A 215,304-nucleotide genomic window follows, 5' to 3' on the forward strand; every position below is an offset into this window, starting at 1 on the left:
AATAGTGGAAGGGTGAGATGAAAGGTTGTTACTTAAATTTAGGGGAGAAACGAGTGCTTTCTGCTATTAGATGATGTGGAAAGTTCCTGTTGGTTTTCAAAGATAAAGTGTTTACACAATACAAAATTTAATCTTACGAAAGCTTAGTTAGGCTGGCCTAATAAAGAAGACTCGGGGCATACCTGGATATGAAATAATACAACCAATTAATTTTTTTGTACAGTGGTGCCCCGCGAGACGAATGCCTCGCAAGACGAAAAACTCGCTAGACGAAAGGGTTTTTCGGTTTTGCGTTGCTTCGCTAGACGAATTTCCCTATGGGCTTGCTTCGTAAGACGAAAACGTCTTGCGCTTTTTTTTTAAAGCCGCTTGAAGAGGCGCAGTTGCGACAGACCATGCTTCGCAAGACGAAAAACATCGCAAGACGAAAAGACTCGCGGAACGAATTCTTTTCGTCTTGCGAGGCACCACTGTATGTTTAGGACTAAACAAATACCGTTCTTCGCTTTCTCCCATACAACAGTTCAGAAGGAAAGAGTCCTGTAATTTAGCGTAGCCGAGGCTGGCTCTGTGTTTGAATCCTGTGTTCTAGGTCATTCTGGACACCATTTTTCACCAGCCCATTAGACTGTGGATATCTAGGACTTGGAAGTATTCACAGGGTCAGTGTTCCTTCACATTACAGTGGTACCTCGGGTTAAGTACTTAATTCGTCCCGGAGGTCCGTACTTAACCTGAAACTGTTCTTAACCTGAAGCACCACTTTAGCTAATGGGGCCTTCTGCTGCTGCTGCGCTGCCGGAGCACAATTTCTGTTCTCATCCTGAAGCAAAGTTCTTAACCCGAGGTAATATTTCTGGGTGAGCAGAGTCTGTAACCTGAAGCGTATGTAACCTGAAGCATATGTATCCCGAGGTACCACTGTACAAAAGAACACAGGGTCATTCCACGCCAAATCACCTGATTTTAATACTTGACCGTGCTCTCACGACTCAAATTTTCTTCAAAAAATATATATGAGATAACCTCAAATTAATATTTTACGATTTTTTTGGTCCAAAATTGGGCACAGGACATTTTTTTTAAAGTTTTGATTTTTGCGCGATTTAGGCTAATGCAATTTCTGTGTCAGTTTAGAAAAAACCTCCTGTTTCGCTCATTTTTCATGGCACCAGGTGATTTGGCGTGGAATGACCCCACAGGGATGCCATGTTTGGTCCCATCATTGTGTTTGCATGTAACATCCTGCCCTCAGAAACACACTGAGGATGGAGCATCTAGAGAGAACAATGATTGCACCTCAGCTGTAATGCAACTGTGAGTTGGTCTGTGAGTTGGGCCTTCTCGGTAGTGGTGCCCGCCCTGTGGAACACCCTCCCATCAGATGTAAAAGGAAATAAACAACTACCAGACTTTTAGAAGACATCTGAAGGCAACCCTGTATCAGAAAAAAATTTATGTCCAATATTTTTCCATTTTTAATGTGTTGTAAGCCACCCACAAGGGACGCGGGTGGCGCTGTGGGTAAAAGCCTCAGCGCCTAGGGCTTGCCGATCGAAAGGTCGGTGGTTCGAATCCCCGCGGCGGGGTGCGCTCCCGTTGTTCGGTCCCAGCGCCTGCCAACCTAGCAGTTCGAAAGCACCCCCGGGTGCAAGTAGATAAATAGGTACCGCTTACCAGCGGGAAGGTAAACGGCGTTCCGTGTGCTGCGCTGGCTCGCCAGATGCAGCGATGTCACGCTGGCCACGTGACCCGGAAGTGTCTCCGGACAGCGCTGGCCCCTGGCCAATAGATGTGAGATGGGCGCACAAACCCCAGAGTCTGTCAAGACTGGCCCGTTCGGGCAGGGGTACCTTTACCTTTACCTTTTAAGCCACCCACAGTGATTGGGGAAACCCAGCCAGATGGGTGGGGTATTATTTTTATTACAGCGGTACCTCGGGTTACATACGCTTCAGGTTACAGACTCCTCTAACCCAGAAATAGTACCTCGGGTTAATAACTTTGCTTCAGGATGAGAACAGAAATCGTGCGGCGGCAGCGGGAGGTCCCATTAGCTAAAGTGGTATCTCAGGATAAGAACAGTTTCAGGTTAAGAACGGACCTCCAGAACAAATTAAGTTCTTAACCCGAGGTATCACTGGATTATTATTATTATTAGGTCACTGCCAAATGACTGGACAACAGGTGACAGGTACATATTTAATAAACACAAGGAAACATCATGTTTTTTCAGAGTGCCTACTACTATTACAACAAGAACAATGACAAAGAAGGAACAACAGTGCCAATTTTAGCGTACAAATGGTTTAAAAGGACGACACATACCATAAATATACATCTGCTGCAGATATTGTAAGCTCTCTCTAATCCATCTCTAAACAGTTGCACTCTGTCTTACCTCTTTGTCCCACCCGAGACCAGAAACAGGTTGGACAAGCCCAGGCTTGTCATGCTATAAGGCCTATTTCAGAGAAGGCAGTCTGGGTAAATAAGGAAATGTATTTCAGTCGACAGCCAAATTTCATACAAGTGTATAACAAAATCTCATTTTTGTAAAAGAGGAGTCGGTTCACGCTGTACTTCCTGGTTTCCACGCTGCACCTTCTGCCAAAAGGTGGCAAACACTAATATATTTATCCTGAAAGTCAATAATAAGAGAGACAGGTACACTTCAGCATGGAGGGCGTTCCACAAATGGGGAGCCGCCACCGAAAAGGCCCTGTCATGGGGCAGAACCACCAACAAGGTTTCACCTGACATGAATTCTGATGTGTTTCATATGTATGGCAGCTGGAGTAGCCTGATCATTTCTACCGGAAATGTTTACATAGTCCACTCCCGTGGTACCTTCAGCTCCATGCTGGTGATGCTCAGAAAAGGCACTGTTGTTGTGGCCATGTAACCACGCAATCCACTCTAATCATCTGAATGGGATAGGACAATGTTCTAAAAAGTACAGGATGAGCTCCATGATCACTGCAGATGGTGACAGCAGTCACGAAATTAAAAGACGCCTGCTTCTTGGGAGAAAAGCGTTGACAAACCTAGACAGCATCTTAAAAAGCAGAGACATCACCTTGCCAACAAAGGTCCATATAGTTAAAGCTATGGTTTTCCCAGTAGTGATGTCTGGAAGTGAGAGCTGGACCATAAAGAAGGCTGATTGCCGAAGAATTGATCCTTTTGAATTCTGGTGCTGGAGGAGACTCTTGAGAGTCCCATGGACTGCAAGAAGATCAAACCTATCCATTCTAAAGGAAATCAGCCCTGAGTGCTCACTGGAAGGACAGATGCTGAAGCTGGGGCTCCAATACTTTGGCCACCTCATGAGAAGAGAAGACTGCCTGGAAAAGACCCTGATGCTGGGAAAGATGGAGGGCACAAGGAGAAGGGGACAACAGAAGACGAGATGGTTGAACAGTGTTCTTGAAGCTACCAGCATTAGTTTGACCAAACTGCGGGAGGCAGTGGAAGACAGGAGTGCCTGGCGTGCTCTGGTCCACGGGGTCACGAAGTGTCGGACACGACTAAACAACAACATTGAAATCCTCTCACAGAAAGGCTTGTGTCCATAGCACTACACTGATTTCCTCAGGTGGTTGGAAAGATACCCTGGTGGGCTTTTCTCGTGCCATAGTTCTTGGTGAAATAGCTTGGTCACCATCTTTTTGTGTGAAGAGTATATCTCTCAGTACCCATTCATTTAATTTTAAAAAGAAACAAGTGATTAGCAAGGAAAGAGTAAGGTGAATGCCATTGTGAGTGGCCTTTGGAGGACACTGGAGACAGAAAAATTGTGATCATCAATTCTCCCCTTTTGGTGAGGAATGTGTAGCAGAATTATTAGAATAAGAACAAAGAGAGGCAGATTGCTAAACGGTTGGCAGAGGAAGTTGCTCATTCCAGTGTACAGTCATTGAATTCAGGACTTTTGGCCAGTGTCAGCAAGGAAATGGTTAGATTCAGCACTTACAATTCAGGCTTTGCCACATACTCAGATCAAAGTCCATCTCTTTAACCACAGCTCTTTTAACTAGGGGTCTATTAATAAAAGTTGCAGAGAAATTAAGAATTAACTTCTTTGCAAGGCCTCAAAGAACATTTGCTACTGTTTTAGTTGAGAAGCAAGTTTTTACAAGCTGGTGAGACCGCAAATACGCTAAAGACGTTAAAGAAAGTTCCCCTTCACCTTCTTCAAGGACCCCACAGATTGTCCCCCAAATCCAGGTGTTGTTTTTTAAAAAAAATTAAGAATGCAAGTGCAAACCACACATATAAGATTAATGAATAATCGGGAAGAATACTACCGGAACCTTTCCTCTTGTATTGCTGAAATTGTAAGAGCAACAGCAGTTTGGGGAGGAGGGAGGAGGAAAGATAAAAGCAACTGAACTTAATAACTAGACTCCATTCTGTAGAAAAATGGAGTCTGTTTATCATTTACTAAAATTACAAAAGGCAAGATTTTAATCTATACTCATTATAAGGAGTATATTATATGGACCACATATTATTGCTTTGATATGTGATTAGTGTTGTTGATATTGCCATCATTTAAGGAAAGGCAGGAAGTAGAGATTAATAATTATATACAGGTGCAATATATTTATTCTTTTATGACACTATTTTAAATGAATTATAAAATCTCTCCACTAGTTATATGATCTTTATTATTATTATTTATGTTTTTATATACCACACTTCATCCAAAGGTCACATTTAGTTAGTATACAATGGAATATTATCTCTATCAAATCTTTTTAATTTTTTATGATTTTTAGTAATGCAGTAGCATATTTATATTATTCTGTGCTATCAAAAAAAAATCTTTTTCTTTCTTTCTTTCTTTCTTTCTTTCTTTCTTTCTTTCAGGAATGCATACAAGGAATACACAAAGGCAGCAAACACACATGCAGGAAAAATGAAAATGAATACATTCTGCTGGTTTATTTATTTTTAAAACCCAAGATTCTACTTTAAACACATCATCATAAGGCCCTCAGGCTACCACCCCAAAAGCTCTCATAATGGAATTGCTGGTACAACTTGTATAAGTCAGGTACCAGTTTGCTGAAAGTCATTAAACAAAAAACCTTGAATCCAGGCAATATGGAGGACGAGCCTGCTGCAGATCTTAGTAATTTGTGCTCTAAGGCCTTGTCAAGCATGTTATGGTAGCTTCCAGGTGCAATTTGTTCATATACTGTACTGGCAAATTCAGGTAGTGCAGTTATAGTTGATCAGGAAGTCTTGCACAGCAAACCCAGGAAAATGCACCGGAAAGTGTGGGATAATGCTTGCTTTGATGTGATGTCAGTTCACCTTCCCACAAACATATCAGAATGAGTGCTCATTAAATAGCCCACTCACAAGTCCTTTTAAATGTGTTTGTGAGAGTGATGGGTTATTGGTTTCCTTTTGATTTCCTTCTTGTTTTTCTTCTGCATTCTGTGCTCTCATTTTGTACTTAGATGTTGTGAAACTGCCCTGTGATCTGCGGGTGTTGTTGTTGTTGGCGTCCGTCTGTCTCGAGAGACAATGGAGTACACCTCCAGAGGTTGCAGTCAAACTGCTGGAGAATCGCAGCGCCTGCTGTGGCTGCAAAGAGGTAACTTGTCATTGCTGCCTCCAGGGCTGGCTTACCCATAGGAGCTAGGGGTGCAGGGCACCGGGCTCTCAGGGGCGCCAGGCCGAGAGTCCGGGGCCGAGATTTGGAGTCTGGGGATTGAAGAGCCAGGCCAGCTGACAGCCGCAGCAGAGCAGAGCTCATCGGAGCGCCCCAGGCTTATCTGCTGCCGGCGCTGAGGCAGCCAGCTGGCTCTCCCCTCCTGTGTGCCTGGGATTGGTCACATGAGGCGCACAGCTTCTCTCTAAAGCCTCTGTGGGAATTGCTCCTTCCTCCACGTACAGCGGCATGGGAGAGAGTTGTGTGCCTTTTTAAAAAATAATAATAATAATGTTTATTAGAGTTTCACAAACAATAAAAAGTTTCAAATTTTAAACATAAGAAAAACTACAAAAATGAAAAAATACAAAAACAAAACACATAAAAATACACAATAGAAAACAGTTAACAAAAGAAGGGAAGGAAAAAAGGAAAGGAAAGAAAAACAAAACAAAACAAAAAAACAGAAAATAGATTAGTATTTTCATATCTTATACTTCATTCACTAGTTTCTTGACCTCCTCACATCTCCCACTTTGTATTCCAGTTCAGATATTAAATTCAGCAAGTCCTTACCCTTTAGCATTTATCCTCACTCAAGATATTAACCTATTATAAATATCAATTTTCCAGTTATCGATCCCTATTTACATTTTCTTAGAAATCTTTTTACCAATACCACTTATTTTCCTTCAGACATCGTTTTAACATTCCTCAATTTTACAGTGCTTCTGCAAGTAGTCTTTAAATTTCTTCCAGTCTTCCTCCACCGACTCTTCTCCCTGGTCACGAATTCTGCCAGTCATTTCTGCCAATTCCATGTAGTCCATCACTTTCATCTGCCATTCTTCCAGTGTGGGTAGCTCCTGGGTCTTCCAATACTTCGTGATGAGTAGTCTTGCTGCTGTTGTTGCATAGAGAGTTGTGTGCCTTGTGTGCCCCCTCAAAAAAAGTTCAACAACTCTGAGCTGCCCCCCTAAAATAGCTCAACAACTTTGGCCTGCCCCCCCCAAAAAAAATGGGGGTGCTGGGCAGTTTTTTGCACCCCGGCACCACATATGCTAAAGGCGGCCCTGGCTGCTTCCCACATTGTTTTTGCAGCACTGAAATGACCTCTCTGAGGTGCAAGCCTGGGCAGCGTGTATGAAGGTGTTTGGCTGCCCAGACGACAAGCCCCCCTTCTTGGCCCCATTGATAGGGTGGACAAACTGCCCCAGAAGGAGCATGATGTGTCTGTCTCCCATCAGAGGTACTACACCTCCCCTGGCACCCATAACCCCCTCTTTGGATGAAGGGTGGCATATAAATTTAATTCATCATCATCTAGTCTCTCTCCAAACAAATCATGATGAATGTGAAATAAACAGGTTGTCTAATGGGACGCGGGTGGCGCTGTGGTCTAAACCACTGAGCCTCTTGGACTTGCCAATTGGAAGGTTGACGGTTCGAATCCGCTCGACGGAGTGAGCTCTCGTTGCTCTGTCCCAGCTCCTGCCAACCTAGCAGTTCGAAAGCACACCAGTGCAAGTAGATAAATAGGTACCGCTGCGGCCGGAAAGTAAACAGCGTTTCTGCGCGCTCTGGTTTCTGTCACGGTTTTTCGTTGCACCAGAAGCAGTTTGGTCCTGCTGGCCACATGACCTGGAAAGCTGCCTGTGGACAAACGCCAGCTCCCTTGGCCTAAAAGCGAGATGAGTGCCGCAACCCCAGAGTCGCCTTTGACTGGACTTAACTGTCCAGGGGTCCTTTACCTTTTACCTTGAAATAAAAAAACCTAAGGTCTTGTATATATAATAAATGTTCATAAATGTACCAAGCAAACACATACATAAATAAATAAACCACATGTCTGAAGCAGCACAGGAAAACAGACATGAAGCCATTTTTGGCTCCCAAACTGACCAAATGTTTTCTCTGCAAAGTCAAAGGAAAATGGAAAAGCCTCCCCATTGTCTTTTTCTTCGCAAATCCTGTCTTAAGGGTATGTCTGTGTATGAGTAGGCTGAGTCTGTGACCTGGCTCAGGAAGTAAGTATTTATCATTACAAAAGACTGGCCAGGCTCCCCAGGGTATCCAATCAAGTAAGCATTAACAGGTAACCTGCCAGACAGGAGGTAAACAACCACTCAGATTTCTGCTGTAGACCGCCCTTTCTGTGACGTAGGTATGTTGTTTCGGGGGGGGGGTGGTCTTGGACTCCAAGGCGGGCAATTTAAAATGTCTAAATAAGGGCGGGCACACCTAGGTTCTGGGTCCTCCTCCCTTCCTGCGTGTGAGGGGAGCACCCTCTTGCAACAGTTCAATAAAGATCAGGCTTACTAGCTGCTTTGCTTCTCAATATTCTCTGGTTGGCCCCTGTTCTTTTCTCCGACCAATGGAGAACCTACAAAGGACTCTATAAGGGCTCTTGTGTCCCCCATAAAGGAATAAGGGCAGATTTTCGTTTAGTACATCCTTTACCAAACAGGTTGTCTAGAAGCACCCCATGAAAGCATTATGGGTGAAACCCTCTGGGCATGACAACTGAGCTATGTCTTGCTTGGTGCTGCTGCTGTTTGCTTCTTGCCATGCCCTGATCCTCACAGAGTGAAGATCAGGACTCTGAGAATGGCAGATGAAGCTGATGGACTGTATGGGATTGGCAGAAATGACTGGCAGAATCCGTGACCGGGGGAAGAGTCGTCAGAAGAAGATTGGAAAAAAATTTAAGGACTATCTACAAAAATACTGTAAAATTAAGGAATGCTGAATGATGTTGGATTGAAATTAAGTGGTTTCTAGCTGTAATGGTAAAAGGAATATGATAAAATGGTTTTTCTTTTTGTAAGTAAGAATTTAAAGTTATAATAATTTAAGAGGTTGGAGGGAAAATAAGGTGTTTTCTTTTCTTTTTTAAGCTGCAATGCTTTGAGATAAGGATTTGCTGTATAAGTAATTTGAACTGGATATACAAGAAGGGGAGATATGAGGAGGTCGGGGAAATATGTTATGAGAAAATAAGTTGTGAAAGTTATGTGTTTTTAATATTTTTTATGTTTGCTTTTTTCTTTTTGTTTTAAAAAATTTAATAAATTTTTTTTAAAAAAAAAAAAAAAAGATCAGGACTCTGCCGTCCTTTGCGTTATGCTAACTTTTGCTGCCACACAGAGGCACTGCGGAGGAAAAGGCAGGGGAAGTTCTACTGCCAAAACAAGCTTATGAGTGCTAGCTGTTGGGAGTTTGTTACCGGGGTGGGGGGAATCGTAGTTCTGAAAGGGGTAAACCACAGTTCCCAGAATTTCTTTGTGGGGCAAACTGCTTTAAATGTGCAGTGGCGTGCGGTGAATATTTTTGTAGGGGAACAGTTGGGGCCAGAGGTGCCACCATGTGAGGGCGATTGGGGGGGCAGATGACGGGATGTGGGCATTACAGCTCTCTCCCTAAACTCCCCAAATTTGGGAAGGAGGTGCCTGATAGGATGCTTGAGCCCTGCTGCCTCCTTCTTAAAGCAGGGCTAATATGTTATGTGCCAGCCACGGCAGTGGGAGTCACTGGACCTTGCTCGTACCAGGTGGCACTCGAAAACGGACGTTTGTGGCGCCGGCACATAGACCAGCTTAGGCACAGGGTTGGGGACTTGGACACTACCACGGTGCCTCCAACTGCGCTCGTGGCTCTGGAACAGACACTTACAGATGGCAAGGCTCCACCTACACCTCTCTCACAAACTGCAGGCATGGAGCCGAACCAAGCCGCCTCAGAGGGTCTGCTGGACTTCCCACAGACTCAGACCACTGCCATGCCTGACATTCCGCCAACTCCACTCGTGGAGGTTCCACCCACAGCGGCGGATCCAGGGGACTTGGTTTCAATGCCACGTAGGGTCGCACCACAGCCTCAGCAAGAATCGGGCGGCCACCCGGACCTGGGTACCGGTCCCCGGCAGTCTGGCAGAGTTTCCAAGCGCCCAACTTATTTAAAGAACTATGTTGTTGGACATGTAATACTGTCGGTCTAATGGAAGTAGGTGAAATGTAACCGATATGCTTTTGTGCCTAATTGAACCATTACGTGTAGTGCTGTATATAAGGAAACCATTACGATTGTAACTAACGCCTTATCTCAGTGGGGAGGGGTGTTATGTACTGATGTTCTCACCCTGGGCCAGCAGGGGGATACTGTAGATAGTTTTCGCTCAGGTCCACATATGCAAATAAGGGACTGAAAGTGACGTTCAGTGATTGGATAGTTACAGAAAGTTGTTACTGTTGCATTGTAGTTGAGCTCTATATAATAAGCAGGCTGGCTGAACCCTTCAGTTCAGTTCTGTTCTGGCCTGTGAATAAACAAGAGCGGTTTGAAGAATCGCTGTGTCGTCTGATATGTTCACCCACAACTTAACAGAATATATGAGTCCTGGTCTGTACTATGATGTGCTGTACATTTTGTAAAACGCTTTGTGAGGCGATATCATTGTTAATTGTTTTTCCATCACAAAAAACCCTACTAAGAGGGTATGGAGTTATGCAACCCCTGAGCCAAGGAGATAAGTCACTATAAAACCTTTCGGAGACATCTGAAAGCAACCCTGTTATAGGGAAGGTTTTTAAATGCTGAATGTGTTATTATGTTTTTACACATGTTGGGACCCACCCAGAGTGGCTGGAGCAACTCAGTCAGATGGTCAGGGTATAAATAGTAAAATTATCATCATTATTAAATAAAAAGGTAAAGGGACCCCTGAGTATTAGGTCCAGTCACAGACGACTCTGGGGTTGCGGTGCTCATCTCGCTTTATTGGCCGAGGGAGCTTCCGGGTCATGTGGCCAGCATGACTAAGCCGCTTCTGGCAAACCAGAGCAGCGCACGGAAACGCCATTTACCTTCCTGCTGGAGCGGTACCTATTTATCTACTTGCACTTTGACGTGCTTTCGAACTGCTAGGTTGGCAGGAGCTGGGACCGAGCAACGGGAGCTCACCCCGTTGTGGGGATTTGAACCGCCGACCTTCTGATCGGCAAGTCCTAGGCTCTGTGGTTTAACCCATCGCGCCACCTGCGTCCCATTATTAAATAGGACACCCCTATTTTCACTGGAGAAATGTTGGAGGGTGTGTCATGCTCAGAGTAGACCCATTGAAATTAATCGACAAGGCTAACTTAGATCCTTAGGGCTAACTGGGTATATTTTAAGTAATCATACCCTCCAATATGTCTTGAGTAAACTGTGATTGGATATAACCGTATACATTCCTATATATTAATTTTTACTTATTGTCACCCACCATGGAGGCTTGAAAGATTGTGCGTAAACATTTAAAATAAATGTTTGATTCCAGGCCAAATCAACAGAGCATAACACCTCAACTGGTTGGGGAGTTAAATGAGAATTGGGAATCCCCTTGGCAACTGCTTAGACCCTCACACAGACAATCACTTTACATTTTGAAAATTGTCATTGTAAAGGAATCCACTCTGACTCAGTCACACAGGGGATGGGAGCAGTGAAGATTACTAAGAGCGATAACATTAAATTTTAACCATTCTTTCAACAGAGACTTTAGAAAATCAACAACGCATGCCCTGAACCTCCACTGTCTCGCTCGGTTTCTTTGCAAATGGCGGCTCTGAAGTTTTTCCTTTTAATTTGTATAATATCCACCTTTGGCCAAAAGAAGAATGTTGCTGCTCTTCAAAGGTAAGTATTTGTTTTCTAATGAGAGAGATGGGAAAACTCCACATAGAATAGAAGCATGTTGTCCAATGGTTGAACCTAACTTGAGACAGATATCCAAATATGCTTATTACTTTTTAACCAAGATATATAGATCAGTGTAGAATGTAGCAAAACTTCTCTTTTGGAAACATAAATTCTTAGCTGTTACTCATTACATGAAGTATTTGGCACGGTCAAATTACAAATGGACTTGTATACTGTAATGTTGCACACTGAGACTAATAGCTAAACCCAAGACCTATACTCAAAGCAAGTCCCATTGAGATCAATGTAACTTACTTCCAAGTAAGTGGGCATGGGATTGTGTCCTAAAATAAGGAAACATTATTTTCATTTTACCAAAATCTTAAAATAATGACTCCCATGTGTAAACAGAACCCATTTCTGTGAGAACAATGAGTCATTTGTGTTAGAGTTCATTTTGTCTAAGTGTTATGCTTTTCAGAAGCAAAGACAGATATATTGATTTGAGAGCCAAAACATAAAAGAGAGAAACATAAAAAGAGAAACATGAAAAAAAAATGCCAGGAAAGATTAAACCATACAAATCTTCAGCTCTTTCCAATGTACAAGTTTAAGATAATGTTTTGACACTCCGTGGAAAATTTCATGGACTTTGATAAACTCAAACATTACATTTCACTAGACTTTGAGGAAAAATGAACATCATGATCATCATTAATATTATTGAATATATACGGTATATTATTATTATTGAATATATATAGCCCATTGCCTGGGGGTCTTAGGGCAGTTCACAGAATAAAATGAAAACACATAATCAAAATAAAAATTACCACCCAATAGCCTCCCCTCCAAAAGTACAGTGGTGCCCCGCAAGACGAATGCCTCGCAAGACGAAAAACTCACTAGACGAAAGAGTTTTCCATTTTGGAGGTGCTTCGCAAAACGAATTTCCTATGGGCTTGCTTCGCAAGACAATGTCTTGTGAGTTCCTGCTGTTTTTTTTCCCCTTTCCCCCCCTTTTTCTAAGCCGCTAAGCCGCTTATCAGCTGATCCGATCAGCAGATAAGCCGCTAAAAGCCGCTAAAAGCTGCTAACAGCGCTAATCCGCTAATCCTTCAATGGGCTTGCTTCGCAAGACGAAAAAACCGCTAGACGAAGAGAATCACAGAACGGATTCTTTTCGTCTTGCGAGGCACCACTGTACACTTTTTAAAAGGGCATAGGATATATTCTCCCCATAAAGGCAGATAAACTTCTTCCACAAGGCAAGTATGCCTCTTCCCCAAGATCGTACAGCACGAGAACGATCATATAATGCACAGACACTAAAATCACAGTCTCATAGGTTTACAGTGCAACGCTGGGCATGTTTACTTGGAAGTCAATCCCACTTCGATGTGAGTTACTCCGAGGTAAGTCAATCTGGGAGGACTCCAGTGTAGCGCTATTGCAGTCCCTCAGTCTGAGCAAGCATTCCCCCCCCCCATGTTCTGTTCTGGGGGGGACTCCCACCTCACCCCCTGAGTATGTGGGGGGCAGTGGGGGGCAAGAAGGAGGGGGAGGCCCCATTGAGCCAGCGGGAGTCCTTGTTCAGGCTTCTGCTAGTGGGATACAGTTTAATCTGGCTCGGTCCATACTTCAGCTTAATGTGATTGTGAACCACTTGTGCCTCCTTTAATTTCCTCTTCTCCCTGTGGCCTCTTCCTCCAACTACAGTGGTACCTCGGGTTACAGACGCTTCGGGTTACAGACACTTCAGGTTACAGACTCTGCTAACCCAAAAATAGTATCTCGGGTTAAGAACTTTGCTTCAGGATGAGAACAGAAATCGGGCGGCGGCAGCGGGAGGCCCCATTAGCTAAAGTGGTGTCTCAGGTTAAGAACAATTTCAAGTTAAGAACGGACCTCTGGAATGAATTAAGTTCTTAACCCGAGGTACCACTGTACTGCTGTTGCACACTTTTGCCTCTCTAAATCTGTGGTCTAAACCACAGAGCCTCTTGGGCTTGCCAATCGGAAAGTCGGCAGTTTGAATCCCCATGATGGTGTGAGCTCCCGTTGCTCTGTCCCAGCTCCTGCCAACCTAGCAGTTCGAAAGCACATCAAAGTGCATGTAGATAAATAGGTACCACTGCGGCGGGAAGGTAAACGGCATTTCCATGCACTCTGGCTTCTGTCACGGTGTTCTGTTGCACCAGAAGCAGTTTAGTCCTGCTGGCCACATGACCCGGAAAGCTGTCTGTGGACAAACGCCTTTTCCCTCGGCCTGAAAGCGAGATGAGCATCGCAACCCCAGAGTTGCCTTTGACTGGACTTAACCATCCAAGGATCCTTTACCTTACCTTTACTTACCTTATGCTGTATGTAGTTGATGTAGCTTTCTTATTCAGATTTTCAAAGCAGAGCAAATCTCTGCATGGACATGGTGTGGTATTGAAAAAGGCACAATCCGCATTTACCCAAAGTATGGACATGTCCTTAATCCAATTGGTCCTGGTTTGTAGCAGAGTTGATTTGATTTAAATCACGATTTAAAGCACTAGTCAGTAAGACTTTATTTAAATCTTCTTCTTTTTACATTAAAAAATTGCATTATAAAGGAAAGATTAGACAGAGTAAATGAGAATATTTGGAAGTCTTTTTAAAGTTTATTCTTAGAAATCTTTTTTTCCTTTTTCTTTCTTTTTACAAAATTGTATTTGTATGAACATAAATGACAATATGTTACTATATTTGTACAGAAGAATTGTATAATATTATGTATTTGCTTTTTCTTTTCTTTTCTTCTTTTTTCCCTTTCCCCCCTTCATTTCAGCTATTGTATTGAATATTGCTCTATATATAGGCTTTTCTTTTTTTAATTGAAACTAATAAAGATTATTTTTTAAAAAAAATTCAGGAAGACTCATACTTGCTGGTATTATCTTAATATTTAAAACCAGATGAAGGTTTCATTTTTGGAATAATACATTTTCAGAGTAGTTTTTACAGTTATATCAAAAATTACTGATTTGGTTACAGTATTAGAAATACATAGACCGATAATTATGGAATTATTGTGAGGTTTAGTAAGTTAACTGTTTATATTTGGACAACTTTTCTGCTGCACTTTATTGGAAGAAGAAAAATAATCATTTCCTTATTAACAATTTAAACAGTTTATTTAACTAAGACAATAACATTATATCATGTGTATCCATGTTCGTTAACTGATGTGGTTAAACAATAAAACAAACAAACTGACTTTAGCACACATGAAAAACTTAAAAGAAATCCTTATTTCCTGACGGACTAAAATGTAACCTAAATAGAAAACTATCTTTAGAAAGATTTTTGCTCCAAAAGCATTTTATTTTAAAATATCCAATTTAAATAAAAATAATAACAATCTGATTTATTTATTTATTTATAATCATTGTTTTTTTATCCACCCTGGTTTCTAATAAGCATTTTTAGTTTTGGGCTTTGGGCCTGCTCTTGCTGTGAAGGGCTGTGTTTTGCAATGATTGCCCAAGAGCAATATTGGCAGAGTTACTCACTGTGTACTAAATGAGGAACAGAGAGTACAGGAGTTTTAAAATTAAAATTAAACCTCCTCCAAGCAGTTTTAGAATGGTCTAGCTCCACAGGTGTAAGCGACTCACTTCAGGACTGCAGCATCAAATGGGCAGCTTGACCTGTGAATAGCTCATTCCCACATGCGAAGGCCACCAGCAGAACTTTCCCATCACCTCAAGAGCAGTGCGCAAGTTTGTTAAATCCTATCGAAGTCAATGGGGATAAAGCACCTTGGCTGTGTAGACAGTGGCGTAGCGTGGGGGTGCAGGGGGGAGCCGGCCGCACCTGGCGCAACATCTGGGGGGGGCGCACTCGCAGCTCTCTGCCCCCTGCTAAAATCCACGGGTTAGGGGGCACAAATCCACGGGTTAGGGGGCGCAAATTACTTGCCTTTCCCCGGGTGCTGACAACCCACGCTACGCCACTGTGTGTAGAAGCAGGCAGGCCTTTTAGCTTGGGTTGATATCCTGAAGGGGGCCATTAGAATATTGTTCTCTATATGACACCCCCCCCCCAAAAAAAGAAAACCTGTTTCAGGCGAAGTTTTTCCAAAGGTTTTTCGCCAGCCAGAAGAACAAGGCCTTTTCTTGCTTAAATGTTACATTGCAAATGGGTCTCTCTTTGAAATGTCTAGGCTAAGGCAGTGAAAGATAAGAGCAAGGTTGAATATGTGTTATTCTGGCCCCAGACGGGGGGAAAGACTGAAGACAAGGAGGGTAATGCAGGAGACAAAGCCCCATTTTATTGCTATCAGTATAAATCACATGCTTTACATTTGAACACATGTCGAGGTTCATGGCGTGGAGAGGCTGGTGCAGGAAGAAGGGGGCAAGCAAGCCCATATAAGGTCAAGCCCATATAAACAGGAAGTTGCTAAAATTACGATTTCCCAGAAATCAGGTGGTATTATTCTGCAAATGTATAAAAGGGCTGGCAAGCTCAGAGAGGGCGGGCAGGCAATGAACTTTACCTTGTCTGTACCTTTTTTTGTCATGGCAAAAATAAATAATTTTACTGCTGTCTGATTGACTCTTTGAAATAAAAAAATTCCTTCCAGTAGCACCTTAAAGACCAACTAAGTTCTTGGTATGAGCTTTCGTGTGCATGCACACTTCTTCAGGTATCTGAAAGCTCATACCAAGAACTAACTTAGTTGGTCTTTAAGGTGCTACTGGAAGGATTTTTTTTATTTTGACTATGGCAGACCAACACGGCTACCTATCTGTAACTGACTCTTTGAAGCGATTTCTGATGCTCCAAGATAAAGGAACAAAGAAAAGGTCTAACATTTTTGGTTTCTAATGGCCCCCTTCAATCCCAATTAAAACAGCCATGCTAACATACCCTCCAACATTTCTCCAATGATAATAAGGATGCCCTATTCCATAATAATAACAATAATTTTATTATTTATACCCTGCCCCATCTGAGTGGGTTGTCCCAGCCACTCAGGCTTCCAACTTATATAAAAACATAATAAAACTATACAGGGCTGGCTTCAGATGTCTTCTGAAGGTAGTTTAGTTATTTATCTGCTAGGCTCAGGGATCGCGTAAGTCCATACTCTCCAACATTTCTGCTATGAAAATAGGGACATCCTAAGGAAAAGGGACGCGGGTGGCACTGTGGGTTAAACCACAGAGCCTAGGACTTGCTAATCAGAAGGTTGGCGGTTTGAATCCCCGTGACGGGGTGAGCTCCCGTTGCTTGGTCCCTCCTCCTGCCAACCTAGCAGTTCAAAAGCACATCAAAGTGCGAGTAGATAAATAGGTACCACACCAGTGGGAAGGTAAACAGCGTTTCTGTGTGCTGCTCTGGTTCGCCAGAAGCGGCTTAGTCCTGCTGGCCACATGACCCGGAAGCTGTATGCCGGCTCCCTCGGCCAATAAAGCGAGATGAGCGCCGCAACCCCAGAGTCGGCCACGACTGGACCTAATGGTCAGGGGTCCATTTACCTTTACAGTGGTACCCCGCAAGACGAACGCCTCGCGAGACGAAAAACTCGCAAAACGAAAGGTTTTTTCGTTTTCGAGTTGCCTCGCAAGACGAATTTCCCTATGGGCTTGCTTCGCAAAACGAAGCTTGCCCCGGGGACAGCGGGTCTTCTCTTTTGAAGCAAGGGGCGGCGGGGAGATCGCTTCTCCCGGTGCTCCGAAGCCGGGCGGGGGGGAGGGAACACCTCCCGCCGCCCCCAGCTTCTCCCGGTGCTCCGAAGCCGGGCGGGGGGGAGGGAACACCTTCTGAAGGCGGGCGGGGGGCGAAAGTCTTTGCTCCCCCCTGCCTGCCTGTCCCGGAGGGCTTTTGAAGGCAGGCGGGGGGGAGCAAAGACTTTCGCCCCCCGCCCGCCTTCAGAAGAGGTCCCCCACCTCCCGCAAAAGCAGGCAAAAGCCGCGCGCTCTTTAAAGGGGCTCCGCGGCTTCTGCTGGCTTTTCTAGGAGGGGGGAAATTCCCCCACCTCCTAGAAAAGCCCGCGGAGCCGTGCACCCTTTAAAGAACAAGCGGCTCTTGGGGGCTTTTCCCCGAGGAGGGAGAAGGGACTGACTGCCCGAGTCTTTCCCTTCTCCCTCCTGCGGGCTTTTCTGGGAGATGGGGCAATTCCGCCACCTCCCGCAAAAGCCTGCAAAAGCTGTGCGCTCTTTAAAGGGGCTCCCCGGCTTTTCTAGGAGGTGGGGGAATTCCCCCACCTCCTAGAAAAGCCTGCGGGAGCCGCGCACCCTTTAAAGAGCGTGCCGCTCTTGGGGGCTTTTCCCCGAGGAGGGAGAAGGGACTGACTGGCCCTTTCAGACCCTTCTCCCTCCTGGTCGAAAAGCCCGCAGGAGTCAAGTGGGGCTCCTGTGGGCGAAAGTCTTTGCTCCCCCCTGCCTGCCTGTCCCGGATTGCTTTTGAAGGCAGGCGGGGGGGGGAGCAAAGACTTTCGCCCCCCGCCCGCCTTCAGAAGAGGTCCAGGACCTCTTCTGAAGGCTGGCGGGGGGCAAAAGTCTTTGTCCCCCCTGCCTGCCTTCCCAGGGGCTTTTAAATCGCCCCGGACAGCGGAGAAGTCCTCGGCTGTCCCGGGGCGATTTTAAAATGCCGCCCGCCAGCGTTTTAAGATCGCCCGGACAGCGGAGAAGTCCTCCGCTGTCCCGGGGTTTTTTAAAATGCTGGGGGTGGGAAGAAAAGCCCTTGTCCCCCCCCCCCAGCCTTCAGAAGAGGTCCGGGGACAGAATGTCCCCGGACCTGTTCTGAAGGTGGTTTCCCTAGGAACGCATTAATTGATTTTCAATGCATTCCTATGGGAAACCGTGCATCGCAAGACGAAAAACTCGCAAGACGAAGAGACTTGCGGAACGAATTAATTTCGTCTTGCAAGGCACCACTGTACCTTTAAGGAAAAGTAGGATGTTCTGGGATCAGAAACCAGAACAGCTTCTGTAAATCCAGGACTGTCACTTAAAAATAGGGACACTTGGAGGGTCTGTACTAATTATTATTGTTATTTATTAAATTTCTATACTACCCTTCACCCCAAGTTCACAGGGCAGTTTACAATATAAAACCACAAAAATATGTAACAAGCAATAACAATATCACACACACACACACACACACACACACACACACCAGTTTTAAAGATCTTATGTGTTTAGGCAAACTTGGCCCTCCAGATGTTTTGGGACTACAACTCCCATCATCCCTGACCACTGGTCCTGTTAGCTAAGGTTGATGGGAATTGTAGTCCCAAAACACCTAGAGGGCCGAGTTTGCCTATGCCTGGTTTAGGGTGCTAAAAACACCAGTGCAAGTAGATAAATAGGTACCACTGCGGCGGGAAGGTAAATGGCATTTCCGTACACTCTGGTTTCCATCACGGTGTTCCATTGTGCCAGAAGCGGTTTAGTCCTGCTGGCCACATGAGCCGGAAAGCTGTCTGTGGACAAACGGCGGCTCCCTCAGCCTGAAAGCGAGATGAGCACCGCAACCCCATAGTCGCTAAAAAGATAGCATATCAAACAGGCATGTTTTAAGAACCCAGCTTATGTTGTGCCCTTCTTGCCCCTATCTGGCTAGCGTCGATGCTTGGGCCCACCCGCTTGACAGCCATCACCAGTGCCTGTGGATTGTGAGGCTTCTTGAAAATGCGCTGGGTTGTTTTTAGAACTCATAAAAGCATCCCTGGCACACTTTTTCAGGAGTTCTACTCATATTAGGGGTCTGGTGGATCCTTTGCATGTCTCCAGTGCTTCTCTACTACCAATACAGTGGTACCTCTGGTTGCGAACGGGATCTGTTCCGGAGCCCTGTTCACAACATGAGCAGATTGCAAGCTGCGTCTGTGCGGGTCACGATTTGTCGCTTCTGCGCATGTGCGTGATGTCATTTTGCGCATGCGCAAGCGGCGAAACCCGGAAGTAACCCTTTCCAGTACTTCCAGGTCGCCGCGGGACGTATCCTGAAAGGACGTAATATGAAGCGGACATAACAAGAGGTATGACTGTAATCCCCTTTCCCCCTCTCTCTCTTCCAGTGATCAGGTTTTGTGGGCTCTTCCACATTCAGACAGACATGTTGAGTTCCTTCAGAATTTGACCACGACTTTTAAGGTAACTGCTTCTGGGGGGAAGCCATTGCAATTAATGGGTGGTGTTATCCAACATTCCTGTTCTGCTCTTGCAAAAGAGACTTCCACAGATCAAAGTGGTCAGGGAGTGTGTGATTCATCCTGTTTCAATTTTTATTTCAAAGAACACAATTCTTTTCACCACTGGGCCTGCATACAAAGGACACCTTAAACCAGGAGTTGCACAATATTGCTTTCCCTTTACAGAGAGCTTGCATTCTCCATTCCATGTAATGGTCATGATAGAGGTATTTATTTTCATGGTATGCACGTGCTGACACAGTCATCATCGGTCTTTCCTACATGCTTCAGGGCTGTCCATCTATTTACTATTGATGTGCCAATCAGAAGGTCGGTGGTTCGAATCCCCACGACGGGCTGAGCTCCCGTTGCTCTGTCCCAGCTCCTGCCAACCTAGCAGTTTGAAAGCACGAAGTGCGAGTAGATAAATACCGTATTTTTCTGTGTATTAGATGTCCCAATGTACCGTATTTTTTGCACCATAACACTCACTTTTTTCCTCCTAGAAAGTAAGGGGAAATGTCTGTGCGTGTTATGGAGGGAATGCCTGCGGGTGGCGGGGGGGATCTGCTGCAGTCGTGAGCAGAGGATCCATGGTTCCCCTTCCTTCCCTCCTCCATGGCTCGCTTTGAAACGGAGAAGAGCCGCTGAGTGGGGAGGAGAGAGGGACAGAGAGCAAAGCGGGAGAGGAGAGGAGCCTTCTCCCCTTATACCCCTCTTCTTCATTATTAGCAGCATCCTTCTCCACCCACCCCACGCGTGTCCTTTGTCCCTTGAGTGCTTTTCCTTCCCTCCCCACTTTAAACGTGGTTACAAAGCACAGGTCCACATGGATCCTCAGGATTTTTGCACTGGGTCACCCCAAATTCACCATCAGATCACATAGCATGTCCATGGCTACAGCTTGCACCAAAAAAATCACGCACCCACTGTTGCCTGGGGCTGCAGTGGTGCAAAAACGTGGTTACAAAGCATGGATCCACATGGATCCTCAGGATTTTTCCATTGGGCTACTCCAGACTCACTGTCAGATTACATGTCTGTGGCCACAGCATGAACCACAAAAATCATACATCCACTGTTTCGTTTAGAATATTTTTTTCCTGGTTTTCCTCCTCTAAAAACTACGTGCGTGTTATGGTCTGGTGCGTGTTATAGAGCGAAAAATACGGTATAAGATGACCCATATTTTTTAAAACCCAAAATTAAGAAATTAAGTTGTTTAGCTTTGGGGGGGATGGGGGAAGTCACTTCTGCCAATCGCTCACCCGCCTGCCTGTCACTGCCAGTCGCTTGCCACAGCCACTGCTGATTGCACACCTCACCGCAGCCGCCAATCGCCTGCCGAATTGCCAAAGCCACAGCTAGTCACCAGCAGGCCTTGCCGCAGCCGCCAATCAACCACCCAATCACAGCTGCCAATCTCCTGCTTGCTTCTGCCATTAATCGCATGTCCCCCCCTCCTCTACATTCACTATCTGTGTATAAGACCTCACCCAATTTTTGCCTAACTTTTTTAGCAAAAAGCATTGTCTTATACACGGAAAAATACGCTAGGTACCGCTGTGGCGGGAAGGTAAACAGTGTTTCCGTGTGCTCTGGCTTCCGTCATGGTGTTCCGTTGCGCAAGAAGCGGTTTAGTCATGCTGGCCACATGACCCGGAAAGCTGTCTGTGGACAAACGTCGGCTCCCTTGGCCTGAAAGCAAGATGAGTGCTGCAACCCCATAGTTGCCTTTGACTGGACTTAACCATCCAGGGGTCTTTTATCTGACCTTTTCACCTCATTCAATTAAACAGTATTTATTGCCATTATATATATCTCAAGCTCAGCCAGCTGTTTTTAAGGGGTTTTGGGGGGAGTTTTGTTTTTTTTAAATAAATTTTTATTAAAGATTTAAACAAAACATATTATCCAATAATATCACATCCTTAATTTTTCCCCATTTTCCTCCCTTCCCCCACCCTCCCATTAAGGAACCCCCAACCCGACTCCCCTCAGTTCCAGTCATTGGTTTCTCTGTGAATACTGTTCTCTGCATGTTACAAAATTGTATAAATCCTTAAATTGTCTAAAGACTCTCCTCCCTGGAAGAGAGGGGAGTGGTTGTGGGCGGGAGCCCGAGCTCCGCCCCTAGCAGGGCGCGTTAGCCCCTGCCTTCTCCTCTCACCTGGCTGGCGCCCACGCCCCCTCGGCAGGCATCCAACCAGGTGCCTTCGAGGGGGTGTGTTCAGCAGCCTTTTGCGGCGGCACCAGCCTCTCCTCGGCCTCATTCTTCTCCGTCCTCTCGTCGCGAGTCACCCACCCTCCACTCCCTTTTAGCTTAGGGTCTTTGTTCTTTGGCCTTGCTATGGACCTTAGGTTGGTCGCCCTGGTTGTCTAGGGGGACTGGTAGGAATTTTTCCATTTAGCATTAGGCTTTTTGGTTTTTTCGCCTACCTCGTAGCAATTGTCACAACTTTTTGTGGTATTGGTGGGTAGGTTAGGCATTGGAATAATGTGTTGTGGTGTGTCGAAGGGCTGGGTGTGGCCATTGCCTATGCCTTCAATTTTTGGGTATTCCGTTAAAGGAATCTGGGGGTTGTGTATTCCGTCCGATGGCTGCTTGGCGGGAGGCCTTGGCACGACCCTCGGTGACATCAGGGGGTGAGCCTATAGTTGGATGAGCATCAACAGGCTCCACCTACTGGTGAATAAACCCCCTTGTTTTAGACATCCAATGCCTAAGCCAATACCTTTTCACTGCTGTAATCAATAAAGTTGTGGCCTTTTCTTGCCCATTAACCTTATATCACGTTTCCTTGTGTATTTATTTCACATCGCGGGGGTCGGGTCCTCGAACCACAACTGATTATTGTTAGTAAAGAGTTTGTGAGTGTTTATTCAAAACCTGCCAAGGAGTCCAATTCACTTTGTTGCATCATCAAATATTTTGTAAAGGGTTCCCATTCATCTTTGAAGTCACAGTTGTCCTTGTCCCATAGCTTATGTGTCAATTTTGCCAGTTCTGCTTAATCCGTCAATTTCTCTTGCCATGATTCTTTAGTTGGGATTTCTTCATTCTTCCAACCTTGTGCTATTAAAACTCTTGCAGCTGTTGTTGCATACATGAATATATTTTTCAGCTTTTTTGGCAGGTCTTTTCCCACAATCCCTAACAAAAATGCTTCACATTTTTTTACAAATGTTAGATGGAACATTTTCTTCAATTCATTGTTTAATTCAAAAAAAATTGATTGCATTGCAATCCCACCACATATGATAAAATGTCCCCTCCTTTTCTTTACACTTCCAACATATATTTGAACTAGTTTTGTAAATTTTCCCTAATTGCACTGGTGTCAAATACCATCTATACATCATCTTCATATATTTCTCCTTCAATCTGTAAAGGGGGGAGTCGGAGAGTTAAACAAATTGCCCCCAGGGCTACTGGGAGGTGGTGAAATTCATGATGTCAACAACAGGCATCAGCCAATCCGCAAAATGTGCAGCTGACATTTGCTGCAGACATTTCCCTCGGCTCAGCTCAGCTCTGGAGAGCATGGCGGGGGCAGCTGCCTCTGCAATATGACTCTGAATTCCAGTTGCTCTGAATCACAAGTGGGGAGAGTGGTTTTGTGCGCAAGGGAACCTACTTTCAGGCTTCACGCAGGCATCCAGTTGGCCCTTGTGAGAACAGGATGCTGGACTTGATAGGCCGCCAACCCAGTAGAACTCCTCATTAGAGTACAGTGGTGCCCCGCAAGACGAAATTAATTCGTTCCGCAAGTTTTGTCGTCTAGCGAATTTTTCGTCTTGCGAATCACAAAATCCCATAGGAATGCATTGAAAATCAATTACTGCGTTCCTATGGTCAAAAAAAGTCCAAACAAAGCCAAATTTGGTACAACAACAGTTTATTAACTGCTCTTTAAAGTCACACATACTGTAAAGAGCAGTTCAAAAATTGAAGGGAAAATAAATTAACTTTATAAACAAAACATGCCTTTGTTTTTAGACAAAGGAAACAAAGTCGCGAGACGTTTTCATCTTGCGAAGCAAGCCCATAGGTGAAATTCGTCTTGCGAGGCAAATCGAAAACTGAAAAACCTTTCGTCTAGCGAGTTTTTTGTCTTGCGAGGCATTCGTATTGCGAGGTACCACTGTACAGCGGTACCTCAATTCTCAAACGCCTTGGTACTCAGACAGCTTGGAACCCAAACACTGCAAACCCAGAAGTAAGTGTCCCAGTTTGCAAACCTTTTTCGGAAGCCGAACATGCGCCGTTTCGAGTGTTACGCTTCCGGTTTGAGTGCCACACTTCCATTTTGAGTGTTATGCTGAGGTTTGTCTATTTTTGCTATTTATTTTGCGGTTTAGTTTTTGTTTGTTTTTTAAAAAGATATTTATTGAACGTTTTTAAGATATAACAAGAAAAAAGAAAAATAAACATACAAAATAAAAAACAGTTAAAAACACACATTATTTTTCAATAACATAACTTCCATACACTTATTTCCTCGGACCTCCTCATACCTCCCTTCTTTGTATTCCAGTTCGATTTGTTAGTTCAGCAAATCCTTACCATTAAACTTTTACCCATTTGTGAAACCTTTTTTTTTCTATATCTCTTAAAGCATTACAGCTGGAAACTGCTTAGTTTCTATCCAACATCCTTCTAACATTCATTAATTTTACAATGTTTCTGTAAATAGTCTTTGAATTTCTTCCAGTCTTCTTTCACCGACTCTTCTCCCTGGTCTCGGATTCTGCCAGTCATTTCCATGTAGTCATTCTGCCAGCCAATTCCATGTAGTCAGTCACCTTCATCTGCCATTCTTCCAGGGTGCGTAGATCTTGTGTCTTCCAATACTTGCGGTTTAGTTTTTGCGGCTCTTTTTTGTTTTGTTTTTGTGACTGTGTGGAACCCAGTTCAGCTACTGATTGATTGGATCACTGCAGTACATTGTTTATTGCTTTCATTTTATGGATCAGTGGTCTCGCTAGATAGTAAAATTCATGTTAAATTGCTGTTTTAGGGGTTGTTTTTTAAAGTCTGGAACGGATTAATCCATTTTGCATTACTTTCTATGGGAAAGCACGCCTCGGTTTTGGAACGCTTTGGTTTTGGAACGGACTTCTGGAACAGATTAAGTTTGAGAACCAAGGTATCACTGTCTTGTTCTTAGACAGCCTGGGGAAACACTTTCAGAAACACAAGAGTTTTTCTACCTGTTACCATTTGCCATTGTGATTCCTTTTAATTAATCCATCATTTATTTCAATTTTGTTTAAATGTTTTTGTAAACGTGAATAGGTTGTGCTGTGGCAGCCAGATTCCCCCAGGAACATCCTGAAGAGCAAAGAGGTGCATTTCTACGTCAATGTGTCCGATGTCGGCGATGTGAAAGCAGCGCTTAACCAATCGACCGTTCCGTACAAGTATGAGACTCTTATTACCTGCTATTCATGCATGAAACAAACGAGAATCTAACCATTTTGTTAAACGGTACGCTCTCTCTTTCTTGTTCAGAGTTTTGCTGGAAGACGTTCAAAAAATGGTTGAGACACAAACTGTCAACGACACCGTCTCCCCGCGGAGCTCTTTATCGTATTATGAACAATATCACTCTCTAAAAGAAGTAAGGCATTCTCGTTGTTTCTCTTCTTTATTATAAATATAGTTCTGTTGATTTCTGATATACATATAACAAACATTTCAGAAAAAGGAAAAAGTAATAATAATAACAATAATAATAATAATAATAATAATAATAATAATAATAATAATAATAATTGTTATGTACTGAAGTTCTCACCCTGGGCCAGCAGGGGGATACTGTAGATAGTTCAGGTCCACATATGCAAATAAGGGATCGAAAGTGACGTTCAGTGATTGGATAGTTACAGATAGTTGTTACAATTACGTTGTTCTGGAGCTCTATATAAGCAGGCTGGCTGAACCCTTCAGTTCAGTTCTGTTCTGGCCTGTGAATAAACAAGAGCTGTTTGAAGAATCGCTGTGTCATCTGATATGTTCACCCACAACTTAACAATAATAATAATAAAATTATTTACACCCCGCCCATCTGGCTGGGTTTCCCCAGCCACTCTGGGCGGCTTCCAACAAAATATTAAAATACAATAGTCCTTCAGACATTAAAAGCTTCCCTAAACAGGGAATTCCTACTTATCCTCTCTCCTCAACCACACACTTCTAGGATGGACCAGTTTATTTAAGTTTTCCAAAGTCCAGTCTGTAATTTTCATGGTTGCCATTCTTCAGGGTTACCTGGAAGTAGTTTATTGAAAGGTACCATATTTCAACAAAATGGTCTACATCATTTATATAATTCAATGCATTTATTTGTTTGCCTTTATATACCATCTTTATCTCCCAAGGATCAAGGATCTCCTTCTCCCCATTTCGTCCTCACCTAACCTAGAGGTTATCTTAAGAGATGGAGACTGGGTCACCCTGTGAACTTCATGGCTGAGTGGGGATTCGAACCCTGCTCTCCCAAGTCCTAGTCCAACGCTCTAACCATTACGCCACACTGACTCTTCGAACTCATTGTTAATTTTTCTCACAGAGCAAAGGCATTCTTATTGTTGCTTGTTATTATTCTGTCCTATCTCAAACAGGCTGGTGAGCTCAGACACTTAACAGAAACTTAAACCTTAAAATATTGCACCTAGCCTGGTCTCAAGAAATGGCCAGTTCTAGGTATGAGAAAGCAAATGGGGTATGCTTTACTTTCATATTTAAAATAGGCATCGATGTTGATTTTTTAAAAAAATTCTACTTATTCCATTTTAGATATACTCCTGGATGACAGAAATAGCTGCACGACATTCGGATATCCTCCAAAAAATACACATTGGGGATTCTTATGAGAAACGACCACTCTATATTTTGAAGGTACAGTTTGTCAAGAGCTCCCTACTCGTACCGGACGCCTCGCGTGAATTCCCTTTTGAATACTGAGAAAGTTAGAAGAATCTCTGGAGTCAGGCTTGTGGAATTTATCTAGCATGAGGCCGAGTGAGGCAGCTGCCTTGGGCGGCAGATACTGAAGAGCAGGGACTAGACAGAGCTGTTTGTGCCATGTGTCCTGGCCTGCGCTAGCCTTATTGTGCTGGTCCCGGAGGGAAGGTGACCGTTGGCGTAGTCAAAGTCCGGTCTTGGGTCACTGGGCTGGAAACAGTTCACAAGGAGCGAGGTGAGGTCCGAAGCAGGAAGCCGGGCGGGGACAGGAACACTGGGGGAAACAGGACTGGATGCTGGCCGAAACAGCTCATCAACGACGTTGCTCCCGCAACCTGGGACCGGGCTGACTGGCCTTTATCTTCTCTGAGGCCAGGGGCGGTCCTGGCCCCCAGGAGACCCGCCTCTCCTGGCCTTAAGGCGAGCACTCCTCCTGGGAGAAACCAGTTCCCTTCGCCTCTCTGCCCTGAGCCTCTGCAGTTCAGGAGAGGCTGAAGGGTTACTGGACCCAGGGGGAGACTCACCTGTAGGCACTGAGTCCTCAACCACCTCTGGAGCCAGAGTGGATTCACCTGGTGCCTGCTCCTGAGGATCCGGCACAGGTGCAGGCGCTTCAGATTCAAGGCCCTGCCCCAGTTCAGCCGGCCCTGGAGGCGGGGACTCCTGTGCAGGCTGGGATTCCTCCGGTTCAGCCTCTGAATCGGTTTCCCAGGCCATCACACCTATGCCCCCATCCTGTCTCATCATCAGTGTAAAGGTAAAGGATAAAGGGTCCATTAGATCCAGTCGTGGCCAACTCTGGGGTTGCGGTGCTCATCTTGCTTTATTGGCCGAGGGAGCCGTCGTACAGCTTCCAGGTTATGTGGCCAGCATGACTAAGCCGCTTGGCGAACCAGAGCAGCGCACAGAAAAGCCGTTTACCTTCCTGCTGGAGCGGTACCTATTTATCTACTTGCACTTCATGCTTTTGAACTGCTAGGTTGGCAGGAGCAGGGACCGAGCAACGGGAGCTCACCCCGTCGCGGGGATTCGAACCGCCGACCTTCTGATTGGCAAGTCCTAGGCTCTGTGATTTAACCCACAGCACCACCCGTGTCCCATCATCAGTGTAGTAAGGTTGAATTCCCAGTCTGACTGGCTTTTGTAAATGGAGTTGGGTGAAGGAAGGAGGAGGTAGTAACAAGAACAAGATTCAGGGACCAGGATAGCACCTGAGAAATGTGTTTTCAGGATTCGCCGTATTCCGGTGAGTGCAATTTGTCTTGTCTGCCTTCAATGCTGAATTTTAAATTGATGGAATTTGCCCTGGGACTTGACGGTGAAGGGTGAGTATCATTTTGTAGTACAGTGGTACCTCGGGTTAAGAACTTAATTCGTTCTGGAGGTCCGTTCTTAACCTGAAACTGTTCTTAACCTGAGGTACCACTTTAACTAATGGGGCCTACTGCTGCCGCACAATTTCTGTTTTCATCCTGAAGCAAAGTTCTTAACCCAAGGTAATATTTCTGGGTTAGCGGAGTTTGTAACCTGAAGCGTCTGTAACCCAAGGTACCACTGTGGTAGTAATATCAACTATTCAGACAGAACTACTTTCTCCGCTGAGGTAGGAAAAGTCTGTACAGTGTAGGAAAGCACTTTGAGAAAAGGTTGAGATGATTGTATTATAGTAACATTTTATAAACAGAGACTTATGGCGGGGGGGATATAGAACACTTTTCACCTTGACAAATGTGCTTCGAATCCTAGAACTGTAGAGGGATCACAAGGGTCATCTAGTCCAGCCCCCGTCACGCAGGAATCTTTTGCCCAACGTGGGACTCGAACCCGCAACCTTGAGATTAGGAGTCTCATGCTCTACCGACGGAGCTATCCCAGTCGTTTGAAATAACGTTCAATTAGTTCAAATAGAGGGATTTAATATGCTTATGATATGGGGTGGCAGATGTTCTTTAACTGAACAGCGATCTAGGCTGCAATCATAAGAGAACACTGACTGGGAAATACGTCTCATTGAACTCAATAGTGGGGATTCATAGAATTGCGCTACAGGTGTCTCACACGCAAGTATTTTGTCTGTAAAATCGGTGGACAATGCAGATTTTTCACACTGTTGCTATGCATCGTTTTACTTTATTTTTATAACGTGGAGATTCCAAACTATGCTAGTTGTTGTGAAATGATAACCAGCAGGTGGTGTGGTTTTTATGGATGACATTTCCCAGAGATTTCTTTAGAAAATTCTAGATTCAGGTAGCTAGCCGTGTTGGTCTGACACAGTCGAAATATATATATATAAAATAAAATAAATTGTCCAGTAGCACCTTAGAGACCAACTACGTTTGTTCTGGGTATAAGCTTTTGTGTGCATGCACACGTCTTCAGATAGTTCTGAAGATGTGTGCATGCACACGAAAGCTTATACCCAGAAGAAACGTACTTGGTCTCTAAGGTGCTACTGGACAATTATATATATATATATTTAGAAAATTCTTCAGGAAAAGGATATGACCAGGAATCTTGGTACCATCTAGAAAACCCTATACAGTGGTACCTTGGGTTAAGTACTTAATTCTTTCCAGAGGTCCATTCTTAACCTGAAGCACCACTTTAGCTAATGGGGCCTCCTGCTGCCGCCGCGCCGCTGAAACACAATTTCTGTTCCTATCCTGAAGCAAAGTTCTTAACCTGAAGCACTATTTCTGGGTTAGCAGAGTCTGTAACCTGAAGCGTATGTAACCTGAAGTGTATGTAACCCAAGGTACCACTGTACAACCGAACTTTCTGTTTCTGTTCTCTTACTAGCTTTCTAACAGAGACAGAACTGCAAAGAATGCCATTTGGATCGATTGTGGCATCCATGCCAGAGAATGGGTTTCTCCTGCCTTTTGTCTCTGGTTCATAGGACACGTAAGTACATGGCTTATTTCCCCAAAACAGATTTTATTTAGACGTACTTGGAGCACCCATTCGTGTATAGGGTCTCATACAGAATGTCATAGGCCTTTCTCCTGGGCATAGTCGGCCAATTGGTGCCAAAGAAGGATAGAACTTTTTTTATGTACGCTACAACAGCAGCAAGAATACTCATAGCAAAGTATTGGAAGACACAAGATTTACTCTGGAAGAATGGCAGATGAAGGTGATGGACTATATGGAACTGGCAGAAATGACTGGCAGAATCCGAGACCAGGGAGAAGAGTCGGTGGAAGAAGATTGGAAGAAATTTAAAGGCTATCTACAGAAATATTGTGAAATTAATGAATGTTAGAATGATGTTGGATAGAAATTAAGTGGTTTCCAGCTGTAATGTTTTAAGGGAATATGAAAAATGGGTTGTTAATAGGGAAAAATCTAATGTTACTATTTTAAGACCAAAGATTAGGATAAACAAAGAGGGTAAGGATTTGCTGAGCCAACAAATTGAACTGGAATACAAAAAAGGGAGGTATGAGGAGGTCCGGGAAACAAGCTGAGGAAAATAAGTAATAGAAAAATGGAGTGGTTTTTAATCATTTTTATTTTGTATTCTTTTTTCTTTTTCATTTTGTATTGTAATATCTTAAAAAAATATCTTAATAAATATCTTATAAAAAAATACACAGAATGTCATAGGTAAAATACAAAGGGGTGCTGCTCAGAGGAGGAGCAACCTGACCCTGTACCCGGAGCGGCACTCGTCCCAGGAGGCGTGGCACGGGTTCTGGGAGCGTGGTGCGCCGCCCCCAGGGGGTGCGTGGCAAGCGGCACATGCCCCGAGAGGTGCCACCAATCGGGGGTCGGTATTTTGTCCCTCCCTCCTTTGGAATGGGACCTGGGGCGGTCCACTCTCCCCCGCCCCCGCCTCAGAACTTCCCTGGCCCTACTTCCAAAGAGCTTACAGTATAAAATAAATGGAGGGGAGGGGAGGGGAGGGGCAAGGGTAGAATAGGAAGGATGCTGGCAAATGAAATTCCACTTACAGTGGTACCTCAGGTTAAGTACTTAATTCGTTCCAGTGGTCTGTTCTTAACCTGAAACTGTTCTTAACCTGAAGCACCACTTTAGCTAATGGGGCCTCCCGCTGCTGCTGTGCGATTTCTGTTCTCATCCTGAAGCAAAGTTCTTAACCTGAAGCACTATTTCTGGGTTAGCAGAGTGTAACATGAAGTGTATGTAACCCGAGGTACCACTGTACTTAAAACACTTGATTAAGTTATTGATGAGGATTAAGTGGTCAAGCCCAAAGCCTTTGTCAGGGACTTTCTGCCTCTCCTATGGAGCTATGGTCTCTCAGTCAAGTGCATGCCTTCTAACATTTCTCTGATAAAAATAGGGTAAAAGGGACCCTCACCATTAGGTCCAGTCGTGACCGACTTTGGGATTGCAGCACTCATCTCACTTTATTGGCCGAGGGAGCCGGCGTACAGCTTCCGGGTCACGTGGCCAGCATGACTAAGCCGCTTCTGGTGAACCAGAGCAGTGCACGGAAACGCCGTTTACCTTCCTGCCGGAGCAGTACCTATTTATCTACTTGCACTTTGATGTGCTTTCGAACTGCTAGGTTGGCAGGAGCAGGGGCCGAGCAATGGGAGCTCACTCCGTCGCGGGGATTCAAAACGCCGACCTTCTAATCGGCAAGTCCTAGGCTCTGTGGTTTAACCCACAGCACCAACTTAAAAATAGGGACATTAATAATAATAATAATAATAATAATAATAATAATAATAATAATAATAATAATAATAAATCCTTTATACCCTGTCCATCTGGCAGGGTTGGCCCAGCCACTCTGGGCTGCTTCCAACAGATATAAAAACATTAAACATTAAAAAAAAATACTTCCAGGACCGTCTTCAGATGTCTTCTAAAGGTTGTATAGTTACACATCTCCTTGGCTCAGGGGTTGCATAACTCCACACCCTCCAACATTTCTGCTATGAAAATAGGGGCATCCTAAGGAAAAGCCGGATGTTCCGGGATCAAATTTAAAATCGGGACAGCTTTTATAAACCCGGAATGGCTTCTGTAAATCCAGGGCTGTCCCTGGAAAATAGGGGCACTTATAGGGTCTGCAAGTGCCCCCCTTGGTGGGCTTATCTGGTAGCAGCAATTGTGCTCTGGGAAGTACCCACCATTTTAATTTCCCACAATGCTCCTATAATATAGCCTCATTGTGAGGTGGTAAGAATTCGCCTCTACACCACCTTGTTCGTTACCCAGGTGAGGAACAACACCCTTTGAATAAACCACAGAACCAAGGAAACTATATTCAAGTCCAGCATCTGGATATAGGGACCCAGTGTTTATTATATAGCTATTGCAGTAGGACAGAGCTCACTCAACTCAACGTGCCAGTTGAGAAGGCCTGCCCCAAGGCGCTTCAGAAGAAAAGCTTATATACCGTATTTTTCGTCCCATAGGGCGCTCCGGCCCATAGGACGTACCTAGTTTTTTTGGGGGGAATAAAGGAATTCCCCCCTTTATTTGCCCCCAAAAACCAGGTCGGGGAATCCAAACCAGGTCAGGGAACAGCGGGATGGCGGCGCTATGCCTCCCTGCTGTCCCCCGAACTTGTGGGGCTGGCTCTGGGGAGAAACGCACTTCTCCCCAGCGCCAGCCTCCAAACCAGGTCGGGGAACAGCGGGAAGGTGTGTTGCACCTCCCCGCTGTCCCCCGAGCTTTTGGGCTGCAGGCTGCTGCCCGCAAGCCTTGCGAGCCCGCGGGAATGGATAGCTTCCTGAAGCCTGCATTCGCCCCATAGGACACACACACATTTTCCCTTCATTTTTGGAGGGGGAAAAGTGTGTCCTATAGGGCAAAAAATACGGTAGTAATTCAAACACAGCGCACAAATAGTCCTAAAACATTTTCACATGTGTCATGAAAGGTCATGAGAAGTAAAACACGCTTGGCTCCATACTGGTATCTTCATCCCCATAGTCACCTTGGAGTGGCCCCAATGTGTCCAGGCCATTTGACCATTTTAGGTCTCGGATATCTGGTGTTACCCTGGCAACCGAGCCTTCAGTGAAAGGGAGGAGAATAATAAAATCCTCTTCCTGGGTCTCCGATAGCTTCAAGGATAGTTTATTTGAACTTGGCTGCATTTGTACCACTTTCAGGGGTAGATAAGGAGAGATGGAATGCAGCGTATTGGCAAATGCAGAACACACAAAAATCAAGCCTGATACATTCTTAAAGGTTAAATACAATTAAAGTGAAATGTGGAAACCTTATTAAAATAATAAAAAATATACACCTGGGGTCTCTAATTCTTATATCAGAGAGAAATTTCATTGATAGCTCACAGCCATCCAGCATTGCTCAAAGTCCCAGACCTGAGGGGATGGTGATGATGTTGTGTTGTTGTGTTGTGTTGTGTTGTGTTGTTGTGTTGTTTGTTTCTAAAGCTGGCTCAAGCCCTGACAGACACTATGGCCCTGTCAATTGCCAAATGATGTAAGATTCTAATGCCCATGCTTGGAGTGGGAAGGACATGATAGGAGAGGAATAAGCAGTTCATTTTTGAGCAGGGCTGGCTAAAACATGCACAATCACTTAGAGCGTGGGTAGGCAAACTAAGGCCCAGGGGCCAGATCCGGCCCAATCACCTTCTCAATCCAGCCTGTGGACGGTCCGGGAATCAGCGTGTTTTTACATGAGTAGAATGTGTCCTTTTATTTAAAATGCATCTCTGGGTTATTTGTGGGGCATAGGAATTCATTCCTCCTCCCCCCCCAAAAAAAAATATAGTCCGGCCCCCCACAAGGTCTGAGGGACAGTGGACCGGCCTCCTGCTGAAAAGGTTTGCTGCCCCCTGACTTAGAGAGCCTGAGAGAGTAGAGGTTTTGTCGTCATTCGACACTTCCCATCAAATCTCTTTCTTTCATTCTCTGTAGGCGACTCAGTTTCTACAGCGAGATCAGTCCATGGCAAGACTTCTGCGGCACGTTGATTTCTATGTCATGCCAGTAATGAATGTGGACGGTTATGAGTACACTTGGACTACTGTAAGTACATGTTTTATAGAAGAATTGTGGGGTTTGGTTTGGAGCATTGCAAAGCTCAAGAAGACCATGAAATGGCTAGCTCTTCCTAGTCCTTCCACCTGAAAAGATCCAGTGGGGAGCAGGATAAGTTCACAATCTTAACGCAAAATGAAATGCATGCTCTTAAGAATGCTTTCTTCCGCATTGTTGGGTAAACTGACCTTTTATTTAAAAAATATAGAATATAAAATGTACCCTGGTTTCATATAATATCATTTATACATAATTAAGATTAGATTGGCTTTTCTTTCTTTTTTCTAAACTACCGAGCTTTAAACCTGATGGTGACAACCCATAGCGTTGAGGGTGTTCTGACTTCACGGAACCATTCATGTTGTTGTTTAGTCGTGTCTGACTCTTCGTGACCCCATGGACCAGAGCACGCCAGGCACTCCTGTCTTCCACTGCCTCCCGCAGTTTGGTCAAACTCATGCTGGTAGCTTCGAGAACACTGTCCAACCATCTCGTCCTCTGTTGTCCCCTTCTCCTTCTGCCCTCCATCTTTCTCAACATCAGGGTCTTTTCCAGGGAGTCTTCTCTTCTCATGAGGTGGCTAAAGTATTGGAGCATTAGCTTCACGATCTGTCCTTCCAGTGAGCACTCAGGGCTGATTTCCTTCAGAATGGAGAGGTTTGATCTTCTTGCAGTCCATGGGACTCTCAAGAGTCTCCTCCAGCACCATAATTCAAAAGCATCAATTCTTCGGTGATCAGCCTTCTTTATGGTCCAGCTCTCAGTTCCATACATCACTACTGGGAAAACCATAGCTTTAACTATACGGACTTTTGTTGGCAAGGTGATGTCTCTGCTTTTTAAGATGGGAACCATTCATAGCCATCTGAAATGTTGGGCATGAGTGATGTTACCCACCCACCTTTTTCTTGTTCCTTTTGCTTAAGCATTGAGTTGTATCCAACAGAGCAGACCCATTGAAATTAATGGACTTGAATTAGTCATGTTTGTTAATCTCAATGAATCTATTCAGAGTATGACTAACATTGGCTACAACCCACTGATAACCCAATCTTCTGCGTATAATTTCTATAGGAATATTGACTGACATGTTCTGAAGTCCAAAGTATTTTGGACAGGAAAGGTGCAGTTGGTTAGCAACCTATTTTTCCCCATCCTGGTTAGAAAATAATAATGTCTGTCTCATCTAGAAGGATTCCCATCTGTTTTCATCTTTGGCATTCTCCAAGATCAGCCATACTGAATAATTTTAGGTTCTTCTTCTTGTAGCTGTGTGTAGAGAACAGCATGTGCACAGGACAGCTGGAGATCTTTTAGTTGGAAAGGCATTCATCCTTCCATTCATGGACAAACATTTTCTATCCAAATTTCCTTCCATGCCAAGGGGAAAGGAGGAAACAAGTTTAATTGTTACCACACAAAGTGAGCATCTCCTCAGTGTCTCCCTGCAGAATTCAATAGCATTCTTCTTCTTAACGAGACGTTTCCTTTTCTTGTCATTAAGACGTTGGCTTATTTTCCCACTTATCTCCCTTTGCTTATCAAGTTGGTGACCTTTCCTAGTTGGAAAAATAGTTATCGACACAGAGCTCTTTCTAAGAAGCATACTCAGATTGGAAACAAGATTGTAGCCCTGGTTATAGTGTCCAAAGGTCACTCCTGTCTGCGTCCACAAGCAAGAAGGGTGGATATTATCCATCATAATAATCCATTTATTCATCTCACATCTGCAACGGGATTTATGAGGGCATTTTACCTTCTTGGGAGTTAAATTAAAGCGGATCAAGAGAAACAGAGTTAGACCTGATCCCTTTTCCAGATGCTGTGATTGGTTTAATAATATACATTAAAGACTGATGGTATCAGCCTTAAAATGCTTTTGAATCCTTTTTTTAATGGGGTGCATTTGTATACAGAATCGAATGTGGAGAAAAAGCCGTTCCCTTCATGGCGACAACAGATGCACTGGTACAGACTTGAACAGAAATTTTGATGCAGGCTGGTGTGGTAAGATGAATTTGTGTATTTTTTAAAAAGACACCTTTTCTGAATATGTATCTTGTCCTTAAACCAACTATCCTCTCCACCTACCTGGGATTAAATCCTGCTGAACTCAGTGTGACATACCTCTGAGTAGATGTGTCTCGTATTTCACTGAATCTTCAGTATATTGGTGTTTCCTACAGTATATTGGTGGACTACATCTCCCATCAAGCACAGGCCAGCTGGGGCTGAGGGGAGTTGTAGTCTAAAACCAGATTGGGAAAACGTTGCTATGTTTAATCCCTGCATGACATGTGAATTCTATATTGATGGTCTAGCTCAGGGCTGCCCCTGGCCGACCCAAAAAAAGCTCAACAACTTTGGCTCCTCAAGAAAAAAAGGTCCACACTGCCAGTTTTTAAATAGTGGTAATAATAATAATAATAATAATAATAATAATAATAATAATAATAATACCTTTATTGTCAATGTACAACCTGTGTACAATGAAATTAACCGAGTATCCCTCCCTCCCCACACAAACACTTAGTCTCATTGCACTCTGTGTGCTTGTCGCACAACACACCAACCCCGAAAGTCAGTTGCGCTATATTATTTTCCGTTCAGCAGCCTAACAGCCCACGGATAGAAAATGGTTTTTAGCCTGTTGGTACAACTGTTTATGCTTCTCTATCTCCTGCCCGAGGGTAGAAGATTAAAGAGGTGCTGGCCATGGTGTGAATCGTCCCTGAGAATTTTTCTCACTCTCCTAAGGCAACGATCCCTTGCGATGTCATCTAGCGGGCTCAGGGGACAGCCCATGATATCATGCACTGTGTTCACCACCCTCTGTAAAGACTTTCTGTCCGTGGCTGTCAAGCCAACATACCACACTGTGATACAATATGAGAGGACACTTTCTATTGTGGACCGGTAGAAGAAGGTCATCAATTGTTGTTTAACATTGTTCTTTCGCAAGACCCTGAGAAAATGGAGTCTCTGTTGGGCTTTCCTAACCACCTGAGTTATATTGTTTTTCCAAGTGAGGTCTTCACTAAGGTAAACTCCCAGGAATTTGAAGGAAGAGACTCTCTCCACACAACCCCCCCCCCCGATATACAATGGGGCTAGTTCCCCTCTCTTCCTCCAACACCATCTCCTTTGTCTTGCTAATAGTAGATCGCATTCTCTTGGAAGTTTTACAGCCGTGGTCTAGCTCTATAATAATAATGCTATTATTGATATGCCGTTCATCTGACTGGGTTGCCTCAGCCACTCTGGGCAGCTCCTAACAAAATATTAAAAACACAATAAAACTTCAAATATTAAAAAACTTCCCTCCCTTCAGATGTCATGTAGTTGTTTATCTATTTGACATCTGATGGGAGGGCATTCCACAGGGCAGGCAGGTCTACCGAGAAGACCCTCTGCCTGCTTCCCCGAAACTTCACTTCTCTAAAGCTTACCCTTTCAAGAGTTGTAAAGTTGTGTACTCTAATGGGCACAGAACTTACCAGGTTGTACAGGTGAAATAAAGTTTCGTGGATGTGCAAGTTTAATCAGACAAGCCATTAGTAATCCGGATTCCATCATAGTTCCAGTCTGGCACCTATACATTTCTCCTTTATTGTCCTAAAAAGCATACTACTAGAGAACCTTTCTGAGCTGGAAGTATCTAAATAGCTTTGTGACCAAGAAGAAATCAAGAATGAAATGTTAAGGATTACTCTGGAGGTCATGAATGAGGAGGATTTCCTTGCCTCGGTGTATTTGGCAGATGTATACAGCGCATAGGGACACGGGTGGCGCTGTGGGTTAAACCACAGAGCCTAGAACTTGCCGATCAGAAGGTCAGCAGTTCGGATCCCCACGACAGGGTGAGCTCCCGTTGCTCAGTCCCTGCTCTTGCCAACCTAGCAGTTCAAAAGCACGTCAAAGTGCAAGTAGATAAATAGGCAGGAAGGTAAACGGCGTTTTCTGTGCACTGCTCTGGTTCGCCAGAAGCAGCTTAGTCATGCTGGCCACCTGACCCAGAAGCTATATGCCGGCTCCCTCAGCCAATAAAGCGAGATGAGCGCCGCAACCCCAGAGTTGGTCATGACTGGACCTAATGGTCAGGGGTCCCTTTACCTTTATACAGCCCATATCTGTACAAATTTGGACCTCTCTTTCCACCTATCCTTATCTCCCAGGGTGTTGACTGAAGTTCTCATGGCCTTGATGGCCAAACCTCAAGTCTATTAGGAAAGTATGTCTTTCCAATTATGGGGGAAGTGGATCAAGAAAAGTTTTTTTCTCCCTCTCTCGTGCCATTAAAACTAGATTTGGTTGGAGGATTTGGGACAGTCAAAAGAGAGAACTTCTTGATGCCACACATAAACTACGGAACTTGCTCTCACTGCAGGCAGTGATGGCCATCAGCTTGAATGACTTTGAAAGAGGATTATTCAAATTCATGGCGGATAGGGTTGTCACTGGCTACAAACCATAATGATTAGGTTCCACCTCTACTGTTGGAGCCAATGTGCTTCTGAATACCAGTTGCAAGAAACCACCAGAGGGGAGACTGATGTTGCATTCAGCTTCTGGGCTTCTATGAGAACAGGACAATGGACTAGATTTGCTGTTGCCCTGATCCAGGAGATTCTTGTGCCCTCACGTGTTTGCCTACATTTGGATAAGCTGCTCAGCAGATCTTCACCTTTACCCACAATGTTCAAATTGTTATTAAATATACTGGGTCCTGTGAGTTCTCCCAGGTCTATGAGATTCTGGATTAGTAGTTGCCTTTCTGCTTAAAACTTGCATTCCCATAAATTGACTAAGCAAGATTTCCCATCTATTTATACTACAGGAATCTATAAAATGTCACGTATGAAACAGCCACCAATACTATACAGGTAGAAATATAAAGAGGATTTTTATAGACTAATGGCAGCTTGAATTCTCTGCATTCCAGTCTTCCTGAAAAATAAGTCACATATAGGATTGGACCTTTCACATATTATGGTCATATATCCCATTACTAAACAAATAATTGAATAATACTGCAGTAGCAATGTATGAATCCAGTAATGTTCCAATATTTAATTCAGTTTTTGATTTTATAGCACAAATACAGAATTAATAATGCCCCTTATTTGGTTACTCATTGGATTCATACATTTTAAAGGAAATCGTTTTAAATCAGCTGCTTTTGTTTTTTTAAAGGCATAGGTGCGTCTGATGATGCCTGCGATGAGACATACTGTGGACCTTATCCTGAGTCTGAACCGGAAGTAAAAGCTGTGGCTAATTTTCTCAGGAAGCACAAGAATCATATTAAGGCATATATCACAATGCACTCTTACTCCCAGATGGTTCTGTTTCCATATTCTTACACAAGAAACAAAACTAAAGATCATGATGAGATGGTAAGTAGCCTAATATTCATGTTTTATGTAGCCCTAGAGACCCGTCAGGGACGCGGGTGGCGCTGTGAGTTAAACCACAAAGCCTAGGACTTGCTGATCAGAAGGTCGGCGGTTCGAATCCCCACGATGGAGTGCGCTCCCGTTGCTCGGTCCCTGCTCTTGCCAACCTAGCAGTTCGAAAGCACATAAAGTGCAAGTAGATAAATAGGTACCACTCTGGCGGGAAGGTAAATGGCGTTTCCGTGCGCTGCTCTGGTGCCGGTTGTGTCTGCGGACAGCGCTGGCTCCCGGCCTCTAGAGTGAGATGAGCGCAGAACCCTAGAGTCTGTCAAGACTGGCCCGTACGGGCAGGGGTACCTTTATCTTTACCTTACCTCGGGTTACATACACTTCAGGTTACATACGCTTCAGACTCTACTAACCCAGAAATAGTACCTCGGGTTAAGAACTTTGCTTCAGGATGAGAACAGAAATCGTGCTCTGGCGGCGCGGCAGCAGCCGGAGGGCCCATTAGCTAAAGTGGTGCTTCAGGTTAAGAACAGTTTCAGGTTAAGAACGGACCTCCGGAACGAATTAAGTACTTAACCCGAGGTACCACTGTATTCCAGTTGTTGACTCTTACTAAGGGACCTGAGAGACTCTGACCATTCTGTGCTGTGCGTTATTTGTGATACTTAAGACTCAGAACCACGTTTGTGAAGCACAAAATATTCAGGGTAAACAGTATTTTGGAAAAAGCTTAATTCATGGAAGACTAGAACGGCCGACTGTTCCTAAGGGTGTAAATAGGTGTAAATATTGAAGCTTTAAGCCAGGGGTAGGCAAACTAAGGCCCAGGGGCCGGATCCAGCCCAATTGCCTTCTAAATCTGGCCCGCGGGCAGTCCGGGAATCAGCATGTTTTTACATGAGTAGAATGTGCCCTTTTATTTAAAATGCATCTCTGGGTTATTTGTGGGGCATAGGAGTTTGTTCATTCCTCCCCCCCCCCAAATATAGTCCGGCCCCCCACAAGGTCTGCGGGATAGTGGGATAGCCCCCTGCTGAAAGTTTGCTGACCCCTGCTTTAAGCCACACTGTGCAATGAATGTAGTATGGATAGGAGAGATAATCTAGGCCAGTGTTTCTAAACTTGGGTCTCCAGCTGTTTTGGGACTACAACTCCCATCATCCCTAACCACTGGTCCTGCTAGCTAGGGATGATGGGAGTTGTAGTCCAAAAACAACAGGAGACCTAAGTTTCAGAAACCCTGATCTAGGTGATATAGTCCAACATCTGACTGACAACCATTGGCTACCCTGTCTAGAATAACTACTTCCCCACATTCAAGTAGAATTAATTTATGGAAACATGCATAAAATAGTATACCTAATATTCAGTATTGAAGTGGTCAGGAACATTTAATTGCACAGATTAGCAAAACTAGAATTATAGCAAATGAAGTCTGAGAGCTGGTTCGCCTTTCCACCATGAAGTTTCTCAACCCATGGGACGAAAAGGAATTAGGGGGACCCAGCAGCAAATATTTGGATTGAATGCTTTTGTCAGTATTTATTTTGTTGTGGATCACTTCAGAATCCAAAGGAGGAAATAAAAAGCTTTCTGGAAAGGTAAGCGGATTGGATCACCAGGTTACAAATGCACGGAACTTGAACTTGCTTATAAAAACATCTTGCAGAATTAACTACAGCTGGCCTCTGCCCTTATGGTAATATAAAGGTTCTTCCAAGGACTTGCAGAGAGCGCTATCGCTAAAATCTGCTTGCTTACCTAACACGGCTTTACTGACATAAAGCAAATATAGATTGCTTTTGTATATGTCGTGCCTAAGAGTGTTTCTCTGTATAATTAAGGAGACTTCATCCTGGATTCTGGAAGTGTTGGGTTTTTGGGTTTTTTACAACAAATACATTTAATGTTGTTTTGTTTTCTTCAAACCTGGCGGCACTGAACAGTACTGGCTTTTGATTTAGTCAGGTTTCTTTTCCTTTTAGCTAAAAGAAAGTGTACATAAATTTCTTGTTATGCTTTAAGGTTTTGTTTTCCAAAACATTATTTCCTTCTCAATATAAGCAGGCACTGATTGAGATGATGGGTGGATAGATGCTCACAAGAACAGAGTGCACCAATTCTTGGAAGACTAGTACATATTTTAAAGAGTAAAGAATGTAGCTTTTTATATTACTGCATATATAATGGCCAATAAATGGTTCAGGAATAGAATAGCATGATTATGACGTAACATAGAACTGAGATTTCTATGTAAGTTTTCCTAGAGCATTATTTTCCTAAGTTTGCTTCTCCTATTTTACTTTATTTTCAAACTGTGCACTAAAGAAGGGTCAGATATTTTTTCTTGTGTTACAACTGTGTGAATGCTTTAGAATCCTTGGCTTAGCCACATCGCTGTATATCTGCTTAAGTGTCTTAACTATGTCTGTAGCTTAAACATAAATCTACATAAATTAGTGCAATTCACGTTTTTTTCTTAGGCTAATTAACGTTTTTCCTTCCTTTTTTAGCAACTTCTGGCAAGCAACGTAGCCAATACCATTAAAAGTAAACATAGAAACCGCTATGTTGCAGGTCCTGGTGCACAAACAATCTGTAAGTACCTAAAATGCTACAGTAAGAATGTAAAGATTTTAGTATCTTTGTGAACAGGACATGAATAATAAGTATTTCTGGCTTCTTTCCACAGATTTAGCTCCAGGAGGTTCAGACGACTGGGCTTATGACCTTGGTATAAAGTATTCTTTCACTTTTGAGCTTCGGGACAGAGGAACATATGGATTCTTGCTTCCTCAGAGTTTAATTAAACCAACTTGCTCTGAAGCGCTTACTGGAGTCAAAGTAATAACTGATCATGTTATTAAAAACATGTGAAACCCCCTGTATTCAATTTGGCGCCGCACAGTATAGTATCAGCTAACTTACCTGGCCCATAGGGCAGCCTAATTCAAGTTGCTTGGTATTCTCATTTCAGTGAAAATTAAACTCTGACCCATGTACTTATCCTGTCTTTTATTGCAATACTAATAGCATGCCTAGTACTTGTTGACTTCTCCACATGGCTTTATAAATCAACCAGAAGACAAACTGCCAGGTTCCAAACTCCCATTCTCCAAGGGAAAACGTTAGAAGATGCCAATCTGGAACTGCGTTAATAGCATGTATATTGCTATTCATAGCACATTCATAGAAGATAGCTAAATGTAATCTCCACGTGGAGGCATGTGACCAAGAATGAATCACCGCTATGTTCTCTTTGGAAACATCCAGTCTTCTGGCCAGCCACTACTGGAAACAGAACACTGGGTTAGATGGTAAGAGCTGTTCAATACCTGTAGTGGAATAGATTCCCTTGGAAGCTGGTGGTTTTTAAGCAGAGATTGGATGGTTATCCACCACATATGCTTTAGCTGAGATCCCTGCATTGCAGAGAGTTGGACTCAATGACCTTCAGGGTCTCTTCCAAGTGTACAATTCTTTGATCCTCATCTTGTGCAGCAAGGCAGTTTTTATATTACATCAAAAGACAACTCTGAGAATATGCAGGTGTAAGATGAAGAAGTTTATGGGCTTTGTTCCCTGAAGCTCACTTGCATTACATACACAATGCCGTTTTTGGCACAATCCCCTTTTTGTCACAAAATTGGTTCCATCCATTGTCTGGCAATCATATAATGTTGGTAAAGAAAGGTAAAGGGACCCCTGACCATTAGGTCCAGTCGTGGCTGACTCTGGGGTTGCGGCGCTCATCTCGCTTTATAGGCCGAGGGAGCTGGTGTTTGTCCACAGTCAGTTTTTCCGGGTCACGTGGCCAGCATGACTAAGCCGCTTCTGGCGAACCAGAGCAGCGCACAGAAACGCCGTTTACCTTCCCGACGGAGTGGTACCTATTTATCTACTTGCACTCTGACGTGCTTTCGAACTGCTAGGTTGGCAGAAGCAGGGACCAAGAAATGGGAGCTCACCCCGTCACGGGGATTTGAACCGCCGACCTTCTGATCAGCAAGTCTTAGGCTCTGTGGTTTAACCCACAGCGCCACCCGCATCCCCATGTTGGTAATGTTGGTATGTACTGCTAAAACCTAAAACATCAGCACTTCAGCCAGCAAAATAGGGAGACGTAGTCATAAGCAACAACTCCATGTGATTTAACTTAAACCCCACAAGGGAGGTTACATTTGTACTGCACCCTTGATCCCATTTAATCATTCTGAATGTTTCCATTCACTTCAGTAGAACAGGGTTCTCCCTTTTAGACTGTTTTGCAGAGATGTATTTCTATATTTTTAGTATATAAACTAATTTCATTATATGGGAATTGTTATTCTCAGGTTAATCTACATTGTACTTTGAGTATTTTGAAGCAAGGGGTTATTTCTTACTCAACCCTTGTTCCCTGGAACAGGTTTTTCTCCTACTAGTCAAGCAAACAATTTACCTTTGGTTGGGGAAGTGTTTCCACTTAGGAAGACGGAAGCAATGGTTATAAAAGCAATGCATTCATCTGTAAAAAGAGCTATCACATTATTAGCTTCTGTGTTGCTGAAGCTAAATTATGCTAGCCCAAAAATGAAGGTAACAGTACAATGTTCACACACTGAGAAAACAAGACTTTATGTGGTTGTATTTTTGACATGAATGCTACAGACTAAACGAGGCACAGCTTTGCACTAAATGTAAAAAACCTCATTGATAAGAAAATTTTGCAGAAGAAACTTTATACACAAGCCTTTTTAAAAAATCTCATGTTTTTTCTTAAAAATTTAATGGCAGGTGACAAAACAGGTCTCCAAAAATGGACATCTTCACACACTTAAATACAAGTGAGTTCTTAAATAAGATCTGTTGTTAGATGTACTAAAAACATGCAGTGAACCAAACAGAAAGGTCTTTGAACTGTTGTACAAACAACCTTCTTTGTCATCCCATCTCGTAATGCACACTGTACGTATGGAAAGTGTTTTCCTCTTCTAGCACAAACATACTTCTTCACAGGAATAAAGATGGAAACATCAACTATTATCAAACAGTGAAAAGGCCAGAGACACCGACCAGCTCAGGACATGCAGATTTCTGGGATATACGGTTGTGGAAGCTTAGTGTCCTCTGTCTTTTCTTGTCCAGAAACTTGGCGAACAGTCTTGCGTTTAAACAACCGTAGACTCAACCGCAGTAACTCGTTGTCTACTACTGGAGGATTTGTGTACGTTTGTTTGGTTGTGCCCTGTTTGAATGGAGAACAATTGCCAAGTTAGTCACAGCTGCATGGTGGGTTCAGACACTGTCACTCTATGAATTTAAAGATGCTACACAACTAGTGCTAATGAACAGTGCCTGGTTTATCGGAAGAACATTTAGCAGTATGTCTGGAAAATGATAATTTCCACAGGCATCTAGAATTATTTCAGGGGAGAAGAGCATCTTAAAACAGCCACAAAAGTGAGAAGTCATCAGGTCTTAAAAGCCTCTAGTGTTCAGTCATCAATTACCATATTTTTCACCCTATAAGACGCAACAGACCATAAGACGCACCCAGTTTTTGGAGGAGGAAAACAAGAAAAAAAATATTCTGAATCCCAGAAGCCAGAACAGCAGGAGGGATCGCTGCGCAGTGAAAGCAGCGATCCCTCTTGCTGTTCTGGCTTCTGGGACAGCTGCGCACACACATTTCCCCTTACTTTTTAGGAGGGAAAAAGTGAGTCTTATAGAGCAAAAAATACGGTAAATTTCTGCCACTTTTTAAAAGGAAAAAAAACCATTTGAAGAAACCTAACTTAGGTGGCTTACGAAACAAGGGAAGGGTATGTCAGGTTGGTTTAGATGCATATAAAGATGATTCCATAGAAACAAGTCTCAAAGTTAAAAGATCAAGTCGCTTTGCAATTACTGAGTGTTTAAAATGTGTTTGTGATGCGGTGGCCTGTTAGGTGCACTTGCCTTTTCATTTTTGACTAGCTGCTTGCGGATTGCGGAGTCTCTCCTAAAGCACAGGGCCTTGCAACAGGGACCAAGATTACACAGCAGGCCAGATCGCTCTTCCTTTCGCAGCAGGGCAGCCATGTTCAGGGCCCCAAATTCATGCTCAAATAAGTTCTCGGCATCTACAGAAAAGCAACATAAAGAATATAATATTAAGAAAACGTTGGTAAAATGATGGATAAGATACCAATATACAGCTGTACTATGTCAAGAGAAGAGTGTGTGTAACTAAAGTGAATGATGGAGCACCAAATTTGATTACTAGGGTCATCAGGAGACTATGGTAACTTATGAGTGGCCCACATCCCAAGAGTTTCTCTGATCCTTTATTTCCCCCTCAGCTAAGTGAACGGTGGCTTTTCACTCCTATACAGAAAATTAGAATGTTGCACTTGGGGTTACTTTATAGTGAGAGTAAATATTACCTTCCATATCGCTTACAAGGATCTTGGATGGTTTGTGTGCAACATTTCAATATTTCAACGGAGCAGCAACACATACACAAATCCCCTTACGCACGTCATACTTATTGGGCATGTTGCTACTTGAATGGACATTTCAAACGGCTGATTTGATACAGCCTATACAAAACTAAGGACACGGATTTGATACAGCCCATACAAAACTAAGGATGCGGGTGGCGCTGTGGGTTAAACCACAGAGCCTAGGACATGCCGATCAGAAGGTCGGTGGTTCGAATCCCCATGACGGGGTGAGCTCCCGTTGCTTGGTCCTTGCTCCTGCCAACCTAGCAGTTCAAAAGCACGTCAAAGTGCAACTAGATAAATAGGTACCGCTCTGGCGGGAAGGTAAACGGCGTTTCCATGCGCTGCTCTGGTTCGCCAGAAGCGGCTTACGTCATGCTGGCCACACGACCCGGAAGCTGTACGCCGGCTCCCTCGGCCAATAAAGCAAGATGAGCGCCGCAACCCCAGAGTCGGTCACGACTGGACCTAATGGTCAGGGGTCCCTTTACCTTTACGTATACAAAACTAACAAAATCCTTGGATGTTTTTCTAGCTTCATTTGGACAGATCCGGCAAGCCAATTATTACCTTTAGGCTTCTCTATTGTTCTCTGGCATGTTTCTTTAATTTTGGTGAAGAGCGAGGGGCCGGCGAGTTGTTTGGAAATGCCAACTCTCAACATAACAGCACCGGGAGTGAATTTCAGAAGAGCAGCTCCGGGCTCTCGCGGCTCTTTGGGCTGCTTTGGCATTAGACTAGACCAGTCTACATCTATTACATCCACAGGATCTGAAAACACACACAAAAAAGAAGTTATTCCTCCACTCAACAGTACATGTAAAGCAGAGCTGGAAAAAATTATGGTCTCTCACTTATTACCATACAATGGATACCACAGTCCTTTAAATGGCTAGAAATCTGGAATTCACAGGACATCTATTTCTGAATAAAACCGTATTTTTCGCTCCATGACGCACTTTTTTCCTCCTAAAAAGGAAGGGGGAATGTCTGTGCGTCTTATGGAGCGAATGTGTGGTCGATCGCTGGCTCCCTTTCTGGCCCCAGTCCCTTCCCCAGGCCTCCATTGCTGAATGTCCTGCAGGCAGAGGCTGTCTGTTTCCCCAGCAACATGTGACTGGCTGATCTGTCTGGAAACTGTAGAAACAGCTCCCTTTCCTTTCCTAAAGAAGCTGCAGAACTGTGAATTGAACCCCGTAAAAACAGAATTTTTTCCCCTTTGCAAAGGAAGCTCAACAACTTTGAGCTGATCCTCAAAAAATGGGGCTTTTCCCCTTTGCAAAAGAAGCTGCACACCTGTGAGCTGCTCCCCGCAAAAACGGGGCTTTCCCACTTTCCTCCTCTAAAAACTAGGTGTGTCTTATGGAGCGAAAAATATGGTGGGTGACAGTTGCCAGCTACTCTCTAGCAAAAGGGGATGGAGGAGGAGAAGAGAGGAATCTCTTAATAATTGGACAGAAGTTAAACAGTAAAGTTTGGGGTTTTAAAAAAATATCATAGCACATTTTAAACTCTTTCCAAGTCACTTGGCTATTAAGCTTATTTCTTACTTTCTTATTGGTTGCATTTATATCCCATCTTTTCTCCAATGAGCTCAAGGTAGCATACAGAGTTTTACCCCTCATCATCTCTACAGCAACTCTGTGATGCAGATTAGGAGGCGAGGCAGTGACTGGCTCAAGTGGGATGTGGCTGGGTTCAGACATCGCAACCAGTGGTGGTTTATTAGACGGGGAACAAGGTCCTGCATCCATATTTATTCATTACATTTATACACCAGCTTTACCTTCCAAGGATCTCAAGGTGGTGTGTATGGTTCTTCTGCACGTTTGATCCTCGCAACCACCCTATGAGGTAGGAGATGGTCACTGGATCAAAGTCACCCAGTGAGCTACATGGCTGAGTGGGGATTCAAACCTTTCTCTTAAAAGGTCCTAGTCCAATACTCTAACCTCTACGCCACAACGGCTCCTTTCCTTTCCCCTCCCATCATGTTCCCAGCTCTGGTGCTGAAGTCAGGACTTCTTAAAACTATGGTTTCCCATGATCTGGACCAGGAAGCTGTACTTTAAGCACTGTTTACAAACCAGAAACTGATATGTCATTCTGTTATTTAGATGGGATACAAAACTTAAGAGAACAGGAGAATTTCTCCCCCCTTTCCCATGACTAACAGAAGTGGAATTAAGCAAAATCACAAAATGAAGGCCATTCATTTAATGTGTACAAATTATGCAGGTTGCAGAGTACAGATTACAGTGGTGCCCCGCAAGACGAATGCCTCGCAAGACGGAAAACTCGCTAGACGAAAGGGTTTTCCGTTTTGGAGGTGCTTCGCAAAACGAATTTCCTATGGGCTTGCTTTGCAAGACGACAATGTCTTGCGAGTTCCTGCTGGGTTCCCCCCCCCCCTTTTCTAAGCCGCTAAGCAGCTGATCCGATCAGCAGATAAGCCGCTAAAAGCGCTAATAGCGCTAATCCGTCAATGGGCTGCTTCGCAAGACGAAAAAAACGCTAGATGAAGAGAATCACAGAATGGATTCTTTTCATCTTGCGAGGCACCACTGTATCTTTACATAGAAGCTTTGTAGACATAAAACAAAAGGGTTGAATTTATTTCAATTCACACAGGCCTGACATAAAAAGGACTGCTAAAACTCACCATATAACACCGGTCTTGAAAGACCTACACTGGCTCCCAGTACGTTTCCGAGCACAATTCAAAGTGTTGGTGTTGACCTTTAAAGCCCTAAACAGCCTCAGTCCAGTATACCTGAAGGTGTGTCTCCATTGTTCTGCCCGGACACCGAGGTCCAGCACCGAGGGCCTTCTGGCGGTTCCCTCACTGTGAGAAGCCAAGTTACAGGGAACCAGGCAGAGGGCCTTCTTGGTAGTGGCACCTGCCCTGTGGAATGCCCTCCCACCAGATGTCAAAGAGAACAACTACCAGACTTTTAGAAGACATCTGAAGGCAGCCCTGTTTAGGGAAGCTTTTAATGTTTAATAGTCAAAATAAAAAAATTCTTTCCAGTAGCACCTTAAAGACCAACTAAGTTAGTTCTTGGTATGAGCTTTCGTGTGCATGCACACTTCTTCAGATATCTGTATCTGAAGAAGGGTGCATGCACACGAAAGCTCATACCAAGAACTAACTTAGTTGGTCTTTAAGGTGCTACTGGAAAGAATTTTTTTATTTTGACTATGGCAGACCAACACGTCTACCTATCTACTACTGGAATGTTTAATAGGTTATTGTATTTTAGTGTTCTGTTGGAAGCCGCCCAGAGTGGCTGGGGAAACCCAGCCAGATGGGTGGGGTATTAATAATAATAATAATAATAATAATAAAAATATCACCTGGCATCTTCTCCTCGTCCTGTTGATCCTCCCTCTTTTCAGCATCACCAGCCAAAATTTCATCCAGTTCATCATCACTAATTGGCTCATATTCTCCGGCACCGGATCCCATTGACTGCATATCATCTATTTTGACTTCATCATCCCCACCTACAGAAGAACAGTGCCAAAACGTATCTGTTTTAACTTTCAAGTTCACGAATACCAACATCAATGAAATGCAGACCTTTCATGGCTTGGATCCTAATGTCAGAGTCCAGTTCAATATATAGAAGAGTGATCCCACTAAAGTTGCCTATCTCTCTCCCCCCCCCCAAATGCTCCAGAGTCTTGGGCCCCTCTTTGAAATGGCATGGGATGTGGGAGGCTGAAGCACAAAGGGCAAAAGCCAGAGTTCACCCCTCGGTGTGAGCAGACAGCCGTTTTTGGATCCAAACCAAATGTGAGCTGCATATTATATTTGGGAAGACTTTTTAAAACCCATTTGGTTAAGAGTTTTAACAAGAAACTTTCCATACTAAATACACACTTTTGTTGTCACTTTAAGCGCCAACTGAACATGCTGCAAGAGATGAGATTAGGATCTCCTACTGTTCTTGTTAGCAGGGAAACAGTGTTTGGGGAGAAATATGTTGCAACCTTTTCCTCCTGTCTCTTTCCCTTGGCATAAACTCTTCAGTGCAATTGGCTCCAAGAGGCAGGGCACAGAGGATGCAGATTATGTCCATGTCCCTCCCCAACCCTATTAGAGCAACTGTGTGTGTGTGTGTGTGTGTGTGAGAGAGAGAGAGAGAGAGAGAGAGAGAGAATGAGAATGAGAATGATTTGCATTGGAGGTCATGGAAGAAGAGTCAAACACATTCTTCTAGAGGCATCTACACTGTTCAGGGCTCTGGCTACACTGCTGAGATGGTGTTGTGAAGTGGACCCAAGATCAGAAACCTCAAACAAGAAGACGATGAAACACTCAATTCTCCAACAAGAAGATTCATTTGGGAATTTGGACAGCAAAAACAGACCGATAATACATCACCTTCTAAATGTTCCACTTTCTCAGCTTCAACCCCATCTTCGAATCCTTGCAAAGGTCCCAAGTCTTTATCTAGCCTTTCCTTCTCGAGGGAGGTAGAGTCCAAATAGATCACCTCAAATTCTGGATGCTCCTTGCCCGGTTTTGTTTCACTGTGCTTGGATAACTCTGCTTGAGAGGAAATATTGGCACCTCGATCTCTCTCAGGATTCTCCAGGAGTAGCCTCTCCTTCTCACGATCTGTATCCCTTCGCTTTTCCCGCTGTCTTTCTCGTTCGCGAATTCTGTCCCGCTCTCTGTTCCTTAGCCAGTCTTTGGCTGTATCTCGGTCCCAGTCTCTCTGCCTCGCCTCTCGTCGGTCCCGTTCACGATCGTGCTCATGCCTGTCTCTCTCCTGCACCCTTTCCCTGCTGTCAAAGGACCCAGATCTGGAATGACCTTGGCGATCCGATTCAGGAGAACTTCGCCTGGAACTGTGGCTCCTTGAATCCTGTCGATCTGGATAAAAGTGTTAAGCAGATGCATGACTATGTTGTACGTGGACTACACACCTAACAGAGCTTGGCTGAGAATGAGCCATGTTCCGCCAGCTCGCTTCTTGCTTTTCCCCTTTGAAGGTGATATTCTGCTTTGTTAGAACATGGCTTCCCTTGATGTCCACACTAGGAAACTGTGGTTTAAGTGCTGCTTTACAAGCTAGAGTATGATCCTATGTGCTCAGACCTCCACCCTTACAATTCTCTAGGTTTCTTTGGCAGACAGGAAAAACTCCCCCAGCAAATGAGTCAATCTGGGAAGGATTCCTGGAAAGCAGGTTTGGATGCTTCTGCTCTGAAGATGCACCTTTACACCTTCCCACATTTTGTCAAAATGAAATGTTTATCCCCAACCAGCAAGGGCAGAATATATTTGTGATAGGACCGCCTTAGAATACAGGCAAAGGTGATGCTACTAAGGATCAAAGCAGTTGCCATTGAACATCTAAAGATGTTCCATGGTTAGAAAAGGCATCATGGTTTGTTTATTGTTTTATGATGCCATTTTAAACTGAAAGCCGCCATGGGGGCTACTTGAGTCCAAAATCACGCTATTAATGAAGACAATAACGAAGTCTACAAATCAATTTCAAAATTTAAAGAGGGCGTAGCATCAGGAAAATCATAAACCAACAACCAACCTTCAATGAAGAAGAAGAAGAAGAAGAGTCTGGATTTGATATCCCGCTTTATCACTACCCAAAGGAGTCTCAAAGCGGCTAACATTCTCCTTTCCCTTCCTCCCCCACAACAAACACTCTGTGAGGTGAGTGGGCCTGAGAGACTTCAGAGAGAAGTGTGACTGGCCCAAGGTCACCCAGCAGCTGCATGTGGAGGAGCGGAGACGTGAACCCGGTTTTCCCAGATTACGAGACTACAGCTCTTAACCACTACACCACACTGGCTCACAAGAGGAATTGTTTTGTACAACACTTGGGTAAGTGGAAGCCAGCAACTTTCCTGATCCTCTCCCCATTGCAGCCTCTCCCTGGTGTTGGCTGATGCTTAGCAAAGGTCTGAGGTATTATGAGAATCTGAGGAAAAAGCGAGAAGAGGCAGCTTGCGCAAGCAGAGAAACGCAAGCGGAACTACCTGAAGAGGTGCTGCGGCTGGGAACCCCTCGTTTCAGTTGATCAATTCTCGACTTCCGCTCTCCGGCAATTTCTAGACACCTCCTTTCTCTCTCTCTGTCGCTGGCGCCGCTATGCAGGATCTTCTTAATGCCGGCCTGGTCATCTCCGCTACGATGTGCAGAATCATTGGAGGGCGAGCGAAGTCGACTGGAGGTACGGCTCCGGTTGCTACAAAGACTGCTGCTTCTCTTCTCTTCCGTGGGTTTATGGTGAGGGGCCTCCACGGCTTCAGTCCTTGCGCGATGGCTAGTTCTGTGGGGCTCCTCCGAACTCCTCTCCAGAATACTTTCCCCATGCTCTGGAACGTCCTCATCCGACCAGTCGCTAAACGTTGTGTCCTCTCTCTTGGGCGCGGCTTCTACGACCACAGGTTTCTCAGGCACTGCTTCCACCAGCTCCTCTCTGGTGGTTACCGGTGGGGTCCTTGGGCCTTTTTTCTTTTTCTGGTGTGGGCCGCTGTCCTCATCAGAAGCCTCCGAATCTCCTTTAGATCTTTTGCGCTTCTTTTCAGTGCTCTTCTTTTTCTGCGCTTTCTTGGGAGAAAAGACCTGGGCTTTCTCTGGAGCCGGCTCGCTAACAAAGCGCTCCAGCGCAACGTCATCTTCTTTCTTCTTCTTCGTGGCCTTCTTCTGTATTTTAACTTTTTTCTTATCTTCGTGCGCATGGTCAGCAGCCTCTCGCTCTTCAGAAGCCCGGTTGCTTATGTTTTCTTGCACCCGGCTCCTTGAACTTTCGTTGGTCTCCCGCTGCTCTCGCTGTTTGTCCCCAGAAGAAGAACTCCGCTCCTTGAAATCACTTTCCTCATAGTGTCTGGAGCTGTCCTTTCTCTCTGGCTTTCGGTCGCTGTCTTTCCACCGGCTCTGCTTGTCTTCTGAAAGGTGCGTAGGGCTAAGTGAGCGCGATTCCTGGGGTCGTACAACCTGACTCAGTAATCTGCGTTTTTCGTCTGTGAAAGATGAAAAATATGTCATGACACTTCTTTTCTGAGCACGCCCTTAACATCTGATTGTCTCGCTTAGGTCACAACTAAGTGGCCTGCACATATCCAACATTAAGCAACAGGCTGCCTTGTACGTCCGTTGCCGGTTACATTTTTAAATGTCCATTTTTTAAAAAAACAACAACCCCACAAACACATTTGACATGAAAGATGCTCATAAGAAAACTGCCATCAATACATATAAACTGTTTCCTTATCCTATAAATACCACCTGAAAGTAAAGAAGGATACTCTAGAATATCTTTGGCCAGACTGCACATTTAACATCAGTGATGTACTTTTGGTAAAAATGTTTCTAACATTTTAAACTATAACATTTTCTTTTTCAGAATCTAATTCGCAATGAATGGATAAGAATTGCAATTACAGCATGAGGAAAGTTGGCAGTTTCAAAATTATTAGCTCTGTTTACTAAATACAAGTAAAATAAACATGGTAAATTAGATTAAATTCTAATTTTTGGAGTTTTGTACTCGCACAGCCAACAGTCAAGGAGAAGTTGCAGACTGACATGTTAGTCACCACTGTTAATTAACTCAGCCTTCATTGTTTTTTTCAAGTTCCACTCATGTTTTTAGCTAATCTGCAAATGCTCTGGCATTTTCACATCTTTATGATCATGGTAAAGTGCCTCTAAAATGGGCAGGGGAAGGTAAGTATCAGAAATAGGACGGACTTTGAAATGCAAAATGCAAGATAAATGCTTCACTTAAGAAAGCAAATCTCTGCAAGAATGATAGCCTTGCACATACTACTCAGAAATAAAATACATACAGACATACAAAGGCATATACTTTTAAGTCATCCTTTGCTATCTGAGCTTGCGAAATGAAAGCAGTTACTTCTAATCTGCATCTAGCATGGGGACTGCATGCTTTTACTTACTCTGATCTTCTCCACTGTTATAGGCATCGCTATCAGGTGAGTGCTCACGTCGGCGCTTAGGTGATTTACGAGGGCTGGGGCTACTTTCATTTCTGTGACGTTTTCTATATCAGGCAAAAAAAAAACCACACTTATGCACTTCTAAGAAATCTCTCATCTTTCACCATAAAAACAAACAGAACTGTAACAAATAGCAGCGAATTGCACTACATGACCTATGGGGGTCCCTTCCAACTATACCATTCTATGAGATCAAAATTTTACAAGGGATCAGTAAAGTGTCCACTAGTCTTCTCTTAAAAAATTTTTTTTGACCATATGGCATATGAACCTTCAATGTATCCCCAATCAATTATCCTTTTGCAGGCCTAACCATAGAGGCATTTAGTCCTTTTGCCGTCGGATGCTGCCAAACTGGCCATTCTAAATATCAGTTCATTTTCTTTTAAAAACCAAACTTACTTTGACTTCCTCTCTTCGCGACTATCTCGTGTGGCCCTTTCTTCCCGGATGTCTTCTCGCTTGTCTCTGCGTTCTTCTCTTCCCCTCTCCTTGTCCTCCCACTCTCTCTGGCGCTCCCTTTCCTTCTCTCTTTCACGCCCTCTCTCTCGTTCACGCTCTCGTTCCCTTTCCCTTTCTCGCTCCCGTTCTCGCTCCCTCTCTCTTTCCCTCTCCCTTTCCCTTTCTCTGTCGTGATCCCTGTCCCGTTCCCTGTCTTTATTCTCCCTTTCTCTCTCGCGTTCTCGCTCACGGGCACGTTCACGTTCAGCTTCTCTCTCGCGCTCCCTTTCTCGCTCGCGTTCGCGCTCTCTCTCCCTCTCCCTCTGTCTTTCATCTCTTCGGTCTTCACCCCTATCTCCCCTTCGCTCTTCTAATCTTTCATCACGTTCAACGTCATCATTCCTTCCCTGGTGTCGTACTGGCGAGCTTGGTCTCGGATCTGAAATGATAAAACAGGTTTCGTTTCCCTGCATAAACAGACAGACTTCAACATCCAGCTAATTATTTGTGTATTCCTGCAGCAGGGAACCTCCAGCCCATGAGTCTGGCAGGCTTCCCCACTGGTCACATAAGGGCACTTTGGCCAAGCCAAAAGCGCCCTACATCTGACATGGGATTTGCAGGCACCACTGATCAGCCAAATGGTGGTGCTTCTAATACTTTGGGCTTCTAATATTGGCCCAAGTTACCAAACTAGTTAACAACTAACATGTCTGCTGAAGTAGCAGGACCACAGTCAGTCCATTTCCTTCCTCCCCCCCAAAAAAAATGTTTTATTAACAATTTTCAAGATAAAATACAATAAAAATCAAACTATAGAATAAAAATATTTTAAAAGCCAAAAGATAAAAAAGCAAGAGAAAAGAGAAAAAAAATACTTGTAAGGCCTTTCCGTATATTTCTATCATGTACAGTGGTACCTCAGGTTAAGTACTTAATTCGTTCCGGAGGTTCGAAACTATTCTTAACCTGAAGCACCACTTTAGCTAATGGGGCCTCCTGCTGCTGCCGCGCCACCGGAGCCCAATTTCTGTTCTCATCCTGAACAAAGTTCTTAACCTGAAGCGCTATTTCTGGGTTAGTGGAGTCTGTAACCTGAAGCGTATGTAACCTGAAGTGTATGTAATCTGAGGTATCACTGTATACCCTGTCATTTATCCACATACAGAGGTGATAGATTCTTCCACCTGGGAGCCTACTTCTTCTCCCAGTCTCTCACCCTGGGGAGACGCTTTCTACCTGCCTTTCTTTAATACAGGGAGCCCATTTCCCTCGTTATTCAATTGTTAACAATCACTCTCCCCCCTGCATAACTGTCCTTAGGAAACTGTTCTGCTTCAGCTACTTGCTGATAAAAGTACAAACAGCGCCTACCTCTCTCTCTGTTGTCACGCTTGTCCCTTTCCCCATGCCTTCTTTCAAAGGAAGAATCCCTCGTGTGCTCGCGGTTTTCGTAGCGATCCCTGTCGGGATAACTGCTCCGAGATTCCCAGCTGTCGTGGTAGCTGCTGCTGGTGTTGTGGCTGTCGACCTGAGATCCCCTTGCTCCTCGACTACCTAATGAAAACAGACATGTAGAAAAGCACAGGGAGATGGCCTGCTGCCGTGCTGAAAGGTTACAGAATCATGAAAACCTTTTTTCATAATCTAAAAATGATTATAATTAGTTTTAACTTAAAAATACATGTACGGTGAGAGCCAGTGTTGTGCCGGCGGACTCAGCAGTTACTTCCCCTTCCTCTCCTTGCACTGTAGCCTCCTGTCACTCTCTAAATATGCTGAAGTGTCTTGTAACTCTCTGAAATGGATCTGGAGTCCGGGACAGGAGAGGAGGGAGGAGATGGCAGGACAATCCTATTTACATGAGCGGAAGTCTGCTGCACAAGTGGGACAACCCTGTTGAATTTCACTATCAGACTGTTATTTTCTCAGTAGGTTCACTGGCGAATTAAAATTGTATCCCCTAAACTTGATAGTTTACCTGCTGGGTAAGAAATTTGGGGCAATCTCATGAAGCAGAGGTGGAACGGATCAGAGTGGCGATGTAGAAAAATACAGTCTAATATTAGATCTCTTAACACATAAAAGCAAATGCTTATTAAAAAGGCAACAATCAAGTGGATTTCTACCTTCCCATTACCCATCTGCTCCTTAGTATTTCATAACTCTTTGGAATACCCACAAGGTTGCAGATAAATTAAACAGGATGGTGTCTGTAGTTCGTAAGTGGGGCAGAAGGCCGACAGGATTTTAATGGTGAAAGGAGATTTAGTGAAGGAAAACAGTTCAACTTTAATGAAATTTGCCTCTGAATCATGCAACAAAAAACCAGCATTTCATTTATTATACCTTTGTCCGATAATTCAGGTCCTCTTCCTCTACTTCTTCCAGAAGTTCTAGATTCATTTCTACTCTCGCTTCTCGAGTCTGTCCTCGTTTCAGAACGAGAGCTCTCTTCTCTGCCATGGGTTCTTCCATAGCTACGTGATTCCTCCAAATACTGCTCTTCCTTTTTGTGGGAGTCTCGGCACTCGCGGTCTCTGTAGTCATGGGTGTCCCGTGCAGAACGCAGGTCTCTCTGATCGCGACCTTCTTTATTGTCTCTGCTACAGCCCCTTGTGTCCCGTGAGTCCCGAGTGTCTCGAGATTCTCTAAAATCCCTACGGTCTCTGTTATCCCTGGTTTCTCTTCGGTCCCGCCCGTCCCGCCCATCCCTCGATTCTCGATCGTCTCTGTGATCCCTGGAAGCGCTCTGTTCTTGGTCATAGTCACGTTCCTCTCGAGTGTCTCTCTCTCTTCCCCTTTTTCCTCTCGACTCTGAAAGTGAATTTAGCACACCTGCAGTTGAACAGTCAATTACACAAACAGTCCTAATATTAAACTGCAATCTATTAAAACTACAAGAAACGCTGTGAGCAGAGTAGTAACATTTTTAAAGGGTCATGGTGGTATCCATCCAATCCCTTAAGACACCTATGTTTCTTAAACGAAAAGTCACACAAACTCTCTCCCTCTCTTTTGGAGGGGGCTAATGTGTATTTTGTTCAATACTCCAGGCAAAGCTTGATATAAATCTAATGCAATCAATCAGGCTGTTGTGGCAAAACACATTTTAAACATACTTAAAAACAAAGAATATTGCATTCCATCTCCCTAATCCTGCAACATACTGAGCTCTGTTCACAGCAATTTTACATTATGGTTTCCAAAGATTGCTGATTTGTACAAAGTTTTGTTTTTGTTTTATCATTTTGCACTCATCCTGCTTCTCTTCTGCCATTCTACTCTTGTGCCACTTCAGAAAAGTCATTCTGAATCTGCTCAGGCTTTCACCAATGTGACTAATTTAGACCCATCAGCCTCCTATCTTTAACCAGTTATCAATAATAAAAAAGTGCTTTCCATTTATGGCATTCCTACTGAATTTCCACAGGAGTTTTTGCACAGAGACAAGAGTTGCCAAGGGCTTTTGAAAAATCAGGGTATACAATGTTCACTGATCACACAGTTGTTAACACCCTCAAATAATTCTAGAAAGGTGATGAACAGTAACTTCCCTTTGCAGCAGCATATTTGTTTTCTTCCTCAGAAAGCTCTTTTATTCTAAAAGATTTACTAATGGTTTATTATTAACTCCCAGGACATGAGTTAGATCAACAACCCCATTAACTTTTCTCAATAAGCTTGATGATGCTAGTAATGATGTCTTTTGTAGTTAAGACAGCAGCCAGCAATTTGATATTTGAGTTTAACAACTCTTGGGAGAAATAATGCATGGCCTCTTGAGTTTAACAACTCTTGGGAGAAATAATGCCTGGCCTCTTGTAACTTTAAAAAACTGTTCTTACAGATTACAAATAAAAAGTTTGCTTTTATTCTTATCCCTATTCATACCATCCCTCCTTTCGTGGCGTCGATCATGTGACTGTGAAATCCGTTCACGGTCATGCGACTGTGAAATCCGTTCACGATCATGCCGGCTTCTCTCCCGCACTGGTGAACGATGCCTTGAAGGGGTCTGCTTTTGCTGAGAAGGTTCGGTTCGGTGAGGATAAGGAGATGAGGAACGGCCTACAGGTGGGGAAGCGGTCCTTTTGTAAGAGGGAGAAGGAGTTCTTTTGTGACGTGGCGAAGGAGAACGTCTCTGAATGGAAGAACCTGACTGAGATGAGGAAGAGTGATGTCTTGAGGACACAGGAGAATGGTGCTGAGTTGGTGGTGAGGCAGACCTGCAGACATAGAAATCGGGGGGAAATCTGTGGAATGAACATCCTGAGCCTTATACAGTGGTACCTCGGGTTACATACGCTTCAGGTTACAGACTCCGCTAACCCAGAAATAGTACCTTGGGTTAAGAACTTTGCTTCAGGATGAGAACAGAAATCGTGCTCCGGGGGTGTGGCGGCAGCAGGAGGCCCCATTAGCTAAAGTGGTGCTTCAGGTTAAGAACAGTTTCAGGTTAAGAACGGACCTCCGGAACGAATTAAGTACTTAACCCGAGGTACCACTGTACAACACTTTTTCAAGTGATGAAAATGAATCCAATACAACTAGCCTAAATTTACAAAATATTTTTCTCTGATCACGAAAGAATATTTACAGATAATTTCATAACAATGCTGCCCATCAATTTGCAATTAGCTTACACTGTGACCAAAATGATAATGTTGTGGACTCAGAAAGGCAAGTAATTTTCTGACAATCGTTTTATGCAATATATAATAACATCAATGTGAGATCCAAAGACAACCATAGTATGTAACCATATGATTTCAGATGTGATGTTCTACTTTGATCCTGAGTAACATGACCAATAATGCAGAGACCTAGGGTATATTTAAGCTGCTAGCTTCTTGCTAAAATCGTAGCTGATGCATTCAGACAGCTTGCATTCTCTAAGTATAGATATATGTTCCAGATAGGGACTGCAGTGGAACCTCGGTTTTCGAGCGTCTCAGAAGCTGAATGTTTCAGCTTTCGAACACCGCCAACCCGGAAGTAATTGCTTCCGTTTTTGAACGCGCCTCGGAAGTCAAACAGCTTCCGAGGCGTGTTTCTCCATTTTCTCAATGGATTCTGAGGACTGTCCATTGAGCCTCCATTGTCGAACATTTCGGAAGTCGAACGGTCTTCCAGAACGGATTACATTCGACAACCGAGGTACCACTGTATTTTTTATTCTGTCTAGCAATGAGTCTACATGAGAAACAAATTGCAGACTTCTATCTGGAATGGAATTAATATAACACTTATGGAGTACAGTTAATGTCTAAGCGGGAGAGATGACACTCCATTTTCTGACCTTTTTAGAAGCGTTTGACTAGTATTATTGTTGTACTAATCCCATGGCTCTTTCTCACAAGAGCTCTAAACAACTGATGTATAGATCCTAAATGGTTTTACCACCTGGGGAGTTCACAGAGCCAGAACTTGCATACCTTTGGCAACAAAACTGAGCATGTGTGTATCAAATCACACCAACCAATACTGTAGCTAACAATGGAAAGCAGCCTAACTAGCTATTGGGGGAAGCGGGACAGAGGACATTCCACACCCCATGTTGTAGCATAAACTTTTTAGATATCATTTTTTCAGGCTTTTCTGCAATTTGGGGTGTCTTGGGCCAATTGAGTATCAAATGTACCACACACTGTGTGTAACCACCAATTTGTTGTACATTTAACATCCCACATATGAAGATACATATATATGTTATTTCTAGACTTGCTTGCAGGGTTGAATTTTTTCTAGATTTCAGGTTTCTAGACAGTGTATAAGTATCAATTTTAATATCAATCATCAAGAGTGAGTCAATCCTAAGCACCTTCACACATTATTATACAAAGCTACCACTCTGCAAGCAGAGATGTATCTCCCTAGTTGCCACAGGATTTCCCCACAATCCCCCGGTTGAAACTTAAATCAAATATGTGAAAAAGTGGTGAAACGCCTGAGCCCCAGGATTCCAATCTGTTTGGTGGCTTGGTCAGTAAAAGGTAAACATGTCCCAGGTTTAGTAGATGTAAAAGTGTCCCATTTTCAGTAATTATCTTGGGCTACACAAGTTCGGTATTTCAATATAAGATATAAGTAATTATTCTACCTGCAAGATGGCGAAATGGAATGTTTATGGCTGCTGGATTTAGCTGGAGCCCAAGATGTTTGCCTTCTCCTTGTGGTAGGAGAATATTCTCTTGAAGGAGAAGAATTACTACCAGACTGTTCTTCTGGACTAGGCGAACGTCTCTGTCTATGAGAACTTTCTGAGGGATCTCTGAGGAATATACAAACAGCAATAGGTACATGGTATCAACAACATCACCTTGACATCACCTTGCCAACAAAGGTCTGTATAGTTAAAGCTATGGTTTTCCCAGTAGTGATGTATGGAAGTGAAAGCTGGACCATAAAGAAGGCTGATTGCCGAAGAATCGATGCTTTTGAATTATGGTGCTGGAGGAGACTCTTGAGAGTCCCATGGACTGCAAGAAGATCAAACCGATCCATTCTGAAGGAAATCAGCCCTGAGTGCTCACTGGAAGGACAGATCCTGAAGCTGAGGCTCCAATACTTTGGCCACCTCATGAGAAGAGAAGACTCCCTGGAAAAGACCCTGATGTTGGGAAAGATGGAGGGCACAAGGAGAAGGGGATGGCAGAAGACAAGATGGCTGGACAGTGTTCTCGAAGCTACTAAAATGAGTTTGACCAAACTGCGGGAGGCAGTGGAAGACAGGAGTGCCTGGCGTGCTCTGGTCCATGGCGTCACAAGGAGTCGGACACGACTAAATGACTAAACAACATCATCATCATCAACAACAACAACAACGACATGGAGACTCCTTGCAGCTTTGGTCAGCATGTCTTTGGCTAGAGATGAACTTGCACCCTTCTCAGAGCTTTCTGCAGTCCTTCGATAATGCACTGGTGAGAACTGTTAGTCGTGGCAGGTATCTATGGAGCTGCTATCCAGTTTGGGGGATGGCAGCACTAAGTAGCTGCTGGCAACCTCCTGAAAATGTTCTCCCTCTGAGGTCCTCCAAGTTCCACTATGTCAACTACCTGTGGACCACCCAAGGTTTAGTGTCATCAGTACAGTGGTATCCTAGCTTTTGAGACCGAGGTCTGGTATTTTTGCTGCTCTCTTGAAGCTTGGCAGCCATGGGAGACTATGAACAAGCCAAGTGCAGCTCAATTCCCATCCAACTGTAAATAAAGAAGGGAACCAGGAAGAGATGCCATATGTGCTGCAAATGGTCATCACTTGGCTAAGGTGGGCCTTGCTGAAGACTGCCTTCCATTTCTGGATTTCAGGTGTTGTTTGCTCACTTTCAGATCGCAACAAGTAAGTTCCAAAACTTGTAGTGTATCCTGTGATCAGGGAAAGGTAAACAGACGACAAATCAAAAGCCTTAAGTGGTGGCAAGCTGGACATAAGCCCTTGAGTGTTTAGTAGTCTACTAATTACAGATGTAGCAAAATTAGACAAACAACTATACACAAACATTAAAAATACCTTTGTTTCTCTTTTTTCTCTTTATTGTGTCTTTCAAAGTCACGGCCTCTCTCTTTCACCTCCCTTGGGTTCTCTTCTAACCGCTCTTTCGCTTTGTGTTTCTCCTTATGTTTCTTTCCTTGTGCCGTGTCATCTTGTATTGGCGGTGGAGGACTAGGCGTACGAGGACCTTTCTTTTTACTGTGGTTAGTTTTCGAACTCCTAAAACAGGTTGAGAAAACAAGTGTTGGAAGGGTTAATCAGTGTGCCTTGAATCACAAAATGTTACCTGAACTAGAGCTGCGCTCCAAAAGGCTGGGGGAAAGTTACCTAAAGTTTCAAAGCAATTACCACCACCATAATATATTCTCACTCCAAATCTGCCGTAGCCATTGAAAGGGAGGACTGCTGCTCACAATGTGGTTGCCATGCAGAAGCCTCATGCAACCAGCTCTGCATGATGGTTGCTCTACAGCAAGAGCTGTTTCTCAGCATCAACTTGCTGCACGTGATTGAGGCTAATCCATCTGGTGAATCTGAGCACACAAAAGCTTGTCCAGGGCCCCCAAGAGGCTGCTACAATTGCACAGAGCTGCACTGGTATTGCAGCTAAAAATTGAGCAAAAATGTCATTGGGTCCCCTAATAATGTAAACTGATATTGAATTATTGTTCCTTTACTGAAGGTACATATTCAAACTGGAACAGAATCAAGTACAGTGGGACCTCCGGTTGCGAATGGGATCCGTTCCGGAGATCCTGCTGCATCCCAAGGAATCTGCAACCGGAGGACCGTTTCTGGGCATGCGCGCGGCACGTAAAACGCTTTTGCGCATGCGCACATGGCGAAACCTGGAAAAATACCTCTGGGTTTGCTGCCAACGCATCCTGAAGTTTACATATCCAGAGGGATACGTAAGCAGAGGTACGACTGTACAGAGCAACAAAGTATTATTCTAAAGAAAAAACCCAGAAAGCATACCAGATTTGAGTTAATAATAATAATAATAAATTTTATATCCCGTCCGTCTGGCTGGGTTTCCTCAGCCACTCTGGGCAGCTTTCAAAATATATAAAAACACAAGAAAACATCAAACTTTAAAAAAAAACAAAATATCCTAAAGAAGCATCAAACAAACCAACAGAAACCAATAATAACAGAAACCAGTAAATCAACAGAATCCAATAATGGTAACAAAAAATAATAAAGTTTACGGTTATACTCAATTAAAATAACCGCCTAGCCCAACTAAACATTTAACCAATACCAACCCAACAAAAACAAAACAGGAACCAAAATTAGAACCATTGAAAACATTTGAAAACATTTTAGATAGTTGCCCCAACCCAAGAGTTGATTATTTACATTTCATCATTGTTCAAAAAGATCATAAAGCAGATTAAAATACACAAACATCAATCCATTAGATCTGACATGAAACTTGGTTTTGTTACTTGATCCTTGGTTAAGAACAGTGAAACGACCATTTAAACTGCTGAGAGAAATCTCAACCCACTGAGAATCTGCAGGGAGACCTGTTTGCCACCTTGCAAGCAGAAAGGTTAGAGGTGGCAAAGTTGCTTTAGGCATGCTTTGGTTGGTGCAGACTATGAAAATCACACTTTGCGAACACACTGCAAAGCAGGGTTCTGTAGCTTGGTTCGCAGTCAATCTGAATTATGGCTGAGATACCTAGGAATAATTCTTAACTTTGGATAAAGAAAATGAACTATGCTTGCATGTTATGTCAGCAAAAGGTCATCCCATTCTATCCACAACATTTACAACAATTCAAGGTATTTATTACTGCCGATGTTATTTGAAGCTTCACAAATTTCAAATAACATGTTATTTATTCATTTCATAAAAATTATCTACCACTTGACTGTAGAAAAAAACGCAAAGCATTTCCCCCCCTCTAATACTCAGGGAGCTCTGGCTAAGATAAACAACCAGCACCATCCGTCCCATTCAACAAATTTTAGGCCACATCACCACTCAAGGAATAACATGCATTTTACCAAACATGCATATATACTAACCTCTGTTGGTCCAAGAGGGGTGAAGAAACTGCAGAAGTCTTTTTCTCCCTCTTAGCGGTTGAGGAGGAAGATTTGGGGCTTGATCGCCGTTTTGGAGATTTGCTAGATTTTCTGGGTGAAGGTGAAGATAATTTTGACCCAATAGCATCTGGAGAAATCTTAACAAAGGGAAACAAAAAATTTGTTAATGCCCCAATTTGCTTTACATTGCTACGAGTCCAGCAACAAAAAGTCGCAATGTGGAATGCTTCTGTTCAGATTTTCTGCTCCATTTCTTTCTTTCCTCTTCCAGTCAGGCTGTGTTCAGCAAACATTGGGGTTTAATCTGCAAATACCTTCCTCTTGGGTGGGACGCAGGTGGCGCTGTGGGTTAAACCACAGAGCCTAGGGCTTGCCAATCAGAAGGTCAGCGGTTTGAATCCCCGTGACGGGATGAGCTCCCGTTGCTCGGTCCCTTCTCCTGCCCACCTAGCAGTTCAAAAGCACGTCAAAGTGCAAGTAGATAAATAGGTACCGCTCCGGTGGAAAGGTAAACGGCGTTTCCATGCACTGCTCTGGTTTGCCAGAAGTGGCTTAGTCATGCTGGCCACATGACCCAGAAGCTGTATGCCGGCTCCCTCGGCCAATAAAGCAAGATGAGCGCTGCAACGCCAGAGTCGGTCACGACTGGACCTAATGGTCAGGGGTCCCTTTACCCTTTACCTTCCTCTTGTTTACGGGTGGGTGTTAGTTTGGGCTACAGGCACTTCATAAACTTATTTGGTATTGGGTCCAAAAAGCAGGGCTGGGCAACTTGTGGTATTCTAGATATTGCTGAACTATATCCCCCATCATCCCTGGCCACCAACCAAGCTGGCTAGCGCTGATGTTTCTTGAAATCCAACATCAAGGGGCACAGGTTCCCCGCTGCTAATCTAGATCACCCCCAACTGCTGGTTTAACAAAGAGAGCTCTGTGTGGTCTGACTGCACCTCATTTCACTCATGTTCCAGTGCGGAGTGCCTGCGGCTCCAGCCACTCAATTTCATTCATTCCCCACTGCCCCATCAAAGAATCAGTCAGTATTCCATGTTCATTAAGTATCTCATTCGCCATTTGCCAGTTTTCTTCAACTTTTCTTCATTTGCATCCCACCCTTTTTATTTTGAGGAGGAATGGCCGCATGTGTGCTCAATCCCAGCTGCATTAAATTATCATTGTCTCCACAGATGTCTCTGGGCATTTCACGCCTTCATCCCTATGGGCATTTAAAAACAGCTTCTCAGTGTGAACTAGAAGTGATATACCCAGGCAGAGAGGTGGTTCTTTATGTACACGTAACTGTTTCTGTCTTCCAAGTCTGTCTTCTAATTCCTGTCCCTTCTAGTTTCCTACACCCCCTCAATCTCTCAACAACATGCCATTGTTTTGTGCCCCCACCCCTTTCAAGTTCATTCCCCTAAATATTCTTTTGTATTTGTGTCTCAGGGTTACTCCCACTCTGATTCTTGCTCTCTGGCTCACAAGTGCTGTGGTTTTGGCTACGTAAACACAGATACAAAGACAACTTGATTGGGATATACACACATGTTGTGAAGACATTTATCAAAGTATCGCTGAAGGTTGAGATCACGGAAATCATTCAAAATTATTATTTGTATCAATTATCCACCCTTCAGTCTCAGAACCCAGGGTGGGTTACAGCATTAAAGCACAATATTAAAAACAATTTAATAAAAATGAAGTACGAAATGACAAAAAGGATAAAGAGTGGTGCACGGGTTGCTAATTTGCTACCAGGCCAAATTCAAGGTGTTACTATTAGTAGATAAGGGACGCGGGTGGCGCTGTGGGTTAAACCACAGAGCCTAGGACTTGCCAATCAGAAGGTCAGCGGTTCGAATCCCTGCAATGGGGTGAGCTCCCGTTGCTCGGTCCCTTCTCCTGCCAACCTAGCAGTTCAAAAGCACGTCAAAGTGCAAGTAGATAAATAGGTACCGCTCCGGCAGGAAGGTAAACAGCATTTCCATGCGCTGCTCTGGTTCGCCAGAAGCGGCTTAGTCATGCTGGCCACATGACCCGGAAGCTGTATGCCGGCTCCCTTGGCCAATAAAGCGAGATGAGCGCTGCAACCCCAGAGTCGGTCACAACTGGATCCAATGGTCAGGGTCCTTATTAGTAGATAAAGCCCTGAACAACTTGGTTTTATTTACAAAAACAGCTTTACCTCGTATGGGCTCACTCAACCACTTTGATTGGTAGAACTATTACAGGTGCCACACAAAACCCGCTCCTATTCGGTGCCTGCTAAAAATATTTTTTTGACATGTTTCCCTGATGTTTAGAAAGTTGATATGAGCCTTAATCTGTTTTTAGTCTATTATTCTAGCTTTTCAAATGTCTTATACTATTGTTATAACTTAGTGATAATTTTATTGTTTTTTGTAAACTGCTTTGACTTTTTTCTTTACATTCAAGTGTTTTATAAATTTTATGAAATAAATAAAAACAAATTGTTGTGACTCCACATTTATTTGTGGAGTTAAAAGGAAGCTCAAGAGCACGTAGCACACAGTGTATGCCATTATCAGCAACATATGCGTCACTAACTACTATTATCCTGAAGGCTTGTTCAAGTCTTAATTCTTAAACTTCTATTGGCTAGGTGGTGTTTTATTTTTGAGATACAAACCTCCTTTTTAATCACTATCTCTTCCCTTTTCTCCATGTTTTCTTCTTCAAGCTTCATTAACTCTCTCTGGATCTTCTGACGCTTCATTTCCAAAGAAAGCTCGTGGTCATAATCGTAGTTAACGTCTCCGTTATCAGAATCTTAATTTATTAGAGCAAACAAAAGAAGTCAGTGAAATGGTATCCTTGACATTCTCTATAGTAAAAACATGTCAACTATAGGATGACTATAATTTGATGCAATCTTGGGTCCCCGGCTGTTCAACAACATCCCTGACTACTGGTCCTGCCAACTAGCGATGGTGGGAGATATAGTCCAACATCAGCCGGGGAACCAAGTTGAGGAACGTTGATTTAATGCATAAGGATATTAGGGTTCAGGGTGACCAATGTAACATTACTAGGAATCAGGAAGACACTGATTTTTAGAACTGAAATTATTCAGTGATGTCAGTGGCCTGAAAGGTAATTCTTTAAATTACCTATTTTTAAATAATGCTTTCCCCAAAGAGTTCCGGGTAGAATAACTGGTTATTTATCTCACTTTTATCCTATGAACAACACTTGTCTTAGTCTAACACAAGGAGATTTAGACAGGGGAAAAGGTGGGCAGAAAAATGTGCCATCACCAATGCTTCTCCACTCCATCAGAACTGCTTTTTCCTGTGCTAAAAGGACCGTTCGACTACTATTAAATGTGCCTTTATATAAATACATGGCCTGATCGTTCTGAAAGCCTTATTGTTACATTCATTTCCCTCTCCATTCAACAGTGATTTTTTGCTCTCCATCTGGACTGTTATGTAATGCTTCCACAGTACATATTTTAAAGTGTATTTTGAAAAGAGATTTTAAAACTAGACAAACCAATACACTTTTCTTGCATACCCTGTATCCAATCTTGTCCAGTCTACTTTCTTATTTAAAAACTACTCAGGATTCAAAAGCTACTAAAAATAATTTTATTTCAGGAGATAGATTTATTAAGAATTCAAGTTCACTCCTTTGCAGTTCTCTCAGTCCATTTTTTATTTTGGCTCCATGAATCTAGTAGGCCATGGCACCTACCGTCTCTGTTTGTTTCCCAGTCGGGATTTTCTTCTTCACTTTCTGGAGTTCTCTCCTTGGTAATTTTAATATCTTCCTTCCCCCTGTGCCTCCCCCTGGAGGACTCTTTCTACAGAGGAAAACAAAACAGGCAAATTCAAACAAAACAGGCCTTTAGAACTGTGGGCGTGTGTTGTTTTGTTTCTTACTATGTAATGTATTTTTGTGTCTTTATATTATAAACTGCCCTGTGATCCTTGGATAAAAGGTGGTACAGAAATTCAAATAAATAAATAGTAAGTCAGTTGATTTTTAAAAACAATAGTTGGAAGCAGGCACATTTAGCAGGGGGGCTGGGGTATTCCCCCCACTTCATGATTCTAATTGTTTTTTTCATGAAAACATTCAAGAAGGGTTTGCTTTTTCCAAGTTCCAGATATTAAAAAAAGGTTGAAAACTCAGACTTATAGAACATACTCTTCCCTCTAGTATGCCGTGTGTGTCAAGGAATACCTACAACATGAACTCAAAAAAGAGAAAGGCTTAGTTCAGATATAATGCTTAGAATTCTAAAAGCAGGCACGAAGCTTGGGGATTGAACAATTAGGAAATAAAACAAGGCTGTTGATATTGGTTCTGAATTAAGAGTTTCCTTAGCGTCCAAACTCAGGAAACTGGTTGGTTCAAATGTCAGTTTATTCACAAAATCAGGATATTAAAATATGGGTGGGATCCAACTAACCAGCCGTGCAAGTGGAAGCCCACAAAAGGACCTCCTCTAGTGGAAACAGGGGTTCCCTCCCCTCACACACACCCTGAAACCAGCTCAGGAATTTCTGTGCTATCTCCTGTGGTGGGATTTCAGGTCCTCAAAACAGAACCAGCTGTAAGAAAAGCTCACTAGTCAGAAGGGTGCAAGTTACTCAGCCAGATGTCTGGAAATGTTACGAGCTTAATTTCCAGTAGGACTTGTGTGGGTGGGAGACAAAATACAGGCCTGAAAACAGAGAGGAGTAGCTACTGGATAGGTAGAAAGCAGGGGTGAGCTGAATCACTAAGGCAGCCCTGCAAAGAGGGTGCTGGATGTAGAGATCTTATATCCACACCATTAAGCCCTTGTGGGCAAATAGAAGCTGTGCAGGAAAGGGCCCGAGGAAGTTAAGAGGACAGCTGTATCTTCATTCCCAACCCTTAATTTCTAAAACAACTGGAGGCTCCATTTTGCATTTACACACTCACCAGGTAAATGCTATTTACTTTTCAGGCCTATGTTTGCTTGCTAATTTATTTAACAAAGGCCACGTTTGGAAAAATGCCGCCGTGTGATGAACAGCACAGAATCAGCAGTAAGATTACATTCATAAAACAAATGCAAGATACTTCAGCAGAACAAATTAATACATCAGCATAGATGGATTGTTCCCTGGCAAATGCTAAGTTTTAAACAACTACCCTATAAGACTGGTGCAAAGTATGCAAAAGACCACAATGTTAATCAGGGGAAAATGCATTGGCTTCAGGGACACAAAAATACTCCAGAGTATATTTTAATTGTATAAACAAGAGGCAAGGTGGGGTGATATATTCCTTTCTTCCATATCAAACAAGAGGTGGTAATCACTCCCCTGCAACCAAGCGGAAGGAGAAGATGCATTTCTGAATCTTTAACCTCCCCAAATGCAAAAACTGTGCTCAGCTCCTTGGCAGGAAGGTAAAGGTAAGAGATTCCCTTACCTGTCCCTCAAGCATGCTGCATTCATTACTGCAGCAAACTGGACTAGGAGGCTTGTCTCTTTGCACTTTCTACAACAGTCACCACCTTAAAAAGCCTGGGTCTTCAGGATCCAGGGGGAAGGATCCAGTGTTTGGCTCTGAATGTGACAGGGCCAGAAACTGGGATGTTGAACGGGGGAAATCAGGGGCGGGGAATGTTGCCCACTAACACACACACACGCCCCAACAAGTTTCTGCATGGCTATGAAATATCGCAGGTTGGTTAGGGAGAACTGCCTCTGTCTTGTTGGCTGATCAATACTGTGATGTCAAGCAATATTCATAAACACTAAAACTGCTCAGGATTTGCCATGCATGGTCATGGGTCGACAATCAGATTTTAAAACATCCCTTTTTCAGCCTAGTTACTGACCAGGGTGCCTTGGTTTATGTTTGGACCAATTGTCAGAGAACTAATAATTTCAATACCCTCATGGGTTAGTCAGCTTCCAAGCATTTTAATATATACAAGTAATGATATAAACAAACCACTCACACATGGAACCTGAAAATGAAGTTTTCCTTCCGAATCGGCCAGTTATTCCATCCAAAATGCAAGATTTCCCCACACTGCTTCAATTTAGAACTTCTATAAACAATCCAATCAAGTGTTGTTACTTATTTCAGCCATTTCTTTTAAAAAGAAAAGCTGATTATCGTTATGGGTTTGGGGGTCTTGACAGGCAAATTACTATGATTTTGTCCGACAAAATCTGATGTGAAATTAGGGGACATACTAAAAAGCACTTGGCAGTCCTAAAGTCTCTCACCAGACTTGGAAATGTGACCTTCATGAGCATTTTAGTTACAGATAGGTAGCCGTGTTGGTCTGCCATAGTCATAATAAAAAATTCCTTCCAGTAGCACCTTAAAGACCAACTAAGTTAGTTCTTGGTATGAGCTTTCGTGTGCATGCACACGAAAGTGTATCTGAAGAAGTGTGCATGCACACGAAAGTGTATCTGAAGAAGTGTGCATGCACACGAAAGCTCATACCAAGAACTAACTTAGTTGGTCTTTAAGGTGCTACTGGAAGGAATTTTTTATTATGAGCATTTTAGACATTCATGAGCATTTGACAGTGATGTGGAGCATTTTACATTATTTTCCCTTGGTCAACCATATTTTAGGATCCTGAAAAGTATTTACATTCTGAACCACTCAAGTCTTAGGGTAGCGTCCAATGAAATTGTCCCACTAGTGCAAGGATATCCACCTCTGCCACAGAACTTCTTCCCCCTGTGCCCACCCACAATCTGTTCCGGGAGTTCCCTCAACAGTGTGGAGCTCATTTGCAGTGGGCGAGTCAGGAAGAGGAAGTCCCATTGTACAGTCCTTGTGTTTTAATGGGATGACTTCACTGGATACAATCCAATATTTGGGGGGATTGAGTTAACCCTTTGAGGAACTCATTTCATTTAAAATAATTAAGGCTGTAAAAAGACAGCTTAAGAAGCCATAAGAAGACTGGTCTCTTAGAGAATCTGAAAAGCAACAGGAGCTTTATATCTCTCTCTTAAGCAATGCACATTCTAACTAGAGCTTTCAGCTACCAACGTTGTCACACGAAGTAAAGATTCCAGGCCCCAGAAATCTATATCTGTACAGACTGCATAAATATCTCAGTTCTCAATTTTTGTACAAAGAAAGAAAAAAATGGATTTTTGTTCTGGTTTATATCCAATTTAGCACAGAGGAACCTTTCTCAAATAAACTACTATGACTTTCTTCTAGTAGTAAATACCACAGAAAATTTAAGATTGTGTTCTACTGAAACCCTAATGAGTTTAACTTGTATATATGCTGAAGCAATTTTGGCTAGGTTTTAATATAATATTAAACATACCATCTTTTTCAATTGGGCAGAGGTGAAAATCTTAAGGTGAGTTTTCACCACTGTTGTGCAAATGTTCCCTTGCACGAGGCTTTCTCATACCTTCCTCCAATGGAGCTAAAAAAACCTGTCCTGTGGATGGGGAATTGTTTGGAAAAGTCTGATGTAGCACACACAAAATTGGCAGAAACTGGGTCCAGGTCTTATGCAAGTGAACTTCCAACCCTCAGGAGACGATTGGTTGTCACAGGAGGCAAGCTCAGTGGAGAAGAGAGGTGGAAAAATCCCTGTTATATGCACACACTTCCGCTCATGTATGTGTGGGCCCAATCCATAATCTACATTGAGAAGTTAAGGCCAAGATAATAAAAAACAAACCACATTTAAGAAGTCCTACCTATGGTGCACCCAATGGCTTGGACTTGCTCAGTGAATTTTTCCCTATGAACAGGAAAATCTCATGTTATGTCATAAACTGCTTTGCCCTATGTCAAAAGGGGTTTGTTTTCGGCATGGGCCAGGCAGGGACAGTGTGATGTGGTGGTGGTGTTTGAGAACCCAAACACAACCCTGCTTGGGAATACAGAACTAGTTGTTAGGGTCAATGGATCTTGACCAGGGAATTCTAAACACATCTTAGGTAACTGGGGTTAAGTGCAACACAGTGCCCGGTTTCGTTCCACATCAGGAAATCCTGCAACCCAAAACAACTGAAGAAAGCAAGGAGATATATGAACATCTCATGCTCACCCTGACAGGAGAAGATTGCTCTTCTGTATTATGCTTCTGAGGTTCAGCTTCAATTTCTTGACGCTTATTCTTCATTCTTTCCCGAAGATCCCCTGTAGGCCTTTCGGGTGACCTATACAATACAGACAGAAAATATAACTGCTTCTACATCCTTTTTTAAAATACAGTTTACAGGTTTGAGATCTGCAGTTTTATAATACAGTTGTGCTTTGCCATCATGTTTCCTGTCTTCACTCAGCTCCTGCCATGTAATATGCTATACAATAACGCCCAACCCTAAATAAATTGTCATTAAAGCTACCCAGTATGAAGAAGGCTTGCCTAACCCTTTTAAACAAGTTTAACTGTTGTTCGGGAACCGCACAAAAAGCTAATCTAAGGAAGTCCCCTGCCCTGTAAAATCATCCCTTACGTAAAGGAAATAAAATAAAAAGTTTGCCTAAAAGTTTCCTTATGTCTTCCAGTGTATATTAGCAATTCACTTTCATGAGACCAAATGCTTGATTAGGCTGAGATGTAAATGTCATTCTACGGCAAACAACTTGCTTTTTTATGGTCGTCAACCTTTTTGGGCCATTGGGCACACTTGGAATTTTGAGAAAGTGCCGTGACCACCAGCCACAAGATGGCCACTGAGGGAGGGGGGGGTGGCATAACATAAAACGGCTGCAACATCTAAAAGAGCAGCAAAAGAGACAGGAGTACACAAGTGGTACAGTCATGCCCCCACATCAACCACCCCATCAATGGGCTGGAAAGGCACCTCCATCAGCCCCCACCACGTTCACTCACAGAGAAAATCTTGTTATATCTCTCCTCTGTTCAGAACATACGGGAGGAAGGCTAGGGATCCAATCCTAGCATCCAATGAAATGCGAGCATGTTTAAGAGGTCGAACCAGTGCAAACAAGAGCTAAGCAGGGCAAGCAAGCTGTCTTTTGTGCACTGTGGACTGTGTATTTACTGAGATCAATCACAGGTGCCATAGGAGGCTCTGGTGGGCACACTGGCACCCATGGGCATTATCTTGGTAACCCTTTTTGTAGTTTTAAATAGTATTTTTTCAGAAAATACATAAGAAGCTAACAATCTCCCAGCCTGCCCCAGGGCAATTCAAAATACATGATATATACAGAACACCAGATCTAACTTAATACAAGTAAACCACTGAAGGTTAACTCTGAACATAATTGATCTTACTTGGAACCTTAACAAAATGAAGGAAATTCCAGGTTAAAAACAACAACAAAAACCTATCAAAATGATTCCTGCATACTCTTAGCTGATCTGACATTTTCCCATAACTAGGATATGCCAAACTTTATCCAGTCACTGCTTTCCAACAACCAAATGTAATTATGTACAATAATGAATTCAGGAGCCATTAAGAGATAGTTTAAACTTGTAAGAGGTGCTATAATGCCTTTTAGATCAATCGAAAAGGAGGCACAAAAGCAAGTCAACTATAAACCAAGCACCCTAAAATTTGAGTTATTTTCTGAAGACTATCTTACCCAAAAACTGAAGTTATACAGCACACTACCCCAGTATTCCTATGAAAATCTGAACATGCCTAATGCAGATAAAGTTATGTGCCATATCCAGTTCTGTGGAGTCGGGCTGGGACATAAGAAGAAAAGCGTGAAATTCCACTGGACTAGTGAAAGCTTTGAGGATGCTTAAAGTAGCTCTTACAATCCTGGTCTGCATTTATTCTTCTACATGACAGAAGAATATGATACTATTTAGGTGTCACTGGAAAATGGAGCTGGGAGTCCAACAATGTCTGCAGGGCACCACAATCAGCTTTTGCTGATTGTTCTACATTTCCCAGAGTTGAAAAAAGTTCTGATTCGAATCTGAGGCAATACAAGGGTCAATATTTCTTCACCCTCTGCTAACTACTCAGCCCAGCTCGTTCTAAGTACATGCTCAATTTGAGACAATATATCTAACTATGAAAATAAAAGAAAATAAAGCAAACATGACTGAATAAGTTGTTAACTTGTGAAGATGAATCTCAAGGGAAAAAAACTTGGCATCTTGCATTTATGTTCATCGTATCTTAACTAAAGTTTATAATAAAATATTATCACTCAAAAGACGAAATGGGTTGATTTTGGGGGGAAAGGGAGGAAAATACATCCCATTGTCCTGAGCTTAAATATTCAGTTTACTTAGGAAGTCTTAACTGTAAGGGACGCGGGTGGCGCTGTGGGTTAAACCACAGAGCCTAGGACTTGCCGATCAGAAGGTTGGCGGTTCAAATCCCTGTGACGGGGTGAGCGCCCGTTGTTTGGTCCCTGCTCCTGCCAACCTAGCAGTTCGAAAGCACATCAAAGTGCAAGTAGATAAATAGGTACCGCTCTGGCGGGAAGGTAAACGGCATTTTCGTGCGCTGCTCTGGTTCGCCAGAAGCGGCTTAGTCATGCTGGCCACATGACCCGGAAGCTGTACACCGGCTCCCTCGGCCAATGAAGCGGGATGAGCGCCACAACCCCAGAGTCGGTCACAACTGGACCTAATGGTCAGGGGTCCCTTTACCTTTACCTTTTAACTGTAAGGAAACTAGAAACAGGTTTCAAAGAGCTTCCTCTTTCCTCTGCAAGAGACTCTTTGTATATTACTCTTTGGGTGGCCACCTCAAGTGCGCACCTAAAAATGTAAACTGTGAATGTGAAAAACAGGTGTTCAAAACTACACACGTAATACGCATATACTCAGGGGAGACGAAGAGTTGGCTATGGCTTCCTGTTGAGCAGATACTCTGAAGCAAACCTGGGGTGGTGGTTGTGATATAGAAAATATTACTTCCCATTCTTTAAGGTGAATCAGAATGTATTTCTCATTTTAATTTTTTTAGCTAACTCCGCAAGTAATACTGTAGACAAAGGAGGTCACTAATTAAATCTAACATTGGTAACAAATTTACCATGTGATTTTAGGCAAGCCCTTATTCTCTCAATCCCGACACCCATCTTAGTAAGAATTATTGTGTTCATGTATAAGAAAGAGCCAGCTACTTTGAATACTGTACTTAAAATATGCTACAAAATGTTGTTCGGATTTAGCTCAGCTTAAAATCCTACAGAGGCAAACAGTCTTAAATCTGAAGAGGCTAAGGATTTAATTCAGCAGAAAATTCTAGAACCTTAAATGTTCCAACAATATTTATGGAAACAAGCTCCATTTCAATCTCCGAATACGTATTTCATCCATAAGTAACAGGTGCCTTCTGATGCTATGTCAAAAGGATTCTTTTTATGGTTTAAGTTCTAATATAAAATATGAAACCAGAAAAACCACATACCTAAAAAATCTTGCTATTCTCCATATTCAATTTTTAACAAATCAAAATTAGAAGTAAAGAGCCTCAGAAATTGAGCTATAAAGGAAGCATATCTGGAGAATCAAAATTCATGAAAAGAAATTCATTTCTACTTCCTCTTTATAAAAAAAAAATATATTCAAGTAATGTAGGTAAAGGTAAAGGACCCCGGACAGTTAAGTCCAGTCAAATTCGACTATGCAATGAAAGTTTTTCCAGATATCTGTAATTTTAGAAGGTGTTGGATTACTTTAGTACTTTGTGTGAATTGCAAGTATTCAAGAAGGCCACATTCTGCAATCCAGAGAATAGTATGTTAGTCTTTATATAAAAACTTTACTCTCTTTAAGAACAGGTAGGTAGCCATGTTGGTCTGCCATAGTCAAAACAAAATTAAAAAATTCCTTCTAGTAGCACCTTAGAGACCAACTAAGTTTGTTATTGGTATGAGCTTTTTTATTTTGTTTCTCTTTAAGAAGTAATTGTTCATTCAAATAGAACCCTTATACAACTGCCTTAGAGCTAGTATGAAACTTGTAATTTGGGGGGAGGAATGAAAATGAGGACTGTACCCATATTGAAAACTAAGTAATATACAGTACCTGAAAACACTACAAAATAGTCCAACCATCTCCTACATAGACAATGTTCAGTGCTTTCAGAGAGCTTTCTGTATATTTTATATGTTCTGAGAAGCAGGTCTTTTTTTTTCAACTGGAACTCAAGGAACTCAATTCCAGCAGCTCTCAAGGTGGGCGCCATTGCCATTATAAGAGAACATGGGAGGCATTCATGGTGAGTTCTGACTCCTCTTTTTCTAGAAAAATAGCACTACTGAAAAGTATATTGTTTCAGCCCCAGGGAAACAGTATTTTATACCTAGAACACACTTGCGTCAGATTTTTACACGTAAGTTAAGCAGTAAACTCCTACTTTGCAGTTACTGGGGGCATTTCAAAAGGCACTGTGCCCATCAGCAATAGTCCCAACAATTTCTTTTATCCAAAAGGAAATCTAGTCATGGCGCAATCCTCCTCAATAAAGTGATATGCATCCCTTAGTACTTTCCTACATGCAGCCTAATGCTACACACATATCCACACATACACTAAAATCACAAATAAGCTCTGAAAGAAACAAGTATCCAGTTTTAATTATTTCTTTAAAGGTTTATGGTTTATTCCCGTTCATACTGGCTTTGGCTATGATTCTAAGAAATACATTTTATTTGACTTGGAAACAGTTTTTTTCGAAAGGAGTGGAACTTCCATGTAAATGGAGAGGTAAATGGATTTAATAAAACATGTGGTTTTTAGTAAGCAGAGTTGTTCAACTGTTCAATGTTTGAAGGACAGCAACTTTTCTTTAATATATTGATGGTTGTGCTCTTCTACGTGCAATTCCCCTTTCCTTATGTCTGCAAAGAACACCACTATAGAAATTTCAACTGTGAACAGACGTCCTTGCTCTAACTTGACAAAACACAGTATTTTACAATATTATGCTTCCAGTCTAGAAGGCGAACAAGAGGGAGGAGAATTTGTTCTGGAGAAGGGAGCCTGCAACCCTGCTCCTGATCTCTCAACTGTTGTCAAGAGATCATCTGTGTTACATCTGCACTTGGGATAGATCCCCTTGCAAGTGTATAGAGAGCACAGAAATTTACTCATTTCAAAGACTCTCACTCTCCCCTAGTCTAGTAAGCATATTTGTACATGAAATTTATGAGTAACTATTTGGCAAAGCTAGGGACGCAGGTGGCGCTGTGGGTTAAAACCACAGAGCCTAGGACTTGCCAATCAGAAGGTCGGCGGTTCGAATCCCCGCGACGGGGTGAGCTCCCGTTGCTCGGTCCCTGCTCCTGCCCACCTGGCAATTCGAAAGCACCCTTAAGTGCAAGTAGATAAATAGGTACCGCTCCAGCGGGAAGATAAACGGTGTTTCGGTGTGCTGCTTTGGTTCGCCAGAAACGGCTTAGTCATGCTAGCCACATGACCCGGAAGCTGTACGCCAGCTCCCTCAGCCAATAAAGCGAGATGAGCGCCACAACCCCAGAGTCGGTCACAACTGGACCTAATGGTCAGGGGTCCCTTTACCCTTTATTTGGCAAAGCTACTTTGCGCGCACGCACACACATGCACACACACACAACTTTTTTAAAAAAACCACTGATAAATACACATTTAGGTTATATTTAAAAGAAAATTCAGTTTTATGTTACCAAATCAGAACCAAAACAAAATGTGGCCTGGATTAATTAAACAATTTAGCACCCTATTCAGCCCTATTCTCTTTCCTCTCTCTGCCTGTCACTCCCATTTCAGGACTTTTTCACTCCCTGCCTCCTATTTCACAGCTCTCACTCATTCCCTGTTCTCTGTCATCTCTCTGCTGTTACTGGTCTTGCTGCCACATAGGAACCTCTGCTCCCATCATCCCTCCTGCTTCCTTCCTGTAAGCTGCCTCTCCTTTCGAGCTCTCCTCTGCTCCCTAGGCTCTTTCCCTCCCCCTTCATTTCTTGTTCTTCCATTGCCACTGTCCTCTCGGCTGTCTTCTCTTCTGAGCTCCTGTCATTTCAGCTTAACAGCACCAGGAAGAATTAAATGCCTCTTTGGGTTGCACATGCAATTGCTGTTCATTGCTCCACCCCTCTCCCTCGTGTAACTGCATGCACACACAATCTTCCTGGTTTTTTTTTAATTTGTGGGGTGAATTTTGCCCCCTATGGCTTTGTAAAAATATTTAATGGCGCCTCGGGATTCACCTGGTGGTCCCACATTGGCTACAAAGCTGAAGGCATGCTGCGACGGAGTATATCAGTGATATATGGTCACTATGTATAATCAAGACTAGCAAATGAATTTACACGAAGACATCTACTGTGGGGTGAGGAAATAATATTTTAATCTTCTGTTTGGTTTCATTCTCCTTTCATCACTGGTGCCCTGAATCTATAATACCTACAGAGTAATTGTTTGCTGGCTGAGTACATCTTAGCATCTTTTAGTCTGCAATCAACAAAAGCATTTACAAATGGGAAGCAAGTCCTCATTGCAATTCCATGCTCGCGTGAGAGTAATAAATGTCAATCATAACCTTGTGCTTCACATCACAGCTGTCCTTCATTCTCTGTGTCTCTTTTATAATAAAAAATAAATGATTCCTAAAAGCATCACGAGACATACAATTTCTCAGCAATCGTTAACGTTGCAATCCTATGCATGTCTACCCAGCTGCAGGTTCCACTGCGTTAAAAAGGGCTTACTCGTAGGTAACTGTGTATAGGATTATAGCCTAAGTCTCCTACAGAAGATCTTTAACTGCACAGTATTCAGTCTTAATTGTAAATTAATTCCATATACTAGATATTCAATCTTAAGCATTTTAGCTTTAAAAAAATGCTACATAAAGTGAAAACACAGACAACTGTAGCTCTTCAGGAGTTACAAATCAAAACAATATTTTCACTTACAGCAGTATTTTTAATCCTGCCTTCTGGTGGTAGAGACACAGTTATGAAAGCACAGTTTTGGCACAAAGGTATGCTACATTGTGAATGTACAGTAAACCGTTTTACTGTCTAGCTAATAATAATGATTGTGGTGAAGTCATAGGTTGAGATTTTTAGTGTTGTATTAAGCAGCTACAATACAAAATTTGAGCAAATCAGAAGCTGCAGTAACATTATGCAACCATACATTTATTAGGTTTTCCATTCCCATTTGACATCAGGTAAAATTGTTCAAGCAAAAATTAATATGCAACAAGAACATTTTATCAATCTGAAGTTACACTCAAAAGGCAAGGCATAATCACACTTCCAAATTAATTGTATTTTTAATAAAGCCACATTGCTGCATTGTAAGTTTTAAAGAACTACAAGAAAACAGCTTTTGCAAGCATGTGAATATAAAGCTGAGTTCTTCATTTACCTTCTGTAACTGCTGCTAAAGCCTTTACCTCGTGGTGAAGGGCCATGTACGAATCTACATGTGTTCCCATAGAGGCAGTTGCCAGTCTTCAGCCAGTTACGGCACTGTGTCTAAGAGACAGACATTACTGGGTGAATTTCAAACTAATCTTGGAAGTACTGTTTGTGTGAAAATTCACAAAACAAATAATTCCACATATTATTCCCACCCAACAGTAACTTGATGAAAATCAATAGTCCTAGATCTGATAGTGCTCCTGTATGAGACTTTGGATCATCCCAAGACATTTCAAAATGCATTTTCATTAACTACACTGCCTCGCCACATCTCTTCACCAAACTAAGGGTCAAAATCGCACTTTACCTTGATACGTAATGCAGGTGAAGACATTTCTTTTCTCCAGGCCCTTAAACGGTTTTCAGCATTTTTAACAACCTTAATTCATTTTATCAGCCAGTGTTTTAATATTGTTTATTGGTGTTGTTTAATCTGATAGGGATTTCTGCTTTTATATATGTGTCTGTGCGCACACGCACACTTGCAGACATTTGTTCTTAAGTTGTTGACGTATGTCGTTTAGTCATGATTTTGTACTCCGCTTAGCTGTATGCTGCTCATTTCATCTAAATAGTAGGTGGCCTCATAACAGGCTTTTTAAATAGGTGATTCATAAATTTAATGTGTACTACCTCAGATGTGAAGTGTGCATGTAAACACTTTCTCGTGTGTGTGTGTCTTTTTTCTGATGACCAATCATCTACTTTAAAAGAAGCAAGTACAATTCATCCATGCACACATCACATCCTACGGGGTATGGGTACATTTTGAACAAAAAAGCAAAAATAAATAAATGGTCCTCAATAATTATAGCACTCAACAGATCTGAGAAATGGCACTGAGAACAAATTGCCGTCTCGCCACACCCCACAGAAGGGTCCTTCAACCGTTAACTCCCTGCATAATTCAGACTATAGGCCACAGGAATAAACAAGGTGCATTACATCAAGGGAACCTGCAGAAGAGGAATGTCTAAATGGTTGCAGCCATGAAAGACAACACCACCACTACCTTAACAAGCCTGTAGCCAATCTCGCTTGGGGGAAATGTATTCTCTATTCCACACATGGATACCATATCATGAAATCAAAAGTTATCCACAGATTCTCCCCAAGAAATATCATAAGAGAGTGAAAGCCAATTTGGATTTAGCATTCCTAGTAAATCGTAATTTATTAAGCTGGGGAAAGCATCAGCTCCACATGGCCATGCTCTCTCATCACATGGCAGCTTCAGTGTTGCAAATGGGGTAGATTCTGGTTTAAGACCCTGATCCTAACATTAAACCCACAGTGCCCATTTTGGATGCAACGAGGATCTGTAAGTTACCATATTTTTCGCCCTATAGGACGCACTTTTCCCCCTCCAAAAATGAAGGGGAAATGTGTGTGTGTCCTATGGGGCAAATGCAGGCTTTCGCTGAAGCCTGGAGAGCAAGAGGGGTCGGTGCGCACCGACTCCTCTCGCTCTCCAGGCTTCAGGAAGCTCTCCGCAAGCCTTGGGAGCCCAGCGGGAAGTCACGCCAGGCTCCCAAGGCTTGCGGACAGGAGCCTGCACCCGAAACCCGGGGAGCGCAGCGGAGCGCGCCCCGGGCTTCGGGCAGATACCCGCAAGCCTGGGGAGACCGGCGGGAGTTCCCGCCGGGCTCCCCACACTTGCAGATAGATGCCTGTTCTGGGGGCTGGGGAAGCTCGGGCTTCCCCCACCCCAGCCCCGCGCCTGGGGGGGGAAAATATATATATTTTCTTTATTTCCCCCCCAAAAAAAACCTGGGTGCACCCTATAGGGCGAAAAATACGGTAGTTTAATCAGGGCAGCAGCACCATAGTTGGCACATGGAGAAATGAGCATGTGGGCCCCACGCTCCTTCCCATCTCCATGAACCATATTTAGAAAGCCAACAATGTTACTTCGGAACATGGCTCTCTGTCCATTCCACCCAGCCTCGTCTCTGGATGTGCCATGCTCTCATGCCCCCAGCATAATAATCCACAAGGCATCCGACTGCAATTAAAAGCCTTCATAAACTCCCACAACTGAGGGAAGTGAAACACTATTCCCAAACATGTCTGCTCTACGAGAGGAGGGGCTACATTAAATACAAATAATACTTTTCAACTCACCTCTGCAGTACTTCCAGTGCTGGGTCCAAGTCTTTCAAATACACTGGGTCTTCTGGATGTGCTATCAGATATGGTCTTGGTATTTTCCACTGTGACCTTCCTTCTAATTTTTGACATTTTGTACTACTTCAACCAAAAAAAAAAGCAACACTGTAAAATTCTCAAGCTGATCTATTGCAACTGAACTCATAGAAAAAATCATCTTCAGGAGTTTCTGCAGAAATCAAAGCAACAAATACTGGATTGTATTCAAGATGAATTATTATGATTTTTATTTCATACTAGTTATGACCAAGGCCCATGTTTATGCTATGTTTTGGCTTCTTTACCCTTCCTTCACTATCATCTCAAATAATATCAAGTCTAAGTGGCACCTAAAACAGACTTATAAAGCTAGACTTTTTTCCCTTTCCTAAACAATAATTATATCTATAGCAGCAACCAAAAGTATTGCTGGCATCAGATACCAACATGCCTAGAAAAAATAATGCCAAATAGATCAGTCTTTGTGTCACAGTAGTTTTTCTGAATCTGTAAACAATAGCAAACAAATCAATACCAATGTTTGTAATGTAATCCACTGTTCTGGGTGGCTTCTTTCAGAGATAAGATGGGCTGCTTCTCCTTTGAGCTACACGATCCATTACCAGCAAGAGTTCAGGGGGTAAGCATTGGGACAGATGTCAGATCCCAGCCAAAAATAACATGGAACCTACTTGTGCTCAAATGGATCCAATAAGCCCTATTTAGCAGCCAACTGTGATACTAATGCAATTTAGACCCATTTGTAAGATGAACTGCGTTCTTGATCTGTGTAATTCAAGCCAAGTGGCACTCATCTTTTTCCAAGTATGATAATCACATCAAAAGTTTGCATATTTTCTCACTATTTAAGTTAAGTTCTGGTGCATGCTAATTTATAGGACTGGTTTTTCCAGGGAAAAGGCTTTCATTTTATAATCTTAATAACTGAAATTGCAAATCCAGCATGCAACCAACACATCTGTTCCACTGATGGGGAAATTGCAGCTCAGGGAGCAAGATGGTAAAGGAGCAACTGTTTTCAAAATGAGAACTCATTAAGTGAATAGCATAAGGAATACTTAACAATAAATTGGAACAATCCCTTTGTCAGGAGGGAAGATGAAATGAACACCAACATTTCAGGCCCAAGATGGCAATTTTCTCACTGAGGTAAGGGGCATCTACTGTGAATGAAGCTTGTCCCCCCGTGCACACAATATTTGTGTGGGAAGTACCGTATTTTTTGCTCTATAAGACTCACTTTTTCCCTCCTAAAAAGTAAGGGGAAATGTGTGTGTGTCTTATGGAGCGAATGCAGGCTGCACAGCTATCCCAGAAGCCAGAACAGCAAGAGGGATTGCTGCTTTCACTGCGTAGCGATCCCTCTTGCTGTTCTGGCTTCTGAGATTCAAAATATTTTTTTTTCTTTTCCTCCTCCAAAAACTAGGTGCGTCTTGTGGTCTAGTGCGTCTTATAGAGCGAAAAATACGGTAATTGCAGGTGAATGTAGTATTATACGAAAGGCATTGCTATCGGTGAACCTGTTGTTGGATATCATGCTATACCAGTATCAGCACAGCAAATATGTATTCGTCTCTCACAAGTCAATGGCTGTGTTTGCCTCCTACCCCGCTCTACCATCTTCCTTCAAATGCCTTCTCCAACCAGTGAAACAGAAGCAACCTTGATTACAGAATGTGAGTAGTGAGAAGACAGATTAATCACTGGTCCTGGTTCAGACAACATACTACAGTGGTACCTCTAGTTGCGTTCTGCTCTTGTTACGGACTTTCAGCTTACGAATGTGGCAACCCCCGAAGTGTTTACTTCCGGGTTTGCCGCGTGTGCACGTGCAGAAGTGATCTGCGCACTTCATGCAGGCGCAGAAGCGCTCGATCGCGCCACCCACATGCGCGGAAGAGGCACTCTAGGTGTGGACTTTTCGGGGTGAGAACGGCACCCCAAAACAGATTAAGTCTGCAACTAGAGGTATCACTGTACATTCAAATCTCAGCTTACCTGGCTACAGTGGCAAAAAAGGACTGGGGAGGAGTAAAGCAACTGAAAGCATAGACCATTCATGCAATCTTGCTAAGCCAAGGTTCAACTCAGTATGCCATGTTAACCAGACCATTTACAGTGGACCCTCTAGTTACATACCGCTCTGGATACGTAACTTTCATTACGATACGAACGTGGCAAATCCGGAAGTGTATACTTCCAGGTTTCACCGAGTGCACATGCACACAAGCGCTCTGCGCGCTTCACACATGCGCACTAAAGCGGCGCCTCTGCCTGTGGACTTTTCAGGTTGCGGACAGACCACCCGAACAAATTTAATTCGTACCCGGAGGGTCCACTGTATTTATTTTGATAGGCAGTCATTTAAACCCTATACATACAGAATCTATCAAAGTTTGAAATTAGCGGATGCTAGTCACATTTTGCGACTGGCAACCGGCCTTTTGCGACTTGATGGAAATATCCAGGAGCCACTTTTGGCAACTAGCATCTCCACCTGCCTGGCCGGTTGATTCAGGGGGTCTGCAGGGTAGCATGGCAGCAAAAGACACGTCTTTATTTTTTGCTGCTGCTGCTGCCACCAGGTGAATCAGCTGTTCGGCGGAGTAAAGTAGCAGCAAAAGACTCATCTTTTGCTGCCACGCTACCCTCCAGACCCTGATTCACTGGGTGAATTCACACTGCTAGGTGAATCAGGCAGACCAGACACCCCTGTGGATATTTTCACCCCCTCCCATTGCAAGAATCTCCTGATGTTTTCAGAAAGGAGGGGGCAGAAACTGCTCTTTGCTTCTTCCGCTCCTGCCTGACTCTGTGGAGTCTGAATGTTATCCCTGTAGAGATTAGGTGGCTGAGTGAGAGCTGTAACACTCATGCAAGCCAGTAGCTCTTTAGTTTTAGTTTGCAATAGCTATTAGAAAATAAAAGAAGTTATGCTTCACAGCTTTCTTCCGTGATGTTCATACTCTGCTGAGTTTGGTGCTCACAACTCACAGTTGTGGGTCCAGTGCACTTAGACCTGCTTTCCAGGAGTGAAAGGTCTCTGGAAGTGCTTCAGTTCACCTAGCCCAGTCGGGGCAGATCCAGTCGCTGGCATCGGCTCAAAGGTGTACTGACAATCCACCCCCACCTCCGATTCATCCAGCAGCCAATGAATGAATGAATTGCTGCTGCAGAGCTACTGAGTGAGCAAGATGTTTGTCAGGGTAGAGCAGTAGCAAAAGACCCTGTAGACCCCGATTCACGAAAAATCCACCCAGCAATAATTTTTATTTTTATTGCTGCAGGGCTGCCTGGTGTGGAAGGGGGCAGGGGGGGAGTGCCGTGACATTTTATTTTGGCACCCGCAACCTAGGTTCCAGGAGCTACATGGCTCCTAGCATTCCTATCCCATTTTCTAACACTGGAATCTATAGCAAGATAGCAAATGTGGCCCCCTCCCAATGTTGTTTGGCTATAACGCCCATCATCTATTACCTATGCTAGCTGAGGCTGATGGGAGTAGTGGTCAGGGCTTTTTGTCAGCTGGAACTCACCGGAACATTGCTCTGACACCTCTCAGGTGGGTGCCATTGCCATTATAAAAGAACAAGGTGTCTATGGTGAGTTTTGGCACCTCTTTATCTAGAAAAATAGCACTGGTTGTAGTCCAACATCTGGAGCGCATCACACTGTCTATGCTTCACTTGGAATGTATAGTAGAGGATCTCATTTTAGAACAACAGGGTGAGTTCCAGGTATTTTCCAGAATATACATTTGCCTTAAGATTTTTCAGGGGGAAATGAAGGCATTCTAGTCATCTTAAAAAAATAATACACAATATTGATTTCAAATTTGTATTGTAACCTCTCCTGTTATCTAACCTGACTATATGCTCATTAAGTTGCTATGCAATTTATGAAATAATTCATTTCTAAAATGGGGGGGGGGAATACATGGAAAGGCACAGTTTGCTTTCTTATATCATGATGTACTCATGATATGTACTCAGCAATATGTACTCAATTTCAGTGGTGTCCGTGGTCTGAAAATACCATCACCATCATTCAACACAGGATTCTGGGCATCATCCAGTCAAGTCTCACAAATTCCTACAAGGTTTGGAGCTCCTTCCAAAACAATTGGTTTGCCGTCACAGAATTGTAGATTTGGAAGGGAACCTTAGGGTCACCTAGCTCAACCCCCTGCAATGCAGGAATTTCAATAATCCTAAAATAGTGGCACTTATCTTTTTTAAAAAATAAACTTGTTCCATCACAGCTTCAATAGGCTGCTTATTTTATTTATATCCCAATCTTCAACAAATTATTAGGGCAACTTATACAGTGGTGCCTCGCAAGACGAAAAGAATCCGTTCTGTGATTCTCTTCGTCTAGCGTTTTTTTCGTCTTGCGAAGCAAGCCCATTGAAGGATTAGCGGATTAGCGCTATTAGCGGCTTATCAGCTTATCGGATCAGCTGATAAGCGGCTTAGCGGCTTAGAAAAAGGGGGGGAGGGGAAAAAAACCAGCAGGAACTCTCAAGACATTGTCGTCTTGTGAAGCAAGCCCATAGGAAATTCGTTTTGCGAAGCACCTCCAAAACGGAAAACTCTTTCGTCTAGCGAGTTTTCCGTCTTGCGAGGCATTCGTCTTGCGGGGCACCACTGTAATATGGATGGGGAACCTGGGGCTCTCCTGATGTTGAAAGACTACAACTCTTTATCAGCCCATGCCATACACTTGGGAAGAGAAGTTACAGTTTAAATATACCATTTTCAACAAGATGAAAATAGAAAGATCATGAATCAACACTACTTCATTTTCCAACTATCTGGAGAAATATTATTCTACCCTGGGGCCCTGCAACCAAATGGTGCAGTGGATGTTGGCAGGGTTTCCCCCTCCATTTTTCACCTTTGGATTTTGGGTGGACACACAGGTGACCACCTACATTAAATTATTTGGATTGTTCAATGATTTATGTGGACACCCGCACCCCTCTTTCATCTCTGGGGACATTTAAGAATAGCTTTTCAGTGTGGAAAAGAAAGTGACCTACATATACAATAATATGGTTCTTTCTACCCAATCAAAATGTGTGTGTGTGTGTGTGTTTGTTTGTTTGTAGATGTAGATATGTAAATAATATAATCTGTCTTACTGTATCAATAATCAATTCTATTTCACCCTCACTCAGCCAACATTCAATGTTGAGGCTGGCAGGCTGGGGGGAGAGGACCCTTATAATTTTTCCTGCAGTGTGTGTGTGTGTGTTTGTAGATATAGTGGACACTTGGGTTGCGAACGTGATCCGTGCAGGATGCACGTTAGCAACCCGCAGCGTTTGCAACCCGTGTCTGCACATGCACGGGTTGCGATTCGGCGCTTCTGCACATGTGCAAAGCGTGATTTAGCACTTTTGCGCATGCGCCGAAACCCGGAAGTAACCTGTTCTGGTACTTCTGGGTTTCGGCGGTCCGTAACCCGAAAAACGCAACCTGAAGTGTCTGTAACCCAAGGTATGACTGTATAGATAAGTAAATAACATAATCTGTCTCACTGTATCAGCAATCAATTCTATTTCCCCCTCACTCAGCCAACATTCAATGTTATGAGGCTGGCAGGCTGCGGGGAGAGGACTATACAGCCTTATAATTTTTCCTGCAGATATTTTGTACTTGTGCATATGTTCATGGTTACTCCTAAGGTGACAAGCAAGCAAGAGAAGGGCCATCAATATTGTTCTGGCTGCAAAAGTACAAGTAAGCTTTAATTACTATCAGTATATGGTTATTTAAAAAAAAAAAACATATGGGATTCTTAAGTAAGTATACCAGTTTTAAAAATTCCTTTGATCTAGAGACCTGAAATTTGTTGGCTGCCAAAAATAATATTATGTTTCTTGTTTTACTATTGTTTTAACAATAGCTACCACAGCGCTGTATACTAGTTAGTTCAATTCTGAATACAAGTTCAAACGATCACTGGATAAAATTGATTCCGACTGGACGCTGTTCCATGTTCTACAAGTGGACTTCCACTTGCACAACAGAAATTCTCCTTCCTTTCCTCCCTTTTCAGCACCCCTCCCATCTTAATACGCTCAGGGGAATCTCCTGACACTCTGGAACAAATCTGGGGGGCACATGGGGGCTGGCGAATCCATTCTACCAATTGTGTCCTTTCCACTGACAAGACAGACATTGCTGCATATCACCCATTAGGGTTACATACATAAAACACAAAACTGGCAAGTATATCTCACACACTGATTACTTAAAACGTGCCTGTCTAGTTTCAAAAATACTGCTGACATTCTTATTTAAACAACTGCTAGAGACAATATCAGATTATTTCCTTATCTCCCTTTCATCATATCCAAAGACTGTTTCACAAAACTAGGTATTTAATCACCATAACTAATTACAAAACTGCCTGTGCAGACATGAAGAGTACATGTGTATAAAAAAATAGGTCATGTATTGTTTTTTGCATGCATCCAGCTGGATCGTGGTGATAGTCTTTGCAGGCAGTTATAGATCTAAATTTTCTCAACACTCTAAGGAAAGTACAATTCCCAGAATTATTGGGGGGCGGGAAGAACCATAATAGGCAAACGTAAAACATAAACTGTGTACCATATATACGTTCAGAAAGCACCTCTTACATGAGAATTGCATGTAATGCATGGGGCCAGGAGCTTGAAGACAATTTCAAATCCTAGGTCAATATGTAAAATGTACAAAAATATGAAATCCAAGGGAGGGGGGGAAATGGGTCCTCTTTTTAGTAGGGGGGTGGAAATTTTGGGACTAAATCTATGCAATAATTTCTTATCAAACCTAAACTTATTTTACTGTTTTAACACAAAATGCATTGTGTATAACATAACTGCATTCTTTAGTGTATTTACAAACTACACAGAGCAATCCTATGCATGCTTACTCAGAAGTGAGACCCACTCTATATACTGTACCTTACTATTGGGTACACTTGCATGGTGTGTAAGGATAAGTTGTTTCCGGGGAGCAAGAAACTACAACGAGGAAGGGGTTAAGTCAAATGGACTGCATACAGTGGTGCCTCGCAAGATGAAATTAATCCGTTCCGCGAGTCTCTTCGTCTTGCGGTTTTTTCATCTTGCAAAGCACGGCTATTAGCGGCTTTTAACGGCTTAGCGGCTTTAAGAAAAAGGAAACAAACTTGCAAGAACTCGCAAGACGTTTCGTCTTGCGAAGCAAGCCCATAGGGAAATTCGTCTTGCGGAACAACTCAAAAAATGGAAAACTCTTTCATCTAGTGAGTTTTTTGTCTTGCGAGGCATTCGTCTTGCGGGGCACCACTGTACATGCATTTAGTATCTCTAAACTAAGGACTCAGCTGCACTGGTAAAGAGGAAACGCTTTATATGCGTTATAATACTGTGAAACCAGATGGCGCTGATGTCTTTTGTCAACAGGATTTCCATTATGAAATTTACAATGTGTTTAATCGCTTTTTTGATGTGTCTAGATCCAACCTAGATCAAAAGTCACCAGAAGAAGGCAAGAAGCAATTCACAAGTAATGAAGGTCCTATATACTCCTCTCATAAGGACGGCAGAATCTTATAGGTGCAGAATATATCTCAGATTTGAATTTTGTGTATATTTTCGGTATACACAGGAATTATAAATCTCTGATGCTTTATGCAGATTGTCTGAAGACTGAAGGGCAGCATAAAATATAAAAATACAAAAATACATAATAGCAAACAATAACAATACTCGCCATCCATCAGTTTCAAAGATCTTTTATGAAAATCTTCATACTACATATTCCAAAAGAAAAAAATGCAGATGACGGGATTATCACTATTCCCCCAAAAGTTACTCTTTGGGGGGGGGGGAATTTAAGTCTTTGGGAAAGAAACCAATTTTTCCCACCCATAATTCCCCCCCCCCTTTGCTTTCACAATGCCATCTGGGGTATCAGGATCAAATTTCTAAGAATTTCAGCAACCAAATAGACTCCTCTTTTCTATTTCCACCACCTCGTGGACTCGCCATGTGATAACACTTACTTCCTTTTCTATGAAAAATGCAACAGTCTCACATTCACTGTCCTAGAGAATGGTATTTTCATACTTCCTACCTTAATGGCACACTTCATCCACCAATTTTCTTGTGAGAATTCCCTTCATGTGCAAACAGTTCTAGGGAACACAATTTGGGGTGCATTCCCAGTTCACACAACGCACCTCTAGAAATGCCAACATATATGTTATCAAGGAAAATTGGCATTGGTGGTGGTTGATCTGTATTTCAGGCAATTTATGCTCTAATACTGAACTTCTCACCAAGAAACTTCCAGGGTCTCCTAGGAACACAGTTAGTATTCTTCATACCAGCTTCTACTCAGAGTTTCTACTCATTGATAGGACAAACACAGGACCAACCTCACATGCTTCAACTGTGGGCTAATACTGTATTTTTCGCTCTATAAGACGCACCAGACCACAAGATGTACCTAGTTTTTCGAGGAGGAAAACAAGAAAAAAATATATTCTGAATCTCAGAAGCCAGAACAGCAAGAGGGATCGCTGCACAGTGAAAGCAGCAATCCGCCTTGCTGTTCTGGCTTCTGGGATAGCTGCGCAGCCTGCATTCGCTCCATAAGACGCACACACATTTCCCCTTACTTTTTAGGAGAGGAAAAGTGAGTCTTATAGAGCAAAAAATACGGTATATCCAAAACAGCCAATTCCCTCACACTGCAGTTACATTTTACTGCAATTTTTATTACATTGATAATATTTATTAGACCTATATGCCACCCTTCTTCTAAGATCTCAGGGCAGTTCAGATAATGTGAATGTGAAGGGTTAGGGTTTAAAAAAACCTAACCCTTTGCAACTCCTCTGTATCCTGTTTGTGGTTTTCTATGGATGTTTTAAGGGTAACTATTGAATTTAGCTCTTTTGAAATAAAAGACTGCCAGCAAGATGCATGGTAATAAGGAGTTTTCCTTATTATTATTACAGCCTAAATATTGGGGCAAATCATTTGTACAGTGATGCCTCGCAAGATGAAAAGAATCCGTTCTGTGATTCTCTTTGTCTAGCGGTTTTTTTCGTCTTGCGAAGCAAGCCCGCTGAAGGATTAGCGCTATTAGCGGCTTTTAGCGGCTTATCTGCTGATCGGATCAGCTGATAAGCGGCTTAGCGCTATTAGCGGCTTATCTGTTGATCGGATCAGCTTATAAGCGACTTAGCGCTATTAGCAGCTTATCTGCTGATCGGATCAGCTGATAGGCGGCTTAGCGCTATTAGCGGCTTATCTGCTGATCGGATCAGCTGATAGGCGGCTTAGCGGCTTATCTGCTGATCGGATCAGCTGATAAGCGGCTTAGCACTATTAGCGGCTTATCTGCTGATTGGATCAGCTGATAAGCGGCTTAGCGCTATTAGCGGCTTATCTGCTGATCGGATCAGCTGATAAGCGGCTTAGCGGCTTAGAAAAAGGGGGGAGGGGGAAAAATCATCAGGAACTCGCAAGACATTGTCGTCTTGCGAAGCAAGCCCATAGGAGATTCGTTTTGCGAAGCACCTCCAAAACGGAAAACTCTTTCGTCTAGCGAGTTTTCCGTCTTGCGAGTTTTCTGTCTTGCGGGGCACCACTGTATTTGCCTTGTTACCAAAGTCAGAACTCTGATCCACAGCAACTTCTTATAAAAAGAAGCATTGTTAACTTTATATCCAAATTTCAGTAAGACTGAGTATGGGTTCTTTTAGTCAAATTGGATGGTAGAATAGCAGCAACTTAAGAAAGGGAGTTGGTGTACCATAGAACATGCACCAACTGAATATAGCACTCTCTGGATAGAGTCAAATGACTTAAGACTGCAATTTTACGTACTTACCGAGAAGTAAGTCTCACTGAACTAAGTGGGACGTCTGAGAAAGCATACACAAAACTGCAGTTCCATACACTTACCTGGAGTAAACCTCACTTAACACAGTGAGACTTGATTTCAAGTAAACATGCACTGGCTTGTGCTGCACAGTTCTAAATCTTTCTGATAAAGGGATCAAATCGAAAGAAAGCAGGGAATTTCAGCTTCCCACACAAAAATAAAAAACATTATATCTGACAAAATTTCATTTTCTATATAAATGCTAAAAGGCATGGAATCCCTGCTATCCTCCCTTTGAATATGGGCATTCAAAAACAAGGAAATCAGAGGGTAACGAGCAAACATTACATTTAACTTTTTACCACTGCTTAGTCTACAAAGCTAAAAATAAATACTATTTTACCACAAAACTAATGTTACAGTTCTGTGTACGCCGACTTGAAAATATGTCAGAACTGATTTAGTAGTCCTAGCAATATATCTTTACTCAGAGGAGATGAATGCCACTATAGCTATGGTGGAAGAATAGTGGTAGATAAACCTTTTCATAAAAACAGCATCACGTGTTTTCCCAAACATGCATACTCAGAAAAAAGTCCCACTGAAAACAGTGGGGCTTCCTTTCAAGTTCATTTGGTTTAGATCTGTCAGTGTCCTGCTAACGTGTTCCAGCGAACGAACCTCTCAGTGGATTCAATGCTGAAATTGATGGTATATATTTTGGAGTACGGAACCTTTTGGCCCAGAGTGCCAGATTTTTACCTCCCCACACCCCTGTGAGGCAACTTTCACAAGAGGGCATGACCACCACCTGACAGAATGTGACTAACCTGCCTGTCAAAGTAGGCCCTTGGAGTGTGGTGGAAGGAGAATGGTGGGCCAAGACTAGCCTACAGGCCAGAGGTTCCACACCCTCTTCTAAATAATGCTGTGCCATAAATCCATGAAAACAGATTACAGAGTGCAAAATTAAATGAAGAAAACTGTTTCCTTCATATTCTGTGACCTAGCTGGCCACTGTCAGAGATGCAATGCTGCACAGAAAAACCCACTGAATCCAGCAGGTTTCTTGGGTTCAGGGAGGCAAAGGAACCCATGCCTCTGGGTTCAAAGATCTACTTCAGCATTCAGTTTTCCACACAGTTTTTTACCTGCCTGCCCATCACCAGATTCAGAGTACAAGTTTATCTTAATTCCCACCCAATATATTTGCAAAAACAAACATATACCCATCACTAAGCACCATGTGATGCAGGGTGCCAAATTCTAGAGCACAACTGAACTTTTCAAAAAATTGTTTGCAGTGAATAAACTCTGCACATTCATGGTGTTAGGACTTTAGAGAAGTTATTTTATTTAATTTAGGGGTTTCTATCTCATCTCTCAACAACTTGTAGCATTCTAGATGAAATGTTCAGAACATAAGTGCTTTCTTAACCACTGTAGCCTGCACAGACCGCTCCCTATACTATCTCATACTACACTTATGGCAACAAAAGATTTCTTAATGTATTTTTAACGTACAATAGTATTGAAACTGATTTTCAATCTTGTCCTTTTTCCATTACTAGAACTTCAGCTGGTTATTAGTTTCATGCAAACACCCATATATGCTGCAATTTTCACAGCAGTCAGTGTCAGTCACAGCAGTCACCTGCTTCTCAATTAACACCCAAGACTTCTTTCCCACTCTTGTCTTTTGCTTCCATCTTCACCACTTGTCCTGTGGGCTTATTCAAGGTCAAAATAGCCCCTGTCTTCATGCTGAAGAGGAGTCGGCATTATTTGTCACCTCACTTGGCTGCTATTTCCTTGTCAACTCACAGCAAGATCCTATATTGGTGCTTAGCCACCAGTGTTAGGAAATCAGATATTTAGACTGGATGCCAAATGACTCCTTAAGCCAGGGTTACAGTCGCCAAAATTGGAAGCCTAGTTGTCACTTGGAGGCCAGATGGCCTGAAAGTAGTAATTTTCCATATGACTTTTTGGTTCCTGAAATTCATTGTGCAGGTCAAACAGTATTCTACAGGATGTGTTGCTAAGTGTGTAAAAACAGTCAAGATCCAAGGATTTCCCAGGCATGCCACACCTGCAGATGGGGGAAGACGCCAGGCGCAATCCTGGCACCCACAGGCACCTTCACTTGGTTGCAAGGTGCAAAATGCGCCTGGGGAATTTCAAACGCTGCTTGCCGCCTCCCCAAGGCGGGATGTGTAAAATTGGCTAAAATAAGTGAATACACTCATACCTCGGGATAAATATGCTTCAGGATAAGTATTTTCGGGTTGCGCTCTGCGGCGACCCAGAAGTAACGGAGCGCGTTACTTCTGGGTTTCACCGCTTGCGCAGACGGTCAAAATGACATCACGTGCACGCCTGGAAGCGGCAAAATGAGACCCGCACAGTCGCGTCTTACATTCTGTTCAGGATGCGAACTGGGCTCCAGAACGGATCCTGTTCACATCCAGAGATACCACTGTACAGTGGAACCTCTGGCTGCGAACATGATACATGTGGGAAGCATGTTCGCAACCTGCAGTGCCGCATCTGCGCGCGCACGGGTCGCAATTTGGCACTTCTGCGCATAGCGCAATTTAGGGGTTCTACACATGCGCAAGCGCTGAAACCCGGAAGCAACCCGTTCTGGTACTTCTGGGTTTGGTGTGGTGCACAACCCGAAATTGCGTAACCTGAAGCATCAGTAACCTGAGGTACCACTGTAAATAGAAGTGGACTGAATAACTGCTGGGCAGGGATGAATACTGCTGCTCCTTCATAAGAGTTGGAAGGGACCAACCAGGAACCTTTTGCCCCATGCGGGGCTCGAACCCACGACCTCGAGATTAAGAGTCTCCTGCTCTACCAACTGAGTTACCTCAGGCCTACAAAATATAAAAAGGAGGGTGAAATAACTGCCCCCCCACTGGCCCTCCCCCCCCCACGGCCCAAACGACTCACCTGCTTCCTCCGCCCCCGACCTGCTCCTCCTCCCCGCCGCCGCCACCGCCGCCGCCGCCCAGGGCGGAGAGGGGGGGAGAGGGCGAGGGGGGAGTCCGTCCTCCCGGGCCTAAGAGCCGCGCCACACGGGGAGGAAAGCGGGGAGCAGGCCTTGCTCCGGCTGCCGCCGCTTCAGCAGCAGCAGCAGCACCACCACGACGGCGACGACGGCGGCGCCCTCTTCCCCTTCACGGCCCTATTAGCCTGAGGGGGGAAAAAAACACCACAGCGCAGGAAGCCCACTGCCGCCCTCCCCCAACGGATGCGTTTCCCCCCTCCCCACTGCGCCTGCGCGACCAACCACGGCCGCTCCTCCTCTCGCGGGGCCTCGCTTCTGCCGCAATGGATACCGGAAACGGAAACCCCTCCCTCCGCCATCGTTTCCCTCAGAGAGCCTAATGGAAGGTGCATTATAGAGGCTTTTCGTTTATTATCGGGTTAGATCTTGAGGTGATTTGCGCAGCAAATAAAAGAAGTCGGGGGATAAGCGAGAGGAACAGGCTCCTCAGCGTCATAACGGTTGACTGCTTTCCGTTATTTTCTTTAAAATGCGAAAGCACTCGAGCTGTACGCCCGGGAGGGTCTTCTCTGCCCTCTGGATGACTCCAGGGCCCGTCTATGTGGGATATACGGGAGTCGTAGCCAACCCAAACCCGTTCCTGCCTATGCGTCACACAGCCTCAGCTTCCGGTATTTGATCGGAAGTCGCGGCGCTCTAGGGAAGGGCGAGAGGTGCGCCGCTCTGGCCCGCGGAAGCCTCTGTGGCGAAAAGCCTCCGAAGCGCCAGTTAGGCTTTGCAATGGCGATTTCCTAGAAGAAATTCGCGTTAAGATACATTATATATATTAAAATACATTATACGTTAAGATACATTATATAAATATTTTTTAAAAAATAATCCCCGTGGTGTAAATTTCTCCTCGCGAGGAGGACGGGTTTATGGGGAGGATAGCGAGGTGTAAGGCGAGGACTATACGCGAGGACTATAACACCCAGGTTCCCCTGCGGTGGGGATCCTGCGCCACGTGATCTTTCCGGGGTCGTCCCCCCGGTCCTCCCTCTCCATCAGCTGGAAAATGGCAGTGCTGAGCCCTGGGGAGCGCTGGGCCGAAGGTAACGAACCCTTCAAGCTGGTGGTGCCATCGCCTCAGAGCCTGGGATTCAGGCTGAGATTCAGCCTTAAGGTGGGAGATCGGCATATGGGGCGTGGGATCTCAGATCGTCTCCGCAAAGAAAGCCCGCTGGCCTTTTTAAAAGGGCTGACCAGCGTGAGGGGTTGCTTCCTTTTGCGTGGCAGAAGCTCTCTCCAGATGCATCCCTCAAATGCATGAATTGCCATCCTTAGTTGGTAGAAAGGAAGAGGAAAGTGCTGGAAGAGGTCCAGTAGGTCGGGGGCATTTCTGTGCCGAGCCTAATTGTATATAAAACAGGGGCTTGGGTGCTTCTTGAGCTTTGCACACAAAATGTTCCCCACTCCTTGCAGTATCTTTCCCTGCCCGTGTGTGTGCCTGTGTGCTTAACATGTGTATCTGCTGCATCACACCGCTACGATTTGTTATTATTCTATATTAAGGTGAATTTCCCTTGTTCTTTTCCCCAGTAGATTAACGCAGCTCCCTGTTTGGTGGTGATCATTGAGGGCTGGAGTGAAGGGTAGACTATAGGGCCAAAGGGGGCAACAGGAAGAGGAGATGTGGAGATGGGGTGTGAGAACTGAAGTTATCTTCAGTTTGGGGGTTTCAAGGCCAACTATGGAAAGCATAAAGGAAGAAACTAGTGGAGTGAAAACTGGATTTTAGTGGCATACCCTTTTGTTTACCATTCTATGTCAACATCCTATGCCATTGTGCAGATTGCAAACGTGCCGCCTTAGTTTATCGCTTTAAATAATGAAGTCCTACACTTACTATTATGGACGCGGGTGGCGCTGTGGGTAAAACCTCAGCGCCTAGGACTTGCCGACCGCATGGTCGGCGGTTCGAATCCCCACGGCGGGGTGCGCTCCCGTCGTTTGGTCCCAGCGCCTGCCAACCTAGCAGTTCGAAAGCACCCCCAGGTGCAAGTAGATAAATAGGGACCGCTTACCAGCGGGAAGGTAGACAGCGTTCCGTGTGCTGCACTGGCTCGCCAGATGCAGCTTGTCACGCTGGCCACGTGACCCGGAAGTGTCTGTGGACAGCGCTGGCTCCCGGCCTCTAGAGTGAGATGAGCGCACAACCCTAGAGTCTGGCAAGACTGGCCCATACGGGCAGGGGTACCTTTACCTTTACCTTTACACTTACTATTATTATTTCATTTCTATTTATATACCACACTCATATAAAATACATCAGTGACATAAAATACATCATGGTGGCGACTTGTGTATGTGAAAGAGTCATCATGAGCCAAGCACCACAGGCAGAACTTTTGTTCTTTATTCCCCAGAGAAGCCAACAGGATTTTCAGTTCACTTTATGTGAATTGGGCCCTCCAACCTACCCACAAAAGAGGCACCATATGCTGTGTGTTCTATGCGAGTTAATGTCCTCTTGCAGGTGGAATGGAAGACCCAAAAATAAATGGCCACCCAATTCCAACCCTAAACCCAAATCTAGTCTGCAAGCCTGTATGCACTTGCCTGGGAGCAAACTCCATTAAACACAAGGAGACTTAAACTTCTGAGCAGATATGTTTACCATTGTACTGCAAGTTAACTATACTGTACAGTAAATTCTTAATGCTTTTCTGGTCTTTAGCTCCTGTGGAACAGGGACCACACTTAAGCATCTTTGCAAAGTTTTCACATTCTGCATTTGCCTTGGGGGTGGGACTCTTTAACATCCACCTTCACTTACTGTGTAGTAGCATTTGAGGAAAATTAACTGTCTTTCTTTGCAGCATTGATTGACGAGCTCAGAAGAAATGCATGTACATCGGAGGAAATGAGAGACAACTTTGATTACTGTGGGTGTAGTGACTGTAAGAGGATAAAAAAGGAACATCTCTGTGACAGTGGCAGGAGTCAGTCAGCGTCTGGGGAAGGTAGCATGACCTACACAAAAGAACAGCTACTTGGGGTACAAAGGTAAATAGAAAACCCCTCTTCCTAGAATACTAGGCTCACAGCCTGTCATCTAGTTAATGGGTAAATCAATTTAGCTGATCCACAGAAGCCAGATTTAATATGAGAAACTGCTAATAGGTTTTTTTTTTTTAAAAAAAAAGGAGGCTATTTTCTAATATTTTGCTGTACAAGTCTGTTCCGTCCCATTTTTGCATCAACCAGTAATCTTTTTTTTAAAACAACATCATACAAAAATGATGTAAATATGTATTTTATCCAATACATTTGCATTTTTAAATGTATTCCTTTGCACATTTTGGTACTTCTTTGAGCCAAAAACCTGATCATAAAATTCAAAGAAATGTGAAATTTGAAGGATACATTGCCATCTGTATGTAAACCTGGGAGGTACAAATTAGGATAGTTTCTTATAATTCAGACTGAATGGTTTTTTCCGCCATTCAGTAAGTCTTATTCCCAGATAACTATGCATAGGATTGCAGCCTATGCACACTTCCTACCCTGAATACACTGAGACTTAAGCTTGTTTACTTTGATGTTAGGTTTGTGCTATAGGCCGCATTACTGCCTTTGAAACCAACAACATATTAGTTTGTTACTTACTTATCTCATTAGCCATACAAGCACTATCACAGTAACAGTGTGTTGTGATAGTTGATCAAATGTTTGCCCATGTGCTTTCTTCCTAGATGAAGTGGTGGGTATACATTCTTCCACCAAACTGCCACCTGGCTATCATTTAGCTAGGAATTGTAACAGTGGACACTATGATGTGGTACCCACAGGTGCCATATAGGCAGCTGCTGATCTAAATAAGACATTCCATACACATCAGACTCAACTTTGGCTATTTCTGGTGCCAAATAAAAACTGGTGGACTCAGCATCAATGAAACAGATTCATAGTAAAGTATAACTATTCCAATAGAAAAGGCTATTGAAATAGCTTCTCCATTGATGCAGAAGTCTGAAACATGCATCTGCTTCTACTTTTTCTTTACAGTGTTTGAAGTCATGCTTGGGTATCTAGTATAAGGTCACCAGATTTTTTCAGTGAATCCGGGACAGTTATTGTTCGCTACATACAAGTGAATGCTGAGAAAGCTGTAAATCTGAGGACTGTCCCCAGGAAACGGGGGACGTCTGGTAACCTTAATCTAGTAAGAAGCTTTCTGTAAGTGCTATGAGGAAAGATCTGTATGTAAAGGGTTGTGCTTCTTTTGTAGAATAAAGAACAGTAAGAATTACTATGAGATTCTAGGTGTTGGGAGAGATGCCAAAGACGAAGAATTGAAAAAAGCATACCGAAAACTTGCACTGAAATTTCATCCAGATAAGAACTGTGCACCAGGAGCAACAGACGCATTTAAAGGTTTGTAGATAACCACAATAAAGCTTCATCATCGGCATAATAAATTATTATTATTATGGATTATGTTAATAATGACAGTTATCTATTAGTCGGTGTTGCATTTTTTTTAGTTTGCTAATATATAGCACAAAAGGTTCTGTTGAAACAGCAAGCCATAAAGCTCATCAATGACATGTTTGATTTGTTCCTCTGCATATAATAGATATGTCCGAAGGAGAAGTGTTCCAAACCCTACTTGCTTTAGGTGATTCATATGATAAATTCATTGCCAAAGGTAAAAGCAGATATTATTTCAACAAGGATTTCTACTTAAGCCTATCAAATGCTTTTTTTGCATTGAAGAATATTGCAAAGAAATATTCCATTCTTTTACATAATAGTTATACTTAAGATCCTGCCTATAATAAGCATTACATTTTCTTTCAATATAAATCCCATCTAATTAATTGAAATGTATTTTGCTATAATCTTCTGAAGCCTTGTAGCAAATCCCATGGTTATGATCTTGCAGTTTTAATTAATGAGATAATAAACAAGGGGATATAAGAAGTACTCAGATAATGGATCATTTTCTAAAATACATACCATCTTACTAATTTCTGAGGACTCTGCAGGAGAGCAATTAAGGCACACCAGCTCCTATGTGAGTTTGGGTTTTCTGATAAGTTTCATACTAGTATGTTCTGGTTGACAGTCTACACTGACGAAGTGGATGTTCTCTTCTAGTCTTCCATTCCTGTTCCCCCTAAGTTCGCTCCAGAGAGTTGTTGGAGAAACTGGACATGGAGGGAGGGGTTAAGGGTTGAGATAAGCCAACCGATGCAGGGTCAGCCAAGCCAGTTGCTATGGCAATGGCCCAGTGCTATTTATATGAATGATTAAGGCACACCAACTCATTAGGTCCAAGGTCTTGTGCTGTATTTCACTCTGGCTTGTGAAGTGAGTTAGTCTTTTGATTATTCAGAGTGTGCGTTACGTCTTAAACTGCTGGAACAACAGAAATTCTTTATGCAGTGGTACCTCGGGTTACATACGCTTCAGGTTACAGACTCCGCTAACCCAGAAATAGTACCTCGGGTTAAGAACTTTGCTTCAGGATGAGAACAGAAATTGTGCTCTGGGGACACGGCAGCAGCAGGGGGCCCCATTAGCTAAAGTGGTGCTTCAGGTTAAGAACAGTTTCAGGTTAAGAATGGACCTCCGGAACAAATGGTACTTAACCCGAGGTACCACTGTACTTGTCTGTGTCTTTATCTGCCAGAGCCAAAGCCTGCAAGCTGTGTTTATATCCACACAGTGGCAGAGAGCAGGCGGGGGCGTGGCTGGCATGCGTCCTGGGGGCGTCGCACACGTCTTGGGGGCATGGCGCACCGCCTGCGGGGGCATAGTGCCCAGCGGGGATGGGGGCAGCAGCCATGATGGTACCCCACTGGGATCACACTGCCGGGGCAGTGCACTCCCCCTGCCCCCCTCTTCCTCCGCCAGTGTATCCACATCCAGAATGTTTTGCTGAGCCTTGTCTTCTATAGCAGTAAACTATTTTGGACCTAGCAGTTCGAAAGCACGTCAAAGTGCAAGTAGATAAATAGGTACCACTCTGGCGGGAAGGTAAACGGCGTTTCCGTGCACTGCTCTGGTTCGCCAGAAGTGGCTTCGTCATGCTGGCCACATGATCCGGAAGCTGTACGCCGGCTCCCTCAGCCAGTAAAGCGAGATGAGCGCCACAACCCCAGAGTCGGTCACGACTGGAACTAATGATCAGGGTTCCCTTTACCTTTTTACCTGCTTCCATGTGGCGACTGGAACTGGGGGCAATTTCCACTGCGTGGGTATCTCACCTCAGATTCCCAGCAAGGGTTCCACAAACTGCTGCAGAAGTTTCCTCAGTTCTGCTAAACAGACTGGATGGGTGTGCTCAGAGAGGAGAGAAAAGGGAAGTCCAATTATATGAGGTTTTGAGGCTGTCTCCTTATACTTTATGGGATGCAGGTGGCGCTGTGGGTTAAACTATAGAGCCTAGGACTTGCCGATCAGAAGGTCGGTGGTTTGAATCCCTGCGACGGGGTGAGCTCCCGTTGCTCGGTCCCTGCTCCTGCCAACCTAGCAGTTCGAAAGCACGTCAAAGTGCAACTAGATAAATAGGTACTGCTCCGGCGGGAAGGTAAACAGTGTTTCCGTGCGCTGCTCTGGTTCACCAGAAGTGTCTTAGTCATGCTGGCCACATGAAAAGGGATTTGCCCAGGTAGTTAGTTATATGTTAAAGTGTTTCTAAAACACTTAGCACATTGCAGTCCTTTGCAAGTTGGGCATTAGGCTAGATTGCAAACATTGTGATAAGTGACAAGAATGCAACATTTTCTTCTTCCATCCTGCAGCAATAGGCACTGCTTTTGCAGTTTTGAGCAACCCTGAAAAGAGATTACAATATGATCAATTTGGAGATGAACAGGAGACTTGTTATACCAACCTTCCCAAGCATTATAACTATTACAGAGAGTTTGAAGCAGACATCACACCAGAAGAAATATTTAATATGTTTTTTGGAGGCAACTTCCCAACAGGTGAGTGCTACAAAAACCATTATTAATTGATGCTTCACAAAACACCAGGCAGCCGGTAAATAAAAGCCCTGTAACAAAAGTTCAAGTAGCTACATTTTTTGTTCTCCTTTGCCAATGACATTCCAGAAATTCTGCAACTGCAGTCATTTGAGGTGTCCGGTTAATACCTAGACAGATATTACTCTTGAAGATTCTACATATGTTCTTAATAAATAGATTCTTACTTCAGCTCTGAGAAATTTGTATATACCCAGAGATAACCAGACTTTTATGACATAATACCTGGTTTATTTCCAAAACTGGGATTATCTAGAGCAGCCTTTTTCACAACCTTGAGTCCACAGTTGTTAGCTTTTATGGAAATTGAAACTAATACTTCAGAAACTGAGCCTTGCTCCCCAAACCCTCATAACTATGGGCCTGGGCCAAGCTAGATCCATGGTTAGGCAAAGAATCATGGATATAGAGAGACAACAGGACTGTACAGTGGTGCCCCGCAAGACGAAAAACTCGCAAGACGAAAGAGTTTTCCGTTTTTTGAGTCGTTCCGCAAGACAAATTTCCCTATGGGCTTGCTTCGCAAGATGAAACGTCTTGCGAGTTCTTGCGAGTTTGTTTCCTTTTTCTTAAAGCCGCGAAGCTGTTAATAGCCGCTAAGCCGCTAATAGCCGTGCTTCGCAAGACGAAAAAACCGCAAGACGAAGAGACTCACAGAACGGATTAATTTCGTCTTGCGAGGCACCACTGTACAAGGGTCCCTGATTATAAAATCATAGAAAATGGGAGATACGTAGTCGCTCCAGCAGCATATCTCTATTTCCTCACATCCAGAAACGCAAGAAGGGCTTTTACTCTTGCTAGAAGCTCAGCCTGGCCCTCACCGGTTCTGGAAGGCTCCTATAGAAGGGTCCCGTACGCACAGAGACTTTGCGCCTGCCCATTAGGGGAAATAGGAAGCCCCGAACATATATTTTTTAGCTGTCCTTTTTTATGTTGAGATTCGTAGAGACACCATTGATCCTTTGCTGAAGAGGCTCGTCGATCTTTCAGACAAGTCTAAACTTAATTCTCTCCTCTTAGGCAAAGATAACAAGACGACCTGACTGGTAGCCAGATTCTGCGCCCAGATTTGTAGGCACAGATCATCCTCTAGAATAAAACAGATTACTAGGGAAATGCTGAAGTTGCCCTTTGGGATGCCTCAGCGTCATTTTATTTTTATGATGAAAGCCCCAATCTCAGTTGTACGGGTGTATGTATATATCTCAATTTTAACTCATCAGGTATTGCTGCAATCTGCTCCGATTGTATATTTTATCTTTATGAACGCTGTTTTTATTGTGTTATGTTATGTGAGCTGGTCTTTGACTGTAATAAATTATCTCACTCTGAAACTAATATTTTTATGACAAGGGGAAGAAGCTGTCCTCTCCCATTTAAATAGCACATGCGTTACTATTAAATAAGTAAACAAAGCCCATTGTTGTTTTTTAAAAAAAACAGGAAATATCCACATGTTTTCAAATTCATCAATGGATCCCCCATGTTATCAGCCACGGAACAGGCATGATAGGACTTGGACAGAGGAAGAAGAGGAGGAAGAAACTAGACCACAGGTACTTGGGAGCAGGAAGCTGTTAAGAGCACCCACAAAACACTTCTACTTGTTTCTTTTCCTTAGGAAAGAATCTGGCATTGCTTACGATTTTCCAGCATTTAAGAGGAAGTGATATTTACCGTATTTTTTGCTCTAGAAGACTCACTTTTTCCCTCCTAAAAAGTAAGGGGAAATGTGTGTGCATCTTATGGAGCGAATACAGGCTGCACAGCTATCACAGAAGCCAGAACAGCAAGAGGGATTGCTGCTTTCACTGCACAGCGATCCCTCTTGCTGTTCTGGCTTCTGGAATTTAGAATATATTTTTTCTTGTTTTCCTCCTCCAAAAACTAGGTGCGTCTTATGGTCTGGTGCGTCTTATAGAGCGAAAAATACGGTAATTGTTCCAGTTCTTAATTGTAAGTTGCTCTTCAAGAACATTTGCTGGCAAAGAATTTGAACAGCTTTTGCCAGGAACAGAGAGACAGAGACTCCAATTCCTATGTGGATGCAAATTTCACTTAACAGCATGGGGCACACTTCGGAGAAAAGATGAAACTGAAAATTAACTTTATTTGTGGGCGTTTGGGGAGTGAAATATTAGGTGGGGGAATGTGCAAGGATTGTGTTGCATGAAGTGACAAAGGGCCAAGGTAAGCTTTGATTCTCTAGAATGGGAAGAGGTTATGGAGCCAAAAGGCATATTTATTGAGCTTGGGGAGTGGGCATATTGACCTCTGTTCGTGAAAAGCACTTCGTTGCAGCAGGAGCTTTGTCTATGCGGGGCTGGGGGGAGAGATTTTGCAAATTCCTCCTTGCTCTGGAGCAGATTTGGGGGTGGGTTCTGCAGGAGGAAGGGGAATGAATCACTGAAAATAAATGGTTAGGTGAGTGATACTGCTGGATATAACCCACCTTGACCATCAAGGATTTACTTACAGGAAGGAGGAAACACAGAGAATTACATTGAAGAAAAACAATTGAACACATTTAGGAGAATCCTTGCACCACTAATTTAATAAAGCCATCAAGGTCTTCAGCATTAAGTAGAAATGAACATTTACATGACAAAAAGCTAGTCTTAGGCGGTAGTTGTTGTGATGACCTATTTAAGGCAGCATTGTGTATATAAAAATCAAATTAAAAAAAGGAGCAAGCATGTGTTATTTCTTTATAGCCCTCAAAGGAATAAGCAAGCTGCTCTCCCCTTCCCATATTATTTGTATTAAAGAGCCTTGATCAATAGATAGGTGTCCATCAATACTTTACTTCGGCTAATTTAAACCACAACCAGTTTTGCTTAAAAGACTAATAGCTTGGTAATCTGCCTTTATCTGGAGGCTACTTTTTACGCTTATTATTTTGATTTTCTTAAATCCATTGCTTATATGCTTCACTAACGATGGTTTTCATTTCCAGAATTCATACTCTGCATTTATCCAGTTACTGCCAGTTTTTATTATAATAGTTGTGTCAATAGTAACTCAACTGATGGCAACTAACCCACCCTACAGCCTCTTCTTCAAGTCGTAAGTCCTGGTGTTTTTCTTTGCTCTTCTGGGAGAATTGACTTGTCCAATATAGAGATTAACATGTGATCTGTTATCTATTAATACCAGTAAAATTGGGAAGCTGATTAAAGCTTTTTGCTGTGGAAAAGGCAGCCCCACAGCCATAAATTCAAGCACAGCCTTTTCAAACAGGGTGATTAATTTCCATCTTGAAAGCAGAAAGATATACCGTATTTTTCGCCCTATAGGACGCACTTTTCCCCCCAAAAAAATGAAGAGGAAATGTGTGTGTGTCCTATGGGGCGAATGCAGGCTTTCGCTGAAGCCTGGACAGCGAGAGGGGTCGGTGCGCACTGACCCCTCTCGCTCTCCAGGCTTCAGGAAGCTCTGCGCAACCCTCGGGAGACCGGCGCCACTTCGCCCCCGCCTCCCAATGGCTGCGCAGAGCTGCCTGCAGTCCCGGGGCGAGCGCCGCTCTACGCAGCCATCCGGAGCGGGGCGCGAAGTCGCCCCTGGCTCCCGATGGCTGCGCAGAGCTGCCTGCAGTCCCGGGGCGAGTGCCGCTCTACGCAGCCATCCGGAGCGGGGCGCGAAGTCGCCCCTGCCTCCCGATGGCTGCGCAGAGCTGCCTGCAGTCCCGGGGCGAGTGCCGCTCTGCGCAGCCATCGGGAGCGCTTCCCCCCGCCAGCCCCAAAGAGCAGGTTGAAAGGAACCCGAAGCCTCCGGAGCCCAGCGGGAACTCCTGCTGCGCTCCAGAGTCTTCAGGTTGCCTTCACCGAAGCCTGGAGAGCGAGAGGGGTCAGTGCGCACCGACCCCTCTTGCTCTCCAGGCTTCCAAGGTAGCTGCCTGAAGCCTCCAGAGTGCGGCGGGAACTCCCGCTGAGCTCTGGAGGCTTTGGATGAACGCACTTTGTTTTAGTGGAGGAGAACAGGAAAAAAAATTCTCCCCCTCTCTGCGCAGTGCCCCTTCAGTGAAGCGGGAGGAGAAATGGAAGCGGCTCCGTGTCTCCTGCCGCTTCGCTGAAGGGGCGCTGAGCAGAGAGGGGGAGAATTTTTTTTCTTGTTCTCCCCCTCTATAACAAGGTGCGTCCTATGGTCGGGTGTGTCCTATAGAGCGAAAAATACGGTACATCACTCAGTCTTCCTTATTGGCAGTATTCAACCAAGTTGTTCTGTTAGCACACGGGCTTCTAATTGTGCAACACAACTTCCCCACCCTCTCCCCTCCCCAAAATCTGTTCTGGGGATTTCTCCAATCCCCTGGAGCAGATCCGGATGTTCTGTTTCACAAATGGAAATCCTTGCACTCAGACAATTTAGTCGGATGCCACACATAATGTCACATCCTGACAGGTTTGCTTCATTTTTTAGATCCTTCTGTACATTTCAGAAATGAGTTGGTTATAATACTGACCAGTTGCGATAATACTGACCAGTTGGTTATAATACTGACCAGAGCTGCGATTCTTTTGGATTATATTAGCATCTATGTGGATTCTATAATAGCTGGACAGGAGTCCAGGAATTACAGGATCCTATAGATGAAAGGATATGCAAAAATTGCATATTCTCGGAACAGAGAAAGAATATGCAATTTACTTTGAGAACATTTCTGTTTTTAGAAGACAGGCAATTTCAAATACAAATGTTAATATGGCAAAACCGTATTTCCTTCTCTTTTTCAAGTGGCTAAAATGCTTTCATTGTTTGCTTACTCTTTCAGGAATCTTGGGCACACGATTGTTAGAGAAACACAGAATCTACAGGTGCCTTACTATGTTGATAAAAACTTTGAGCATAACTATAACGCCGAAGAGCTTGAAGAGCTTGAAAAACACATTGAAAAAGATTATATCGATTATATCCAGACTAGCTGCAGGAAAGAAAAACAACAAAGTAGGTTGTGTTTTGTTCATTCTTAAGCACCCCACGTGTGTGTGTTGATTTAAAATCTCGACAACGAACTCTGACAATGTCAAAGAGCTTTCGTGGTATGCCAAAGTCAGGTGCACAAAAATGGCTAGCATCCCTAAGGAGAGAAGTGGATCTCAAGCTCCACACTAGTTTAGAGCTGGCTGATAGCATGGAAACAATACCACTGGAAAATTCTCTACTGTGTCCTGCTGAACTAGCCCACAGTGGTTTCTGTTTTCTCTGTATTCCACTACGTCGCACCGTATTTTTCGCTCCATAAGGCGCACCTGACCATAAGGCGCACCTAGTTTTTAGAGGGGAGATTCAAGAAAAAAAATATTCAAAGGGAGTGCTGAGCAGAGCCTCTTTTGAGTTGTATCTTTTTCTCCCAGTGCTCTTCAACACCGTTTTTTAAGACAAAAGTGTTGCTACCCAGACTGTTCCTTTTCTTTCTTCTTAGAATCTGAGCTATCGAATTTGGCGAAGCTGTACAGAGATGAGCGGCTGAAACAGAAAGCAGAATCCGTGAAACTTGAGAACTGCGAAAAGCTCTCCAATCTCATAGGACTACAAAGGAGTCGTCAGTGGGCAGAGGCATGAAGGGAGCGGCACTAACGGGCCATGTGCGCTATTGCGAGGAATTTCTTCTCGGTTCTGTTTCCCTTTTTAAATGAAGAGGAAAAGCATAACGTAAAGACTTAATACTTAGTATCCTCATCATCATCCTCATGTACATGGAGCTGAATGAACTGAGCCCTAAGAGGCAACACTTGCTGTAACATATACAGTATATTTGGTTCCAAGGCCCAGTAGTGTTTCAGTGTTAATGATTCCTTGCCGATTTAATTGCATTCGGCAACTGTCTTCATCTGATCCTTTGCTGCCATTCGGGGGCCTTGCAGATGTTTCCTGGCAACATACCCCCCTCATTCTCACTGGTGTTGCCGTAAGCATAGCGCCCACAAAACCAGATCAGTCACTCCCTGAACGTCTGACATTGTCATTTCCATGTTCCTCTGAAGCTGCTGTTTATCACACTTTCAGCAGAGAAGGGACAAGATTTGGTTTTGATATATATCTACTCTGTTTCAACAGAGCTTGCAGTGAAGGCAGCCTCAAGGATGTAACCCTATTTTTAAACAGTCTCGTAGTAAACAGAAATACCTGGGCTTCATGTTTTGGTCCTCAGGGTGACCTTGGGGCATTCAGATTTGGGGCGCTATGATTTTTGTATGTCCATGGAACAGCTACAATTGCACTCCGCTGAGTTTCATATGCTGGGATCTTGGAATCTTTCATGTAACAGGAGGTGGAAGAGTTAACGATTGATCACAGCAGCTATATTAACAGTTCTATAGAGTTATTTTACACATCCTTCACCAACAGCACTATATAGAAACACCTATATACATGTTCAGATTTGTAGCAGATTGCAGCTGCACTGCGACATACCCTTATTGAAATAACAGTTTCAATTCCTAAGAGGCATTATTAAATAAAATCCGCTTAATTTGTAAAGCTTTTTTAAATACAGACATGTTTTCTTTATTCTGGAAAGCTATTTCTTATTGGGGTCAAGGTATCTGATCTCAGTCCTGGTACTTAAAACGCCTGTGAAAAGAGATTAAATGAAACTAATGGAATTTGAATTAATTTAAAAGACGTAGACAGCCTATTAACACAAAAAGTTAATTTGGCAGGAGGTTCCTGTTTAATCATTTCGTTTGCTCATGAGATAAAAGGTACTTGAAGAGGATAACATTTTTTAAGAGTGTGGGCTTTTATCTGTTCTGAATATTCTGGTTACTTGCTAAAGGGATATAAATAAGCCTAGTGTGTTCCAGAAGTTTTGGTCCACAACTCAGATCGCTGATCATTGCCCATGATGACTGGGGCTGATGAGAGTTGTAACCCAAAACATCTTATCCGTGCTTATCCAACATCGTGGTTGAGGTTGCAACCCTACTGGAAATAAGCTTCACTGAAACTCAGTCAGAACTTAGTGGGACTTCTGAGTAGATGTGTACAGCTTAGGGTTGTAGCGGTCATTTATGACAAAGTGGTGCCTCCACTGTTCTCCAATTAAACCAGATTGTTGAATGATACGCATACATTTTGGCATATAGTTTATCCCTTCCCTTTATGTCAGTGATTCACCTAACACCCAGGGACAATTATGTCCTAGCTGTGCTTGCTTGCACAGATTCCCAGGTAACGTGTGCCTGGGAATATTTCTAAGATATTTTGGAGCTAATGATACTTTTAGGTAGCAAATGACCCCAAAATTTGGCCAGAGTTGCAAAAGGCCTCTGCTTTATTAATACCGTATATACTCGAGTATAAGCCGACTTTTTCAGCACATTTTTAATGCTGAAAGCAGCCCTTTTGGGCTGCTTGTTCTTCCTCCGCCGCTGCCGCCGCCACCAGGTTTGTGGTGTGGAGAACCAGCTTATACTTGAGTCAATAAGTTTTCCCAGTTTTTTGTGGTAAAATTAGGTGCCTCGGCATATACTCAGTTCGGCTTATACTCGTGTATATACGGTAATAACATTTTAGAAATGACTTGGTTGGCAAACTGAAAGAAAGCTAACACCCTGATTTATATTGTATACAAATTTAACTGAGTGTATTATTTGTTTGTCCCTGTTAGGCTACAAGTAAATCTGTAGTCAGTTGTAGCATCAGTTAAAGACTTGGTTTACCCTTATAATTAAATGTACTTCATGTGCATGGTATTTGAAAAGTTTACTGTTTTTTTTTAACTTCACATTGAGCACAATCTTCTATTTATTTATTTATATATTTATTTGTTGTGGTTTTGGTGAGATTAATTTTTATGAATGTAAATATGGCAATATGGTAACTGTATATGACTTCATTGAATCTTGATTGTACAGTTCATTTTTCATAAACCATGTAGGTGTGTATTGTACACCAGATGACTAGTAAATAAGGTATGCTTTCCTTTAAGTCCTGAGTGAGAAATCAGGAAATTTATTGGAGTGATTAGTGGATTTGAAGTCAACAGTTTTCTGTTCTTTTGGCCTCAGCCCTTGAGCAATTTCACTAGGACTATTGCAGTGTTTGAAGATTTCACCATTAGTTTCGGAAACAAAAATTTCAGTATGTTGTTTTTTTTAATAAAAAAAAAACCAAAAACAAGTAATTTACAAATGTATTGCATTGTTCAGCCATGAAAATGACAACTTCCGCTGTGTTGTATGGAAATAAGAAATGAAATAAAAGATTATGAGTATCAAAGCTCACTTACATGCAGGAGATGATCTTTATTTCAAATTGATCTTTGTTTTGATGCACATAGAGAGCTATAAGCTCAGCTACCTAGCCAAGCTAGAGGCCTTGTGCCTACTGTTTCTTTCCAGAATCAGTGTATTTTTACATGAGTAGAATGTGTTCTTTTATTTAAAATGCATCTCTGGGTTAATCGTTCATTATTATTTTTCAAAATATAGTCCGGCCCCCCACAAGGTCTGAGGGACAGTGGACCGGCCCCCTGCTGAAAAGTTTGCTGACCCCTGCCCAAGGTTGTAAGCACATTCCTAAGTGTCTACATATGAAAGAAGGCGTACCCTGCTGTTCTGAGATGTACCTTCATCTGTTCCTTTCCCCCTCAGGTAGAAAGGAATGCAAAGAGATCACATGCAGTGGGGGCTGCATAGGTGACGAATAGGTAATGATGGAAAGACCATACATGGTATAATTAGGATTGTGTTGTATCTTTGGAGGAGGTTTATGCATATGTATTGCTTTAATAGATAACAGCTATGTATATTAAGGGATGCAGGTGGCACCGTGGGTTAAACCACAGAGCCTAGGACTTGCCGATCAGAAGGTCGGCGGTTCAAATCCCCGCGACGGGGTGAGCTCCCGTTGCTCGGTCCCTGCTCTTGCCAACTTAGCAGTTCGAAAGCACGTCAAAGTGCAAGTAGACAAATAGGTACCACTCTGGCGGGAAGGTAAATGGCGTTTCCGTGCGCTGCTCTGGTTTGCCAGAAGCGGCTTAGTCATGCTGGCCACATGACCCAGAAGCTGTACGCCGGCTGCCTCAGCCAATAAAGCGAGATGAGCGCCGCAACCCGAGTCGGCCACGACTGGACCTAATGGTCAGGGGTCCCTTTACCTTTTTATGTATATTAAGCAGGCGCCACCCTTTCGGGGCTTTGCTCAGCTTTTGGGGAGTGATCCCACTGAGAGCCGGTGTGGTGTAGTGGTTCAGAGCGGTAGTCTCGTAATCTGGGGAACCGGGTTCGATTCCCCGCTCCTCCACATGCAGCTGCTGGGTGACCTTGGGCCAGTCACACTTCTTTGAAGTCTCTCAGCCCCACTCACCTCACAGAGTGTTTGTTGTGGGGGAGGAAGGGAAAGGAGAATGTTAGCCGCTTTGAGACTCCTGAAGGGGAGTGAAAGGCGGGATATCAAATCCAAACTCTTCTTCTTCTCTTCTTTAGTTTCAAGTTAGGTAATTAAGGACAACAAACCTATGGCAGATTTCTTTTTAACTTGCTTTGTAACCACAGAAGTGCCGGAAAAAATGAAACGACACATTGTTTATGCCAACATAGTGCTTTACCTTATGAGTACCATTTAAAAGAGAAAAAAAAGAGTGATGGGGTGAGGGTGGAGGAGGATCTGAAGAAGAATGTCCCATGGTAGGAGCTTTGCAAGAGATGAATAATTTGGTACTGGAGTTCTGGATAGTTACAGGTCTGCAAGGAAAGCAAAAGTGAAAATTGTTGCAGTAACCAACACTGTATTATCACAAAACATGGTTATTTATTTGGGTTGTGTGTGTTTTTTTAACCGCCCTTCATCACAAAGCAGATTTTTAAGTGCGAGTGTGCAGAAAACCCCAGGTGGCTTTTTGCAACATTTGCAAAAGGAGAAGCAACACAACTTGGCAACTGACTGACTTTTTAATAATTCCTTCCTTCCCCAAAGACGACAAGGTAAAAACAAGGCTGAATATACAAGATCAGCAGGATGGCAGCTTCGTGGATGAGTGGGGATTTGAACCCTGGTCTCACAGGTCCTACTCCAACGCTCAAACCGTTACACCACACACACTCTCTGTGTGTGTCTTTTTGTGTATGTTTGTCCATCCATCTTTAAGCCTGCATTAGGGGAATTACGGTTTTTTTCTCTCTCAGAGCCTGCATTAGGGGAATTACGGTACTCGCTCCAGCAGCTTCCTATAGGACTCTAGACCGAGCTCTGGCCCCGCCCCTCCCTTGTTCTGATGCGACTGGGCGGAAGGGGCGGGCGAAGAAGTCTCGCGAGGGCGAAGCTCCCGTGATTCACGTTCGGCGCCGCTGCGTGATTGGCCGGAGGGGGGAAGCGCGCGCACTTCCAACGGCCGGGGAAGGAGGGGAGGGGAGAAACAAAATGGCGTCGTCCGTGGCCTTCCAGCAGCTGCGAGACCTGATCGAGACGCAGGAGGCTCTGCTGGAGAGGCTGAGGCGACAGGTGGGGCTGGAGGCGCCCGGGGCTCTTCTCCCTCCAGTAAAGGGTTGTGGGAAGGGGCGCGCTGGTTCCCTTCGGCGGTCGCCAGCCACCGAGCTGGGCCGCAGCCTGGGGGAAACGTTGGCGAAAAGCCTCGCGGATGTAGCCCTCTGCAGGCCCACCCCCCTCTGGGCCTACCCAACACTCTGCGCACACGAATCCCTATTATTATTATTATTAGTTTAGACACTGAGCAAGAGCACTGCCACTGCTGCACGTCCTGCTTCTCGCCATTGACTGTATGGTAGTTTCATAAAGCCCTATCTGTTCAAAGGCAGTAATTATTATTATTATTATTATTATTATTAAACAATAATATACGGTAATATTATTACTATCATTATTATTATTAGTTTAGACACTGAGCAAGAACACTGCCACTGCTGCACGTCCTGCTTCTCGCCATTAGTCAATGGCATGGTAGTTTCATAAAACCCTATGTGTTCAAAGGCAGTGATTAAAAATTATTATTATATTATTATTATATATTAATAATATATTATTATTAGCAGTAGTAGTTTAGACACTGAGCAAGAGCACTGCCACTGCTGCACGTCCTGCTTCTCGCCATTAGTCAATGGCATGGTAGTTTCATAAAACCCTATGTGTTCAAAGGCAGTGATTAAAAATTATTATTATATTATTATTATATATTAATAATATATTATTATTAGCAGTAGTAGTTTAGACACTGAGCAGGAGCACTGCCACTGCTGCACGTCCTGCTTCTCACCATTAGTCAATGGCATGGTAGTTTCATAAAACCCTATGTGTCCAAAGGCAGTGATTAAAAATTATTATTTTATTATTATTATTATTATATATTAATAATATATTATTATTAGCAGTAGTAGTTTAGACACTGAGCAAGAACACTGCCACTGCTGCACGTCCTGCTTCTCGCCATTAGTCAATGGCATGGTAGTTTCATAAAACCCTATGTGTCCAAAGGCAGCAATTACAGTGGTACCTCGGGTTAAGTACTTAATTCGTTCCAGAGGTCCGTTCTTAACCCGAAACTGTTCTTAACCTGAAGCACCACTTTAGCTAATGGGGCCTCCCGCTGCTGCCGCGCCGCCAGAGCCTGATTTCTGTTCTCATCCTGAATCAAAGTTCTTAACCTGATGCACTATTTCTGGGTTAGCGGAGTCTAACCTGAAGCGTATGTAACCCGAGGTACCACTGTAATAATAATATTAATACTAAATTTTATTTATACCCCGCCATCCCTGGCCAGAGCGGGCTCAGGGCGGCTAGCACTAGTAAAATCACAGTAAAAACATAATAGGGGAAAAAACCAACCAATTTAAAATACAGGTTAAAATGCAATTTAAAATGCTGCCTCATTTTAAAAGTAGCCCATAGATCAAAACCATAAGGGGAGGGAAACATAAGGGTCCGACTGAGTCCAAACCAAAGGCCAGGTGGAACAGCTCTGTCTTGTAGGCCCTGCGGAAAGATGTCAAGTCCCGCAGGGCCCTAGTCTCTTGTGATAGAGCGTTCCACCAAGTCGGGGGCCAGTGCTGAAAAGGCCCTGGCCCTAGTTGAGACCAATCTAACCACCTTGTGACTTGGAACCTCCAAAATGTTGTCATTTGTGGACCTTAAGGTCCTCTGCTTGGCATACCACGAGAGGTGGTCCCGTAGGTAGGCTGCTGAATACCAGTTTCTGGGAGTGCAAACCATGGAGGATTGTTTATTTCGTGCCCTTTCTGCTGAAAACAGGATTCTGGATTAGATAGGAGTTTTAGTCTGATCCAGCAGAACATAGGGAATTAAACATAGTGTGTGTGTGTTTGTATCTCCAGATAGAACCTCCAGCCTCAAAGGCAGTGTACCTTTAAAGACCAGTTGCTGGAGGGCAGGGATGACCATGTGGGTTTTCTAGCGCCATATAGCTGGCTGCTGTTGGAAACCGGACGGAAGGCTAAATGGACATTTGGTCTAATTCTGCAGGGTTTTTCATTATTCCATGTGTGCTGTCATGGCTCTGAAATGGAAGCAATTGCCTCCAAGAACATAATGAGATTATATCTCTGGTTTTATTTAAGGTGGTTGCCAAATTAAGATTTCAGCCAGGACCCTCAACATGATGTAAGGTAAAGGTAAAGAGACCCCTGATCATTAGGTCTAGTCATGACCGACTCTGGGGTTGCGGCGCTCAGCTCACTTTATTGGCTGAGGGAGCCGGCGTACAGCTTCTGGGTCATGTGGCCAGCAGGACTAAGCCGCTTCTGGCGAACCAGAGCAGTGCACGGAAACGCCGTTTACCTTCCTGCCGGAGCAGTACCTATTTATCTACATGCACTTTGACGTGCTTTCGAACTGCTCAGTTGGCAGGAGCAGGGACCGAGTAACCGGAGCTCACCCCGTTGTGGGGATTTGAACCACCGACCTTCTGATCGGCAAGTCCTAGGTTCTGTGGTTTAACCCGCAGCGCCACCCGCGTATCTAAAATAAAGCACACCAGTCATATGTGTGTAGTGCTTGTTATAGGAACCTCAAGGTAAATACTGCAATGTGTTCTATGTAAGGCTGCCCTTAGGCCTGGTGTAGAAGCTCCAGCTAGGGCAGACTGCTGCGACTAGGCTGCTGCTGCAGTTGGATGGCCAGCAGCATGTGATACTGCTGTTAAAACATCTACACTGGCTGCCCATATGCTACTGGAACAGATTAAGGATTTTGGATTGATACACAGAGCCCTGAACAACTTGGATCCAGGATTTCTTGAGCCCTTATATCCTAGCCTTGCCCAGTTACCAAGAACACCCCTACAGGAGCTCAACTCAATCAGAAGTTGGGCAATTACTGCTGCTGGTCCCATTCTGTGGAACGCTCTTCAAGCAGAGATTTGGCAGGCACCCTCACTTTTAAAGACTTTTCTATGCCAACAAACCTATGCAGTTGATTAAAAATTACAATACTGCTTGAGTGGCTGACATATAAGTACTTTTGTAAATAAAATTGTAGTTAGTTGTAAAATGAGTAAAAGCTGTTATGCAGTAGCCATAAAACAGAGTGAGCCTAGGTAGATACAGATATTCCGAGAGAGGTGAAAGCTTGGAAAAACAACAACAAAATGAAACCAGCCCCCCCCCCCGCCGTTTTCTTCTGTTTGTTGTTGTTGGTTTGGTTGCTTCCAAATGGGGACAGAAAAATAGGGTGGGGTGGGTTTTCCACAATTTTCTTTTTCTGCATGCTTTCACATCTCTAGATATGCCTAAGCCCACTGCAATCAGTAGACATAGATTGACCTAACTCAGCATAGGATCAGACTGCAAAAATAACTAATATGCATTCATCATTTTTTCCCCTAATAGTAATTCTCTTATACAAACAACTAATCTATAAAATGTAACATTCTTTTAACAGATAGCAATGCAGAAAGAGAACTCTGTAAGCAAGGTGGAATATGAGGCTATTATAAGGAAACTGCAGGTATGTGGCCTTCATTTAATTTATTTCTGATATTTTTACTCTTTCTTTTGTTAAACATAACTAAGGCAGCAGTAGAGATTGCACATTCTCAAAGATTTGTGCAAGTTCCCATGTAGACTCATGTCTTGTGACAATGTCAATTTTTAATATCGGAAGTTAGTATCTGAATATTTGAGAGCGAGGGGACTAAGCCACTGAGCCTCTTGGGCTTGCTGATCAGAAGGTCAGCGGTTCAAATTGGCGCAACGGGGTGAGCTTCCATTCCTCTGCCCCAGCTTCTGCCAGCCTAGCAGTTCAAAAACATACCAATGCTAGTAGATAAATAGATAGTGCTGCAGCATTTCCATGTGCTCTGGCACTCATCACAGTGTCCCGTTGCGCCAGAAGCGGTTTAGTCATGCTGGCCACATAACCCAGAAAGCTGTCTGTGGACAAACACCGGCTGAAGTGAGATGAGCACCGTAGCCCATAGTCAAAGTTTGACTGGACTTAACCAGCCGGGGTCCTTTTACTTTACACCAGAGTTGTAGCATATTTTCTTTGCCTACTGATGCAGTTGAATACTTCCTTTTTTATAATGTTGGTTTACCTGTTAGGCAATCTAATAACTTAGATTTTTCAACTGTATTCTAATTTACAGAAGGAAGAGGAAGAACATGCAAAGACGAAGAGTAATCTAGCTATGGAATCCGAACAGCTGGAATTCGCCCTTGGGGAGATTGATGTTCTGTCAAAGCAACTTGAGAGGGAGAAACAAGCTTTTGACACTGCGTATGCTTGTAGATTGGTGTGGGAGTCTGTGAAGAGAACAGGCTCAAGTTTTGTTGTCTAAAAAGGGGAGTTGGCGACAGGATAGTTACAGTCTCCCAGAAGACCACTGACTAGCCAGTTCCCAAGGGTCCAGCAGCTGCCTCTCCCCCAACCTCTGAACAGCCATGCACGTGCAAGAAAGGAACAGTAGCGGCTCTGGAGAAAGGCAGCTCTATCTCTTTATGCTCTTGGCCACTTTGGGCAGTTCAGAGGCTGGAAGGAAGGAGAAATCTGTATCCTAGCACCTGTTTTAACAACTGACCAGCTGCTCCCTGAGTCTTCATTCTCCATTGTAAGCAGGTGCTAAGATTTAGCAACTGCTGGATAAGACCAGAGTATACAGCAGCAGGCTACGTGAGCCAGTAGCCTGACTGAGCTGGAAGTAGGGTTAGTATTGTTGGGTGTGCCAGAATTTTCCAAGCTAAGAGGCTTGTTTGCTGCAATGCTAAGCATGTTTTCTCGTAATTACGCCCTTGTAAACATGCTTAGAATTGCAGTCATACTGCGTGCTAGCCCTAGAGCAGTGTCCTCTACCATGATGTTTCGTTCAGTTCCCGTTTTTTTATTCCCACCACCCAACCCATCAGCATTCTGTGCTCACTGAGAATATTCAAAATAAAATAAAATAAAAATTCCTTCCAGTAGCACCTTAGAGACCAACTACGTTTGTTATTGGTATGAGCTTTCATGTGCATGCTACTGGAAGGAAATTTTTTTACATTTTGTTTTGACTATGGCAGACCAACATGAGAATATTCAGTCCACATTGTACTGTTTGGGGTTTCCTCCCTTAGGGCTGGCAATCTATCTATTTACTTTTGTAAATGTTGGTACTCCCTCAAGCCTCTTGTGTGTGGATGGTTATTTCTGTTTTGGTTATACAAGGAATGGATCCACACTCTGAGAGTGAGTTCAGTATAAAAGAGAAAGCTTGGATCCTGTGAAGTGGTGTATGTGGATATTTTCAAGTCACTGCAACAACATAACAGAAGCTTAAAGGGGATCAGTGCAACGTACACACTTAAATCTGTAGCCTAACTAGCATTGTTCTACAGATCAGTCAGCTCCATAATTACAAAGGTCAAGTTTCCAAAGGTGCATAAGGGGCATGTATGACTTGCTCCTGATCATCTTATCTGACAGATAACAACATTTGAACTACTTATTCCAGCTGTATTTAACGGTATTGACATGTGTGACTAAAATGGTATTCCTTCTGTTGTAGACTTTCTCGGGTAAAAAGCAAAGTGCAGAAGGAATCGATCCAAAAAAACAAGCTGTTGAGCAAATGCGCTGGTAAATTCACTAGATTATTTTATCGTCTCAGACTGAGGATTACTTGAGAAATTAACCCTTTTAGGCACTTAGCCAGTGTGGTGTAGTGGTTAAGAGCGGTAGACTCGTAATCTGGGGAACCGGGTTCGCGTCTCCGCTCCTCCACATTCAGCTGCTGGGTGACCTTGGGCCAGTCACACTCCTTTGAAGTCTTTCAGCCCCACTCACCTCACAGAGTGTTTGTTGTGGGGGAGGAAGGGAAAGGAGAATGTGAGCCGCTTTGAGACTCCTTCGGGTAGTGATAAAGCAGGATATCAAATCCAAGCTCTTCTTCTCCTTAAAAGGAATGCCTAAAAGCCTAATTCCTCAAGTAAAAATGTATACTTAAAAATGTTGGCAAGCAGGCACTTGAAAATAGGTACACTATAGATAGATAGATAGATAGATAGATAGATAGATAGATAGATAGATAGAGTAGTACCTCTGGTTACATACTTAATTCATTCCGGAGGTCCGTTCTTAACCTGAAACTGTTCTTAACCTGAAGCAGCACTTTAGCTAATGGGGCCTCCCACCGCTGCTTCGCCGCCGGAGCACAATTTCTGTTCTCATCCTGAAGCAAAGTTCTTAACCTGAGGTACTGTTTCTGGGTTGGTGGAGTCTGTAACCTGAAGCGTATGTAACCTGAAGCGTATATAATCCGAGGTACCACTGTATAGATACAGATACAGATACAGATATAGATATGTTTGGCAGCAGCTCCCTATCATCCTGCACTCAGGGGCATAGATGCATTTGCCTCCACTTTCTCTGCACCTTGTGTATTCTGTCAGTGTCATGGGCCCGTCAGTAGGTCTGGATCTGGTTAGTGCCTAGATGGGTGACTACCCTGCAGGCACTTAAACTGCCTTGGGTTTCATGCTGGAAGAAAGGCAGGATATAAATGTAAGAAAATAAATAAAGATGTCTAATTTTTTTTTTATCCTGGGCACAGTATTCAGTTTCTAGAGCATGTAGTACCTATAGCACTACCTATTTGGGTTGATTATAACCAAACCAGGGTAATAAAGTTTGAGGCTTTGCTGGGAATTCTGTGTACATAACTTTGTTTTGTGCCCTTTGATTTTGATATTTAGAAAGCAAAAGCACAAGTCAGTGATTTCCAAATTCCTCCTACAGAAATTGAGACCCATATTCAAAAACAGGAGGATGTTCTGAACTACAAAGAAAATGAGATCAGGGAGCTGCAGAACTTCATCAACAACCAGAAGCAAACATTAAAGTAAGAATATATTTTTATCTAAGACACTTTTACTAGATTCTTTGAAAATACATAGGTGTCAGGGCTGCCACCCAGTCCCAGCTCACATAGGACCAAGTCCGCCAGCGTTCACTTTATAAGAGTCTTTATTAAGTTACAGGTTTCATTTCCGAACTGCAGCGTGCAGCTCTACACCTTCTGCCCTAGGTCGGCGAAGACCCGTCTGAGTCCCCGCCTCTTGCACACCAGCTTAATACCCTAGCCTTGCTCCACCTCCTTCGCCTCTCCCTACGTCTCTGGGTCCTTCTGCCCCCCTGGGCCTCCTCCCTTCTACTCTCCTCTGACGCTGACCCCCCTGATCCTTCTGCCTCCTTGCGGCGGGCTTTAGGACCTGGCTCACTCTCCGGGCTGCTTACTGCTCCAGCTTCCGCTGCATTTGAACTTGGCGCGCGCGCCCAACTCTCTACTTTCCTCTTAACCGTTGCCTCGCTCTCTGAGGAGGGCGTGACCACCCCTGACTCGTGCCCTCCCTCCTGCTGACAGCCTCCGGAACCCGATGCCTGGCTACCTTCCTCCCTGCTGCTCTCAGTCTTGAGCGTGGGTCCCGACTTCCAGCTGCTGCCGCCCTCAGTTATGAGCGTGGGTCCCGACTTCCAGCTGCTACTCTCTGAATCTCCTCTGTTCCCTTCCTCCTGGGGTGTCCCCCCGGATCCCCCCCTTGCTCTGCTCACTGGGGCTCCCTTTTGGGAGTCCTCTGACTCACTGCTTAGGCTTGGAGATCTCGGGTCGTCATCATCACTCATTTTCCCTTCGGATTCCTCCCCCTCGCTCTCTGCTTCCTCCCTTCTCTGCGTCTCTGCTCCTGAACCCCTGACATCCATCCCCCCCTCGAAGCCCCCCCTTCCCCCCTCCCCGCTTTCAGGTGTGGGTGCTGGGTGCTCCATCATCACGGGAGGGAATGCCGGATACAGTTCGCTCCCTGTGGTTGGCCGCCAACTGAAGACCTCCGAGTCTTGCTCCTCGCGGTCGCCGACGTTGACCTGTTCCGCTTCCATCTCTGTACCGCCGTGCTCGAACCCAAGGTCCTCCCCGAACACGTCCATGTCAGTCTCTGCGTCGGTCGCTCGACCTGGCATCTCCAGCCACTTCCGGCGCCATTGCTCCTCCGGTCGATCGTCCCACCAATACGAGGTGTCTGACGCCGAACCCGCCGGCGATCCTTCTGGGGAACGGGTGCTCAGTGCGGGTTCCCCGTCCGAGTCGAATCCATGGAACGTGCTGGAAGAAAGTGTGGGCGTGAACAGCCAGTCGTCGAAGAAGCTCGCTGGCATGGGTCTGTGTGGGAAAAGGGCATGAAACTCGTCCTTGAGCAGGGGTTCCTCCAAAGCGTAGTCTGGCACCCAGCTATTGGCGCTGGCCCGGGTGCCCTCTCTGGCTAGGAGGTATTCGACTCCCTCTTCCCCCCATCTGGAGTCCAAAATCTCCGTGACCTCGTTGATGGGGTCTTGCTGCGTCACCCCTCGCGTCTCCGTCCGCTCCCGGAACGGACTCGGTGCCGTCCCTGGCTCCTGGAATCTGTGAGGTGCCTTGTAGGGAGTGAGCACCGACCTGTGGAACACCGGATGCATTCTGGAACCCTCCGGCAGCGCCAGTCGGAAGGCTACCGGGTTGATCTGTGCTTCGACTTGGTACGGACCAATTTGCTTGTGCCCCAACTTCTTCTTGGCTAGTGACCTGGTCGGCACTGCGTGGGCTGCCAACCAGACCCAGTCTCCCACTTGGATCTCTTCGCCAACCCGCCTGTGCTTGTCAGCTTGCACCTTGTAGGCGTGCTTAGCTAGCTCCAGCTGCCGTCTGAGTTGATCGTGTACCGCCTGCAACTCTGACGCGAACGCGTCCGCCGTCTGTGGTTCTCCGTCCCCCACTCTCTCCCGTCCCGGGAAGGTTCTGGGATTCCTCCCATTGTTGGCGAAGAACGGCGTCACCCCTGTGGACACGTGCTTCGTGTTGTTGTAAGCGAACTCGGCGAGCGGCAGGTAATCCACCCAGGTCGCAGGTTGTTGATTGGCATAGCATCTCAGGTACTGCTGCATGATGGCATTGACCCTCTCTGCTTGCCCGTTGGTCTGCGGGTGTCTTGCTGATGCCAGATCGACCTTGACATTTAGAAAACTCATCAGCTTCTGCCAGAAATTCGAGACGAACTGGCGCCCGCGGTCTGACAGGATAGACCGCGGCAGACCATGCACTTTGAACACGTGATCTATGAACAGTTTGGCGGTTTGTTCCGCCGTGGCCACCTTCGCACACGGAATGAAATGTGCCATCTTGGTGAACAAGTCCACCACCACTAGTACAGCTGTCTTGCCTCTCGAGCTGGGTAGATCCGTAACAAAGTCCAGGGCCACTCTCTCCCACGGTTCAAACGGCGTTTGCAGCGGTTCCAGCAGTCCCGCCGGTGGTTTGTGCACCGGTTTGGCCCTCTGGCAGGTGTCGCACCTCGCAACGTAGTCCGCGACTTCCCCTCTCAGTCTGGGCCACCAAAAGTCCCTTGCGACTAATTCCACCGTTTTTTCCGTGCCAAAGTGCCCGGCCGTGGGTGCGTCGTGCAGCTGCTGCAGTACCCTGGCGCGAAGTTCGTCTCCCGGCACGTAGATGGCCCCTTTACGTAAGAGCAAGCCGTCTCGTATCTGGAAGTCGTCGCCCTTCGCCGTGCCCTTGTGCACCTCTGCCATCTTCGCCTGCGCGAAGGAGTCGTCCTGCAACGCCCGCCGCACCGCATCCAGGTCTACTGTGGCTGAAGCGCACGCCCACGCTGTTGGCGCGAAGATGTGCATGGCTGCCGCTGGCGTCGCCTCTTCGAGGTATTGCGGTTTGCGGGACAGTGCATCCGCCATGACGTTGGTGTCGCCTGGGACGTACTCTATTCGGAAATTGAAGTCAGCAAAGAACTCCGCCCAACGTATCTGCCTCTGGTTCAGGAACTGAGCCGTGCGCCAGTGCTCCAGATTCTTGTGATCCGTGCAGACCTGCACCGTGTGCTTGGCGCCGATCAGGAAGTGCCTCCACGCCTTGAAAGCTGCATGAATGGCCAGCAACTCCCTGTCCCAGATGGTGTAGTTCTGCTCCGACTTGCTGAGCTTTCTGGAGTAGAACGCTCCCGGCCTCCAGACCCCCTGTGGGTCCCTTTGCAGCAGGACAGCTCCCACTGCTCTATCGGACGCGTCTGTCTCTACCCGCATCGGTCTGCTGGGGTCGATATGCAGCAGTTGCTCTTCCGACGCGAAGAGACGCTTGAGTGCCTGAAAGGACTGCTCCGCCTGCTCCGTCCAGATGAATTTCTTTTTCTTGGAGCTTAGCGTGTCCGTAATGGCCGCCGTCTGCATCGCGAACCCCTTGATAAACTTGCGATAGAAGTTGGCGAAGCCGACAAACCGCTGGACCTCCTTCCGGTTGCGCGGGCTCTTCCAATCCAACACCGCACGAACCTTGGCGCTGTCCATGGCTAGCCCCTTGTCCGACAACTTGTAACCCAAGAAATCCACCTCCGTCGTGTCGAACTGGCACTTCTCCAGTTTGGCGTACAGTCTATGCTGCTGCAGCCTCTTCAGCACCTCCCGAACATCTTGGTCATGGGCTTGCTGCGATTCGGAGAATATCAGGATGTCATCCAGAAAGCAGACGCACTTCTTGTAAAGGAGTCCCGCCAACACATGATGCATGAAAGCTTGGAAACAGTGAGAACCGTTTTGCAATCCAAACGGCATCACTCTGTATTCGTAGGTGCCCAGAGGCGTGAACATGGCTGTCTTCCACTCATCGCCCTCCCTCATGCGGATGAGATTGTACGCACCTCGCAGGTCCAACTTGGTGAACACGCGTCCCTTGCGCACCGTCGCTAGTAGGTCGTCAATCCTGGGCATGGGGAAATCAGAAGGCTTGGTCATCTTGTTTAAGAGGCGAAAATCCACCACCAGTCTTTTTTGGGGCGTGTCTTTCTTCTTCACGAAGAAAACAGGACTGCCCCCTACTGCCCTGGACTCCCGGATGAAACCGCGCTGCAAATTGTGATCTATGAACTGTTTGAGTTCCTGTAATTCGTCCTCAGACATGGAATACAGCTTCCCTTTCGGCAGCGTCGCCCCTGGTAGGAGGTCAATCTTGCAGTCATATTGCCTGTGCGGTGGTAGCTTGTCAGCCTCTTTCTCGCAGAAGACCTCCAGAAAGTCTGCGTATTTGTGGGGGACTGCTTGCAACGTTCCCAACTGCAGTTGTGATTCCTCCTCCTCTCCCTCCTGTCTGGGCAGGATGCAGTGTTCTGCGCAATAAGAGGAGCCGAAGATCAGCTGTCTCTGGTACCAAGCCAGTGTCGGACTGTGCCTGTCCAGCCAACTCATGCCCAACACAATGGGCGTGTCCGACAGTTGGGTGACATTAAAACTGATGACTTCCCTGTGGTTGCCAAGGCGCATCACCATCGGTGGCGTCTGCTTCACCACCTGCCCCCCTAGCAACTCTCTGCCATCCACTGTGACGACTTGCAGGGGCAGAGTGGCAGGCAGTAGCTGTATAGCGTGCTGCTCCACAAAATCCTGCGCTATAAAGTCAGCGTTGCTTCCAGAATCCACAGAAAGCGGCACTTCGATAGTGACGCCATCGGGTAGCTGGAGAGATGCTGTGAGCTGCACTACTGGTTTGGGTGGGAGGGGGTCCGTGGGTTGCAAGATCGCTGGGGACTGCTTCACTGATGCGTCTGGCTGGGCCCCAGTGCCTCTGTCTCCAGCCAGACATCGTCGTTTCCCTGCTGTGGTTCTCCTTGCTGCGTTGCTGCAGTCACCATTGCTGAGGCTGCAGTGTGCTTGTGGAGCCTCCGGGGACACTCTTTCGCCAAATGGCCTGGATCCTCGCAGATGTAACACTTCCTGTTCCCTCTAGGAGGCTTCGCTTTCACTGCTGTCGGTGCTTGGGCTCTGGCTGCTGACTGAGCCCTTGCACCTCCAACCTCCATCGGTTCCCCTCCCCCTCCTGGCGGAGGTGTGGATTGCGCACGCGCTGCTTCTCTTGGAACGAAAGAGAAACTTCTCGCTGCTTCGCGCCCTCCACGTCCTTCATCTCTGCACCAGGGACGTTCTTCCAGCCTCACCCCCACAGTCAGCGCCCTTTGGACCACCTCCTGCGTGCTTCGGGGCCTCTCCCCCCTTGCAATTTCATCCTTGACCGCAGAGCTTAGACCCTCCCAGAACAGGTCTCTGACAGGGGGCGAATCCCGGTCCCACTCTAAGGCACTGACCAGCGCAAAAAAGCGGGCGTGGTACTGCCGGACGCTTGCCCTCCCTTGTTTTAGTCCATGAATCTCCCGTCGGGCAAGATCCACATCAATAGTAGACAAAAAACACGCATCCATCGCTTTGATAAAGGCATCTGCATTCTGAAGCGCCGGATCTTTATCCCTCCACAAATTGCGTAGCCACGCTTTAGCATCCCCATGCAAATGGGATAGTATGAACCCCACTTTCTCTTCCTCATCTCTAAAGTCTTTTGCCAGCAGTTGCAGTGCGCACATTACGTCTGCTCGAAAATTGGGGTACTGTTGTAAATTCCCATCGAAGTGAGCCACAAGCCCTCCTGCTCTCCGTGCCAACCCAACCCCCTCCGGTCTGGGTCCTGGCTGCCCGTGTTTAACCCATGCTTCAAACCTGGCGTGGAGATCTCTGTAGGCGGCTGCCGCATCCTCCTCCCTCTTCTTGGATGCCAGTACCTCCGCGTTCAATTGGGTAACTGCCTGTTGCAGCGCTGCAACTTTCTCTGCTTCCGTCATCTCTGCTAACCGTCGTGAGCTTGCTCCCAAACACCGATCCCCTCCTCCAGCTGCCTCTCTCTCCGCTGCGAGATATCAGGTGTCCGAAGCTTTTCTGAGACGGGTCTTACTGTCAGGGCTGCCACCCAGTCCCAGCTCACATAGGACCAAGTCCGCCAGCGTTCACTTTATAAGAGTCTTTATTAAGTTACAGGTTTCATTTCCGAACTGCAGCGTGCAGCTCTACACCTTCTGCCCTAGGTCGGCGAAGACCCGTCTGAGTCCCCGCCTCTTGCACACCAGCTTAATACCCTAGCCTTGCTCCACCTCCTTCGCCTCTCCCTACGTCTCTGGGTCCTTCTGCCCCCCTGGGCCTCCTCCCTTCTACTCTCCTCTGACGCTGACCCCCCTGATCCTTCTGCCTCCTTGCGGCGGGCTTTAGGACCTGGCTCACTCTCCGGGCTGCTTACTGCTCCAGCTTCCGCTGCATTTGAACTTGGCGCGCGCGCCCAACTCTCTACTTTCCTCTTAACCGTTGCCTCGCTCTCTGAGGAGGGCGTGACCACCCCTGACTCGTGCCCTCCCTCCTGCTGACAGCCTCCGGAACCCGATGCCTGGCTACCTTCCTCCCTGCTGCTCTCAGTCTTGAGCGTGGGTCCCGACTTCCAGCTGCTGCCGCCCTCAGTTATGAGCGTGGGTCCCGACTTCCAGCTGCTACTCTCTGAATCTCCTCTGTTCCCTTCCTCCTGGGGTGTCCCCCCGGATCCCCCCCTTGCTCTGCTCACTGGGGCTCCCTTTTGGGAGTCCTCTGACTCACTGCTTAGGCTTGGAGATCTCGGGTCGTCATCATCACTCATTTTCCCTTCGGATTCCTCCCCCTCGCTCTCTGCTTCCTCCCTTCTCTGCGTCTCTGCTCCTGAACCCCTGACAGTAGGTAACTGAGTTAACTATTTCCCTTTTATTACTATTATTATTATTATTAAATTTATATATCGCCCTTCAAGAGATCCCAGGGTGGTTCACAGAATACAATACTAGATAAAAACACAAGTAAATTGTCACGGCTGCCTCAGGTCCCAGCTCACAAAGGACCAACGCCAGTTTCTCTTTATATACAAAAGTCTTTATTGAAGTCCATTTGCTGTTTCACAGTAGTGGCGCGCAGCCATACGTCTGTAAGCCTAGACCGTTGAAGCTCCCTCTGAGTCGGTCCCGCCCCGACACCGGTTTAAGATCCTTGCCTTGCTCCACCTCCTCCTTCGTTCCCTTTTCCGCTGGGTCCTCCTGCCCCCTGGGGTTTCGCCCTTCCTAGACTCTTCCGACGCTGATGATTCCCCGGATTGTTTCCCCCTCCCTCCGGCAGGCTTTAGGACCTGGCTCCCAATCCGGAGGCTCTGCTGTCCCGCGCGCCTGCACATTTGAACTTGGCGCGCGCGCCCAGCCCCCAACCTTTCTTCTGACAGTTACACTACTCCCGTCACTGCTTTCCCTTCCTTCCGGGAGGACGGCTGCTTCTGACCTCCCCTCCATTCCCCCTTTCTCCGATGGAGGCGCGGTCAGCCCTGACTCATCCCCTCTCCCTGCTGGAGGGGACGCTGCCCCTGACACACAGGAACCTCCCCCCCCCCCCCCGCTATGCTCTGGTGGGGAAGCTGGTCCTGATCTCCAGCCGCCGCCCTGGGAATCTCCGCTGGTCCCTTGTTCCTGGTGCTTCCCCCCTGGGACCCTCCTTGTCCTGACCACCGGCGCCCCCTTCTGGGAATCCTCTGATTTGCTGGAGAGACTCATGGAATCCCTCTGATCACTGTCATTCTCCTCCCCGCTGTCCCCAGATTCTTCCCATTCGCTCTCCATTTCCTGTCTCCGCTGTGCCTCCGTCCCTGAACCCCTGACATAAATAATTAAAACAAAACAATACCCTCCTTCCCACAGATACATTTAAAGGCTGTAGGATCTAAGTATTTCTTTTCATTTTTAATCACAATTTTCCTCCACCTGATGCTTCCTCAGATCTTGGGGTGTGGTGTAAAATAGAGAATACTGCTTACTGAGACATTTACACCCTTCCTTTGGAATCACTGTCTAAATAGATATTTTTACAGTTATCCTCAAACTTGTTTTGTACTTGTGGCATCCCCTCCTTTTTTGTTTGTGTGTATGCTTTCCTCCATTGCTTCTTCAAAGACAAAGATCCAGTCAAAGTAGAAGCTTTCACATCCATTTTTAAAAAATAATTAATGGCAGTTTAGCATTATGTCTGAACTGTGGTTAATTTTAATTGTGGTTTGTATAAATAAACCAACTTCATGAACCAGCTTTGTTGGTTTCCTCCCCTGAAAAATACCCATTTTCCTGCTTTCTTAACTGTTCCATTCTTTCTGGGTTGCCGTGCTGCTAGTGGTTGCTTAGTACTGTAGCTGTGGTAAATGCTGATAATAGAAACCAGTGATCTGTTTGATAAGGCATGTGTTTCTAATGGAGTAGGTGGAAGCAATAACTGATTTGAAGACCCCTTGGCAAAGAATGGGTGGTATCTAGCTAAGTTTTACTCAGAGTAGATTCATTGAAATTAATGAACATTAATCCATCAGTCCATTAATTTCAGTGGGTCTACTATAAATAAATTTTGTTGAATACCACCGGGTGAAATTATCACGGGAAGTCCAACATTCCGTTTTTCTTTATCAATTGGTTGTATATTGAAAGGATTGTTCAGGAGTCGGCACACACATAATAGTGTTGCATTTATTTTCCTGATATTTCACACGTGCCACAGATCAGCAAGTACTTAGATGTCTATTTTCACTAAGAAAATTGCATGGCAAATGTTCTTACAATGTGCTTTCTGGTTTTTGTTGTTGTCTTGTTTTGCAGGAAACAAGCATCTGAATTCAAGATACAAAAACAACAGGAAAGTTACATAGCAAAGGTTCTTGGGAGAAAGAACAAGAAGGATTTGAAATAACCGTAGAAGCATTCCCTCAAGTCACTTGATTCTAATCTTACTCTTAGATGTGTTGAAATAAAAAATGAACTTCTAAGTTTTTCCACCAAGAAATTACTCTGCCGGTAATTTAAGTGAGATATTCACCTCTAAATGCCAACTTTCCCTACTTCATTCTGTCCAGTGGGACCAATGTATGAACTACTGTACATCTTTAGGTGGACAAAGACTACTGCATTGGATTCTGTATATTTAAGCATAAGGCACCATCTTTTTCACCCAGATATGAAAGGCAGTCAAGACCCCAATGATCTTTAATGCATCTGTGGGTTTTAATAAAATCACTACTACATAGTGTAGTAATTCAATAACTATGTATTTATGGTACTTTAATTTGTTGTTCCTGGTGTAGGTGGGACTATGAGGTTACCATTGCAACCATGTACATGTCTACTCAGAAGTAGGTCACACTGAGTTCAAAAGATGCGAAGGTAAGCGAGTAAAGAATTGCAGGAGCTCATTTCTAAGCTAGCACATGCCATTCAAGGCTGTCTATCATTTTCCCCCTTTACCTGTTTAGAAACATTTTCAAAGGGAAGTGGCATCAAATGGAAGAGAAAAACAAATAGCGTCAAACAATTAAAAGGCTGCCACGTGGTATATCTTCTCAAAGCCACACTCTTCTTTCCCAGTCCTGGTTTTAATTTAAGATGAGGCTGCAGAGGGGGAGTCTTTGCAGATACAGCTGGAATCTTACACCTTAGCTGCAAAGATTCTTCCCAAAAATGGGTCATGAATTCAGCACTGAAATTGCAGCAAGGATTGGATGGGAGCTCTAGCCAGTGGAGCCAGGAGCAAATTAGGACCCCTATTGCACCTGATGGGGCCAGAGGTAACCCACGTCTGTGCTAGATACTCAGTGGCGAGGGAAAGACTCTTGTGTACATGCTTCAGGGCATTTGTGTCACATATTCCAGGCTGCAGACTGCAATTCTAAACACTGTTGCTAGGAAATAAGCCTTAATGAAGTCTGAGTTCCATGCATAAGATTGTGCCAATCTTTATAGCTTCTCTTTGGCCCTTTCTGCATGATCTTTTAAAAACATACAGTTGTTAGTTCTTCATTTATCCCCTTAAACTGGTGCTTCTTTTGTAAAGAACATTTATTTTCCAAACACTAAGGTACCATGTTTTGTACCTGGGACTATGCACTGCGAACTCTAGGATTGGTATATATCCTTTGCTGTTGTCCTTGTAAACTTAACCTGTTTCTGTGGGTATTGTGGGAACCAATTATTGTGATGTTAAGTGATAGGTAAACTTTTTAGTTTGAAAACTCAACTATGAAACTTAGTTCTGTGTGTGTATTTGTATAGCAAATTCTTACCTTTCCAAAAGCAAAATAAATACCCACTTATCTTCTCTGAAGTACACTGACTGGATTTCTTGTTTTTCTACAACCCTACAACCTTTAAAGCCCTAAACAGCCTCGATCCAGTGTATCTGAAGGAGCGTCTCTACCCCCATCGTTCTACCCGGACACTGAGGTCCAGCATCGAGGGCCTTCTGGCGGTTCCCTCGCTGCGAGAAGCCAAGTTACAGGGAACCAGGCAGAGGGCCTTCTCGGTAGTGGCGCCCTCCCTGTGGAATGCCCTCCCACCAGATGTCAAAGAGAACAACAACTACCAGACTTTTAGAAGACATCTGAAGGCAGCCCTGTTTAGGGAAGCTTTTAATGTTTGATGTATTGCAGTGTTTTAATATATATATTTTTTGGAAGCCGCCCAGAGTGGCTGGGGAAGCCCAGCCAGATGGGCGGGGTATAAATAATAAATTATTATTATTATTAGAAGATTAAAAAAATAATAGAAGAGAGAGGAAACAGATGAAGTACTGAATTGTATTAGTCCTTCCTTAGCCTGCTAACCACATGTACTTGTATGTTTCAGGATACATTCAAAAACATTTGCAGTGTTTCATGTAGTTAATTTGAACATATCCAGCTGCCACTCACTTGTGTTCAGTGGGATTCTTGACTTTGTTATCACCCAGTTTGCCTTAAAGGGAAGATTTCTTTTTAAAAATATATTAAATTATTACTGTTAGGTCACCAACCTGGTGCTAAATAGGAGCTACTGAAGGGCAATTCCCTAAGGCATGTAACTGAAGTCTCAGTAGTCTGTTCTTATTGTTTTTGTCTAGCAGTCAGTAGGAGTAGAGTTCCATACTACTGATTTTGCCAAAAAAATTACAATCTTTGGTTTTAATTTTTGTTTGCTGTTTGATTTTATAGAAAAGATAATAGATTGCAGGGGAGCCCATGCAAAAGCAAGACTACGACGTTACCTAATTCATACTGTGGCAGGTGGGGTTTCATATGATGGCATTGGTCAGGTGTTGACAGTACTATGTAAAGGATAACGTGATTGAGGTAACACTTTATTCATAAGAGGAATACTGTAGCAGCTACGCTGGGCTATGTGTAAAAAAACAGACATCTAGCCAGACACAAAGATTATGAACATTAATCTGTTAATTACTTGCAAGAAAGGGGTTTTTCCCCAGCTGTGGACTGAGTTCATCACTTGTTTTAAGGCTGGGCAGCACTGGCTTTTATTTAAGTAGTTTCTGTACCACCATTTCACACATACAAATTGTATCACAAACAATACCCTGTTAATTTTCTGGTTCTGGTGGGGCTACCTTGCCTACAACTCCTGGATTTCCTATTTCTTACTGTTGTCGTTGTTTAGTCGTGTCCGACTCTTCGTGACCCCATGGACCAGAGCACGCCAGGCACTCCTGTCTTCCGCTGCCTCCCTCAGTTTGGTCAAACTCATGCTGGTAGCTTCAAGAACACTGTCCAACCATCTCGTCCTCTGCCATCCCCTTCTCCTTGTGCCCTCAATCTTTCCCAACATCAGGGTCTTTTCCAGGGAGTCTTCTCTTCTCCTGATGTGGCCAAAGTATTGGAGCCTAAGCTTCAGGATCTGTCCTTCCAGTGAGCACTCAGGGCTGATTTCCTAGTGCCCTGTATATTTGCAGAGAAACAGTTTGGTTATGAATGCCTGGTTACTTTTTAACACAGGTTATGGCCCACATACCTGGTGAGGCTATAGAGTCAAAAAATTCTCTTAGAAGATGGGTAAATTCCAAACGAGAATGAACTACAGCTGCTTGGTTCAGCCTCCGCTGGCTGATGTCCCGGACCTAGCGAATGCCTGGCATTTGGCACTGACTCCATCTGGAATGTCTACAGCAACGGGGAATCGACCCTCACAATTCATTGGGGTCTTGTACACTTGCACCTATACAAATAGCCGGGTGGGACTTTTCACAGTGTACTGTTTTTGAGCCCAGCTTTTGGCAACGTGCCTTGAACAATACAGGCACAAGGTTGTTGGCATCCGTCTGTCTTGAGAATGCGCCTTTGGGGCTGAAGTCAACCTGTCGGAAGGTTGCAGCACCTGCTGTGGCTGGAGAGACCAATACGGGAGAGACATGTTTCATTGCAGGTGGGACAGATGAAGGCGTTCAGTTTTGCTGCTACAGGTGCACCACGGCGTTCCTTCTCTCTGCATTCCTCCCAGCAGTCATTCCTCCTCTGTCACTGCTGTGGATACACGACCTGAGACTCTCTATCTCCAGGCACTATGATCGCCTTTCAAGGGATTCCCACACGGGGGTGATGCTGTCAGCATTCATGTCAAGTTTGCAGACACCTTTGTAACAAATAAATAGCTCACATTTTGCTTTCAGTTTAAAGGGTTAATTGACACGCCACTTTTTCTGATTTTTATTTTTTAAATTCCCAAGACTTTAAATTTAGCTCCATTGGTGAACCGATCTGACCTAGCGTATCCAGTAGCTTACAGTCTTGGCATGCCTCCAGTGGATTAACACCTCCTGCTGTTACTTTGCTGATCTTTTAAAATAAATAAATTGGTTTACTGTAGTTTTCAGCAAGATCAGGTCCTTGCAGCTTATTCTGTACATTTTTGATCTATCTGTAATGTCTTTGTTTGTGCTCCAGTTAAAGAATGGTTTTCTTTTGAACAGAAAAAAAGGCAGGGGACTTTATTTATTTGACTTTTTTTATTTTGTGGATGTGGAATCTGGAAGGTTATTTTAGACTCTTTTAGAATCTAAACACAGCTCATAGCTAAGAATTAAAACAGGTTTGGCACCCTTTTTGGGAACAGACAGATTGGACCCCTCTACTGCGAATCGGCCAGCGCAGTCTGTGTTAGATATGCTTCAGCTACCTTGGCAACATTTCAGTTTTGTGATGTTTGGGGAGATGGATCGATGAAGCCTTCTGACATTTAGACACTGAAATATTCACAAGAACGCACGCTGCACTAATAGTAGGAGTGCTTCCAATGGTAATTTTAACCTTAATTTAGCAGCTGCTTGTCAATAAAGAGGTTTTGTTGTTGGTACTGTTGGAGTAAACTTCAACGCTCGGGAGTTATTTCGGTTGGCCCTGAAATAAATAGGTGCTTTACGTGCATAGTATGAGCTACTTGAGACAATGGGAAATGAAAAAATAAATGAGGCAAGGAAAGCATCTTTTTTAAAAATAATAATAATAATATTTATTAATTTTTCAACAGTTTAAACACAACACTACAGAAAACCAAAAAAACAATACAACAACACAATACAATACAAAAAACACCACAAAACACTAACACAAACAACTAACAAACAAAACAAAAACCATTTAAAACACAATATCTTTCAATATCTTATCTTTCATTCACTTATTTCCACGACCTCCTCACACCTCCCTTTTTGTATTCCACTTCTGTTAATTGTTTCAGCAATTCCTTTCCATCTTCCTGTTTTCTATCCTATAATTATCTTAACACATTCTAACCTTTTTTTCCCCTTTAATACTCTATTAATCTATCTATACTTAATTCCTTATAACATTTCTACTAAAGCCATATAACTTCATTCCAACATTTTCCTAACATTCATTAATTTTACAGTATTTCTGTAAATAGTCTTTAAACTTTTTCCAGTCTTCTTCCACCGACTCTTCTCCCTGGTCTCGGATTCTGCCAATCATTTCTGCCAGTTCCATGTAGTCCATCAACTTCATCTGCCATTCTTCCTGGGTCGGTAAATCTTGTGTCTTCCAATACTTCGCGATGAGTATTCTTGCTGCTGTTGTTGCATACATAAAAAAAGTTCTATCCTTCTTTGGCACCAGTTGGCCGACCATGCAAGCATCTTTTTAAAGTGTGTTTAGTGGAGCTTACTTGGGCTCATGGGACTTGCTAGGGCTGGTGGAATTTGTAAATCAGCAACATCTGGAGGGACAAAGGTTCTCCACTCCTTTATATAATGAGATTATGGAAGTTTCCAGAACTGAGCTATAAAAGTCTGCATTCATTTAGGGCTGAGGGCTTTTGAAACCGTAAGTCATTGAGCTCCATTTCACACACACACAGAAAAACAATTTAAAATCCATATGAATATTTGGGCTGCAATGCAGTTTGATTTAGTCCACGCTGGTCTGTTCAACAGAGCAAGCTATGCAATGACAGTACAGGAGAAATGAGGCAGTTCACAAAAATAAGAATTTTCTGTAGGGCAAAAGTCAAGTTCAGCTTTGATACCACAGCAGTACTCTCACTCCTTGTGAAATGTGCAAAGATTATTCTCTAGGGACAGGCTTTCCAGCTCCAAAATCTACCAGCTGATGTAGTGGCAGCTAGTGGGGGCAGGGAGGGAGGCAAATAAGCTGAACATATCGATGGGAGTCATGAAAGCAGAGAGATAAAGAGCTACCTGGTTACAGTTTCACAGTCTCCCTCTAGGGGGAAAACTTCTATCTGTTCTGACAACAAAGTTTCCTTTTTCAGATATTTTGTCAATATTTGTTCCTTTAAAATGCGAAAGGGAACAATAGAATCACTATGTTTCTCTTCTTTTAGCTATCTGTCAAAGACGTTTGTTTCTGGTCAATGAGCTTCAAAAAACGTCAGTCCTGACACCCCGCTCCAGGATCAAGACGGTGGAAAGTTACTTTATTTTGCACTCACTTCTGCAGGTTTAAACAGTCCGAAAAAAATCCCCCCTCTTTTCCTGCTTCCGAAGGGGGTTCGACAATTTTAAATGGTGAAAGTTAACCTTTTGCAAGCGATTTTCTGAGCTCTAGTTTGCCGTGTCTTTGCTTTAATCTATCTACAAAGAAACGGAAGGCTGACTTCCTGTTTAGACCTTCCCGTTTCAGTGCCAAATTGAAGTAAACTTTTAAGTCCAATTTTCCTTTCTGTTCGCAAGTCCTTATTTAAAGTCCAATTGTCGGAGGTTTAAGTACTCACAGGTGATTATTTTAGAAGCCAAATTGTCCCAGGAAAAAGGCAGCTAGTGGCAGCTAGTGGGGGCAGGGAGGGAGGCAAATAGCTGAACATATCAATGGAAGTCATGAAAGCAGAGAGATAAAGAGCTACCTGATATTCAAGCACAGCAGTTGACTTCAGAAATACACGTTTTAGGTGCCCAGATATTTCCCCAACAGGACCTGCTTGATTTGCAGGCAGTGATTACTCAAAGAACCCATTTATTTCAACGTAATCTTCTGCCATGCAAGTATGTTTAGGATTGTAAGGTAAAGGTAAAGGGACCCCTGAGCATTAGGTCCAGTCGTGGCCGACTCTGGAGTTGCGGAGTTCATCTCGCTTTACTGGCCGAGGGAGCCGGCGTACAGCTTATGGGTCATGTGGCCAGCATGACTAAGCCGCTTCTGGAGCAGCGCATGGAAACACCGTTTACCTTCCCGCTGGAGCGGTACCTATTCATCTACTTGAACTTTGACGTGCTTTCGAACTGCTAGGTTGGCAGGAGCTAGGTTAGGATTGTAGCCTGTGCATTAAAAAAATATATCCCAAGGGTGCATACCCACAGAGCATCAAAACGGCTCATGAGTTAAGTCCTCCAATCAGCTTTGTGAGGAGGCCTGCTGAGCTCACTCTTCTGAGTAGAGATCTGGTGGTAAGTACTTTTCTGTGGCTTGAAATTGAGCCCTCATCACACTAGATCTCGTGCACATTCAATGAAGCTAGTGTGCCGCGAGATGTTGCCTGGTGTGCCGTGGGAAAAATTGAAAAATTCGAAAGATTTTTTTATTAAAAAAAGTCAAATTTTTGCCCACTAGGCGGGCGCCGGACTGTGTCCACCCTATTTTCCATCCGTCCTGGGTGGGGATCAGATCGGATGGGATCAGATGAGAGCGGACAGGGGGTCCGCTCTCATCCGATTCCCCATAGAGAGCAGCGGGGCTCTGACATCTCCCTCTCCGCACACAGTGGTGGTGTGCCTCGTGATTTTTTTCATGAAACAAGTGTGCCTTTGCCCCCAAAAAGTTGAAAAACACTGTACTAAGCCATGGTGGTTGTTATGTACTGAAGTTCTCACCCTGGGCAAGCAGGGGGATACTGTAGATAGTTTTCACTCAGGTCCACATATGCAAATAAGGGATTGAAAGTGACCTTCAGTGATTGGATAGTTACAGAAAGTTGTTACTGTTGCATTGTAGTTGAGCTCTATATAAGCAGGCTGGCTGAACCCTTCAGTTCAGTTCTGTTCTGGGCCTGTGAATAAACAAGAGCTGTTTGAAGAATCGCTGTGTCGTCTGATATGTTCACCCACAACTTAACACTTGTCTGCCTCCACAGTTGGAGGCAACAGTGCTTTCGGATACCAGTTGCTGGAAACCACACTTGTGTTTGTGTTTTGCTTGCAGCGTTTCCCACAGGCATCCGGTGCTGATCCCTTATTTTTGAGGCTGCTGGTCCCTTATTTTCAAATCTGTAAATTGACAGCTATGCTGAGAAAAGGAAGCTGGACTAGATTGGCAGATGAAGATGTTGGACTTTGTGGAGCTGGCCGACCTTACTGGAAGAATCCGCGATCAGAGAGAGGAGAAATATCAAGAAGACTGGAAGAAATTTAAGGAATTTCCAGCTAATATTATAATATAATATAAGTGGAAATACCTGCAAGTATTAAATTGGTTAAGGATTAAAGTATGTTTAATTGTATAATACTGTGGATTGAGATTATGATGAAAAGAAAGGATTTCTAATTACATTAGAAAGTGAATATTGGAAAATTGCTAAAATGAGACTTAATGAAAATCAGTTAGGAAGGATTCAAGGAAGTCACTTAATAATGGAAATTAATTTGGATTCTGATTGGAAGAAATTTTATATGTTTGTTTGTTTCTTTTCTTTTTATATGTTTTGTTTTTGTGTGTTGTGTTGTTTTTGTTATAAATTTGGAAAATTGATTAAAAAATTGAAGAAGAAAAAATAATTTAAAAGATGGGCCATTTATTTTATGCTCTTATGATGTTCTCTGCCAGCCTTCCAGATGCATCCACTGCCATCACACCCAGCCCGAATAGCAGATTATCTGGGATTATGTGGGGCGGGTTTGTAGCACAAAATATCTGGATGGCAGTAAACTAGAGAAGGGCGCTTCAGAATAACATGGAAGACTGGATAGGCAGCGTTTCAGGGGGAACAGGACTCAGTGTTTTATGAGCAGCAGAGTGTAGTCCACTTGACTTGGCCACCTTGTCTCCGGAGAATAATTAAAATTAATTATTATTTTTAATAAGCAAAGAATGCTGCTGCAAGTATACTAGATGGTAAAAAAGGTAAAGGTAAAGGACCCCTGACAGTTAAGTTGTGGTGCTCATTTCGCTTTACGGGCTGAAGGAGCCTGTGTTTGTCCGCAGACAGTTTTTCCGGGTCATGTGGCCAGCATGACTAAGCTGCTTCTGGCGAACCAAAGCAGCGCACGGAAATGCCATTCACCTTCCCGCCGGAGTGGTACCTATTTATCTACTTGCACTTTTTTGGCGTGCTTTTGAACTGCTAGGTTGGCAGGAGCTGGGACCAAGCAACGAGAGCTTACCCCGTCGCGGGGATTCGAACCGCCGACCTTCTGATCAGCAGGCCCAAGGGGCTCAGTGGTTTAGACCACAGCGCCACCCTTAGTTAGGCCTGTATTTCTGAAATTGATAATTGCAGTTTTGTGAGAGATGTTGCTCACTCCAAATTAGCTAATTATGTTTCATAGAACTGAGGTATTCTGGAGTAGGAGACAACTTTTATAAGATAAAACCCCATTGGAAATAAGATATTTTGGCCACCCTCCTAACAGGCACACTATTGCCACCACATAATTGTTTCAGAGTTGAACCCTGGGAAAAAACCCCACTGTTAAACTCAACAGGCAATGTTGGCTCAAATTAAACCCTAGTAGGAAAAGGAGAGAAAAACTGCAGGAGGTTGCTGTTTCAAACAATTGATAGTCTGTAATTTTTGTATGTTTCAAAGGTGAGCTTCAAGTTTGGGGAGATGCTACTTGCAAGTATTTTGGTCCCTGCTTTGATAAGTCACTTTCGTTAGGAAGGATGCTTGCTGTGTATATAAAACACAGTAAATACCGTATTTTTCGCCCTATAGGACGCACTTTCCCCCCTCCAAAAATGAAGGGGAAATGTGTGTGGGTCCTATAGGGCGAATGCAGGCTTTCGCTGAAGCCTGGAGAGCGAGAGGGGTCAGTGCGCAACGGCCCCTCTCGCTCTCCAGGCTTCGGGCAGCTCTCCGCAAGCCTTGGGAGCCCGGCACGACTTCCCGCCGGGCTCCCTAGGCTTGCAGATAGCAGCCTGTTCTGGGGGCTGGGGTTGGGGGAAGCCCCGCCCCTTGCCTGGGGGGGAAATACATTTTTTTCTTTATTCCCCCCCCAAAAAAAACTAGGTGCGCCCTATGGGCCGGTGCGCCCCATAGGGCGAAAAATACGGTAAAAGCCAGAATCAAGATTTTAAAAAATCAATAAAAAGAGATGAGAAAAACAAACAATAAAACTGAGGTTTTAAAAGCCATTAAATTAATAATAACATTATCACCAAATCAGGACATCACTGTTACAATTACGTTAATATGTGTCGTATATATATTAGTATTAATCACTGTGAAGAAGAAACAGCCATTTTTTCCCTCTCCTGTGCATTCTTTTTTTTCGCTTTTCTCTTTTTTGCAGCTAGTTGCAGTTGTAATACATTCTGAAGAGACAAATATGGATCTATGAGAATATGAAATTATTAGGCGACTAGGACCTTAATAAAATTTGAACTTGGTTTGTTGGCAGTTCACGCAATTCAAAATGAGCTTTTTCCACATAGGAAAGTTAGAAAATGTCCCTCTAGGGCTGGACTAATCCTAAGAATCTTACACTGACATCTAGAGATCTTAAATATTTAGCTCTGTGTTGGAGGGCTTTGTGCGATAATGACAGCACCTTGAATGGAGCACAGAAGGTTACAGGAAGTCAGTAGAAATATAACTGTGCTTATATAATGCTGTTGTCAGGCAGACAGCTGAATTTTGTGCCAGGCATGGGCTCTGAGCCGTCCCGAAGGGCAGATCATGTAGACCACATTGCAAGCGTCTATCACCAAGGTTGTAATTATGTGAACGATTTTCGCAAGATCCATACCTGCAAACTAGCCAAAGCCTTCTCAGAGAAGATACCGTGTGTGAAAAGCTCTGCTGCCCATCTCCGTTATTTCAGTCTAAGGGACAGCTATGGATTCAGCGGGACACCAGTCCTACAAAGGTGCTGACCGTATGGCTTGTCTGCAATTCATCTCAGACCCCTTATCTATCTAGTTTTGTTAAGTTGTGGGTCAACATATCAGACGACACAACGATTCTTCAAACAGCTCTTGTTTATTCACAGGCCAGAACAGAACTGAACTGAAGGGTTCAGTCAGCCTGCTTATATAGAGCTCCAGTACAACGTAACTGTAACAATTTTCTAAAACTATCCAATCGCTGAACGTCACTTTCAATCCCTTATTTGCATAACTATCTACAGTATCCCCCTGCTGGCCCAGGGTGAGAACTTCAGTACATAACAAGTTTGTCTTTCAATTAGCAGATTGCTTCCCTTGATTAGAAGTGCAACCAAAAATAATTTTCCAGTGGTATCCTGACTTACCCCACGAAAACTAAACACGATCTGCAGGGCAAATGTGCACGGTGATTGGAAATGCAAAATGATAGGTGCAAACTTCATTCCTATTGGGTCAGACTTCAAGAACAGAGCTATTGCAAACTGCTCCTAGGCCTTCACACTTCAATCAGTTAGAGGTAAATGGGAAGGGTGGGGAGATTTCCCAGCAGCAAATGGCCAGTTTCTGCTGTTATTATTATTACATATTAAATTTCTATACCACCCTTCATCCGAAGATCACAGAGCAGTTTATAATATAAAAACCCAGAAAGACATACCATAATAACAAACGAAAACGGTAATCCCTCCACACACAGTATTGTTGTGCTATCAGCTTCAGTCTTTGAAAGGAGACAGAGTTAAGGAGTCGAATGGAGGAGACAGAAATGGAAGTCCAAAAGAAGCAGCAATAATCACCACTGCAATAATAATAATAATAATAATAATAATAATAATAATAATAATAACAACAACAACAACAACAACAACAACAACAACAACAACAATTTATTTATACCCTGCCCATCTGGCTGGGTTTCCCCTGCGACTCTGGGCGGCTTCCAACAGAACACTAAAATACAATAACCTATTAAACATTAAAAGCTTCCCTAAACAGCGCTGCCTTCAGATGTCTTCTAAAAGTTTGGTAGTTATTTTTCTCTTTGACATCTGGTGGGAGGGTGTTCCACAGGGCGGGTGCCACTACTGAAAAGGCCCTCTGCCTGGTTCCCTGTAACTTGGCTTCTCGTAGCGAGGGAACCGCCAGAAGGCCCTTGGCGCTGGACCTCAGTGTCCGGGCAGAACGATGGAGGTGGAGACGCTCCTTCAGAAATACTGGACCAAGGCCGTTTAGGGCTTTCAAGGTCAGCACCAACACTTTGAATTGTGCTCGGAAACGTACTGGGAGCCAGTGTAGGTCTTTCAAGACTGGTGTTATATGGTCTCGGCAACCGGTCTCAGTCACCAGTCTAGCTAGAAGACTGGAGGCACAGCAACCACCCCAAACACTCCGGAAGCAGTAGATGTTGCCAGTCCAGATATGCTGCTGTGCAAGCAAAGGTATAGCCAACATGGTGCCTTCTAGATGTTGAACTACAAATCCCATCATCCCTGACCATTGGCCATGCTGACTGGCACTGATGGGAATTGCAGTCTAACAACACCTGGAGGGCAATGCATTGGTTGTTCTTGGTCTAAGTCAGGGTTTCCCAAACTTAGGTCTCCAGCTGTTTCTGGACTACAGTTCCCATCATCCCTGACCACTTTTCCTGCTAGCTAGGGATGGTGGGAATTGTAGTCCAAAAAACAGCTGAAGACCCAAGTTTGGGAAACCCTGGTCTGAATGAAAGCTGTTGCCTTAAAGTGGGAATGTTGCGTTGCTTTTGATCCCCTCCGTCAACAGTATTAATAATTGTTAGAACTGCAGCCTTTAATCAAATACGTGGGAAACTCTTGCTTTGATTAATGTTAAATTATTTTAAGTTACAGGTCTGTGCTGGTCTGCCGTAGTCGAAACAAAATAAAAAAATTCCTTCCAGTAGCACCTTAGAGACAAACTAAGTTTGTTATTGGTATGAGATTTCGTGTGCATGCACACTTCTTCAGATACTGTATTTAAATTATTTTAAATATGTGTACTTATAGAAGTTGCAGAGGGCAAGGTCCCAGAATATGCTTTCCTCCTCCTCTCTCACATAGGAAGAAATACATCTTCTAAGATGGCCCCAGCCCCAGCATAGACATGTCCTACCTAATTTCCTTCAAGATCTGTGTATTAAAAGGTAAAGGGACCCCTGACCATTAGGTCCAGTCGTGACCGACTCTGGGGTTGCGGCGCTCATCTCACTTTATTGGCCAAGGGAGCCGGCGTACAGCTTCCAGGTCATGTGGCCAGCATGACTAAGCCGCTTCTGGCAAACCAGAGCAGCGCATGAAAACGCCGTTTACCTTCCCAGCGGAGCGGTACCTATTTATCTACTTGCACTTTGGCGTGCTTTTGAACTGCTAGGTGGGCAGGAGCAGGGACCGAGCAACGGGAGCTCACCCTGTTGCGGGGATTCGAACCGCCGACCTTCTGATCGGCAAGTCCTAGGCTCTGTGGTTTAACCCACAGCGCCACCCGCATCCCAGTATTACGTCGAAGTATTATGCGTATACAATTGTATTTGTTTTTAAGTGATGAATTTATTCAGCCATTTAGGTGATTAAAGGACTAAAAATTATTTTATCGGACGACAGCTGTAGCACCCATGCTAACACGCTTGGATTTTAAACCTTTATTTTTATTTCTCTAATGTCGCTGCTGCCTCCTGGAGTACTTTGTTCTGCAAGCCATAACACATTTTGAAACTAGCTGCTCTGTGTCTCAACTTCTGGCTGAGTTGCTCTGGAGAGAAGGAAAGCAAATATAGCACTGATATTTTGTTTTCTGTTTACTGATGCTTGTGTTTTTATAGCACGCTGCGTGTGTGTGTTTCTATTTTCTTCGGCATGCCTCCCTCAAACAGGCACATGACATAACCAGAGGTTTCGCTTTTTTATCATGGCTGGATTAAACAGGGAGAGGATGGAATATGAGCTTCTCCCAGAAGATCAAGTTCGCGAGTGTGAGTGGGAACAGACCCAGCTGCAACAGCGATAAAACAGGATCCAGACTCCCATTGTTCCAGCTCAGATCTGAATGGTTTATGCAGCATAAAAATGTTCCCCTGCGTGATGAGAAGCAGTCAACTTTCTCCTGAGCCTGATGGTCCGGACGGAGAAGAAATCAGCAACTACAGCTGCAGACTCCATTCTCCTCCAGAGAAAGACTGCCACGTTCCGAGCAATTCCAAAGGAGACCGTACCTCGGACACGTCTAGTTCTTCTTACCGTTCAGCGCCGGGTTCAGAGGAAGCGGAGAGTTTCAAGGACTGTGTCGAATTCTTTGAAGAAGCTGGAGACTGTCTTGAGCAGTGCACTTGCTGCGACTCAGAACATGAGCAAGGAAGCGTAACAGCAACGCCGGTCCTTCCTTTAGCTCAGACAAGCCCTGCTGATAGCATTTCCAAGGTTACAGCCAGCCAACTCCATGGGACTTTGAATAGTTCCAGCGACGTCTTACGAGATGTCCTGTGCGGCACAAAAGGGAATACTTATGCTGTTACATCTGGAGGACCTCGATCCCGTTTTCCTTTACGCAAGAGCGAGATGCTTGGCGAGTCGTTGCCAGTCCAAGAGGCGAGAGCCCCGAGCCTGCAGGCAGACCCCAAGGGTACTATAAAAGATCAAACCTGCAGAGACAAACTCTGTTCCAGTGGGAAGGAAAAGCAACAGGTTCAGATGTCAATCAAAGCTAAGAATAGCTCGGACTCAGTGTGCAGTGGTAGAATGGGGCTAGTCACACGGAGGCTGCAGCCAGGAGACAGCGGATCAAAGTATTTGGATCCTCCTGCACAATTCAGTTCCGACAAATCCAAGGAAATGTTACCCAGTGCACGCAAGCCGAAGAAAAGCAGCCTTGGCAGTCGAGTGCATGGTCCTGTAAGTAGCAAACCAGCATGCCCCAAATATTTTGTTGAAAACCCATGTGTTTTGAGTGACTCTGATGAGGCTGATAACGAAGTAGAGAAGCTCACTGCTCTGTCCTTCCAGAGTCTCTCATGCCCACAAGGCAGCTACCTAGATATGTATAGTTCCAGTAACAGGACATCCTCCAGCCTGTCCAATTCCTTGCCGGAAGATAGTAATGGAATGAACAGGTGGCCATTATGCAGTGATCAGAGGAAAACAGTGGTGGTCGGCCACGCTAAAGGAAGCCGGCTATTCCCAACAGCCAGCAAAGCCCCAGATGCAGGACTGCTCGGTGGCGTCTTGGGGAAGGAGCACGCTGAGTGCATCGATGTCGCCCTAGAGAATGCTGATGGCAAAAAGAGCCTTTCTAAAAAGAGAATGGTGCCCAAGCGTCAGATTCAGTTAAGACGGAAGGAGAAGAAGGAGGCAGGTTTTTGTGCTGCTGGGGACTGTGCTGCCCTCCAGCCATTCGCACAACCACGAAAAGAGTCGTGTGTGAAAGCGAGAAACATCAGCGATGAGTTTAGGCTGAATTATAAGCAATTTCTGAAAGCCGCCTCTTTGAACAATGCTTACAGCAAAACGAGGATGGCTTCCAGCCTGGTGAAAAACGTTTTGGCTAAAAAAATGCAGTACGAACACAGGATTAAAATGGAACAAGCGTCTGTCCGGGGGAGCTCAACCTCTTCTGTCCCTTCGTCCATAAGCACTGACCTCCCAGGGGACAGTTTAGAAGGCAAGTCAAGTTCTCTGTCTAAGTCGGACTGCAGTTTTTCAACGGAGGATGTGCAGAGCCATTCCACCAGTGAGAGGTCAGAGCCCATCACAGTGAATAAAGACGGCGTGGACGCCTTGAGGCCAACGAAAGGAGTTGTGCTCAACGAGCAACTAAGGGAGAATGTCTGCAAGCTGAAAGATACATTTAATGAGCTGAACGAGAGACTGAAGTATCAAGAAGTCACTCAGCTGAAAAGACTTCCCATTTTGGCAGATGGGTGTGTGAATGTAATAGAATCAAGCAACACTAGGAAGCAGGCCGCTGGGGTAAGGAAAGAATACAGGAGAGCCCGGGCTGTGTTTGAGTCCATGGAGGCTGATATGGAAAGCTTGGCTGCAGTTCCGAAATTTGCAAAGCCACAAAAGCCATGGCCAAATCTGAAGCAGCGAGCCATTCGTCAGAACAGGCACACACAGGCACAGGAAGACAAATTCCCCCTGAAACCGAAAAGCTTTGTGGTACCCAAAGATACTCCCAGTAACATCTTCACATCCAAAACCAAAGAAATGAAACTCATCCCTCAGATCAAGAATGAGCATAATGTTCCAAATGCCTCTAGGCACAAATCTTTGGACAGAGTTTCCAATGAGCGGAGGCTGCCTACATTTCAGAGCATGAAACTTTCATCTGTGGCTTTTCCAGCTTCTGTCAAATCACACAGTGGTGAAAAATCAAATCCCCCCAAAACACCTCACACAGGGGAGACAATGCAAACGGAAAGCAAAGAGAAGGCCAGAATACATCAGCCCAGAGGTGTAAGAAAATTAGTGAAGGACACATATAATCTTGGCTTTAAATCTTCAGACAGCTCCAGTGTAGATCAGGCATCCTATTCTGAAAGCAAAAGTGAGAACAGCTTAATTGTGCTACCAAAGGAGGCCCCAGCTGTTTCACCTCTGTTCATACGCTGCACATCAATATGTCGGAAAGATGATATGCAAACAGCAAACAATGCACAGGAGAATAAGGAAGACCAAATTGGGGGCATTGATGTGTCAACGCTTTCTCTACATGATCAGAGCACAAGGAGCAAGGAGCCCACTGATAATTCTAATCCCACAGTACAGACACATGAAAATGTACCTGTATGTCATCCAGAAAGCAAGTGTTCTGCGGTGGGTGAACCTGCAGTGCACATTACTACAATTCAGTCCAAGAAACTTGTTGAAAATAAAGAATTTCAGACGCAAGTTGAAAACAAACAAGTGCCTTATGAGCGGAGTGAATTAAATGTCAGGCCTTCTTCTACAACTGCCAAGAAAGAATCTCAGCTTAATATTAAAGTCAACAGTTCTCTCTCCAAACAGTCACACAAAACTGAAACTGACTATTTTCCAGCTTCCAGTTGCTCCAGACTGGATGAAAGGACCATGAAAGATTCAGTGCCACAGTCTAAACATAGTTTGTTGAGAGAAACCCAAGATGCTGCTTCATCTGAGTCTCTTAGGATCCCATCTTCTACCTATGTACGGGAAACCACAAGGAGAGATAATGGCTGTGGAACCACAAGCTATATTAATGACTCTTGCAAAACCCAAGAAGCTGAGTTGCCCTATCAGAAACATTTATCCAGTGAGTTCTTCTCAGTGGCTTCCAATAACCTTCTGAAAGACGAAAATATGTTTCCAGAATCTGGATCATCTCATGGAAGCTGTAGGTACCCACAAGCCATCAGGCCTCCAATGACAAGCACCCAAAATATTCACACACAGACTCAAGAAAATAGTAATTTTGCAGATGGTAGATATGACTCTGCAGTACAGGAAGACACCAGACCCTTGGACAAGCACAACAGAATACAGTCTGATTGTGTGATTTCAAACAGTCCACTAGCACCAACAGAGTACACTGAAGGAATCAAGGTGATATCAAACTCCTCTTTTACTCCATCAACCTCTTATGGAAAGCTCCATGACCCAGGGTGTGACAACTTCAACAAACATCAGGCAACAAATGAACAGTATTTTTCAGCTACCCAGGCTGACAACACAAATTACTTAACGATTCCTGTGAAAACCCATCAATCTGAAGCAACTGTTAAACACCCAGTGCCTTTGAACACGGACAACAACTCTTTCACCTCCAATGTCTCCTTCCAGCCCAGTGGAGAAGCATCGGGAAATAAAATAAGCCACGAACTTTTCCCACCAAAACAAATGGAGAGGAAGGCACCCTCCGACAACGTGCTATACAGTCACCCGAGCCATGGGCAACTCCCCCTAAGACTTGAAGAGTCTCCTAGCTTCACAAGAAGAAATGAAGGAATTTCGCCATCTGGTAAGAGTGCCCCAAGCCCAACGAGGCACTTCCATCCTGCTCCTGCTGCTGCTGCTGCTGCAGCTCCTCCTCCTCCTCTACAGGGGCACAGAAAAATGTTGGTTGATCCAGAGAGTGGGAAATGCTACTATGTGGAACCGCCGAGGCAGCCTCAATTAAAGATGCTTTATGACCCAGAAACAGGGCAGTACATTGAGGTCCTGATACCCCCAGTCCCACTATCGTCACACAGCGGGCTTTACCAGTCTCCTTTCTCACCAGTGGTCATGAATCCAGGAGGTTACGGACCACCTTACATGTCGTACTCTGGGTTTCCTGGGTTCCCCCCTCCCCCTCCAGCGATGCCCCCCGCCAACCTGGATCTTCAAGACCAACAACCCGCTCAAGAAAATGCAAACCTCAATGAAAATTACAGCCATTTTTCAAAGAGCGACGTTCCTCCAGCTACCCAAACCGCCGATGGCAACTACATGGAGAGTTTGTACTATATCCCCACTGGAATGAATTCAAGTCCTAATCCCAATCAAACTTTATTTCCCTCACCTTCAAGTTCTGGTCCTTCTGGAACTGAAAAGGCTTCATCCTTCCTTAGGATGTGAAGTGCAGAGCGACTGGGAAAACTGTTTTTGTATTTCAGATAATTCTGTTCTTTTCTTCTTCTTTTTTTTTAAAAAAGGTCAAACCCAACCTCTTTTCCTGGAATCTGTGAAAAAGGAATGAAAGGGAGAGGGAAAGCTTGGTTTCCTTTAGTTCAGTTTATTCTGCTGTTTGGGCTCTGAAGGACCCAAAAGAGATAATGGGGCACCAAAAGTTTACAGTGCACCTCACTGGCTTAGTAAATTTGATTTTAATGTAAACATCCCTGGCAGTAAAGGGCCATATTCTGGTGCTAATTGAAGCCAATGGGAGTTAGGTGTTGACTTCAACGGGACCAGGATTCAGCCTGTCAGGTTGTCCTCCTTTGCAACTATCAAGTTTGTTCCTCAAGGCGTGCTATAAGGTATATGATTGTAATGCTAAGTCTATTTCCTGAGGAGTCCAGTTAGCCACAGCTCTCGACTCTTCTGTAGAAATTAAATGTTCATCCAAACTTTTTGAGAGTTGATACTTTTGTATATTTATGCACGAATCATCAACATGTTCAGGCTTGCTTAAATTTTCATGGTACCTCACTTCGCTTTTGCCATCAGAGCCCAGTCGACACGAGCATGTTTCTATCAGCGTAAATGTTTTGAAGATGGGTGGGTAGAGATATGTGTAGGCAGACTGGGAGCAGCAGACACGGCTTCTCCTCAGAGCTTCACATTTTGCTAGAGCTGTGCGCTGAAGAGGCTGGCTGCATCGTTGGCTTGGTAAGTGTCAAAACAAAACATATTTGCTAGCCGTAAAGTGGGCCAGATGGAAAAGGAAGACAACATTTTTTAATATATGTCTCAAAGAGGGCATTTCAGCAGGTGCCGATTGTCATGCAAGCTACACCTTCTGAAATTCCCTCTTCTGCACAACAATTAAAAATGGCCTCTTTGGGGCCACATCCATTTAAAGAACTATTGTACCTCTTTAGCTTCTCCCAAAGAATCCTGGGTTTGTTATGGGTGCAGGCAAATGTCTCCTTGTGAGGGGTCCCCTAGCAACTCCAGGCACCCTTAAACAACACTTTCTGTAGTTCTTTGGTGGAAGCAAAGTGCTTTAAATGCATGCGGAGATGTGACGTTTGTATCTGACCACCCTTGTCACCCTCAGTACTCAGAAGGCAAGCTAGGCCCTTCCATGCAATATATGAGAGTGCTTAATGGAACAGAAGAAGGGAGCAGGAGCACACAGAGTGTTTCACAGTCAACCATGGTTGACAGACTAAAATATATATTTTGTGCACAAGGACGAACCTGCGTACACCCTCTCAAAGGGTCTGGTGAGTGCCTGGATAGGAGATGTATGGAGAATTTATATGTGCATCTTGAGTTACTCCATGGAAGAAAGGTGAAATAAAAGTGTAACCTATTCTTTAAAAGTAAAAAAGTTCAGCACATTTAATTCTTAAACCTAATTTCTCAAACAGTGGTTTAGTCAAAATAAAAAAATTCCTTCCAGTAGCACCTTAAAGACCAACTAAGTTAGTTCTTGGTATGAGCTTTCGTGTGCATGCACACTTCTTCTTTCGTGTGCATGCACATGAAAGCTCATACCAAGAACTAACTTAGTTGGTCTTTAAGGTGCTACTGGAAGGAATTTTTTTATTTTGACTATGGCAGACCAACACGGCTACCTATCTGTAAGTGGTTTAGTGAGTGTGAGAGAGTATGTCAGTGAATAAGTGTGCAAGCCAGAGCAAAAATCACTGCTGCTTTGCTCCTTCCCTGGTCCTGTTGCTACGGCACTACCTAGAGGTAAGCTATGGTTTAGCTTAGCATTATGGGCAAACCTGAGCTTGTTATTTGTTTCTTCCAGAAAAACCATGAATGGTGAGCCAAGAAGGAAACCTTGGTTACAGTTTGTGGTTTTCTAGGAACGAGGCAAACCGTGAGCTCTGGTTTGTGCGTAACCCTAAGCCAAACCATGGCTTAGCTTCAGGGAGCACAGCAGCAAGGGGACTGAGGGAGGTGAAAAGCAGTCGTGATTTTCACTTTATTCACACTAAAGCCATAGTTTGGCTTAGCATTCAATCTGAACTGGACCCTCGTCAAGAAGACTCCGCCGAGGAGCAAACTGTTGATGTCTGTTTGGTATTCGTCTGCTAATTTGCACAAAACGAAAAGTATTTCACAAGTTAAGAACCATTGTTCCAGAGACTTCAGAGAAGAGTTTGGGATTACTAATGCTTTTCATTGTCAAGTTACATCCGGGAAAGTGATGGCTTTGAAATGGAGTTAGACAAAGGCTAGCAGTGGCTACTAGTGGTTCCCATCTGGTTGGCCACTGTGAGAGCAGGTCATTGGACTGGATGGACCATTGGTCGGGCTTGTCTTACGTTTTTGTAAAGGGTCCCTAGGGTGAGCTGCATGATTGTGAAGCCGCAAGCCTACAGGCTACTCTTTTCTCCCTCTCTGCAGACTACTGTAGCACAGGAAACAAAGGGGAGGAGAGGACTGAGGGGGGGTCTCAGTAGCAACAATATCTGTAGCCACAGATAACGGGTAGAAGTAAAATCAAGCCAGGTGCTGCTGTCTGTTCTTGTTGTTATCTCCTGCCCAGAACAGGGAACCTAGCTGCAAAAGTTAGGGTAGGGTCCATTAGGATCAGGATTTCCCTTGCTTTCCTCACTATGTGGTAGATCCAGCGGGCCTCTTTGTAAAATTACCGTATTTTCCACTCCATAAGACACTCTTTTTTCCTTCTAAAAAGTAAGGGGAAATGTCTGTGCGTCTTATGGAGGAAATGTGAGGTCCCTAGAGCCGAATTAGGTAAAGGTAAAGGTACCCCTGCCCGAACGGGCCAGTCTTGACAGACTCTGGGGTTTGTGCGCCCATCTCACTCAAGAGGCCGGGGGCCAGCGCTGTCCGGAGACACTTCCGGGTCACGTGGCCAGCGTGACAAAGCTGCATCTGGCGAGCCAGCGCAGCACATGGAACGCCGTTTACCTTCCCGCTGGTAAGCGGTACCTATTTATCTACTTGCACCCGGGGGTGCTTTCGAACTGCTAGGTTGGCAGGCGCTGGGACCGAGCAGCGGGAGCGCACCCCGCCGCGGGGATTCGAACCGCCGACCTTTCGATCGGCAAGCCCTAGGCGCTGAGGCTTTTACCCACAGCGCCACCCGCGTCCCGAATTACCCAGGGGCAAAAAGCAGATCGTGCTTTTTTTTTTTTTTAGAAAGAGGGAAGGGGGTGTTGAAACAAAGCCGCTGAGCAGCTGACCGGCAAGCGATCGGAGGGAGATAAGGGAGGCTAGCGATAAAGGAGGCTGCCTGGGAGGGGGGAGGTAAAAGCACATGGATCCTCAGGATTTTTGCATTGGGTCACCCCAAATTCACCATCAGATCACATAGCATGTCCATGGCTACAGCCGGCACCAAAAAAACCACGCATCCACTGTTTCGTGGGGCCGCAATGGCGCAAAAACGTGGTTACAAAGCACGGATCCACATGGCTGCTCAGGATTTTTGCATTGGGTCACCCCAAATTCACCATCAGATCACGTAGCATGTCTGTGGCCACAGCAAGAACCACAAAAATCAAACATCCACTGTTTCATTCAGAATATTTTTTTCTTGTTTTCCTCCTCTAAAAACTAGGTGTGTCTTATGGCCAGGTGCATCTTATGGAGTGAAAAATACTGTAACCTCTCTCCCCTCTTTGCTGCTTAGGGGTTTCCAAGTCCCAACGCTGACAGTATCCTTGTGCTTTTAAGAGACTTTCACGAGGTCTGGCTTCTCTAATTCTAACACAGCAGCAATGGCAGAAACTCTACAATGAGCAGGGTTTTTCCTGCTCTGCGCCTCTTTTATGCAGAGCTCCCTCATCTATGCAGTTGTCACCTTGTGTTCCACCTCTGCTCCTTTTGCTTTTACTTGCAGTATGAAATTCAGTTCTTTGTGTCTTTAGGGTAGGGGTGGGGCCGACATTTGATGCAGTTCACATTTCAAGGCAAATCGACCCAGATCACGCTTTCCAAAACAATATGCAAGCGGAAATACAGCCGTCCTTCGAAATTCGCAGCAGTGCAGTGCAGTTCTCCCGCTAAGTAATGTGTAAAGGTAAGGTAAAGTGACCCCTGACTGTTAGGCCCAGTTGTGGATGACTCTGGGGTTGCGGTGCTCATCTCGCTTTATTGACCGAGGGAGCCGGCGTACAGCTGTGGCCAGCATGACTAAGCCGCTTCTGGCGAACCAGAGCAGCGCACGTAAATGCCGTTTACCTTCCCGCCGGAGCGGTACCTATTTATCTACTTGCACTTGACATGCTTTTGAACTGCTAGATTTGCAGGAGCAGGGACTGAGCAACGGGACCTCATCCCGTCGCGGGGATTAGAACCGCCGACCTTCTGATCGGCAAGTCCTAGGCTCTGTGGTTTAACCCACAGCGCCACCCACGTCCCCAAGTAATGTGTACAGTAGTGCATATACTGAGGTAACATGTGCGTAAATATGCACATATTTGTCAAAATAAAAAATTGCATTGCATTCAGGAAAATATAAATATGGGGGGGGAGCACGCTTTGCAAAAATGCGTGTTAGCACTAATATGCCGATGAATTTTCATAGATCCATAGAAGTGTAGGGCTGGAAGGGACTGGGAGCATCACCACAAGGACTTCTGAGATAACAAAACCCCCAAACCAATGTGGGAATTTGGGGGACTGAGCTTAAGAATGGGAAAATGAGAAACTGAGATGTTATGTACGTTGTGGATTCACTTCTATCTGGAGCATGATTGGGTGGTTCCTGCCAACCAATCATACTGCTGCACTGTTCTAGGACCAATCAGACTGCTGCATTCTGAATCCTATTGTTCTAGGACCAATCAGACTGCTGCATTTTGGATCCTATTGTTCTAGGACCAATCAGACTGCTGCAGTTTGGATCCTATTCAACTCAGTACATAACATGAGAGAAACCAAAACTTACAGATGCAGCTACCCCAAGTTAAGGGGCGTGAGCAGAGCCAGGCAGAAAGTGGCAACCCGGCTTGTCTGTCCGCATGCTTCCTCCCTCACGCGAAGACGCCCTGCCGATGTCTCAGCTTCTTTCCAGCACGGCTTTATGGCTCTCAAAACTGCAGGGTGGGCAGGAATGTAACAGCTGAAGCTCTTCCCAGCATCAACGGTGACCGCCGTGAGGGGGAAACGGCAGCTGTTATGTTTCTGCCAGTCATGAAGACACAAGAGACCTGCCAAAACAAAAAAAAAGGCGAAACCCTAACCCTTCTTGAACTTTGTTGCTTTTTTGCATCGCCTGTCCTTTGTTCCTCTATGTGACTCCATTATCACTCATTGCTCCTTTAAGCCCTTGCATAGGAACCAACTCCAAGGGGCTGAGGTACCTTCTCCCCCCACCCAATAAAACATCTGAGGGGGGGTCCCCAAAGGTGATGGTGTTGTAAACAAAAATGGCCCTTGTTATGTACTGAGTTGAATAGGATCCAAACTGCAGCAGTCTGATTGGTCCTAGAACAATAGGATCCAAATTGAAGCAGTCTGATTGGTCCTAGAACAATAGGATTCAGAATGCAGCAGTCTGATTGGTCCAAGAACAATGCAGCAGTATGATTGGTTGGCAGGAACCACCCAATCATGCTCCAGATATAAGTGAATCCACAACGATTGGCTTACAGTAGAATTCCAGAATTAACCAATCATGTGCAGCCCATTGTGTAAATAATGTATATAAAGCAGATACTGTGAGGGGACTTTCATTCATTCCTCCTCACCACTATGAGCTGAATAAAGAGCATGAAATCACTTTGCGACTCTGAGTATATTTCAGCCCTTTTGCCTTATGGGGTACCCAAGAACCCGTATAAAGTCCTTACGTAGGTTCCCTATTGGTAGGAGAGAATAACAGAGGCCAACCAGAGAATATTGAGAAGCAAAGCAGCTAGTAAGCTTGATCTTTATTGATCTTTTGCAACAGGGTGCTCCCCTCACACGCAGGAAAGGAGGAGGAACCCAGAACAATGGCATGCAAGGCCTTATAAAGACTTTTGAAATTGCCACCCTGTAACCTAAGACCACCCCCCAGATACATCATACCTACATCACAGAAAAGGTGGTCTAAAACAGAAATTTGAATGTTGTTTTTCCTGTTTGCCAGGTTATCTGATTGCCTTTTTTGATAGTCTGTCACCCATTAAAATGCTGATTTCTCAATTCCTGAGATAATGGGAAGGCTCCCTGACTCCCCCCTTGCAGGGAAAACAATTGGTCACTTTGGGAATCAAAATGGTTTCAGGTCGGTTTTCCTCTGCTGATCTATGTACGTGCTTGGTTAGTACACTTATGAACATTACCATATATCTAAGACCTTAGGGACATGGGTGGTGCTGTTGGTTAAACCACAGAGCCTAGGACTTGCTGATCAGAAGGTCGGCGGTTCGAATCCCCACGACGGGGTGAGCTCCCTTGCTCGGTCCCAGCTCCTGCCAACCTAGCAGTTTGAAAGCACGGCAAAGTGCAAGTAGATAAATAAGTACCTCTCCAGCAAGAAGGTAAACGGCGCTTCCGTGCGCTGCTCTGGTTCGCCAGAAGCGCCTTAGTCGTGCTGGCTACATAACCCGGAAGCTGTACGCCGGCTCCCTCGGCCAATAAAGCGAGATGAGGGTTGCAACCCCAGAGTTGGTCACTACTGGACCTAATGGTCAGGGGTCCCTTTACCTTTTTACTCTCAGGTAACTATGCACAGGACGGCATCTTTAATAGTTCAGTGTGGATTTGGAAGTGTTGACATTTAGTTGGTTTTTTAAAAAGAATTGTAAAATGGAAAGACTTCGCGAACTAAAGTGGGGGCGCATTTTGTTTCGGAACTACAGGTATATGTTGCTTCTGTGTGTGAGAAGCTGTGGAGTTTCTTCAAACTTCATCATCCATCAAAGGGGCAAAAAGAACAGCTACCACCCATATTTAGGTTCTGAGAATGGTGAAACCTCCCCAGAAATCCTGCTGATTTTGATTTCAGGCAAGTTGACATTAGGTTAAGGGTAAAGGGACCCCTGACCATTAGGTCCAGTCGTGACCAACTCTGGGGTTGCAACCCTCATCTCGCTTTATTGGCCAAGGGAGCCGGCATACAGCCAGCATGACTAAGCTGCTTCTAGCGAACCAGAGCAGCGCACGGAAACACCGTTTACTTTCCTGCCGGAAGAAGAAGAAGAAGAGTTTGGATTTGATATCCCGCCTTTCACTCCCCTTCAGGAGTCTCAAAGCGGCTAACATTCTCCTTTCCCTTCCTCCCCCACAACAAACACTCTGTGAGGTGAGTGGGGCTGAGAGACTTCACAGAAGTGTGACTGGCCCAAGGTCACCCAGCAGCTGCATGTGGAGGAGCGGAGACACGAACCCGGTTTCCCAGATTACGTGACTACCGCTCTTAACCACTACACCACACTGGTACGGAGCGGTACCTATTTATCTACTTGCACTTTGCCATGCTTTTGAACTGCTAGGTTGGCAGGAGCAGGGACCGAGCAACGGGAGCTCACCCCGTTACGGGGATTCGAAGAAGAAGAAGAAGAAGAAGGTTTTGGATTTGATATCCCGCCTTTCACTCCCTTTCAGGAGTCTCAAAGCGGCTAACATTCTCCTTTCCCTTCCTCCCCCACAACAAACACTCTGTGAGGTGAGTGGGGCTGAGAGACTTCAGAGAAGTGTGACTGGCCCAAGGTCACCCAGCAGCTGCATGTGGAGGAGCGGGGAATCGAGACAGAAAGGCAATGCCAGCAGGTACAAAGGAAGCAGAAGGTGAGAAGAAGAAAGGCTAGAAATGTTTGAGAAGGTAAAGAGAATGTGGAAGAAGACATGAGGAAAGGGGCAATAGGCTGGTGATAGAAAGGATAGCAAAAGAAAATGAGATGAGAGCAAGTACTGTAATAATGGAAAAAAGAACTGAGAATTTTGCAACAAAGCAAAGAGAAGGCAGGAGGCCAGAAATCAAAGAGAGGATGCAATTATTAAACAGGTTAAAACAGGTTTGACCAACAAAATAAATGTAATATGACTTCACTTGTACTGGGGAAAAAATAGCACACTAATATTTTAGTGTGTGACAGGTGGTGAGGTGCTAGAACTATTATGCAGAAATTAAATGGATCCCAAATTAATGAGCCAAGGTCAAAGGTGGGGGTTTTTTTAATCCTCTTTCCTTAGCCCCTTCACCTCCATTCTTTCTCTTCCCCAGCGGTCATCTCGAAATTCATCAGCACTAGATTAACACCAGAGGTGGCATTAGAAGCTGAATGTCAATTAATAACAATTATTTGTCCTTAATAACAAGTAAAAAATAGATAATAATTAAAAACAGCCCTCTGAGATGTAAGAGTGCAACTACTGCATGTATCAGGCTTGCTAGGCCTTGCAGAATTAAGTGAATGGAAATACTAAGTGTTTTGCAACCCCAAAAGGAGCCAGAGAAGGGAGGGACCCCCCCCCCCAAATGACCAGGCTTGATCTTAAGCAAAGTTAGATGGCTTGGAGCCAAAGTAGGTACCATTCGCACCATTAGCAACTGGTGTGAATGGCTCTTCAACAGGAAATACTAAGTGTCAGAGAAGGACACCCCCCATAGGAAGGAGGCAGCCTTAACCCTTTGTCCCCTATTGTAGTCCTGATCCATTTGCTTATTGGCACTGGAATAAAAGCTCTCATGTACCCTAATGGATGGTCTGTTTTTCGTGCAACTCAAGTAGTGAAGGTGGCTCAGAGGTGCCACTGGGAGCTATCTTCTGTATCTCGCTGCCCATACACAATCTGCTTGTGGCTGTTGATTCAGGATTCATGGATACTAAACCTGCATGGGGAATGGGCAGCAAGCTCCCTGTTAAGTTGTGGGTGAACATATCAGACGACACAGCGATTCTTCAAACTGCTCTTGTTTATTCACAGGCCAGAATAGAACTGAACTGAAGGGTTCAGCCAGCCTGCTTATATAGAGCTCCCCTACAATGCAACTGTAACCACTTTCTGTAACTATCCAATCACTGAACGTCACTTTCAAACCCTTATTTGCATATGTGGACCTGAGTGAAAACTATCTACAGTATCCCCCTGCTGGCCCAGGGTGAGAACTTCAGTACATAACACTCCCCCCTCCTGCCCCTCTGCCAGAGGCGAACTTTGGTAATAGTGCGCCCAGAGCACATGCAACATTTGGTGCACCCCCTAAATACCGTATTTTTCGCTCTATAAGACGCACCAGACCACAAGATGCACCTAGTTTTTGGAGGAGGAAAACAAGAAAGAAAAAATCTGAATCTCAGAAGCCAGAACAGCAAGAGGGATCGCTGCGCAGTGAAAGCAGCAATCCCTCTTGCTGTTCTGGCTTCTGGGATAGCTGCGCAGCCTGCATTCGCTCCATAAGACGCACACACATTTCCCCTTACTTTTTAGGAGGGAAAAAGTGAGTCTTATAGAGCAAAAAATACAGTATTTATTATTTTCACAATAATTCATTTTGGTACTTTTCTTTGGTACTTTGGTACTTTCTTTGGTACTTTGCTTTTCATGGATATTCTCGGTAGGTACCATATAAATATAGGTATTATTATTATTATTATTATTATTATTATTATTCACCCCCTTGGCTCATCACCCTGTGCAGGAGAATCGTCCGCGCCCCCCAAAATCTGGTGCTGCCCCAGCCATCTACACAAATTCCTTGGAAAGTCTGTAAAGGACCCCAAGTGCATACAACTTTATGCATGGAACGCTCAGTGCACAACACGATGAGGAAACTTGCCTTCCTGTATTGGCAGTTGTGTGTGCAAAACCCCTTTGTTTGTATGCTTGCATGCTGCAGGGAGCAACCTTCCACAGAGAGTAGGTCAGAGATGTATCTATGGATACTGGAAGGACTGAGAGGGGCTAATGTTATTCTTCAGGAGGCTGGGGGAAACCTGCCAAGGCCTGCATATCAGTTGGCTGAAGAAGGCAGAAGAGCAAGCCAGGTTAGGTTTTGTTTCCTTGTTTTTATTTTTCCAGACCAGCTGGCAGCCCCTGTAGGAGGCACAGTCCGTTCAACTCGCTTTAGAACAAGCAGCAGAATCTCTGGGAACTTCGTGTTCTGCGTAGTTATGCACATCCCTTTAAGCTTCGGCATGGAACCTGTTAAGTCAATGGGGTGCTTTAGGGCTCTGGAGGCATTCACAAAGTCCTTTGCATTGTGCTGTCAGCATGCACCCGAAAACAGCATGAGGGTGTGTGGCGGCGGCGGCTTCGCACTGCAGGCTGTGTGTTGGATGGTGGCTTCATGATGATAAATACTTGCAACCTGCACTTCAGTCCCCAGGAATGCCAGAGCAGCTTATGGTTATTAGAAAACAAACTGCAGCGGAGGGTGTAAAGGTAAAGGTAAAGGGACCCCGACCATTAGGTCCAGTCGTGGCCGACTCTGGGGTTGTGGCGCTCATCTCGCTTTATTGGCCGAGGGAGCTGGCGTACAGCTTCCAGGCCATGTGGCCGGCATGACTAAGCCGCTTCTGGCGAATCAGAACAGCGCATGGAAACGCAGTTTACCTTCCCGCCAGAGCGGTACCTACTTATCTACTTGTACTTTGTTGTGCTTTCGAACTGCTAGGTTGGCAGGAGCAGGGACCGAGCAACAGGAGCTCACCCCGTCGCAGGGATTCGAACCGCCGACCTTCTGATCGGCAAGTCCTAGGCTCTGTGGTTTAACCCACAGAGCCATCCGCGTCCCTAGATTGAGGCATACTAATAATCAGTTAATTGTTATCCCGTTCTTCTGCTAAAAGTAAGCAGAGCAGTATAAGGCATGATCATAAAACTAGGTAGAATAACCAGTAAAAATGCTGATAACAATCCTTTATCCAAGATAGCTGGATGAATTTTTCTCAATTCTTTCATGGACTAAGACAGTAATAGAAAATATATGCAGGATCAAACCAAGAGCTAAGATTAAATTAGGCAGAGGGAGCCCATAAATTGGGAGTGGGAGGCGTCACGAGAGCAATTCCAGGGATAATCCGACAAATAGGTCTGGCTGCTGTTATGGTCTGAGAAAAGAAAGCAGTGCAACACATTTTCCAGGTCCCAACAGCTAAGTAACTGTCTCTCTTGCTGTGTCCTGGAAGTTGAGCTTTGCCAAGATGCTAATATACATGGATTGCTATTGAGTATAAGAGGGAGTAAGGAAACCTAGCCCTGATCTTATAGTTTAACCTTTCTATAATAATTCTTACATGCCCGCCAACATTTCTCTAATAAAAATAGCAGCGTCCTATTCCATCATTCATCATCATTTTACTATATATACCCTCCCATTTCACTAGACTGCCCCAGCCACTCTGGGCTGATTCCAACATATATAAAAACATTTTAAAAGAATCATTTAAAAACTTCCCTATACAGGGCTGTCTTCAGATGGCTTGGGGTCAGGTAACTCCATACCCACCAACATTTCTCCGAATAAAATAGGGACATCCTAAGACAAAGCCTTAGTGGGACGCGGGTGGCTCTGTGGGTTAAACCACAGAGCCCAGGACTTGCTGATCAGAAGGTTGGCGGATCGAATCCCCGCGACGGGGTGAGCTCCCGTTGCTCAGTCACAGCTTCTGCCAACCTAGCAGTTCAAAAGCATGTCAAAGTGCAAGTAGATAAATAAGTACCACTCCAGCAAGAAGGTAAACAGCATTCGCTCTGATTCGCCAGAAGCGGCTTAGTCATGCTGGCTACATGACCCGGAAGCTGTACGCTGGCTCCCTTGGCCAATAAAGCAAGATGAGCGCCGCAACCCCAGAGTCGGCCACAACTGGACCTAATGGTCAGGGGTCCCTTTACCTTTAAGGCAAAGCAGGACATTCTGGGATCAAATCAGAAACCAAGACAGCTTCTGTAAATCCGGACTGTCCCCGGAAAATAGGGACACTTGGAGGGTCTGTCATTAGTTGTATATTCTCAGTACAGTTGAGATATGTTTTGAATGTAATTTTTACTTTACTATGGGCTTCCTTAAGCCCCCAACCACTAGTTTTGCTAAACAATGAATGGAACATGCTCAGTTTCTCAAATGTTACAGGCTGCATCTCTTTCTTTTCAATGCCTTTTAGCATCACTGTTTACATTTGTTCTGTATCGCTCTCTGTGTATACACAAATACATATGCATGTATAATTCTGCCAACTAAGAACATACTTCATGCATCTGATGGACTCTAGTCCACAGAAGCTTATACATTGCTGTAAGGAATCTGTTAAGCTGCAGTCCTAACCCTACTTACCTGCGAGTAAGTCTCACCTAATTCAATGGGACTTACTTTTCTAAGTAGGTATGGTTAGGATTGTGCAGTTAGCCTTTAATGTGCCGCAAGAGTCTTATTTGTACTTTCTCAAGTGTTAATTGAACTATTTATTCATATTTTGTTTGCGGTGCAGAAACCATTTTTTAAAAAATTGTTACAGATATTTTTGGTAGGTTTTGAATGGGGTCGTGTACTTTGGGGAAGTGGAGCTGGGATACTGACTGTGAAGAACAGGAAAGTGAATAAAGCATATAATTTTGTAGTACTGTATTTAAATGATAGGCCCGCATAGTTTTTTGGGATAGCATCTAATGGAATTAGTTCTTCCTTTTACCGTATTTTTTGCACCATAACACTCACTTTTTTCCTCCTAGAAAGTAAGAGGAAATGTCTGTGCGTGTTATGGAGGAAATGCCTACGGGTGGCATGCCTACGGATTTTCCTCCTCTAAAAACTACGTGCGTGTTATGGTTGGGTGCGTGTTATAGAGCGAAAAATACGGTAAGTGTGTTACTGCATGGTTGAACAGTAGCAGGTTGTTTTACAATGCTGGGATATAATTAACAAGCTCAGTGTTTTTTGGAGGATTGTCATATCTGTGATATGCAAAAAAATATATTGTAGTGACATGCAATGTTTATAAGATTTCTTATGTTTCTACATCTTTTCTTTGTCCTCGATAAAGGTCATAAGACCCAAAGTAAAGCAGATATTTTATATAAAAACAGAAAAGTCTATTTTTAAGCTTGAATGGAGACTGTAGTCTGACAATAAAGACTTTATATTGTTTCAGGCTACCAACTCAGCTGTTTTCTATGGACAAAACAAATCATGCTTGGAGCCTATGTGAACTTAGGGTTGTGCCAAGCATTCACCACTTTTAATTATTAGGTAAAAATAAATTACTGTAGTTTTCCGACTGTAAGACGCCCCCAAGTATAAGACGCCCCCTATTTTGGGGGACTCCGATTTAAGAAAATGGGGGGAGATGACCAAGAGTTGTTGAGTTTATTCGGAGTGGATTACACACAATTTTTTAGCTTTTGGGGGGGTGGGTGGGGATTGTCGAAAATCGCTCATCTGCAGCTGTCAATTGACCGTGCTATGCCACAGAGCCAGCCAATCGCAAACAGCCCTTCACACAGCCACCAATCACCTGCCTCATTGCTGCTGAAAATCTTGTGGCTGCAACCAGTCACCCAATCCCCCTCTGCACTACCCATGTATAAGACGAGGGCAAATTTTAAAGCTAATTTTTAAAGAAAAAACCCTAGTCTTATACACGGAAAAGTACGGTATTTTCTACCCAAATACACCAGCAGTACAATCCTATACGTGTCTACTCAGAAGTCTAATGGAGTTCAATTGTAGTAGGTATGAGTTACTCTTGCGTAAACTGGTGCCTTTCTCGGTTAATTTGCCTTGTTAACCCTTTCTGACTGCACAGCCCCTTCTCATGGTGGCTGCCTCAGTCACTGGCAGAATCCGTCAGTGGGCGTTTCTTGAACCTCTTCCAACATAAAAGTTGTTTGACACCCAGTCTCCTCCTCCTCTCACTGCGTGGGAGTCTTCTGCGCAGGGAAGGCGTGGGTAGCGGAGGACCTGGGCTCTCCTCACTGATGTCCAGTGAAGAGTCCTGGAGCCCTCTCTCCAATTCCCCCGTCTGCCCCCCTTTATCCCTGGTGTTGCGCTGATTGGCTTCCCCCTCTACTGAGCTGTTTCTCCCCCTGCTGCTGGGTCCTTCGCCAGCATAATCTGGGAGCCTCCCCTTCGCCTCTCGCTCCGATGTCAGTTCCCTGACATCAATTGAACTTTCTCCCAAGTAAGTAAATATATAGGCATTGTAGCCACAGTAACCTGAAAGACAAAAATGGGGGTTTGAGAAGGGTCAGTTGCAGGGGAGTGAGAAATGTCCCTATTTTCACCTGAGGATGTTGAAGGGTGTGCTGTCAGTTAATGTGACCTGGTTGCTCTTTCACAGATTTGAACAAAGGAAAAGGAAAGTCGCGTGTAGAATCCAGGCCATGTTTGTTTATTATACACGATAGAGCTGAGAAGAGCACCTCTTTAAGACCTAACCACTAATAAACCTAAAAATGAGAGCAGCAGCCAGTGGCGTAGCATGGGTTGTCAGCACCTGGGGCAAGGCAAATAATTTGCGCCCCCTAACCCGTGGATTTGCGCCCCCTAACCCTAACCCCCAGATGTTGCGCCCGGTGCGGCCGGCCCACCTGCACCCCCCACGCTACGCCACTGGCAGCAGCAAACTTTCCGCTTATGCCAGAATTAACAAAACTGCACATATCTGGCACAAGGGTTGTGCTTGCTGATGGGTTGGGTTTACAACGTGCATTCCTATGCTGATGTCCATCCTAAGATCAGATGCTCCTCGCCTTGATAGATCAGATTCATGGAATAAGCAGCAGGAGGGAGGATCAAGCCTCCCATTTACTATAAACACGTCTTTCAGTTCTGTGCTCGGGATTTTGCACAACTAAAAGCAGCCTCGCACCACACCCTGCCCCAAATGCAGTGAAATCAAGCAGGGCAGAAGAGGGGTTTAACCTTTTTGCACCAGGCTGGTCTCCAGCTGAAAATCATGCTAGCCAGTTATTTGCTCCGAAAGATGCTAATACAGTGGTACCTCGGGTAAAATATACTATAAACACGTCTTTCAGTTCTGTGCTCGGGATTTTGCACAACTAAAAGCAGCCTCGCACCACACCCTGCCCCAAATGCAGTGAAATCAAGCAGGGCAGAAGAGGGGTTTAACCTTTTTGCACCAGGCTGGTCTCCAGCTGAAAATCATGCTAGCCAGTTATTTGCTCCGAAAGATGCTAATACAGTGGTACCTCGGGTAAAATACTTAATTCGTTCCGGAGGTCCGTACTTAACCTGAAACTGTTCTTAAGCCTCCTGCTGCTGCTGTGCCGCCAGAGCACAATTTCTGTTCTCATCCTGAAGCAAAGTTCTTCACCTGAAGCACTATTTCTGGGTTAGCGGAGTCTGTAACCTGAAGCGTATGTAACCTGAAACGTATGTAACCCGAGGTACCACTGTAACAGCAAACTGTGTGTGTGTGTGTAGCCAGGATTTTTGCTGGGGGGCGTGCAGACATTTTTTTGGGGGCAGAATCTGAGATAGCTATGCATTTTATTGATTTTTATTTATTGGGGCTGCCCCCCAGCTACGCCCATGTGTGTGTGTTAATTTTCAGCAGGGAAAGTTGTATGTTTGGATTAGGACCACTGTGACAGTTTTGGGAAAAGGAGCTTTAAAATGCATTTAAAGTAACATGTAGTTTGAGTATCTGGCTCATACACACTCTCTACTGTCCTGAGTCCCCTTACTGCATATGAAACATAATATTTGTACTACTAAACTTGGCTGTGCATTTATTTACTCTCTCTCTCTCCCTCCCTCCCCTGTCATGCATGATTCATTCCCAGACTGAAATGAAGAAGGAAGATAGATCTCAGGGTTTGGGAGAGGCTGGGTATAAATAAATTCAATTAGCCTTGTTCAAATGTTATGTAGGGTTAAGGCATATGAGTAAGGGAACTTTGGAGCCGAAGGTTCACTGTAGCTGCTACTGAATATGCAAGAAAACTATGCAACACTTTCTCTACTTGCCTTTTCCTGTAAGACCTATTACAGTCGTTAAGAGTCGTCAACAGGCTCATCTCAGCTATCTGCCAATCTCCCATTCCCACCACCCTTCTGAGTAATACCCCTCCCCACCTTCTCACTATATAGAAGGATCTGGCAACTTCTGTTTCAGTGTATCTGAAGAAGTGTGCATGCACACGAAAGCTCATACCAAGAACTAACTCAGTTGGTCTTTAAGGTGCTACTGAAAGGAATTTTTTTTTTTTATAATAATTTTTATTGCATTTTTTCCAAGTTACAGAAAGAACAAAAGGAAAAGCAGAATAGAAGAAAAAAGAAAAAAGAGCAGAAAATCACAGCCATTTCAACAACTTATTTCAACTTTCCATTGGACTTCCCCACATCTCCCGCATAATGCATTCTTGATAATAAAGTTATCAGCAAATTATACCCTTATTTCGTGTGTTTCTTTATATTTTCAGTTGCCATTTAAGTTTAAATTTCTTATTCTCCATTTACTCTAAAGATATAACATAATGTCATTTTTACCCATTTAAACTTTGATTGTTTCATAAGTGTTATCAATTTCATAGATAATTAAATTTCATTGCTGGGGCTAACGATCCAAATCATACGGCGTCTTATGTTTCATACAACTTATAATACTTTTGCAAATAGTCTTTAAATTTTTTCCAGTCCTCCTCCATTGCCTCTTCTCCCAAGTCTCGGATCCTTGCAGTCATCTCGGCCAGTTCCATGTAGTTCATCAATTGCGTCTGCCAATCCTCCAGTGTGGGCAAATCTTGGGTTTTCCAATGCTTAGCAATAAGAATTCTTGCTGCTGTTGTAGCATACATAAAAAAAGTTCTATCCTTTTTTAACACCTTCTGGCCGACAATGCCCAGAAGGAAGGCCTCTGGTTTCTTGGGGAAGGTGTACTTGAACACCTTTTTTAACTCATTATAAATCATTTCCCAAAAGGCCCTCAATCTTGGACAAGTCCACCAGAGGTGAAAGAATGTCCCTTCAGGAATTTTTTTATTGTAGCTGCTATTGTGTTGGCTGCCGTCCCTCTGGAAAGAAGTGTTCAATGAGCTTTCAGTCCGGCAAATTTGTTGGAATAAATGCAAGTTTCTTTAAATACTTAAAGAATAAACTCATGAGAAGGGAACCAGACTAAAGTTTTTCAGAAGTGATATTTAAAACTATGTCATCATCCAGCCTTGTAGATGAACCCACAAAAACTACTACCCTGGGAGCGGGGGAATGGTTGGCAGAGGAGGGATAGAGAATTCTGTCCCATCTGCAGCAAACCACGGCATTTCTATAGCAGACACAAAGGAAGAATCGAGCACTGCTGCACCTTCACCAGTAAAGGGACCCCTGACCATTAGGTCCAGTCGCAGACGACTCTGGGGTTGCGGCGCTCATCTCGCTTTACTGGCCGAGGGAACCGGCATACAGCTTCCGGGTCATGTGGCCAGCATGACTAAGCTGCTTCTGGAGAACCAGAGCAGCGCACGGAAATGCCGTTTACCTTCCCGCTGGAGCGGTACCTATTTATCTGCTTGCACTTTTATGTGCTTCCGAACTGCTAGGCTGGCAGGAGCAGGGACCGAGCAACGGGAGCTCACCCCACCGCGGGGATTCGAACCGCCAACCTTCTTATCGGCAAACCCTAGGCTCTGTGGTTTAGCCCACAGCGCCACCCGCATCCCTACCTTCACCAGTAGGGTTGGACAAACCTGCCAAAACATTCAGTTTTCCCGACTGTAAGTTCAGTTTTCTACACCAGCTGGCAATTCATTTATTTTCTTAAAGGCCAGTGGTAGTTGTGTTTACTATGGCAGGCTGTGATCTCTTGTGAGAAACATGCTTCCCTCTGCCACAGTTTGTCGTTCCTACAAATTGTACTGGCTGTTCGCTTCGCTTACCCAATCCCTGGGGTGTGTCGGTGCACATGCACATTCTCTGTACCTTGCCTTCTCTGTACCACAGGTTGTCCGAGTTTGAGCCAGTGGCCCCATCAAATCTCTTGACTGCTAATGAACCCCAGCTGTGCCATCTCTTACATGTAGTGGCAAACGATCCCTCAGCATAGGATGGTTCCTCCATCAATCGTATTGATTCCTCCCCTTGTAGTCCTTTGTAGAATGGAATGGTCATTCTCTAGCCAATCAGAAGGTGGCTCCCACCTTGTTTGTTAGGACTTGTCTCCAAGGATGCCAAGCGACCTTCCTCAGGTGTTGTCTCTGACAGGTCCAGTGAGTCCAGCAAAACATCTATGTCTTGGCCATGGTAGGAAAAACAAAAATGGCGGCCGAGAGGTCATTAACAAGTTATTAATTACATGAGCAGCTGTGTAAGTTACTATTCTTACAGTTGAAAAGCTTGAAACAGACTTGTTGTTGTTGTTGTTTAGTCGTTTAGTCATGTCCAACTCTTCATGACCCGATAGACCAGAGCACACCAAGCACTCCTGTCTTCCACTGCCTCCCACAGTTTGGTCAAACTCATGCTGGTAGCTTCGAGAGCACTGTCCAACCATCTCGTCCTCTGTCGTCCCCTTCTCCTTGTGCCCTCCATCTTTCCCAATATCAGGGTCTTTTCCAGGGAGTCTTCTCATGAGGTGGCCAAAGTATTGGAGCCTCAGCTTCAGGATGTGTCCTTCCAGTGAGCACTCAGGGCTGATTTCCTTCAGAATGCAGAGGTTTGATCTTCTTGCAGTCCATGGGACTCTCAAGAGCCTCCTCCAGCACCAGAATTCAAAAGCATCAATTCTTCGGCGATCAGCCTTCTTTATGGTCCAGCTCTCACTTCCATACATCACTACTGGGAAAACCATAGCTTTAACTATACGGACCTTGATCGGCTAGATGATGTCTCTGCTTTTTTCCATCACCACAAAAAGCAGAGACTAGTTGTATAGGCTTCCTAAGGCAAGGTAGCATTATGAGGCAGTTTTCTGCCAGCTGTAGGTTGATGTACAATATCAACTTAGGGCAAATTATTATGAGTTGACTGACACATTGGTTGACCACCATGCACACAAAAAATATGAGAATTTGTAACCACATTGATTATTCTGAGTATCAGCCTGCCAAGCAGCCTTTGCAGAGCCTTAATGGAGAACTTATGGACTTTCAGATGCCATTGGACTACATAATCTCTAGCCACTGGTCATGCTTGCTGAGTTGGAGTCCAGTGGCAGCTGAAGAACCACAGGTTACATATCACTGTTTTACAGAGACACACTAAACATAATGAACCTACTAGGCACATCCAAATGTACAGATGTACAGAACTGCCTCAAAACTTTAATGGATTTTCTTCGGATGGGTATGTGCTCTGAAATAGATGGATATATAAAAGCTAACCTGCACTTAGCATCTGTGATGAGCTGCTAATTCAAGCAATAGGGAATCTAGAGTCTTCTCCAAACATATGCAAACATTACAATCTTCTCACTGCAAAACCTGCATTGCAAACACAAGCCGAGGAATGACCAGCTGTGACAATCAGCCCATTTCATTTTCAAATTACATCCTTTGGTCCATTAATTAATCCTGAACTCTGGGAGCTAAGGATATACAGGTGAAACTTGGAAATTTAGAATATCGTGGAAAAGTTCATTTATTTCAGTAATTCAACTTAAAAGGTGAAACTAATATATGAGATAGACTCATGTCATGCAAAGCGAGATATGTCAAGCCTTTATTTGTTATAATTGTGATGATCATGGCATACAATTGATGAAAACCCCAAATTAACAGTCTTAGATAATTAGAATATTAAATGAAATCAGCAAAACAAGGATTGCAAATAGAGCAATGTTGGACCTCTGAGAAGTAGAAGCATGCATATGTACTCAGTACTTGGTTTGGGCCCCTTTTGCATCAATTACTGCCTCAATGTGGCGTGGCATGGATGCTATCAGCCTATGGCACTGCTGAGGTGTTATGAAAGACCAGGATGCTTCAACAGCAGCCTTCAGCTCTTCTGCATTGCTTGGTCTCATGTTTGTCATCTTTCTCTTGGCAATGCCCCATAGACTCTCTATGGGGTTCAGGTCAGGCGAGTTTGCTGGCCAATCAAGCACAGTAATCCCATGGGCATTGAACCGGGTTTGGGTACTTTTGGCAGTGTGGGCAGGTGCCAAGGTCCTGCTGGAAAATGAAGTCAGCATCCCCATAAAGCTCGTCTGTGGAAGGAAGCATGAAGTGCTTCAAAATCTCCTGGTAGACGGCAACATTGACCCTGGACTTAATGAAGCACAGTGGACCAACACCAGCTGATGACATGGCTCCCCAAATCTTTTCTGATGAGAGCAGCTTTTGCATCTCATTTGGAAACCAAGGACCCAGAGTCTGGAGGAAGAATGGGGAAGCACACAATGCCAGATGCTTGAAGTCCAGTGTGAAGTTTCCACAATCTGTGTTGATTTGGGGAGCCATGTCGTCAGCTGACACTACAGTAAAATGGAACTCGCATGCCTACAATGAGATGTGCAACTGCTGCAGGGATTTTTTTTAAAAAAAGAAGGTAACAAGTTTGACGCTGCAGTTCAAAGCATTGGACAATATATTTGTCAATGTAACATCCATGCTGTACGCACTGGGGTTACTTCTAAAGGATAGATTGGTTGTTCACACTGGGAAAATGAAATTGGGGAACATATCCTGCCAGTTCAGGGTGGAGGAATGAAAACACCAGTGGCACAAGGGATCAGCACATCTGGCTGTTAACTAGAAGATTGGTGGTTCAAGTCTTCCCAGGATCCCTTTCAACTCTAATGGTTGATGATTTTACATTCTCTCACACACAGAGAGAGGGATGGAAAATCAATTATTTTAAACCAATCTAAAGTTTCACCCCAATTTTTCTGTGCAAGTGCTGCAGGGGTGTGGATGCAGCTGCGTCAAAGAGTGTCCACACATCAGATAGTTGATGCTAAGGTTTTTTTAAAAAAATAATAATAATTTGGTGCTAGGTTGAAAGTTGTGGACATATGTCCTATAAGGAAGAAAATTTGGAGCGGTACTGAGTACAGAATGTTTGAAGAAAGCTAATCTTCTGCGTCTCTGCATTCTCATTTTTAAGAACAAAGTATACTCACGTTTCTCACACAGTTTTACAACAGGATTATAAATCCAGGTCCATGTCTGAACCTAAATTGCTTCGGAGACCTTTGTCCCCAAAGGGGAAGACTGAACGGGCTGGACCAAGCAGAAAAGGCCGAAAAGGTAATGTGGCACAATGGGTAACCTGAGATTGGGCATACCATTGATTAACCATGGTCTATTCAATGGTTTGAGGGACGCGGGTGGCGCTGTGGGTTAAACCACAGAGCCTAGGACTTGCCGATCAGAAGGTCGGTGGTTCGAATCCCTGTGACAGGGTGAGCTCCCGTTGCTCGGTCCCTACTCCTGCCAACCTAGCCGTTTGAAAGCACGTCAAAGTGCAAGTAGATAAATAGGTACCACTCTGATGGGAAGGTAAACGGCTTTTCCGTGCGCTGCTCTGGTTCGCCAGAAGTGGCTTAGTCATGCTGGGCACATGACCCGGAAGCTGTACGCCGACTCCCTTGGCCAATAAAGCGAGATGAGCGCTGCAACCCCAGAGTCGGCCACGACTGGGCTTAATGGTCAGGGGTCCCTTTACCTTTTATTCAATGGTTTACAACTTGAAACTTGGGCAGCGCTCTTCTCGGCATCTATGCCAAGAATTCGTCCACTGTGATCAGTGGGGCTCATTCCTTAGTATGTAGGGAGGGGTGTCTGAGAAGAGAGTTCTCCCACCACTATAGTGCCTTCTCTCCAAAAACACTCAAGGAACGCACAAAGCACATACCGCTCAACTGTCCTGATTTAAGTGGGATATCCCGGAATTACAGAAGCCATCCCTGGAATGTCCCATTTTTGGGTTCAGCACTCTGGTGCAAGTTAGCCAGAGCAATGAACCCAAAAGTGCTCATTTTCTGGTCTGGCGCCACAGCACTGGTAAAAAAAAACAAATAAAATTTGTTTTCTGGTCTCATGCTCTGGTCCAAGCCTGCCAGCTCCTGTGACAGCTTGGGAGTGAAAAAATTAAGTGTCCCAATGTGGATCAGCCGGATGTTGGAGGATATAAAAGCAGGACTGAAGAGAGTGGCTTGAGCCCCGACAGAGGCCTAGACGGTTGCATTTGGGCCCTGATCCTGATATTCCTTATCTATGCTTTAACTCAGCACTCTTAACGAACTGCAATTTCCCAGAGGGTGCCATTTTCTGGTTTGCCTCAGGCAGCAAAATGTCTTGGGCCAGCCCTGCTTTTCACTTCTTCAAAAGGCATTGCAAATTACTTTCTTTTTTTTAATAAGGAAGCAAAATTCCCTCTCCACAACCAAGGCTGAGTTAATTCTATTTGGGAAACATTAGTTTGCACTTTAAATAGCCTGACTTTTCTTTTTGTGTATAACTGTCCTATTTCATTACAGGTGCTCACGAGGAAGATACAAAATTCAAAGGAAAACCTGGCACTGATTATGACCAGCTTCATTTGCCTGAGAAGAGCCAAGCAATTTGTTTGAGTTTTCCGGACTTTTGTTCTGAAATCCAAGTTCCAGCGAATATTGAGAGAACCTTTATTATTCCTTCACATCCTAGCGGTCCTCCTAGCTTCCCATTGCAAAAACGTCGTGTACCCTTAAGGATGCAAATGCCATTTGTAGGAGATTACCGGCTGCTTTTACGAAGAGATTTTATATTGAAAGGTCTGGCTATAGTCGCCACTCTTCATGTCAAATGCTTGGACGTTGTAACTACAAGGCCAATTATTTCTCGACTTAACTATGAAGCACTCACGAGTGAGCTGATTGCTAGGGAAAGGAGAGGTCCAAGAGAACTCCATTCTATACTGATCACAAATGCAGATCTGCCTTTTCCTGAACCACCAAGAAAATCTGAGAGACAAATGGAATTAGGTACAGTACTGTATGCTACAGTTTTATGAATTCTGGCTTGTTTTACACACTCACATTTCTGCATATTCTTTCTCTGCTGTTTTCAATTAATGCCATCCCCAAAGGTCTGTTTGTTCTCCAATGCATAGCTGAAAATTGGCAACACTGAATTTTACTCTAAGAGAATGTCAGAATTGATATTTTTTTTAAAAAGTGAAAAGGAAAACTCTGCACATTTTCACGCTTACATTGGATTTGATCAGGACTTTCAGGGTCTTCAAATCTCCCACTTAGTCTCTCTCTCTCTATATATATTCCTGTTTAAATCTCTCCCCCCCCCCCAATTCAGACTGCATTTTAGTACAAAACTCTGCTGTTTTTCATCATGGTAATGAACAATAGAAGCTTGCTGTAGTAATGAAAACTCTAATCAATTAGGTGTGTAAGAGATCTCCTACTTGGAGATTTCTTACAGTGCAGCCCTAAGGAGTCTGGAAAGTACCGTAAATCCCATTAGGTTCAAAATGGGACTTTCTGGAATGGTAAAAGTGAACATTTTTAAGTAATCATAGGTTGTATGAGGTCTGTTTAATTGTAAATCAACATTTTTAGCGACTATAGCATGCGCTTTCGTAAAAGAATGGTGTAACGTGCCAGGGGGGAAACTTGATTTTAGGATCAGTGATGTAAATCAGTTGTGAAAAGGAAGCAGAGATAGTTTCACACCTCTGTAAATCCGTGGAAGAAACTCCACCAGCAATAAACCAGGCCAAGTCGGAGGTCATGCCTCTCCTCAAAATGTGCAGAGATAAAGCAGAAATGCTGAGCCGAAGGCATGCCAGGTCTTTTAGCGGCACAGTGGGACTTCCCCGCCTTCTCCTATCCCCTTGGGACCCATAAATCTGCTTGATGGGGAATCAGAAAGAGGAAAACTGAGAGCAGCCAGAGAGCAAAGAGGAGAAGATGAATTGTCGGAACGCTTTCCGTCCTGCTTTGAAAATGAGCTGTTGAAGGGGGTAAAGATAAGAGGGTGTTGCCCTTTTAAGGCACCATCAAAACAAAGAGTGGGGCCCACTCACACTTATAGCAAATAGGAAAGGAACAAAAAAATTAGAGACATTGGAATCAGAGTCTGCAAGGGCAGGGAGACATAGTAGCAAGTCTGTATCAAGAGTTTGGTGGAACAGAAGGGTGTAAGGAAAGTAGGGGTGGGAATCAGGATGAAGGGAGGGGGGTTATTGTTTTGCTGGTTTGATTTACTTACAGTGGTGCCTCGCAAGACGAAAAGAATCCGTTCTGTGATTCTCTTCGTCTAGCGGTTTTTTTGTCTTGCAAAGCAAGCCCATTGACGGATTAGCGGATTAGCGCTATTAGCGCTATTAGCGGCTTATCTGCTGATCGGATCAGCTGATAAGCGGCTTAGCGGCTTAGAAAAAAGGGGGAACCAGCAGGAACTCGCAAGACATTGTCATCTTGTGAAGCAAGCCCATAGGAAATTCGTTTTGCGAAGCACCTCCAAAACGGAAAACTCTTTCGTCTAGCGAGTTTTCTGTCTTGCGAGGCATTCGTCTTGCGGGGCACCACTGTATTTTCTTCTTTTTATTCTGTATTTTGGGAAGCGGGTGGCGCTGTGGGTAAAACCTCAGTGCCTAGGACTTGCTGATCGTAAGGTCGGCAGTTCGAATCCCCGCGATGGGTTGAGCTCCCGTCGTTCGGTCCCAGCTCCTGCCAACCTAGCAGTTCGAAAGCACCCCTAAGTGCGTGCAAGTAGATAAATAGGGACTGCTTTATAGCGGGAAGGTAAACGGCGTTTCCGTGTGCGGCGCTGGTGCTGGCTCGCCAGATGCAGCTTCGTCACGCTGGCCACGTGACCCGGAAGTGTCTTTGGACAGCGCCGGCTCCCGGCCTCTTGAGCGAGATGAGCGCGCAACCCTAGAGTCGGTCACGACTGGCCCTGTTGGGCAGGGGTACCTTTACCTTTACCCTGTATTTTATTCTGTGAACCCCCTGAGCTCTTATGATGATAGGCAGTACATAAATCTAATTAATAATAATGCCAATAATAATAGATAAGCCCTGATGAGAAGGGTGTCTGAGCTCTTGTAGCAACTCTTCCACTGAAGTAAAAGTATTAGTGCTCTGAGGATTCTCTGCGAACAGTCAATATAATATTAGGCTGGATCTACACAGATATAAAAAATGCTTTGAAAATGCTTTTAAAAAACCTGCATGCTCACCAGTGCCATCTAGTGTCACATTTGTATAATGCACTTAAAATGTTATAGCTGAGTCCTCAATCTTCTTTCCTGATGATTTAAATTAACCTGCCCTGTAGCAGAATATAGAAGGGTATATACATTCAGTTTGGTACACAAAGAGCAGGATTTCAGACCTTCCAAGTGTCCCTATTTTCCAGGGACAGTCCTGGATTTACAAAAGATGTCCCAGTTTCTGATTTGATCCCCAAATGTCCTGCTTTTCCATTGTTACGGCTAAAATCTGGGTGCGGGGTTACTCTGCCACCCAGCTCATCGGACTAAGTCCGTGGGTCCCTGCGGAAGAAAATGAGCTCAGCCGGACACAGGAGCAAACTGCAGAAGATCCAAGTTTATTGCGCAACAGGTTCAAGGCGAGATTGAACCCAGAGAAAGGGGTGACATGAACTTTTGAAATTTCCCTCCATATCCCAGAATACAGTGCATGAAACGTCACGAATACATTATGGGAAGGTTGGGTTTCACAAGTTACATCATGAATATACTTTACACGTCATGAATACATTATGAAAAGGTGGGATTACATTAATTAGCATTTTCGGATGAGGGAGGGGGGATATGCGGAGCGGCAAATATACATAGATACACATTTATTGAGTACCGGTGGTGGCAAGACAATGGGTCAGAGATATGCATCGTCTGCCACCTAATATTGCCTAAAGGGAAGGTTTGGCGAATTAAGAAGTTCCTGCGTACGTGACCTGCCGCTTTGGGGATTATGGAAGTAGGGATAGCATCATGGAGTCCACGGGGAACTGAGTTGAATGACACTGAGAGCGAAGAAATCGGAGTTACGGTTGATTTTATATCAATTTCTAAAGATTTCAATGATTTCAAACCCCTTCTGTACTATAGGGCAAAAGCAGAAACAGAATGGATACATTGTAACAGGAGGTCCCTGGTTTCGGATCCACTGTTCTCGCCGTGGGGGGCCGTCAGCAGCTTGTCAGGGGTGAAATGAGGCGTGCAGGAGCTCCCTGAGCTAGCTTCTGCAGGACGAATGCATGGCTGTGATTGGCTAAAGCGGGGCCATAGGAATAAGCGGGGCCTCGGATGTTGTCTTCTATGATGATCCCGGGATCGATGAATAAGCCGGCTGGATCCCTCTTTGCTCCCCGGCTGAACTCCTAGGGCTTTCGATTACCGCCCAGAAGATGGCTGGGGGTCCAAAAGGATCTTCCCAGGCAAAATGGCCCGGAGCCGGCTGAAGATTTCGGGGCCCCCAGTCAGCAGCTCGGGAGAACCGCAAGCCCCACGTTGGGCAGCCAACTGTTACGGCTAAAATCTGGGTGCGGGGTTACTCTGCCACCCAGCTCATCGGACTAAGTCCGTGGGTCCCTGCGGAAGAAAATGAGCTCAGCCGGACACAGGAGCAAACTGCAGAAGATCCAAGTTTATTGCGCAACAGGTTCAAGGCGAGATTGAACCCAGAGAAAGGGGTGACATGAACTTTTGAAATTTCCCTCCATATCCCAGAATACAGTGCATGAAACGTCACGAATACATTATGGGAAGGTTGGGTTTCACAAGTTACATCATGAATATACTTTACACGTCATGAATACATTATGAAAAGGTGGGATTACATTAATTAGCATTTTCGGATGAGGGAGGGGGGATATGCGGAGCGGCAAATATACATAGATACACATTTATTGAGTACCGGTGGTGGCAAGACAATGGGTCAGAGATATGCATCGTCTGCCACCTAATATTGCCTAAAGGGAAGGTTTGGCGAATTAAGAAGTTCCTGCGTATGTGACCTGCCGCTTTGGGGATTATGGAAGTAGGGATAGCATCATGGAGTCCACGGGGAACTGAGTTGAATGACACTGAGAGCGAAGAAATCGGAGTTACGGTTGATTTTATATCAATTTCTAAAGATTTCAATGATTTCAAACCCCTTCTGTACTATAGGGCAAAAGCAGAAACAGAATGGATACATTGTAACAGGAGGTCCCTGGTTTCGGATCCACTGTTCTCGCCGTGGGGGGCCGTCAGCAGCTTGTCAGGGGTGAAATGAGGCGTGCAGGAGCTCCCTGAGCTAGCTTCTGCAGGACGAATGCATGGCTGTGATTGGCTAAAGCGGGGCCATAGGAATAAGCGGGGCCTCGGATGTTCCTAGAAGGAAGGGGGAAAGGAGCCCCCCCCTTCCTTTCCGTATCACCATAAGATGTCTGTTATAGGAATTCTAAGGTCTTATATACTGTATATAAAATAAATGTACATAAATGTACAGGACGCGGGTGGTGCTGTGGGTTAAACCACAGAGCCTAGGACTTGCCGATCAGAGGGTCAGCGGTTCAAATCCCCTCAACAGGGTGAGCTCCCGTTGCTCGGTCCCTGCTCCTGCCAACCTAGCAGTTCGAAAGCACATCAAAGTGCAAGTAGATAAATAGGTACCACTCCGGCGGGAAGGTAAACGGCGTTTCTGTGCGCTGCTCTGGTTCGCCAGAAGCGGCTTAGTCATGCTGGCCACATGACCCAGAAGCTGTATGCTGGCTCCCTCAGCCAATAAAGTGAGATGAGTGCCGCAACCCCAGAGTCGGTCATGACTGGACCTAATGGTCAGGGGTCCCTTTACCTTTACCTTTACATAAATGTACAAGGCAAACACATACATAAGTATATAAACCACGTGTCTGAAATAGTATAGGAGAACAATCCTGAAGCCGTTTTGACTCTCCCAAATTGACCTCAAATATTTCTCTGCAAGGAGGAAGGAAATGGGAATAGCTTTCAAATTGTCTTTGGACTATAGGGGCTCACACCTCCCTGTAAATATAGTCTGTTAAGCTGAGCACACTATCAATATGCGTAAGAGATTCAGGAACTAAGTATTTACCATCTCAAAGGAATGGCCAGGCTACCCAGAAAAGACAATCAGATAATAAGGCATTATCAGGTATCCTGGCAGACAGGAGAGAAGCAACACACTCAAATTTCTGTTGGGGACCACCTCTTTCTGTGATGTGTGTATGATGTTTTGGGGGGTGGTCTTGAGCTACAGGGTAGGCAGTTTCAAAAGTCTATATAAGAGTTTGCACACCAATGTTTTGGGTTCCTCTCCTCCCTCCCTGCGTAGGGTGAGCAGGGGACCCTGTTGCAATAGTCTGATAAAGATTATGCTTACTAGCTGCTTTGCTTCTCAATATTCTCTGACTGGTCTCTATTATTGTCTCCTACCAATAGAAACCCACGCGGGTGGCGCTGTGGGTTAAACCACAGAGCCTAGGATTTGCCGATCAGGAGGTCGGTGGTTTGAATCCCCGTGACGGAGTGAGCTCCCGTTGCTCGGTCCCAACTCCTGCCAACCTAGCAGTTCAAAAGCATGTCAAAGTGCAAGTAGATAAATAGGTACCGCTCCGGTGGGAAGGTAAACGGTGTTTCTGTGTGCTGCTCTGGTTCACCAGACGTGGCTTAGTCATGCTGGCCACATGACCTGGAAGCTGTATGCCGGCTCCCTCGGCCAGTAAAGCAAGATGAGCGCCGCAACCCCAGAGTCGGCCACAACTGGACCTAATGGTCAGGGGTCCCTTTACCTTTACCTTTACCAATAGAAAACCTACATAAGGGCACTATATAGGCTCTTGGATAAAGAGGGATAAAGGAGCAGTTTTTTTCTTATAACAATGTCCCTATTTTCAATGGTGAACAGTTGAAGTATATGGAGATATGTGGACCCCCCCCCCAAGACAGGGAGATATTAAGGGTTTTTAATGTCTGATGTTTTATTGTGTTTTTAATATTCTATTGGAAGCCACCCAGAGTGGCTGGGGAAACCCAGCCAGATGGGCGGGGTATAAATAAATTATAATTATAATTATAATTATAATCATAATTATAATTATAATTAAGTATACAACCTTTAGAAGACATCTGAAGGCAGCCCTGTATAGGGATGTTTTTTAATGTTTAATGGGTGGCATAATAATAATAATAATAATAATAATAATAATAATAATGGAATAGGATGTCCCTATTTTCATTGGAGGAATGTTGGATGATATGGGATTCAGCTTAGGAACTCCCATTAGCAGAAACCTTGGACAAGGGCTTCCATTTGTGCTATAATGGAGTTTGCCCCCCCCCCCAAGCTTCCTAAAGATAGACCCCAGAACAGCATGTGGTAGGGGGGATAATTCCATGTGGGAACCAGACAGAAAATTTGTAATAGTGCAACACTGAAGCCCACCCCCCAAGTGTTTTAAAAGCCTAAACAACAACCAACACACACATCCCAAGAGACACTGTTGTTTTGCAAGGGAAGATCGGAAGATATTTATCTCCATATAAACAGAATCCATTCTAACTTGATTCACAATGTTTTTCAGAAAGGTTACTGGAGGAGAGACTGGCGGAGAGACTGGGAGAAAGACTGGGAGAAAGACTGGAAGAAAGACTGTCTCTCCCTGCAGAGGAAAAAGAATTGATTATTGAGGAGGTAAAACAGAAAAAAAAGAAAAGAGTGACTTATGCAGGTAGAAACCATTTTTATATACTCTCATGTATGTGTGTGTGTCCTTTAGAAAGAACCGTTACTGTTATTCATCTAAAAGCCTTGATGCAGCACACACACAAATATAAAATAAGGTAATAAACAAGCTTTATTGGAAACAGTTGATGATAGAAGTGATCGGTGCATAGCTGTCAACTTTCAGATTTGAAAATAAGGGATCAGCAGCCTCGAAAATAAGGGACCAGCAGCCTCACCTGTCCCGGGGACAGTCTACGGGATATCTAACAATCCGGGATAGCAGCGGGAAGCAGCGGGAAACGGCACTGGAATAAGGGAATTTCCAGGGGGAAAAGGGAAGGTTGACAGCTATGGATCAGTGAGCTGTCTTAATCAAATATTAAACATCATGACAATTCACTAGTTCAGAATCTACAAGCATTTTACTAAAGGTTGCAGCTGCCACTACAAACAAGACAGGGCTATATGCCATCTAGCATATAAGCTGCTTTCAAATATATGCTGTGTGTCCTTGCATTCTTATGTAATGTGTGATGCAAATCTTTAATTTGGGGGTGAATATTCTGGGCAATCCAATTAGTAGGGAAGTAAACGTTCCATCACAAGCCCTCTGTAAAAACACAATACTTTTTTCTCCTAAGCCCGGGCATCCACAACCATACTCGTCAGCTTACGTTCTGCATATTTGTTTCATTAAATGTAGCATACACAACTGTATTAATGAAATAAATCATGAGATTTATGTTGCTAAAGCAGTAAAATAATGAGGTTTGGTAAGTGTTATGTACTGAAGTTCTCACCCTGGGCCAGCAGGGGGATACTGTAGCTAGTTATGCAAATGAAGGATCGAAAAGTGACATTCAGTGATTGGATAGTTTTAGAAAATTGCAACAGTTACGCTGTTCTGGAGCTCTATATAAGCAGGCTGACTGAGCTCCTCAGTTCAGTTCTGTTCTGGCCTTTTGGAATAAACAAGAGCTGTTTGAAGAATCACTGTGTCGTCTGATATGTTCACCCACAACTTAACAGTAAGAAAGTAAGTTTTCCATATATTTCAGGTTCTTTCCAAATTTCCACATGTTTTTCCCCTGAGGGGAAACCCAGGATGAGAGCAATGGCTTCAAAATGCCCAGAATTTGTGCATCTCTAATTCAGTCTCTCACATGATTAGGAAATCACACCTTGGCCACTTTCCCCTTGCCTGGTGCTGCTGTGCCCCACTTGTTGGAGTGGAAGATCTGCTATAAATCCTGCAGGGAGTTTCATATGAAGAGAGGCTCCCTGCTTCAGATCCTGCACCCCAATAGACTGACAGTGGCAGAACCAAGCATTGAGGACATGATGGAGTAGATGCACAAGTCTAATCGTGATGAGACTGAACCCCAAAACATGCCTTACTGTTTAGTCAATGCTGTAAAAAGGTAAAGGTAAAGGACCCCTGACAGTTAAGTCCAGTCGCAGACGACTCTGGGGTTGCGGCGCTCATCTCACTTTACAGGCCAAGGGAGCTGGCGTTTGTCCGCGGGCAGTTTTTCCGGGTCATGAGGCCAGCATTACTAAGCCGCTTCTGGTGCAACGGAGCACCGAAACCAGAGCAGCACACAGAAATGCCGTTTACCTTCCCACCGGAGCGATACCTATTTATCTACTTGCACTTTGACGTGCTTTCAAACTGCTAGGTTGGCAGGAGCAGGGACCAAGCAACGGGAGCTCACCCCGTCGCGGGGATTCGAACCGCCGACCTTCTGATCGGCAAGCCCAAGAGGCTCAGTAGTTTAGACCACAGCGCCACCCGCATCCCTAGTCAATGCTATACATCTACATCTCATGAATGGGGTGTTAGCACATACATTGCTTTGCAGCTGATTAGTACCAAATGCCACACTTCTTATAGCATAAACAGAAGCTGGTCAGTCCAGTCAGCTAGTCACAAGGCACAACTTTGGCCGACCCACGTATTGCTAAACTGTGTGCTGGATTACTAAGAGATCAGTCTGTTATCAGGGGTGGGTTAAGGAAAAAACAGCTTGAAGTGAAGAAGTGGCAAAGACCATTATGAGAGGAGAAGAGTTGGGTTCAGCTAAGTCCTATTCAGAGTAGACCTGTTGAAATGAATGGACGGAGGTTAGACATGTCCATTAACTTCAATGAATCTGCTCTCAGCAGGGCTAATGTTGAATATCACCCAAAATGATTTGATCTGTGCTATATATAGGGCTGTAACATGCTATGACTGAAAGCTGGAGGAGCAAATGGCAGCATTTGTTATTTCTTATGCTATCTAATGCCTGTTACATTGTTCACAATTTATATTTTAATTGTTGTCCTTGTTGGTACCTTAAAGCAGCCGCAGCCATATGTTGTTAGGGTGCAATTCTAGTCATCCTGGACAATTGGTTATGCTGCCTGATGCTGATGGGATGTGTACTCCTACCAGAACAGTTGCTTTAAAGAGATGCTACTGTCCTTCTTGTGGGACGCGGGTGGCGCTGTGGGTTAAACCACAGAGCCTAGGACTTGCCGATCAGAAGGTCGGCAGTTCGAATCCCTGCCACAGGGTGAGCTCCCGTTGCTCGGTCCCTGCTCCTGCCAACCTAGCAGTTTGAAAGCACATCAAAGTGCAAGTAGATAAATAGGTACTGCTCCAGCAGGAAGGTAAACAGCATTTCCGTGTGCTGCTCTGGTTTGCCAGAAGTGGTTTAGTCATGCTGGCCACATGACCCGGAAGCTCTACGCCAGCTCCCTCGGCCAATAAAGCGAGATGAGCACCGCAACCCCAGAGTTGGTCACAACTGGACCTAATGGTCAGGGGTCCCTTTACCTTTTTACTGTCCTTCTCACTTAACAACCTGCCCAGTGTTTATTGCATTCTCTTTTTTTCAATTGAATTTGTATACCAAATTATAGTCTTGATTTGCTGAATATCAGATATTTAAATACTCCAAGCATAATGAAGATTGAGAAGCTAGAGCAGGGATCACAAACCTAAGGCCCATAGGCCGGAAGCAGCCCGTGGAGGTCATTTGACTGGCCGATGAGCTGCCCCCGAACTGAGCACACTGCACTAAACCAGCGCAGCGCAGCATGGCGACTCACTTCCACGGCACTGGACATCGTGTCTGCACAGACGCCGAAAATTGCATCTGTGCAGACGCAGACGCAGAAAATCGCAGGCACACGCATGATCTGGCCCACGGAGGGATCTCCACAGGACCAATCCAGCCCAGGCAAGATAAACCTTGCTGACCCCTGAGCTAGAGGGTTATATGAAGATCCTTCCCTGTCAATATGTTCAAAAAAGGTAAATGAATCTGATTCAGAATTCTGAGATTTAGCCTTTCCTTAGACCACACGTCTGTGTCTGGTCAAGTGTTTTGACAAAGCGATGTTTCAGACATTGCTGAACCATCAAATGTATCCCTATCGTGTTTTATGACTTCCTTGATGTGAGCTAGAACTGGTCTGTGACCGAAATAATAAATGCATTCATTGCTGAACCATGTCTCACACATTAAAGTGTAAGGAGACTTTCAATAGCGGGCAATAACTAATCTGGCAGCCACTAGTAACATTAAGGCTATGTTTTTACACATGACTGAGGGGTTGACATCGTTATCTAAAGAGAGAAGAGCCAAAGAGGAGCCAGAAACATGTTTTGTCCAGTGATATTTGATATTAAACACCCAGGTTAACCATTTTGCATTCCCACCACATATGCAGGAGCGAGACTTATTCCAGAACTAGAACCTGAGCTGGATTATGAACCCGAGCTGGATTATGATGACTCACTTATCTCCGGTATGGGAAGCGAGCCAAAATTAAATCTAGAAGAGGAAGAGACTGAATCAATGTCAGCAGCTTACATGGCAGTACTCTCTTGCCTAATGCATAGAAGAACTGGGCTTAGTCTTAAGGTAATTTCCCTAAAAGTGTGGCTGTGTTGCCTTTGACAGTCTTTTCTCTGAGGCACTTACTGAGGCCTCCAGTGGGATTTGCATTTTATCACCATAACAGTCCAAGAGAAGTTAAGCCAAAGGTCACCTTGGGAGGTCTATGGTACACTGAGAACTTGAGTCTAAGTCTTCCCAATCAACCACAAACCACCATAGTTCTCTTATAGGCTACACAGAGCTACAGAGTGATTTGTCAGACTTCTTTACCCTGTTCGTTATAGAAAGACTGAGAGTAAAAGTGCTGTTCACACAGAACTCCCAAGTCTGTAGAGCAGGGGTGCGGACCTGGTACCATCCAGATGTTGCCGAACTCCAGATCACATCAGTCCTGCCAAAAAGACCAGTGCTCAGGGCAGAAGGGAGCTGTAGTCCAACAACATCTGGAGGGCTAAACGGTCCCCACCCCTATCGTAGAGACTGTGTGAAGTAGTGTGTGCAAGACTATGGGTGCCTGTCTTATCTCTGAAACCACTTCAGATCAACGTTTTACGTTCAGTCACAGGGTTGGCCCTATATGAGTAGTCAGGTGTGCATGATCACATCGTCGGTTTGAACATGGTTTCCACAGATCAGGAAGGCCTAATCCCTGTTAGGTAGTACATCCACAGGCTGCATTCCAGCATATCTTTTAAAGCATAGGTGTATATTATTTTGAATCGAATATGCTGCAGATACCTCCAAAACTGTTTCACCCAATGTATGGAGCGGTTTCCAGGGATGGAAATAGACATGTATTAGCCTGTTGCTAATGACATGTATTAGTTCCCTGTTGCTGCTGTAAGAAAGCAGTTCTTTCTTACAGCAGATTATTTATAGAAAATATAAATCTCATGTGGGTTCCCTGCCCCTTTCTATGTTTTCTCCATAGGCATTTTTTCTGTTTCAACTTCCAGACCTCTCGCCTTTGGCCGGCTTTTTACTGTACCTTAACCTGTCATTTAACTACTTGTACTTCTTTCCTACAGAGGTAAGTGTGACGGTGGGACATAACAAACAAACAAAATCCTGCCTTGTTTTTATGCATGTAGCAGGGAAGACATGGGTGCATGCATTATGTGGTGGTTTGACGGGAGATGGCAGCTATCTGAGAGGGTTCTAATCCCATCTTGGCTCATTTTCTGACAGCAGCAGCAACAGGAGAGAAGCTATGCACCTGCAATTTTATCAACATGCCCCAGCATACTGAGCGTTCACAAAGAACCAGAGTTTATTTGTGACATGCAACCCAAGGTTACTTATCTTTCCTCCTAAGCTGTCCGTTCCCCAGTCACACTCCAAGTCTATCAACACCTTTGCCCTCCACTTAGAAGATCAACTACCCAGCCTTGGCTTTGTCCCCAGTTTTCTTCATTTTATTGCATTTGCCCATTCAATTTTCTTTTTGATCCCACAGGTATTTTATCTTAAACACTTGGAAGTGCTAAAGCTCCGAAACAACCCCATCAAATTCATCCCAGAAGATATCTGCCGAATGAAGAATCTTAAATTATTGGTTATGTCCTTCAATTTGCTGACTACTCTTCCAGCTGGGTACAGTAGTAGTGCTTTTAATATCACAAAAAGCACAAAAATCACCTGAAAAATAGAGCGGTGTGATTCATAAACACCAGCACACTTAGGACACTCTGTGACATCACAGAGACTACTCCAGGAATTTTAAAAACTCTATGGTCCTTAACCCCTTCACATACTAACTCACATTTGACTGCAAATCTCCCACATTAAGTCCACTTCTTCCCATGTAACCACTTGCATCAGTCGATTTGCACCTGAAGTAGACTATCGTCCACAAAAGCTTTCACCATAACAAAATTATTTGAGATGCCACCAGTCTCTTTGCTTTTATTTACTGCTCCCCCACTTAAAAAAAAACCTCTGTCCATTCCTAGGAACTATAATCTTTATCGCATTTTTTTGTGCAAAACAATCCGTCTTTTCAATAGTAACAAATTGGAGGACAAAGAAAGTAGTCTCTTGGTTTAGTGAGGCTTTCTGTGGCAATTTTAGGCCTCCTGAATTACTCAGCACGTATTAGCAGCTGAACAGGTGAATGATGTGCTGAGTTTCATATGCCTTTGGTATGGTGTGTATTTGCTTTCTTTCTATAGGCTATTTTCATTGCCCAATCTGCAGGGCCTCGATGTTTCCTACAATGAACTTGAATCCATCCCTAATGAAATTGGAAAACTCAGGTATATATTTCAGTCTCCAACTGATTTCTACTGTTTCAGTATCAACTGTCTGGGGTTCCCTGATCAGATTTTCAAAGCACAAACTCTTGTACCAGCTCTTATTGCAGTGGGACACATTCCATTCTGGGCAAAGTTCACAACATTCCTGTGATGAGCAGAATCATAGAATCATAGAGTTGGAAGAGACCACAAGGGCCATCGAGTCCAACCCCCTGCCAAGCAGGAAACACCATCAGAGCACTCCTGACATATGGTTGTCAAGCCTCTGCTTAAAGACCTCCAAAGAAGGAGACTCCACCACACTCCTTGGCAGCAAATTCCACTGTCGAACAGCTCTTACTGTCAGGAAGTTCTTCCTAATGTTTAGGTGGAATCTTCTTTCTTGTAGTTTGGATCCATTGCTCCGTGGCCGCTTCTCTGGAGCAGCAGAAAACAACCTTTCTCCCTCCTCTATGTGACATCTTTTATATATTTGAACATGGCTATCATATCACCCCTTAACCTCCTCTTCTCCAGGCTAAACATGCCCAGCTCCCTTAGCCGTTCCTCATAAGGCATCGTTTCCAGGCCTTTGACCTGGAAACGACTTGACTTGATTTGGAAACGACTTTGACTTGATTCTGCAGAGCCAGAATCAAAAGTGGGTAGAGCAACAAATGTGACTTTTACCTTCGTACAGTAGGCTAGTTTTACCCTCACTCACACACCCACTGTCAGGGACTGGTTGGACTCAGAAGGAATATTGTGAGGAACCAGCTGGGGATTCCAACTGCTTGGTGTAGTGTGGTGTAGTGGTTAAGAGTGATAGACTCGTAATCTGGGGAACCGGGTTCGCTTCCCCGCTCCTCCACATGCAGCTGCTGGGTGACCTTGGGCCAGTCACACTTCTCTGAAGTCTCTCAGCCCCACTCACCTCACAGAGTGTTTGTTGTGGGGAAGGAAGGGAAAGGAGAATGTTAGTCACTTTGAGACTCCTTCGGGTAGTGATAAAGTGGGATATCAAATCCAAACTCTTCTTCTTCTTCTTCTAAAGTTGATGAGACGTATGTAAGTGACCTGTGGGGTGTCTTTTGGTCTGTGATCCTTTAGGAACCTAACATATCTGAACGTAGAAGGGAATCTACTGTACGTCTTGCCTTGCGGGCTGCTGAAGCTCAAGCTGAGCTGCCTTAAGGTGGAAAACAACTTCTTGCACGCCTACTTCTGGGATGAAATCTGCCGCCTTGAGCCACAACGACTCACTGACATGGCTGCCTTTTGTTTTGCCAAACACAACCTTTGGAGAGTGTATCGCAAAATCCCAAAGGACATTCACGAGATATTGCTCAGGTAAGTAAGGCGGGGACCTCCATCACAACCACAGGTTTTAAGGGAAACTTTAGATGTAATAGCAGTCAGTCCCCAACCCCTGCAATAACTATGTGACCAAAAAGGTTTCCTTAGGGATTCTCACAGCCCTGTGCTAGAATAGCACCCACTGGTCCAAAAAGGTTGGCATCCCCTGTATAAAGATAAGTGGGGGTAAGGTACGTGCAATGTCTTGAACAGGTGCGCCAACTCCATGGGGATGAGGCCTCTACAGCCCCCCACAATGTCTGCTGGGATGGGGCTCAGTCCCCCAAATCTTGAGAGGGCAGAGGAGACCTGGCAGAATGTCACCCTGGGCAGTGCAGTCAGAAGACTCCACGTGGACCAGTGGGGTTTAGCGGGCAAGCCTGGTCGGCCTCTCCCAAAGCCACAGTCATCATGCATGCCACGTGCAACATGTGTGACATCACGTGCATGCACATCACACGTGTGGCGTCAGCCCCCGCAATGTCGGGCGCGACTCAGTGTTTCTGAATGTTCAAGACCACAGGCACCATCTAAATGCTACTTATTAATAAAAGTAGAATATTTCTAATGGGTTTCAAGCGCAAGCTCTGCTCTATAGGTAGACAACATGGTGCTGGCCAGATGTTTTGGACTACAACTCCCATCATCCTTGGTAATTTGCCATGCTGGCTAAAGGTGCTGGGGTTGTAGTTCCACACTGGCCAGCCCTGCTGTCCATTCTTTTCTCAGTACGTTAAATGTAAAGAACACCTAACATTTCTCTCTCTCTCTCTCTCTCTCCACATTTTAGCTTTAAAGCCTGTGACTGCTGCACGGGACCGTTGTATGGAAAAGGCTTTCAGTTCCCTCGCATGTTTAGGAATGTCTATGGGCTTAGGCTTCCTTATCTTTTTAGTGCCTGCTCGCCAACCTGCTATTCGAATTACGTTGCTGAAGCTGTTGCAGCTGCTGAAGCTGCGGCAGCTACAGATGCTGCAGCTTCAGTGCAATAGATGTCAATATTTTAACTGACTGAAGCTGAACTGGCAGTCTGTCGAATAAAGTGCCAAGCACTGCACTGTACACAGGTCTATGTCCTGGCCTGACGATTCCTTTTTTTATTTGTTTATACACTTTTCCATTTCCATTTTATACTTCATACAGTGTTTTTGTCTCACATTTCCCCATGTAGACTTCCCAACTTATCCCTTACCGGCATTCAAGATTTGGCTGCAACTCATTTAGTTCCTCCCTACTTTACTCCTATCATTTTTTCTTCTTTTTCTTTTCATTTGTTGACTGTTGTTCAAAAATTCATCCCTACTTGCAAAGCAGTTTTAATGTCACATCTTTTAAAATATTCACTAAGATATTCCCACTCACCCTTTATTTTCCTCTCATCCAAATTTCTTGTTTTAGCTGTCATAGTGGCAAGCTCTGAAAATTCTATCAACTTGTACAGCCATTGATCTTTTGTTGGGATGACCTCTTCTTTCCATTTTTTTTGCGTAATCTATTCCTGCAGTTGCTGTTGCATATAAAAACAGATTGTGAGCTTCCTTTGGTAACTCCTCACCTATAATAGCCAATAAAATTGCTTCAGGTTTTTTTGGGAAATGTAAATTTAAACATTTTCTTAAGTTCTTCATAAATCATCTCCCAGTAATTTTTTGCCCGTTTGTGATGCCACCACATGTGTATCGAAGATCCTTCCATTTCTGAACTGGTCTCATGATTCCAATGTAGCTGCTTTGAGTGCAAAAATTAGTTACAGAATAGCCAGTACTTTATCTTTCTGCCCTAACGTTTCCAGTAAAAACTACTACACCATATTTTGCTTCATAATCCTGATGAATATTTACACTGGATACAGAGTGCTTTGCAGTTCACATGGACCACATAAAAACTGCAAATGCAACTGAACCGCACAGAGCAACAGTGCATGTATGATTTTAACCTTAGGAGAATCCATACTTCCATCATTAATGAAGGACACCATATCTACGCTTTTAACATCCTGCTTCAAAGTACAATGGGGTAGTGAAAAAGAGCTAAGAAACTTAGATTCTGTGTCTGACATCAGCCCAGTTTAGTGGAAGGACATGTGTAAAACGGCAGTTGTTAAATAAAAATGAATAAAGTTGAATGGTGCACAGTAAAACTGAGTGACATGTATTCAGATTCTTGTTCAATGGTGTTATCTTGCAGCTACTTTTAAGGAGACTAAACTATGGGCAGCCAGCAGCTCTCTCACATATATAGAATCATGGATTTGTAGAGTTGGAAGGGACCCCGAAGGTCAGTTGCTCCAATGCCCTGCAATGCACACATCTCAACACGCGGTCCCCCATCCAGTTGGAAACCATGCCGCACCCTGCTTAGCTTTGCAAATGTGCTAGCAGTTTTATTGCTGTAGTAAATGTATGTTAAACCATAGCCACTCTCACAAGGCTTCCCCAGCACCCTTACTGTGCCAGGGCAAAGCTGTTTGTGTGCTGTCAGTGGGTATACTGAAGGTTACTTATTGTAGGATGACTATGATAGGACATCACGTATACGCAGCCCAGGATGAAGACATTACTGCTGTGGGGGCAACCACATATTTGAAACAGCAGTGGGGAGAAAGGGAGGGTAGAATTGGGGGGGGGGGAGGAGGTTAAGGCACTACTGTTCCTCACTACTGTATTCAGCAAGCCTCTCACATACTTTACAAGCTAAAAAACGGGGTGTGTGGGGGTGTGGTATGATTCTGTGTGTTCTACCAGGCAGCCTAAATTCTAGTTTTGAATGCAGGATCCAAAATACCACTTTCAAAATATCTTTTCCCCCTGTTACAAGCAGGCTTGCGTTGACACACACAACCATGAGCAAGCCCCACACAAACAGGGGAAGATGTTTGCCAGTTCTATACTTTGGATAAAGCAGTGTAGCTATAATATAACTAGAAATGCTTTCAGCTTAGAATGGTAGCTTTACAGTGATATTCCCAAATGTGATTAAATTAATTCACATCAGACAAGGCATATTCCAAGTGTTTATTCTGAGGAACAAAATCAGGACTTCATTTCAATACACTGATTATTCATGTACTTTTCCGTTGTTAATTTCCACTGATTATCTTCCAATTGTTTTATACTGTCAGGAGATACTCAAGTCAAGCATTGAGGTATTTTGCGTGGTGCCTGATATGGTCGTTAATGAATGTTGCTATAAAGTAGTAACTGTGATCGTAGCCCTGGGAAGGGGAAAAAGAAATCAAATGGTCAAATCCATAGCCAACATGTCTTCAAAAGCATTGTTTTTTACAGCACTATTAAGAGGCAGTAGTACTCAAGAACCAAGTAGCTGGAAAATTCGCTTTGGGTTCAGCATATGCATTCAGTGTAATAAATTATCTAACCATTGTCTATCTCTCTGTTGACAGAGGAAGGTATCATCTACCTTTAAAGGAAACTTGCCAGAACAACTTAAGAATGTGCCCTTGTAGACCGACAGAGGGATATAAGTGGACATATTGCACAGTACTGCAATCCTTTGGTACGTTAAAGTAAAGGTAAAGGGACCCCAGACCATTAGGTCCAGTTGTGACCGACTCTGGGGTTGCAGTGCTCATTTCACTTTATTGGCCGAGGGAGCCAGCCTACAGCTTCCAGGTCATGTGGCCAGCATGACTAAGCCGCTTCTGGCGAGCCAGAGCAGCGCACGGAAATGCCGTTTACCTTCCCGCCGGAGTGGTACCTATTTATCTACTTGCACTTTGACATGCTTTCGAACTGCTAGGTTGGCAGGAGCTGGGACCGGGCAACGGGAGCTCACCCCGTCGTGGGGATTCGAACCACCGACTTTCCGATCAGCAAGTCCTAGGCTCTGTGGTTTAACCCACAGCGCCACCCGCGTCCCTTCAACACAATTCAAGAAAAAGGGTTCATCTTGTTCAGTAATGTCTACACTGGCTGGGCTCCAGGGCTTCAGAAAAGGGAAGGTTCACAACCCTACGCGGAGAAACCGGGGATTGAAATTGGGACCTTCTGCATGCAGAGCGGAACACAGGAACTCAGGAAGCTGCCTTATCCTGAATTACATCACTGACCAATTTACAGCAGCTCTCCTTCAGAAATGGGGTCATGCCAGGTTCAAGGTTCTTGTATTAATTTACAAAGCCCTGAGCAACTTGGGTCCAGGGTACCTCAGGGATTGGCTGAAACCTTGTACCTCAGCTCAGTCAGGAGCACTGGTTTTCATTGTTGGCTTTTTGCAGTATGGTAGCACTGCAGAAAGCTTGCTGGGGAGACCATGCATTAAAAAGGGACTCAAAAATAACCTAAAGAAGGTTTTAATAAGAAAAACAAAAACTCCATTTACACTAAATACAACAACAAACCAGACCCAACCACCAACCCATCTCCCAGGGTAATGGGAGAGCTAGGTGCTGCTCCTTATATACTACACCCAGATGCTGACACACCTTAATCAAATACAACTCAGCAGCACCTGCTATGTTTCACAGCTGTAAAGCTGGGTCTCGTTACTTTGCTCTGGCCCTTGCTCCGGCCCCTTAAAGACATACACATGGAGTGGAACAATGATGAACCTTTACATTTGAAGTAACCATTCAACATTCATTTCCCAAGCTGATGAGGCTCGTTGGAGGACAGTGAGAAACTGAACCTTTAATGCCATCAACCCAGTCCTATGAACACCCAGAAGGGAGTGGGTGGCGCTGTGGCCTAAACAGCTGAGCCTCTTGGGCTTGCTGATCGGAAGGCCAGCGGTTCGAATCCGCTTGAAAGGTTGAGCTCCTGTTGCTCTGTCCCAGCTCCTGCCAACCTAGCAGCTTGAAAGCACACAAGTGCAAGTAGATAAATAGGTACTGCTGTGGCGGGAAGGTAAATGGCGTTTCCGAGTGCTCTGGTTTCTGTCATGGTGTCCCGTTGTGCCAGAAGCGGTTTAGTCATGCTGGCCACATGACCCGGAAGCTGTCTGTGGACAAACGCCGGCTTCCTCTGCCTGAAAGCGAGATGAGCGCCGCAACCCCAAAGTCACCTTTGACTGGACTTAACTGTCCAGGAGTCCTTTACCTTTTTTTACATATGAACACCCACTCAAGCGAGATTCAGCAGGCACCTTCTTAGCCAACTATAAATGCCTGCTGAAAACGTTTCTATTACACAAGGCCTATGCAGGTTCCCTACAGGTTCAAATGGGGGCCTTTTCAACTACTGTTCATGGACCCTCTTCCATGAGCAAAGGCTGTTTTTATTTTGTCAAGCCGTCAGGAATTAACAAGTAGCATTTGTTTGTTTGTTTACTGTTTGCTCTTTATTTGTTTGAAAGTGTTTTGGGTTGTTTTGCTGATTTATTTTTAATTCTTTAAAAGAATGAATGTACTATTCTTTAAACTGGTGTAGTGGGGGTTTTTTGGGATGTGTGTGAGTGAATGAGAGAGGGGATCAGGCAATATCTAAATAAACCTGAAAGTGATAATAATGCTGCCTCAGGAGGCAAAGAGAAGCATCATTGACCTTTACTACTGAAAATTTAACACAAGACACAAAACGTTTAGGACATTACCTGCTGCATTCTGAAGACCACTGGGATTTTGCGCTCTGTGCAGGCGGCAATGAAATTATCAGGCAGCAATTGCCCTGCTGTAAGGAACTGGTCGTCTTTGCCTTGATCAATCAGAATGTCCAAAGAGGGGCCTTTGTAGGATTTCACAATATGTGTAGCATCGTAAGCCTGCATCGGATATAGATACATTCACTTCGAAAAACTGCAGCATCCAGACAAGAGGTTATCCATATTGACCTTTCCTCCACACTTTCCAGGCGTAATCTGCGCTTTAAAGCTCTGTGTCTGATTGCTCTCTGTAGGCTTCAGAGCTTTCCCTGCAAAAAAACGCTCTTCAAAACTAAAGCAGAGCAAAGGGCAATCCACAGAAAATTTGAATTGCCGTTCATTGCACTTCAGCTTTAAGGAGTGGGTTTTCGCACGGAAACCAGTGGGGGTGGGGGTGCTTGGACGTGCAGCTTTAAAGCATGAGCCTGTGCCTGAAAACAGCAGGGCAAAAGGTAAATGTGGATAAGCCCAAGATCTCACAATACTGGAAAAACAATGACCAACAGAAAGAATCACAATTCCTATTCAATTTACAGTCAATTCCAAATTAAAATGCAATGCTGACCAGGCTCACATTCAGTATTCATAACAAAATAAAATAAATAATAATAAAATGATAAAATCCTTCCAGTAGCACCTTAGAGACCAACTACCGTAAGTTAGTTATTGGTATGAGCTCATACCAATAACTAACTTAGTTGGTCTCCAGGTACCAACACGGCTACCTGCCTGTATTCAGTATTCATATTACACACAGATTTATTTTGCAGTGCACCTAAGGAATAGAAAGTCAACAGCAGATAAAATGATTTATGCTGATGGATGGAGTTTCGGACATTCCTTGGTTGACTGGTAACAATGACATCACTGTGAGAAAGAAAGTAGACTATTAAGTGTAACAGCAGCAGCAAAAGAGGCAGATTTGCTGTACAGTGAATCTGTTCAGGAGCCCGTTTGCCCTTCCCCGTGAAAACTTAACTCTGCTACTATTTCCTAGCCTGTCTTGGAAAATGTTCTGGACCAGAGATTGGGAGTAGCCAAGGAAAGTAACACAATTCTGGCTTGCTTGTTCTTTTATGAGCTACCCCATTTTCTTATTCTTCAACTCCAACACGGGAGAATGCTGGAAATATTCCTCTCGTACTCCAGAAGGCTTTACAGAGTTACAACCACAAGAATGAAATGTACAGGAGTAAGCAATGCCAGCAAGAACGCCGCCTAGGGGGAGTTGGGGGGCTAAGGCCCTCCCATATCTAAGGAGAGGGCCGGGCCCCCTCAAAAGTCCATGGCGACCATGCACACATGGCACGCAATGTGCTCACCTCACTTGCGCACGCCGTACAACATGCTCGCATCATGCACGCAAGCCGCACCACATTAAATAAATCATGGCATTTACCTAATTTTAAGACCTGCTAAGGAACAGACTATCGTTAATATGTCCTGATATGTAAAACCACAGAATCCGAAGAGGGTGCGCTTCCCCCCCCCATGACTGTATAATTTTATATCCCTTTTCAAGACTGCACCCAACCTGCCTTGCCTTTAAAAAAAAAAATCTATATTGATGAAGCAGTTTGATGGCGCTTCTGTGGCTATTCTACACCATGCTGATATTTCCAGTACATACCTCCCATTTGGTTACATCCGACCCCAGGTATCCACTAAAAGCTTTCTTCCCCCACGGGCACTGAATTGGGTTGCAGATTGGCGCAAAGGCTGAAACAGACTAGTCAGAAATGGAAGATTCAAGGAAAACAAAGCGACTGTGTTAATATCTGAATCTAGATTTCCCCCAGCAACTCTGAATTTTAAAAAAACTGCATTTGTAAAGTTGTAGAAAACAGCATGGTTCTAGAAAACAGCTGCTTATTTTCATCTTTTGTCATGTGTAGTAAAGGACAGTGCAAACTCATCTTGTCCTGGTGTATGGACATGTATAGAAATAACACAATTTTTATTTACTTTATTTGTTTCTGTACCCATTTATCAATATATCTTCATAGGATTGTGCCATACTTCAATTTGCATCGCGTATTAACTGTAAACATCCAGAATGCCAATCTACTAGATAGTGGTATCTCGGTTTTCGAACACCTCGGAAGCTGAACGTTTTGGTTTTATAACGCCAAAAATCCGGAAGTAATTGCTTCCGTTTTCGAACACTTTTCGGAAGTTGATCAGCTTTCGCTGAGTTCCCCCCCCAATTTCCCCCAGTTAAATTGCAGACTGCCCTTTGCGCCTCAGTTTTTGAACGTTTCGGAAGTAGAACGGTCTTCCGGAACAGATTACGTTCGAAAACTGATGCACCACTGTATTTTGGAAAGTTGTTTGATATGTATTTGGACATCTCTTAAAATAGCATAACTAAATTTTACATGATTGTTCCTGATATCAAGGAGCAGCTTTTTGTCTATGTTTGGATACAATCAGACAGCAAGATGGTGCACTGACCCTTTCAAAACTGCACTGAATTTGACCACTGATTTAAAAACCGCACTGATAAAGGTGATTGCATCTCTTACTTTTTCAGGGTAAATTTTCTTAACATTATCTCTCTTTGCATCATTATCTAATTCCTTTACTTTATTCGATATACATTAAAGAATTCAGAATCTTACCTTGTATTTTCCGGGATTCTTCATAGCGAGGATTAGAGCACCATGACCCCCCATTGAATGGCCGGAAATAGAAATCCTCCCAGAGTCAACTGGGAAATTGGCATTTATCAGATTAGGTAACTGGAAGACGTCAATGGGAAGGAAATAGATGTGAGAATATTAACATTTTGACCTACACTTTATCAAACCTTTGCCTTTGTCCAACACATTATCAAACAGCAGCACACATGCTGCCCAATAAGCTTTCTGTGGGATATATTGGCTACAAAGAAACAGGGAAACTATCAGTAAACTACTCAACTTGAGGAGATTTTACTATAACAGTTTCAGGGGTCCTTGCAAGTATATGAAGGCAGAACAAGTTTAAAGAAGCAATGCTATTGCCTGCACACTTAAAGAGACATCAGGCCTTTCGCTTGCCTTTGGTGATGTTGGGCAAAGTTAGGGAAGATGGTAAGAGTTCATAAGGAATTACAGGGTACCATATTACAGAATTTCTCAGAGCAGAAAATTAGACCCTCAGAGCTTGAGTGCAGGTGAGAAAATGCGTGAGAGGAAATGCAGGACAAATTTACAGGTGTCTTATTTTCTCAGAGATAAAGCGCAAGTACCAATGCCAGATCTTGCCAATACGGACACAGTTGGGTGTCAGAGTCCAGAAGGATACTCATATGTATCTGACCATCAGACTTACAGTAGAAGGATGGGGGAGAAAAAGTTGGGGAACCCACACCTTGTATTATATCCCATTCTATATTTACATCAAGAGAATTGTACACAGGCACAATTAACCAAGCCAAAAGTCACCTCATCCTTTATGTACGAGTACATGCGATAATTCGTTTTCCACGGATCTTCAGTGGCATCCACGTAAAAACCAGCTCCAGTGCCAAAATCCCAGCTCTCATCTTCTCCTTTAATATTGCATCCACCTACCATGGAAAGAAAGTCTATGCTGATAATCACCATTCACAGCAGAGGAGTGGCACTTTTCCTTTATGTTCAAGGGGCTTTATGTGCATGCCTCTCTTTGTTTGGCAAAGGGTTGCCAGGCAGAATAGACTACCTGGTAAGGAGGAAAACCTTATAATAATATTAATTTATTATTTATACCCCGCCCACCTGGCTGGGCTTCCCCAGCCACTCTGGGCGGCTTCCCAAAAAAATATTAAAATACTATAATACATCAAACATTAAAAACTTCCCTAAACAGGGCTGCCTTCAGATGTCTTCTGAAAGTCTGGTAGTTGTTATTCTCTTTGACATCTGGTGGGAGGGCATCCCACAGGGAAGGCGCCACTACCGAGAAGGCCCTTGCACACTTCGATGGACTTTATTAGATGAAGAGCTAAAAGCGCATGCAACTGTCTAGCCAATTGTGAGGAAATAAAAGGCAGATCTTAAGTGTGTGCTGTTCCCCACACCACACCCCACCGCCCAGGAGGAAGATGCATTTACAGGAAAATCTGCTTATCAATACTGTATCTGTGCTGATCTGGCAACTACTGGAACTGCACAGGAAAACATCTGTTGGTTAGGAAGGCCCAACAGAGACTCCATTTTCTCAGGGTCTTGCGAAAGAACAATTTTAAACAAAAATTTATTATCTCCTTCTACCGGGCCACAATAGAAAGTGTCCTTTCATACTGTATGATTGTTGTTAGCCGCCCTGAGCCCAGCTTCGGCTGGGGAGGGCGGGATATAAATAAAATTTATTATTATTATTATTATGTATAACAGTGTGGTATGCTGGTTTGACAGCCACGGACAGGAAGTCCCTACAGAGGGTGGCGAATACAGCACATGACATCATGGGCTGTCCTCGGAGTTTGCTAGATGACATCGCGGGAGAATGCTGCCTCAGGAGAGCGAGGAAAATTCTTAGGCATGACTCACACCCTGGCCAGCACTTCTTTAATCTCCTACCTTTGGACAGGAGATACAGAAGTAGAGACAACCGCACCAACAGGTTAAAGAACAGTTTTTATCCGTGATCTGTTGGGCTGCTGAATGGGAAAAAATAGTGGTGTACAGTGGCAACTTGGGTTAAGAACTTAATTCATTCTGGAGGTCCGTTCTTAACCTGAAACTGTTCTTAACCTGAAGCACCACTTTAGTTAATGGGACCTCCCATTGCCGCTGCGCTGCTGGAGCACAATTTCTGTTCTCATCCTGAAGCAAAGTTCTTAACCCGAGGTACTGTTTCTGGCTTAGCGGAGTCTGTAACCTGAAGCGTATGTAACCTGAAGCATATGTAACCCGAGGTACCACTGTAATTGACTTCTGACAAGCACACACAGCGCAAACAAGATTGAGTGTATGCGGGGGGGGGGTCGTTTAATTTCACTACACACAGGTGGTGGAGTGACAATAAAGGATTACAGTGGTACCTCGGGTTAAGTACTTAATTCGTTCCAGAGGTCTGTTCTTAACCTGAAACTGTTCTTAACCTGAAGCCCCACTTAACCTGGGGCCTCCTGCTGCCGCCATGCCACCGGAGCACGATTTCTGTTCTCATACTGAAGCAAAGTTCTTAACCTGAAGCACTATTTCTGGGTTAGCGGAGACTGTAACTTGAAGCGTATGTAACCTGAGGTACCACTGTATTATTATTATTATTATTATTATTACTACTACTACTACTACTACTACTACTACTAATATCATTAATATTATTGATACAAATGGACAAGATTCTAGGATTGTATAAAGTTTGGCTTAACTTACTAGTAATAACGCACAGCTACGTAACAGCAATAATTAAAAGCAATTAATTTGATGTTCATTGGCCTAGCGCTTACGTGGGCTGGTATCTGGGGCAACCACAACCAGGCCTTGTTCAGCTGCAACTTGATGGAAACCTGCTTTCGTTATGAAATTTTGTTCTGTGCACGTTAATCCTGAAAAGACAGAAGAGCATTGTAATGGCAAGAGCACTGCCAATAGGGTTCTGGCTCAGAGGCTATCCAAGTGAGCGTGTTTTAGCCCAAAAGTAAGAGGATGCACTTTCCACTTTGAACCATTGTTTATATCTTTTGATATTGTTGGGCCTAAGTGTCTAAATTGATTAGCCTCAAAGTATAACTTCAAAAAAACGAATTCCCCCATCCTCCCAGTGATAGATGTTTATATAACAGGGCTTTTTGCTGTTGTTGTTCCAGGTTTTTTCTTTCAGAAATATTCCAAACATTTTTGCCACTCATTTAGCTATTCCCCTAGCTAAATGTCTCCCCTAGGAAGATCTGGGAAAGATAAGTAAACCTAGGAACAACAATAGTTTTAATTGCTGTTATACAACCAATTAATGACAGCTTCTCCCCTTTAATTTTCAGAATTTCCTTCCATAAAGGGCACATAACTTGCCACTATCAGCCTGTTTGTTTGTTTGTTTGTTTGTTTGTTTGTTTGTTTATAATCTGGATTCTCAGATATATAAATTGCATGTGGCAAAGTGGTATATTCAAACCACTTGATTATTTCTCTTCTGTTCTTTCGATGGAATATGATGGAATAAAATATCTGATTTTTTACAATTTACTTGTAATTCTGCCACCATGCAAAAGTTATTCAATTACTGTTTAATTGCAAATAAATTTTCTTCATTACATTTTTATTAATGTACCAGTAGACAAAGAAAACAAAAAAGACATTGTGTTGGCAGTGAATATTTTTTTATTACACATAAGTTCTCCTTCATTGTTGAAGAATAAAGAAAGTTCCACTAGACCTGAAATGCTACCATGTTTAAATTAATCCTAATAATACCAGTAGCAGGAAGCGAAGAATTTCCACAGGCACATATAAGAAGGGAAAACAGATTTTTATGAAAAGGTCTTTCTTTGCAATCACACTAATGAATTTACTGCCAGTTTTTCTGACTGTGAAGTTTGCCAGTTTTTGGAGTGTCCTCCTTGAGTGGCAGATTTGAAAAGAGCCTACCAATTTTTAGCAATCTTCATAAGGGCAGTTCCTACCAAAAAGTAGGACATGGCAGATAATGCTATGAGGGCTGCTAGTTAGGGAGAGCAGTGCCAAAGTTGGAACAGGGTGTGCGATCCATTGGACTATTACAAATATTCTGTCAAACATCTTAGACAGAATAAACATCTGGCACTAATGCACAATCCCACCACATATGGGTGAGTGACCATCTATTCTTTGTTAATTATGTGGTTATAAACACCTTAAAGAGCTATGTGACACTTCATTAGTCATACAGCACTGTTCTCACCGGAGCAAGATGCCACCTGGGTGTGAACTTCAACACTGATTCTCTAAATTCTGGCTGAAGCAGTTGTAAGGAAGCTTTCTAATTTAACACTAAAGCTTGAGTCTCTTAGGGTGTCAGATTTTGTCCAGCGCCTAACAGCATCTTGCAGAAAGAGATGTGCCACAAATTATCTTATCTATAAGTCTTTATTGAGGCTCAGCTGACAGCAAAAGCAAGGCAGTCTGGCTTTATCACTGAATCACAAATGTATCTAGATCAGGGAAGTCCAGTTTTTCATACCAAGTGGACCACAACAGCACTCAGACATGGAACCTGTGGACCGCAAACTGTTTTGCCACATGGAGCAAGGGGAGCGAGTCAAAATTGACACTCGCTGCCAGTCCTTGTGCTGCCTTCCCCCCCAAAAAACAAAAACAAAAAAACAAAGAATAAGCAAGGTGTTGGGCTTTGGGAAGGAGGTATGAGGCTCTGGCAAGAGACGTGGGTGGTGCTGTGGGTTAAACCACAGAGCCTAGGACTTGCCGATCAGAAGGTCGGCGGTTCGAATCCCCGCAACAGGGTGAGCTCCCGTTGCTCGGTCCCTGCTCCTGCCAACCTAGCAGTTCCAAAGCATGTCGAAGTGCAAGTAGATAAATAGGTACCGCTCTGGCAGGAAGGTAAACGGCGTTTCCGTGCGCTGCTCTGGTTCGCCAGAAGCGGCTTAGTCATGCTGGCCACATGACCCGGAAGCTGTATGCTGGCTCCCTCGGCCAATAAAGCGAGATGAGTGCCGCAACCCCAGAGTCGGCCACGACTAGACCTAATGGTCAGGGGTCCCTTTACCTTTATGAGGCTCTGGCAGGGTCCCAGAGCCCTCCCATCTCCTTCCCAAAGCTGGGAAAGTGCTAACAAGGTTTTGGGAAGGAGGACACTAGGACCCTCTCAGAGCCCTCACACCTCCTTCCCAAAGCCTAGAGCCTTGCTTAGCCAGCTTTGGGAAGGAGGTACGAGGGCTGCAGGGGGGGCATAAAATGGTGCAGAGGGCTGCCAAAAAAGGCATTGAGGGCTGCGAGTTGGACCAACCTGATCTAGATGATAATCTACAAAAACACTTTGCAATCTTATCTGGGCTATAAGATTGGAGGAGGGGGGCCTTCTTGCTGTCTCCCTGGCAGGTGCTGCTCCCTGTGTAGGGATGCAATATAAGGCTCCCTTGGTATGAAAACTCCCTTTTCCTAGTGGTACAGACAACATTTTTGGTAAGCTTCTGTCACTACCTCAAGACACTTTTGTTTCCCCAGGCTTCAGACTTATGGTTGGCCCATTTAACTTGCTGTGATCTATAGAGTTTTGATGCTGCACTGATTCATAGAATTTATGTTTTCATTTCTTTTAAATATATTTTATTATTTTATTTGTTGTTTGATCTCTTCCTGGAGACCACTTTGTGATAATTTTTGGATGAAAAGTAGTATATGAATCTCTGAAACAACTATCAGAAGAAACCTACTGAAAGCACACCTACAACATGTTTGAATTAATTTTAACCCCCTTTGGTGATACCTTTTTCAAGGGCCACTTCAGATTACTCACCTGAGAGCCAGTACAATACAGGGCATTTCTCAGTTTCTGCTTTGGGTGGCAGATAAACCCCAAACTTCATTTTGCATTTCAGCTCAACGCTGTTGACAACAAAATGCAGTTAACATGGACTAACGAAACTCGCTTATAAGAAACCGCAACCTCCAATCAGAGTTGCCAGAGGCTAATACTCAAGCCGCATGCTTTATTTAACTACTTAAGAGTGTTTTTGTTCCCCCATGGAAATCAGTGCAACTAATTGAGTCAAGGCAAGTAGAGGCAGCAGACAATTGGAGCTGCCACAAGAAGGGACATGATGCAGATTATCAAAGAGGGTCTACCTGAGCATCCAAGAACGCAAAAGGAGACACATGAGGGACTGAGCATAGAGACTGAAAGGACAGAGTGGAGTACAGTGGGGTGGGTGTGGCTAATCTGCGGCCCTCCAGATATTGTACTACAGCTCCCAGCATCCCTGCCCACTGACCATGCTGGTTAGGGCTGATGGGAGCTGGAGTTCAACAGCATCGGGAGGGAGACAGGTTTCCCACCCCTGCAATGGACAACTGGACGTTCACTGAAAAAGCAAGGAAGATGTAGTGATGGTTAAGCTACTAAAAATGTGATTAAAATTGAAGAACAAAAAGATGCTTTCTCAGTACTTTGGTATGACACCAAAGCCTAAATATCAACAGAACTGCTATATGCAAAATTGTTGTCTGCCAAAAAAAACATCAGGAAGGGGCAAAAATGAATATGCATTTGTTTAGTAATTAGCTGTTGTCCAGCCCCAAACACATAGGGACAAATTTTCTAAACTTTGGTGGCTATGGGTTATAGGTAGTGGGTAGGTTGCACCCAAAGGCTTCTGCTGTGGCACAGGGCAGGTGCAGGATGAGAGGGGGGAACCCCCTTGCACTAGTGCTAATCCTTGCACTAGCGTTTTTATTTAGCTGAATACTGCCCTGTGGGTATAGCCCTACAGCATAAAGGTGCTACTCAATGTTATTCCTACTCAAGAATAGGTCAGTCCAAGTTAATGGACATGGCTAACTTAGGTTCATACATTTCAGTGGGTCTACTCAACTAAGTAGGACTTAGCTGAATACAACCCTAACCCCAGGGTTGCAAAATATCCTTTTAAAAAAATTACATGAATAAAACATTTACCTGTCATGCTCAAACACTTTCTGAAAACCACCGAAGCATTTATTGCTAGAAATTTCTTTCAAGGCCATGATCTCTGCTGGAAACAAAGGGGGAAAACTGTTTTAGAGTTGTACTTATTTATTAAATTTCTAAAACACGCTTTACTACATCTTATGGTATTGAATTCCATAGCTGAATTTACAGCAGCCTCATAACAAGAAGATAATTCAGGTTGGAAATATATACACTTACGTGGGAGTAAGTTGCATTAAACTCAGGAGGGCTTATGCAGGAGTAAGCATGCGTGTAAATGCACCATAAAGCTTCTACAACAGATAAAGGATTTTTCCTACTAACCTACAGTTTTTATTCACAATGCCATCACCCCAAGTTATTCACAACACACACAGACAGACATTCTTCAATATAAAGATTCAGATTTCAGAAGGCAGAAAACTGAGATATAACTGTGTGCTGTATTTGGGAAGTTTGCCTTTGTTTTCCTGATTTTACAAGCCTGTTGGCAGAGCCTAGAAAACAAGGTTTCCTTTCTTGGTTCCCAAACTGCTGTGATGCCCAGTCCAAGGACAGTGGTCAGTTTGATCCAATGAGATCTTTCTTCCTTAATCCAAGGTGCAGCTGGAGGTGGCTGTGCCACTGAAGAGAATGTATTCCAGGACTCAACTTTTACTATTCTATCACATGTTCCTAGCATGGGAGGGGATCTGGAACCGAGCCTGCCAAAATCAAATTGTTCAATTAACCTTTGACCAGGTTGGAAAATATTTTGCAAGGATAGGAGTTGTAGTAAATCTGTTTGAGAAGTTGCTGCCAGGGAGTTGCAATCGTGCTGTTTGAGGGCAGGGGAGCATTTTACTGCTTGTCCTCTTTCAGGCCCTTTTATTGCCACATATGGTCAGGGCTATCATTAGGCCAACCAGACAACCACCTAAGGTGCAAACCTCCTTTGAGGGGCACAGATTTATACAGATTAGCTTATAAATTTCCGACAATATTTTATTTTTAGTTTTTATTTTGAAGTTGTTTATCATTTCTACAAGATGTTCATTTTTGAAAATTACAGTGAGCAATTTTTGGTGTGCATGCAAATCGATAGCCTTGCCAAGGGCATAAAATAGCCTGGCAGTGGTCACTGGGTACGGTAAAGGTAAAGGTAAAGGGACCCCTGACCATTAGGTCCAGTCGTGGCTGACTCTGGGGTTGCGGCGCTCATCTCGCTTTATTGGCTGAGGGAGTCATGTAGCCAGCATGACAAAGCCGCTTCTGGCGAACCAGAACAGCGCACAGAAACGCTGTTTACCTTCCTGCTGGAGCGGTACCTATTTATCTACTTGCACTTTGACATGCTTTCGAACTGATAGGTTGGCAGGAGCTGGGACCGAGCAACGGGAGCTCACTCCGTCGCGGGGATTCAACCTGCTGACCCTCTGATCGGCAAATCCTAGGCTCTGTGATTTAACCCACAGCGGCACCAGCGCCCCCACTGGGTACGGTAATGTACTGTTAAACCTGCATTTTAAAATGTTTGTGATTTTTTTATTGTCCGTGGGTTTTGTTTTGTTTTGACTTTGGTTGTAAATCCTTTCAGGGCTTCTTATCCAGTGGGAATCAAAGAACCTTAGAGTTGGAAGGGACCCCGAGGGTTATCCAGTCATGCAGGAATCTCAACTAAAGCATCCGTGACAGATGGCTATACAGCCTCTGCTTTAAAAACTGCAAGGAAGGAGAACCCACTACCTTCTGAGGGAATCCACACCGCGGTTGAACAGCTCTTACTGTCAGAAAGTTATTGTTTAGTCGGAAGACCGGGGTGTGTGCATGTGGTGCTACGGGTCACTGTGTCTGGCTGCTATTTTTTATTTCTCACATTTGTATACCGCCATTCATGGCATAGCAAAACAGAATGCAGTGGACGCTCGGGTTGCGAACGTGATCCGTGCGGGAAGCACGTTCGCAACCCGTAGCACCGCGTGTGCACACTTGAGGGTTGCGATTTGGCGCTTCTGTGCATGCCATAGCTTTTCCCTTTTCTTGCGAGGAATCCTATTCGGAATAAGGGAATTTCCCTTTAAAAAAGGGAAACATTGGCAGCTATGGCGCATGCACAAAGCGCGATTTAGTGCTTCTGCACATGCGCCAAAACCCGGAAGTAACCCGTTCTGGTTTGAACACTACAATTCTCTTAAGTATAAAGGGAAGTGTAAATGGAATAAACCTAAACTTTGCCTGGCCAGCAGTGGACAAACTGGTTCTGTTAAGTTGTGGGTGAACGTATCAGACGACACAGCAATTCTTCAGACAGCTCTTGTTTATTCACAGACCCAGAACAGAACTGAACTGAAGGGTTCAGCCAACCTGCTTATACAGTGGTGCCTCGCAAGACGAAATTAATCCGTTCTGTGAGTCTCTTTGTCTTGCGGTTTTTTCGTCTTGCGAAGCACGGCTATTAGCGGCTTAGCAGCTATTAACGGCTTAGCGGCTATTAACGGCTTAGCGGCTTTAAGAAAAAGGAAACAAACTCGCAAGACGTTTCGTCTTGCGAAGCAAGCCCATAGGGAAATTCGTCTTGCGGAACGACTCAAAAAATGAAAAAAATCTTTCGTCTAGCGAGTTTTTCGTCTTGCAAGGCATTCATCTTGCGGGGCACCACTGTATAGAGCTCAACTACAACGCAACAGTAACAACTTTCTGTAACTATCCAATTACTGAACGTCACTTTCAATTCCTTATTTGCGTATGTGGACCTGAGTGAAAACTATCTACAGTATCCCCCTGCTGGCCCAGGGTGAGAACTTCAGTACATAACAGGTTCCTTTATTAATTCCCCAAAACTGTTTATATTCTTTTTTTCATTTCTTTTCTTTTTTCTTTTCATTTTATTCTTTTTCTTTTACTATTGTTAACTCTTTTTTGTTATGTTTATGTATGAAAAATAATAAATATTATTGTGGGGGGGGGGAGATTAAAGAAAGAAAGAAAATGTATGATAAACAAAGTTAAGAAATATGATTATGACTGTGATATGGTTTTATGAAATAATGATATTGGAAACTGCTATCTATAATCACTAAGAAATTCAGATGGAAGAGACTAGAGGAAGTCAAGTAATATGTTTATGAAGATGGATTTTAATTAATTAAGTTTTAGTTTATGTAGTGTTTTGTTGTATTTTATGTTTTGCATTCTTTTTTCTTTTTCTTTTCGTTTTATTCTTTTCCTTTTACTATTACTATTGTTATCTCTCTCTTTTTGTTATGTTTATGTATGAAAAATAATAAATATTATTGTGGGGGGGAGGGATTAATTCCCCCAAACTGACCGACACACAACACACACACACAAAAGCAAGCTTTGCACACCGCCTCAGCCACAGGCTGCGTCTGCCTGTCGAAGTGAAACCAGCACCAGGGAAAGCAATGGCGGTGTGTGGAAAAGAGGGAGCTATCCTTTCCCTGGAGGCACTTACCGTCCTCCCCAGCTGCCTTTCTGAGCTCCACGGGCGGGTCAAGCGACACCAAACTCCCCTCAAAAAATTGGCCTTGCCTCTCTCGACCAGGGCCCGTTTGCTTTTACCTCACACACACAAGCGCGCGCGCTCTCTTTCTCTGGCGCCGCAGGGCTTCATGGGAATTGTAGTCCCTCCGCCATGTACTTCGCCTTGCTCTGAGCGACGGGGGGACTCCACCTCCCAAGGAGCTTTGCGCCGTCCCGAACTGTGCGCGCCTCCCTCCCTCGCTCGCTCTGGTGGCGGGGGGCGGCGGCGGCTCGGCTCGTGCCCGCGGAGGCTCCTCCTCGATGGCCGCCCGCCGCTATCCCCGGCTCTGCCGCCTTTTGGCGGGCCTCGGAGGGGCCGCCTCGCTCGTGCTGCTGATCAGTCTGTACACGGCGGGGTCTGAGGTGCAGGTGGGTTGGCAGGTACAGAACGGCCCGCCCTCCGCGCCCGCGCTTAGCAGGGTCCCGTGTGTCACAACAGCCCTGTGAGGTGGGCCAGGCTGAGGGAGTGACGCCCAGGGTCGGGGGGGGGGCGCGGCCCTTTCCCTTCACAGCCGTGTGCTGTGTGAATATGCACACATCTGTGAGGAACTAATCCAAGGTTTCGCAAAGTTGGGTCTCTAGCTGTTGTTGTTTTGGACTACAACTCCCATCATCCCTAGCTATAATTATTATTATTATTATTATTATTATTATTATTATTATTTGTACCCCGCCCATCTGGCTGGGTTCCCCCAGCCACTCTGGGCGGCTTCCAACAAAGCACTAAAATACAATAACCTATTAAACATTAAAAGCTTCCCTAAACAGGGCTGCCTTCAGATGTCTTCTAAAAGTCTGGTAGTTGTTGTTCTCTTTGACATCTGGTGGGAGGGCGTTCGACAGGGCGGGCGCCACTACCGAGAAGGCCCTCTGCCTGGTTCCCTGTAACTTGGCTTCTCGCAGGGAGGGAACCGCCAGAAGGCCCTTGGCGCTGGACCTCAGTGTCCGGGCAGAACGATGGGGGTGGAGACGCTCCTTCAGGTATACAGGACTGAGGCCATTTTGGGCTTTAAAGGTCAGCACCAACACTTTGAATTGTGCTCGGAAACATAGGTGACCCGGAAACTACAACTAATCCAGAATGCGGCAGCTAGACTGGTGACTGGGAGTGGCCGCTGAGACCACATAACAGCACGTAACACCGGTCCTGAGAGATCTGCATTGGCTCCCAGTACGTTTCTGAGCAGATCCAGCGCCTTCTGGCGGTTCCCTCATTGTGAGAAGTGAGGCTACAGGGAACCAGGCAGAGATCCTTCTCGGTAGTGGCACCCGCCCTGTGGAACGCCCTCCCTTCAGATGTGAAGGAAATAAGCAGCTATCTTATCTTTAAAAGACATCTGAAGGCAGCCCTGTTTAGGGAAGTTTTTAATATTTAATGCTGTACTGTTTTTAACACTTGATTCGAAGCCGCCCAGAGTGGCTGGGGAAACTCAGCCAGATAGGCAGGGTATAAATAAATTATTATTATTATTATTATTATTATTATTATTATCCAAGTCCATGGGAAACCAAGCCATGTTTGGAGGATATTTGTTCTGTCTGAACCGGCCCTGAGACGAACCACAAAAAGGGCATCTCAGTCCGCACTAGGGAACAAGGGGTGAGTGAAGATTTACATCAGGAACAAGGGGCGGGGCATAAAGATCTACATTGGGATCTGTTGCCCCTGTGGATCCTGCCACCTAAGGCAGTCACCTCACCTTGCCTCATGGGTGGGCTGGCCCTGCAGACTATACAATAGTCCGTATTACAAAACCTGTAAATGAAATTATCTAGGGATTTGGAATGTGGTGTCGTCATCATCAGTACATTGGTGATGACCAGTTCTGCTTCTCTTCTTCATTAAATCTAGATGAAATTATGGAACCAATGTCTGGAATCAATAATGGAGTGGGTAAGGGCCAGTAAACAGAAGATCAATCCAGGCAAGATGGAGGTTCTGTTGATGCATGGCAATGAGGTTTGCAGTTTGGAGTTTTACTTCTGAGCTCACCTTTGGAGGCCTAAATGGTTTCTGTAGCTTGAAGCACATTTCACCAGCTTGACTGGTTTGCCAGCTGCAACCCACTCCTAACCACAGTAGCCTGGACATGATTATCCATGCTCCAAAGGACGCAAGTGCCCTGTTTAGTCCATCCTATTTCCCACAGTGGCCAACCATAGGCCTGTGAAAAGTCTACAAGCAAGATATGAGGGCAGTCCCACTCTCCAGGAGCTGATACTCAGAGACATGGTGCCTCTGATCGCTGCTTGTCAGCCTATCCTACCTCACAGAGTTGCGATGAGAACAAAAATGGGAAAACCTCAGGCATGCAGTGCTTAGAACAAGGATGAGATAAAAAATGTGATGGATAAATGTTAAATACTGCTCTCTGGAGATGGCTCATTTAACAGTATTTTTTTTTTTTTTTTTGCCATTTATTTTTAAGGTGTTAAGTGAGTTGACTTTCTTCCCTCTCTGGAGAAGAGAGAAGCCACTCTACAAGCTTGATGTAAACTGGCCTTTGATTCCTTTTGCTGGTCAGACGTTTTGTGTTGCTGTGGATGACGTCAATGGATTAGTATACGTGGGACAGGTAAGAAAAGACATTATTCTGACCAGCAGAGTTGTCCAGTGTGTAGCTTTGATTGTTAGAAGTTCCTGTTTTTACAGCAACCAGACTAGGAACTCTTGCACAGAATACTGGGTGGAGGCTTATCCTTCAGTGTCAGAAAAGTTCACATTTCTCTTTATATTTTCCCTTGCTGAATGCATGTGGACCTGTAAGGAAGCAGACATGCTTTCCGGTGTTGAGGAGAGCTTTGTGAGGAGCAGACATTCACATGACTTTTTTCCAGTGTGGATGAACTTTTTCCATACTGAAAAAAAGAATGCCTCCCCCAAAAAAGTGTAGTGGCAAGAGCTACCTAAAGGAGTAAATGAATGCTGTTGCTTCTTTCGCTATAAAATACCATCTTTTCTTCAAAAAGTTCCATAACTTGGCATGCTATTTTAACATTCATATTATGTTTACTCCGGAGCTTAGAAGACTAATGCTAGAATAGGGAGCCAATTGCCATTCCCTTTCCAACATTTCCCCTTTACACTCCACTTTTCAGTCTTTATGGTTGACTAAGATTGTTCATTAAAGGGACGCGGGTGGCGCTGTGGGTTAAACCACAGAGCCTAGGACTTGCTGATCAGAAGGTTGGGGGTTCGAATCCCTGCGACGGGATGAGCTCCCGTTGCTCGGTCCCTGCTCCTGCCCACCTAGCAGTTTGAAAGCAGAAAAAGTGCAAGTAGATAAATAGGTACCGCTCCAGTGGGAAGGTAAACGGCGTTTCCGTGTGTTGCTCTGGTTCGCCAGAAGTGGCTTAGTCATGCTGGCCGCATGACCCAGAAGCTGTACGCTGGCTCCCTCGGCCAATAAAGCGAGATGAGCGCCGCAACCCCAGAGTCGGTCACGACTGGACCTAATGGTCAGGGGCCCCTTTACCTTAAGATTGTTCGTTATAACAGTGCCAGTGAAGAAAGCCACAATTATTTTAAGTAGATGACATCAGCAAGTCACTAGGATATCTCCATTAATGACCATTTTCTTTCCAGTTTAGGAAATGCTGGGCAGTGTCTTTGTACTAGAAATTGTGCTTTTATTCTCATGGCATTATGTTTAGCAAAGCTTGGTTGCTCTAAATGGATTCAGAGGCTGAGAGTTCAGCTTTCCTTTTTCTGTAGATCTGGCTGCAAAATCAAGAAAGGCTTTTAAATGTGCCACAGTTCCTCTATACTTGCCCTGCCTATCTGCTGCACATTAGTTCTATTCCATAAGGTGGCTGCATTCTGTCAGACCCTTCCCTTTGCCTTTCTGCCAGTTCTTTGTTCGGTTTCTCACACCCAGACTCTGCTTGATCTCTTGTATCCCTGATCTTCCTAGAAACCTTCTCTTCTAGCCTGCATATCCTGTCTCTTTGCTTTCTTAAAAACACACACACACACACACAAAAAACAACTTGCAGCATCTTTTCCTCAACAGTACCTTAGATCAGGGATTGCCAACCTGATGAGCCAGCAAAAGCCTTCATTGGTGCCCCCAGGGAGGGGCCCCAGACTCTGGGCTTTCATTTAAAAAAAGTAAGTTTCTTGCCCTCTTAAAAAGAAAACTCTGAAGCAAAATGGGAAGATAACTGTCTAAGTGATTTCTGTGAAATAATCAAGCCTGGCTCCTCCTGCCTGTCAGTGGTTTTAGCCAGTAAGTGAAATCAGAGCTGCAACTGATGAGTGAGTTGTTTGATGGGCAGGCAATAGGGTCCTAAAGAACTTCTGTTTCCCCTTATCTTTAATGCACTTTTCTTTCTTGTGTTTTATTTTCAAGGCAGAATTTCAACAGGTTATGCCTTTTCTCGTATGGAAGTACGATTATGGGGAAAGCTTCACTGTGATTGTACTCTGTCCACTTTTGTGTTATGCCATGACCATCTAGGTTAAACACTTTTACTCCATACTTTAGTCAAAAAGGCTATGAGAGTGGCTTTACAATGATCTTTAGGCTTATAATCTACAATACATGGCACACAAGGAAAAAGAGATGGGGAGGGAGAGAAATCACGTTCGTGCATCATTTCCTACAGTTCTTAGAATGATCTTTGGGATGGAGGCAATTCACATAGCCTGATGGACTAATGCCTTTTACTAGGTGACAGTTGAGAGGGGGCTAAAGACAGCTGTTTGGTTGCAGTACAGTAGTACCTCAGGTTACATACGCTTCAGGTTACAGACTCCATTAACTCAGAAATAGTACCTTGGGTTAAGAACTTTCCTTCAGGATGAGAACAGAAATCATGCTCCGGTGGTGTGGCAGCAGCAGGAGGCCCCATTAGCTAAAGTGGTGCTTCACGTTAAGAACAGTTTCAGGTTAAGAACGGACCTCCGGAACAAATTAAGTACTTGACCTGAGGTACCACTGTTTATGCTGAGGACAAAAATCCACTATCCTTTTGTACCTATGCATTAAGATTCAGTGAAAGGAAGCCACTGATCAGCTTTTTCCTTGCATGTGAACCAGTCATAACAATACTTGGCGGAGCTAATAAGATTTGTGAGAATATATGTATATGTATATGCATATGTATGTATATGCAATAAGGAAACGTTATGAACAAATTCTGGAATTTCATTCTGCAAGATCTGATTGGTTCTCTGTTATCTTTATACACTTTTACAGAGAGGTGATGAAAATGTGCCTAAGGTTGTAGTTTATACTGAGGATGGCTATTTCTTACAAGCATGGAATGCTTCCATTGAAATGCCTCATGGTATCTTTGTGCAGAACACACCCAATGCAACTTCAGTGTGGATCACAGATGTTGGAACTGGTATGTGGAATGATTATTACTAAATAACATCAGAGTGAAACAAAACAGTGTGCTTGTGATGTTTTAAGTTAGACAGAAATTTTAGAGGTTGCCTTTTCACAAAATAACTTGTCTCCTTTCTGTCTCATGATATAAAACATGAAAAAATAACACAACAGTCCATTCTAAGACACAAAGGTGAAGCAAGACAGATTGAAATAACCAGACCGTTCATGTGCCTCTCCTTGCAGTTCCTTCCTTCAGCAGCTTGCTCTTGTATGTTCTTGGGCCTTGATATCCAACTGAGTGTTATCGTATTTTTCGCCCTATAGGACACACTTTCCCCTTCCAAAAATGAAGGGGAAATGTGTGTGCGTCCTATGGGGCGAATGCAGGCTTTTGCTGAAGCCTGGAGAGCGAGGGGGGTCGGTGCGCACTGACCCCTCTCGCTCTCCAGGCTTCAGGAAGCTATCCGCTAGCCGTGGGAGGCCCAGCTCTCCCAGGGCTAGCGGAGAGCTTGCCTGCACCCAGAAGCTTGGGGCTCGCTGAGCTCCGTACGCCCCAAGCTTCGGGATCAGCGCAACGCTCCGCTAGCCGTGGGAGAGCCGCACGAAGTCGTGCGGCTCTCCCACGGCTAGCGGAGACCTTGCCGGCACCCAGAAGCTTGGGGTGCGCTGAGCTCCGCATGCCGCAAGCTTCGGGATTAGTGCAGCACTCCGCTAGCCGTGGGAGAGCCACGCGGCTCTCCCACGGCTAGCGGAGACCTTGCCGGCACCCAGAAGCTGGGGGCGCGCTGAGCTCAGCACGCCCCAAGCTTCGGGCTTAGCGCAGCACACCAGGGGGGGAAATAAAAAATTCTTCATTTATTTCCCCCCAAAAAAACGGTGCGTCCTATGGGGCGAAAAATATGGTAAATTTAACTACAGTACAGCCCACACAAAGCTCCCAGTACCACCAGGCCATCATCCTAAAAGATACAATTCTGCATCTGTGCAAATCTTGCAGCTTGTACAAGTTCAGGTGATTAAAAAAGGGAGGAAGATGTTTCTTCCTGGGCGTTTCAGTAGGCTGAGGAACAAGAACAGGTTCATAGTGGAAGACCAAGGGCAGTTCACATAGCACAGAGGTTCCACACTTGAGAACAGTAAATCCAGTTAATGTCCCATCCAGTTTTTGCCCAATTCTTCACAATCTCACTCCTTTTAAAATTATGGTGTTCACAGAGAAAATATGATCTTACTGAAAAATGTCTATTTCCTTCTTCATATAGGCGAATATGGACACACAATTAAACAGTATAGTCCTTCAGGTGAACTTCTTCAAGTCATAGGTACTGCAGGTAGAGCAGGTTCTGGTACAAATCCCTTGCAGTTTGACCAGCCAGCAGAGATTTTTGTGGAAGAAAGCGGAGACATCTACATTGTAGATGGTGATGGAGGACTGAACAACCGCTTGGTCAAATTGACGCCAGGTAAGTGAATGGATGTGAATGGCCTATACGTGCAACATTCAGAATTGCTTTGATGTACAGCAATAGGGAACCTCCAGCCACCAGGCCTAATCAGCCCCAGCTTGTTTGGCCCCCCGGCCCATTTTCCACAAGTTCTCCCCACCTGCCATCACATGTGATGTCAGGTGTGCGGCACATAAAAGACACAGGTGCCAAGGAACAATTGGGAGTTTAAAATGCTCTCCCAGTTGTTCCTTGGCAAGTGGGGCCTCTGAATAGCAAGTCCCTTTGAAGTCCATTTGCAGGTGTGGTTTGGATCCAAACCACACCTGCAAATTGACATATTTTCCTCTGTGGGCCTGCAGAGCTAGTATGCAGAAGGGAAATGTCTTTTTGCAGGTACAATGCCTGCAAATGGGCCAAGCAAGGCCTGCCGACAGTGCCAGTCAGCTGGGCAGCCTGTTTGAAATTGTGAGCTGGTATCATAATGACATATTAGACAAGTAGGTGTCTCCACCCACATGTCAAAATAGCCTCCAGGGGGTGGGGAATTTCCCAGTGCCTGCGCTAGTGGTTTGTTTTTGTTTTTGCTGTGTTCTCCTAATTTATGTGACTATCATTTCCGTATTTCTTGAGGTCTTTTGTCTTTCCCATATGGGTTTACACTTTAAGGGTAAATTAAATGCTGTTAATTGCAGCATTTGAAATTTCGGTAGAACTTCCACAGACTATGATAGAAGGAAATGTGTTTTTTTGTTTTTGTTTATTAAATGTAGGAGAAGGCCCAAATCCTTACTGGGTAGTTTTTAGTTTTACAGTATTTAGAATATGTTCCCCCACTCTGTTTTTAGGAAGAGGACAGAAAGTTACCCTGTTTTTGAAATCACTAAAGAATTAGAAAGCTGTCAGCTGACCTTTAAAGCCCTATGCGGCCTAGGACCCTCGAACTTATGGGACCGTCTCTCCTGGTATGTCCCGCAGAGGACCCTAAGGTCCAAGAATAATAATAGCTTAAAGGTCCCGGGCCCTAAGGAAGTCAAACTATCCTCCACCAGGGCCAGGGCTTTTTCAGTGACGGCTCCGGCCTGGTGGAATGCTCTGTCCCACGAGACTAGGGCCCTACAGGACTTGATCTCCTTCCGCAGGGCCTGTAAGACAGAGCTATTCCGCCTGGCCTTCAATTTGAATTAGCCTGATCCTCTATTCCCTTTTCCCTTTCCTCTTCTATGAAGAAACCCTTTCTGGGACCCCACATTTAAATTCTTATCCACATACCTCCTTGCTGGCCCTAGTAGGACCAACTTGGCCACTTAGCCCAGGTGATCATTCGATGTCTATTGACTGGGGTATTTTTTTTCCAAAAATGACCCCTGAATTTTTGAATTTTATTGATATTGATGCTGCATTTTATGCTGTATTCTGTGCTGTTTTATGATGTTTTTTAAGTTGCATTTTAATCAATGTTTTATATTTGTTGTTAGCCGCCCTGAGACCGGTTTTTGAACCGGGAAGGGCGTGGTATAAATAAAAATAAATTTATTTACTTATTATGATGTAATGCAGATGTTTTATTATAAAACGCACAGCGATATATGGTGCTTCCTTTCTACCTGCAGACTTTAAGACTCTATGGCTGCATGGAGAAAATGGTTCTGGCACTGCACAGTTCAATATCCCACACAGTGTAACGGTGGATGCTGTCGGACGGGTAAAGTAGCTGTGATCGCTGTAATATAGTTTTATAAATAGCCATCATGACCAGGGCTTGAAATTTTCTCACTTGAATTTAAACTTCCAGTAATTTACTTGCGTAGGGATGCGGATGGCACTGTGGGTTAAACCACAGAACCTAGGACTTGCCGATCAGAAGGTCAGTGGTTCGAATACCCACGACGGGGTGAGCTCCCGTCGCTCGGTCCCTGCTCCTGCCAACCTAGCAGTTTGAAAGCACATCAAAGTGCAAGTAGATAAATAGGTACCACTCCAGCGGGAAGGTAAACGGCATTTCCGTTCGCTGCTCTGGTTCGCCAGAAGTGACTTAGTCATGCTGGCCACATGACCCGGAAGCTGTACGCTGGCTCCCTCGGCTAGTAAAGCGAGATGAGCACCACAACTCCAGAGTCGGCCACGACTAGACCTAATGGTCAGGGGTCCCTTTACCTTTACCTTTAATTTACTTGCAGCTTTCAAGGAAGTGTTGAGGACTGGTGCTTTAAAGTTTTGGGGCTTTCTCCAATCTTTTATGGCATGTTTCTCCCCCAACCCCTTCCTTGCCTGTGAATGAAACATTCCATGCTATTTTTCATCAATGAGTTTTAATTAAACCAAGTAACGAGTGATTCCATGTTAGTATTTTTTTAAAAAATAAATTTTTATTGGAAATTTTATTTACAACATAACACAAACCCCCCACCCCCCCAACACAGGAATCCAACCCCATCAGACACAAGCATAACAAACAACAAGCATAATATACAACAATACAAACAACCAAATAAAAGACTTCCTTTATCCTGTTTCTGGCATCCTTATTTACTTATAAGCTGTTTCCTTTATGAATAATTATTAAGATTTTTCTAATTATACCTTAAATATCCACAAAGTCTCCTGCAGCTATTAATCAAAACAAGTCCAGGTATGAATTTTAGGGCACTGTTTTGTGAAGTATTCTCTGCATTTTCCCTGATTCCATGTTAGTACTGTAGAGATGTACCGGACCAGCGTTTTAACTGAAAAACTTACCGTATTTTTCATCCCATAGGACGCTCCGTCCCATAGGACTCACCTAGTTTTTTTGGGGAGAAATAAAGGGGAACAAAATTCCCTTTATTTCCCCCCCAAAAGCAGGTCGGGGAAACAGAACCAGGTCGAGGAACAGCGGGATGGCGGCGCTGCACCTCCCTGCTGTCCTCCGAGCTTGTGGGGCTGGCCGATGTCTGCCCCGCGCGAGGGGCGCTCTGCATCAGAGTGCCCCGCCCGCCGGGCGGCAGGCTGCTATACGCAACATGGGGAGCCCTGCGGGGAACTCCTGCAAGGCTCCCCACGCTGCGGATGTCTGCCTGGCGCAGGGGCGCTCTGCTTCAAGGCGCCCCGCCCGCCGAGCGGCAGGCTGCTATCCGCAGTCTAGACATCCCTGTGGGACCTCCCGCAGGGCTGCCTAGGCTGCGGATGTCTTCCTGAAGCCTGGAGAGCGAGAGGGGTCGGTGCGCACTGACCCCTCTCGCTCTCCAGGCTTCAGCAAAAGCCTGCATTCGCCCCATAGGACGCACACAGATTTCCCCTTCATTTTTGGAGGGGAAAAAGTGCGTCCTATAGGGCGAAAAATACGGTACATTTTTCATGTAGAAGGAATGTCTATGATTTTCCTTTGTTTTCTAAACTTAGAAACAAAAAATAATCTGAAACAAACGTTGGCTTACTATGAACAAGCTCTGCCTGCCTCTGGGAGAAAAAAACCAGGAGGCTTGGCTTAATATTACCTGCAGACCCACATTAGTGGTTTGCTGTTCTTCTTCCAACCACAGTCAAAAGCCGCGACATATAAGTATGTTTAGCAGGAAGCTAGGATTAAAGAGCACATGCTTTGCTGCAGGTATGGATTCTTCCCTAAGGAGAGTTCAGTAATGTTGGCGAGATCCTATACCAGCCTGCTCAGTATGGCAACATGTAAATCCCTATTTCATGTGATATTGAACATCATAGAGCATATGCAGGATCGCTGAGGTAGTGTTTAAAAATGGCTATGAACAGATTTTGTATTTTCGGTAGGTATGGGTCGCTGACAGAGCCAACTGGAGAATCCAGGCTTTTCAGAAAACCACAGGGGAATGGTTGGGCTGTTGGAATAGCTGCTTTACACAAGATGGCCCTTCTTCTGTCAGGTATAGTATCTGTACCTTGCATGCAAATCTGGGCGGTGGGTGGAAGGGGAGACTTTTCAACTGAACAGGGCTCATGTTGATTCTGGAGAACGCTTTTGTTTGTAAGGTGATGAAGAGCTCCAGTGCCAGTGCTAGAGCCATTTTACGTGGCACTGTGGGTGTACCAGTGTTTGAGCAACTGTGTTCATTGGAGATACATCTCTTCCTAACAGTGAGATGGAAATGCCAGTATGTTTGGTGGTGCCATATAACTTTTACACTGGCTTTCCTTAATGTATCCATCTGGCTCGAAAGACGAGAGGTGGCTCATTAGTGCATCCATCCAAATAATTTTGCATGTTGTATTTCCATAACTTTGCACGAATATCAGATGCTAGACAGATGGTAGATGTTGCCTTTTTTGCGGCCCTTTTATTATCGGAAGGGTTATGGCATGCAAAAGCTTGATTCAGCTGCCAAAGCCTTAAATTAGGCTTTCTAATGGGTGCCTGACTTCTGTTTGGATCAGATCCAGCAATTCTGTAAGTGGAATTCTGCTCAAGAAGAAGCAGCTCCTGGCATCTGCAAATAGAAGAGGAAAAGTGATTTTCACAGTACCCCTTGGAAATCTACTCTGCAGAGGAGTGGGTGCTGGCATTTGTGCAGGGGGGTAGCTACGTGCAAGATGAGGAATACGTGAAAAATCATTATTATCATTTATTAAATTTCTGTACCACCCTTCATCCAAGGATCACTGAGCAGTTTAAAACAACAAAAATACATACCATATAAAAACCACAAAATACAATATAATAAGCACAGATACCATAGTAACAAACGGAAACATTGCCCCCCAAAGTTTAAAAGGCCATTGATTGATTAAGGCTTATGAGAAAAGGAATGTCCTCCCCACTTGCTCAAAGGCCTTTCTGCGAACTGAAGGACTCCTTCCGTGAAAAGAAGGGCACCTTTAGATCCTGCTCATCAAGCATTTCCACCATATTTGAACAGTCTGCAGCCGTTAGAATTTTACCCCACACAAGCATAATATTGGTTCTGTTCACTTGCACTCACAGCTGTGTGGAAGCTGCTTCCCCATGGGGTAATTCCATGCTGCTTTGGAAATATAGGAATGAGGCTCTCACATAAGTGTGGTCTTTTCCTTTCATTCATTGGGATATGTGTTCATAGAAATGACTGTGGGTCTAATGAATTCTGATTAATGGTGGATTGTGCCCATCTAGTCTCTTGTGTGGGACGCGGGTGGCACTGTGGGTTAAACCACTGAGCCTTGGGCTTGCCGATTGGAAGGTCGGCAGTTTGAATCCCCACGACGGGGTGAGCTCCCGTTGCTCAGTCCCTGCTCCTGCCAACCTAGCAGTTTGAAAGCACGTCAAAGCGCAAGTAGATAAATAGGTACCGCTCCGGCGGGAAGGTCAACGACATTTCTGTGCGCTGCTCTGGTTCGCCAGAAGCGGCTTAGTCATGCTGGCCACATGACCCGGAAGCTGTATGCCGGCTCCCTCGGCCAATAAAGCGAGATGAGCGCCGCAACCCCAGAGTTGGTCACGACTGGACCTAATGGTCAGGGGTCCCTTTACCTTCTTAGTCTCTTGTGTAAAAGTCTAATTTTGCAGGTTGTGCAAAAACATTTTTTGTTGTTAACTAAGAATGTTGAGATTTGAGTTTAGTGACAAAGAACCTGATGAGTGGAAGGGGCTGCCATTCATGGAGGGTGGGATTATGACATCCCCCCCCCCTGTTTTAAAAAATAAGTCTTAATAGGTTTCAAAGAATAAAATATGCTGATGCACTTCACAAAGTACAGTTTCCCGTTCTGTCTGAACCCTGCTTCCCTGGCCAAAAAGTGGCTCAGAAGGGTCACAAAATCCTCCAGATGACACCAGTAGGATGAATTTGGGATTATCAGGAGACCCCTAGATAAACTTTTCAGGTGACATGAGGGATGTGCAAACAGAAGGTAAACCCCCCCCCCCCAAATGTGAGCAAAAGTGCATTATATTCATACTGCAGGATTTTAAATAGGATTTAAAGGATTCTCTTTAAATAGTCTCTCTCTCCCCTTTTCTCTCTCTCTCTCCCTCCCTTCCTCCTGTAGATTAACTCCAGATCAAAGGTATATGATCGTCGCACATATAAATATTGACAGGGTGTCAATCTTGGCTGCCCCACCGGTAGGATCAATTGAGGACTGTGTTGTGATGGACACAATTCAGCTTGCAAGCGAAGTTAAGCCCCATCTTGTGGATGTCAGCAAGAAAACTGGAGCAATTTATGTAGCAGAAATTGGAGCCCAGCAAGTACAGAAGTACGTGCCTTTATACTGACAGCATCTTTCACACGGCACAAGGGACTTCCAGAATATTTCCTCTGTTGGATTGCTGTCGGCTGTGTAACACAATAACTTTTGGATTAACTTTGTTCATTTGAAGTGCACATTTGTTTCACTTTTTGTGCCTATCTCAGGGATTTTAAGTGGTGGCAATTTTTGTGTTAGCTGGTTTTTATAGACTTGTTTGTTTTTTAAGTCAGTGTCATCAGCACTGCTAATTTTAAATCAGACAAGAGTAAATTTACCGCCACACAAACTGCTAGAAATACTAGTTTAATGCAGCTTCCATGAGTCATCCCGTGATTGGGAAAAAATTCTTCTTCATGGAGTCAGAATTTTCCGTTTATTTGTAGCAGATTATCTCAGCTAAGGAGCTTGATTGCTTCTTTCCTGTGAATGGAGGAAAAAGAGGCTGGTCTGGTCTGTATGGGAAGATCCTATAAAATGACTGTGCTGCAAAACAGTCTTGACTATGCTTATATCTGGAAATGTCTCCTCCAAGTTTGAAAATGCAAGGTCTTTTAGCAATGCTTTTCTCTAGGGAGCCTCAGTTAGCTTTCCACCAGAGTGGTATCTTTTAAAACTCTCTTGGGACTTCTGAAGCTTTGTAAATGACCAAGAAATTCAAGTTTGTTTACTCCTAAAGCAAACTGTCATGTTGTGACTACTCTTACTGTTTGGGGTATTCTTTACATTCCCACTTTTGCGTGTATGCTTTGTTGTGTGAGCCCGGTTTGGCCAGGGAGGGTGGGGTATAAATAAAAATTTATTATTATTATTACTTACGAAATTTGCAGAATCTAAAAATACCTTTCTTCCATTTTCCTGGAATTGTTTTTTATTATTTGTAAAGCACCCAGTTCAGACTAGTGCTGTAAACATTTGAAGAGGCCCCTCTGCGTTTTAAGGGCTGCTTCATCCTCTATTCAAATTCTTTGGTGTCCCACCTAAAGACTATTCCTCAAAAGCTTATGTGAATGCATATATCAACTGGGGAACAGAGATTTGACTGCACCACCTTGTTTCCTCCCCCCCCCCTTTTCTGCCTTAGGCCCACTTCAATTATATGGCAGAAAAAGTGGGATTGGTAGCAAGTGTGTACATGGCACTTCAGTTTAACCTCTATATAGGTTGCCTGAGCCTGTGGACTGCCCTCAACCCTATTGGCTAATGTTGCCCCACCTTTGAGATCCTACATTTAACAGAGCAAGTTGGACTTACTGTGAAGTGTTCTTTTGGTCAGCAGAGAGTGGAGCATGCAGGAAAGAGTTAACTTCTCCTGGAGGTAGAGTTAGCACTGATTGATATGATTTGGTCCTGCTGAGCATCAGGAAGGGGAAACACCTTATTTTTCGCTCTATAAGACGCACCAGACCACAAGACTCATCTAGTTTTTGGAGGAGGAAAACAAGAAAAA

General features: G+C 44.3%; 8 protein-coding genes and 1 long non-coding RNA gene across 26 annotated transcripts; 6 read left to right on the plus strand and 3 right to left on the minus strand.

The window, feature by feature from the left end:
- The first annotated feature begins 11,201 nt into the window (after positions 1-11,201).
- CPB2 (carboxypeptidase B2) lies at positions 11,202-41,898 on the plus strand. The gene is made up of 11 exons (XM_082216448.1): positions 11,202-11,344; positions 19,413-19,488; positions 24,826-24,950; positions 25,042-25,150; positions 26,329-26,430; positions 29,299-29,403; positions 33,375-33,485; positions 35,414-35,504; positions 38,691-38,893; positions 41,416-41,500; positions 41,595-41,898. The coding sequence occupies exons 1-11, from the start codon at positions 11,265-11,267 to the stop codon at positions 41,777-41,779; spliced, it is 1,272 nt and encodes a 423-aa protein (XP_082072574.1). The 5' UTR covers positions 11,202-11,264; the 3' UTR covers positions 41,780-41,898.
- Positions 41,899-43,498: 1,600 nt separating this feature from the next.
- Positions 43,499-94,058, minus strand: ZC3H13 (zinc finger CCCH-type containing 13). 4 transcript variants are annotated; one of them, XM_082216314.1, is made up of 20 exons: positions 93,743-94,058; positions 80,862-80,984; positions 78,682-78,791; positions 71,422-71,533; positions 67,086-67,194; positions 66,019-66,158; positions 63,348-63,505; positions 61,327-61,527; positions 59,915-60,085; positions 57,706-58,040; positions 56,161-56,628; positions 55,186-55,368; positions 53,773-54,250; positions 53,311-53,414; positions 51,385-52,371; positions 49,760-50,254; positions 48,727-48,876; positions 45,940-46,140; positions 44,843-45,006; positions 43,499-44,129 (listed from the first exon to the last, which is right to left on the minus strand). In XM_082216314.1, exons 2-20 carry the CDS (start codon positions 80,976-80,978, stop codon positions 43,962-43,964), a joined length of 4,851 nt encoding a protein of 1,616 aa, XP_082072440.1. In that variant the 5' UTR covers positions 80,979-80,984; positions 93,743-94,058; the 3' UTR covers positions 43,499-43,961. The 4 variants fall into 4 exon arrangements, with proteins under 4 accessions (XP_082072440.1, XP_082072439.1, XP_082072441.1 ...); XM_082216313.1 differs by having other exon boundaries at positions 80,862-80,987; XM_082216315.1 differs by lacking the exons at positions 78,682-78,791; positions 80,862-80,984.
- A 104-nt stretch (positions 94,059-94,162) lies between these two features.
- On the plus strand, positions 94,163-109,074 carry DNAJC18 (DnaJ heat shock protein family (Hsp40) member C18). Of its 4 annotated transcripts, none has more exons than XM_082216489.1 (8): positions 94,163-94,186; positions 96,662-96,848; positions 98,074-98,219; positions 100,595-100,780; positions 102,284-102,396; positions 103,797-103,906; positions 105,612-105,784; positions 106,263-109,074. In XM_082216489.1, exons 1-8 carry the CDS (start codon positions 94,180-94,182, stop codon positions 106,400-106,402), a joined length of 1,062 nt encoding a protein of 353 aa, XP_082072615.1. In that variant the 5' UTR covers positions 94,163-94,179; the 3' UTR covers positions 106,403-109,074. The 4 variants fall into 4 exon arrangements, with proteins under 4 accessions (XP_082072615.1, XP_082072616.1, XP_082072617.1 ...); XM_082216490.1 differs by having other exon boundaries at positions 94,184-94,231; XM_082216491.1 differs by lacking the exon at positions 94,163-94,186 and adding an exon at positions 94,284-94,606.
- A 320-nt stretch (positions 109,075-109,394) lies between these two features.
- Positions 109,395-163,150, minus strand: LOC309528846. 4 transcript variants are annotated; one of them, XR_014217909.1, is made up of 3 exons: positions 162,941-163,150; positions 150,060-150,321; positions 109,395-109,474 (listed from the first exon to the last, which is right to left on the minus strand). It is a non-coding gene; the product is annotated as an uncharacterized lncRNA (long non-coding RNA). The 4 variants fall into 4 exon arrangements; XR_014217910.1 differs by lacking the exon at positions 109,395-109,474 and adding an exon at positions 126,633-126,788; XR_014217911.1 differs by lacking the exon at positions 109,395-109,474 and adding an exon at positions 140,152-140,276.
- SPATA24 (spermatogenesis associated 24) lies at positions 111,131-128,275 on the plus strand. The gene is made up of 6 exons (XM_082216548.1): positions 111,131-111,286; positions 114,695-114,760; positions 115,401-115,531; positions 116,796-116,866; positions 118,025-118,127; positions 126,778-128,275. The coding sequence occupies exons 1-6, from the start codon at positions 111,206-111,208 to the stop codon at positions 126,866-126,868; spliced, it is 543 nt and encodes a 180-aa protein (XP_082072674.1). The 5' UTR covers positions 111,131-111,205; the 3' UTR covers positions 126,869-128,275.
- PROB1 (proline rich basic protein 1) lies at positions 140,273-145,869 on the plus strand. The gene has a single exon (XM_082216325.1). The coding sequence runs from the start codon at positions 140,591-140,593 to the stop codon at positions 145,094-145,096; it is 4,506 nt and encodes a 1,501-aa protein (XP_082072451.1). The 5' UTR covers positions 140,273-140,590; the 3' UTR covers positions 145,097-145,869.
- A 55-nt stretch (positions 163,151-163,205) lies between the features above and the next one.
- Positions 163,206-183,241, plus strand: LRRC63 (leucine rich repeat containing 63). Of its 3 annotated transcripts, none has more exons than XM_082216387.1 (10): positions 163,206-163,304; positions 166,136-166,249; positions 167,482-167,967; positions 174,557-174,703; positions 178,420-178,613; positions 179,521-179,619; positions 180,046-180,182; positions 180,761-180,844; positions 181,934-182,173; positions 182,970-183,241. In XM_082216387.1, the coding sequence occupies exons 1-10, from the start codon at positions 163,229-163,231 to the stop codon at positions 183,169-183,171; spliced, it is 1,779 nt and encodes a 592-aa protein (XP_082072513.1). In that variant the 5' UTR covers positions 163,206-163,228; the 3' UTR covers positions 183,172-183,241. The 3 variants fall into 3 exon arrangements, with proteins under 3 accessions (XP_082072513.1, XP_082072515.1, XP_082072514.1); XM_082216388.1 differs by having other exon boundaries at positions 163,234-163,368; XM_082216389.1 differs by lacking the exon at positions 166,136-166,249 and having other exon boundaries at positions 163,214-163,304.
- A 1,938-nt stretch (positions 183,242-185,179) lies between these two features.
- Positions 185,180-200,991, minus strand: ESD (esterase D). Of its 4 annotated transcripts, none has more exons than XM_082216511.1 (9): positions 200,826-200,991; positions 197,360-197,432; positions 196,202-196,290; positions 193,200-193,298; positions 191,206-191,330; positions 190,399-190,518; positions 189,408-189,506; positions 187,730-187,897; positions 185,180-185,393 (listed from the first exon to the last, which is right to left on the minus strand). In XM_082216511.1, the coding sequence occupies exons 2-9, from the start codon at positions 197,425-197,427 to the stop codon at positions 185,313-185,315; spliced, it is 849 nt and encodes a 282-aa protein (XP_082072637.1). In that variant the 5' UTR covers positions 197,428-197,432; positions 200,826-200,991; the 3' UTR covers positions 185,180-185,312. The 4 variants fall into 4 exon arrangements, with proteins under 4 accessions (XP_082072637.1, XP_082072636.1, XP_082072639.1 ...); XM_082216510.1 differs by having other exon boundaries at positions 197,360-197,435; positions 200,826-200,990; XM_082216513.1 differs by lacking the exon at positions 196,202-196,290 and having other exon boundaries at positions 200,826-200,931.
- A 120-nt stretch (positions 200,992-201,111) lies between these two features.
- NHLRC3 (NHL repeat containing 3) lies at positions 201,112-214,677 on the plus strand. 4 transcript variants are annotated; one of them, XM_082216473.1, is made up of 8 exons: positions 201,112-201,262; positions 202,746-202,853; positions 203,323-203,469; positions 206,095-206,245; positions 207,495-207,695; positions 209,291-209,382; positions 211,443-211,555; positions 213,654-214,677. In XM_082216473.1, exons 1-8 carry the CDS (start codon positions 201,155-201,157, stop codon positions 213,880-213,882), a joined length of 1,149 nt encoding a protein of 382 aa, XP_082072599.1. In that variant the 5' UTR covers positions 201,112-201,154; the 3' UTR covers positions 213,883-214,677. The 4 variants fall into 4 exon arrangements, with proteins under 4 accessions (XP_082072599.1, XP_082072600.1, XP_082072601.1 ...); XM_082216472.1 differs by having other exon boundaries at positions 201,118-201,274; XM_082216474.1 differs by lacking the exon at positions 202,746-202,853 and having other exon boundaries at positions 201,112-201,274.
- The last annotated feature ends 627 nt before the right edge of the window (positions 214,678-215,304 follow it).

The sequence above is a fragment of the Podarcis vaucheri genome (genome assembly GCF_965113315.1).
Source record: "Podarcis vaucheri genome assembly, chromosome: 3".
NCBI classification, from domain to species: domain Eukaryota; kingdom Metazoa; phylum Chordata; class Lepidosauria; order Squamata; family Lacertidae; genus Podarcis; species Podarcis vaucheri.

Bases quoted from the DNA above. Each gene is read 5' to 3' on its own strand.
- LRRC63 (XM_082216387.1), top strand. From the start codon at position 163,229: ATGCCAAGCGACCTTCCTCAGGTGTTGTCTCTGACAGGTCCAGTGAGT. The intron at 178,614-179,520 runs GTAATTTCCCTA...TTTTCTCCATAG, and splicing joins GAACTGGGCTTAGTCTTAAG to GCATTTTTTCTGTTTCAACT. The intron at 180,183-180,760 runs GTACAGTAGTAG...TTCTTTCTATAG, and splicing joins CTGACTACTCTTCCAGCTGG to GCTATTTTCATTGCCCAATC.
- ZC3H13 (XM_082216314.1), bottom strand. From the start codon at position 80,978: ATGTCAAAAATTAGAAGGAAGGTCACAGTGGAAAATACCAAGACCATA. The intron at 78,792-80,861 runs GTGAGTTGAAAA...TCTGTCTCTTAG, and splicing joins GCACTGGAAGTACTGCAGAG to ACACAGTGCCGTAACTGGCT. The intron at 56,629-57,705 runs GTATGAATAGGG...ATTCACTTTCAG, and splicing joins ACGCCACGAAAGGAGGGATG to AGTCGAGAGGAAAAAGGGGA.
- SPATA24 (XM_082216548.1), top strand. From the start codon at position 111,206: ATGGCGTCGTCCGTGGCCTTCCAGCAGCTGCGAGACCTGATCGAGACG. The intron at 111,287-114,694 runs GTGGGGCTGGAG...TTCTTTTAACAG, and splicing joins TGGAGAGGCTGAGGCGACAG to ATAGCAATGCAGAAAGAGAA. The intron at 116,867-118,024 runs GTAAATTCACTA...TTCCTCCTACAG, and splicing joins GCTGTTGAGCAAATGCGCTG to AAATTGAGACCCATATTCAA.
- NHLRC3 (XM_082216472.1), top strand. From the start codon at position 201,155: ATGGCCGCCCGCCGCTATCCCCGGCTCTGCCGCCTTTTGGCGGGCCTC. The intron at 202,854-203,322 runs GTTTGCAGTTTG...TTTATTTTTAAG, and splicing joins TGTTGATGCATGGCAATGAG to GTGTTAAGTGAGTTGACTTT. The intron at 209,383-211,442 runs GTAAAGTAGCTG...TATTTTCGGTAG, and splicing joins CGGTGGATGCTGTCGGACGG to GTATGGGTCGCTGACAGAGC.
- PROB1 (XM_082216325.1), top strand. From the start codon at position 140,591: ATGTTCCCCTGCGTGATGAGAAGCAGTCAACTTTCTCCTGAGCCTGAT.
- CPB2 (XM_082216448.1), top strand. From the start codon at position 11,265: ATGGCGGCTCTGAAGTTTTTCCTTTTAATTTGTATAATATCCACCTTT. The intron at 33,486-35,413 runs GTAAGTACATGT...ATTTGTATACAG, and splicing joins ATGAGTACACTTGGACTACT to AATCGAATGTGGAGAAAAAG. The intron at 41,501-41,594 runs GTAAGTACCTAA...TTCTTTCCACAG, and splicing joins TCCTGGTGCACAAACAATCT to ATTTAGCTCCAGGAGGTTCA.
- ESD (XM_082216511.1), bottom strand. From the start codon at position 197,427: ATGGCCTTGAAAGAAATTTCTAGCAATAAATGCTTCGGTGGTTTTCAG. The intron at 189,507-190,398 runs GTAAGATTCTGA...ATTTCTGACTAG, and splicing joins AGAATCCCGGAAAATACAAG to TCTGTTTCAGCCTTTGCGCC. The intron at 185,394-187,729 runs GTAATGTCCTAA...TCCCCTTCCCAG, and splicing joins TGGTCTTCAGAATGCAGCAG to GGCTACGATCACAGTTACTA.
- DNAJC18 (XM_082216488.1), top strand. From the start codon at position 94,858: ATGGCAGTGCTGAGCCCTGGGGAGCGCTGGGCCGAAG. The intron at 96,849-98,073 runs GTAAATAGAAAA...CTTCTTTTGTAG, and splicing joins CAGCTACTTGGGGTACAAAG to AATAAAGAACAGTAAGAATT. The intron at 105,785-106,262 runs GTAGGTTGTGTT...CTTTCTTCTTAG, and splicing joins CAGGAAAGAAAAACAACAAA to AATCTGAGCTATCGAATTTG.